General features: G+C 40.4%; 4 protein-coding genes across 16 annotated transcripts; 3 read left to right on the forward strand and 1 right to left on the reverse strand.

The window, feature by feature from the left end:
- Window positions 1-7,495: 7,495 nt before the first annotated feature.
- Window positions 7,496-65,748, reverse strand: nmbr (neuromedin B receptor). Its single transcript, XM_071467911.1, has 5 exons — window positions 64,980-65,748; window positions 41,926-42,067; window positions 40,111-40,326; window positions 19,396-19,634; window positions 7,496-15,699 (listed from the first exon to the last, which is right to left on the reverse strand). Exons 1-5 carry the CDS (start codon window positions 65,408-65,410, stop codon window positions 15,537-15,539), a joined length of 1,191 nt encoding a protein of 396 aa, XP_071324012.1. The 5' UTR covers window positions 65,411-65,748; the 3' UTR covers window positions 7,496-15,536.
- Window positions 65,749-69,105: 3,357 nt separating this feature from the next.
- On the forward strand, window positions 69,106-77,184 carry gje1a (gap junction protein epsilon 1a). Of its 4 annotated transcripts, none has more exons than XM_071467970.1 (4): window positions 69,106-69,437; window positions 71,077-71,259; window positions 72,463-72,660; window positions 73,685-77,184. In XM_071467970.1, the coding sequence occupies exons 1-4, from the start codon at window positions 69,408-69,410 to the stop codon at window positions 73,880-73,882; spliced, it is 609 nt and encodes a 202-aa protein (XP_071324071.1). In that variant the 5' UTR covers window positions 69,106-69,407; the 3' UTR covers window positions 73,883-77,184. The 4 variants fall into 4 exon arrangements, with proteins under 4 accessions (XP_071324071.1, XP_071324073.1, XP_071324072.1 ...); XM_071467972.1 differs by having other exon boundaries at window positions 69,107-69,433; XM_071467971.1 differs by lacking the exon at window positions 69,106-69,437 and adding an exon at window positions 69,455-69,600.
- A 3,686-nt stretch (window positions 77,185-80,870) lies between these two features.
- Window positions 80,871-141,022, forward strand: vta1 (vesicle (multivesicular body) trafficking 1). 3 transcript variants are annotated; one of them, XM_071467537.1, is made up of 8 exons: window positions 80,871-81,063; window positions 94,762-94,856; window positions 101,131-101,258; window positions 109,016-109,091; window positions 113,101-113,215; window positions 122,584-122,835; window positions 126,334-126,411; window positions 139,095-141,022. In XM_071467537.1, the coding sequence occupies exons 1-8, from the start codon at window positions 80,973-80,975 to the stop codon at window positions 139,238-139,240; spliced, it is 981 nt and encodes a 326-aa protein (XP_071323638.1). In that variant the 5' UTR covers window positions 80,871-80,972; the 3' UTR covers window positions 139,241-141,022. The 3 variants fall into 3 exon arrangements, with proteins under 3 accessions (XP_071323638.1, XP_071323639.1, XP_071323640.1); XM_071467538.1 differs by having other exon boundaries at window positions 126,337-126,411; XM_071467539.1 differs by lacking the exon at window positions 126,334-126,411.
- A 4,043-nt stretch (window positions 141,023-145,065) lies between these two features.
- On the forward strand, window positions 145,066-250,446 carry adgrg6 (adhesion G protein-coupled receptor G6). 8 transcript variants are annotated; one of them, XM_071467420.1, is made up of 36 exons: window positions 145,066-145,320; window positions 158,208-158,305; window positions 177,922-178,269; window positions 179,913-180,052; window positions 181,190-181,469; window positions 183,317-183,490; window positions 186,321-186,368; window positions 193,928-193,993; window positions 198,422-198,493; window positions 199,615-199,722; window positions 200,523-200,627; window positions 201,236-201,328; window positions 204,346-204,423; window positions 205,185-205,262; window positions 213,595-213,683; window positions 214,403-214,455; window positions 214,599-214,625; window positions 214,814-214,956; window positions 215,609-215,720; window positions 217,656-217,744; window positions 217,983-218,047; window positions 218,168-218,304; window positions 219,143-219,308; window positions 219,607-219,753; window positions 219,854-219,970; window positions 221,185-221,230; window positions 222,149-222,255; window positions 222,592-222,719; window positions 223,943-224,211; window positions 225,748-225,850; window positions 226,500-226,650; window positions 226,752-226,884; window positions 227,952-228,053; window positions 229,753-229,908; window positions 232,124-232,166; window positions 232,441-234,277. In XM_071467420.1, coding segments are annotated over exons 1-35 (4,050 nt in total). In that variant the 5' UTR covers window positions 145,066-145,318; the 3' UTR covers window positions 232,144-232,166; window positions 232,441-234,277. The 8 variants fall into 8 exon arrangements, with proteins under 8 accessions (XP_071323521.1, XP_071323522.1, XP_071323523.1 ...); XM_071467421.1 differs by lacking the exon at window positions 232,124-232,166; XM_071467417.1 differs by lacking the exons at window positions 232,124-232,166; window positions 232,441-234,277 and adding an exon at window positions 243,509-250,446 and having other exon boundaries at window positions 145,069-145,320.
- The last annotated feature ends 19,054 nt before the right edge of the window (window positions 250,447-269,500 follow it).

Here is a 269,500-nt window from a genome sequence, read left to right on the forward strand (position 1 = left end):
AAGTCCCATAAAATCTAAAGGTAGATGTCCATGTGTTTTTTGATTATAAAGCTGATCTGGGTTCTATATTAATACTGTGAAAGTATCAGCAAAGAAATGACACAGCCTGTATTCAGAAACTGAGCCTTAAAACCAGCCATCAGGACTTTTGTAACTTTGTGATGTAACAACAAAGCAGTCCCTACTCTGAGCCATGCCCCAAGCCCTGCCCACCTGGACCAGCCATTCAACCTTGCAGATTTAACAAAACCAACAGTAAAACACCCGAAAAGTACAAATATGGGTTTTTGAAAGTGTCAAGACAAAATCACATCAGTAATGTCTAGGCTGTTTAAAAATAGTGTTTTCTGGAGAAGAATAATTTATTGGCTTCAGCAAGGCAACTTTCCCTTAGATGATAAATAGCATATAACTAGGTGATCAGTGGCCAAAGTCTTACACACAGCCTTATTAAAAATGAAATTATATCTTTATGGATTTTAACATGTGATTATTTCTACCAGGTACAGACATTGCAGAAGGAGGTGGAAAAAATTCCTGGAAAATTTTTGTTCTAAAGGGTTGAAAATTACTCTCGTGGTGCAGCAGGAGGGTCAGTGCATCCTGTGGAAATAACACCAGTTGGCTGAGTTTCTGGATCCCTTCAGCCGGTCCTCTGCCAGCCTCAAGATGTCCTGTTCAGCTCTGATAACAGTCAGCTGGGAGGAGGAAGAGGAAGAGGCAGATAACTCAGCTGATGATAATGAAGAGGTGGGCTTCACACAGGGGAGAGGGAGATGATTAGACACAGGTAGGTCCCTCATCTGCCCCAGTAGCCACACACAGAGCAGCTCATCACAGAACTGTCTCCAGATTATAATCATCCAAACACAACCATCAACAAACCAGGCCACAAATCTTAGTTCCTAAATGGAGAAATATGTCTGCAGTTGTATTCCCAGCACATTGAAAGCATCACACAGTTTTTATTTTGAGATTCATTCAGCATTGTGACATGCTGCTTGAAGTCTGCTGACATTGCCTCTGGTTGTGAATTGTGTCTTGCAAACACAACTATTAAGTAATTTCAAATGATTCAGGGACCATGTAAATTCTCTTTATCTAGCCTTTTCACCTCAACACTCCATTTACTTTTCAACTGCTCAGGTGTAGAGTGAAGATAGTCGCTCTCACTGGGGGATATTTGCTTTGGCTGCCTCAGCTGAGGTACCGCTAAGTTTCCCAGTGTGGATATATGATTGAATGCTTTTGGGAGTGACTGATAAAGCCTGACAGTGGTGTTAAGTGAAACAGAACCGCATCCCTGTCTATTCAAATGCTGCTTTTTTCCTCTTTTGACAGGTGGAGACAAAGATAAATCTCACCAAGTGCTGTCTTATATCACTTTTTTTTTTAAATTGCTTTTCAAAGATAAATCCAAAAGGTAAATAATAACTCTGATATATTTTAAGGTTGATATGTGATAAAATCAGCTGCAGTAATTCATCTGCCAACCAGTGTCATACTCAACAAAAGAACACAGGGTCCAAGGAACATTTCATCATTTGATGCTTGAGGTAAATTTGCACCACAGAATAGAAATTTAATTAACTTAAATTGCTTCAGCAACTCATAAAACTTCAGTCATACCTATTCTGAATCTGTTCTGATGCATGGATCAACTTCGAGCCCTTTACCATTTCTCCTCTTTCTCATCTTCCTTGATTGTCATCTACTCTTTCACTCTATGCAGGTGACACCATTTTACAGTGTTACTGATTAATTTCACTTAACCACTGGGAAAATACAACTCTGTTGGATTGAATTGTAAAATGCTCTTGCACTGTTGACTGCATTATGTGGAAGTTGGCAAAAAAAGGAAGAGAACCCACAGAAAGTAGGAATACCTCTGCAAGATCAGTTACGCCTGCCGCCAAAGGGGCGCCATTTCAGAAGACACTCGGAGTGGTTGTATCAGAGAAAAAAAAAAAAAACGACCTTGATGGTTGTTCAGGTTGGAGGACTGGTTTCCACTTTCATGTTATGTTTACGTTGTCTCACTGTTGCTTGCTGCTGTTTTGACAGTGTATGGGAAACCATGCCAATAATCTATTAGCAGTAAATAGAAACACTGAGAAACTAACCAAGACAAAATATTTAGACAAGGAGGCTCACAAAGCCAGAGAATACATAGAGAAATATACACAGTAAGTTGTATGGAGAGGAAGAACAGACAAAGATAGACACAGACAGACAGAAACAGGGCAATCATCCGGCTTGGGGCTGAGCACAGTGTAGCTGGACAGGTGATTTAAGCCCCATTCTGTTTCATAAAGGCTGCAGACAGATCAATAAGGTTTTCTCCCAGTAGGTAATGAACATCATCTTCGACCCAGTGATTCTTAAATGCCTCATCTGAACAATACTGAGGTGCGGCTGACTCACAGGCAGGTCTTATCGCTCTTAATCTAAAGCAGGAAATGGTCTCCAACCTACAGACATCACTTTGGTTCAATAGATGAAAGCCCAGCCAGTCAGATTGTGGATTGCTTCATCTGTCAGGACCCCCTTTTTTTCCCCACATTTTTTTTTCTGTTAATGTATTTCACTTATGTCTTTGTGTACGTCTCATAGCTGCCTGCCCAAGCATGAGCCATTGAGAAGTACCCACATGCAGTTAAATCAATGAAATCAGCAGGTGAAGTGCTTGGGTTTTAATGAAAATCTTACACATGATGCAGCACAGACCTGAGTCTGGTGTATGATACGCTATGAGCAGTGATATGATTCTTACATCACTTTATTTTTTTTTTTGGACACATGTCTCAGACCTCAGACCTCACCTCTGGTTTGGATTGTAATTTAACTTGGTCTTAAATCACTGCTGTTTGAAATTGTTTTAAACATTTTAACCAACCAGTCCTGCAACCTGAACAATCATATAGGTTGTTTTTTTCAACCCTCCGACCCATAGGAGTGTCTGCTGAAATTGTGCCTGTATGGCAGCAGACGTACCGTGGCTGTCATGGTTACAATAATAAACAGGCAGACTATAACAAGAGGGGCGTACCTACCTTTGTCGCCATGGTTACTATAATAAAGGTCATGGCTTGGTTAGGTTTCAGAAAGGATGGGGATTTGGGTTAAAATAAGTACTTCCTCAACATTAGCTGATCTTTGTTGTCATGGTTACAATAATAACACCGAAAAGGTCATGGATAATAGAAACAACATAAACTGCTACTTTCACATGGGAATCGAACACCGCTCTCCTGTGTCATGTTCATCCATCCACCCCAACCTCCTCCTGATGTGGACTTTGTCACTCTACAAACTACGTCACTGCACTTTTCCCTTTGCTCCTGTCATCATTACTATGACCACTAGATGTTGCCTAATAAAACAAAACGTAACTACGGGTCAAGAACCTGCTGACAGACGACCTCTGGGCTTGTTTTTTTCTTTGGAGGAAAACCCACTCGTCTCTGGCTTGTTTACTTTGCCAGCCAAACTTGGTTGATTTGTTGGTGTCATTTTCTTTAGTTTTAAGGAAGTCTTTCCAAAACAAGAATATCATTTTGTCTTTGAGGAGGAAAAGTCAGGTCGGGTTCGAGTCTCTAATTCAGCTGTACCATGGGCAGAGTTTTGGTTGGAGGCCTGTGCCAAACTCTGCTTCATACAACTGAGCAGCTGGTGAACAGAGTTCTGTTCGGTGAACTTTGCTCTTCTGTATTAAAAGATAAACCTGTTATGTGATTCAGCTTTTCCCAGGAAATACACAGTTCATTGATTTAAAAAAAAAAAAAACTACACCAACAAGTCTCAGATCTGTCTGTTACACACACACACACACACACACACACACACACATTGTCCTTTCTCATCAGTTTATCTTTACTTGTCTTTTGTCTTATTATTATTCATTTTCAATATTCTTTTGCATACTTGGCTCCTCTAATCCAATCAGCAACTACCAACCTTGATGAGAAGTGGACGTGGCCAGACAGTGTCTGGCCTCTCTGAACCCTAATCTGTCACATCAATCCGTGTGATGTGCCCAGGTCAGATTCATCATCATCTAGCCCTGACTGCTAACAGTAGGTCAGACTTCATAATGTTTGTTTTATCCTGTTATGGTGGGTGGAGTTTAATGTGTTAGCATACTCAGCTTCTCCTGGTTTAGATTCTTCCATTGTCAGTCGTTCAGGGGGCTTTTTACCAGTAGAGGGCTCCTCTCCAAAACAAACGGGCCAGCAGCAGAACAGTTTTTCTGAACCGGGCTTACTTGGTGCCAACACAATCTTTAGGACAGGGGTGTCATCTTTACTTAGTGCATCAGGAATGTGTCCATAATAGAGGGATGTAAATGTTGTATTGATATTAAACCCAGGGATTTTGAGATGATTGTCACTACATCCTTCCTGAGAACCTGGACAGAAGTCAAGCTCAGTGGACATGAGCATGATCGACCATAATTTCTCCGCTTCTCCTCCTGGAGCATAGCTGAGTGCCATTTTGTTTAGACTTCTGTTCAGGAGTTGGTTAAAACAAACAGTTAAACACAAAAAGTGATCTAAAAAGTGTGGTGTAAAAATGTGTCTTAAAACTGGATGAAATGTCTGTTTTGATGCAACCACAATGTGCATATCGGATATGACACCACTGACAGGCGACAAAATGAAACACACTGTTACCATGATTACACTAATGGATTTCTTGAGGTTTGAAAATTGATAGAAACCTTTGTTCTTTAGGCATTTCATGCAGAAAAAATATATATTATATCTTTACAAGATCACAAAGTACAATCACTATAAGTAACAAGTTGAAAGGACTTTATTTTAGTTTATTGATGTGGAATCGATGGAACCATTTTCATCCTTGTTGATCGTTGACTTTGGCTTTTCTCCATTTTCACAAATCACAAACTTTCACAGGTTTGCTGCTGACAACCACTTTATTTCTGATGCATGTACATGCAAATAAACCATTGGTCTTCTCAGCCCTTTAGAAGTACTGATCATTTACTTTAATATAAAGTAGTGTTGTTCCATCTCAGTGATAAATATATCAGACACAGTTTAAATAGGCTGTATTGACCACAGAGGGTTTGAAACTGCAAAGCCATTATCAAAGTGTGCCAGTTCTGCGCTCACTTCCTGCGCAGTCCCTCCTGTATTACACAGTGGATCAATAATGTTCATTGGCGGTGTGCAAATATTTATGCTGCAACATGTTTTTCCCTGTGGCTTATTAGTGCAGTGATCAATTAGCGATGCTTTCTGGGTGCTCATCAGTATGTTTGCACTATAAGGGTGGAGCTAAGGTTGTTTCGTGTCTTTCATTCAGTTGTTCTTAATGTCATTCACTGGTTTTAAAGCCGTGTTCAACTGAGATATTAAATGATAATTTATTGAAAACAAACAAGAGTCTTGGAGCTTGATTTTTTTAGAATCCACTTACTGAATCCAGATACAAATCACTGGTAAATCGACTCTTACAATGTAAAAGCTACTGACACCTATCTGATCAATGACTATAAATAATTTGATTGACAAGTCAATTCCTCCAAAGCAAAAAGGTTCACATTGGCTATTCGGTTGGTAAGCTTAAAGGTCCCATGTTGTATAAAGGTAGATGTCCATGTGTTTTTTGATTATAAAGCAGGTCTAGGTTCTATATTAATACTGTGAAAGTATCAAAGCCTCAGTCCACAGAGAAATGCACACAGCTTGTATTCAGAAACAGAGCCTTAAAACCAGCCGTCAGGACTTCTGGAAGTTTGTGATGTCACAACAAAGCAGTCAACGCCCTCAGCCATGTCACCAGCCCAGCCCACCTGGGCCCCCCATCCAGCCATGCAGGATTTGTTTTCTCTGAGTGTTTAGCTAGAAGAAAATCTGAAATCCTCTATATTTTTCTTCTAATCAGAAGAGAGGCTCAGAGTCTCTCTTCTGATTGGCTGACTGATGTGTTGTTACTGAAGCACCAGATAAAAGAGAAAAGTTAAACTACACTGAGATGATTTTTTATACCCACAAATATATCTTTTTATGGATATCAAAACTTCAGATAAAACAGTGAAATAAATGTAAAATTTAGGACCTTTAACACATTGTAACTTTCCCCACTATGGGACAAATAAAGGAATATCTTATCTTATATCTGATTGATTACAAGAAGCTGAGAGAGAACAAGAATGGTTGGACCAGATTGGAACTCAGTGTTAAAGCCTGTGCTGCAGGTAACAACTGAAGTAACAGGCTTGTGTAAATCCCAACAAACACAAACTTGCAACAACAAACATCATCAATGATTTGCATCTCAGATACAAATAGGTAGCAGTTTAACAGACATGGTGGCCGATGAACAGGTGGTAGTGCAGTTTAGGTCACTAATGTCTTGGGAACCTTGACCGTGGTCTAAAGGTCACTCACTGAGAGTGTTCTTACCTTTAACACCGTGTCCTGGTTCAGTACCCTCTCAGTTAGGTACAGGAACAAGCTGACTCAAGGTCCTGTTTCCCAGGAAAAATAATAATTTCTGCTCTATGCTGCGCCTCTGTATTTTATACATTTTATGTATCTTCCCTCTGCAGCACCGTCACATCTTATCCAACTGAGCTACCTCCAGTCCAACATGCATTAGGAGGCTGATTTTCCTTAACAAAATACTCTTGAATTGAATTTCTTTTTACTTATTGCCTTTTCCATTCTCATTCACAGGCTTGTCAATCTCAGATATTAGAGTAAATGAACTCATTCTCTTTTTTATCAGGATAATACATATGTATGCTCCAAATTATTTCTCTCTCACACACACCCTCTCATACACTCAGGTATAGAAAGACTCCTCTAATGTGACACCAGTCAGTCAAAAGAAAAAAAAAATCCATGTAATTTTCACACCTCTACCTGACTCACCCCGACTGATTCATGACACTTCACTGCTAACTGGTGGATTCTTGCTGTGCTCTCCTTTAGCTTTGGTTATTATAATCATTTTCTCCCAATTTTTTGAATTAAAAATGTTTGTGTCTCAAAGCCTGCATTGAATTTAATGCTGAAACAAATTGATGATCCCCAGAGAATATTTTTTTTAACTAAATGTTATTACGGAGGCCAAGCAAATATTATTTTTATTTTGCTTTGTTATGTCGAGATAACAGAATAATTATCCTGTTATCTCGAGAAAAACAAAGCTCTGTTATCTTGTGAAAGTTGGATAATTATTCTAAAATCTAAAAAAAAATGCAATGAAAAAATGTGTGTTCTTTATTTCTCATTTTCTGTTGTTATTTAATATTTGTGAACTTAATATATGTTCAAATTTTTTATTGATTTGGTGAACTTGTTAGTAAACACGTGCACATTAATCAGACAGAGCAACATGATCATCCTGCTGGTGTCATGTTTGCATCCACCTGATGAATCTAAGTCCCATATTCACTCCCCTTTTATCTCTGTGTCTCCACCCACTCCTGTATTGCCCACTTCACACATTGTAAACACAAAGCTGGAAACCTGTGATTGCACTTTATTGAGGTCACATCACAATACGCATCAATGTGGTGGCAACACATTCAGGAAAGTAACATTTGTTTGCCTGACAAAAGCATCAGAAACAGTTAGGCAAAAGCATAAACAGGGAAAACCTAAAGCAGACAGCATTATTAAACCAAACCCCACACATGATAACACCTTTACACACAATACAATTCAACACAATGCAGTTTGTTGTCTTTCATCTTCTCCTGTCTACTTCATTTATCATTTTGATCTTAATCAGTCTTTTTTAAACTGTGAAGCTTTTTCTTTGTTTTTAACGGTGCAAATAAACTTCAGCATCACGGATTTTTTAAAAAAAGTAATTTTTTTCTCATTCAGGTTTTCTCAGGGACGTTTTCTCCCCCACGTACAGCAATTTAATTTTAAGTTTTTTTCTCCTGGAACATAGTAGTAAAAGATTAAATTCGAACATGCACACAAGGCCACCTGTTCCCACTGCAGTATTTTTCTTCAACATGCATTTTCCCTGGGAGGAGAACAGAATTTCTGATCCTTTGATCCCTGCTAATTAAAGTCTTAAATGTGTTAATTACATGTTGGTCCCATTGGCCCCAGGCCCAGAACTGTGTCCTGGTTGACCTGTACCAAAAGACGAGGAATAGTGATGTGAAGCAAAGTAAAATTTACCTCAATCCACTGACGACTAATGCGTCCTTGTCTCCACATTCAGCTCAGATTGGATGAATAGTTAACAGGGACCGACACTCGTTTTCTTAATCTTGTTTGTCCAGAGAATATTGGCTCCTGTTTCACTCCACAAAGACCTTCACATTTATTCGACTGCTCTGCCTACGGGGGTGTGATGGGCCCCATTAAACTGCTAAGTGATGAGACCATTGTAAAATCCCAGATGAAACAATATACTCTGATTCATCCTATTTTATGGGTGGATAATATTACATGCATTTATACTTGCCCACTGTGCCAGCCAGTTTATAATGTGATCTTTAAAATAGCTAGCAGTTATTATGGTTGATTTCCTACATTTCCCACAGTGCATCTAATCAGAAAACATTCAGTTGTGGCTCATCTTCAACAAGTCCCATAAAAAGACCACAATCAAAGTTAGTCCATTAGTCCATCTCTTAGCTTGAAGTCCATTGAAGACGTGTTTGTCGAGGTCTATTTTCAGTGGTGGATTAATCCACATTTGGTGCCGTAGTGAGTATTTGTGGCAGCAGGACGGTGTGTCAAAATAAACTACAGTGTGTGTGTTCCGGGTGATGAATGCGTTCTCTCTGATTGTCGTGTTTTTGGAAACAATTGAGCTGTATGCCCAGTGGTGGTTCTAGACTCTGGGCTGCCTGGTTCACCTCCCCTGACGGTGCGTGGTTGATGGGCCCAGAGGAATAAAATCTGTCATGATTCCTGTCATACTCCACCCGCCCACCAGATGTCCTCAGACCTTCCTCCTGCTGCCTGATCCACCTGCTCACCTGTTTACCATTTCCAATTGCTGGAACGTCCCTGCCCACCTACACACCTGTTCCTCATTTATATACCAGCCCTGTTCTCCCAGTCATCTACCAGGTGGCTTGTTCATCTCTCAAGACTCTTGGTCTTGTTCAGTTCTCTGCTACCAAAACCCAGTGCTTGTTTGTAAGATCATTTTCGTGGAATTTATCAACAATAGAAAAAAGTAATAACTGGATAAAATTGGAGTTTCACCACATTTACACTTTTAACATGTAACATGAAAAGCAACGTTTATTTTTTCCAAAGGAGAAAACACTGTATCAAGTATCTTCCTCTCACTTAGAATATAAAAGTTGTACCTGCATTAAACTGTACTCTGTTTAATTTGGTGTAATTGGTGACTTGATTATTATAATCATCATTAGTGTTCAGCAGCTTTCAGAAGATCTCTCTGTGCCTGCAAGTGTTTCCTCCCACAATCCGAAGAAATTTAAGTTAGTTTAGTTGGTGATTCTAAATTGGTGAGGACGCCATGAGCCACTGATTGCATGATTTTTCTTAAATGTTGCTGGTAAGATGATGTCCCCATTCTTAATTCCACCTACTAAGCTTTTACTGGTTAATGAATTTTCCCAATGGGCAAAAATGGCGATTTCAATCATTGAACAAATTGGAGACATGGGCAGTGAGTGAGTGGTCCAGCTGGAACATCATTCTCTGAGTGTTTACCTGAAATCTGCTAAATTTTTATTTAATCACTAAGAAATCAGTCAGCCAATCAGAAGAGAGGCTCAAATCCTCTCTGGGAAATTGTAAAATATGGGACCTTTAAAATCAATCTTATAATCAGGTGGTGACCTCAGAGGCTCCATGTAAACAGTTACCGCCCAGCATGAACAGTTGTCTGCATTAAAAGACAGTATTAGAGAGTGTAGGGGAGAGCAAGGGGTGGGTGCTGTCAGGGGGTAGATGGACAGAAAAGCTACGAGACGTGAGTAGATAAAAAGGGGAGGGACAGAGCAGGAGGGGGTGCAGCTAAGGAGAGGCAAATAGACGAGAGGTAGTGAGCGAAGGAGGGGGTCAGAGCGGAGAGGCTGTGAAGAGGGACGCTAATGGAAAAAAAAATGAGACAAGGACCAAGAGTGCTGGAGAAAAGTAAAAGTGTGAAAGATAAACAAGGGGGCACATCGGGAGCCACTCTGCACTGTGAGGCTCTGAGGCTCAGACTCATAATGTGCAGCATGCTGTGTGCAGAAAGCTGAATCCAGATCGGAGAACTAGACTGTCACTGGATTTTTGAGTCACATTTTGTCCTGACATTTCTCTGTATTATAGGCTTTAGGCTACGTCCACACTACTACCTTTTAGTCTTAAAACGGCATTTGAAAAGGAAAATGATCCCCATCCAGACCACCGTTTTAGTTCCGTATCAGAAACAATCTCTGTCCAAACAATCACACCTGAAAACATACAGTAACATGACCGTTCACATACACTGGGCATGCACAAGTCGGTGTAAACAGGAAGCAGATTATCCACTCTGAAGCTGAGTAGTTGCAAAAAATATTACGAACAAAGAACAGCAAAGGCAGTTGTAGCATTAACCTGCAGAGTTTAACAGCAAAACAGCTGCTAGCAAAGACAATAAGGTCAGTAACGCTTTTCGCTATACATGTTGCTTTCATCACTGGTAGTCCAGGCTGATAAGATGGCATCATTTATGTCATCATTTCCAAAGGTCTCAGTTTGTGTTCATCCAGACAACAATGCAACCCTAGAATTTTCAAAATAAAATGGGGCCACCAGGGTTTCCAGAAGTCTCAGTTTAAGAGGCATGAGAACTCCAGAGCTGTCTGGATGGGAGGCAACAATGTAGGCAACAAAGAGATTAGTTTTCAAATGAAAACATGGCAGTGTGGATGTAGCCTTATGCTTGTCAGATCCTCCAGAAGCATCTGAAACACCTACTCGCTATGACTTTCTACTGCTTTCCACAGCTATAAATATGCAAATCATAAATACTTTACACAGTGATTGATCAGTTGTGAAAGTAGATCGGGTATGAACTCATCTGTCAAGCTGCTGCAGTTTTTTTTTCTTCGTTCTGTTTTGTTTTTATTATTCACACAATTATTTCTGTCACTTTTTGTGTGAACAAAAGTATGAATGTCTTCTAGCAGAGACGAGTGTGTCCTCGTATCCCCTTCTTTATGATTCACTGTGTCTCACGTCACCCTTTCACAGCAGGCCATTCACATTTGCCTCGAGACACAATCAGATCATACGTACCCCGGCCTTTATCCACCCACACATACGCTGACACTGATCTGTGATACACTGCAATCAGCTGAAACATCCATGCAGATGTAGAGATTTGTCTGACGGCGTCTCAGCATTCATTTATAAGGCCTCTTCAAACTATTGTTGGCAAAGTTACTGCCATGGGAATGAGATCATGTTTTCCATGCCAATTTTCTTTGCATTTTAACAAAATCAAGCATTCAAATTGTAGTTATTGAAATTTCTGAGGCTTACAGCAATTCAGCCATTAGTTTAAGATGTATCCTGTTATGAATTGAAGTGTTGGCTGAGTGGGATGTTTGGCAAATCACCTAATAGCTGTTGAGATGCTGGACCTGGTGGAAAGACTGACAGAGACATTGTCAGAGAGTGAAAAAGCAAAGCAAGAGAGGTGAAACAGAGGGAATGATTTCCGACTTAAGCACTGGCACAGTGTTTTCTCATTATTTCTGTCATGGCCATAGTTGGTTTGATTGGTGTGATCGGATGCAGGGAAGTAAACCTTTATCAGAGAATGAATTGTAAGTTTTAGCATAATAACTACTCAGCTAATACGGTGAGATGATCAAATTAAATGCTGGTTTTACTGCCCGTCCCATTTTCATAACATGCACACACAGCAGTCTCCACTCCATCCAAAATATCTCACAGTTATCAGCTCAAAGTGTGGTCATTTCTCTTTTGCTGTTCTGCACCTAGGAGCTGGTCTGTGAAAGTACAAAATAATGTTAAATTAATGTTTCTTGACCATCAGAAAAACCCTGGGAGGGGTGAGTAATGGAAAAACTGTCTCCATTCGTTTTTAAATACACCTGTCAAATTACCTTTGAGCTGCACTTATCCCCAGTCAAGATGAGCCTCGACTCATCAGACACAGGTGGAATTAACAACAGTGAGTGATGGCTGCACTCCCTTCAGGGGTTAGAACTGAAACAGGGTCATTTTAATGAAAATGAAAACATCCATATCCTTCGAGACATGTTGGCACATGGAGAAACAAATTACCAAGGTTCTGTTCAGGTTCATGCAACCATGTACCAAAACATGATCCAAGTGAAGCGAGGAATCCTCAAAAAATTGTTACAATCACTTGTTGTTTGAGAATTAGGGGCAAAAATATTAAATGTCTTATAACTGGCCACATTATAACTGGTACTACTGGGTTCAGAGCTGAACCAGAAACTGATATGTTCCCATTTGTTTCATAGTGTTTTAAAATTTGCAGACTAGATGATTTAAGACACAAATGTATTTACTTTTACTGCTTTTAAATGTACTTTGTGTGGTTTATGATGAGGTGCTTTCAGGGAGCGGATGGTGACCACTGATGGCAACACTGGTGCACAAGTGGCAGCAGGGCACAACCCGGCCACTGTAGCTAACAGCTCCATCCAATACAACATGATGATAATAACAGGTTTAACTGACCAGTATCACACAGCTCGTTGGCCTACTCAGCAGCTTCCAGCAGATTTAGGTAGAAGACCTGTTGGTGTCAGGTCTCTGTGGTGAATCCTGTCAAAGTGTCTGAGCCGCCGAACCTCTGGCCTCATATTCAATGAGCCCGTTATGATAATGTCCGTGAAATGAGATGAAAAAAAACAAAAGAGTGCTTGGTTATTCAACTTTTCCCCAACATATCAGACTTCTTGAGGAACCAAAGGATGTCCAGCCACCCACCTCTCTCTCCTGTGGGCATACTGACATATGACACCAACAGCTGCATTCAGACACTTATACACCCACCTACTTGCTGTTATTTCAGCTTATATCTGATTGTCTATTTGAAGAGCTAAGAACACAAGTGACAGCTAGCAGTTAGGCTGTCCTCAAACATGTCCTTTCTCAACCTTTAATGTTGCTTAAAAAAAAAAAAAAAGTAAGGGAAAATTGCTGCAGTCTGAGAGTAGATGTGTACATGTACTCGTGTAGGAACATCTATTCTTCATGAGAGTCAAGCATAATTTTCTAACACAGAAAAGTGAAGCATGCCTGGCACTGAAAAACACATCAACATTTTAAAGAAGAAGGAAAAAAACAACATCAAAATGTACATCACAGCTTTTCCTGTAAGTGGTTGTTGTCAATATACAGCACGTTGATCTGTGCACACATCATCACCTGTCAGGTCATGCAAAGCAGCAACATAAAGTGTACACACTATGCACGGCTCTGTTAGTCTGTGCATCCACCAGGAAGCTCTAGCTAGACTATCTAGGTTTTTAGCACTGTGCAATGGAGAACAAAAAAGTCAGATTATCCAGCACATGACATACAAGTGATTTTGCCTGACAGGATTATGGAATGTGTCAAGAAATTGTCCCCCCCAAAAAACATCATCTGTATGTGATCAGAGAGGTTGAGACAGACCTGTATAGGGTCAGTTAATGTAAAACGTAGGAAGGTCTCTGGATACTTCTTGTTGGGAGACTTCCTTGGAAATATTTAAAAGTTGTAGTAAATCATGGACCCATGAAATAGTGTTACCTTAATTTGCTGCTGGTTCTGTTTGCTGTTGACATAATGGTCCATCTGTTTCACATTAAAAGCCCTTCACAGGCTCAGGGAACATAATCCTTTCCCTCCTGTTCCCTGAAAGGGCTCTGCTATTAGAGCTCTATAGGAAGTGTGGAAATTCACTTACACCTTAATATTATGAACAAATGACAAAGGAATTAATGAGATTCTGTTACCCGGCATTTACTTGGGACCAGACTTTATTGGGCCACCCTGTGAAGGAAACACATCTTAACCACTTGTATGTGTGATCTCACTCTTCTGTCCACTCCCTAAGATGAGAATTGGAATACAGATGGCCTCGTAACTTCAGAGCTTTGACTTGGTTTTTGGAGGTGCCTGTCAAACTAATGTTTTTACCCTCTATCATGACAAAGACCTCAAGATACTTGAACTTTGACTCCCTCCCAAACCAGAGAGAGCCATTCACGTTTTCCAGCAGAGAACTTGGCCTCAGACTTAGAGGTGCTGACTCTTGGCTACAAACTGGGCCAGTGTGTACTGGTCTACATTGTCTGCAAAAACCAAAGATGCAATCCTGACTCAACCATGCCAACACTCTCTCTGTGCCTTGGCTACACCTTAAGATTATGCTCATGAAAATCAAAAACAAAATTGTTGAAAGGCACAACCTTGGCAGAGCCCAGCACCCAGCTCTTGCACCGCTTTTTCAAGGACTAGAAGGCTCGTAGCAGGAGTCCCAGCACACCATATTCCAGTCATGGATATAAGCATAAGCCTTTTACAAGTCTAATAAATACATTTGGACTGCATGGGCAAACTCAGGGTGCAGGCTTTCTACTTGCAATGGTTAACAACAAGTGCGCTAGATGTTCTGTTTAGCAAGGATACTGTGTTTAGTGTCATTAGCTTTCAAACAGAATGGTACCTGATGGATACAAAAAGTAACAGAGCCAAACATTTACCAAAGAGGTTTTCCTTTACCCAAGGAGATATTTTGGTTTACAAGGCTTTAGGTAGTGTTTCACTCCTGTTTTCAGTTGATCTCCAAATCTCCCTAATTGTAGCAGGAGTTCAGAGAGAGAGAGAGAGAGAGAGGGCCATCCTGTAACTGCAGAATCAAACGTTCAGTCCTCCAATGGTCCCACCCATTCATCGAAAGGCTTACTCAAGTCTCTGAAGATGTTGCTCTGTATCCCAAGCAAACTCCTCCCTCTCAGTGGATCAATACAGTGTCACCACATAGATGAAAATGGCTTTTCATATCAATCGATGATGAGCATTCCAGCAGCTTAGCGCAGAGAACAAGCTTTCACAGCTGACATGCTAGTGTGGTACCCATGCTACCAACAAGATTGTCTATCCTCACAGTCTTAGATTTGTGGTTTGTTAAACTTTCCCTTGTGAGTTTTACTCCTCACAACACATATTAAGTAAGATGTCTGCATTTATCAAACATATATCGATAAATCTGGAGAGTTGTATCTGTAGAAAAGCGAAGCATTTTTGGGTTTGATAGGGCTTTTGCTTCCCTTTGATTTCTGACCTTGTATTTCCAAGAGGCACTTTTTGTTTGGCTGCCAAGTTGAGGATGTAGATGATGAAGACCAATGTGTCAGGAGTAACTGGTACAATCATACACCTGGTGCAAGTTCTGTAGAGTTTCCTCTACCCATCCACACAGACTACACTGCACCAAAATACCTCTCCTGGTCTTGCAGCTGCAGGAGTCCATGCTCACCAACGTCCTGGGATGAGGTGAAGCTGTAAATCACTGACTCCAAGCCTCCTGCTTCACAGAGCCACTTCTTGTCTGTTGGAGCTGCCGTTGGCAGCTGGAGCAATGATGGCGGCAGTGGGTGTGGTCTTCTTGATTGAGGTGAGGCGAATGTGGGAGGTGCTATGCAGGTAGCTGGCTTGGCGCTCGGGGCGTTGACCTCGACCACATCGCAGCTGGCTGGAAGAAGATGGAAGACGGAAGAAAAAGAGTTAACTGAATTCATGAAGCATTGCAAGACCTTGAGAAGTTTGAACGTCCTCAACTATTCTTGAAACATGTATTACAGATTTGGAAGTTTGATTTTACTTGATCAAGTCACAACAGAATAACTAATGTTCTTCTCTAATTACCAATAATTTTAATGAATCTCATTGTAGTATTGTATCTATGTCAGTTTTTTGAAAAATTGTTGTGCTGCATGTGAGTTAAAACATGACAGGTTCAAACAAGTTTCCATTTATTTTTCACTTATTTTATTGGTTTTTGATTCTATAAACTGACAATTTTAGACTTTTTCATTTCTGTATGCAATCATAAATAGGCTTTTTGTTCCTTTATTGTTCCCATAATTTGGCTCCACAAATAATTCCTATCTCAGAAATATGGCTTTCAGAAATGAAACAGAATGCCTATAGTTTAGACTCAACCACAGTATTGATCAAGTTTCCTCTCTCTTTTTGTTATTGGCCTCACTGTTGGCGTCTCAACTTAAATTTTTTTAATACCAGCACAATACTTTAGAACTACAAGGAAACATCTGTGTTACATTGCCTACTTACTGAAAGTGAATGCAGAAATTCCAGTCAATCAGAATCAAGGCTTCTCAGTGAACATGGTGTGATGCAATATATTCGCAAAATGGAGTTAGCTAATGAAAAAAAAAACATTAAAAAAACAGTGCCAGAGGAGCTTACTGGAAAAAAAGACATGGCAGTGAACATATCAGCAGGGGGCAACTACGCTGACCTTCAATACTTCCTTACTTGATAACTTGTGATGCTAAAGCAGAGCAAACATATACTTCATTCTAATAATTGGACCGACTCAAAGACAGACTTCTTGTTAAAGACTAGTGTACATCAGACGACATTGTTGATAGGCTTTCTTACACTTCTGTGATAGCAAAATAAAAATCCTTTGGTTTTGGATTGATGGTCAGACAAATATGCAAGATATCACCTCAGGCTCTGGACATTTCACTGGATATTTTGACATTTACAGATTATACAATTAGTTGATTAAATTGGCCACAAACAAGTTGTTTTTCTTTAATGTATCATTATGAAGTAAATTATTGCACATGTAATGGCAACAATGACACCACCTTGCTTTTTACTATGCAATTCTCTCTGCCACCGGGCATAAACTCTCCTGCGAAAAATGAAGGCTTGATTTGTTGCCCAAATGAAGTACACCTGGACGACCAAAAAAGAAAGAGGAAAAAGGTTTGTTTTCTTGTTTTTGTCAGAACCTTTTCCCAGGTAGTGGAAATGGTGGACGGTAGAACAATCAGAGTAATTATGGAAACTCCACCCGACCAAAGAAAAAGACAGGGACTGAGACAAAACAAGAGTGAACCTTGGACAGACTTTCACTCAGTGGTCTTATTTCTACTTGATCAGCAAGTAACAAAATGACAATTCTAAGGTTCAGCAGACATTTGTATTTGGTTTGTGAGGGTATAAAGAATTATTTTGCAAAGTCATAATCCTACAAAGCAAAGGGAAATAAAGATTGTTAACTAGCTCCCTTGGTACAAAAAGTTTCAAGATTTCTGTACTTTATGGAAATCCTCACAGTTGGACCGGTAATATAGTTCGTTCAAACTTTCCTTTAAGTAATAAATAGTAAATCTAAAGACAGGTAAATTATCACACGTGGTTCCGCAGCCCTACTATAATTGCTTCCCAAAGGCACATTTTATTTTTCTGACATATTCTCTGCTGCTCAGGATTTGCCTGCAAATCTGACCCAAATGAAAGTGCAAAGCCCATCCCCGGGTTACTGTTTCCCACTCTGACAGTCACAGAGAGGATTGTGCCAGAGTTGGCCTGAAGAGAGCTGAGGAGGGTTTCCATCCTGCTGGGGTAGAGTAATGAGAAGTTGTGGGATGTTTAGTGAAAGTGGGAGCACTCAAATGGAGACTTAGAAAGTGACAAGACCATGATTGCTATGTTTTGCGGCGAGGTTATGGAGTCCATTCGTGGTGAGAAATTGTGAGTACTTGTCACAATGTTGTTTCCTGAAACTGAGTTCTCAGAGTCATACAAATGTTCAGCCTTTGAGAAAGTTTTGATTACTCTGTACAGAGAATAAGAAAGCATCAGCAATGCCCTGCCAGTACTGAGCCAGCAGCCTGTCAGAGCAGAAGCCAAGTCTCATCTATCTGCAGGCATTTTGATTTGTATCCTCCCATCGTCTACATGTCTTATTTATTTGCATTATATAAATCCAATCAATACAGACATAAAGAATTGTTCAAGCATTCACCCTCTGCATGTTTTCCATCTTTTTTATGCTGTGGGCAGTTAATCTGAGCAATAATACAATGTTCTCTTTTCTGTCTCTCCTTCCTCTCTGTCAGAGTGGATGCTGAAATGTGGTGGTACAACATTTTGTTGCTCAGCAGCTGTAAATATTAAAACATCATCATCATTTTGAAAATGTGGGATTATATACAGATCTAAATATATGGTCCACGGTAGCTTTGAATCTAACTTGGCAATCTCCTCCTAAAATGGGTGAAGTATTGTGCTGCATAAACATCCCTACTAAAAAGAAACCAAATATTTCTTAAATTTAATCAAATTGTCTTGTATTGAACAAAAAAAAAATCTGCCAATGGAGTAAGCCAGTTTGCTTAACTAAAATTCTTATAATTAGCAAAAAATGAAACGTTGTCGTTTCATAGGATTCTTAAATTGAGAAGCTGTACAAGTGCTCTTACGGTTAAAATAAGGAAATCTTGTTTTTCTGCTAGGATATGAAAAAAACATTGTTATATCTTAGCTCATTATTAGCTGTGATATCTTATTAGGACAAAGTTAGATGTATTTTTTTTAATCTAATTTTAAAATTAGATTAATTTTCTACTTTTCTTTTTTTAAAATTCATTTACAATTGAAAAAATTATTTTTCAGTGGTTGACAAAGTGTGTAACAGTGACACTATTTCTATATTTCCTCAATGCCTAGTAGTGCCATTTCTGTATCGCGTTATCTTGTTACTGGGCCGATTTATACACAAGAACCGACACATGGATAAGAAGCTGATTTAACAAAGATTTAATGTTCATGTGTTTGTTAAAGGGGAGAAAAGATTCCTTCCTGCTGCTCAGGGTCTTTCAGAGCTTATTCAGAAAGTACAGCTTTAACTGTGTAACCATTTGCTGTAAATGGACAGTGATGGGGAGAACATGTGTATTAATCCACCAGTGAAAGTAGTCCCCCAAAAAATGCATTATTTCCTCCTGTTTAAGTAACATTTGCTAAAAACTACAGTGCCCAGCTGCTTAAGTAAATCCCTGAGCTATGTTTGATCTGAGGACTTTCAAGAGGACTTACATCTTCAGAAGGAGTGACAACCACAGGCAGAGTAGGGAAGTCAGTGGTGAGAGACATCAACACATTATTGGTTTGGGTAGAATATATGAAGCCTTTTCCTAGTAGTTAAAATTTAGAAGTAGCAGTTAGTAGCTAAAGGTTAGACTGATATATGACCGGATCAAGAAACTCTTACTGGGCTGAGCAGTAAGTGGAAATGTGCTGCTAACATTTTATGTGTAATTTATTCCCCCCTGTACCTCACAGGAATATGGAACCTTGGGTTATGTCTGAAACCTGTCATGACCTCCCATACATGTTATCTACAGACCTGTTGAAGTGCCTGCGGAAGCTCTCGCTGAGCAGGTAGAGGGCAAAGGGGTTGACGCAGGAGGAGGAGAAGCTGAGGACTCGTGCCAGCAGGGTGATGACAAGGTGGGCCAGCGACAGATCCATCTGGTGGTAGTGGAAGGAGCGGTACATGTAGAGCACGTGGTTGGGGAACCAGCACAGGGCAAACAGACCTACAAACACCAGCACGATCTTGGCCAGGCGCTTCCTCGTCTCCATCTGGAGGGGTGGAGGTAAAAAGGAACAATGAGAGATCATCAGCCTGGTGGTGGCAAAAACTTAAAATGCTGTGGTACAAATGGTTTCAGATCACTTCACTGTAGCTTAAAAATCCAATCTGTGAAGAGAAAAGTTGGTAAAAAAAAAAGCAGTTATTACATACCCACAGTCACTTATTTTGGAGGAAAAATGTAATCATGCAAGACAGGATTGAATGTTTGACTCCCACTGGGCTCCACATAAAAGCTTCTTCCAAACGTCCACCAGTATGATGAAACTGATGGAAACAGAAGAGGGGCTGGGTGGAGGGAGAATGGATCTGGAACCATGTTTAAACACCAAATGCATTGAGTGTACAGTAACGTACACACAGTTTGACCTTGTTAGGCGGCCGCTCGGAGATGGTCAGAGACATGAGGAAAAGGTCAGTTTTGTCGGCCATGTGCACTTTACACAGGTCTGTGAACCCACGCATTCAGCTCAATACAAACACACATAAAAATGTCAACAGTGTTTTCCAAAGTGCCTCTCTGTGTACTGCAGACATCAAACACATCAGACCTTCTGACCTTTTGATGTACACACCCCTGATGGTTCCAGAGCTCAAAGGAGAGGAGAGAAAAGCAGCAGACAGACGAGGTCCTTCCACAGTGCTCTTCTCTTTCCACAGGCTTCTAAATCCATTATATTTTATGTGCATAAATTAAACCCGGAGGAGCTCATTAGACCTTCTCACCCCAAACATAAAGAGAAATAGAAAATCAGTTCTGCAGCACATACGTATATTGTTGACATGTAAGGCCACGTGGAGTGCTTGGTGGAGGGTATTTATTTCCCTCTGGTGCTGGAGGGCTTTTCTTCTCCTCCCCTCACCTGCATCTGTTTGATATGTTGGTGAAACACTGAGAACCAGACTGCACCGCAGGGAACTGGAAAGAGAGGCATAGTTTGTGAGGAGCAACCAACTGGTGCAGTGTAACTTTAGCGTCCAGGACAGGAGGGATCTGTGTTTGTGCTGCTGTGTCTGAAGAGTCATGTAAACTGCCTGTTACTCTTTTTGAAATGAAACAAGTCTTCAGCAACAGACCATATTTAAACCTACATCAACATAACAGCTATTTAAATGCCCTCCAGCCTTTTGCCACCTGCAGGACATGATTATCAAATTTTGATATATCAAAATCCTCATAGACTCCCATGTTAAAATGTCCGACTTTATAGAAGTTTGAGGTCTATAGGTAATTTCCTCCATCATTACAACTGTACAGGAGGTGAATTTTTATATAAGTCACCAGCTGCATAACATAGCAGGAGTGGAGAGAAAGTGACTTCACTTTGCATTTTACATTTTGCGTTACATTTCTGCTACATTTAGTGACAAAATTTTAGATTCTGAGACCAGTGCAGAAAAAACAAGTTCTGTATTCTCTAGGAATCATGGCCGGTGTAAAGTGGTATCTAACTTCTCATGCAACTTGTGACAAGGAAGTTGTGTTTATGCATCTGCAAACATTTCTAACTATTTTTCTTTTTTTGAAAAACATGCACGACCAGCAGTCCAAAGAAACACAGGCATACATCACGGGGCAGAACAAATAGAAGTACAGTATAAAAATCCTGATTATTGATCACTAATGTTGATGAAACACTAATCAATCTCACAGCACCATCATCAGGGTTGCTTATGAATGTGATGTTGGTGCTTGGAAACTTGGCTGATCTCTTGTTTGCTCTATGGAGTTTGACCCTGTGACATCCAGAACTGCTTTACAGAGACGATTCTCTGTATGAAATGTGGCCTTTTTACTTCTTATGGCTGCAGCATTTCTGAAGAGCCCAGGATGAATTTCTCACTCTGTGGGAAAATGAAGTTAATCTCGACCTGGTGCGACGCCATCAAAAAGTTAATTTGCACACAATCAGGGGATGATGAGATTTCTGGAGAAAATTTTAAACAGGGGGATTGCATTTGTAGAAGTTAATGTTTCACACTGAAGACTCCAATTAACACATTAACACATGTGGGCTCCAGCTGATCATTGTTGAGTTTTGACCATGCCTGGCAGCGTCTCACCTTGGCTCGCCTCTCAAAGACAAGAAACAGAAAATTAAAAAAAAAAAAAAAAAAAAAAGAAAGAAACAAAAAGAAAAGTTAACCAGCAGCAAACTGTGCTGATTACAGAGCAGGGATCATCTCTGCACTCCTGGCTGGCTGCTGCTGATTTGTGTTTGCTCTGATTTGCTGCCAGTGGTCGGGCAGAGTTTGGCGTTTTTCCTAAGATCCTCTTAGGCACCTGCATCTCTGGGCCACAACTCCTCTGGATGGGTGGATTATGTGAATGTGTGTGCATAAATGTGTGTGCGCCTGCATTTGCTACCTGCAGCTGCTTCCATAGCTATGAGTGTATTCAGATCTCTCTTATAGAGTTCCTCCTCAGCTCGTTGTTGATAAATCCCCGGGGCTCCCCAGCAGAGCCGTTAACTGCTGCCTTTGTCACTGAGCAGGATGCCTGCAAAGCCACCTGGGAGCTTCCATTAGAGGCACACATGAGACAGATGGACTCCTGAGGGGACTGCAGTCCAGCCAGCCATCAAGGTGTCACATTTTTTATTATGCTCCAAATGCTGAAAAATGCAGAAATCCACAGCAAACATTTCCTAATTTGTGCACTTTTTATTCTGTCGGGTTTGCAGATGTCTCCCATCATGCACTTGTGCAAAAGTTGCTATTAATCATTATTCTGAAAGTGTCATGCAGTTAAAAAGTGGAAAAACGTGTGGTGGTTGAAGAGATAACAGAAGCAGATATGTCCAAATCTTGCAGTAAAACAGAAATTAGAAATAAGACTAAAGTGAAAAAGACAACGTCATCCACTTGGCTACAGGGAGAAACAGAAACTGATGCATTCACTGATGAAAGTGTAAACATGCAAGTTAAAGGGAGGATGATGTGTGTGCAGAGATGGACAGAGTACTCGACCCCAGTACTTGAGTAAGAGTACAAATACTACCTGTCAAAATTTACTCCGTTACAAGTAAAAGTAGCTCAGTCTAAATGTTACTCAAGTAAGAGTAAAAAAGTACTTGCTTTTAAAGGTACTTAAGTATCCAAAAGTACATGCTTTTAAATTTACTTTAAGTAAAAGTAAGAGTAAGAGTAAGAGTAAACTTCTTATTTTTCACATCAATGAATTACTATAATTTTTTCTAAATGAATTTCAGGACCTTTTAACTCTTGTTTCTGAGAATTAACTCTTTGAAACCACCTGCACTGATGTGCTTGCTTTTAGAACCACAATGTTATATAAAGCCTGCAGAAACACCTATAAGAACAAATAAAATGAATGGGATCGTAAGAGGACAGCAGATGTTGCAGATGCAGTGTTTATTAACAATCATTAAAATTGTAACCAAATGAACCTGCACCGTCCAACTAACTCTCTATCATTTAGCTAAGTTGGGAACTGGAACCCCCTCAAAGACCAATGTTGTCCCCAGACCACTGGTTGAGAACCACTGCTTTACAAAAAATTACATCTCTGCTTTCAATAACTCAATGTTGAAGTCACTTGATTTTCCAGGAAGGACATGTACCAGTACAATATAGGAGCACAACAAACTCTGTCTCCCCATGTCTGTCTTGTCTGTCTCCGTGCCTGTCTCCCAATGTCTGTCTCCCCATGTCTGTCTTGTCTTGTCTCTTGTCTCTATTATCCGCTTTTACGTAGATCCCAGTGGAGAACGTGCACTGTGATAGGTTTCATTCTTTGACAAACACAGCTTGTGTCCAATAGTATTTTAGAATAAAAAAAAAAATTTCCAAAAAGAGCAGACCTGAAAGTAACGAGTACTTTTCAGCCTTCCTAGAAATTTACTCGAGTAAAAGTAAAAATATTTGTCTTGGAAATGTATTCAAGTAAGAGTAATAAGTACCAAAGTAATCTAATACTCAAGTAAAGTACAAATCCTCTGGATATGTACTTAAGTACAGTACTCAAGTAAATTTACTCCGTTACTGTCCACCACTGTGTGTGTGTGTGAGAAAATGTGGATGTTTTCACTACCAGTGTGGATGAGCAGCATGTCCTGCAGCTCCAGTGACCACAGGTTGCTTGTCCTGTGCCCTCAGATATGACCCGTAGGAGCATATGTAAGAAAAGTGGACTGTTGCTTTCACACAGGAAACAAACAGCTGTCTGGTGTGTGAAAGACCTGTGTTTTGACGGACCAACTGTCCTCCCCAACCCCCAAAAGTGGTTCCTCAGGTCGCCAAAGGGACCATGGCCTACAGATTTTTAAAGTGACACTACTTTATTCTGTATTTCTACCGGTTTTACTATAGAGAGGTATAGAGAGGACAACACCTCTGGGGATAATTCGGCTGCTGGTAAAAACTATCTGCTTTATAAATTAGCAGTTATATCGTTAGATTAGCAGTGTAAGCTCCCAACCCTTCCCTGATGTCCTGTGTCTGCCTCACAGCGTCAGCAAAACACTGACTTTAAATGTGAAACAGCTTTCAGTGCTTTTAACAGTTTTAATTACCAGGTCTGTTTATCTTGGGGAGGAGGAGACCTCAGTGGAGAATTGAGCTCCAGGAATAAACCAACCCGGGAGAAGCTTATGGTGGTGGTGATGACGCCATTTCATGACGTCACCCAACACCGGCTTTTGTTATCGTTTTGATTGAGAGACCCCCTGGAGTTACAGACTCGCCTTTTAACGTCTCAACAAACACATGAAAATCAGCATCTACTTCAGTTTCCATATGCTGCTCAGAAATAATGAGCGGATGGCAGGAGGCTTTGTTTATCCCAGGAATTATTTACGATGGGTGTCACTAATAAAGTCTAAGAGGAGGTCATTTAGTGTAATTATGGATGTGACAGTGATATAAACGATACAATGGATGTAGCAATCAGTGCATGGCTGACTATTTATCACGCTTGTGTTATTGATAAAGCAACACCAAGAGTCTCTGTGAGGCCGTACACTTCTCAGTCACAGAAATAAACCTGATAACACAGCTGATGTGTTTGATCACAATCTGTTTTCACTTCAGTGTGTCTGCGTCTACATGCAGCCTGCATGCTCTACACTAACGTATTCAGTGTGATCAAAAAATGTTCAGTTCTTTGAGATCAGTGGGGGATCGGATCCCCTATACCAGACTGTATTTACAGTTCAGTTCTTTATAGTGTGATCTGAGGTGGTGGAACTGGTTATGAGAGGATCAGAAACACAGGCTGAACTGCAAGTTCTCCAAACTAAATGGAAAAAGATGTTAGTTGTTTGTTAGTTCCTCCTAAAATAACCTGTATGAACTTTGACTGATTCTCAGCAGAGTGACATTGTTTGATGGTGTCTTCCAAAATGCAAATGTTGTTGACTGTTTCAAAATGATTAATAGGATCCTGATCTGACATCACTATGGTTACAGGTTGGTTAGGCAGAAGCACAACAACCACTTGGTTGTGATTAGAAAAAAATGTAATTATCATAGTTAATGGTGTTGTTTTACACATCCATCAATATGTAGGTTGTAACAGAAAGTGATGTGTTGTAATAAGAATTTTATTATGACAAAAAAACGTTAATAATAATAAAATGAAAACTATCTTGCTCTAATGAAAATGATTTTTTTTTTGGTTTCTTTTGTTTGTTTTTTTTTTTTGTTTCTTGTTGTTGTTTCTCTTTTTACTTTTTTTCACTAAAGTCCGATAGCAAGTCCGATAATGAAATGACAAAATACTGAGGCGGTGGTTTCTGATTTGATGCCAAATGTATCATTTGTTGGCAAATTGCTGAAGTGATGTTGTTGTTTTTCTTGGACCGATTCCAAGACGCCATGTTGATTTAAAGAAACTGTTATTGTCACCTCACTCCTGCCACTTGCTCATTAAGAGTTTAGAGTGTAGAAGTGTTGATTAGACCATTTATCCACACACAGATCAAAGAACTTCAGTGGATGCTGAAGAACCACAGCTCCGTCACATTCAATGAGTCTCTGTGCAGTGACCCATCTGCTCATCTTCATCTTCAGTCATCACTTTCCCGGCTTGTACACCATTCACTTTCTTTACGCTGCAGTCATGTGACACAGTCACCTCCAGACTTGATCGGGTTCACAGCAGTTTCTTTCTTGCCTCCTGTATGAAGCCTTGAAAACTGAAGTTCTGTCCAAAGATCTTCAGCTCTCTTCACACTCAGCAGTAAATTCCAGTTTGTGGTGATGCGTCAGAGTTGAGGTTATCCAGCAAACTGATCACTGCAACAGCAAGCTTAAAAGGAAAAGCAATTTATTTGTTTGTTTTGTAATTTCTACTGACAAAATGAGTTATGTAAATTCCTTTTCTCCCATGATTCAATTCAATGTATTATTCTCTCCATGACTACAGATGTTTCTTACTGTTGGAGAAAGTCACAAGTTGCATGTGTTTAAAGATTGAAAGGATTGAACCGGATGAACTCTTGACAGCATCTTCTCAAATCAAGACCATTATCTGTTCAGAGACACTTGAGCTCCATATCCAATTGTCCCTAAGTCTTTTCAACAGGAAGTTGGACAAAGTTCGCCAAGGATTTAACCCACACCCTCAAAACTTTGGACTAATATTCTAACACCCTGGGACATTTGGTCAAACAACTTAAATGTTAGGATGCTGAGTGACTTCAAACTTCAGTGCAGCGCCTGGGGATTGAACCCAAGGCCTCCAAACTTTTGTGGTTCACAACTGCTTTATTTCTTGCAGCATTTGACTCTGTCCTTTGATCATTAGACCTCAAAATTTAGTGAGTGTCACAATGTTCAAATCCTTGACCTCAAAAGTTCTCAATAGGCCTCTGGGCCATGTGGTCAGGATCATTAGAGTTGTGTTTCTCAAACCTTTTGTGTCCTTAGCAGGTCATTCAGTTAAGGTCAAATATCTCAGGAAGTAAGAGGACTACACTGGAATTTCAAGGTGTTGGGTTTGATCCTCAGGATCTGCAGTGAATTTTGAAGTCCAGCACCCAAAGTAAACATCCACGGCCTCTGGAAAATAAGTACCACTTATCTGAGCAAATAGCTCATTGTGTAAGAGGACTACTTGGAGAGTTTGAGGTGTGAATGTGATCCTTGAGTGTCAGCAAATTTTAAGGGACCCACAGTGTAGAGTGAAGAGCACTCAGAGATCCTGTGTGAAGGGGATGTGCTGGGCTTGTTGGTCACTCTAAAGCGTCAGCGGTGCAGCGTCTGCTTTCAGTCACACTTGGCCCTGCACTCTCTCCGCAGCGCTGAAAAACTATACAAAACATAAATCAATAAAAAATGCTTAAGGAGACTGGACTCCTTTGTTATGCAGTTTTTCCAGTAGCTGCCTCTCTGAGCTGCAAGACCGTTCACACCATGGAGGACAGTGAAGAAACATGTCAGAGTGAGTTGTTATTATTTCTGCTCCGGCCTGAAGAGACAGTCAAACACCTGCAGGTTCTCTCCTGAGTCAAATTAAGATAAACTCAAACTACAGTCTTAGACATCACAGCATGATGTATGGCAAGACCAACAGCAGGACCCCCAAAGAGTCCCTTATTGGCTCACCAGTCCACTGTTGGATAGGTACTCACACACACACACATACACACACACACACAGTCGGTCTCCTACAGTTTATTTCTGTAAAGTCGATGTGTTGCTCGAGGGTTTTTCTTGCTTTTCAGTTTGTCAGGGTTTCATGAATAAACATGAACCCTTGTCACTGTTTTTATATCCGAGCAGAAAAATAAAAATTCTGAGTTAAAATGCTGCTGCTGCTTTTGCAATGAGCCTTTCTCTCTCTAATATTGCTTTTGTTGTATGTTACTATTGTTGCTGTTGCTGCTGTTTTTGTCCTAGTGTTGTTGTTCAGTGCACATGCAACACAATAGAATAGATGTGCAGAATAATATGTGTAGTCCACTGTCTACATTTATATGCAGTTGCCAAGGTTAGAAAATAACTTAATGGGTACATGTGATACTAAACAACAGAGAAGGTAACAAGGGCTGATCAAAGACGGGGGAAAGACATTAATTTTCTTGGAAAACTACAGAAGGATTTGTTTGTTTCTGCCCATTAACTAGAGGAGAAAGATGCAAAACAGAGACTAAAAGGTTCAGGATTCAGGAGCTGGAGAATCAAGCCCAGAAGACAAACAATTAGCAAACAAGGACACCGTCATGGTCTGTTTTTTAGTTAATCGCGTCAAAAAAGTTGTTTTTCAGCATCTGAGTCTGAGACCTTGGATGTCAGATTTTGAACAACAAGGTGAGTTTTAGCTAAGACAAGCCAAATATCATCTTGACATTGGCATAGGCAGAAGCAATTGCTCTGATGGTGATCGATCACTGAGATCATCGTCCATCAGCACAAACCTAAGACAGCTCTATCAATCCTCTTAATTAAGTCTCCCTAAAATAGAGAATAAGTGTTGAACCATCATTGTACCTATTGTCTCCAGAATGAAAAATGGAGACATTGGAGACTTTAAAACATTTGAATCATACATATCCAAGTACATATCCACGCAAATCCAAAATTCAGATTCAGATTTAGCAAACATTGGAAAATAACAGTCAAATGTTGAATACATAATTATAATTTCAATGCAAAAAAAAAAAAATTCACAGGCTTTTCAATTTCAAAACCTGGTGAGACAGATTTGTTTCCATAAATAAACATCTGCATGAAGTTGTTATTAGTCATAAACTGGACTGAAGCTGTTGATTTTCTCACCTCACCACTCTTCTCATGTCACCCCCCTTCTGGGTGACTATTATTTCCTCTTGCTGCTCTCTTCCTCTGCAGACGCTGACCTCAGTCAGCTGCTGCGCCTCCCTGCCTCTCCTCCTCCTCTGTCTCAGTCCCACTCTGTGAGTCTGAACTGTGTTGAAGTTTGGAGGTAAACTCTGTGATTATTCACAGGCTCTCTTACCGCTGCTCTGCTAACTCATTAACATTTATATTAAACAGAGTCGGTACCAAGCTGTTTCTCTCCTGTTTCCTTTTGCTACAGAGATCTACATTTAACGTGCCACTTTTCTTTCTGTGCTCATTACTGGCAGATTTTCTCATTCATTTTTATGAAAGAGGAAGAGAATATTTCCCATGAAATCAATAAAATGTGATAAATCCAGTTGTTTATGTTGTGTTTTGGGTGAAATCTGTCCTCTTTTGAAAACATCTTGTTACTTAAGGAAGGTTTGGCTTCAGTAATTCAGCAGGAAACCTTCTGAAACTGCATGAAAACGTTATTAAAAAAAGAATATGAAGAGCTCGTTTATGTGACTTTCAGAGTCAAACTGCCAGTTCGACCTGAGGATGATTATTTTAACATCACTCACTCATGTAAACGCAGTGTCACACTTTTGCTCTGGAAAATTTTGGGATCGTTTGTCTTCTCCTTTTCTGGGTCACTTAGCAGCTATTCACGCACCACCCACCTGGATTAGGGGGAGGCAAAAACCAAAAAACCCTCCTCTGATTCAGGGCTGGATAACTAAACAGGTAATGCAGGCAACTACCCCTGGAGCCCAGGCAACCAGGGGCCCCAGAGGTCCCACACTGAACATCTGATTCATCAGACTCCAAAAAGTCAGATGTATGTGGAGCAATGATGATGATGCTGGAGCCTTCTTCACATTAAATCATGTCTCCATCATGTTTCTCACTTGGTTTTCCATCTTCTTCTGCAGTGGTTTAATGGCAGCGACTGGAGAATCAGCTCCACCAGCTGTTCACCTCCATCAGCCAACGTTCAATACAGGATGGAAACAAAACTGATTTGCATTTCATGTCGCTGATTTTCTGGTAATTTGTTTAAAAACTGTGCATGATTGTCAGATGCTACCTCCACATCAGGACCAATTCGGGTGCACACTTCCAGCTGTCAGTCAACAGCTCAGAATCTACCCAGATGTGGCCGTAAATGGGCCAGACTCGGGCCATGGAACCAGGCTATGTACTGGACCACAAGTTCCAGTTTACCATCTGGGCTACATTAGGATAGAAACTTCTTTTAACCTTGATGACGATCTTGCATTTACTGGTTTTAGCAGCTCGTTATATACAGTATTAATGTTTATTGACAGCTGACATATATCAGTATTTAATGACGCCTTTGTCTGTTACTGACTAAATCTCCTGTGTACTACTCATTTAAGCAGGAGTACTGTTTGTTCTGTGTTCATCATGGAGAAGTGACCAAGTTAACAGTCAACAGTCTGGATGTATTTGTATTTGTAAAAATAAAACAAACCTAGAATTACCGCCTCAAGGTTGTATAACCCCAACTATAATTGGAAATGTGGCTGTTGTAAGTAACAGGGCGACTTGTCACAAGCAAAAACAATAATCCCAGAGCACAGTGGAGGCTGCAGCTCTGCCTCCAGGACGCGTTGCCTCACAGCGTCAGTGCAGCTTTGTCACATGATTTACATGAAAGTGTCAAAGTCGAGGGAGAACACGACACGACAAGACTGCTCCTCGTGCAGCTTTAAGGAAAAGAATAAAGTCGTTAATTTTACTGCCTGTTAATGTCACCACCTACAGCAGAGTGATATAATGCATCTGCAGAGGAGAGCGGTTGGTGTTTTTCAGGAGATGCAGCGGGTTATCAAGGCCGTGTTGATAGATTTACCTGCAGGAACATGCAGACAGGATGTCAGATAATGTCAGAAAACTGTCAGTGTGGATGTTTTTGTATTAAAGCACTCCAGAGGGACAGGATGTAATATCAAACTCCAGCTCTCTGAGGACACAAATTCAATCTCTGCTGTTTGCTCTTTTTTATTCTTTCGATTTTTGACTTTAATTTAAACAAATAAGTAAAGAGTTGGTGCGAGAGTGTTCTCTGTTACAGCCCCGGGTCACGATTTTCACTCATATCAGCGTCTCATAATTCAACTTTATTGTCATTTGTGGACGAAAAATGAAACACAGCCACCCTGGAAACGCAGGTTGATGTGTGAACAGAGGAGAATGAACCTCTGCTGCTGATGTTTATGACTGTGTCTCATACCAGTTATGTATCTTGATCTGCTCCGCTGTGTATTTGTTTAATACTATTTTCTCAGTGATGTTTTTGTCTTTCATTGTTTTTTCCAGATAAACATGGAAAAGTGAAGTGTATTGTTATCACTTCCTGTCGAGTCTCTTCAATGGGCTTCTTTGCCTGGGGTCCAGGATGCTACTGCTGACATGAAGGCCGTGTTTGGTTCTATAATTGCCATGTATTATTGAAAAAATAAATAATGTACCTTAATTGTGTTAACTGATAGTTAATTCCTCCTTGCAGTGGGAGACTGTTGACACTTTCTTTGGACCATTTCAGTCCTTAAAATGTCCATTAACTAAAATGTTTCAAGTGCATTATGATTGCATTATGTCAATGATGGGTCCCCACAAAGATACGTGTACAATGGTGTGTTTGTGTGTGTGTGTGTGTGCACGCAGGTACTGGAGGTCACGGTCGACTTGTCTCTGCACATAGAGAGTGTGCTAAAACAGAGGGCAGCACGATGATGGTGGGGATGGTGATGATGATGTAAGCTGGCAGGTGAAGCAGGGAAGTGACGAGGCCTGTTGAGCTCATGTGTGACATCCCAGAGGAGGGAGCCTGTCTGTGTCGGGGTGTCTGCAGCCAGTGAGGACTCAACATCGATTTCCAGAGTCATGAGTCGGGGAGCGACACACTGCAGACTCTGAATTCCTGGAGAATAAATTCTCTGTCCCAGCAAAAGTGTTTCATAGAAGTGAGGAGTCATCTCTGCGAACTTTTAGTCTCTGCTGGTGAGAGAAACCTGCCCACTAACTTTCAGTATGAACAATATGAATGGGGTCTGGTGCTTTACCCGAAAGTAAATCTCATTCTCATTAAATTTGTGTTTTGCCAAATCGACCCAGAATTCAGTTTGGCCAAAGCTGATTTTGATTAACTGTACACATTTTATTAACTCACACTACACGTTTTGACTGCTTTGTTGTGACATCACAGAATTACAGAAGTCCTGACGGCTGGTTTTAAGGCTCAGTTTCTGAATACAGGCTGTGTGCATTTCTCTGTGGACTGAGGCTTTGATACTTTCACAGTATTAATATAGAACATAGATCTGCTTTATAATCACAAACACATGGACATCTACCTTTTTCTCACTTAAATCAACCTTTAAATTTTGTAAATCCTGCACGCTGCGTCACCTGGAGCCAAACCACACTGAAACCGACAAAAGGTTGTAGGCAGGTTCTGTCACCGGCCGCTCGTACGACCATCTCACCGTGCCCAGCAGCTGTCAATCAGCTGTCTCTTAAAATGATTCAAGCCACAATACTGCTGCACTGGCTCCTCACTAAGGACAGAGTCTAGACTGAAAGTGTAAACTCTCAGGGCCTAAAGCTAATCTAACTCTGGTCATAACTTTATTAAACACCTTCAGTGAAGGGATGTGCAGTGACAAACATCAGGAGAATTCTAATTATTTCAGTTAAATGAAAACAGTGTTGGAGTTGAACCCTAAAGCTAAAGGGATTCAGTTGTAATTATTTGGATTCTGTGAAGTGTTTGAAAGTCCTGCATACAAAAAAACGGACTCATCTATAAAATGAATTGCTCTTCCCGCCTTCTCTCTCCCTCTTTTTCAGTCTTCATTGTCTGTTTCTGTCATTCGTCAGACCTGCAGGTTAGTTCCTGTCTTTGTTTTAGACGTTGCGTACCTGGAAGTTCAGTCTGCACTATCAGCCAAGTCAGTGCAAATAATGGCCTCTGATCTGATTGGTCCTGCAGCCAAATCTCACAGAACATGATAATAGTTTTTATTTGATTTCTGCCAAATGCCTGAGCATGGAATTATTTTGTTATTCTGGAGCTGTCAGTCAGTCGTCACCTCTAATAGAGAGTCAAGTCTGCTGCTGGAGCAGCGAGTCAATGACACATCGACAAAAACATGTTCTTTTGTGCTTTGATTTCTCTGAAGTGAGGCATATCTTCTCCTGAACAAAAACGTGTTTGCAATAAGGTCAAACTGTTTCCGATAGGAGTCTGCTTGTGCTTGTTCACTTTCTCTTGTTTTATGAAGAGCAGTCTTGACAGTGCAAGATTGTATTTTATTTATTTATCATTTATTCATTTAAATGTATGTATTAATTTATTTAGTTATTAGTTTCCTTTACGATGGACTTCCTCCACTGGCAGCCACATACTGTATCCGATCATTGTGCTTGAATAGATTTGTTATGTGAAAACTGTTTTCTGCCAGCAAAAATGAATAAATTGAATAATGGAAATAAAAATAATAAAATAAAAAAAACTTAAGACTATTTTTGAAACTTTTCTGTGAATAGCAGTATTCAGAAAAATGAAGATTTTAACAACTACAACTTAAGTGCTGATGAAGATCAAGTCATATGATCAAGAGCTCCAAAAGAGCAACCAAATGGACCTTGTGATAAACTATCTCTTATCTCATGTTTGACTTAATATTTTCATTTCTATAATTTCTTGATTTTTCATCTTTTTTTTTCTGGCAACAATAAGCTTATGTACTTCTCTGGATGAGTGATTGTCTTGAAACTCTTGGCTCCCCTGCTGCTCCTTGAAAACACCGGAGAGCTGAAATGTTTTATTCAGTTGTCCTGAGGATGTGCTGCAGGCCTTTAGCTTCTCCACCTGCCTTTAATATTGATAGCCACAGACCTGAGGAGATGGTTGCAGCCGCATTCATCCTCCCAACATCTGCTGAGCATCATAAATCCGCCTCTATCACTTTCTCTCTTTCACCATCACTGTAATATGTCTCGTCCAATTTTCTCATTACAGTTAAGTAGATTCTTCTGTCTGGAGGCGCGGGGTGATGCTCTATGAGTTTTCTTTAATGCTTCGATGTTTCATCATCCACCCCCAAAACATGTCAGGTGTCGATTACTCAGCGAAGTAATTTCATTGCCTGCCTGCAATGTAAGTTGAGAGTATTTTCTGTGTGTTTCCTATATGTTTATGTGAAGAAAGTTTTCTCTTGGTGTTAAAATTTAGGAGCCAGTTATTGTTGGTCCGGAGTGAGTTGTCACCAGGTGTCAGTGTCATTATGTGGATCATGTGCAGCAATTGTCGACCTAAAGAATTATTCAACATTTAGTAGGTGAGCTGGTGATATTCAGGTCTACTGAGCTAAGAGAAACACAGTATTTTGGCAGCTCTGTGTTATTTACTGAGTGTGTTTTGTTGTGTATCAACCATGTTTAGTTAGCAGCAGCTCACAGATGCTTTAACTGTTTAACTGTTTAACTGTGTCTGTGACAGTGATGGTTTCCTGAGTGAAGATAATGAAATATAAGAGGCGGTGGAGCAAGTCTAAAAAGAGCTGCTGTGTTTATATTTTTTAATGGTTTATTTTGATTATTTTCATAATCAACGAATCAGATCATTTTCTTGAATGATCAATTAACTGTTTTGTCCATAAAATGTCAGAAAATAGACAAAAATCCATCCCAGTTTCTCCCGGGTCCAAGATTACAGCTTCAAATGTCCTGTGTTCTCCAGCCAACAGTCTACACCCGCCAAGATATTTAGTTTACAAATATATCAAAATATTTAAATATTTGTAAAAGTCACTTGTAAGTTTTCTCTGCTGCTGAACGTGGTTTCTTGTAGCAGGTGGTGGTGATTTTAGCTTGAGCTTAGGTGTGGTTGTGTTTACAACAAGAGGTTATAATACGGCCCCTGAGCAGTGCTATGTCTTCAGGGCAGACTGGAGGCTGCTGTGACTCGGTATCGGAAAGTGACAAGACGAGGCAGGGCTAGCTGGTTAGCATGCTAACTTCAGTAGAAGAAAAGAGGGATAGAAATAAGAGTTAACATTGGTGTTGCTTTCCACCTCTGGAGACAGCTGTTGGTGAGTCAAGGAATGAAGTTTGATGCTGAACTCACAACATTTCCTCTAGACTGGTGAGTAAACAGCTGTTAATGCGAATGTTAGCAATGGAGCGATAGCTTTTCCTTTAAATGATGAACCAATTATCAAAATAGTTGGCAACTAGTCAAGAAGCAAAAACTTTTATTAACCAAAACAGGATATAAATAATGTTAAATGTAGAAGAAAACAGCAGCAGCGGAATGAAAAAAAAACAAAACCAAAAAACAACAAAACAGGAGAAACACTCAGTGAACAGATAAATACTGAATTTGATGTTGATGTGTAAAGTTGCAGCAGTGCACAGACTGATGACTGGAGGGTGACCTGTGCTACACATTTAAATGAACTGATGAGCTTTTGTTTGTCCTCCAAAGTTAACAACAGAGTACAATGTTTGTCAATGTCAAAAACAACTTAAATTAGTGTTTTCTGATCGATGGTGTGGTCTGAGGTATAGATTCCCAGCTCTGGTGTGTGTGTGTGTGGGGATGCACCTGCTCAGTGTGCGCCCTCTGATGTATTTCTTATCTTGGGGAACAGAATGAATTAGTTCTGCCCTCAGATAAGACAGAAGGCGTGTTTGGTATTGATGTGGGCGTCTGCAGTTAATGTAGCAATTGGCTTCCAACCTCTATAGATGTGAAGATACAGGTGGCGTGTGAAGAGGTTCCTCCCCTTTAAGAAAGCAGTGATAGCATCGCTGCCCCCCCCAAGGAGGAGGTGCAGAGGATTTAACTGTAATGAGATGAATTAGATGACACACATGATGTGATGTGAAGGATCAAGACACAGAGGGAGGACGGCGCGGAGAATCATTTTGTTTTTCTGTTTTAGGGGTTTCTAATCAAAATCTTGCCACACCATAAGTGATGTGCACTTCATGGACAAAAGTATGTGGACAACATAATTTTGTAGTTTCTAAACATTTTCATGATAATTTGTTGAAAACTGTCTCTACTTAGTAATTTGTAGCTAATTATAGAGAAGATTCAGAAAATAGATGCTACAGTTGTGTGGAGTTTAAAAGCACTTGTTGATGTCTTGTGGGATTTCCTTAAAAAAACTGGTTCATTTAAACATTTAAAAAGTAAAAATGACTCATCAATCACTTATTATTGGGAACTCATATATTTTTGATATATGTGGACAAATAGCACATCTTTGCATACAAAAATGTAATATATGACATAAATGTCCCTTTATCAAGAATGACGTTGCCATATATGTCACCTAAGGGGATTTATTATGATTAGATATACATCATATAGGAAGATATAAGTTATTAGTATGTATGAAATACCCATAGTAAAAGCTGTAAATATGATAATATTTGATATATGATGAGATAATATTAAAACAACATACATATATCAAAATTCTGTAAGCTTATGTATGTTTTTCATATAAATTTTAAATATGTCTATTTTCCAATTAGGGAAAGTGGTCTCAGACTTTTGGACCCTACTGTAAATAAGATAAACATGTATTAACAGGCTTTGGGATGGATATACAATATAAGCATACATGCATAACATACACATTAGCATGGGCTATACGTTTATGTCAATATATGAAAATGTTCCAATTTCTAATAGGTTTCATAGATAATTTCCACATATGTTGTTTTATTTGATATGTTCATATAATTCATAAGTGGAAATTCAGTATATGTATGTACATATACCACATTTGTGTATGCAGACCTGTTCTGCCTCGACTCAAAGACTCTGGGTTAAAGCAACTCAGAAGTTACTTGCACATCTCCACTCTTGTGTATCTTACCTATAATTACAGCCAAATTACACGGTTCTATCCCGGAATTTAAAGACCCGTGAAATGAAGCACGACCAAAACCATTTCTTGACAGAGCTGACTTTGTCCACAGGGGTTCAGTCATATTAAGTCATAAACTGTTGCCAAAAAAGTGGAAAAACACTGTTGTCTAAAACATCACAGTGTGTTGTATTATTAAGATTTCCCTGCACTGGAACTAAAAGAGCTAGTCCAAGCAGAAAAAAAGACCAGAAGTAAAGTCTACAGTGTAGCTTGTAAGGTGGTTTCTTTATTTATTCTCTGGTGGAAATAGATCTGATCAATAAACAAATCAACTTCTGAGTGAAAAAGTCACACAGTTGAAAACTCTGTATGGTAATTTTACACATCTCATTAAAAAGATCACCACAGGCTTACAGGAAAATAGCACTAATGTCTAAGACATCTGATCTCTACAGTCAACTGCTTGTAAAAATCAGAGCTCAGGGAACAGATAAATATGAAAGTGTTATCTGTTGCTTCAGTATAATATAAACAAGGCTGTGCTTCACACACCTCCTGACCATTACAGTGTGGTTTTCACATCTCAGAGCCTGTCTCTACTGATCCTCCTCCTCCTCTCTCAGCTCTCAGTGTCAGGAGTTTGATTCACTGTTTGTTAGTCAGCGACTCTCCATTAACCCTGAGTTTGTTGAGGTCAACTTCCCTGCAGAGTGTCCCGCTCAGACCTGCAGAGCTGCACCGGGCTGCAGCCGGGCTCCGCTTTTTATGTTGCTGAAATGACTTCCCCTTCAGTATTTATGTGTTTTGCTGGTGGCACCTTCAGTTAATGAGCGCCACGAAATGAAAAGGGAAAGCAAGAACCACATTAATACCACTGCTGGTTGTGTTACGAGTCTTTATATGTACCCTGAGGAGCTCTGCTGAAACAGCCAGGACTGTTATCAAATCTCCAGTCATTTGAAACAAGTCAAGTCTGAAGTCCTTCAGGGTAAATACAAACAAAGATTCATGCCCTTTAGACAAGTTGAGTCCAAGTCAAGTCTCAAGTCCCACATGGCAGTTCCAAGTCTGGTTTCGTATCTTTTAGTCTCAAGTTATTAAAAACAAGTCCAACTCAAGTCTGAAGTCTGGCCGATAGTCCAAATCAAACTCTCACGTCTGAGCAGTCTCAAGTCATTTTAAATTATTTCAGTTCATTTGAAACAAGTCCAAGTCAAAGTCAAGTCTCAAGTCATCTGAAATAAGTCTGAGGCACGACTGAAGTCATTTAAAACAAGTTCAACTGAACCCAGTCAAAGTTAGGTATGGAGAGACACTGCTCTGATGAAAAGAAAAACTAGAGATTTTAATTGTGTTCAAGTCAAATCTTGAGTCTTTTGAAGGAAATCCAATTCAATTCTCGAGTCATTTGAAACAAGTTTAAAATAAGTCTCATGTAATTTCTAAAATGTCCACATCTCAAATCACTTGAAACAAGTCAAATCTCAAGACCTTTAGGTAAAGTCTCCAAGGCTCCAAGGCTCGAGCCTTTCCCACTCTGCTCCTACGTCTAACAAGTCCATGACTTCTACCACCACTGATGTCAGTAAATCTACACTTCCTGTACAGATGCATCAGAATAAAAGTCCTCCAGCAGCTCCAGCAACGCAAGAGCTTTTAAATCTAAATTCACAGGAAGTGTCACGTTTCATTGATGGGAGCTTAACTAATTAAAAGCCAATTAGAAACACCTGGAAACAATTAGTGAGTAAAGACAGTGCTGGTGTTAAAAGGAGAAGCAGAGAGCAGCAGCCTGGTGAGTTTCCTCTTGTACTGACAGAGTCAGTGCTGCAATCATGAACTTTACACTGGATTAACCACCAACAGTCATTGTTATTATGATAATCTGCTGAAGTATATCAGTGATTCCCAGCTGTGCTCCTCCATCATTGATCATGTTCACTTGATGTGACCCGCTGCTGTTGGGTCTTTAATAATTCAGCTCCCCCCTCCCTGTGACCTCTCCTCCATCTGTGAAGATCAGGCTGGTGTAAAGTGATTACTCATTCCGGCTGACACAGTCCTCCACTAAACCTCCCTCATGGCTGAAATATTTACCGCGGCCCCTGAAGCCACTGGAGTGGGAGGTGTGGGTGCAAAAAGCATCGCGTCCAGGTCGATCCCCATTAAACTGAACTCCAGGCTGACTATGTCCCAAGAGTTCGAAATCACAGAGGACACTTATTTTGTTGTCCTTTGACTTTGTTTCCAGCCATTTCATTCACTTCCTAACAGTCCTAACATTTACTTGTCATGTTATAAAAAACAAAAGTCAAGTTTCAGGAGCCCTCTGTCTCGTAGAGCATCATGACATGCAGCAGGTCAGGGTGACTGCAGTTTATAGCCACCCTCTGCTGGTGTGCAAGCCAAACTAAAACAAACACCCCATTACACTGTATTTAAATTTGTGATTTTAAATTTAAATTATTATTTTTTTCTAATGTAAATCCATTTTTATGATCTTGACTTAGTGCCAACTTTATCATGTAGTTTACACATAGGTCTCATTATTTATGGAATTTTAATTTTTATTCATATAAAACCCTTTTGATACCATTTATGGTCAGTACCTCAGTGACCTTCCTGTAGTTCTCATTTGTTCCGGATTCAAACGGCACGAAACGATGCACTAAACATTACAGGGAGGGCAAATGATCAGTAGTAGTAGTAGTAGTAGTAGTAGTAGTAGTAGTAGTAGTAGTAGTAGTAGTAGTAGTAGTAGTAGTAGTAGTAGTAGTCTGTTGTGACAAAGTGAGTGACATTTTCAGTGAGTGTAAACTGTGAAGACATCATTGCACTCATGATCAATTTTGTGAAAACACGACGTCTGCCCCTGACTGAAGGAGGTTTCCTCCTCTTAGACTCCTCCTGAAGTTTCTTTCTTTCTTTGTAAAGGCTTGAAACTCTTTTATTTGGGGTTATATATAAAAAAAATGTGTATTGATTCAATGTGACAGACACACCAGAGACAGAGCAGCTGCTCAAGGCCAGTTTTCTGTGATTGATACATGTGTCATTTACAACTGAACCCAGTGCCCTGTAACATCATCAAATCAACAGGGACTGAAATCAGAACAAATATATAACTATTAAAAAAAAGATTTAAATCAGACTGTAAAACTGCTACTGTATTCATTTCTCATTCCTTTTTCTTTTTGCACAGAAGCTCTGAAAGGCAAGTTTTGTTTTTTGTTTTTTGCCAGGATAATTTTTATAAATTTTTCCTTTTGTCATCTGTATAAACAACCCCTAAGAGGAAGGAAGATAGACTTAGCCACAGTATTTTTTTCCACCTGGGAAAACAACCCCCAATAGGCCAGTGGAAAAAAATGTTATAATAATATAGGCCTAATACATTGTTGTTGTTGTTGTTGTTGTTGTTGTTGTTGTTGTTGTTGTTTCATTTTATTTTTTTCTTCTCAAAAAGAAATCACTTCCATACTTTTGAAATATTCTTGGCACGGAAACCTACCAAATATGATCGACTGCACTAAACGGAGTCATTTTGCATCAGGAAACAACAACTGTTGCAGCAACAGCTGTTGCATAAGGACATAAAACCAAGTCAGTTTATACCAAACTTCTCCTTTAAAAAAACTGTATTCCTCAGTGAAAACAGTTAAGAATTGAAAGCATTCAGGTTTATAGAGCCTCACACCGACAGTATGTGTCCACCATGTGCCAAGAGAAATGAGCTGCTCACAAAGACAGAACATGCATTCATTCATCCGTCAGTCACCTGTCTCTTGGTGTGCTCGCTGACTTCCCCCGGCATGTCGTGGGCGCTCTTGATGAGTGTGCGGGCGATGTGGTAGTAATACACAGAGATGATCGCCAGAGGGATCAGGAAGTAAACCAGGAAGATCATCACCGAGTGGATCTTTGGATGCATCTGATTGGACAGCGGGTACGGTATGCAGTTCACAAAGGTGACGTTAGTGTTGTCCCTGTGACCCTGAGAGGGGGTGGGAGGGAGGATGAGAGGAGGAGGGATGATGGAGGAGAAAATTAGGAGAAAGGGAGAGATGAAAGGGAAAAGGGGGGGGGTAAAGAGAAAGGAGGAGGGAAGGATTGAGGGGAGAAGGAGGAAAGAGGGAGGAGAGATGAAAAGAGGAGAAAAAAGTCAAAGGAAAATAAAAGATGAAGAGAAGAAAGGAAATGCAAGGAAGGACAAAGTGAGAGGAGAAGTAGAGAAAGGAAAGCAGGAGAGGAAAAAAGACACAAAGTGGAAAAGAGAGAGTGAGAGGATAGAGAAGAGAGGAGAGGGGAGGAGATACATCACAGAACCAGAGGAAATGAGAATTAGGAAATGAAAAGAGGGGAGGAGAGAAAAAGGTGATGAAGGAGGTGAGACAGTAGAGGACGGGCAGGAGGAGAGGAGGATTGCAGAGTCAAATCATCATCCATAAATCTGACTATAAAGACTGTATCGCTGTCAGGAGGGATGTTCGTCTGGAGGGAAACCCCACTGAGACGCTGCTGCAGCTCGGCCAGCCATGAGTCTTCATCAGTCAAGGATGAAGAGCACACATTTACTCTGGAGGTGCAGAGGCTCCCAAATCCTGCCTCTGCTTTATGGATGACTGTGTGATGATGATGATGATGAGCATATTAACAGCTCTGGTTTTATTTATCCTGCACTCAGCACATAGATTTCAGCTTTCATTCAAAGCCCTCTGTGCCAGCTGTGACCTTCTTTATTTTCAGTGATTTATTTATTTGTCAGTTTGACTGTTGCATTGTGAGAATGATGGAGACTCAAAAGCCTTAATGCTCGAATTGTCAAACGGGGAGCAGGCCCTGCCAGCCTGGTGCCCTGGGCGCTCAGTTCATCCAATAAAAACAGTCCACACCAATGCAGGAAGTTCTTTCTGTAGTGCAGCAGAGAACATGGGTGAGCAGAGTCTTTCATGAAGGAGACTGGAGGTCAAGGTGTTTCTGACATAGTGTTTCTGACACTATGGAAAGGTCAGCAACAGCTGATGCCTCTGTCACACTGTGCAATCTCCACTCACTGAGCACTTTATTAGGAACACCACACTAACACTGGGTAGTGCCTCCCTTGTCTCTCCAACAGCCTGAGTTCTTCATGTCATGGATTCCACCAGATGTTGGAAACAGGTGTTTCACATATAAAGTACTTGGTGAGTGTGGATTTGGAGTCAGTGCACAATGAATCAGACCAGATCAGATGTAAAAGGGAATATGTCGTCAGCTCACTTCATCCATCTGCTCAGCTCAGGTTTTGAAGATGACACTTTGATCCTTTTTAAAACCTGCAAAGGTGTGAAGCCAGTCGGGGGGAAATAGGGCCAAGCTGGCAGAGAGAGTTTGTGGTAACAGTAGCATTATGCATCATGTCACAGTGTGTTCTGATTGGTTGGTTTCATAGTGTCTTTTAGGACCACAGTTTTTAAGTGGCGAGAATTACGGCACGTTTGTTTTACAGTTGTGATCTGGAGCAGACCAAAGCTGCGCGCTGTAGAGGGACCTGCTGTTTGTCTGGTGGGTAGTGGTGCAGCAGGTTTTGTTGTATTCTCTGTGTCGATCTTACCTGCATGGAGACAACTTGAGAGAAAATGGCCTCAGGGACAGCGAGCAGGACGGACAGCAGCCAGATAGACACAGCTTTCAGACACGTCCAGAACACAGCGCTGGACGTCTGGATGTCCATCGGGTTCACTATCGCTTTGTACCTGTTGAACACAGAGAGAGAAACATCAATTAAACATCTAATAACGACAAGCTAATTAACATAATAAAACACTCTCAATGTTATTTGGCAACAACCACCAAACAGAACTGAAATATGGGTAATGATAAAAAAAATTTAAAAAAAACAGTTACCCATTTCATCTCAGTGAAACAGAATATTTTAGACACGTTTTAAACAATATGAACAGTTCACTTTTTAAAAATACAGGACCAAGGCCGCAGAGTTTGATTTTGTGATGATGTAACATTGTGGTAAGCGCAACTCAGTGACTCAATGAGCTGCAGAGCAAGGCTACAGTGTTTTTTAGGATTCAGCATGTGAGTTATTATAGTTATTATATATCATTTTCCTGTTTCATTTCGTCATCCTTTCTAAACTATTCTATTAATCTTTTGCAAGAAATCAAACGGAAATTATCCAGCCAAACAAACAGCAACAACCACATGCACTAATGTAGCTGAGATGCCCATACACAAGTGTAATATGACATATCAAGAGTGATGTTGCCATATATGTCAAATATGTTATTATCACAAATATCAATATGATTAATTTCTATATGGTATAACATGGTGTTACCAAAATATATATATTTTATATATGCAAGTTAATCAAAAAATATATAAATATAAAAATTCTATATGCTTATATTTTTTTTCTTATTAATTTTTAATGAATTTTAAACATGTTTACCTTCCAATTTGAACCCTACTGTTTATAATATCAGGGATGGATATATATTTATGTAACGCATGTTCAAAATATAAGCATACATACATATAATACATATTTGTAGGACATACGTGTTTTTATTTTAAATGTAAATAAATGTCATATATTTTCAATGTAATATATGTACATATATTATATTTGCATATGAGGGACTATGATAGGCTGAGACACCTTTCAATCAAGCAAACATGCCCCAAAATCACACTTACTCCACATCTGAATAGCATTTTAGGAAACAATTTCTTAAAATGGCCAAGAAGAAGAGAAACCAGACTGAGACTATAACCTCTATTTTGGGAAAATATATATTTCAGTCTGTATTTAAATGGAGTTCAGCACATTTTAGTGACAGACCCAAACAATCACACCTATATTACGCAGTGATTGAGCAGGTCTGCAGAGGTGTGAGGTGTGACGCTCTCTTGATCAGACTTCGGCTTTAATCAGTTTAGGTTTCAGGGACTATTTGCTGTTATCACTGTTGTATGACAGAGTGTGGACTCAACACACGCTGGTCTTTACAAGGACCTACATCTTCATTTTGTCAAATTTTAATTGCAGAATCACTGAGTGGGACAATGACATGCTATTATCACATAGTCATGATACATTTCCAGTGAAAGCCAGTCAAGTGGAAGTGTATTGAAGCCTGAGTCAGACAGAATTTTCTGACCATATTTGCAGTTTTCTTCCTCAGTCTCAAACTCTTCATCTCACATCGTCCCTCATCAGCTTCAGACTCTGTATCTTCCCCTAGGCCTTTTTATTCTTTGTGAAATTTTCCACTGCCACACACCAGCTCCAGCTCTCACCTACACCCAGTGTATTAACACCAGCCGCTTTCTCTCTCTCTGTAGAGGCCCGTTCCTGCCTGTTGTCAGCTGCCCACATTTAGACCTGCTGCCTGTTTGAATTGTCTTTTAACTGCTGTAAAGCAAAGTCGCATCACATCTGCACATCTTTGTGAAACATCTGGTCCTATTTGCTCGGTGTCGTCGCGGCGACTCGCAGGACTAAGGTGAAGTACTGCAGCAGGCAAGCTAAGTGCTAACATGCTAGCCAGCCAGAAACAAATCCATCACCATGACTCACAATGTTCACACAGTTTATTTGACACTCGTTTTCTGGCCTTGACTCCTGTCTGACTGTCTGAAAACCAAACCTGTGCTGTGGAGCAGATATTGTACACAAGAGATAATGCAACAGGTGAAACAACTTGCAGCTGCTCCTACAGGGCAGGTCAGTTCCCAGTGCTAATGTGTGTAACCTGCGACCTTTCACCTCCTAAAGCTACAATGAGAAACTCAATTAGCTTATTTAGTTTCGTTCATGGGACGCTGAGGGACTGCAAATGAATGTCCTTTACAAAAACTCCTCTCTTTGTTAATATTCTGCAGCACGCACACACACACACTACCTCAGATATTTTGGCACCATTTCAACTGGGATCTACGAATAAACACATTAAATTAGGCTTTGAAAAGGCTGCCACTGTGGCCACTATATTAATAAAAGAGTAAAAACCATAATGAAACAAACCCATAATCACACTTGAGGTTTTCTGGCCTGAAACCAAACACAAATCATCTAATAACTATGTCATTTTTCCTTTTGACAGCATTAGCAGTTCCAGGCTCTTTGTTAGTTAATGAGAAACTCCATCAGCCATCGGACGGTTCTGGCTGCACATTGGAGGACAAAGAGAGGAAACAATGGGACCGTGTCATTCTAATCATAATTATTCTCTATGTGTAATCATTGAGCTGCATTTTAAATTCCTCATTAGGCAGAGCAGATCAGTGATTCAGCTGGACAGGGCCACAGCACAGGACTAACGGCCATCTGGTAATCTGACGGAGCTGGATGAGGAACTGTGCTTTTAAAATGAAGATCCCGTAAATTACATTGTTGAATTTAGCCTTAAAAAATATAAATGAGGAAAAGAAATGGAAGAAGTGTTTACATTACAGTCCTTAAGATTTACACCATTTCATAAGTTATTTTATGGTCTGCATTTTTTCTAAAATAGCCAGTTTCATTCTGTATGTATCTCTCTGTATAGTATTTTTTATATAGTGGTCTATCTTTCCCACATGAGATTCACATTGAGATTCAGAGGGTACTTCCTGGAATCAGGTATTGCAGTGTTACTTCAGGGCTGTGTTCACTCATCACTCCACAGCTGTATCACAGCTGTGTTTCGTTTAGTCAGTAATTTCTGAAAACAGCTGCTCACTAAGGAAATAGTGCATTTATTGGGGACTATTTTCAGCGGTGGATTAATCCACATTTGGTGCTTTAGTGTGTATTTGTGGCAGCAGGATACTGTGTGTGTGTGTGTGGGACTGAGTCAAGTTAAACTACAGCGTGTGTGTTCATGCTGATGAAGGAACACGTCACCCAGCGTAACAGCGGGACTCACTTATGTGTTTGTAATAGTTTCTGGAGACAGTGGAGCTCTGTGACTCATCCTTGTTAGTAGGATAGATTCATTTCTGGTTCAGATAGTTTCATGTAATTTGTTGATATTTCAATGTAATGTACTTTTCGTCAAGGTCAGTGCTAATCAGTGGCAAACCGTGAATATGAAAACAATTTTTTCCGGCTGGGCTTTGGGTATGCTTGTTTTTGAGTGACAACACTGAGCACTCCTATTTGAAAAGCCTATGACAATTTCCCCCATGTGATAGCTCTGGCCGAGGACAGTGATTTATGGTCCAACCCAGTATAAATCAAAATGTCAGTGGATAATTCATCTTCCACTTTCTAAACAAACACAGGCAGCTGTGGGGGCGTCAGGTTCTGTCATGATTACTAAGCCCTAACTGATGAGTGATCCAGCTAACTTTTTCTCTGCCTGAATACAACAAAAAAAATCTAATTGGATAACTCTATTTTCATAGTTTTAGGACAGTAAGCCTTTTATTTCAGAAGCCAGTTTGATAGAAAATGGGCCTTAAATTAGAATTAGCGGTGAAAAAGATTAAATATAACACTGAAAATGCTGACAAGTTTGGCCTTATCTATTGGGCTTTATCAGTGATTCACTTTTAACTTTTGCAAGAGAGAAATGGACAGAGAGGAAGCAGTGAAGAGCTGCACACATCCTCATAAAGATAAGCTTTGACGATGGCCGAGCTTTTGTGTGAGAACTTGTTTCCAGCTGAACTCTGTCGCCTGTTTTAGCTAAACACACTGATACTGCAGAAACCACCAGGAGCCACACAGATCGCGAATCAACCAGTGCTGAAATCCTAAGGACAGATCTTGTTTTTCACAGCAGACATTTAAGCACAGGTTTGACCACTGTGCACAGTGATAGGTCCCTGAAACTGAGGCTGCTGAATGCAACTGAAGCACTGCATTATTTAAGCCTGTACTTTTCCTACTGTGACTGAGATAACTTGTCAAATGTTTATGTGGTCTAAAAAGTTGCAAATGGTGAAAACAGTTTACCTCCTATCTGCAGTAACAGGCGGACAGGAACAAACATTTCCTGCTGCTGCACACCAGCATTTGTGTATAAATATGAAATGGAGCCTCCTTCATCCCAGTGATGCTTGTATTAGACTGTCAGGATGTTAAACTGTGTTTACATGACTCTGACTGATTCCAGACCTGCATGGCTTCATTTCTGGACCTTGTATTTCCACCAGGATATGGTGAACGTGTGTTCTGTCAGAATACTGATCAGGACTAAAACATCTTCCCCCGTTTTAAAAAACTTTCTCTTCCTGCTCAACACAAACAAGGTCAGGGTGAGGTCGGATCAGCTCTTCATTCAGTCTGCACAATCACTCATTCATGGACCAGGGAGTCGCCTCACCTCAGACACTGTCATACACTTTTCGCCAATAGATCTTGCATCATTGTGCTGTATCTCACTTTATGTTTTATTGATGTAAATGATTCATTGATTATTTATGTTATGTAGGAGCTATAAGTTTAAAGTTGTGTCCACAGGCTGTAAATTTTTGGCCCATAAAGTCCAGGCTGACTCAATGGTGCAGGATTTTTTTTTTTTTAAGGTGGTATAATATGGAGTTTGGAGCAAATGTTAGAAGTTAGAGTGTAATGGGGCTTTCAGACAGAACGCAACAACGGCGCCAGTGCGCTCTGAAACCCTTTATTTCCAGTGGCTTGCGCCGTACCACAATGAGGCATCCAACTAGGCACGGAAAGTAGACCTGAAACCGTTCGCTGTGGAAACAGAGCTCCTTCACAAGCCTTAATTCCCCAAACTTCTCTCTGTACCCGAGGCCACTCGCAGTCTCTTCCTTGCTGCTCCCCTTCTTATTATTATTAGTGGGGCTATTCCTAACTCTTGCTTCTTAGCATGGGAAAGATACATCTTTGTTGGTGGCAACAATACACTCTCAACACAGAAGGAGCTTCCTGCTTCATAGTGAAAGAAGTTTGGAAAACTTTGCCTATGTCTGCTCTGTCCTCTGTGACTCCCCCCAACAGTGCAGGGAGCGCAGTGCAAGTACGTCCTATCAGAGCAACAAGGAAAATGTTGGCAATAAGAATTGATCCGAGCAGGAGCAACTCAACAACGCTGGCAATCTTTAGTATTAAAAAGTAGAAAAATTAATTTGTATCAAATTGACAAGCTTGTGTTGCCTTGGTAGAATTTCACTACATGGTATTTGGATGAATGTGGACACCTCATTACAGCCATATGTGATAGTGTAACGCCCATGAGCATCAAAGTGCTGCTCTAACAGCCTCCACTCTTCTGGTTTGAGTCTTTCTGGCAGATGTTGAACGAGCTGCAGGGATTTGATCCCATTCAGACTTCAGAGCATCTGTGACGTCCAACACTCATCTTGGTTGATAAGATCTGGTTCACACTTGGTGTTCCAGTTCATCCCAAAGCTGTTGGATGAGGCTGAGATCAGAGCTCTCATGCAGAGCAGTAATGTTTTTCCACACCAAACTAGGAGAGCCATTTGTGTATGGAGGGATTGTCTCGTTGAAACAGGAAGGAGACAAACACAAAGTTAGAGGAACATTGTTGTCTATGATATTACTGTGCACTGTAGCATTAAGATGTCTCTTCACTGGAAGTGAGGGGCTCAAACCAGGAAAACACAGACAAAGCAACTTTTGTTTCAGTTGTTGCCCTTTAAGGATAACAGTCTTATGCTCACAGCACTAGCAAACAGTAGGCAGTGAGCTACAGGATAACCTTCTGGACAGTCCCTGAGGATGTATTTTTTATTAAAAAGCTGTTGACTGAAAAGCTGCATTATGTACCTCAGTTCCAGGGTCACTATCATCTATCTGAATCTGTCCAAATGTTCAGGATAAAGGGTGCACGTCCTTGCAAATACAATAAATTGCTGCTTCAGTTCTATTTGCGACCCTCTCAAAACTGCAACAGGACTGAGTGTAAAACAACAGGCTTTGCTCTGCAAACCCATCCAGATAGCTAAGTGATGTGCTGTGTGTGTGTGTGTGTGTGTGTGTGTGTGTGTGTGTGTGTGTGTGTGTGTGTGTGTGTGTGTGTGTGTGTGTCCACGATTGTGCGACATGTAGGAACAGCTTAAAACAAGCTTAGAATTAATATAGACAGGGTTATCGACGCTTGCAGATGAAACGTGGCAGTGTGGACGTAGCCTTAGTCTGTCACGCTGACGTAGCATCTGAACATATGGGTTGTTGTGTGTGAGTCAGTGAGCCAATGACAAAACACTTTCAAACTGACCTGATCTGGAGTTGGTGTGTGTATGTGTTTGTATCATCCACTCATTATAAAGTACAATTCAAGGGCCAATGACAAATTCTGAACCTTGAGCAGTGATGTTCAAGGAAGACTGAGGAGCGTCTCACTCTGTCCTCTATTCATCACAACTGGTGGATTCATACCTGCTGAATGTTTTCTATCTTTTATTTATCCCAGGAAAGGGGACACGTACTGCTTCACATTCATTCATTCAGTCACACACACTCACTCACATCAGGAAGAAGTTAAGTTTTCTGCTTCTGGCCCACAGAGCAGGTCCTCAGGTGGAGGGTAGTGGAAGTGGAAAAATCCCAAGAGGCTGCTGGTGTCTGGGGCTCAGGTTGATCCACATTCAAATACACACTGGTTACATTACAACCAAGTCTATAGGAGGGAAGTGAATGAGCAGCTTCTCCCCAAGGTGGTACAGCCCTGCCTTGAACTCACCTGCAGCCAGGCAGCAGGTATTCTGCCGTATCTCGACCATACTGTACAAGACAGAGCAAAAAGTGGAGGTGAGAGAACATGTGTTAAAAAAATAATGGAGTTGGGTGTGTGTGTGTGTGTGTGTGTGTGTGTGTGTGTGTGTGTGTGTGTGTGTGTGTGAAGAAGGTCCATCAAGGCATTACAGAGATATTGCGTTCACAAGGCCAAAACTGTGTTTTTGTGAGGTCCCTGCGACCTTAAAATTTGACCTTTGACCATCAAAATCTAATCAGTTCATCCTTGAGTCCAAGTGAAGGTTTGTCTGTCAAGGTGTAACTGAGAGGCTCTGAGCCTTTTGGCTTGAGAGAGGAGATGTAAAACTACACTGAGATGATTTTTGGTTCTTCAAACCACAAATATATCTTCTCATGGGTATCAACACTTCAAATATGTAAAATATGGGACCTTTAATCTGCCTTCTAGGGACTATATCCCAACACCACGAGCCTCTCGACCCGACTCAAAATGGTTCTGTGATGTCTTTATGAGTATAGCTGAATTGCCATTTAATTTCACAAAAATATGGGTTCTCCTCTGATGCCAGCAGTTACTGTTGCCATTTCCTGGTCTCAGAAGTGCTGATGAGGTTATCTGAGCCAAACTCAGTTTCATCTGCTGAGGCTGAAATTGGTGCTGAGGCTGGAAATCATTTGGTGTGTATATGTAGACAAATTCAATTACAGCAGGTACAGGGAAGCCAGAAAGTCCTGTCGAGCTTTCTTGGCACATTTGAGTCCTAATTCTGTCATCAGAGACAGATGTTAGTACAAGTACAGAGCAAAATGATAGTTAAAAAATAGGTATTAAGCAAAGACAGAGGTCTCAGGATAGTTACTTTGCCACAATGGGATCGAGTTTGTTGAGATGAGGTTTCACACATTACTTCTTCCTTTGCTGCACAGAGACAACCATCATTATTTGCATGATTCTAAGAGGTCACTTCTGAAGAGAATGTAAACACTGAACGTCTGTCAGTGGCAGTGTTTGAGGTGTCCTTTGGCAAGACACTGAACCATAACTGCTCCCAGTGGTAGGGGTAAGACCCTGCGTGCTCCACTACCATCGGTAGCACAATGTGAAATACTGAAAAACTGTAAAGGAGTTTCAAGAGTTTGGACAAAAGATTTCTTTTCTTTTTCCGTTGTTGACAGTCTTATTTCACCAAATGCTAAATTGTGGGTCTTCATCAACCCTTAGGGTTCCACAATAAAACTTAAATCATTAGAGCAGAGGTCACTGATAGGTGGTCCAGATCCAAACCCAGACACTGTCATATCCAGACCAAAGTTCATAGACTATAAATCATTGAGAATTAAGATTATTTTTTGTCATTTCTGTTTTATTTCTATAGCAACAGTAGAGATAGATAGAAAGTCAGGAGGAGAGAGAGAGAGAGAGGGAATGACGTGCAGCACAGAGGCCCAACTGGACTTGATGCTGGATGCGGATGATCAGGTGATGGATCAGGTGAGCTACAGGGGCGCCCAGTATAATTTAAGGCTTTTCAAGTCTTTACAGGACTGGTCACGTGACGCTACTCAGCAAATCACTGCAACTCGAGTCACTGAGTGAGAAACACACATAGGGGAGAAGTTTGTCCAACTCTCTATTTTAACTAAATGTGCATGCATTAGAGGGTTTCAAGGAGAATGTAAAACATTGCCAAGTTCATAAAAGGGTCCTTCATGGCATGTTGTGTGGTCCCCTTATGATCTCTGCAGATCCAAAGTCATCTTGAGCTAAAACAGCTCATCTGGGGCTGACTCACTCTAAAAGACCAGGCTGATGGATGACATGTTTCAAAAGAGTAAAAGAGCAGCACTTGCCCCTTCCTCATTAACAGCACTGGGGTGGCTTTGACTGATGGACCGACCCCCCAACTTCACCTGCTGAGCTTCCTCAGACATGACATGCATAACTACCCTCTGAAAGCACTTTTTTGTCCTACAGCAGCTACAATGGCATAATTCACAGACAGCATGAGGCTATGTAACGTCCCTCACAACATAGAATTCACTGCAGCTCCTCTGAAGCTTTGCAACAGAAATCACTTGGCTCTATGTTCCCCTGAAAACCTTTGTAGGAAACTGTAATCCGGCAATGTGCTGCAGCTCTTATGGCTTGACATGTAGTGGTGCACGTGGCGAGCACATGGCCACAACAACCAGGACCAGCTCCTGTTACCAAGGCTACCAATCTGGTGCAAACCAGAAAAAAGTTGTCTTTTATTTATTTAAAATTTTTTAAAGAAAGGCTTTGTCACCGAGCCATGATTGCGACTCAGTATGCCAGCAACTCTCTCAGCTTGTGGAGAATGTAATTTTCTTGACTCTGCGGCCACACTGATATAACCCCGAGGCGGGTGAGTCATGAATCAACCTGTGGACGCAGAGACTGAAAGATGGCACCGTGCCCCAGTGGAGCTGATTTACCATGAATACTCCGGGCTTTTCTGGGCTCAGTTTGGGTTTTTGTTTTGATGTAACACAAACGGAGAAATTGAGGAAACTGGTGAGACAAGGAAACCTCCACGGACTGAGTAGGAACATGTTCCCTGTAATTGATAACAAGAGACAAAAGATCAAGATGACAAACTCTGCAGCAAATGAAACCAAAGTTCGTCATGAGGGTGAATCCTGCAGAAGTGGTTCTGTCATGATGGATAAGCCTTACAGTAATTGTCCCAAGCTTTGCTTTCTCTCTGCTTTTTACATTTCATTGATCGCTCATTAGTGCCAATCCCTTCCTGTCCAGTCACTTTCTTTTCTCTCTTGTACATGATCCATTCCTCTACCTCACTCCCCTCTTCCAGTCTAATAGCCTCTTACTCATTCCTCTTCCCCTTTCCTCAATATCTTTGTTTTTCTTCTTCTGTTTCTCTTCTACTCATATTCTTCTCTCCACTCCTCTGACCACCCTTTACTTTTCAGAATAAGACATCCTCTGCTATTAAAATCCTTCGTCAGGTAATTTCTAACTTCACTATCACTTCAAAAAACTGCAGATGTTTTTGGTTTTTTTACTCCTCAGACCTCCCGCTGTTGACACTTCAGTGGCAGAGAGCTGAAAGAAAAATTGATTCCTCCCAAATAAAGCTGGGAGAGAAATTCTTTCTTCCTTTCCACCTCAGCTTTGATTCCTTTTCCTGCCAATTCTCTGTCAGAAAAACCCATCCCCCAGGGCTGCAGGGATATTTTGTTCTGTCTGTTGTCAGGATGATATGACCTCTGATCCCAGATTTCTGACCCGGCTGCTTGAAATGGTGATTTATGAGTCTGATATCTCAAAAAACTAAAACGGATTCAGCAAACAGACGCTGCCCTCTGATTTGATTTTGGAGGCGATCCCCAATCATAGTTGCCTGTCTTTTGAAGATGATGTGATATCTGTTTCGGGTGCTGGTTGTAAGTTCTGTAACAAAGAACTCTGACAGTAAGTCCTTTGTTACAAGACAAACGAAAATATGAGTCCAAGATTAAGAGGAAGACAAACGAAAGCTGCATCTTTGTAAGTTGGAGGATGGATATGTTAGTGGACTTTTACACTCCTGTGAGTGTCTTCTAGACAGTGAGACTGTGGAAAGGTGTTAAAAATCTACATCTAAAAACAGAGCAATGCTTAAAGGAATCGTTTTACATGTTGGGAAATAATATATATTCATTTTTAAAACCTCTGTCACATCCGTACGCTAAATATGAAGCTAGAGTCAGCAGCCTACCCTAGCATAGAAATGAAAGCATTCCAAAACAGCTAATTCACAAATCCACCAACCAGCACCTCCAAAGCTCACTAACAGGCCTTCTCCACAGCAAATATTCTGACTTGTCATAGTAAAAGCAAAAAACTCACTTTATAGGATCTATTTGTGGGTTTTGCTAATGCTAGATAGCCATTACATGCACTTACCATACAAAACTTTTATCCTTCACTCACCAAAAGCTGTCTCCAGAGGTGGACGACAATGTCAATATTAACCCTTGTCTCTGTCTCTGTCTTGTCTTTTCTTCTACTGAAGCTAGCATGCTAACCAGCTAGCCCCAGCCATCACTTTCCAATAGCGACTCACTGTAGCCTCCAATCTGGCCTGAAGAAGTAGCTGCTCAGAGGAATTAATATAACCCGTTCTCTTCTCGCAACAATGGCTAAAGCTCTTGTCAAGCAACAATCAGCACCACTTGCTCCCGGCAAGAAACTATGCTCTGCTGCAGAGAAAACCTACAAACACCCCCAACCCTGGCAGTCTGTCTGTAGGTCAGTTCACCATTTTGGTCCAGATAGAAATATCTGGACTACTGGATGGGTTGCAATGGCATTTTTTTATAATCACAGATCCCAGAGGATGAATCCTACTGACCTTGGTGATCCCTCAACTAACTTTGATTTATCTATCATTTTTCCTTTGGGGAAAAGGCACGGTTGCTCAAAGGTTGCAAGACTGGGGCCAGGCCTTGAGGTTGCCAAGACTGCTTTAGAAATGGACAACATGTGTGGCTGTGTGCCATATCCTGTCCCTGTTTGACCATCTCGTTACAGTTGGCAGCTCATGTGTTTGTGGACATACTCAGCTGAAAACAGTAGTTGTGTGCATCGTCTTGATAGGAGGTGATTGGGCTCCAGTAGCCACTCCAATCATTATGCTAATTATGCATTAGGCTGGTTACGCTTATCAAGGACCTTCAGGCAAGTTAAGAGCCGTTATGGGCTCGTTAGTGGCTTTTAGTCTCATTAGGGGCTCATTAGAGGCCATCCGGGTCAGACAAACAGCCGGATTGCTGCCCAAAGCTGTGTGATCGGGAAATGAGTTTCCCGTTAACAAGCTGATCACTGTGCTTCAGAGGGACGATGATACTGCCTGTTGGTAAACAAAGCGGCTCAAGGAGCAGGAGGAGGAGGCCCAGCAGTGCTTCTGAGCTCTGCAGCTGCCACTCACGTCACACAGCAGAGCTAAGAAATGAAAGCTACTCATTCATTTGGCCTTCTGTCCTCCCAAGAGAGGTGACAGTGTCAGTTAATTCAGCAAATGCCTAATAATGACATGTGCTGGAAACAGTGTGACATTATTATAGTGACAGAAGGTCGCAGTGGATAAATGAGTCAAGAAAACATTGAACTTTAATCTGTGACATCACTGTTTCCTGCAGACAGTGTTGGTTTCTGTGTGTTTCTTCCTTTGATGTGATTTATATTTGGATCTACAGAGCGTCAACTCCAAGAGACAGTGAGTTAAAGTGAGAAACCCTATTTCCACCATGGTCCCATCATGTCGCCCGCTGCTGTATAAATGTAGAACTGCTTGTGTTTCCTTTCGTCGTCTTTGAGTTTGCATGTAAAGGTCAAGCCCTGGGTTTAAAGTGGAATCCAGTTGCACTGATGTTCTGAAGATTTCAGCTGCTCCCATGCATGACACATAATGTACTGACCTTTACCTTTGCTGCGGGAAACACACACACAAACATACACACTGTACACTGAGTTTGTCCCCTGGGGTCCGTGCTGTCTGACCTTGAATCAGAACAGATGTGTCTCTGTCTGGGAGTTGGTTTGTTCTCTTGACTTGTGTCTTATGAAAACAGATTTCACTCTTGCACCCTGTCCTATCAATACACTGAGACAGTGCGATATCTTTTGTGTTGAACTTTTTTTTTTTTGTTTGCCATCTCAATCTGATTATAACCTTGTTTTTTCCATGGTTCTTGAAACTATTAAGTCAAATATAAAAAACACATGGACCGCTTTCTCTGGTACACAGCGACATGTTCATTCCAAAAAACAATGTGATCTATAATTTCGCCATGTGAAAAGAAAATCAAATGTTTTAATTTGAGGTGATGCAACTTTTGGAAACAGCCACACGGAACACAAAATACACAAAATATTTGTAGGTTTGTGCCATTTCATCCATCCCGTACTGCGCTTGTCTTGGACTATGGTTAGTAAGCCTGCATCGATGCAGACTAGGTGTTGGAGGGCTTTATAACCCACCCCCACTTAAGGGTCAGGCACCAATATCTAATGAGTTCATCCTCATTCATGAGTTGCTGCTTGGACAACTTATTGCCGTGAGCATTCAGTAATAGTTTAGGCAACTCAGATGAGTGTATCAACATTTCAGGAAAGATTTTAGAGAGGAAATTAAACAAAACCTGAAAATGTTTTCTCTCCAATACACACCTCTCAGCTCCCGTTCATTCATATACACCTGTCCCTAATGGGTAAATCTTTCCTGGTTCATTTTATTGAAGTAAATACAACTGTAGCTGCAGACATTTGTGGCTGAAGTGAAAATGTTCTAAAAGCTCTCTGCAGGTTGTGATTGTGTAATCATCCCGCAACACAACACAAAAGAAAGAAATAGGGCATGGTTCTATTTTTGAGCTTATTTGTGTTGGTTGAAACTTGAAACTAAACTGGTACATGATGTATTTCATATGCGTATGTCAGCATAGAAACTAGAGGTACCACTGTGACGTAACCCTCAGGAGCCAATCACTAATCACCACCTGCCCCCCCATCATTAGGCACAGGCAATGTAGATGACACCACACCTGGTGCTGAGAGGAGTCTGTAGGGAGACACTGTTTGTTGTCATGTCATTAATTAAAAGTCCTAGCTGCTGCATTTTCATGTACACAGGGACATGATTACCAGGGTTACTAACAAGAAACACTATGCCAAATATGGTGGAAACCACCACCAAGGAAAATCGTAATCCAGATTTTTTTTTAATGAAGAGCTAATCGCTTGATTACTGGTTTTGCAGTATGGAGCGTCACAGTGTGAACTGTAGTCTGCATAATGTAGAAAACAAAACCATGACAGCAGCTCTACAAGGTTGCATTTATGCACAGTGGTGCTTTGAGCATGCTAACATACTGGCAGTGACAATGCTAACACACTGATGCTCAGTAGGTATAATGTTCACCATCTTATCTTGGTGTTTCAGTAAGATAGTTGGCACTAAGCTGAGGCTGGTGGATGTTTAATAGGACAAATCAAAATGTTGATCTGATGATGTCGCTGGATGACAAGTCAGGGGTTCACCAAAGTTATTATAGTTCGTCCTGAGAGGAACATGAAAGTCTGAACCACATTTCATGGCGATAGTCCTCAAGATAGTCCTCAAAACAAAAAATGTCAACATCATGGTGCCGCTGGATGAAAAGTCACAGGATCACCAAATGTTGCAGGATTCATCCTCTGGGGACCATGAATGTCTTTGAAAAATCTCATATCAATCCATCCAATAGTTTTTGAAATATTTCAATTTGGGCTAAAGTTGCGGATCAAACCAACCAGCAGAGAGTCCAACACTGCCGCCCCTTGAGCTGGTAGCATGACTAATAGAAACAGGAAGAAAAGATTTAATATAAAATAAAGTGAGGACATCCATAAGCAACAGTCTGATACTGACAACATTTGTAAATCATTAAAGATATGACAGAGTCTGTCTGCGATGTGGAGGAGAATCAAACAGGCAAGTATATATTCTCATGGTCATTATTATATCCCAAATATAATTAAAAGCAGAATAAGCTACTATTTAAGATATTAGTGTGCATTTGACGGTTGATAGCACTCTAATGATATATCATCAAACTGTGACGCAGGTGCTCACTCTGTTGCTTCCAGCAGCCACCTGTAGGCTTCCAGCTGCTCATCATATAAATAGTGGCCCATTGCTCCTCATCTGCTACACACTGGCTTCTTCTCCCTGCTCATTCTCAGCCTCTCTCTCTGTGTCTCACTCCATTCTTAACAGTCACTTCATCTTTTATCTGCAGGCAGCTGAAGGGGAAAAATGCATCAGAGTTTCCGTTGAGTTTCTCAGAAACATTCATTTGAAGCCCGTGGAGCAGTCAGAGCTGTGAGTCTACATCGCATACGTATGGGCGAACAACTACATCAGACTGCTGATCGCTGTGACCCAGTGACAGATTGGATGTTTCTGAGTGAATCCTTTCACTCAGCAGAAGTCGGACACATTATGAATTTCTATGAATTTTTTATCTACCTTTAACCAGCCATCAGACACGGATGATTGATTTGTGACCCGGTGAAGATGTTATAAAACTAGGCTCATGTTGTAATCATATCTCCATCAGGCATGACACATCCATTAAGCCTGAATGCGTCATGACTTAATCCAGTATGACTGAAATCCTATCTGTTACTCTACTTCATTTACAACTTAAATGGATTCTTCCGTTTTGGGTCTGTTCTTCCTGCTTTGGTCCAGGCTCCTTAATTCCAGTGATGGTAAACCTGAATGATGCAGCATCCAGTGAAATTTGAGACAACAGTTTCCCTCCAGTATTTGTGGCAACGATATGTTGAAGACCCTTTCAGCAAAAGAGACCAACAAGACGAGAACTGAAACTATTAGGGAAGTAAACAATGAGTCGATCAACAGAAAATATATCTGCAATAATTCTGATAACCTACTAGTTGTGTTTCAAGCAAAAATGCCTTAAAGTTTTTTCTCCAGACATGTTTTAAACTCTGTAAAAAATACTGTGCTGTGATTAGTATTTTGTTTAATGTGGTTTTCCCACATTAAAAATGAAAAAAAAAGGAAAACTGGGTCTGAAGCTCATCTGCACTTACTTCCTCATTGAGAAATATGGATCAGAAATTGTGCCCCGCCCACCACCTCTGCTTGTGCTTGGTTGACAGGTGAAAGGGCAGCAGGTATCAAGATGGTTAGAGGAGGAAACATCAGAGAGACTCAGACCCAGACTCAGATGAGGAGTCTGTTGTGCAACAACATCTGTGACTAGCAGACATGTCAAAACGGTTAGCATAGTTAGCATCCTTAATTTGTTTAGATTGTTTGTTAGCTCATAACTGGCAGTGGCTGACAAAGTGTTAGTGGCTGTGCTGATACTAACTCTGGCTCTCTGTACTGACAAGGATTCAGGTGTATTTAGCCACGCCACCTGTCCCCGCAAGTTGATTGGTTCCTTAAGTTCTATGATGTATGAATCCCTTGCTGTCTGAATCTGTTTTTATGAGACTGTCATTGGTTCACTGCAGTTCAAGGCAGAAATACTCAGTCATGGCGTTGCCTGGTTATTTCACTCATGATGTTTCTTATATTATATGAATAACATCATATTTTTTTATCAGAGGGGGGGGTCTTTAAATTTGCTGGTTCCAGCCTCTGAAATGTGAAGATTTCCAGACTGAGTTTGTCTGAGAGTGAATATCTTGACATTATATCAGGTTTTGGAAACTTGTGATGAGCATTGACGTCTCACAGAGCAAATGTCTATAAAACAGTCAACATAATCATTAGTTGCAGCCCTAAACAAGACAGATAAGGCGAGAAATTCCCATGATATCATATTAAAACATCCATTTCCACCAATACTGAATCATATGCTTGTTGAACTTTTCACCTCTGGAAAAATCAACATTGCTTTTGTTTTATTAAACTAATTTAACCATATTATCAGTTATCTTCATGCACACCGCTGCACTTTATTGAATGTTACAGTAGTTCATCTGGTCTGCAAATGTCACGAGCAAATCGAATCCCACTTCAGAAGCCCATTAGTCCATGTGGCACCCTGAGGGAGATCTGGCTGTCAGCTCCGGTTTACGTCCCAAAACACAACAAGGTTCTGGTATTTTCTTGTTTCCTCTCTTCTGTTTGTGTGCAGCTTCTTTCCAGACTGAGCTGACCTTGGATTTAAAGCAGAGAGGAAGTCCTAACCCCACATCACTGCCTCATTTTAAGAAGGCGTGTTGAAGTGAGACAGAGGCTGTCTTGGGCTAAATATTTCATAGAGAATTAGGCTGCTAATTGATAATCAAGGGAGTGTTTCATGCGTCATCAGAGAGTTTCACTGGTTAGGAGGGATTCGATTTCTCTCCACCGTTCAGAGACAGGGCGATCACTGGTCATGAGTGATGGCGTGACGAGCAGACAGGAAACGACATCTTTCATGGTGACAGCAAACATCACATGCAGAGAGGGACTGTACACATCCAGCTCCCCCCTCAGAGGCAAATTATACACCTCTGTGCATCTTAAGTGTTTGTGGAGTGTCAGCCAGTGAGTTGTAGCCGCCTGCAGAGCCTGAGTCAGCCTCGCAGGCCGCACCCCCCCACACCGCTGAGAGCATAATTAAAAAAGTTGTTCAGCTCTGAAGCGTAGTGGCACCGGCAGCTTGGCTCCACCTGACAGAGGATGGGCAAGAGAGGATTTGGAGTCAGGTGTCTCCCCTCACTGTAGTGTGGGTACTGTCAGTTCAAAATCAGATCTGGTACTCTTAATTATTTATTGACCAAAGTAGCTTCACCTCCAAACTGAAATGTTTGTAGAAACTTTATAGCACCTCAGCTGGGGATCTGTGTTTACTCAAACTGTTTGCATTTGTCTTCTAATTCATCACGTTGCAGCCCGACAGATAGTGGATACCTGAGGCAGATACTGATATTGATGTGTAACAGTACAAAGATTCAGTAACAGTACATCATTTTTGTCATATTTGTTGCAAGGATCTCTAAAACCCAGTGATTAAAGGATTATTGCAGATTTGTACAGGTGCAGTCATCGATCATGTTGTATTATGAAAGATGGAGGTTAGATCATTGTAGGTCAGTGATAGACTGATGCATTACAGTTTCAACACATGACAAACATGTAACGTACATACTGATGCTAAGTATGAAGCCGTTTTACCTCCTGAGGGACTTTGGGAACATTATCATCCGTGCAGTCTACACTATGTCCCACCCAGCGGGAATGTAACGAGAGCTGCTGTCAGCATGACAGACTGTGCTGCAGCGTCCACCTGGGGAACCTATTTCCATTCTGGGTGACCTTACCCACTGTGAACTCAACCCACCCCTTCCTGGTTTTGATCAATATGATACATGTAAAACATGAGACAACAAGGTTTAAAGGTCCCATATTATATGAAGATAGATGTCCATGTGTTTTTTGATTATAAAGCAGATCTAGGTTCTATATTAATACTGTGAAAGTATCAAAGCCTCAGTCCACAGAGAAATGCACACAGCCTGTATTCAGAAATTGAGCCTTAAAATCAGCCGTCAGGACTTCTGGAACTTTGTGATGTCACAACAGAGCAGTCACCGCTCTCAGCCATGCCTCAAGCCCTGCCCTCCTGGACACACCATCCAACGTTTCGGAATTTGGTTTCTCTGTGTTTACCTGAAATCTGCTATATTTTTATTCAGTCACTCAGAAAGAAGTCAGCCAATCAGAGGTTCAGATCCCCTCTTCTGATTGGCTCACCAACCTGTTGTTACTAGAGCTCCAGAGAGAAGCCTGAGAGAGGAGATGTAAAACTACACTGAGATGGTTTTTGGTTCTTAAAACCACAAATATATCTTCTTATGGATATCAACACTTCAGATAAAACACTGGAGAAGTGTAAAATATGGGACCTTTAAGACTAATGTTATAGTAATGGAAAAAAACATTTACAAAGCTTAACCCAAACCAAATCAAACCAATCGTGACGTGGTGCAGCTTAAAACAGTACAAAAGGAACTCAGTTGTTCAGGGAGGCCAGGAGGCAACAAACAGACGTGAAACTGTGAGATTCAGTGAGCGCCACAACTAACTGCATCACCACGGATGATCTTCAGAAAGCCAGTGAACTGAATGAATTTCACCTCAGGTTTCAGAGTCAGGATTTTGCAGGAACACTGCTAGAGACCATTTCAAGTGACTCTGACACCAGGTCAGTTACTGACTGAGTCACTCTTCATTATAGACCGATAGCTTGAACTCCAGTTGTCATGAAATGTTTGGAAAAATGCATGTTTACCTTATTCAAAGCACATATAAATCCATTGTTAGATCCTTGCTGATAGACAGAAGAAGGGCAATAATCGGGCTGTTAACAGCGTCACCTTTCTGATTCTTAAGTATCTGGAGGACACTAAAGCTAATGTGCCCTCGCTTTCTGTTGATTATTTCAGCATTTGACACTCTTCATCCTGACCGACAGATACAGAAAGTGCAACTAAAAAATACTGCAACTAATACAACTGCTACTGCCAGAACTACAGGCAGTTATACTGTTGTTTGCACTTGTATACTGCTACTGTTATTGCACCTACCTCTTCTGTTACTGTTACTACAAATACAACATCCAGCATCACCTCAGCTGCTCCGCCTCCTTCTTTCATTCATCCCCTAAGCTCCACTTCAAGCTGAAGAGCCGCCTCCTTCCTGCTTCTCTCTGTCATTTCAAGAAAGCATGAAAATGTACCGCTGCTGCCTCTTAGCAAGCAGCAGACGCTCACCCAGCTGTGTGGTGTTAGCTGCGTGTGGAGCTCCCGATGCTCCCGATGCTGCTGTTTAACATGTGACCACCACTGTCACTGCAGCCATCAGCATCAACACTACTCCTACAATCAGACTGATGACGGACAGGGGGGGGGGGGGTTGTGTTGTGTCGCTGACAGGTTGTCTGGACATTTAACCCTGATGAGCATGACGATTGTGTTAAAATCAAACACACCCCTAAACTTTCTGAACCAGCTTCTGTTTGGAAAAAGTCAGATATTTTCAACACATCACTGGATAGAAAGTCCACCAACAGTGATCCCATGTAAAGACCGAGACATCATGAATGATGAACAGGCTTGAATGATACTCAAAATGTTATATTTTCATACAGTCCAGCCTAAATATTGCTATGTATGATATACTGGCACACTGTATATCATTTTTAGTAATAATAACTGTTTGGCTCTTCTCTTTTCTCTTCATGATCATACACTCTCTCTCTCTCTCTCTCTCTCTCTCTCTCTCTCTCTCTCTCTCTCTCTCTCTCTCTCTCTCTCTCTCTCTCTGTCATTTTATCAGATTCAGTTTTTCAGTTGAATTTTCTGTCGTCATTGTCGTTATAAATTTTGCCTCATCATATTCTTTCCATCTCTCTCTTATCCTTTCTGCTTTTCTCTATTCCCTCCTCTGTTGAAGTACACACGCTCTCTCTGCATAACAGCACACACACACGCACAGACACACACACAAATCCTGAATGATAGACAGGGCTCAGAGCAGGACACAGTTTCCTTAAACATGTCAGAGACTAGAAATATTTATTTCTCAGGGACACGAGTGAACAGCTGTCAGGGCAACCGGAATCATATTTCTATACAGAGTCTAGACCGGTGGTTTCCAATCGTTACCAACTCATGAAAATCTCAAACATACTGGCAGCTCACGTCCAACCCCTTAACAATAGGGAGGACAAATGAAGCCTTCTCAACACTTTTTATTTTAATGATCACGATCGAGCACTCGAGACTGAAATGAAAGCACAGGAAGCTCAAATGTCTTTATTGTTTGACAGGGAGACATCACTTCTCGATTAACCTGCTGTCCTTGACTCTTTCCTTTTAACTCTTCCTGTTGCTAACCAGCTATCCATTTCAATACTCCAGTATTTGCCATAGGTGTGATCTTTTAATGCGCAATCAGACTGAGATAGCAAACAAGTATACGATGTGATCCTGCCAGTGCCAAAATAAAGGTTCATCATCATTGTCTTATCACAGTGACAAGCCTTAATATGAGAAAAAGAAACAATGAAAGGATTTTAATGGTTTTAAAACACTTAAAAACATTATTTAGATTTTTTATTTTTTTTTATTATTTTTTTTTTTGTAATAATGGCACCAAAACTTTACTGTTTTCCAAATGATTTGTCAGTCCTCTTGCAATACCTTCATGATCCACCAGTGGACCCCGACCCACAGGTTGGGAACCACTGGTCTCTACTATGCCAGCTAATGTGGGAAACATGAAAAAAAAATGACATCATCTTTTAATAATGGCCTGATTTTCTAAAATATTTCCCACATTTTTTTGAATGCCTTTATTTTCAAACCTGTCCTCACTTTCAACAACTTGTCTTGCTCACGTTTCAAAAAATGTCCTCACTCTGCAACAAAAACAATCACGTGCTTTTTTTGATACATGACATTCTCCTCTGTTGTATTCTAATGTTTTGTCTTTACACTAATCCTGCAAAGCTTTTTTGTCTCCTGTCACTGTTCTCTTCAGTATTTCCCATCTGTCCTCTCTTATCATCAGTGTCCCCCCCTGCCTTCATTCAGACAGGAATGGACATTATCTAATACTAATCAATGCTGCGCCACAAATCATCTTAAGCAGCTGTAATTATGCTGCATAGTACATACAAGGCTCTGGAGACTCTTTGTCTGCAGCTCAGAGTAAATCACAAATTCATCAGACTGTCATTTTCAAACCGACTCCTCTCTGGATTGTTGTATCCAGATGAAGCCTCTTCAGCTGAACTAACCTCAAACTGTCCGCAACTTTAGACGACGTCCCTCTAAGATTTTCTGACACTGAGAAAATATGCATTCGCTTTTATTTTAGACTGGAGCTTCTCACCTGCTCCAGCGCAGTTACAGTGAATCAAGACAGTTTATGTACTCGATCACAGTCAGAGCAGAGCATCCTGCTGTGACCACTGCACAAGCCCTTTAAAAGAGATGAGGCGAGGAACAAAGGAAAGAAGGAAGGAAAGAAGGACACACCGAAGGTCTTACAGTAAAACCTCTTAAAGGAATATTTAAAATGCCTTCAAGCTGCTCTTAAATCCAGGAAATCCATCCAGGAAAATTGTATGAATTTTATGAAGACAGTGATGTAAGAATTACTCTCATCTAAAGTAGCAATATGACAATATGAAGATACTCCATAACAAGTGAAGGCCCCACATTCAAATGATTTGTCTGAAATAAATCGTTTTTATCATCCAAAAGTAAAGAAGAGGAAGAACAGCAGCCAAACACACAGCAACGTGCAGCAGCAAACAAGACCTTCTCATTACTGTTCACAGATGATTCATCAACAGTGCACTAATTAACAGGATAATTCATATTTGAAAAGCCCTCAGCTGCATCTTTGAATCTAAATGCTCTTAATAGAAAATGACATCCATCAGTTTCATGTTGTGGCAGGTGGAGGTGGAGCTTATTGGAATTATTAAAGGCAGTTTATCACAAAGCATCATATCTTATAAGATCATTTCATTATAAGGTTTCTATGCAAAATCTTCATCTTAAACTCGCAAATAAATATAGTGGCTAAGTGAAATAAAGTTTTTAGCGCTGAAACGGAGAGCAGTAATACAGTTGAAAATGGAAACACTTAAGTAAAGTACAAGTGCCTTCAAACTGTACTGAAGCACTTTGCTTACTGCAAAGTTACCTTGCACCACAGAGAGGCTGCTCTCACTCAGCTGCACATCCACAGTTGGACCTTTCAGTTGTGCATTAATAACACAGATCAACAGAGATCAGCGGTGGAGGAGGTGTTCACTTTTTACTGTAAAAATACTCCAATTCAGAGTCATGAATTTATAATCTTAGTTTTTATCAGAAAAAATGTACTGAATGGATAAAAAGTGAAAAAAAAAAACAAACAGAAAAACCTTTGAGTTATATTATAGTATATGACATAATTATTGCTGATGCATCATCATTTTTATAAACTGGATTTGATACTTAGTAAAAAAAAAAAAAATACATGTATATAGGTTTAGGTTCCCCTTTTGTAAAGACACATGAACAAGCAAAAATACTTCCCTCCACTGCCAGAGATGAAAAAAGTCATCATTAAAGCTATGGGCTGAAAAAAGTCACTTTGTCGCTGTATGAGATCATTAGGCCTGTATGAATGTAATCAGTACTAATAATCAAGGAATATTCAGAGTAATGAGCCAGTAAAAGATAAGATGTAAAAGCATTAGCTCCATCAGTCCGGGCATCGGGATGCGTTGCGCTTTAACTGGGAAACACTGGCTATTGGAATAACATCAGTATTATAGGAAACGTCTTTACTGGTCGTTTGAGAATTAAATAGAATGAAATGAAGTTCGACTCTGCCAGCCTCTCACACCCACACCCACTCGCCCTGCTGTACCTGTCTGCACTGAGCGCCGTGAGTGTGAACACGGACACGCCGACCGAGGTGAGCTGGATGACCGGGATGAGTTTGCACGCCGCCTCGCCGAACACCCACTCCTCGGAGAAGTAGCGGAAGGCGTCCACCGGCACGCAGGTGACCAGCAGCAGCAGGTCTCCCGCCGCCAGGCTGGAGATGAAGATGTTGGGCACGCTCCGCATGGCGCTGTTGGTGATGAAGATCTTCACCAGGGTGATGTTGCCCAGCAGACCCACGGTGATGATCAGGATGTACACCAAGGTCATGACGCAGCGCACGGCGAAGCGGACCGTGTCCCCGCTGTCCGAGGACACCCACCAGCCGGGCTCCTCTGTGGAGTTGGGGCTCAGAGCCTCTTCAGAGTCTCCGGACAGAGCCGGGGACAAGTCAGAGAGGAACTCGTCGTCCATCGCCGGCGCGGGGATCCACAGCGGGACCGGAGGCTTCCGCGCGTAAAGACGCGATGGCAGCGGGGGGGTCTCACTCCCAGGCGACCCGCCAAGGCAGAAACTAACTTTTCCTCACAACTGCAGGCTACCGGCCTGAGGAGAGTTCACCTGCCTGACTGACTGAAGGGCGAGAGGCGACTGATGCCAGTTAAGAGAAGGAGGCACTTCTTTGACACTCTCTCTCTCTCTCTCTCTCTCTCTCTCTCTCTGTGTGTGTGTGTGTGCGTGTGTGAAGGGAAGGGAAGGGAAAGAAGGCATAAGGTGAGGATAGATAGATAGATAGAGGCTGGTGGGGAATAAATGAGAGCTGTCCAGAGTGTTTCAAATTTTCACAATAAATTAATAGTGTGTGTGGGTGTCAGTGAGAGGCGGGGGGGTGGGGTGGGGGGGTGGGGGGGGTCTGAGGGTTCGTGTTCATGTCAGACATCAGGCTAACACAGATATGAACCTGCTCCTGTAGCAACATCACTGCGTCACGGTCAAAGTGTAACATCTGTAATCTGATTACTGTTAACGTCCATCAGGGGTCCCGACCCCCCACAGGTCACTGGAGCGGCTGCACATGAGTATTTTGGGATTATTTGTGTTTTTCATGTCATGTATTGTTCAGTTTGTTTGCATTTAAAAGAGATTAAATATTCACTGAACTGTTAAAGCAGCTGTGCTAACTAATGTTTTTTTAATGAGCAATGGGTCAGATCATTATGCGACGATTCGTTAAATACAGACCTGCGACGGTCAGAGCGGAGAAGTAACTGCTGACTGACATCACTGTTAGTTCCAGGTCAGCCATCGGTCCTAATGATGCCATTCCTTCATTTCATTTCAGACTCTGCAAAAGCCTGAGATGCATTTATAAAAAAAAAAAAGCTGCAGGATCTCTCTCTCTCTCACACACACACACACACACACACACACACACACAGACACACACACACAGGAGTCCACAAGAAGCTTGGATATCCACAGCAGAGTGGGATAAAATACATCAGAGCCTTATCTTCTACTAACACCTGCATGCAAAAACCCAGTAAGTTCACCTTGTGTGGACTAATTCACCGTATCATTAAATGTCCAGGTTTCCTACACACATCCTCTGATCTGGTTTGTTTCCATCACTAGCAGGGATGTAAAGGACAGAAATAAAAGGAGGTAAAACGAACAAATGCAAAAAAAAAAAGAAAATAAATTGTTCTGTGGTCAGAATTGGTTCTGGATTATTGAACCTTGAACCTTTCTCCAGTTTAAAACTCAGAACTTCTACTGGTTTGATTCTGCACATTTGAAAACAACAGGCAGATTAGTTCAATGAGGCAATGCACACATTGAAAGCCACAGAGAAACAATGACAAGTTCAGGAAAAAAAGTCACACAAAAACAGCTCTAACAGCTCTGTCTCAGAAAACTAACACCTCACCTGAACGGTAAAAACATGCAGGTGAAAGTGTGGGAGTCTTCATTAACCAACCACTTTCTCCTCACTTACATCTTTCTACAGTTTCGCCCCGGCGCTGCCAGGCTTGGCCATCTGGAGCTCATGATTCTGCTGCTTCAGTGAACACAAATGGACTTTAAAGCTGACTTTCACAGGCTGAGGATGTCTCTGTCTGCGCCGCCGCCGCCGAAGTCGCAGATGGCAACGTAAAAGGCCTGGCATCACCAGAGCCGGAATATGATCCTGAAGTCATTTCTGATCTCTTAAATTTGAGGTGCACATGAATCAAAGTGGGAGTTATTAGAAATCAGGCCTGTTTTTCCTGCTGTTTTTTTTTTTTTACTGAGGTTTAGCCTCTGTCTTTAATCACCTGACTGTCAAACAGGAAGCGGTGGGATGCATCTGTAAGACTGAAAGGACAAGAGATAACTGCAGGTGGTGGAGGTGTGAGAGGACATGCTCTCTGATGAATAGAAGAGTGGCCCGGGGTCACATTCACTGCGTCATTTCTCTAATGATCCCTAATGTTTCAATCAAAAAAGGCAGAAACACGAGGGAACATTTTCCTAAAACAAATTAGTTATTTATTAGGAATACATTTATGTTGCAAATAAAAGGAGCAAGTTAGTTAACTTGTATCTCAGTGTTAAATTGCAGCCCTTGGAGAGTCCAGTTCATCTTTCAGCTTTGTTCATTACAGCAGATATTACCGGACAGTTGGAAATACATGATAAGATATATATATCTAGCACTTTTGGTTGTAAGAAAATGTAACAACCTCCACTGGAGAGCTTCATTGGTAGGCTTTCAAATGATTTGAGGTTATTAAAAGATGAGATGTTTGAGAAGGATGGAGCTATTGTTGAAGATGTACAATGAAGTGCTATGCTAACATGCTAACATGCTTACATGAAGTCTGACCGTCCAGTTCAAACCTGTGAGTTCAGCTGCGAGTGGGGCCGGACAGAGACCACCCCCTCTGAAGGGTCTCTTGCGATTGTTTGGTTCGCACCCAAGTGCAATTACTGTTTTCACACTTGCCCAAAAGAATGAGCCAAGGGGGAAAACAAACCAGGGTTCAATTTAACCGGAATAAAAAGGTGAGAAAACACCCTTAAAAAAAGAATTTTTAAAAAAGTAACTTTAAATAATAATGATTACTGTGATTGTGTTTGTTCCCATTTTGCATTTTCTGTTCATTTTGTCGAACCCTGTACATTATTATGTGTGCTTTAGTTTGGATGGTTGAACGTGGATGTAATTCCCTAACAAACTCAATGATGGGTAGACACTGAGTGTAGGTGCATATGATGATGATATGTAATAGGACAAACAATACTCCAAACATTAGCTCCATAAAAGGAAAGTGTCTATCTTATCTTCTCTTATCTTATAGCTGATACTGCTTTATGTATTTTTATTAATCAGTCGGCTAAATGAACCACAGAGCCTGGGCCCTCTGGTCTTTTGGTCCTTGCTGTTTTTCTGTGATGTTTTGTTTGTTTTGTGAAGTTTAGGCCTAACAGCTGACCTCAGATCAGCCCTGTCAGTCATGTTGTGCCTGTGACGTCATCACATCAGTCAGGAGCCTATGGGCCCCCGGACACAGAAACTGTCAGAGCCGAAAGTGAACTGAGTCTGAGCCAAGGCGCTTTTCACGCTCCGCTCGGTTCTCTGGCTCCGTTACGAGCCAGCGCTTTGCTGTCAAAGTTGTATCAAGCTTGACATAGTTAGGACGCTTGACACCGGATGCTCCCCGATTGGACCTTCAAAATAAAAGTATGAAATTCGCCACCCCTCCTCACCAAGATAATACTTAACACTCGGTTGTTTTCTGTATGGAAACAATCCTTGTCCAAGGACATTTTAATAGTTTAAATGGTTTAATAGTTTAAATCTTCATCATCTTCAAGTTGACACACGGTCAGAGATGTGGTCATCAAAACTGTGGTCTGTAATGACACTGTTCATGTTTTATTTGTTGTATACACATGATCAAAATCTGCAACCAGCGTTTTGAGGATTTTTATTACTTATTATTACTTTGGTCTTAAATTATGAATTCACACACTTCCTGATGTGTTTATTGCTTCAGTTTTTTCAGGTTGTTTTCTATTTGCTGCTCAATATAATGTTATATTTCATTAGAAATAGCTTCTGTGATTTTGCAAACCTTAGATCCTTGTAACACATATGGCCCACTGTAGCCATTCTACTTATAGCCTACATCATACTTTAATATTGAACAGTGATGTTAAAAGCTTGGTCATTTTTCTTTCCCAGTGGATCATTATTTAACAGCTACAATGACCCTTGTATTCCTGGTGTTCAGTTTTTGTATAGGCCCAGTCTATTAGCCTCTCCATTTTAAGGCCGTTCTTTCTCAGGCGCCTGTGTTTATTTTGAATGATGTGACCGGAAGTGCGGCGAGTTAATTCCTTCTGACTTGACACTGCTCTCTGTCCCGCAAGGTCCCGCAACTGGCATGAGTTTAGGATCCCTGAGTGGAAAAAAGAGGGGGGAATGAACAACACGCCGCCAGGATTACGGTTGGTGTGTGGACTTCCATTTTTATTTGACTTTGTCCAGTTTTGGCTTTTGGGATTTGAACTTTGATCGTGGGTTTCTTTCTGTGTTGGTGGCTGGTCGCTCGTGGACTGTATTGGGGACAACAGCAGCTCCGTGAATGCTCTTCCAGAAGTATTTGCAGTGCAGGGTGTGTTGTCATCACTCTTGTTTTTGACTTTTTATTTTTCTGGTCGACATTTAGTCATGTGTCAAAGAAATGTAAAAGAAAAACAAAAAAAAGAAAGAAAGAAAAACAGACTCCATTCAAACCAAACAGTAAGCTTTGTGTGGAAAAGTGTTAAAATGTCCATAACAGATTTATTTCTCATATTTAAAGTGGAGCTATACATCGCAATAGTTCAGTTCTAACTCAGAATCAACTCAACAGACATTTGTTATAAATAAAGCTTAAAATCTGAAAGGTAACTTTAAAAAATGGAAGAAAAATCCATTAAGTTCAGTTGAGCTCCCATGGTCCTTTACCTAACTAGGTGCATTGTATTTTTGTTGCATGTTTGCCATCTCTCCCTCTGCATTGTGTGCAACAGGAGGTTGTTTTTTCGCTGACATAGTTCTACAGGGATTATAATGCAGGGACCACATGCCCTCCCAGGCCATTGTTTGCCCCTCAGTCTCTGTTGTCCTTTTTCTATTGAGTGAGTCAATTGATGGAGGGATAAAAGGCAAAAAAAATATGCATTGACACGGGCTTTCAGGACAGAGAGAGAGAGAGGGAGAGGGTTCAGTTGGAGATTTTGGAGCCCGACTGTTGGTGGCCTTTAACTGGTGCCAGCGGCAAACCGGGCCATGAGGGCCCAGAGCAGCCCTGGAATTAAACTGGGGAGATCGACAAGCAAACCATGTCTTTAAACTACATCAAAAACTTCTATGAAGGATGCGTAAGTAGATAACAATGGCCGACTGTGGGGATTTTGTTGTTGCTTCCATCCAGGCCTATCTCACTGACACTTTCTAGCCTTTCAGGATGTGACAGTTACAGAGGAGCAATGCAGAACAATTATCCCTCCTGAGGCCTAAGATGAAAAGACATTGATCTGTTTTCATTCTTAGCTTTTTTAATCCATCTACCTTTACCTCTGTCTTCATGTAGCTGAGTGGCATATTTGTAAGGCAAGAAGGTTCTTTGCTTTGTGAGAGTGTCACTTAGGCCTTTTTCTGGTAAACATGACTCAGTGTTAGTGTCAGGACAGAGCAGGTAGAGAGAGGAGATGGGAAATGTTTCCTCTGAATGGGTTTTGTTTTAGCCTTCAGAGTTCAGGGCCTCAGTGAGCCACTGTTGCAGCTGCATTTATCTGGCTGACAGAAGCTATTTTCTCTTTGTCTCTGACTGTGTGTGTGGATGTGTGTGTGCATGCCCCTGTGTGTCCTATGCACATTTGTGTGCCGCATGTCTGTGCAATGGAAATGTGAATGCTTGTTTGCATGCATTATGTGTGTGTCTGTGTGTGTCTTTTTGTGCACATAATGAGAGTCTGCCGTTTTGCTTGTGCGTGTACGTTTTAATGTGCACATTTGTGTTACATTGTGTAATTGTGCCTGTGTGTTCATGCTTGCTTACATGTGTCTATCTGCATTTGTGTGTGTGTGTGGGTGTGTGTTCCAGCTCAGGCCTCCTACGGTGATAGGCCAGTTCCACACCTTGTTCTTCGGCTCGGTGCGGATGTTCTTCCTGGGCGTTCTTGGCTTTGCCGTCTACGGGAATGAAGCGCTGCACTTCAGCTGCGACCCTGATCGCCGAGAGCTCAACCTGTACTGCTACAACCAGTTCAGACCCATAACACCTCAGGTAGGACTAAACTAAACTAAACTAAACTAAACTAAACTAAACTAAACTAAACTAAACTAAACTAAACTAAACTAAACTGCAAGGTGAATCCACAATAGCGTAGTAATCACACAGAACTAAGCTAAGCTAAGATGAACTATCTTTTCGAGGTAGTATCGGTCAATATTAACTAATTGCAGACATATCTGTGACTAATGCAGAACTGACAAAGGTGTTCATGTTAGAACAATGACTTAATACAGAATTCAAACAATTTTACATCTGTAAAATGTCCCCCATAAAATTCTTAAAAACTATCATATACATCCTTCACACAAATATTCATCATTTATGACACCAAAAAGAATCAGAAATTGTATTGACATTGTATTAATATTGTTTTAGTCTCAACGATCTAGTATCTGCCTGGCTTTATGATCAGCTCTGACCCTACCATCGACTACTGCAGGTGGAACTAAACTAATCTGGCTTTATTGTGACAAGATTACAGCAGCTAAACATAATTTCATACCTACTTTAGACTGATAATATCAACTAACCACAATTATGGTTAAGTAAAATAAGTTAATCTAAACCATTGTTTAAAAATGTGATCCATAAAACTGTAGTTTACCCAGGAGCTAGCTAAAATTTAACTAAGCTAAACTAAAAGGTAGAACTAAATTACACAGGAGTGAAGCCTACCAGTATAACCATTACATTCCTTTTTCTTTCTCTTTTTTGTCTCTAACTAAGGTAAGATATAAGCTGAACTATACAAAAATAAGACAAGCAAGCTATCTTTAGCCACTGTTATGTGCAGTGACTTAGATGCTAACACAAACTAAATGGCTGTGATTTGGGAGCAATTAAACATTGCAGCAATCATTGAACTCAGCTGGGTTCCTTCCAGCCCCAAAGACATAAATACCATATGTTATATACCTGCTCCATCTGGATGGCCAATTTAAACCGATGTGTCAAGTGATGAAAAATAAATGCACAAACATTCTTTTCCCTTTTAATTCTTGTGCCATCTCTCCCAGTTCAATGCCTTTTCCTTCCTTTCATTCTTCTAACATTTTACTTCACTCGCTCACTCCTCTTAATGATTTCTTCTTTCTTGCTTTGTCCCATCATCTATTTCATGATTCCTCCATTCTGTACCCTATTGTCTCCTTCCATAGGCTTTGCTCACTTCTCCCTTATGTCTGTACTCTCCAGGTTTTCTGGGCATTACAGCTGGTAACAGTACTAGTTCCTGGGGCAGTGTTCCACCTCTACGCAGCCTGTAAGAACATTGACCAGGAGGAAATCCTTGAACGACCCATCTACACCGTCTTCTATATAATTTCTGTTCTCCTACGCATCATTCTGGAAGTCATCGCCTTCTGGCTACAAAGCCACCTCTTTGGCTTTCAGGTCTGTCATTGTAATTATTTTTTAACTTTATGAGTACTAGTCCCGGTCATAGTCACGTATCCAGCCATCCATTTTCAAGTTTCTTATCATGATGGGGTCATTGGGGCAAAAGGACATGCAGAGTGGGCTGTCCCTTACATCCTTTTCACCAACAAATTCCCTAACGTTGTCCTTGGCGGTACACAGGCTCCCCCATGCCAGTCAGGGGATGTCATCCTCCAGGATGTCCCAGGCTGCCAAGGGTTCCCTTTCCAACTGGTCATGCCTAAAACAACTCTAAAAAATAAATCACATCAACTTGCATCTCTCATTTTTCAAAATATGAACTTCATTAAGGAACCCACCCTTTCAAGAAATCCCAATCCATGCAGTTGTTGAGATAGCCCAGTTAGAAGGATTGAGATTTACCTTGACCAATGTGCAGCCTTTTCACAAAGATGTCTGCAGATCCATTTGTAAAAGTCTGAGATACCATGCTAAGAGTCAAGAGACAGAATTGAGTAGGACATAGACCCAATCCAACATTCCAGAAATGGTACAATAAACATCCAGTCCAGCAGTAAAAGACCATTCAGCTCCTATCTGCAATAATCAAGAAGTGTAAAAGGGGGTAAATGAAGATTGAGGAGTGCTACTGGGCCTGAATGTGTCCCTGATCACAAAAGCTTAGCATTTTCAGATAACTCCTAGAACTTGACAGTTAGATGAGGTTTCAGCATTATTGTACTGATGAAAAAGTCAAACTGTATAACACTAATACCAGAATGTATCAAGAATCCTGAGTAACTTTGTCATTTCAGTTTTTAATTCAACCTTAATTCATTCTTCCCAGTAAATGCTAGGTACACCTTGTTGGGTGTATCAGATAGGTACGGCCAGCTAGTACTTTGTAGGACCCACCTAGGGTATCACAATGGGTCATCTTTATAAATCAGGGATAAATATAATGATTTTACAATCACTGCCTGGATCTTCAGACAGTCATGAAAGTATTACCGCCCCGTGTTTCTCTTTTTTCCCCCAGGTCCACCCACTGTACATGTGTGATGCCAGTGCTTTGGAAAAGGCCTTTAACGTGACTAAGTGCATGGTGCCCGAACACTTTGAAAAAACCATCTTCCTCAGTGCCATGTACACTTTCACTGTGATCACCATAATTCTCTGTATTGCTGAGATATTTGAGATACTCTGCCGGCGGCTTGGTTATCTCAACAACCAATGACACATACATACAAGCAAAAACATGCACACAAAAATGACTAAGGGTGAAAATATATGACACTATTTCTGCCAGTTTTTATCAAGCTCTTTGTTAGCTACTGTTGGACTTTTACAAAACAGGAAGCTAACTTAAGAGCGAAACCTCACCTGTGGTCCATCGTGAGTGAGTTGCACGAAGAAATTTGAGAATGTGCGATAATGTCGGAGCTGGCAAGTCTGAAATATTTTCTAGGTGTTTTTTGCCCTTAACTATAGAGTGATCACCTCTAGTTGTATTTCAGATATCAGTGGGTCTGTACTGGCTGTGTCCAAGGGTCTTGTATGGACGTGATGGCCAGAGAATATGCACCTCTGACTCTGAACCGTTGGGGATGGGATAGAAGGATTTCTGGTTTTCTTTATTTCCACAAGATGACTGAAAGAGGGGCGTCAGCCTCATGGTGCTACTAAAAACTGTGATCATGGTCAAATTAGAGCACAAGGAAAGCCCAATTATCTCGAACCTGGTGGCCCATAACAGCTTGAGGGTCCCTAAAACCCTGTTCTTGGAGTTGTACTCAGTTGTACCTGTATGTGATACTCTTGTGGAAGTAACACCCTGGAAGCATTAGCTGCACACATTTTTTTCTATTTGCATAAGGACATCCTGTGCACTAAATTCATCAGAGTTCATCAAACCAATTTGATGCATCTCCTCTTGACTTTGTGTGCTTATGGAGCACCAACATTGGACCTACACAGCTCTATTTCAGGAGATGTCCAGAGTTGCAGAAAGCTCTGATGAAAATGCATCAAGTCTTCATGTAATGTGATAACACCCAACAATGCAATTAATATAACTAGTCACATAATTCTGTATAAAAGTGAAGACAAACACTATAATTAGCTTGTCTTCCAGGTGCTGATCAAACATGACAGGCAGACTATAGAGCTGGCCATGGATGATCACTTGTGTCAATCTGTGACTTGGTAACCTTACCCATGGGCGAGTGAATTGCAGGTGCCATTGCTCCTGACACTTCCATGTGTGACAGTTATCGCTTCCAATATGTGTCTGTTATTGCTTCCAGCCCATTCTGACCTTTACTTCCATTGGCATGAGTGCCACAACTTTGTTGTGGTCCATTGATGGAGTTGTCTGCCTTTTCAGATATCTGTCTCAGCTTGGTGGGTCTTGTAACAGCCTTCAACTTGACCCATAGAATCGAGAAAGGCTGTCTTGAACAGGCCTCCCATCTCATGTACCAGAAAGAATTAAACCAATGGCTCAGTTTACTTCTATGAAATGTAAAGATATCTTTGGACAACAATGTTTCTTGACAAAAATGCCATCACTGAAAATGGTTGAAATGTAGTGGTTTACTCTTAGAGGGTAAAAATCTCCACCAAGGATACTGAATTATTATAAAAATGGGTTTGGTGTAATCATACAAAGAAAAGCAAGGAAAAAAAGACTTCCTTGCTTTGATTTTGAAACTTGGAAAAAAATATTTAAATTTGGGTTACAAATGTGTTGGAATGGAAATATGAAAATATATACGTTTTTTGAGTATCTGAAAAAATATCAATTGCGAACAAGGAGAAAGACTTCGACAAATTGGTTGATATCCAGTGATGACTTGTTGGGAGAGGTTCTGGGCGATGTCACTGTTTCACAAAATGGGTATTGAACCACCTAATGTGTCCCAACATCCAAGGTGAGACAGATGAGGTCTCAGCTGGTGTCATAAATATCACTGTGTAGTGTAGTTCTCAACAGACATGGACAAAATCAGCATAGAAATTTGAAGACGTTTTTAGAGTTTCAAGGCCCTATTGGTGTCATATATATCTGTATCTATATAGATATAGATATATACACATACACATGTATACATATATATTATTTATATAGATATATAAATATTTATATTTGTATATAAAATATATGAGTAATATAACTATTATTTTTATAGCTGAAAAGCAAAACTAAGTGCTCATTCAGTCCGCGTCCATGTCTGATTCTCAACCATCTCTCCTCTACTGTGAAACTCATCAAGGGTGTCCTCTACCCCCCCCCCCCCCCCCCCCCCCCACCTCTTTATATCACCTTTTCCTAGCTTGTGGTATTACACAAAATACTTGCTGTAATTTTGTTCTGGTGTCACTGTCAATGTATTTTGAAAATGATTACCTCTCATGTTTTGTAATGTTTTGGTTTTTTTTTTAATCAGACATCCATCCAACTTTTGTTATGAAGTTTTCAGCAATCTGTTTATCATCTCAGGTACAAAATTGCATTACCAGACAAAAGTGGATCAAACCCTCATTTCAGATCCTTTTAAACCCTTTAAGTAAGCTTTCCTGGCCCTGGGGGACCACTCCAAATGTTCCCAACCTACAGGACCAAAGGGCTGGTTTGCCTGACAGGGTTTAAGAGTATCTGAAACAGGTATGTGACTCCTGTGGTTTGGGTTCGTCTGCATTCTGGTTTATTGTGAGTGGAGGATGGTTTTAAATTTTGCCTCTAAAAATTCTGTCATCAAGACTTAGGCCTTGTTATTAATTAAAATAAAATGTAGAATTCCACATCTGTGCTGTTCAGCTGAAGTAAGAGAATATGGCATGTTAGAGAATTTGATCAAATCTGGGGCCATTTGGTGGAAAACATGGCCCAGATTCAGAATCATCACGTATCCAGCTCATAAGATTCATCATGGGAACAATGTTGAAAACACAAACTCACTGGATGTTTGGAAGTGTCAGTATAATCCCTGAAAACCTCCATGGCTTAAAAACATCTAAAAAGCACTAACCTTGTTTTCAGCTGGAGGTGTCTTGTCAACAGTTTTACAAACATCTCTTTTATAATGCTGGTCTATGGGATAAATACTTGTTGGGGAGTAAGGGATTTTGATATTGCAATATCATGAGTGACCACTAGGGGAAGTTGGCGGTAAGACTGAATGACAGCAGCGTATCTAGCTCCATTAATACATCCATCCTTTCTGGTGTGACCAGGCCATTAATATTTCTAATCTTGACTAAATAGGTCTTGGGTTAACCATTTAAAATACACAATTACACCCTCAGAAAGCAATATTTTTGCTCAGGTTTGCAAGGGTTTTGTTTTTTAATGAAAGTTATTCCATGGGCTGACACCAACGGGCTAATCTTGGTTAAGAGCTTGTTCGAATCTGTACTTGAAACTGTGGCTAACTGTCTTAGAATGATTGAATATATATAGTGACTTGGAAAGTAGATGCCATATTTTGACAAGTTTGAGTCATTGATAAGATTCTGGTGAATAAAGATTGGAATGTTTTTTGGCCTAATGCAGAATTTAAGATTAAATTCTTGTTCTGTTGATGAACGCAACTGTAAACTGTACTGAGTTGTAAATATAAACTATGAGCTGGGAGATATATTGGGATTTTTGGGGCACCACTGAGAACTACTACATATCTTTAATATGTGTTGATGCTTCTTTTGACCACAAATATCAAGATCATTTGTGGAAATTCATCAGCTATGATGCATCATGAAGACGGCTACACCGCATTGAAAATGAACCTTTCATTTTTATATCTTTGATTTTTACTAATATTGTTATATGTTAGTTGTGAAAACGGAGCGAAGACATCATATTTCATATTTCATCAGATGTTGTCTGTCTTTGAGTTAAACACATTTTTTCTTTCACAAATGTCCACAACCTAGCTATGTCAAAGAAAAAGAGGCACACTTTATGACCAACACATACCACATAGTGCTGCTGTTTACTGTAGGTGACCAGTAATTCTCCTACTTGTTTTGTCTTGAGATGATTGATTAAAATTGTCCTACAATTGCCTTTGTTTGATTTTTTTGATGGATTTATTGACTTAATTTCAGTATGTGGAAATATTTACTCTAAAAAGAGTTCAAGAAAGAACTGACGAACCATTTTGGTAAAACATTATAGGAAATGAATTTACCAGTTATTCTTTGTGTTGACTACTTTTAGATCTGCTAGCAAGAAGTCTCAGAGTAACTGAAAGAAACGCAAAAAGTGTTGCCACCGTCCCCAGGCTCCGCTACTTTTTCTGGTGCTGTCAGATTATTTATTTCATAAAGGTGATGAACCGTGATTGGAGGGGCCCACTGGCACTTTTTGCCCAGGGCCCCGACAGACTCTAGAACTGCCACTGAACATCACAAGCTGAACAGTGTGTACAGAGCGTAAACCCTATTGATTTAGGTAACAATATTACCTTTCTTCTGTTTCTTCTAACAATTAGGTTTATAGCAAAACTATCGGTAATTTAATTGATCAGTTAATCAACATCAATTTTGATAATTTATTTTTTAAAAAAAGCAAACATTCACTGTATCCAGCTCACCACTGTGATGATTTGCTATTTAGTTCTCTGTTTTAAATCATTGTAATTGACTGTCATCGGGTTCTGGACTGTTGGGGCAAAACAAGATATCTGAGGATGTCACACTGCATTCTGGGAAACTGTGATAGTCATTTTTACCCATTTTATAGACAATAAATCTGTCAATCAAAAGATTGATGAAAAAGCCAGTCAGATTAGACGGTTAAATAAATGGATTAGAAGAATAGATAAATGGATAGAGAGATAGATTGCTTCTTCAGAAAAGTAGCAGAAAGTCACTGGATACATATACTCCATGTCCACGGCTGCTCAGCAGTAAACAAAGCCCAACCCCATTTTAACTGACAGGTCTCATAAATCAAATTACATTAATTTATATAGTGCTTTATACAAAACAAACTTGATAGAAGGCAGAGAAAGGACACAAAGTTAATGTAGGTGAAAGGAAGGAGGTTCACTTCCAGACATAGTCTCTATGGATCAATCCAAATGTCCACCCTTCATTCATACATACTGTGACATTTTCACCATCATCATGTCACGTCTGCGAGGACGCTTGACCACGAGGGGATAAAATGAGCTGCGGGACAAGACTTATCATTTCATATCGTTTCCATTGATATAAACGTTCTTGTATTAATGAAAGCTCTTGCTTGTGAATGAAATATCAAACCTTGCTACATCAAGTAAACTTACATCAAAAATTAAAAAAGTGAATTCTCCAATTGTATACATGGTACATTTGACCTATATCTGTGCATTGTGTTGAATAAAAATGGGTAATTCTTTTATTGATTAACATTTCTAATATTCCTTTATTTTCCTTTGTCACATCCATATTGTAAGTCTGCAACCCAGCTGGATCTAAGGGAGGTCCACAGAAAATCCACACAAGGCCTTCTGTGGCCTTGATGAATTGTGAATTTGGATAACCTTTAGCACTCACAGGAGCTTGCTTGCCCAGAAATCTGGGTTCAAGGGCCTGTGTACCACGGGGGATTTACAAAAAAAATAAAACAGATGTCTTCTGACTTTCCAGCTGTCATACTCTGTACGAGTTTCACTGAGATGATTGAATATGTTGATACTTATCTAGGTTGCCTTCAAGTATTAATGTGTGCCCACAGCAATGCTCTTAATGAGCACCCACCCCCTTTCAAAACCAAACTTCTGGATTCAGCCTTCCTTTTTGTCTGTATGTATATTGCAAATCTTGTAGGGTGCGGCCAACACTTGCTCAGCTCTACTGATTCCATCAACAAAAGAAGGGCAAACTCTGGTGTAGTTGGAGCCAATGAGTGCAAACATGAATCGCCAAGGAAGTGGGTGGGCTTGCACTGGAGTTTTTCGTCTCTCCATCAGGCCATGGATTCTCACAAACTCTCAACCCAAACCCTTAACCACAACTGCTTTCCAAACCTTATGTGAGTTTTGTTTCCAATGCATGGTTCACTGGGAACTGGGCAGCATGAGCCTAATCGAACCACATAAAAACATACAATAAAGTTTTCCACTGACACCAAGAACCCAGGTCTTAGCTAACTCAAAATATCACAGGCTTTCTGAAAATCTAAGAGAACATTGAACTGTTATAGTCCTGCCTTTGTTGAAGCTCTCAGGTCAGAGGTTCACTCAACCACAAGATGATCAAAGTTCTCAGTTTTACCATGAGCCATAAACTCTCTCAGCTGAAACAGACAAACTCTGCACTCCAAGCCCACCCACTTTTTTTGGAAATCCAGTTTTGTTCAATTTGTGGTGCTTGTTTTGATTTTCTTTGTGCAGTACAACTTCGTTTTGTTTATTGTGAATATGTTTTGGCTCATGTCCCTGACTGCAAACTCAGTTTTGAGGCTAATGGCTTTAGCTTGGCTCCAAACCAAATATCCAGGGTGGACCTTTTTAATGGGTCTGGTCATATCTGATCAAAACTTCACTTAAAGAACCGATTCAAAGTTTGTTTTTTTTATAAAAATTACTTACTGGCATTCACATGATGTGTTTATGGGTTACTTTTTTTGTCTGTGTTAGCAATACATATATTAATTTATGCAAAACAGGCACTCTCAATTCTTCCATCATCAGTATTATAACATAATTCATTTGATAATGAATATGTCTTTGAATGTCCTATATTTTATGTATGTTATTTTATTTATCTTTTGGTTAATTATGAACTAATAAAAATATACATTAATTTCAGATATTTCCAGTTTACCCATGAAACAGTATTTTCTACTTTAACTTTACTTATGTACAGTTTAACATTAGCGAAATTTCAAAACCATCATCATGTTTTAAAAATAATCACCTAAATAACTGATAATGAAAATAGTCGCTAGTTGCAAACCTACAATGAATCTCATAGACTGTATTTATGATTTAGGAACCAAAAAAAAATTCTAGCTTTTAGAAAGTTTTGCTTGTGACTAAAGAATAAGATATTATGAGTAATATGAAATATTTTTTATAGTATCTATTATAATATTTTTTTATAGTACCATACAATATCACACACTGTCCAAACAGCTAAGGTATTATCAGTTTGATCAAAAATAAAAATGTCATTGATCCGGGAGCGGAGCTGGTGACGTCATCTGTCCCGCGTAGGCGGCCGCTCCCATTGGATATTAACGCGGAAGTGAGGGAAGCACTTCAGCTAACAACAACAAGGAGTCTGTTCTGACTTCCATTGATGTATGTTCGTCTCCAGGAGGGGTTTTATTAGACATGGCTTTACCGGCTCAGCTCAAACCCATCCAGCACCACCTCCGGACCGCACAGGAGCATGAGAAACGGGACCCGGTCGTGGCTTACTACTGTAAGTTTGTGGCTGGCTAGTGTTAGCCGTAGCTATTGTTAGCATCCCATCTTTGTTTACCTGAGCCGATAGCTGACAGTGTGTTAGCTTAGCCTCTAACTTTTATTTAAAGTGTAAATGTAAAGTGTTCACAGTCAACGACTGTTTCAGGTCAATGACAAGCCACAGAGCTGCGGGTTTAAATCAGTCTGTGTTGTCAACGTTAGCTGGGACAGGTCGAACTCCATTAGCCTGCTAACGCTGACTTCATGTTGTGACAGCTGTGGGAGTTTCCCCTCTGTGTTACAATCACTGAGGCAGACATGGCGAATCTGTGGGGACTCAATCGTCACCGGCTTTGTGACGCTGCACCTGCCCTGCTGCTTTTATCCCGCTAACTTGAGCAGAAGTGAGCTGCTACTTCCGACATTGTGTAGAAGTTGGCCAGTCGATCACACTTGGCTGTGTGTCGTAGAGGTCCAGAGCCAGTAGACAGATAGTGACGGTCCGGAATGTACCAGATGACTGATGTAAATTCCTCGTCCAGCTTGTTCCTCGTCGGCTTTGTGTGTTAGCTAACAGATAGTCATGAGGCTCCACTGACAGGCATGACTGGCTCAGCTCTAAAGAATGAGCTCCACCCCGCTGCACCGCAAGATCAGTTCATGCTGTGTCAGTGGATCAACAGTGCTACACAGTGACTAATGACTCAGTAGAACACACAGGTATTTTCACAGGGTTTATAGTTATTTAAAGCTTGTATTGTGTTGCTGGTAGAAGTGATTTTATTTTCTGTTACTTCACCTGTCCTATGTGAGCAGTCAGGTTCAGCCAGGTTGGATATCATTATGAATATTGTGACACTGTTGTCAACACCAGACATGACTTTCTTGCTAAAACAAAACGGTTTCAGTCCTCAAATACTAAAGAACAGGTTTTGTGAGATGGAGGTCCAAATCATGAATTAAAGAGAATCTCACAGTGCTGGGAATAAATGTTCAGCTTGTGCTAAAGAACAGGTCTAGATGCTACATGATATCATATGATATGTCATATGAATTGATCCTACTAAGAAACACTGCCCTTGTAGCAAAAGCCTGATATATCTCCCAGAGCTCCATTAATGACGTGTTATTTTATTACCTTGAATGCCACTTATTTTAACTCAATCACGAATACAAAGTCCTGCTGCTAGACAAACACAATAGAGCATCAAAAATGTATTAATCTGTCACTTAAAATAGTCCCCAACAATTGCGCTATTGAGGAACATTTACGAAAACTACAGTTACCAGCTGTGCCAGCACATTCAGGAAGTCATTTAGGAAATTGCAGAGCCTTTTAAAAAATTAATCTATGTAGATGTGTGACATGGAGGAACAAATTGGCTTTAGCTGAGAGACACAGACAGAGAAAGGAAATCAGAAAATATTGGGAGATGTACCTGGAGGTTGGTTTTAGTCTTTTCTCTGGTTGCTTTTGGGAAATATAGTATACCACTCAAGTCATACTTTAAATGTTGTCTTCACACATGAAATTATAAAATAAAAGACCTCTGTAAATGAAATAAATGTAAGATTAGATTACTGTCTTTCCATACGGTTTCTTATTCTAACATAGCTGAGACACTTTACCTGAAATAAAGACCAACTCCGTTGGCATAAAAAAATAATACAATTAAAATCAATGTAACATTCACATTCAAAGGGAAGAAGCAAACGTACCTTTACACACAACAAATGCCATATACTCACGTTTGTGACAGCTGTTGAGGCTGTCGCCTCCAAATTGACTTGATCGTGAAACAAGACAGCTGGCTTATCTTTTCTGCTAATTAATTTCCTGAGGAGAAACGCTGCACCACGTTTAAATAAAACTTTTTTATCGTTTTATATTGAAACTGGTTCGTTCAGCTTTATTGGGACTATAAATTGCAGGATCAAGCAGTGATATGTAGTTTTAGCCCCTCCATGCTACACACACTAAAACCACAGCAGTAAGACAAGAAAAAAAAAATGAATGTGTGTGTATATTCTTTTTTACATTTATTTTTTTATGCTTCTGCCTATAATGCTGCCTATATAATATAATATAACAATTCTTGAGTGGAACTTGAACAGATTTTTATGAGCATGATATATGCAGGTATATGTATCATCAGCATAGCAGCTGTGGTGTAGCAAGTAGCCTGAAGCACATCCAAGTTTTCCATGAAGTAGGGCAAACTATGTGAGTTGACTTTTGATTGATCATATAGAGTACACTGACCTCAGTACAGCAGGGGTCTCCATCTGAACTAGTTGAGCTGTGACATTGGGGAGCTTCTGTGGGCTTCTGTGATGCACATGAAGACGTAGGAAAAGCAAGAAAAAAGAAAGCTGTCAGTTAAGGGAAAGTTTTTTTCTGTCTGGAAAAGTAAGAATTCTTTACTTCATCACAGTGTTTGGCATTTAGAGACCAAGTATGTGGAGTCCATAATGTTGCTGCATCTTATCAAATGAGTTTTAGTTTTATCAGGCAAGACAAGAAATCAGATGGTGTGTCCCAGAATGAACAATTTTCACTCTTTCACCGACAAGTTGTCTTTTTGTTGGATGGGATGGGAGTGCATTATTAGTCACGCATATCTATCTACACATCGTAATTCCTAATTCCTCATAGATAACCTTTTAAAATACACAGTCCCACCTGGGGACATTTTGGTTGTGCTAATTTAGGGTGTGTCAATCCTCACACAACCTTGACAGATTCTACATTGTTTTAAAGCTGTAAGTTCTGACTGTACAAAGCATTTCTGGATTTTAGGATCCTCATGTTACTGCAACAACTGTTGTCCTGGAGAAAAAGTCCAAAAACTTGAGTAGTTTTGTTTGCGATTGTGTGCAAAACTAGTGGTGTCTTGTCACAGCATACTGATTCAGGAAGTGTTTGTTATACCTTCAGTTGTCCTGGAAGTCTTGGTGTGGTGGTGTGTATCAACCGCAGCTGTCTGGTCACCTCTGACTGGACACAAGATAACATGTGACCAGAACAAAGCTGTAGATGGAGGAGGAGACGTGTGTTACCACATGCAAAAATGTAGTGAGGAGGAGAGTGAAAAAGAACTGATTAGATAAAATTTAGAACAGGGGGCTAATGATTTTATATTGTGATCAATCTTGAAGATGTCCACAGAGATCATGGTATTTTACCATTATCCCTCCTGTATTCTGTCTACCCTAATAATGTGGAATAAATGTTTATAATAATTATAATAACAATAATAATAAGATTAAGATTGAACAATATGCAAATAAATCATATTGCAATTACTTTGGCAGATATTGTGATATGAGTCAAGATTTCAGTTGGTCATTTTTGCATTTCATTTTCACTGAATAAAAAAATGTAATTATTGCTGGGTTTTGTACCAAACAAGCATGTTCCCTTACATTGGTCAGCCAGGATACCTCGTGTCCTCATTCACCTCACCACTAGGCTGCACTGCCTTTGTTGCTGTTCACCATTGCCGTCACCGTTATTGTTGCAGAAAGTTCAGGGACGTTATTCTCAGCTGTTCTCAGCAGCTCCCTGCAGTGAGAGTGACTGCCACCCACCAGTTCGCTCATTAAACCAATTAAACCTCATGTACCATGTAGGTAAGTAGGTTTATGGCTTGTTTAAAGTCATAATTGCTGAAATCAGAAAAAAGGACATGGAGGGGAGGAATAAATAGCCTGTAAATGGTAAACAAAGACACAAAGGAGGCAACTTTGTTCAGTCTGTTGCCAGCAGAGCGAAGGGTCTGAAATTAGGCCAGTGTACATGTGACCTTCTGTTCCTTTTTAAATGGCTTTGTGTGGATGAAACAGTGTTTTTTCATGTGCTTGTACACAACACTCATCAGCTTCCGAATAACATGGCTTTAGGTTCTTGTTAATGTTCTTGACTGTTTCAGGTTGAACGATATTTGTTCTGTTATCTACCAGGCCACACTGTTGCACCATGTTGATCACTTTTCACTGCAATTTGTTCATCTTGACTTAAAGCTTTTGCTGAAAACATTTACCCAGAGGGATGTAATGGAGGTCGAATTTTGCTGCCATTTATCCAAAGACCTTTTTTTGAGTTGCTGATGCCGCTGGAAAGCTTCGCTCAGCCTGTCTGTGGAAAATGCAACCAATCTAAGACACTCTATGGCTCATTACTGCTCCCTGATTGGCTACAAATGACTGAGGGTGAGGGTGACACAGAGAAGGAGAAGGAGAGGGCCCGCTGGGAAATGGATTGGACCAGGAGGTGTGTGTGTGGGTGTGTGGGTGTGTGTGTGGGTGGGTGGGTGGGTGTGGGTGTGGGTGTGGGTGTGTGTGTGTGTGTGTGTGTGTGTGTGTGTGTGTGTGTGTGTGTGTGTGTGTGTGTGTGTGTGTGTGTGTGGTGAAAGAAGTTCACTGAAATATCATTTTCTGTGTTAAATGAATCCAAGCTGTGCCAGTTAACAAAATGCTTCAAAAGATTGATTTTCCTATTTATCTGAGGTGAATCAGGTGATTGAGTCTGCTTCTCGGATGGTTTATGTTTGTGTGTCAGGAATACGCTTTCAAGTTTTCTCAAGGTGGTCGGTTGTGAATTAACATTTTGACTGTGTGTTAACAACTTGCTTTAACATATTTTAGTTGGGCCATCATGACAGGTGTATGTGCATCCATAACCTCCTTGGAAACAAATTTTCACCTGAACAAGCTGCGCTGTTTTTACTGTGGAGTTTATTTAGTTATCAGTACATTGTCAGTTTTATTGCTGAGCCTCTGCACTCTTAAGACACAGAGCACTGACAGCAACATATAAAACCAATAAATAAAATGATGTAGCCCATAATGAAGACCTGCTGCTCTTGCTTTAAGGCAGTGGACTTGGCAGGCTGGGATTTCCATATTTACTTTATAAGCTGTGTTTTTAAATGGAGCAACAGTCAGCGGCTCCCCTCAAATCATTTCCTCAAGGTTAAAAGCAAACACACGGTGACGGATGGTTTAGTAACTTTGGGGTTTCTGGTTTATTCTCAGGTGGTTGCTGTAAATAAGAATGAGTTCTACTTGGCAGGCATATAAGCGTGTGACCTCCGTTCATTGACACTGTGGTTGGTTGGTTGCAAAATTCATCAGACCCTTTTAACCATTTAATGTCATTATTTGGACAGGACGCGACCTCCAAATGGATGGTAGGAAATCTTCCAGTCTTCCATTGGCCAATTTGTGGTCATTGGTCATTGTGGTCGTGTTGTGTCTAAACTGCGAACAGTGTGTGTGTGTTAGTATTTTTGTCTGTGGCGCTCCTGGTCCAGTCAGTGTGCAGCAGGAACCTGCTGGGTGTGGGATGGATGTGCGATGTTTCAGCACACAGTGTGTCACAGTGAACCAGCCAGACCACTGGAGGTCAGCAGCACCATGTGTCTGGGCCTCTGAGCCTAGCTGTGTGTGTGTGTGTGTGTGTGTGTGTGTGTGTGTGTGTGTGTGTGTGTGTGTGTGTGTGTGTGTGTGTGTGCGTGTGCGTGTGTGTGCGTTTGCGCGTGCGCGCGAGCGCGCGAGGGAGAACGAGAGGCAGAGAGAAAGAGAGAACGAGAGGCCATATGTAGATATGAGGGCAGGAAGCTCAACTTGCTCAACACTAACTGAGTGTGGTTGTATGTGTTGAAGAGAAAGTTAGGAGTCTGTCACATTCATACATCATTTAACAGGGAGAAGTTTTGACACTTGTCTGTTGTTTTGGAGAAGGAGCACAATGGTAGAAGGAAACAGTATTGACAAGAATCCTGCAGCAGAACAGAACAGAAGAGGAAATAGACTATAAAACTTATATTTAAGAAAGAGTCACAGCATGAAAACCTGCAGTTGTTGCAGCACTGGTCTGTCTCCACTGTGCTTCCTCCTCTTCCTCAGACATGTTGGTTCCAACTGTCGCTTTTCCCAAAACAATTTCAAGTCAATCACTGATTGGCTCGACAGATGGTTACAAATCTGACCACCTCGAGGAGTTTGGATTGAACAGATTGTAAATTAGAAGATTAGAGAGACGCTGATGTACATCACGTCATCTCTGACGGAGTGTTGTGTTAAATCAGGTATTTTTGAGGGGGATTTTGAGGCTTCATTCCAGACAATGACAAGATGATATGGTTGTTGTCTTAACTCCTAAGCTATGTGAGAGCCCAAGATGTCTGGGGGGTGACAGGGTGTGGGTGGGGGTATTGGGGGGACTTTTGTTTGGATACGTTGCATTACCAGTCAATAAGTAACAATGAAAATCAAACAAAACTTTTTGGTCACTAGTTAAATATACCTTTCTCTTCTCTCTTCTGTCTTTTTCTGTTCTTTCTCTCTCTCCCTCTTGCCTCGGCTTCCTGTATCCAGCGTTTCAAATTAAGAGCCCTCTTCATGACATTGCAGCAGTAGTAATAATTTACAGCAAAGTGTATATAGCAGAAACAGTGGTTAGTCTTTTTGTAAATGAGGAGAATTGGAGTTTTCTAGTTCCATATTTGACATTTTGCCTGTGTTGATTTCTATAAGAAGATATATTTATGGTTTGACCATAACCATCTAGGTGTAGTTTTACATCTCCTCTCTCAGGCTTCTCTCTGGAGATCTAGTAACAAGAGAGGCTCTGAGCCTCTCTTCTGATTGCCTGACTGTTTTCTGAGCAATCAAATCAAAATATTGCAGCTTTCATGGAAACACTCAGAGACCAAAACCTCCAAGGTTGGATGATGTGTCCAGGTGGGCGGGGCCAGGGCTACGGCTGAGAGCAGCGACTGCTTTGTTGTGACATCACAAAGTTGCAGAAGTCCTGGTGGCTCGGTTTAAGGCTCAGTTTCTGAATACAGGCTGTGTGCATTTCTCTGTGGACTAAGGCTCTGATACTTTCACAGTATTAATATAGAACCTAGACCTGCTTTATAATCAAAAAACACATCGAAATCTCACTTTATACAAAATGGGAGCTTTATGTTAAGCATTCACAACGTGTTTATCACAAAACCTCTGCCAATCTCTCAGCATTAGAAACCATCCCTTCAATCTCCCGGGCTGAATCAGACGGAGCTGTCGCGCTGCCATACTTTTTGTCTGACAGTTGATGCGTGTTATCCATCACTTGGCCTCAGCCCTACATCAGCAGGTCTATCTAAATTAGCCCACTAATGCCAGATAGTATTTTACCTCACCTCCACCCCACAACAGGCCGATCAATAATGGGTTGAGTCAAATCCATGATTTGTTTAGCTGTAATGAAGCAGCGTGATTCACCAGCAGTTCCCTGGCTGACATCATTTGGCAGCGTTACAAATGCCGTTTTACACAGATTGGATCATTGACATTATAAATGAGCTGCTGAGCTTGAACACAGGTACCCTACCTCTGACTTTGGGCGGTAGAGACAGAATCTTCTTTACTTTATTTAAACTGTATGTTGAATGTATTTGTTTACACACTTGCATGCTGCACCTTAACTTTTAGAGCTGGCCTGTTTCCTCTTTCAGTGGGCCGCAGGTGTGAATACTTGTCTTCTACAAAACAGTGTGTAATCATGAAAGGAATCACAGTTTGGGGAGAAGCTCATATTCAGGTGTTTCTCCTTCTCTTTTGGAGCACTGATCAGTGAATCTAAAGGAAAACAGGAAAACTAACCCCCCCTCCTCTTCCCTCTGAACTTGGAGCAGCCATCAGGACTCTCTCAGATAAAGTTGGAATGAGAACTGACAGATGATTTGCTCAGATTAATTCAAATGCAGCCCACACAGCCTCACAGGCTGTCTACACAGTCTACACAACTGATGCTTCCGTTCATTTGCAGTGTCTTTGCTGCCTCATTGAGTGACTTTAAATTAGTTGTTGTTGTAATGTTAATGGAGTCTTATCACACACATCTTCCTGACTTAAGATTAGTTGTATCTGAAGACAATGCATTTCTGTAACTTTCTGAAACAGGTGACCAGGTGCAACAGCATGAATGGAGGGACAGTCTTGAAATCTGCACCATTGTCCTTGTTTTATTGCATCTTTCCGTGTATGGGTAATGAATGAATGAATGAATAGCATTACTTTGTGCCTGACTTTTACATATGGTGTCCAACCCAAAATGTTTTAAACATAGATTTCACTATCACAAGTACTTGTACATCTGTAGTGTTTTGTAGTTTTATAATGGTGAGTTCTGTGGTCGTCACCAGTGTTTACCCCCAGTGTTTTATATTGATCATACTTCGACTCTCCATACTTTATGTGGATGGCTAACACTGACATGTTGTGCTGTAATAAGTCCTCTCATCACCTCTTTTCACTCCGAGCATATTTCCCTCCCTCACACACACTCAAAGTGACACACTGAGACACACACACACACACACACACACACACACCAGTGCAGCTATCCTCCATAATAACGCCCTTGCCATTTATGTGACAGAGTGTCTGCATTGGCCAGGATTCAGATTGGCACGGATTCTTCATGACCGACGTCAAAATTGCGTCGAGGCTGTGGCATCCTGCCAGCGCTCTTTATACTGGTGTTAATTCTTCCCTGCTAAACACTTCCTCACAGCGCCACAGCTGTCACACTGAGATAAGAGTCTAAACAAATCTAGTTGTTCATCAGGAAAACTCCCTTCTTAAAGTTAAATCTTTTCTGAGTTTTGGGTTTAACTCCTTGTTCTGGAAACATGAAACTGTCTTAAAACTGTTGCAGCATTGCAGCACAAAAACAACACTAATACATCATTACTACCTTAACTCTGAGAAATTAATATTATGGTAAACAATTAATGATTGGTAAGAAGATTGGCTGTCTCTGATTTCTACACTCGTGATGATGGTTGTTAAAGCCTCTACATGTACATTACATGACATCCCTCCCTTGCAGGGTAATTGGATTGATCAGGTTTAACATACTCACACACATATGTGGTGCACAACCCAGTGAAAACACTGTCATTACAAATCAACCAGTGATGACTGATGGTTGGACACTGAACTGGCAACCCCGTCCTGAAAAATAAAAGCAAAAGTCCCTTTGGGTGCAGTTGTGCTTTTTGCGTCTTCATATCAAGAGCCACAAAGATCAGGCAGATCTTAGGCTGGAGTCTTCGGCTTACCCCCAACCCCGCAATAGTTTCATATGTTTCCCGCCATTATGTGATATATTTTATATCGAAAGAAGATGTATACCTAATTATGTAGTATTAAAAAAAACCTGAAACATAAAATACAACATTAAAAAAGCAACCCACAACCAATACCGTGATATTATTGTATGTAGTGATATTCAATGATATCAAATATAGTGATATTTTCTGTCATATCCTGATAGTTTTCATATCGAGGAAGATATTTATACTTGAAACATAAAATATAATAACAAAATCATGTATTATTTTTAAAAAAAGAAAGAAACATAAAATATAAGAATATGATTATATTTTACCCCTCACCCCGCATTTTTCATAATATCGAAAAAAAAAAATTATTATTATTATATTTTACTAAAAAAAACAACAAAACTACAGAAACATAAAATTCAACAATATAATTATATTATAAAAACAATATAGACGAAATCGCAGGTTGATATTTGCGCTGGACTGTATCGTGATATTACATTTTGGATATTGCTCAAGCCTGCTGGATGGAGACATGTTTTTGTGTGACTGATGTGTGAATGGATGTTGGGTCTACGTGCAGAAGTGCAAATGTGGCTCGTAATCATCCGAAAGACAACATCTTGTTAAAAGTGTTCTTACATGTATGTTTTTTCTGTGCTGTTCTTTCCTCATGGTCCAACACAGGAGGGTAAATTTATGGGATGTCATGTTACTTTTGAGAGGAAATGCAGCATGTGAAACCGCCAGTGTTCGAAGTTCATGCACTTATATCCTTCCTCACCAACATCAGAGTACAAAGCCACTTTACTTTTTTTCTTTGTGCACATTGGCTCCGGCAGCAGCAGCAGCTGCAGTCCTTCATCTGAAGCTTATCGTTTTAGTGTGATGAAAGATGTCAAATGGAATAGGAAGTAGCGAAACCACTGGCAGTAAAAAGCATTTTCTTACTCTAATTATATGCATGACAGGCAGAAAAGAGGCGCAGGAGAGTGGAAAGCACCAGCAAAGACCCTGTAATCTCTGAAAATAACAGCCTGAAAGCTTATTATGGCCATTTCACCAGTTACAAACACTTGTTTGCTGCTTTCTTCATAGTAAGGGACGTAAATAACAGAGGAGCAGTAAAAACACAACCTGCTTACCACAAGAATTACTCACTGAAAACAATTGCAGTGTCTAACCTCAAATTATGTTGGGTAATCTGCCCTCATTCATCAGGAGAGACGCTCAGAAGTGGCATGTGATTTTAAAATGACTTATTCCTCTAGTTTATAGGTGTATCATAGGCGCGGCAGTGGCAGTGTTTAGTGAGAGGTGTTTTTTTTATTAGAGTGGTGTTTGATAAAGCAAAACCACCCATTCAGACAAGCGTACCTGAGTAAATAATGTTAGGAAGCCTGATCCAGGTTGGACTGAAAACCTTTCCCTCCAGACTGGTATATTTCTCAGGCTTGTTGTGTGCTCAGACAGGATTTCAAAACTTTCAGAGGAGGTGGTAAACGTACAGACAAAAAAAGACAGAGACTAGAGGGAATCACAGAACTGGAGGTTCTGCCAGGTTCTTAATTTCAATCAAACGTAAGCACAAACACACATTTGAAGCCTCAGTACCGTCAATGGCCACCAGAGGGTCTGAAGCACTGGGGGGCAGATACAGTTCTTCAGTATCTGTGGCCTTACATCCTCTCTGCCGTCAAAGCCTCCTGTGTTGCAGTTCATTGTCTGTGAACAGCCAAAGTGAATGTTGCACTGTATGGGTGTAATGGCACAAAGAATGTCTTTGTCACTTCGCTGACTGGCTGGCTTGCTTGCTGCCTGCCTCAGTAGCCGAGGACCTGCTGTACGTCTCCCTGTGCTGACTGGTTAACTGCCTCGGTGGCTTCCACATGAGTACATGCCTGCATGTGTGACACACTGCTGCTTTTTGGAAACACTGAGTGGTGCAGGCCATGGTGGCTTGGCGGCGACTCCCCACCGTTCTGCCCTGTGAAATGGGACATTGTTAAGCTGATGCTGTGCAGGACAGTGACACTGTGCTGTGACTCAAACCCTAAACATGAGGTGGAAACAGGGGGCTTACCATGCTCAGTGTGGAGTACAGCAAAACACAGATGTAGTCGCCAGGAAACAGGAGTCCACCACAGACAAACCTGGGGAGGATTCTACTTAATAAATAACTTTTCTTATTATAATAATCATAATAATAGTAATATTTTCCTTTCTCATTTCAAGTTCAACAAGGACAGTATAAATCCATAACAACAGAGTTTTTGAAAAATTTGCTTTTTTTTTTTTTTTTTTTTTTTTTTTACAATAGACAGCACTTGATTTTAGAAACATGAAATAAAAAGAGTTGCTTGAGTTTCCCTTTTTCTTCTTATCAGTCTTTCATTTTTATAATAAACATCTCAACACATCACTGAGCAGCTTTAACACCTCCTTTTCTCCATCTTTCCCTCCTCTATCCCACTTTCCTCACTAACCTCTCTGAGTGTTACCTCTCGTGGAGCTCTCGTCTCCTGTGTGTAGCTCACGTACTGATTCAAGTCGCAATGATTGGCTGAGTTGCATCACATGACCAGTGCTCTAAAACCTAAAGGAGCTGCGCAGGTTAAAATGGAAATGCTCCATAAAATTTTAATTATTCTCAATAATTTATAGGTGTGGGTCTGGCTGGATGGTGTCTGGGTCTTGCTCTGGACTGCAGAAGGTACTGACCTCTGCTCTGAACAATCACCTCACTGCTTAAATATCTGGTATCCTCTGTTCTTTTTCCTTAAAGGTTAATGTTACATTTTTGTGTCAATACCAATGTTATTGGAGCTCTTTTCTGTTCTGGCAAGTACATTTGGGAGATTATAGGGGGGATATCCAAAATATGATGGCTCGATACAGGTCAGCCCAAATATTGTAATTACAGTATACAATATTATACTGTATATACGCATATGTGATACATAATTGTATGATAAAAAAACATAACACATAAAATGCAAGTTTTATCATTCAGGTGGTTTTTTAAAAAATTTTATTTATTGGTTGTGCATTTTTTTTCAATATTTTGAAAAATATTTTATACAGTGGAAAATATCACGATATACGATATAATCAATATAATCATTCAAGTTTAGGATTTTCTAGTGTATATTATTTCTAATATTTAATTATTTGTTATGTTGCAGCAGGCAAACTGCAAAATAAATGTCAACATCATAAAAAGTCTTGCATATAGGGGGAAATATTGCGATATTGTCAAAGCAGAAAGGCTTTAACCTGTGTCTGCTGTTGCCGAGCAGCGTGCTTTGGCTCGTCGTACACAGCGCTGTTGCTTCTGCCGTAACAAGTAATCTGTGGAGGTAATGTAATCTGTCTCTGTGTCAACTGATAATCTCCCAGCATCCTCTCTGACAGAAGAGGAAACTTCTCAGGCAGTTTCTCTTGTTCAGTTTGATGGAGTGCTGACTTGGCTTAGCTGCACAACGAGCTTTCTGCCTGCTCAGTGTACAACACACACACACACACACACACACACACACACACACACACACACACACACACACACACACACACACGACAAACATATCTTTCTTAGAAAAATGTACTGCCAGACAAACTCCAAAGTGTGTGTGTGTGTGTGTGTGTGTCTGACGGAGAGTTAAGACAGCAAACGCGTATTGACTGTACCTGCCTGACAGGCTGATTTAAAACTAGTGAAACTTTTTTATTCCACCACAAGGAACCATCAACAATTTATAGTGGATGAAGCTGAGTATGTGTGTGTATATTGATAGAATAATCTTGTTGTTGACATTCATCTATCTATTCTCATTGGTTTCACCGTGCAGGTCTTTGGTAAAACTCAAACTTGTCAAGAGAGCTTTCAGAAAAGGTGTGATAGATAAAAAGTCTTGGACAGGATTTCATCTGCATAACAAGCATGAACATGTGAGTGGGTTTAACCTGCAGTAATCAGTCATTTGTAAACTGTTTATCTCCTAAATTGCAGCTCAACTCATTCCAGACCAGTCAGTCTGTAAATAATACAGTCAGTCAGTCAGTGGATAAGACAAACAGTCAATCAGTGAATAGGACAAACATTCAGTGAATAAGACAGTCAGTCACTGGATAAGACAAACAGTCAGTGAATAAGAAAAACAGTCAGTCAGGTGTCTCCACAGGCTTTCTGCTGCTCCGCTCGTGTGTCTGGAGGTTTTAAGGTGTTAAATCAAGCGAAGAGAAGAATCTGTCCACAGAACTAATTGACAGGCAAGGGATTATGGAAGTTGAAGTTCTGACAGAGGATCCTCTCGAAAGGACGAGGCCTGTCCCTGGCTCAGGTGGAGATCTTTTTGGACCTTCCTCCTGTCGTGGTGTGTGTTTGGTGTTTTGATGTGCTGCAGCTCGTCGAGGAGCCGCTCTGCAGCTTTGGTTGTGAAAGATTCATCGGGACTTTTGTGTGCTGAGTCTTCCACATGACTCGGCCAGACATTTGAACAAGGTTGTGGAGGGCTGGACTTCACTGAGCAGTAAAAAGACGTCTAATCCCCATCCCCTTTCATCTGTCCTCGTCCCCTCTCCCCCATCCGCAGGTCGGCTCTATGCTATGCAGACAGGCATGAAACTGGACAGTAAAACACCAGAGTGCCGAAAGTTCCTGGTCAAACTCATGGACCAGCTGGAGATGGTAAGTTACTCCTACTTGACTGAGCTACTTCAGTCCTGCTTCTTCCTGTGTGGGATCCCATAGTGGCAGGATGGGGGTGGGTGTGGGGGGGAAACTGCTCTGTCTCAGTCTATGTATTTTTTGTGGTACTGACACAACATCGTAATAAGTCATTTTAAACCAGATGGGACTGGTTCATCAGGGTGCTGCAAAAATCCTGTAAATCCAATATTTCCAAGTATCTGTCTAGCTCATTGATATCCAACATTGCCTGAAGTGACCTGATGCAACCAGAGATCTCTTAAGGCAGCGATGAAACCATCTCTCACAGAAGATACACCAGCCAGCAGCACGCCAAGCGAAATCAGCTGCTGACTCGATATCACTCGCCTGCAGAGGCACTGAGAAAATCACTCTCCCCTTATGTAAATTGTTGCATGCTGAAGTTTCTGTTTCGTTCACACGATATTTCAAAGAAGGTCGGACCAGAAAATCACCTCATAGTGTCCTGTTGAGATGTTGGTAGATTTAAGAATACACTGTCTAACACTGTGAAAGAAGTAAAAAAAAAAAAAAAAAAAAAAAAAAAAATCATGAGGAGACATGTGGAAAGGATCTGACTGAAGGATTGGTAAGAATCTTATTTTATATTCATTCACACACAAAAGCTTCCTGAAGAATGATGGTGTTCAGCTGACAGCCTTATTCCTGCTGTTATCAGCATCCATCAGTGTCCAGAGGTGCGGCTGTTTGATATGGAAAACGCTGCTGGAGCACAGTCGTTACATGCAGGCGGAGCTGCTGGCTGCCTGTAATGTCACCTTTACCAGAGCACCACATGGATGAATGGCTCTTTTCTTACAAAACACACTACAGAGCTCTAATGCCGGGCTCCTCTGTGACACAAGCACACACACTAAAAGGCTTGACATTTGCCTGTTGTTCATCAGTGGCTGGGCTGGTCGCAGTGGGTCTTCCCCGAGGTTTGAGGTTTCCTCCCTCAGAGATGTTAACTACACCACAGTTACTAGCACCTGCCAGCGGGATGAGTGTTTTTAAAAGTGTGCAGAGCGCCCCCTAGAGGTTGGCTGTATAATAGAGCAGGAAGAGGACTTCAAATAAGAACCTTATTTCATGCAACACAGCCTTCAAATGATGGCTTGTTACCAGGCAAACACTTTTAGATAAAATGAACATAAACATTCTGCTGCACGGTATTTTACCTCCCTGCTCTTCTGTTTTTCACTTTTACCACCAGCCTGTATCTCCCTCTTTTCAGCTCTGGTCACTGAACTAAATCAAATCTGTGCGATTCAGACTGAGTAGCAGCTGTGTAAGTTGTTATTCTCCACAGGAAGAACAGAAAAAAACGGACATTTAGCTGTCTGGAAGGTGACACAGTATGTCAATTTTTATTATATAGTAAAGTGTATTTTACAGAGATTTGATTAAACTATTGTTTCTAAATTGAAGAACCAGCTGCCAGTGTCACATGATGTGGAAAGGAGCCAGTAGAGGTGGTTCAGGCTTTTGATTAGGATGCCTCCTAGGCACCTTCCTTTGGAGGATCTCTGAACACATCCAACTGGGAGGAGACCCCAAGGTAGCCCCAGAATTGGCTGGGGGGATAACGTATCCCATGTGGCCTGGGAACACCTGAGGATCCCGGTAGGAACATGGAAGCGTTGCTGTAGAGAGGAACATCTGGAATACCCTGCTTACCCCGCCGCCACTGCGCATCAACCCCAGATAAGCAGAGGACGATGGATAGATGTATGGATGGATGGATGGATGAATGGATGGAAACATGATGACCATATCCAGTGCAAAAGACACTGAATGCAATGACATGAGCTTCCATTTCTTTCCATTGCCTCTCCAACCTCACAGGTACATATTCATATTGTCTGGTTAAAGCTGGGTGGAGGCTGGTACTCACTCTGAGTAGGCTGCTCTCTGGATTGTCAGCAGGGGCTGCACTAATTAGATTTCATAGGGTTGTAATGACGAGAAGGGGGCAAGGAGGGAGGAAGTGAGATGAGACGAGAGGAGGTGGACGGACTCAGAGCCACCGCTGGGGGTCAAACAAATGAGCGTTTTTATCAAGACTAACAGACTGACATATGAAAGGATGTCGTTTGTTTGTACTTGCTGAGTGACTTCTGAGCACCAGCATCTAGAGATACTGTTCCAGAAAATGCTTCTCCTCCATGTGGTCAGGTGTTTAACAAATAGGTCACATAGTGAGGAGAGGAGTTAAGAAGAGTGGAGAGAGGAGGTGAATGAGATCAGGCCGTGGTCTTTATGGAGGGGAGGAGTCATGGGGTGAGGGGGGGGGTCAGGGTGAAGAGGTGGGAAGTTCCACAGTGTTGCTGGACTCACTTTAGTGATTGCTTAGAGCCAATTAAAGGACACAGTGGACAGGGATGAAAACATGCAAACGCACACAATCACACACACACACAGCTACCCCCTTGAGCCAGGTTTTATAGAGGCTCCAGGGATCTTCATTACTGTCAGACCCTCACTCTCCCAGCACGACTGGCATCCGCTGCTTTGATGTGTGTGTGTGTGTGTGTGTGTGTGTGTGTGTGTGTGTATACACACTAATGTTGCTATTAGCTTCATGTTGTTCTGTCGGTGCACTCTGAAGTACATGTGTTTGACTGTTTATTATATTTAGAGGTTACACTTCCATTGTCAGTAGTTATTAGGTTATTAAAGGACTCTGCTCATGTATTGAGGCATCTGCATCTTAAAGTCTGAGATAGTTTGAACTGAACTGGTGCAGTTTCTGGTGCAGTTTGAATTGTACTGCATTATACTTAGAGGTGTTTCTAATATTTAGTCTAACCTTGTTGGTAAAATATTCAAATCATCGGCCCGAGCTGGTGACTCAGTCTGTCCTGGTGACTGAGTGCTTCCATCTGTCCACTTTCCTCCACCTTTCTGGATCTGGCTCAGCTCAACAAGCTCAACAAGCTCAAAAAGCCCAACAAGGACCAGAGAAGTGCTTCGTGTGACATGTTATCGACCACATCTGAAATTAGGTGTTTTACAGCTGTTGTAGCTGAAGGACCATGCTTGAAAAGCCTGCTGTCATAGAGAGGGGTGAGATATGATTAAATATGGGTAATGGTGCACATTTTCAGACCTATCCAGCCAATCACAGTTGTGTGTAAATTTTCAGTCCACGTTGTTCAGGGTCTCCTGAACATGAAGGAGCAGTGGTTCACTCCGAGCTCTTCCTGCCGCTCTGAGTTTCTCACCCTCTCTTTAAGGGTGAGCCCAAACACTGTTTAAGGGAAACTTATCTTGACCTCTTGTTTCTGTGGTCTTTCTGCAAGTACTTGAAGCTCATGACCAAAGCTCAGGGATGGGGCGTAGATCAGGGCTTTGCGTACACCCATGAACCTGGAAGCTTTGTTCTTAGATGCAGCAGTTTACTCCTGGCAAATTTGTCAAAGAGATCAAGAGTAATTCCAGAAATGGAGCTGGAATTTGAGACACAAACTGCATCATCCAGATTAGGGGTACGGGGCCCCCCTTCGTGGAGTCAGGCCTGGAAGGGAAACGCCTGATGGCTCACGGCCATGTGGCCTGGTTGTGTTTACCCTGAAAGATTGGGTGTGGGTCCACAATGTGGAAGGCTGGCCATTGTGGGGATAATGGCATGCTGTAATAATACAATCATGATAATAAACTTTATTTATGTAGCTCTTTCTTAGAAGAGTTACAAGTGCTTTACAAAAGAAATGAAACCAGACAAGGCAAATAAAATGAGAACACGAGCACATGTGGACAGCAGGCTACAAGAACTGGTTTGACTCAGGTTCAGGTGCAGCCGTAGTCATGGGAATCCATACACCTTTGGTCATACATTGAATTTGTCATGTGGACTTTTTTGGTTGTTGCATTTGCCATCTTTTATTTTCAGAACTTTTATTTTTCAAACAGACATAAAATTGATAGTTTAAATAAAAAGGCTCAATATATTAAATCCAGATTTTTCTTTAAACAAGCTATTAAATTTCATAATCCAGTTGTCCACACAGAAAATGTTGACACTACGAAGACTATTTATTCAGGACATTTGTATATGTGTGACTGTAAAACATTTGATCCTATGAAAAGCCTTTTCTCTTTTCTTCTGAAACATGGGGATACCCCGAGATTTTTTTTTATGTTCCACTTCTTTATGACCTGTTGCCGGTAGTTGTGACTCATTTCTACAGGACTCAAACCACAGCAGCTTCTGTCTCCCTCTCCTTCTCTCTCTGCCTTTCCCCGATGACCTGGCTCGTACCTACAATACATGTTGGACTCATTAATTCTATTTTCCACCATCATCTCCGACTCAACTCTCCGAGGCTTTGCTCTCATTGGGATGGTGGAAAATCACTTGTTTGAAAATCAGTTTCATATGGTGCAGGGTGGGAAATCAGCAGCAGCCACCAGTCAGATGCTTCTATATTTAGCTGCAGCCGCCAATGAAGCCATAGTCCAAAAATACACAGAAATGTCAAAGATGGTTGTGAATTAAGGGATAATGAGTGATGCTGGTCATCACTGCAGTCACATGTTTGCGTGTCTTTTAACTGCCTTTCAAGGAGTTGGATTTGGCGTGATGCAGATGATTGATGAAATTTCAACCCAGCAGACAGTAATGATGTATAGCGCTTACTGTGATTCCTGCTGCTCATTATTCAATAACACCTGCTACGTGCTGTTTGACTGCTGTGTGCTCTGCCTTAATTTTGCTTATTCAGGAAAACATACATTCATTACAGACGTAAATGACTGTGTGCTGTGCAGGGAGATGTGAGCCACAGGGTATTTTCCATTTTTATTTTCACTTCGACGCCTCTTCAGTGTCAGTTCACTTCATTTATACTAGGGGTGGGTGATCTGATGATGTAGTATCTTGGACAATCTCGGCATATGATCTACTTTTCAGATGAATCCTAATACTGATGAATATTGATGAGCCCAACTTTAAAGAGCCCCCCCCTCCAATTAAGGTTTTAACCCTGTTAACATCCATATGATGTTTTTTTATGTAATATAAGATATTACATGGGAGAAATAAGCAGTCAACACCATGACTCATAAAAACAGATTCAGACAGCCAGGGTTTCATAAGTAATATAACCTATGGAACCAATCCTGTCAACTTGCAAGGACGAGCAAAATAAACCCGAAACCTTGTCAGTACAGGGAGCGAGAGTAACACTGTGTCAGCCACTGCCAGTTACAAGATAACAAAAACCATAAATAAAGAACTAAGCTACTGTTCTGATATGTCTGCTAGTCACTGATTTTGGTCACAACAGACTCCTCATCTTAGTCGGGGTCTGACTGAGGGTCAAACATGTGGCTGAGTCTCTCTGATGTTTCCTCCTCTCAGGTCTTGATACCTGCTGATCTTTCATTGTCAACCTAGTACAAGCAGCGGTGGTGGGCTGGGCACAAGGCCTGATTCAGATTTCTCATGAGGAAGTAAATGTAGATCTGCCTCCAGCCCCAATTTTCTTTTTTTCACTTATATGTGTGAAAAGCATGTTTAAAAAAACAATAATCATAGCAGGGGATTTTTACATAGTTTAAAATATGTCTGGAGAGCAACTTTAACTGTTAAACCCCCACATGCAGACTATTGGCGAACGAACTCTACAATTTACAGATGGCCCAGGCAATTGGCAGACACTAGCTACAGCACACATCATCAGGGGCCCCACTCAGGGGGTTTTGGGGAGGCAGCAGGGCACAGTATAGAGTCTTTATGGGGGGTTTAAGCAGATTTATACTGGTCATTGCAAAATAACAACAGGGTTCCCTTTTTACCCCCTGGGGGCCCCAAGCATTTGCCTGGTTTGCCTCCACATTGTGCGCCTCTTTTTCAACAAGCATGTGTTAAGATGAACTTCTAATTAAAGTTATGTTTTTACTTTTTATAACACCCTAAACCAAAAGTTTTCACTGTTCTTTGAAGCAACACACCCATGTGTCAGATTTCTAAACAGATATTAGTGATGCTGCTAAGAAGCACGGTGCATAAAGACCTGTGTGAATAGACACAATATTCCAGAGTGAGCAGTGAGTGTGAGTCAGGACCCTGATCAAGGCTTAAACATTGTGTTTCAAGTAATTGGCACATTTTACCTTTCACATTAAAAGTCAGAGCTAATTACAGCCTCATTAAGAGAAATCCTTTGTAGACGTCTTTACTGGTGGATGCATGTCTGATGAATGCGTCATGACTAATTGTGTGTGTGTGTGTGTTTTTGTTTTCCAGATGAAGAAGGAGCTGAGTGACAACGACTCCATCACTCAGGAGGTCGTCGGTAACGCTCACATCGAAAACTATGCCTTAAAAATGTTCCTCTATGCCGACAACGAGGACCGATCGGGACGGTTCCACAAGTAAGAGACTCGGCTTCATTTTCACATGTTGTTGATTGAAAATGAATCTCGTGGTTGTATCAGTGGATCAGCATCAAGTGGTTGTGTCGAAGGCTTTAGCCAGGAAAAGAGAAAGCTTCAATGTGTCTGTCTGAAGACTGTCCACCTCTGGACCACTTCTTCCCTCCTTCCCTTGTTTCCTTTCTTGCTCTCCTCTCATTTCTTTTCCTCTCCTTGTCTCCTCTTCTGATCTTGCCTGCTTCTGTCATTTCCTCTCATCTAGTCTCCTCATTACTTCCTCTCACCTATAATCTCCTCTCCCCCACTCATCTATGCTGCCCCCTTTTCTTCTTTCCTCTTCTTATCTGTTCTCCCCCTTTTTCCATCCTCTCATCATCTCCTGTACTCTCTCCTTTCCTTCTTTCCTTCTTTCCCTCTGTCCTCTACTCCTCTCGATTCCTATTTCTTCCTCTTCTCTCCTTTCCTTTCTTTCTTCCTCCCCCATCTCACTCCTTTCTCCTGTCATTCCATTCATTTTTCTTCAATTTTCTCCTCTCCTCTCCTTCCTTACTCCACTCCTCTCTTCTCCTCTCCTTCCTTACTCCTCTTCTCTCCTCTCCTCTCCTTCCTTACTCCTCTCCTCCCTTTCCCTCCTCTGCTCTGCCCCCTTCTCTCTCCTCTTCTCCTCTCCTTCCTTACTCCTTCTCTCCTTCCTTACTCCTCTCCTCTCCCCTTCTCATCTCCTCCTTCTCTGTGCCATTAGTTAATTAAACATGCTCCTAATTAGAAAGCTCTTAAACTTTGCATGTCTCCTCCCTGCCAACTAATCCTGTCACACAAGTGATTACACAGCCAATGACAGTCACATCAGGCTATATTTTATTATGATCGCTTTCAGCCATCCACACACACACTCACACACACACACACACACACACACACACAGCGTGTCATTAGAAGACTTTGAAATCCTTCTAACCTATTTGTCTCTTAGCAACAGGCGGTGAGTCATGCGCAGCCTCTCACTTTATGTGAATGTGACCACACATGTTCATGTCTGTGTGTGAGGCACCATTTTAACATGCGCGTCAGTATGTCCACATATTTGTGTGTGTCCCTGTCCCCTGTTCCAAAATCTACTGTATCTGCTGCTGTTCAGATGCTTAAAGTGATGAGGATGAGGATGCTACATCACACCTCTAAAGAGAGTTGGGACATGGGAGACAGCTAGGCTTGGGCGATATTCAGAATTTAAGATCTCGATACAGGCCAGCCCAGATATCATGATATAGAGACAGATGTTTTCTCATTTCCTGCCAACTGTCAGTGTTGGTTTCTTTTAACTATGATTGTGATCCTAGGGAGGTTACTGTGTGTTAAACCTACCCAAACCTACCTCAACCATAGATGTGGCAGATCAGAAAACGGTCATGTGACTGGTCATGGTCGACAGGTTTGGAAGACACTGATAAAAAAGCTGTTGTCCTGCTGGTGCGTGAATCAGATCACAAAAGGCTGATATGGGTCATGTTGGGAGGCATTGAAAAGCCTTTGGCTCTATTACATGCATGTGAATCTCTGTGTGTGTGTGTGTGTGTGTGTGTGTGTGTGTGTGTGTGGCGACGGTGATGACTCAGCTGCTCCTCCCCTCTCCTCAAACCACAATCATTTCATCTCTGCACCACACTTTTCCATCCACACTGGAGCTTTGGCTTCACACCGAGATTGAAAGAGGCTGTAATAAATACTGCAACAGAGATTATTTGATCCTGTTATGTAAGATGATACCAGCACCAGTAACCTACTATAACAACACTGATGGAAAGCTTGTGTAAATTCTCACCAGTGGTTTTTAGTTTCAGTTAACTTCTTCAAGCCCACCGCTCCTTCTGTGCTGAAGTAGTGGAAATGCACATGGTGTGATATTCTCATTCAAATGTCAACCAAAACTTTTGTAACATTAAATCCACTCAAAAAGGCATATGCAAGTTAGCAACTGAATTAGTCGTTCTTGGCAAGACAGAGCAGTACCTCAAAAATCAGCCACGTGGGGAAGATCGTAGTCTGATTTAATACGGGAAAAAGTTCACAGCCTGTTTATTTACATTTCACCAAAACCACCATCTTTCCCTAAACTTAACCAAAGAGCTTTTGTTGTCTAAACCAAAGACGGGACTCTGGACCTGAACCTGAACCTGGTCCTGGACTTTGTGTCCCTGCTTCCTCAAAAATGTAACTACACTTCAGGGCTACGGCAGCTACAACAAGCAACAAGGCTACAGCTAGAGATGCAACAAGAACTATGGATTTAAGTTATTATTTTCATTATAAGTTAGTCTCCCTATTATTTTCTCCAGTAATTGATTAATCACTTGGTCTATAAAACATATAAAAAGTGCCTTTTACAGTTAAGTTAATTTCATGCCAAGGGGACGTCTTCAAATGTCTTGTTTTGTCCAACCTACAGTCCAGAACCCACACATATTCAGTTCTCCATCATGTAGGAAAAGCAGCATTTGAGAAGCTGGAATTGACTGGGAATCTTGACTGGAAATCTTCACAGACTGGAATTAAGAAATGTTTGGTGTTTTAGATCAATTTTGAAAAATGACTACATAGTTGCATATTATATAATCAATAACCATGACGGCTCTGAAATCTGTAAAAAGGATGGAAAGTGTGAATTTAATTTATTCTTATCTTAGTTTTTATGTTGTTTGGATTTTTCTTTTTCACAGTTTTTATTCTGGAAAATACTTTTACGTTGTATTAATCTGCAGTTTTATTTCATATTTAGTTCCTGTGTTTTGGGTATCAGTGTTGGTTGATTAGTGGGTCAGTTTCCATGTTGTTATGGACGAATCAGTTGAATCACCATGGTCTGGAAATGCCTTCCATGGAAATTAAAAATGTGTATTTCTTTGGAAAGGTGGTGCTTATGTAGGTCAGAAAACCACCTAAGACAGTGTGCTTGGTAACCTTTTGATCCAGTGTTTGTGAGTGTGTGTGTGTCTATGTGTGTGTGTGTGCGCGCTTACAGGGTAATATTTGGCAAATATTTGTGATAAGGGTGTTTTGACAGGAATGTGTTTTCTCCTGTGGACTGGGTGTAGTTTAAATCCTGTAAAGGCCACATTTTTGTAACCATTTCAAGTGCTAATGATTTTTTTCATCTGCACCTCCCTTTCCACAGAACTTAGTAGTATTGTAGAAAGAGGGCCAAGGAGATAAGAGGGGGAAGAGGAAGTGTGAGGAGAGATATAGTTGCCAAATAGTCCCACTCTTTACTGTAAGAGAGCTGAACCATTAATGCGACTGTAAAAACAGCCCTAACAACAGACCAGAAAACAACAAGGAGTTTCAAAATTGTTTTAGGTTTAATTTGATGACTGAGGTGTTTATAACCATAATAAATCTATCACTGATTTGCTAAACGATTATTTGAATCACTCATATTTTTAATAAATCAGAATCAGAATCAGAATCAGTTTTATTGCCAAGTATGTTTTCACATACAAGGAATTTTTTCTGGTGATTGGTGCAATTGATCAGAAACAGTGGGGCTCTCTAGCCTTGTTGATAAGGCTAATAGCAGATGGGAAGAAGCTATTTTTGTGGCGAGAGGTTTTGGTCCTGAAGGACCGCAGCCTCCTGCCAGAGGGGAGTGTCACAAAGAGTTTGTGTCCAGGGTGGGAGGAGTCAGCTACAATCTTCCCTGCACGCCTCAGAGTCCTTGAGGTGTACAGGTCCTGGAGGGACGGAAGATTGCAGCCAATCACCTTCTCAGCAGAGTGGATGATCATAAACCACATGTATGTAACTGAATAAGCAGAATTTAAGGTCCCATATTTTACACATTTCCAGAGTTGATATCCATTAGAAGACTGTTAAGTAACACACAGCCAGACCCAATACTGTGGCTTAGTAAAACTGGTAAATGTGTAATGGATATGGTAAGTCAGTGTTGAAGTGAGCAGGACAGACTAAAATGCTCTGATATTTCAGAAAAAAAAACTTCAGCCACTGGTCTCTAATACTACTGTCCTTGGAAAGGCTGTGCAATGATATATATGGGCTTCCTGACAAAGATTGTGCAGTATTTCTGTCTTGTAGCTCACTGGCTTAGCAACAGAATGACTGCTCACTGTTGTGTTGTTAATAAAGTTAAAACAACAGCAACAACAACAGAAAAAGGGTTGGTCCAGGTGGAGCATTGGGGACTTTTAACAGCGAAGGTCAAAGGGACGGCTACAGCATGATGTGTACAATGTAGATTCTATCTCAACACAACCTACCGTTGCAGCCCAACTGTCTGCTACTGAGAACGTCACATACGTCCCTAATGACTGAGGGCGGTAACTGTATAGTTGTGACATCACAAAGTTCCAGAAGTCCTGACGGCTCGTTTTAAGGCTCAGTTTCTGAATACAGAAACCTCAGTCCACATTTCTCTGTGGACTGAGGCTTTGATACTTTCACAGTATATAATATTAATACAGAACCTAGACCTGCTTTATAATCAAAAACCACATGGACATCTACCTTTATACTATATGGGGCCTGGATTAGTCTCACTGGATGATTCATGATTCCTAAATCTTCCTCCCCAGTTCATTCCTCTTATCATCTGGAATATGATACAAGCTTTTCCTGACAGGAAACATCTGGGAATGAAATAAATCCTCTTAGTAGAAATAATTTTTCTTTGTATTTCATAAGGAAACATTACATCCTCCAAAAGGAAGCCTTGTTCCTCTACCTCAGGTGTAGAAGGTGTAAAGATGCAGGATGTCATGTGTTGTTCAGCCTGCAAAGCCCCAGATTTTTTATTTTTTATTTTTTTGGCTCTTGACAGCAGGAAAATATGAGAATTAATGAGCCATTAAGAAAAGGGGTTTGTCACAATTGATGAGAAATGGAAAAGAAAACAGAAAATCAAAAAAACTATTTTCAATAAGAAAAACAGGATCAGTTTAATGGAAATTTTAAAGACAACTGGAGTAATGTTTTAAGATTCTTGTAGTTCAGGACAGTTTCCTCTTCATGAACTCTGCAAGTGACACACTAAAGTTTCTTTTGGGATAAACAAGGTACCGCAACAGGAAAGTTGGTTTCCCTCCCTGTCACTAAGTGTGAGCAGCTGGTGGCAGGTTGTGGGGGATGAATGGATGCAGGCGACGGGTCCTCTGGACTTGTTTGCGGTGTAAATAAGTGTTCAGAGGGTCTCTGTTTGCAGCAGGTATGTTAAGCAGGATTGGGTAAGATCTGTATTCCTCTGAAGGGGGACCACAAACAGCCTGTGGTTTTATGAGAAGCAGTGGTCTGCACTAACAGGACCCAGGCCTCAGCAGTGTGTTATGTCACCCCTGGACACACATACAGAAACACACAAACATGGCAAATATACAGTCAAAAAAACAGGTATGGGCACACACATGTACATGAAGGTGTGTGTATGTGTATATATCGAGAGAGTTATAAATACTTATACCTGTGTAAAACACACATTGGCACATGTCCTCATTCATCTCACATACACACACACATGTTGAGGCCCAGAGGTGAATGTTTATGGGAAAACTCTGGTGGAATAAGAAACTTCCTCCAACATGTTGAAGCCACTGCTCAGTAGCACACACACTGCACCACAAGGAACCCATTCATCTTCCTTACCTTAAGTGTGTGTGTGCGCGTGTGTGTTTCTGTGCGTGTCATGATGGGAAATCACCGCTAACCGAGTGCCGGTAAATCTGGGCTGTGGCTACCACTTTAAACCCAGAAAACCCACAGCCTTACGCCTGTAACTCCAATATTTAAACTAATTTAATGAATCACTTCACATTTATTCATGCGGCTATGATGTGTTGTTGGATAAAAGTAGGTTATAAAACAATATAATTGGTATTTGATTTAATCATGAGATTGAACGTGATATGAGAATTGGTTATGTTAATATTTTCCATTCTTTTCCAGTATCTGCTCTGCATCCCTGTCTTCCCGGTCTTTATGGTTGTGTTGCAGTGATCAATAAAATTAACAGAAAACCATCTTCTTTGGTTATTAAATCCACTTTACATACAGTATCACCTAATGCAGAGGTTGCCAGATGTTCTTACTCAACCATGTAGATGTTTCATTGCCATTTGTTAGGTTACTAACCCTAACCTGAAGTTGTGATAGAACATATAATATAATTTGTATAATCTCCGCTCCTACAGGAGAATATGTTGACAACCATGTTCATTTGAACACACTGTGTCTAATGAGATCATTTTGCTTGCACATCATGCTGCAGCCTGAAGTCGCGGGGTGTAGTCAACAGTGCTCATGTCATCTGTCACATCTGGGCTGTACCAGCACTTTGATCTCATGCAAACAAGAGCATTAAATCCAACAACCGAAAACTCCTCGTAGCGTTGGAAACTCGACAGCTCAGTCAGCTGTTTGACGGCACTGGCAGATCCGTGAAGATCACGAGACAGTAAAGCAACTGCCCAGTCACACTGTCACTAGCTTACTTGCTAGTTTACCATGCATCACGATAAATTTAGATGCTTTCACTTAACATACAGCTTCACTGCAATAATAACTGACAGGTTGCATCACTTTAAGGCAAGCACTTTTATTTTCTCATTTAAAGGTCTCATATAGTATAAAGGTAGATTTCCATGTGTTTCTTGATTATAAAGCAGGTCTAGGTTCTATATTAATACTGTGAAAGTATCAAAGCCTCAGTCCACAGAGAAATGCACACAGCCTGTATTCAGGCTTTTAGGCTTTTTTTTATTTATTTTTTTATTTATTTTTTTGATTTTGATTTTGATTTTATTTTTGATTACTCAGCAAACGGCAAACATCAGCCAATCAGAAGAACGACTCAGAGCCTCTCTTCTGATTGGTTCATCAAACTGTTGCTATTGTTGTCCAGAGAGAAGCCTGAGAGATGGTTTGTGACTCTTAAACATCTTCTTATTGATATCAACACTTCAAATAAAACACAGGAAAAGTGTTAAATATGGTACCTTTAAATTCAACTTTTTACAAATGAACTCTGGTTAGTTATTTTATAAATAGTTTCTAAATTGAATTTCTAGAAAATATAATACATTTCACTGATTAAAAAATGATGTAAGCACTTTTGACCATATGTTTTTAATCACTATTGTCAAGGTCATGAGTCTTTGTAAAAAAAAATCTTTCCACAGCTGCTTGAAAGAAGTGTTTTTGCTTGCAGGTTATTATCTGTTCAATTTGTTTATAATTACGACGTATGAATATTCATAACCACCAGCCACTGTCGCTAGTGAGCCAAATGGTGTGTGTGCCCGGAATGGGATAAAACTACTTTCTGCCAACACACACACACACACACACACACACACACACACACACACATATTCAGTGTGTGTGGTTGAGGTCAGGTTCTATCAGCTGTAGAAACAGGACATCTCTGCTGTCTACCAGTGGAGGACAGACTGTGACTTGTAAGAAATTGGAAATAAAATTCGTTTTTTGGTTTTATTGTCCATTATACATGCAGAGCTGAGCTTTGTGCTTCATAGGAAAGGACTTTCGTTTTGTATTGTAGCTTAGATTTTGGGTTGTTCAGTATTTTTTACCTTTTGGTAAACTTTAAAGTCTAAGGAAAATGCAAGTACTTTGGATGTTAGCAACAAAAAAAAAAAAAACTTAACTAAACATCACTTTGTTTTCCTTCTCTCTCCTCTGTCTTGCCTCTTCTATCCTCTTCTATCCGTCCTCCTATTTTCTTCCCTCAGGAACATGATCAAGTCTTTCTACACAGCCAGTCTACTGTTGGATGTGTTGTCTGTGTTTGGAGAGCTGTCAGACGAGGTAAGATAAAGATCCTGTCATGAATCACAACTTATCTCTGTAAACTGACTGAAAACTCAAATTAAAATGATCAAAAAAGTCCCTGCAGAGACCAAACCTAATACATCTATCCTATTCAAAAGAACTGATTATGATTATGCATCTGTACTTTTGAACAAAGGATGTGAAGAGAACTGATACTTCAGTGTTGAGCCGATGTCAAAATTCTGACAGTCCTTGTTTTCCTCAGTACTGAAGGTACCGTAGCTGTCGTAGATACTGGAGATGTGATTCTTCCAGGACTGACGAGGGCAATATAACAAGCTTACAAGTGTTCTAGTCTGATATTGAACTGGAAGAGAAGAAGGGACAGTTAACAATAACAACATGTGGAATGGCAGCAGGCAAGCATGAATATAAAAAAAAAAAAAAAAAACATGAATAGGATTTTAAGGGAGTAAAGTAAAATACAAGATGAAAGCCTAAAGGCCATTTGCAGAGCACAGACCTCTGCCAAGGCCAGTGTTAAAGGACGTAAACCAGACTTCATAGAAGAAAAATTCAAATTCTTTGTAAATGATCTAAATCTCGCCCAAAATCTACTGGGTTCTTCCCAGGCCTGTGAACTATCCCTCCACCTTTAGCGCAAATCGGCTCAGTACTTTTTGTGTAATCCTGCTGACAAACAGACACGGGTGAAAACGCAACTCCTTGGCAGGGGTAATAAACTAAAATAGAATGAGACAGATTAAACATTCATACATTCACTCCATCATTGGCCATAACGCTTATTTATCCTTTGATAATCTGAGTATCCATCTCCGTATGAGAGTGTGGCACACAGCAGGTCTTTCTCGACATTGTGTCCAAGTCTCCCAGAAGCCATGAAAACATCAACAAGACACTTGTGTCCATACAGTTACATGTTGCATTGATTGAGGCTTGATGGAGACACATACACACACACACACACGCTGTGTCTGCCATCAGACAATGAGTCCTCAGAGTGGCCGGTGGTGAGTGCTCTGGAGACTGACAGTCAGGAGTGATTGAGTTTCAGGCAGTAAAAAGAGGTTTTCAGCAGCTTACCACCTGAGCTGAGTGGAGTCAGTGAGCAGGTGAGTTATGTAACACTGTCATCCATCAGGACCCCTTATTCTCTCAGGAACCCTACTCCTTCCCTCTGGACTGCACTGTGGAGCGCAGAGAGGAGTAGAAACCAGGTTCAAACCCCCATGTTGGCCTGAATTCGATGGACTGTAGCGTCTCTGAGCAAGAAACTGAATCCCTAACCTCTAGCTAACCTCTGACTTTACTGTGGAGAGGAGGAAGATGACGGGATTTCCTTATAGGGGTTAATATCCTATTAATCGTCATATTATCATTACTCTCCTCATAGGTCAGATATGATTTTGCAAATGCATTATATTTTATTTCTGTAAACTGTAACCTTTCACAGTCTGGCAACTCTCAACTGTTGAGCAACAATCGTTAGCAAGCAGCAACAAAAAGCAGGAGAAACACGCTCCTGACAATGAATTTTAAGCATGTATGCAAAGAAGACAGATCTTGGTAGCCCTGTCTCTTCAGAGAGGTTGTTTAAAACATCTGAAGTCTTGATGACAAAGGCAGGTCGACTTCTATTCTCCATTCAGACATATGGACTAAAACACTGGAGATGCAAGAGGATGCCATTCATCTGCATGTCTAAACACATTGTAGCTTCACAGTCTGGACCTTCAAACTCTCGGACCTCAATCTAAGGCTGCTGTCTGGCATGTAGAGAATCATCATTTCAGAAATATAACTCACCAAGGTGTTTAGCAGGATCTTAAAATCCACCTTAAAGTCTTCACGTAATTGGTGTTAACATGGGGGTAACAAGACATTACAGTAGGTGACACAGTCAAGTTAATATCCAATAGCCCAGCATCAAAAATCACAAATTTCCCTCATAGGGCTTTACAAACTGTACAGCATACCACACCCTCTGTCCCTTGAATCAGACAAGGAAAAACACCCCAAAAAGCACAAGCAAGAAATACTAGAGACCTCAGGCTATAGTATAGTATAGACCATCAAGGACAGGGATGAGCTTGAGCCAACAGGCTACTCGGTGGGATGCCTACTTTTAGGTTAAATTTTTTTGTATTGTATTATATTACTTGGAGTATCTATACTGTCAGGATTCTTCTAACCTTAACACTTTCTGTTCTATTTAATTGGTGTCCAGCAGATTTGTTTTTCCATTTTCTTCTAAATCGAAAATAGTGTAAATTCTGGACTTAAAAAATCTACCATCCACTGTTCAGGTCCTATGTGATTTTTCATTGAACAGCTTCACACTGAGTCACATTTTCCCCTGAAATTTTAAAATGGTGGTTTTAAAATCGCTGGCTTCTAATGCTGTGGTATAATATCATGGGAGTGCTGTGTCACTGATTAGAAATGACTTCCTTTAGCCACTCTTTCTGTATGACTGAGGCTGAAAAAACATAACCCTACCTCAGATCAGACCTCAGTGCTCCAGTATGTCATTGTTTCTGAGCTCCTGCTGAAAACCTTGCACTTATCTGGTAGAAGCAGGAATTTCTCCATTCTTTCTTATCAGCTTCGAGTCATTGGAAATCTGCTTCCCTCGCCTCTCTTTGCCTCCTCAGCTCTTGTCTCCTTTCAAACATCCTGCCTCCTCAACCCACTCTTGTGTATCCTTAACCACCCTCAACCCAATTAACCCGCTCCTATCTGAACTCACTGCACACTTCTATCCATTAATCCTTGCCCATACTGGCCTCTTCACACATCACTTCTTACTTATTCTGCTATTTACACCCAAACACCTTACCTTTTCAACCCCCATAACAATTACCCAGCCTTTAATGTCCCAGCATCCTTGCCCTGAAGACTGATATGTCTTTTAATCGTCCAACAGCTTAAATTATCCTTTAATCTCTGCCCAAAATGGTTTTGCTTAATGTTTTCAAAAGTGGCACTGGCCTTTTCAATAACTGCCCCAAATAATTACACCACTTTCAATGGTCCAAACACTAATACTGACCTTTTTCAACCACTAAGAATCACCCCAATCCTCAACAGAGAATCACCCAATCCTCAACAACTAATTATTCCGTTCTACCCATAATGCTTTATCCTCTGTTAAAGTACTAAATAAATAATGCCTACCTTTTTCAAACTTTGCTTCTAAAACTTACCCCACTATTTATGCTTCCAACACCCTAATACTATTTTCAATATGGCCCACAAGGATTTCTTCACTGTTAATGACCCCAACAAATACCTCCTGAACCCAACCACCCACCCCATGCGTGATACTCCAAAACTGACACCCACTCTTTTCAACCCTCTCCTAAAGTAACAATATCTCTCGTCATGTCTCCAATGAATGATACCCATCAAATTTTCAAATCCTGGCCCTAACATTTACCTCATCTTCAACAAATAAGACCTTGCCTTTAAACCCTGGCCCAGAATGACTTCCTCACCTTTAGGGCACTGTAGAGATGATGCAATTCAATGCAATGCAAATCCCTAATGTTACTGTACGTAAACCTTCATGATTTCCTTCTTCACCTCTATCTAAAATCTATCCAACCCTGCTTTTATTGATTACTCTGCACTTATTGTCCACATCAAGTAATAACTGGCTGACTCCAATGAACTAATGCCTTTTTACTTATTCTTATCTTGTCCATTCTTCGAAATAATTCCTACTCCATATCAACCAGAAACCCTCAGACTCCCAAGACCCCCAGCACAGCACCAGGACCACCAACTGCCCCTTACCCTCTGTATTTACCCCCTGTGTTTACCCTTAACCATGACCACCGTAATTTCTACTTCCTGCTCATACACACCTGCTTAACCATCACAACCTGTTACCAAATTACCTACAGACCTACATGTAATCCCATCACCTACATTTTAATTCCTGTACTCTCTGCAAACTTCCTCTCAACACAACTAATATCCCTCTTTTATGTCTCTCCACCCATTATTCAACCTCCATCAGAACATCCAGCACAGAAAGTACGCCCGCTGGAAGGCCACCTACATCCACAACTGTCTGAAGAACGGGGAGACTCCTCAGGCCGGGCCCATTGCCATGGACGAGGATGGGGAAGCAGGTGGGACACACTGATATGGCACTGAAAGACGTACATACATGAACACACACATCACTGTGCTACCAGTTACAAAACACTCCTCCACTTTCTCTCCTGAGCTTGCTCTTTAAAGAACACTTCCTTTGTTGACATTGTTTTGTCTTATGTGTTGGTGTAAGAGCATGTGTGAGTATGTGCGTGTGAAGCTTGGCTCTGTATTGTGTGCCTTATCAGTTCTTGGACTGTTGCAGGAAAGCCCTGTGGTAGAAACTGGAGACTTTGGGAGATTAAAAGTGTGCAGAGGGTGGATTAATCATGTAATGTAATGTGTTTTTACATTCGAAGTAAGTTTGTGCTTGTGTGTCAGAGGCAATGTAAGTCATTTGAGTCTGAATAAGAAGTCATGCTTTGTATGTGTATCCAAATGCGCTAAGGCTGTGCTGCCTCCATGTGTGTTCATGAGCATGAGATTGTCCTGATATTTATTCTATTATTCTCTGTTCCCCTCATATCCTGCTCAGATCAACTCTGAGTCTCTGACCTTTGTCAGACTGAAAAACTCTGGCCTCTGCTGCCAGGCTTACACCATAAAACATAACCTTTAGGAGAAAGAAAGCATGGGAAAACACTACTAGATCCTGAGGAGATTGACTGAATTATTCCGACAACAACATGGCCATTTAAGCCTTCAAAGTTCATTCCGTTGTGAGAAGCATGCAGTGGGAAAAAGCACAACGGGAAACTAACCTTTTTGTTTGGATACCACAGGGGTAGGTTCTTCCTTAAATTCACCATTTCTCGAGCCAACAGGAGATTTGCAATAGATTAGGACCTCCAAATGGCAGTTTTCAAGTGGCTCTATGATTGGTCTAATTTAGAGATCATCCTTAAATCTTACCGGCATTTGTCTTATGGCAGGTGGTAATTCAGTTTGATGTCTCCTTTAGGTTAAATCGTAGGTCCACTGAAATCTCAGCTGTGTTTTTCATTTCTTTGTCTCTGAAACCACCAACACCTCTCAACTGACCTTTTCCATCTTTTTTTTGGTTATTCTGTGTGTGTCTGTGTGTCTGTGTGTGTCTGTGTCTGTGTCTGTGTCTGTGTGTGTAAATGCACCATTAAAAAACAAAACCAGAGAATGGTCTCAATTTTACATCCTGACATTTTTCGCATATTCTTACCTCATGAATTGAATAAAAATTCCTATTTATTTCATATGTATTGTAGGTTTTAAATACATTTCCATGGTACCTTTTGCAAGCTATATCTTACTTTATTGAATAGGGTTGGTTATCAAATGCTAATACTTTTGCGTACGGCCGGAAATGTCTCTGTAGTTTTAGAGTTCGTCTTGGTCTAAGTAAGTGTTCACAAATTCTGATAATAAACTGTACAGTTTTATTGAAGGTGAAAAAGATCAGGAAAACTCCCTCGATTACAACTATGATGGATTTCCCAGGACAAGATGTTACCGCTCATTGTTTACATGTGCAAAAGAGACTTCAGCTCAGTACTGAAGACTTTGAAAGACAGCGCAGCAGTCTGTTCGGCGAATTATATATTTATTCAGATAATTCCACAGACTCTAGAGATTTCAGATCCAAGTAGAGTTTCTACTGGGCTGCATGGGACTGGACAGCATCTGGACTCATTTTCAGATTGCACTTTGAGAGCGAGAAGTTGCGTCAAAGGTCTCTCGGGAAGACACAAGACCAAACTGGAATTGATTTTGACATGAACACCTATGGGCTTACACACGTTACACTTCCCTGTGGGGAAACTCTAAACGTATTTTTCATGTCAGTGAACTGATGTTGATGAATTCCTCGCTAAAATGAAGGCCATCTGCTCATCCACGCCCACTCACTCCACATACATGTGGGTGTGTTTGACCCAAACATCGCCCTGCTCCACCATGACATCACCTTGAGAAACGCTCAGCTGCACATGCATGTACTGTAAACACACACACACATCATAGCTACATGTAGGTACGGCCTCTTTCCCCCTTCCCTCTCGCGTCGCTCACACACTTTAACACCCCGTATTCGCTGACATACACTCCTCTCTCCCTCTGTCCCAGCGTGCACTGGGGTCTCTGTGTCAGTGATGACATCATGATAGCATATCCCCACTGATGGATAGCACTGCCAGCACACAGCTGATATCATCCACCCAGCACATATGTGTGACCTCCTCGATGTTTCTTTTTTTTTTTCTAATTTTTTTGGCTGCATCAGAATTTTATCAGCATTTCAACACTCATATCTTGGAGCGCGTGTGTGTGTGTGTGTGTTTGTCTTTCTGTCTTTTCTTGCAGACACATCAGCAGCCCAGATGTTTGTTTTGTTTTTTTGTCTGCATGTGACAGAGAGAGCAGAAAGCATTCCTTTCTGTCATGATCATTTTTGACTGATTGTTGTTGTTGTTGTTGTTGTTGTTGTTGTTGTTGTTGTTGTTGTCCATGATTCCGGTTTGTGGTCAGTCTATCCTTGTGGTGCACAGACAGTATAGGTAGAGACGGGTTCTAATGACCGGTTCCATTTTGAATCCAGCCCCACTTTTTTAAAATACCAAAACCAGCAAATTCTTTATTGAATCTTGCATTCATGTTCTGTGTTTAGTTTCTTTTGCCTTCCTATGACACTACAGGTGTTGGCAAAGAAAAACCTTTATTTAAGGTTTATATCAGTTGCTCCTCTATTCACTAATGGACAAGGAAAGAATATTCATGGACTCCTTAGTTTGGGTTAGGATTTTATTTACCATGCAGACCTGATGGTTCCAGTGAACCAAACCACACTGCCTGGACTCCAACATGCTGGGACGATAAGGTAAAAAAATAGATTCTTATTTAAGAATTAGGTCATCCTCCCACTCTGTGCTTCTACTTTTTTCACTATGCCAAAGGACTCTGACAGTCTACGGGTTCTCCACAGGTCAAAAGTACATCTTTACATTTTTTCATCAGCACCATGCTGCTCTGTTGGACCTGCCTCCGTTGGCTGGTTGCTGTTGTGTGCTGCTGCGCTGGACACTTCAGTGATATGAACCAGTTTAAGTAGGTTAATTAACCTCTGGAGAGTCATGCAACTGTGTTTGACACACACACACTCACTCACTCACTCACTCCCACACAGACACACATACTGTCTCATACTACCACACACACTTACCAACACACAAATGTACCAGCAGTAGTTACAGAAAGACCATTGTCTCCCAGCAGCTCTGGTCTGACTTTCCATTGACTGGGAGGGGGACGTGTTTAGCAAGAGGAAAGGAATGGATGGAGGGAGGGGCGGAGGTTTGGGGGGCCGGAGAGAGAAAACAACTTCCAGTGCTTAGTTTTAAAAACATAAAGGATGTGTTCTGTGACCCAGCTGTCAGAGGAAAATGTATTGAAAGGGTTCTGAAAATCCTCCAATGTTCCAGTCAGATCCAGTGGAGAGTTTGAATGCAGGCAATCTTTTGGCGAATTTAGTCACAAATCTTGATTATTACTAATAACTGATGTAATGATGGACTGCCTGACTGACCTAAACAACTATATGAACCAGCATGGAAGTTGCTTCTGAACATCTGATCAAACCTGTTTTTAGCACCAAAGGTGCAAGAGCACAATGTGGAGAGCAAGTTACAGAGTGCTACGTAAAGCATGATCCACCCTGCTATCGACTGTAATCAGAATCAGTGTCAGGGATCAAATGAAATGGCTGGGCTGGTATCCTCATCTTCTCTCATATTCTGCCATTTTAGTGAAGAGTCATGTTACTTAGTTAGTGAATTTCAAAATCCTCCACATTAACTGCTCCGCCTTTCTTCTTTCTTCTATAAATTGTTTTTCTGTATGCTCCTGTTAATAGTTGAACTAAAATGCAGAAAACATCTGCCGTCAGGAAATACAAAAGCTAAGGTTGCTAGTAAAATGTTATTCTGCTGTTGCCAAACAACTGTATAATAAACCTCCACCTTCGGTTATTTGTATTCAAAGGGAATTTGCATCACACCAAAAAAAATGTAAAACTTACCAAACTCTTCCCAGTGTCCGCACTAACTGCCTTTGTTTGAGGGCATGGTGGGTGGATGTGTTACTTAGTGATGTAGCTACGTTACAGAAGAAAAGCCTGGAATAGAAGCAAGGCATCTCAGGCACTTCAGGAATAACTTCCTTTGCCGTGGACTTTGTGACATATCAGAACCTTTACATCCATAAAATGGATATTTAAAACTAAAGGAAAGGGAAAAACCCCAAAAGGATAATATAGGCACTACAAGAGCAGAAATGACCCTCAGAGTGGCAGCTGGAGAGCTCCTGACATGAGAGGACTGACTGACTGAAAGAACAGAGCTATGCAGAACCTCAGAAACCATTGTTAAAAGTGCCCTATGGCAAGACATTCAGCCACTAATTGTCCCAGAGGAGCTGCTCAGTGTCCAGCAGCAGAGCAGTTGTACTGTGATTCATTCTCCCTACTGCTGTAAACAAGGATGTCTTCTTCAGGGGGCCAGGAGGCAGACGGTTTTAGTCCAAACTGGCCACAGTGTCTGTTTATCTCCAGAATTCAGCAGCCACTTTGGATATTACACCAACCAAACAGGATTTTTAGAAAAGAATAAAAACCTCCAAATTATGGTTTTTACCTCCACAGTGGTTGGTGCACCAACATACTTGCCAGCCAGAATCTGCAATCTTGACTAGACCCCACTGTAATGAGGTGGTAGTATCTCTCAGATGGCAGGCAGTCATTATTTTGTTTATGTGTGTATGTACTTGTACATTACAGAAATTACACCCTGTGTAATTTCATGTTGTTAAAAGTGACCAAAGAAGGCAACAGGGACGACTGTGCTCCTGGAACATTTCAGAAGTTCTGTTTTTCTTTATTGTGTTGTGCTGTGTTGATGCTCAGTTGTAGCAAGGTGAGAGACTTTGAGGGGAAATCAGAATTATACCCTTTTTCCACCAAAATTAGTAGGTATAAGCAGGTTTTTTTTAACGTGGGTAAACCCACTAATAAAAGGTGATTGACCCATTTTCCACTGCCAGTCAAGTTTGCCTTTCAGTTCGGGCTAAGGACACACATAACTGCAGGGAGTGATGTCATCACCTGCACTGAGACACACAGACGCAGGGGGGCAAGAGTGAGCTGCTAGCCACCATGCAAACTGGTAAAATGGATCTGTTAGTGTTAGTGGTTAGTTAGTGTGTTAGTTAATGGTCCTGTAGAAGTGTCGGCGCCTTTGTGTGAAACATTTCAATCTGTGATTTTGTGTTTTTAAAACTTATTTTGGGGCTGCAGCTTACTCTTTCATCCTGAAGCGCGCTGTAGCTGCAGTGTTTCTTGTTTAACAGCACAGTGCTGGACAGGTGATAGGTCTGTCTGTAGTGTCTGTGTGCACAGAAGTGTGCACCGCAGAGTCATTTGACCCGCGTGTGAATGCTGATTATACACTTTTCCATTGCCAATAAATGCCCGATGTTAGCGGGTCTTAGCAGATTTTTTGACCAGTGGAAAAGTGGTCAAAAAGTTGATGTGCCATCAGGCATGCAAATTCACACACTAAGAATCAGATCAAGTCATCTATAAAGCAAAACAATCTGGTGTTAATTATCTCTTAATGTGCGTGCCTGTACATGCACATTGTACATGCCTGAATCAATGTCTTTTTTTAAATGCATTTATTCTCCTTTGTGTGTACATATATCTACAAGTGCATGTGTGCACTTGTGTATCTGTCCAACAATTTCCAAATCTATTTCCATATATGTATATATGTGTGTGTATGTATATGTATATGTATATGTATATATGTATATATGTGTGTGTGTATATATATATATATATATATATATATATATATATATATATTCCATAAAGTCTAATGTAAAACCTAATGTAAAACCATCAGTCCACAAAACTGAAAGTCCAGCGTCTAGTTTGTTCATGTCTTCTTATCTTACTGAGAGTACATCAATGCAGTCATAGAAATGAAAGTGAAGCTGAAAAGGCGTGCTAACGCTCGCTTCACTCTGTCCGAATAAACAAAGTTTAACAACTTAATGAAAGGTAAAATATTCCAGTGAACGTTTTTTAAGTGTCAGATCTCCTCCTAATGCATGTCTGCCTTCCTGCCTGTAATGCAGTAATGACAGAGGCTGGGGTTTAACATGGTGTCAAATACAGCCTGTGTCTGCAAATCCACTCGAACGTTTTTAATCTGTCAAAATATCTCTGGCTGTCAAGAAATGTTTTCTTTGTGTTAGGTGTGGTTGCTGAGAGAGGCAAAGTCTCCAGCGTCAGGCTCATGTTCAGAGGATGAAAACACCACAGGCTGTAACTTTTTTTCTTTCTATGATACTTTTTTTAAGCCTCTTCCTGGAAGCATCTCTGTCCTTTATTGTGAACCAGTGTTGTATTTTGTAGGATTATTACTTTGTTTTGAAGCATTACTTTTTTTCTCTTAACTTAAACAAAACCACTCATAAGAATATAGGGGTTTAGAGGTGTAAAGAGGTGGCAGGAGAGCTCAAATCACTGCAACTTCAGAAAACATGGAAAGGGACAAAGCACGAGCAAAAAAAAACAAAAAACAATAAAACATCAACAAGAGGAAACATTGGGAAACATTTAGAAAACCAAAAACCTTGAAATATATTCCACCGAAGAAAAATTAGAATCTCATTGATTGATTTTTTATCATTGCAAATGTGGCATGAAGGAACACGCATTGATTACAGAAAGTACAAGAAAAAAAAAAGAAAACCTGCAACTCACACAAAATACAAAAAAAAAAATTCTTGTGCGACCCTTGTCTTTTTCTCGCATGTTTTTTCAAATAGCTGGACGTTTTTTTTCACTTGCTTCTGTTTCTGGTTTTTTCTCTTTACAGAACATAAAAGCTATTCATGGCTCCATTTCTGAAAGCAGCCCCACTTTACTATTTGTGCCTTAAACCTTTGCACAGAACTGTACACGTTTGGAAATGTGTTTTTTTTTTTTCTGTTTACTTGGGCAAAACTGATATCACAAAGTTCTTTCTGTACAGCACACAATGAAAACAGATAAGATAATCAAATGTAATTTATATGCAGGTACTCTGGGTCAATCTGCTATAAACTTTTTAAATTTGCACATTGTTTTCAAACCTTTTACACTTGTGGAATGACTTGACTTCACATAGTTCACATTTTTATCTTATGCCTCTATATATCAGATTTTGGCCAGTGGCATGTGGCCAAGCCTGAAAATATCAAAACTGGAATATCTGATATCAGTGAGATAATTCAAATTCTTTAAGAGCTTTAGGACATTGTAGAAATATTTATGCAAAAAAAAACATGCAAAGCCTTACTGACTTTCAACACCTTCTTCATATTGAATCGTGGTAAAGGGACATGAAGTTTGGGGAAACATCATCAACAAGTAATAAGCATGTTCTTATGCCCAGAATGCAGGAATGTTGCTAACAAAAGCAGAAGCACAATGATAAAAGCATATAAAGTTTTACGAGGCAGATCCAGTCATCTGCAGCCCTGCAGGCATTTAAAATGATGAGAAAGCCTCTGCTTCATGTCCCACTCCTCATCCAAAACCAATCTCCGATTTAATATCTATGAATGTGATTTACACATTTTCTGGCAGTGCAGTTTAATCTTACTCTCATGAATTCAGATCACTTCAACCAAAACTCATTTTTTGAACGCCTCGTCACCTGATGTACTTTGCATGAAGAAACTACATTTTTGATGTGTGATTGAAACCAAGTGAGGCCAAGAGGTTTAAGCGCCTCCATTCACCACCAATCTGTTGCACGCCTCTGCAGCAGCAAAACTTCATCTCTGGAGCTTAGTGTTTCATTTGTGCTCAGGGGCTGAGACCTCAGTATAAGCTGAGGCAGAGGGTAAGCAGCTACATGAACATGTCAGGAATTAGCAATAAATGGTTTTAGGGCAATGCCATAATTGTGTGGCTTATCTGAGAGATGCGAGTTGCACTGACTGTAATGTCAATTTTATTTTTGTTATGATACAACATTTACCCTTCTAGTTCAATGTTACTACAGGACATAATATTGGACATAATATTACTAGATATTTAACTTCCTCCGTTCTTCTTTATTTCATATTGGCCATTAAGGGTCACCCTTATTACTTTATAACGTATCCATGTCATCAGTGCCCGTTTCAGTTGACATAGAAACTGTGTTAATGGTTGCAGTTAATGGTTTTTCAATAAGTTGACTTGAGGCCACCTGAACAGCTACATTCATCTCACTCACACTTGTCTCCAGTTTTGTGCAGGTTGATGTTTTTCCCACTAGGGCTGGGCAGTCAACCGAAAATGTATCAAAACCAACATTTAGAACCTCTCAGTGACTTAATCTTGCTCTTGTCGGTTAATTTATTTAACACATGCTCCAATGTGTGCGTCCATGAAGTGACCCCTTGAAGAAAACACTACCTTGTTCCTCTGCTGCTTTCAAAAGTCAGTTTGTGCTCACTCAAAGCAAAGTGATATGGATAACACAAGCACAAACACCGAGCCTCAACCTGAGCAGCTTCTACCTGAAAAGAATGCCTTGTCTGTCATATGGGCACATTTTGTTTTTTACAGAAGTCAAATGCAAACAATAAAAAATGCAAAAAACAATTTCAGTGACCAAAGGTAGCACCACCGATTTGTTTAATTACTTGGAGCACAATCCTATTCTGAATATGAGAGAGATCGATAAGCGCCAAAGTAGTCGTTCATTAATCGTAATCGAGGTAAAAGGTTGAAGTCATATTGCCCAGCCCTAATTCCCACTAATAATCCAGCCTTGTGTCTTTTCATACCACATCTCTAATTTGTTCATTGATTCAATGAGGGTCTCGTGTGTTCATCAGTGGCTGTTGCTGTTGGTTGTAACCACAAAACAACTAACTGCAACCACTCGCAACGCTTTTGCAGGATGGATATGTCACTATTTACTCATTGGTTAGAGCAAAATAAAACAAACCACAAAAAGTGAAGGAGGTTTGATTCCATGTACTAGGCTTTGATTGGCTCATTTGTTTCTCTAGCTGGGAAATCAGCCATCAATGAACACAGAACCAGATCTTTTTGATTTGCTGAAAAACTTTGAGATATGAGAAGAGACTCAGATGTGCAACCAGGCCACAGCAATGTGACCTTTCAGATGCTGCCAGCAGTTTTCATCAGAACTACTTTCTTCCCCAGCGATACTCCTGAGTATTCGGCCTTTTGAAATCAGATACTGTACATACCCAGAAGAAAATGCTCTTTACCTAGTCAGCAAGTCACATTCACAGAAAAGAAAGTGAGAGGCGCAACAATCTCAACTTTCTTGTCTTTCTTTTCTCCCTCTCATGGTCTCTTTGATAGATGAGTTCGGAGCTGAAGGTTTCTCAGGCCCGGGCCCCTCCCACGGGGGATCCTTCAGGGGAGGTCCTCCCTCCCAGTCCTATGAGGACCACGACAAGAGTTTGGATCCGGGTCCCACCCCAGGGATTGGATTTACTCCGAGTCCAGGATCGGGGCCATCAGGTCCCCCCACCACCAACTACAACAACATCCACATCCCGCCAGGTGCCCACGCACCGGCCAACACTCCAGCCGAGCTGCCCCCACCCACAGGTATGACCCACAGATACACTGTTTGTAGCTTTTAGCCACGCTAGCAGCAGGACTACTGGGATATGTGTTCCAAAGTGAAATATCCTGAGAACTACTGGATGGATTGTCATAAGATTTGGTTTAGACATTAATCCTCTGACTTTTGTCTAGTGCTAATGTCATGTCTTAATTTAAGTATTTTTGTTTATGACCAAATACCTGCAAAACCAGTGACATTTAATCAGCCTCCACTAATATTTGGTAGTGCTTAGCAAATATTAGCATGCTAACACGCTAAACTAAGATGGTGAAAATGGTAAACATTATACCTGCTAAATATCAACTGGTAGCTTGTCATTGTGAATGTGCTGAAGTTAGCCACTAGCATGGCTGTAGACTTTTCCTTTTGTCAGGTCTTACATCCTACACTTCAAGTTGGATGAAGTTAATATTTGAATAATTAAGTGATGCACTATAACTGTGTAGCTATAAATTCAAATCGTATTGAACATTTTTTCTCTAATTCTTGTAGAAAAAGCAAAAACTCTTGAGCCTGATTTAGGTAACATCCCAAAGAGTAAAAGGAACTGTTTTATTCATTTGTCACAATTTGCTTTTAAATCTCAACTTTTCAAGAAATGAAGAACTCCTCTTTGTGGTTTCCAAGTAAATAAAGTTCATTTCAAATTTGACACAGTTCAACTTCTGACTGGAGCTTCTGTTCCAGAAGTAAAAATAGTTGTGTCTGTATATTTAGATTAGACAGTGATTAAACACTTTTAGACAGCAAAGATTACAACAACAAAAAAAAACAGAAAAAAACCTGAACCATTATTGAGACAGTGCTAGTGGATATTATGCGTATGGGCGATACTTTGTTCCCACGATGATGCCAGTAACTGCACCGGTAAATCTTTGAGAGTTGTACACTTCAGCAACAGGTTTCATTTTGTCAGAAAGACTGATGAAAGAAATGCTGAATGAGTTACAGAAGCCAGTTGAACAGAGGCCGACCAATTGGTTGACAAAGCCCGCTCCTCTTATTCAAATGAAATAAACCTGCTGAGTGAAGACTCAGAGACAAATTGGCCAAATCAGATGGACAAACAGCTCCTAGTCCAGCTGTGAGTCACTGACTGGATTTTACCTGAAACTGATTTTATCTGGAAAAAATGATTGTTTCAGATAAGTATTAGACAAACTTTTGCTGTGACACACACAGTGATAAAAAAGTCCCGATAATAATGATAAAATCATTACTGGAATGGTGTGTCCATCCTTCCATATCTTTCAGATTCTTTATTGTTCAACAATGTCTTTATTTACTTACCAGCCCTTCTTATCATTTCCCTTATCTCTGTTTCTCACTAATTTCCCCTCATAACAATGAGTACGTGACAACTTTACAATCCTCTGGCACTGTATTCAACAACACACCTCCTTTAGAGACTACTTCACACACTCTTCAATAAGTGCTCTGAGTGTGAATGTGTGTGTGTGTCTATTGATTTTGGGGCTTTTGTGCTTGTGTAAATGTTTGCAGACGTCCTCTGGAAGATGTAAAGAGTGAGGATGTTAGGATCTGATCTGTGGCCAGATTTTACTCCTGCAATGGAGTTTGTGTAAAGTTCAGCAGTAATTGTGATTATTGGGAGGTGGACATAAAGGTATTGAGTAATGCAACGTGTGCGTCTCTGCCTGTGCACACAAGAAGACTTAATTGCACCCCTGCGGCAAATCAGTGTGTCAAGACGAAGAGTTATGTAACACAGTTTTCTGCCTCCTCATGAATTCATGTGCATGGGTGAAAGAAAATCTTGTTTTGGTTTCCCATGTCGACAAAATGTGGTGGTCAGCGTGACTGGGCTGCACGCACGCACGCACAGAAAGTGAAATCAAGTAATTTAGGGTGATTATGGATTACACCAGATTCTGCAGAAAGCACTGGCAGCAGCAAAACACTTTCCCACACACACACACACACACACACACACACACACGCACACACACACATATTATTGTCTGGTTGGCGGTCAGTCACATGTCACCGCTGTGAAGAAGAAGAAGTAAATAAAATGAATGAATGAGGTTGACCTTGGTGCTCGTCCAGTCGCAGAAATCGTTGCCGACAGACGAGGTGTGTATTCACTCCCTGTGAGTGTTGCCGATAGTGACGGACTGCTATCGATCACACGAGAGCGGCGGGATATGTGTTGGCTTCGATGTGTGGGAAAGAGAAACTGGGTGTGTGTGTGTGTATGTGTGTGTAGGAAAGTGTTTGATTCCAACATAAACTTTTTTTAGTTCCTGCGTGGGCTGTCTCTCCCTTCGAAAACCTAATTATTTTTTAACTTTCTTTTTTTTTTTTTTTAAATCTTGAAATTCATAGATTTCTTTCTATGAATAATAAATAACGTGAAAATCTTGGTGAAGCGCAAGCACTTAGGATGTACTTCTATTTTTTATTTTTACTGACTTTGAGTCCATTTTTCTTCTCACTTTCCATGAGTGGAAACATTCTGAAGGTTTCTTGCTGCAAGAGCAGCTCATTTATAGTCAACTACAAAAAAAAGAGTCTTTTTAGAGGAAGAAAACTTGACAAAGAAATCAGTGTAACCCTTTAACAAGCTGAAAATGACATACCCAGAATACACAGCCACCATTCTTGAACTATTTTGGTTACAGTCATGATCCTGGTCTGAAAATCCACAGCAAGTGTGTGTTTTAACACAGCTTGAAAATAGGCCCGCTGCTCATGTATGATTCTATCATTTATCAGGTTCTGTTTGGCATCATCTTGAATTTGCTTAACATCCTCCCAGAGCCTTACTCCTTATATCATTATACTTGATCTAAAAAAATGTTCATCCTAATTGTCTGAGCTGTACATTTACCATGCTGGTCTCTATTAGACACAATGTCTACTTCATGGATTCATATTTTGGAGTTTTTTCAGTCTAAGTGCAGACGGTTTCATATGTTGTACAGATTGCAAAGCCCTCTGTGGTAAACTTATGATGTGTGAAATTAGGCTGTATTAAAAAAAAATAAAAAGATCATCTTAACGTAATCAATGTGTTAATAGATACTGCTTTAATGACTGGTGGCAAATCTGCCAGATTAAAAGCCAAAGCACACCTTTGTGGTTGAAGTTTAGCTAGTTTCAGGCACAAAAAAAGACTTGGTCAGGGTTGGAGAGGGATCCTGGTTTGGGTTAAAATAACCATTTGGTTAAAGGTTAGGAAATGATCATGGTCATTGTTGAAAGATGTCTTATTGACCCATGAGTCATTATTCCTATGGTCGCTAGAAATTAATTTTATTGAAGAGTAAAATCAACTTTTCTCACACAGCAGCAGCTGTAAAGTTATGTTTTTACTGTTTGTTTCACTAGTACTATCGTTTATCCAAATGTGTGATTTACAAGTGACCATTAATAGGCATATGAAGCCTCATTATAGAGTTGTAAGCATTTATTATTCAGTATCTATCATAATTTGAAGTGTTTCTGTTGACCAGCAGAAGGAGTTAAACCAGTGCCTATGCCCCGAACAGTGCCCACTGTTGACCCCACACTGCTCAGCGCCCAGCAGCAGGGTAAGAACACACACACACTTACATGCAAGAGTCTTTTTCCTCTCTCTCTTCTCACTTTTTTAAATTCCCTAAAACCCGATCAGAAGTCTGCAGCTGCTGGTGAGAAGAGAGGAGCATCCTCCACCAGCTCTCTGATCTCTGCAGCGGTATCCAGTCTGCTGTACATCTGATTTTAAAATACTGCTGCTGTGTCTTCAGTTTAGGGCCAAAATACATTTCACACTAAATACTAAAGAGTTAGACCTGCATGCTCATGTGAGACCTGTCTGTTCCTACTGTAAAAACAAAAAACCTGAAGCAGTGCATAGTTGGAACAAATTCCTGAGACTGATCCCAAACTCTGACAGCCCTTAAATCCAGTTTAAAAACCTTTATTTTCCATCTTGGCCTTCATTAAACTTTCACTTCTTTTCTTTGTCTTTTTTTTAATGTTGCATTTCTTCTTTTAACACCAGGCTTTTACATGTTATACTATGTATGTATCTATGACTGAATACAAGGATTTCTTTTGTTTATCAGTCTTCATATGATGCCATGAGTCTGTGTTTTTGCATGTGTGCAAAAATAAATTTGCAGTAGGGCTGGGCGATATGGTTAAAAAATTAAATCTCGATTTTTATTTTTCCGTGTTCCTGACGATTCACGATTTTAAATCGATTTTGTTCTTCCTACAAGAACTTGAGAGAAAACTTTGCTCCCATTCCACCAGATGCTTTTGTCTCAGGTGTTGGAACAGGTTTGTTGTGCTGCCACTTTTTGTTTTAACAGCACTTTTACAAACTCTGCACAGCACAGTGGTCTGTTCCGGGCCAGATCTTGCAAAACCAAACCAATTCCATATGACTGAAGTAAAATGACCTTCTTTCCGTATTATTTTGTCGTCTTTTGCAGCTGCCATGGCTCACGCTTGTTGTTCGTTTACCCAGAGGAGCTCAGACATAAAGGTGTGTGTGGGAAATTGCCCCAACCACCGCGCTGTGGTGACTCCAGAGAATTACTTGCGCTGGCTCATAAGTGACAGAGGAAGCCTTAATGTCGATTTTGCGATTCAAGCTTTTTTCAAAAAGTTTATAAACAAAAACTCAAATTAATCGAATTAATTCGATTTATCACCCAGCCCTAATTTACAGTATGTTTTTGTTTATATTGAGGCTGCATTCGAACATTTCTCCATCATCAACTGGATCATGTGATGGTGGCCATTTTCACACGTTGATGTCATCATAACAAAAACAGACTCAGAAACTGAAACTTAATTTGAGCTGAAGGTGTTTGTAGAAAATCCCCTGTATGTTCTTCAAAGTAACATATTGGAAAACAGTTTTGTTCTGGCACCTCCACTGAAGCTTAGGTTTTGTCTTTAAAATTTTCTACTGATAACAAGTCTTCCAGAAAAATCATAAACCTTCTAGTTAGAGTTGACAGTAAAACTGGCTCAGAGTTTATGGACAGCAAAGACAGGAGGGTAAGGAAGGAGCAGCCACAAATGACACATGTCACTCCTCTGAATCTTAAACATCAGGATGATAATTATAATAATAATCGATGACAGAGGAAAGTTTGACATCATCGTGTTTGCTTTGAATCTCAAGAACGTCCCGGTTCACAGTACAGAGCCACACAAGTGACATCACTGGGTTCATATAGTTATAAAATCAAAGCAGTTGCTGTGTTTTTGAAAGGCCAAGGTTGTTGTACCCAACCAGGACTTATCCAAAGGTGCAAACTAACCAGGGAACCAACTTGCCAACCACTTGCAGTTTTAGCCAAGACTCCCTCTTGTTACTCGAACAAGTGGTTTGTGATGTTCAGAAACTCAGGCTGGTCTATAACTGTCCCCTGCCTCCAGTCTTAATGCTAAGCTAAGCTAACCGTGTACTGACTCCAGCTCAGGTACAGACATGGGGTTGGCATCAATTTTTTCCATTGGACTGTCTTTGATATCAGGTTTGGTAACAAGCCAAACAGTCTTCAAGGAGATTAAGGCAACAGAGCCTGAGAAAAGGATGGAAAAGATGGAAGGATGATAACGTGGTTTCCATTACAATGCTCTACAGCGCAACAAGACTTTTGATAAAAAATAGCGCTCTCTCATCTCCTCCTCTGAACACTGCAGGATGTAGAGTGACTGGTTAGTAACCGCTAAAGAAGTGACAGTGTAGGAGGCGGCAGTGACGCTGACGGTCGCCGTGCGATTCGGTCCCTGCGCCAGTCGTCTGTCTGCCATGTAAGCGATCATTACGACCAGACCACCGCCGCTTTGCCGCTGTCTAGACTATCATTAGCTGCTGGTGGTTAGCCGCTAAAAGAGTGAGAATGAGAAAGAGGGAGAGTAAGTGGTAGGAGTGGTGGAGAGCTTATGGCCTGAACATGCAGCTCCATCCTTTCCCCATAATTCACTCTTTGCTCAGTGTTTACCCCTCCAACCACCACCTTAATGTATTTACACTTACATGCACATGAGTCAACATGTTTCCAGGAGAAGTCAAGTTACTCATTCAGCCTCATTTCACTTTTGTTCAGATGTAATTGTTTTGGATACAAGGACACACCAGTATGAATGATGATTCACTGGCCGTGGTTTCTCAGAAATCCAAAAGGGGGAACCAATGGGTTTGTGACTGGGAGGTTGCTGGCTTGATCCCCAGATGGATAGAATAGGTCCTGATAGTGAAAAAATGAAGTGATCTGCACTTGCTACTCCCCTATTATCACTGCTGAGGTGCCTTTGAGCAAGGCTTTTACGCCCCAAAACTGCTGGAGTGGAGCTGGAAACAGGCCATCACATCACTCTGGCTATACTGATGCAGCTTTAAGCTGCCACTTGCATCAAACTGTTGCAAGAAACTTGACCAAAAACATGTAGAATCATATTTTTCATCTTGACACATTGTATCTTGACAGGGTGAAATCTGGCGTCTCCAGACATTCAGGATCTTAATGTGGTCAATACAGGGAACAAGCCACTCCTCTGTAATTTAGGGAGATGCATTGTGGCACGTGCACTGCTTTTTTTTGTTGGTATATTTTTATGCTGTATCAAAGAAGCATATTGCTGTCCTACACCTACTGTGATACTTATTCCTCTTGTTTCTTAAGTCCAACTACTACTACTGTAGTGTTTGTATCATCAAGTACATTTGACTGTTAAAGAATGGTCCACAACCACATACTCTACAAAATTTTATGCAGTTAAAACACAACTGCTTGTTAAGTAAAGATAAAAATACCTTGTGTGATGACACACTCATGGATCCAGATGTTTATGGCCAATGGGAAACAGCATAAATGCATAAAATGTAAAAAATGTGTAAAGGTGATTTTTTTTTTTAGGTTTGGGTTTCTCATGTAAATGGTGTTTAGAACAACAATAACTGCCTTAAAAAGAAGTCTGGTGTCAAGAGTGGTTCAGGTCCATTAATTCAAGAGTTTGGGGCCTGTTATTTATTTATATAATACATATATAAAAATTTACCACTATATGTAACTATATAGGGGCAAGTTATAATGTTTAAGTAAAGACTGAGCATGTTGCATTGTCAGCACCTCCTGGATGAATGATGGTACAGTCACACTGCAGTTTTTCAGCTGGATACTGCACATACAGGAGGATTTCAGATACATATGGCACATTTATTTTTCCACAAAGTTAGTCTGCACACTCAGCAGGACTCTTAACTGGATAAATAGGTGAAATGAATAATTGACCCTCTTTTCAAGGTTTGATTCCAACTTGCTGCTAAGTCAATGAAAGAGGGAAAGCAGTGTTTTCCTTTCAGGCGCGTCCGATAAACTGTGTGATGCAGGCAATTACACTTTTGTGCGATAGCTGATACAATTAAAATGAAAAAAGGCCTATTGAAGGAAAATATTAAGCCTCCATCCATGCAGATAAATGGAAGAAAAAGGGGCTCGCACCACTCCATTAACACATGTCAACCAGCCTGAAAGGAAGAGGCAAAAGAACCAGCAGGCACGTGTTTTCTGTGCAGCAGCAGCTCTGAGTGTCTCCTCTGCATTTTCTATTCAAGAGAGAATGAAACTTTAAATTCATTCAGTCAGCAGAGTTTTCAGCCAGCCTCCGTCTTTTCTTTTCTTTATGTCCACAAGAAATGTAAAACAGAGCAACAGCAATGAAATTACTTTGACCATCAATCTTTATCCCTTTACCTAAATAACTTGAATGAAATATTTTTGATCATTAAACCGAGATGAATTTGGACACAGAGCACCTATGAAATTGTGAGTGAGACGCCATATTTTAATTTTTCTGTTATATACTCTGCCATGTATTTTACCTGGATTATTTTCACATGTCGTTCTTTTTGAGAATCACCACTCAGGTCGTTTTTCATTATTACCACCTTTTTAAATGCTGTCCCTCTCCAAACTTCCCTCCTGTCTTCTCCTTTCAGGCCGTCTCCCGTCTCTTTGCTGACTTTCTCACTTCATTTTTCCGCTGGTTTCCCTCCTCCTCCTCCTCAGATTCTTCCCATCCTTGGGAGTATGCAGTCAGCATATTCACCGGCCTTTTCCAGCTTTTTGGAGGAGAAGAGAAATCAGCCAAGGGATTAGGGGCTTATGGTGCAACATCACTCAATCATTTTTTTCCTGTTCTTCTCCAGGACATTTTTAAGAGCAGAGGACCATGTTTTATGGTCGTTACGAAGCCAAGAGAGGCATTATCTATTGCTCTGTTCTTTCTGCCTGCACTGATTCTCAAAGAAGGGTCCAGGGACCCTTGGAGGTCCTTTATGGAGTCTCACCATATTAACATTTACATAAAATAATAATTTGGTGTTGTTATTATTTCATGTGCGAGATATAAGTTGGTGAGAAAAGCATTGGCTTCGTGGATCTTTAGATTTATGCCCACTGTTTCGTGGCAGGAAAGTGAAGTTTTTAACCACTTCCTGCTGTGGTTAGTGCAGCCCAAAATATACCAGTGACTTCACCACTTAGCCAGTGAACAAACAGAATCACAAAGGACAGCCAAGTGATAGTTTGGTGGTAGCTGCCCATCGACCAGGGTTAAAATTACACCAGCAGCCTCTCTACTTAAGCAGGTCACAGACTCGCAGCTCACGGCACTTTTCTTCACTTTCAACTTTGAATTCAAACTGAAGGTTCAGGAACAGGAATTACCAAAGATTTTCATGTCAACAAATTGTATTTATATATATTTATAAATGTCCAATTTGGATGATTTGCTTGGTTATGGTTTCAGTGTGTCACTGATCACAGGATGTTTTCGCTTAATTATCACAAACCTTTGAAACAGTTTTGCATGAATAATTTATGATGGAAGCCATTGGAGAGGTGCTGGAATAATTTGCTGCATTCAAAGTCACTAAGGTTACTGGTTTTGGTCCAGTCCAACACTCTACTGAAGACTTACTAAGGCTACATCCACACCAGAACTAATAGTTTTAAACTGCATCACTTCTGCTACATTTACACCTGGCGTCCACACTACACTGGAGTTTTCGAGCACCTTAAACTGAGACTTCCTGAAACGCTGCTTGCACTCCAGTTTGAAAACTCCACGGCTGCGTTGTAGTCGGGACGGGCAGGAACCGAGAAACAGTGGAGAAATGGAAACGATGATGCAGACACCAGCCTTAGTTTCTGATTGGATCTTACTGGTCAGGACTACCAGTAATGAATGCAACATGGATAACGAATTACAAGCGTTACTGATTTTAATATAGCTGCCTTTGCTTTTCCATGCATGCCTAGTGTATATGAATGCTCATGTGAGATGCGTTTCCGGGCGTGTTGGTATGGCAGAATTCATTTCTGATACCAAGCGAAAATGCTCGTCTGGAAGGAGATTATTTCTGTTTCAAAATGAAAATGCAGTAGAGTGGATGAAGCCTATTGCCAGAAATACTGGTCTGCTGATTACACAACAACAGTCAAGTGTTGTGTGACTTGTTTGAACAGACAGTTTGTGTTTAGGTGGAGGATTTACTTTATAAACTGTCAGAACACTGTAAAACTAACTTGAACTACAAGCGTTCCAGGTTTGACTCATGACACCATTAAGAAACAAAGGGTCGGTTCACCCCTAAACATTAATTCCTCATTTCCAACTGTTGCAATTGAACCATGCAGATGGTTTTGGTTTGACTTTGGCTAGGTTATGAGATATCAGTGGTGCTAAACATCCACAGAACAGCTTTCATTGGACGTTTTCATATGTAGAGAGCAGTTCCAATGAAAACTGTTCAGAGCAAGGTCTGCGGATTATCCGAAGTAACTGAGACACTGTTTCTGGAAACACCCCGTTAGATGAAGTCCTTCATGCAGGGTTTTAGACTGTTGATGGGACAAAACTAGTTGTATACAGAGGCACTGAATGTAATCATTAGACTCCGATGCACAGCATGGATGGTGTTGGGGTAGAAATCATTGTCCAGACTTCACTCAGATTCAGTGCCTCTAAAACATTAACGATCCACTGAAAAACCACCAAGCCCAGTTGTTTTTTGTTTTTTTTTATTATTCTTCAAAAGGCAGTAATGTGTTTTGATTTCATTGCCGTCAGTCATTTCATGGCTTGGAAGCGTGCAGCAGTGATCCGCAGCTGTATAAATGAGTGTGTTTGACATGGACAGCGTGTCCTGACCCGGACTGAGTCTCACGTTCTGTTTGCAGAGCAGAGTGTGGCGGGATGGGAGGGCGGCGGAGGCATGGTTCGAGTTAAAGAGTCCTCTGGGGGAGGGAAGGATGAATTGAGAGAGGGAAAGAGACTGAACAAGTAGAGGGGGGTGTAAGTAAGTAAGGGAGTAGAGGAGGAAAGAAAGAAGGACACTTCAGACATAGGGGAGGAAAGAAATAAAGGAGCGAAGGAAAAGATAAATGAGCATCACTACATGAAGATACAGAATAAAAGGAGGCCATATGTTAAACCATAGAGACGTAGATAAATATTGTTATTCAGATGACAATGAGAATGAATTCATTTTCATTATCTTAAATATAAAACATCCTGAAGGAACCAGTTTTAAAAAAAAAATCCACCACATACATTTAGTCTCCTTTTCAATTCAGAAACACTTTTATTCATTCTGGCAGAGGAACCTCAGGCAGCACTTTGTTATTATATAACCATGTCAAGATATAGATATTTTTTTTTTTTTTTACTTTGAGCATGAGCATATGGATAGCCATACCAATAAAGCACATAGTGAATAAAATCTAATTTAGACAAGAAAAAGAAATCCTGGGTTAACTGTAAAGGGAGAAGGGAGAAGAAATATATGTGGTAGAAAGAAAAAAAACAAAAAGGAGAGACGCTTTCGAAAAACAGAAAGAGACAGGGTGAGAAAGATTGGATAGATATGAGAAAAAGATGACAGATGGTATTGAAGGAAGATAGAATAACAAAGGAATTAAGACAAGGAGTTAAGGATAGGAAAGGTGATAGGAAATGATGTAAGATAAATAACTTGCCCACTTATAGAGGGCTAAGAGCATCTAAAGAGGAACCTACAGAGGGAACCAAAAATGACAAAATGACAGAGTTTTATTAATTTTGTTCATTTATATATCTATGTCTCCTGTTAAAATTAGAAAAAAGAAACTACACCTAAACTGACACCTGGATGACTGAAGTCATTTTTAATCATAATAATCAATAGACAGTTATTATTTATATGAATTCAGTTTGCATTTCATTTCATTTCATTGGCACAATCGAGTTGATCTATACAGGTACATATGCAAAGTTACTTTAAAGCAGTGATGTCCAACCGTGGCTGCAGCCCATGAGTGAAGGGAAACATATTGTAAGTGGGTCAACAAATAATTTGCAGGTGAAAAAGTGTAATAAAAAAAATTTAATATAAATAATGTTTTTAAATGTTTTAAAACCAAATGATCTTTAAAAACATTACAAATGTTTAAAAAACTCCTGTCATTGTTTTTTTTTTTTTTAATCCCCTGTTTGAAGGCAACTTTATTGTTGTTGGCGGCCGGACTGGGCGCTAAAAAAATTACATCCATGGCAAAAACTGAAGTATCAAAATTGGCAGCTGGTGAGCAACAAGAAGAGTTAAAAGGAAAGAGAGACAAGAGACAGAATCCACAAGTTACCCCTCCTCCCTGTCAACAAAAAAAGAAAAAAAAAAGAGCCTCCTACATGTTTCTGCTTTCAGTTCCGTCTTGAATGTTTATGAATGTCGTTCCCTTAAAATAAAAAGGCATTATTAGGCTACTGTATTGTTATGGGGTCAGACGTGGGCTGTCAACATTTTTGAGATTTTAAGAAGGCCATGAGGTAGAAAAGGTTGGGAACCAGTGCTTTAAAGTGTGTTCTGCATCACCTTCAACACCACAGACTGTTGACATGAAGGAGGTTTTAAAGGCGTATGCATGCACAGAAACACATAACCTGTAGGGCTGATCATTACTGGGAAACAGAGCCCAGCTCCATACAGAAGAGGTTTTCCCTGTTTGCTGCACAGAATTCCCAGACATATTTGGGATGAACTGGAACACCCAAAGAAGAGGCAGACCTTATCAGCCATCATCAGTGTCAAGTCCACATGATCACCATGTAGTGGACTGACATGAGAGATGGGAGGAGGTGTAGAACAACCAAGGTGGACTCTCAGTCCTTACACTTCTTAGAGAGGAAACAGAAAGAAATAATAAAGGAAAGGACAGAAGAGGAAGTCTTCAGACAGTCGATCAAAACACTCAAATTCTACAGGATGGATTTTTGAGGGGCTTTATGAGGGGGGGGGGGGGGGTTCTGAGCCTTACAGCGCTGAGTCTTGCATTCCTCCAGTATACACTGGAGTCCTGTATGTGAAGGAGGGTGGATACAAAGTCCGTGTATGTATTCTATAGTGTAAGATGTTGTGCTTCCTGCAGGCTCAGCTGCAGTCCTCCAGAGACTCTGATGGGTGGAGGGCAGCCAGTGTAATGAGCAGCAGAAACACAAAGTAAAAAACTTTTTAGGTTAAGGGTCATGTATTTACATCTGGGACGTGACAAAGGAAGACATCAAATGAATAATTAATCACAAAAACAATAAAATGATGCAACACGGTGCACAATGATGTAAAACACTGGAAATCAAAACAAAACAGATGATAGATCATATTGAATTAGTTTCAGTGTTTGGCTTTTCTTATTGTTTTAATTTTAATGTTGTAGTTTGTGTTTTTTGGCAGTGGAAGTCAAGTTTTATCTGATACGTATCCAGAGAGGTTTGAATTATGTAAAGCAGGAAACACATTGTAAGTGTTGTTTGCATTGACTCACACACATATAGAGAATCAGCATTACTCTCAGATCATGAACACATTGAGCACACCCCTGTAACCCATCTCCTCTTCATCTGTACACTTAAAAACACATAAAAAATGTTGAGGCCATATTTCAAGCAGTCCTCTCGCTTCCATATGTTCAAACTCGCAATTTTACAATTGTTTCTTTTCTTCCTAGTTGTTGATTTTTCTCTCTGGATCTGCTCCGGTCCGTTCAGGAAGCAGAAATGTTCGGTCCTGTTTTTCACCGAAATAAAACAGGTTTAAAATGATCAGTCATGATGGAAGTGTTTTTTTTTGTTTTTTTTATATTCCTCTGTTACCAGACATTAATCAATCAAAAGGACAGTCCTAAAGCAAAAGAGCAAATAAATTAGTAAAGCCAGGACTGAACAGTCTTGTCCTACAAAATGAGAAACCATTAAGTAATTTAACAAATACATTTTCTCAGAAACGTCTTTTGGCTGCACCATTGTACAGACAACATAAATGTACATTTTGTAGGAAATTGAACATCTGCATCTGCAAGACGATGATTCGATCGGTTTGTCTTGTGCTCAATGTCCTGAGCTGTAGGACAAGACAGGATGTGTTTACTTTATCCACATTTAACCCACACCACATCTTTCCAAAGTGTTATAGACTTCACCTAACAGCACACAGGAGTCACAACTGAACCTCGTTCTCCTGTATCAGTTTCTCCAAATTTATATGAGCAGTCCTCCATCCAAAACAGGCACTGGGCACGTTTTCAGGCTGCAGTGTGAGCAAAAGCATCTTAACTCCTGAGCCGTGTGACCCGGGTCACCACAGTCCATTATTTAATGTTGTAGGAAAAACAGAGAGGGAGGGGTTGAGCTCGGTCTGTGGGTCCTCACAAAATCACTGATGTTTTTATAACCTGATTTAGAAAAACATGTTCATGTCATAGAGGAGATGTAGAGCTGAAGTTAGTGTAAGACTGTAGGTTTACAGAGAGAGAGAGACAGGGAGGGAGGGCGAGAGACATGTGGTAGACCTGATGAGCTCACAGGGAGTGGTTTGTCTCAGGGGGACGCTGAGGACAGCTCTAAAATCTCTTTATTAAATACCACAGTAATAAGAGTTAATCAAAGGTAAGCTACACACACACACACACACACACACACACACACACTCTCTCACACTGTATGTAACCACACAGTGTGTCCTCGTTGACTGTCCCATCATCGGGCAGATTACAGGCGAGTCTTTCTTTAAACAGCTCACATCACAGTGACCTCTGAGCTCTGCAGCAGGTTGTTCTCCATCATAAATTACCCACAATCCCCTCAGTGCTGACAGATGATTATGGGCTGGTGGTGTTTCCATGACGCAGGTCACAAGTGTTTTAATGGAGAGTTTTTCCTAGACATACATTATAGTCGTGCAAGGACAGAACCCACATTTTTAAAATCCAGGCTGAATCCCTTCCCATCCTGTGCCGAGTTGTGATGGGTTTGTTTGGACTTTATCGATGCTGCAACTCGCACTGACGCTGCGGATCAGTTTGCTACTCATGATATCATCTCCTTTTGTCAAGTGCTGTGTAAAAAGTTGCATCATCTATAGCGGAAATGACTCTTTCTTGAGCTGGTGATCGAGTCGTGTCGAGCGCAACACGTGTCGGCCACGTCACAGAGTTGTGGAGAAGCAGTGGTCAGGGCGCAGCATCAGGATGTGACAGTCAGAACAGAACTGCTGCTGTGTGGGCGACGCAGAAAACTGTCGCTGCAGCTTTTTGAAGCTTGTAGATATTTATTTGAGTCTATTCATAAATACAGTATATGCCTTAGAAACCAGAATCATCATTATTCCCATTTCATCACCAAGAGCAGAGACACTCGTACTGAGCCTGATTAATACTCTTGACCCCCCAACACTGAAGAGCCCTCGAGCCAGGCACTTGACACCAGCCGCTGCTCTGGGCGTCCTCGATGAGCAGCAGAGGACTCGTTTTTGCTCCGCAGTGTGTTTGAGTGACTGAGTGCTGATCTGGAGATCAGTGAGAAACGAAACCACGGTGCTCAGGTCAAAATCTGAAGCTGATGCTCTTTATTCTCAGCGGCTTTCAGAGCTTTTAATCTGCTGCTGACATTTTTTAAAGAGTTTCATCCCACGACAGACTCTTCACTGTTGCTGTGTGTTTGCAGTGTTACACCTGAAATCACTTTGAAACAAATCTAACCTTAAACTGCTGGTGGAGGAGACACTTTGAGGACCTTCATGTTGTTCTTGCACAAATCGCCAACCAAAGATGATACAAAAAATCCTGTATTTAAGAAGGAAGCTGAGGCCATTTGTGCAGCCACAGGAAGTGGTGATTTAATTCCATTTCTCAGCTTTTGTAAGCACAGTGAAGTCATTATTGATTGACTGAGACTGGAGAGACATTCTCTGTATTGATGATTGATGACCAATAGATACATCAATAGATGGAATTTAGTGACTCACTAAAGCATCTAGACTACTGTGTGTGTGTGTGTGTGTGTGTGTGTGTGTGTGTGTGTGTGTGTGTGTGTGTGTGTGTGAAGGAGATGATAGAGACTCTGTGTGTGTGTGTGTTTTCTATTTAAGTTTAAAAGGAAATGCATGTATCAGTTTATCACTGTATTTCTGTGCCTTTCTTCTGTTTATTTTGAGTTTACACTTTGAATTTTTTTCTTTTGTTTCTTTTTTTTCTTCTTTTTTATCTTGTGGACATGTTGCTGATCCCAAACACCTTTTTCTCTGTGTGCACTGGAAAATGTGTTTTCAAAGAGCCTGAAAAGAAGAAGATAAAATTTTGTTATTTTCTGCTTCAGTCTCTGGCTCCAGCTTTTAAAAAGTGAGGGTTTTCTGTTGTGACAGATACAAACTGAGCATCTTTGACTGACGTTTGAAGATGTTACCTTGAGCTCTTCACCATCTTCTGACATTTTATAGACTGAACATGTGATGAACCAAACAAATCCAGGGTGAAAACAGCTGAGTTGCACTCATGGGATAATTACTGCATCGTTTCGTGTTTTTCCTGGAGAGCAAACGTTCCCATGTTTTAATCCAAATGAGGCAATTAAGCATTTTAGCTGTGTCACTTTTGTGTGAAGAGACTGAGACTCTGCCTCAGTGGTCGAACGTTCTCTGCTACTTCCCTGGTATTTGGTTGATTTATTTCTGCTGTGAAATTAGCATCAATCCACTTCTTTGTGTGACTTTGATTTCTCCCAGTTTCCTCTGATGGGCCTGGAGTTGATGTACATTAACTGATGTCTGACTCTGATCTCACTTTCCCCCTCTTCTCCCTCTCTTCCTCCACTTTCTCTCCACTCTGCCCTCCTCCCCTCCTCTTATCGTCCAATCTCTGCTCCCTTCACCCCACCCTCCGTCCGCCCTTCCCTCCAGGCGGCGTCCAGCTCGGCCCGGAGGACTTCACCAAGGCCCAGAAGTACTGCAAGTACGCCGGCAGCGCCCTGCAGTACGAGGACATCGGCACAGCCATCCAGAACCTCCAGAAAGCCCTGAAACTCCTGACCACCGGCAAAGAATGAAGCCTTTGTCCTCCTCCGATCTGATCCCTCCATCCCTCCTTCCTTCCATCCCCCTTTTTTTCTCCCCAGCAGCGCCGCTCTATCTGTCACTGATCTGGCCCACAGCGAGCTGAAGACGCAGCTCACACACACACACACACACACACACACACACACACACACACACACACACACACACACACACACACACACACACACACACACACACACACACACTCTGAGGCTGTGCTGTGAAGAGAGCTGTTCAGCTCGCTGTCAGAGGAGGACATGATGGAAATCAGTCTGCAACAATGGCTGCCTGTGTCTGACACTGTGTCGCACTGACTGACTGACTGACCAACTGACTGACTGACTGACTGCTGGACATGTTGACTGTCTGACTCATTTAATTTGGAGAGCCCAAAAAAACTGATCAAGGCTTCATTATTGATCACTATTGTGTATGTGTAAAGGAAAAAGACTTTAACTCAAGGTCTTCTTACTACATTTTTCCTGAACTTTAAGACATCTCACAGTCTTCATCCACAGTGGAGAGACAATAAAACACAACACATTTACTTTACAAATAGCATCAAATAAGTGACACAGAATAAAAACAAAATCAAATCTTTAAGTGGGAAGTTGTAAAATCAAAGCTCAGAAAAAGCCAGGAAGGGGACCTTGAGTTCAACCTGCAGCGAGTTTCCTCCTCAAGGCCATCTCCTCTTTTTTAACTGATTAATGTTTAATCAGAAGAAATCAATCGATTGGTATCAGTTTATGAAAGGAAATCAATGAGAGCTATTGATCTTCACCTGATCAGTGGACAGGTGTCCAGCAGCACGTGTATGTTGTGTTCAGTGTACGGTGGCCTATACGAGCAAAAAACAGCTGAACGTCCTAATGTAGGAAAAACAGCTTCAGGTTATAAGAGGTTTTTTCTTATGAAATTAAGAAATTGATTTGGATAAAATGACGAGATGAAAATATTTAAAGAAAAAACCACATTAAAATTTCAGAATGGATCCTAAAAATCCAGCCTCCAGGTGTCAGATTAATAAAAAAACTCTTAGCCATAAAGTGAATATGTATATTTTTCCCACATTGTTGAATTATTCCTGTAAAAGCACTGTGTCACATGATATGAAACTGACCGGAGAGGATGAAGATGGACTGATCAGACAGATGAAACACTACAGGTTTGACTGGTTGACTGAGGAGCTCGACCGTCCATGAATGAATGAACACTGTGACTCTTTAAACTACAACTAACAGGCTGGTCACCAGGTTGTCCACAAGACATTCAGATGCTTCAGTTTCTTTCCAGCTGTAAAAAAAAAAAATAAAAAATTCAGCTCAGAAAATTCTCAACCATCTAAACTTCCATATTGATTTCAGTTGATTATTATTAATTAAACCACATTTGTGGGTTTATAAGTTGTTTCTCTGTCTTTGTCCCAAAATTCAGTCATTAACGAACAAAGTGTGGAGGAAATAAAAAAACTTCTTACAACAATCTCGTAGATAAATGAAACTGCTGTGGGGGGGGTTTCAGTGGTAACAGGAGGCGCTAATTCACACACTTCCTGTCTGTTTGGACAAACGGAGGAATATTTAGTTTTGAATGTGTTGACATATCACTTTCTCTGTACATGTTGATTCTTCCTGAGGTGGCAGCGCTGGACTTTCTAGTTATTTAACATTCAGGTTTCTCAGAACTTATTTAGTGGGACTGTAAAGGTTTACACGAAGCTGCAGAATCAGAGCGATTCATGGTTAATTTGAATAAAACATTTGAAACGATGGTGTGTTGGTGACTCACTGTGTCTTTGTGTTTGCAGTTATTCACCTGTGATCAGTCTGAATCAAGGCTCTTTTCAACAAAGAGGTTTGGTGTGTTTGTTTCTGAACTGAACCGATGTTCAGGTTTAGTGTGGGGCTCCGTCAGAGGGAGCGAGTGAGGCTGTGGTTGGGGTCAGGGTGGAGGTGGGCAGGGAGCAGGGACATGTGCTTTGAGTTTGCTTCAGGTGGCAGCTCTGATGGAGGAAGAGGAAGTTACAAACCTGAAGTTCAAAGTGTCTCAACTCATCTTAAAACGCATCAACACGACTTGAGACAAAGTTACGTCTTCACCTCTTCACGCTGTAAAAACTTCAGATGAGCGTGTCGGTGGTTTAAGCTCACGCAGGGACGGTTCTGCCTCCAGAGTCTGAACCAGCTCCAAACATTCTCAGACCAAATATTTTTATCTTCTGTGCTCCCTGATGGGAAAAGCCTCAGTGGTCTCTGGTGACTTTTATGCGTCATATGATGAGCCGTTACAGTCGTGTCTCCAGTTTGAGTTGAGGTCGGGACGAATCAGACTGATGCTTCAAACTGCTTCATTCTGTTTTGTTCATGTTGCTCAAACAAAAAGATTAAAAGGTGAAAAAGAGTCGAGTGAAAACAGCTAGAAGGAGAAACGTCAGAAATCAACAGATTCACTTGACCTGTCTCTTTGTCTGTCCTTCTGTCTGTCTCTCTCTCTCTCTCTGTCTGTCCCTCTGTCTGTCCCTCCTTCTGTCTGTCTCTCTCTCTCTCTCTCTGTCTGTCTCTTTGTCTGTCCCTCCTTCTGTCTGTCTCTCTCTCTCTCTCTGTTTGTCTGTCCCTCTGTCTCTCTGTCTGTCTATCCTCCACACCCCAACATCATTCTTCATCATCTGCTTTTCTCATCAGTCTTTTCCTGTCTCCTGGTCCTTTTTGTCCGTGTCTGCTTCTGTTTATAGAAAAAAAAAACGGAGCAGATTTGAGTTCATGTGTCACAGCCAAGTTTTTGACCTTAAATACCTGTTGAACCTGTCGCTGCTGTGACTCCAGTCTCTGCACACTGTGTTCACTCCTGTGTCATAAAACTGATTTTATTCTGGAGTCTATCTGCCAGGGACACAAAGTTCTTTTTAGTAACATTACATCATCTTGTTCGTTATTCATCTCTGCCTTGTTTTTTTTACAGTGAGGCTGGCTCTTCGGCCCGAGGCAGAAAATGACACCTTGTGTTGTGTTCACATATAAAAGCTGCAGGAGACTGAAGCTCAGTGTTGCAGGAAATGATGCAGCAGCAAATTTTACACACAACGAAAAACAATGACTTCAAGATGAAATTGTAACATTTTAAAGCATGAATTTAATATTTGCATGTATTCGATACCCCCACCCCCTCCATCCCCAGCCATTCACCTGTATGAGAACATCATCCAGAGCTAATATTTGGTTGCTTCTCATGTGTCATTATTTCACTACTTCTCTTGTGTATTGTTGGACTTTATACTTCAATGAATTGTCACAACCCTCACCCTCAGCTGTCCGCCCCCCCACACCCCCTCTCCTAGTGGTTTAAGGTTGTTGGAGGTTTTCCCTCCACCCCTCTGAGAACTGTGGCGTTACACATCACCTCACACACTGTTGATGCTGACTGATCCTGAAGCTGGTCAGGTGTAAAGGAAGATCCTGGTTCCAGTCACTGCTCATCCTTCCACCTCCTCCTACACAAAGTCCACAGAGAAATGCTCACAGCCTGTATTCAGAAATTGAGCCTTAAAACGAGCTGTCAGGACTTCTGTAACTTTGTGATGTCACAACCAACAGTCACTGCTCTCAGCCACGCCCACAAGCCCCACCCACCTGGACCCACCATACAACCTTGCAGAATTTGGCTTCTCTGAGTGTCTACCTGAAATATTCTATATTTGTATTTGATCATTAAGAAAACAGTCAGCCAATCAGACGAGAGGCTCAGATCCTCTCTTCTGATTGGCTGACTGACCTGTTGTTACTAGAGCTCTGGAGAGAAGCCTGAGAGAGGAGATGTAAAACTACATTTGGGTCTTAAAACCATTAATATTTGTTCTTATGGATATCAACACTTCAGATAAAACACTAGAAAAGTGTAAAGTATGGGACCTTTCATTTAGGAAAAAGTCAGCATAAAACTGAACATTTCCCTCCAGGCTGAGAACAATGGCTGTAAAAACACACTTACATTCTCAGCACTGACTCAGCTGTAACACACTAACCTGTTTCTTTGGCTCTGCTCACTGGGTTCGTTTGGAGGGAAAACCTGGAAATCAGACGCACACAGAGCCATGAAATCCTCCTTCAGCTCATCAGTCTCTGTCAGTGCTACTCAGGTCTGTTTTCATTGTATTTGTCTGACTGGTGTTTTGTGAGTCATCGTCATGCTTCACGTTCGGTGCTTCACCAAACTTTCCTTCTCATCTCAGAGCAGATCTCTGAAGCCTCCTGCCTCCGCTCTTTATCAGACAGGAAGTTGGGCCTCACTGACGTTTCCAACCAAATGAGATGCTCTTTGTTTCCCGCTCACCTCAGTCTCTCCATTGTTACATCCACGTTTATCACAACACACGTCAGGGCTGAGACCCGCTTTGGTTTGTGTGACTGACGACCGTGGAGCCACCATGTCACATGATCTCACTCCCCACCTCCACAATAAACAACGTCTGCACCTGATCATATAGACCAACATATACTTAATATAATTACATTAATGGAAGCAGCTTCCTGTTACATGTCTGTGGGAACTGATAATGATTGTTGTAGTGTTGAACTGAGAGTATGAGGAGTGATTAATACCACAGGAAAGAAGGAGCAGCACTGGAGAACTGTCAGTATTTTGAATTACGCAGCAGGATGCACCTGTTCCCCGGCTGCTGAGGTTCTCCTTAGAAAAGGTGTGTGTGTGTGTGTGTGTGTGAGTTACTGCAGCTCTCACCAAATATTACTCAGGGATTTTTTTATTCATAATGCAGCCATTTCACTAATTTCCTAAGATTTATTCCCCTATCCACTATGCTCATATCAACCGTCTCTTATGGATTTATTCACTTCTAATTAGAGGCCACTAATATCCTGAGTGTGTAAACTGTCAATATGAATAAAGCTTTTCTTTGAAAACTCAGGTTTATTTGTCAAACTCTCAGATGATCACTGGAACTATTTTACTTTGTTTGGCTCATTTTATTCTGTTTTATTTTTTATTCATTATGGTTTTTGTTATTTCCCATATGGGAATGTAATATATAGACATATATTGAATTTAAATATATAATATATATCTACATATAAAATAAAAACACATATGTATTAGAAATTTCCTATATTGACATAGGCCGATGCAAATATACAAATATGTATGTTTTATCTATGTATGCCTATATTGTACATATGTGATATAAATATATATCCATCCCTGATATTGTAAATAGTAAGGTCCAAATTGGAAGATAGACATGTTTAAAATTAATGAAACATTAATTAGAAAAATATATAGAAGCATATAGAATTTTTATATAGATATAGATTTTAATGAACTTCCATATATAAATTATACATCTTGGTCACAACATGTTACACCATATAAAAATTCATCAAGCTATTTTAATATATCCACATATACAAATTTTACTATGGATATTTTATAAATGTTATACATTTAACTTGGTTGGTCTCATTTTATTTTATATAGGCTATTGGCTATTTATCTATTTTATTTGTAAGAGAACAGTATTAAACATAAACAGTTTTAAGGAGTTTTCTTAAAGCTCAGTTCCATCTCCAGTGGTTTCAGATTTTTTAACAGGTGAATTTATTAGTCATTAATTTGTCCCACTAATTTTATTTTGAAAGTTTCCCCCATATCCGTCTGGCTACACTTATTTTGCTAACGTAGCCGGAAGTGTAGCCTATTAACGCGGCTTGGCATCGCTGCGCCTCCAAACCAAACCGACGCGTAAAAGCTGGCTTTCTGTCAGTGGAAGCATCTTCACACACCGCCCCCGCCCAGGCCGCCGCCGCCGGGGAGGCCGGCCCCCTCCCCTCCTCCGCTCAGGAGAGCCGCCCCCTCTCCCTCTGCCTCTTTTTTCCCCTCTTCTTCTGCCTCTCACTCCTTCGCCAAACTTTGGAGACTTTTGCGCGTCAGCGAGGCGCGGATTTTTTTGGACAGTGTCTCAGACGAAGTAGTTCGAGAACAAACAAACTTCCCTCAGACTTTGTGGAGCAGGAGAATGATCCTGCGGGGGGACCAGCCGCCGCTCCAGTGAGAACATGTGAGTCCTCAGAACCCGAGCTGTGAACATGTCGCTGTTTGGTGCGGATGTCTCCATTAGAGCCAGCCTGACGTCTTGTTGGATTGTCAGCGTTGTGTTGTTTTTCTGTGCTTGTTGTCTGATTGAACTGTGGCAGAAACATCAGGTGTTTGCAGTTGTGTTTCTTCAGTTTGTCTCTAAAATCTTGCGTCTGCTCCTGAAACATGCGCACATCTTCATGAGCTCAGCATTTATCCTGCGAGTTTGATGCAAACTGACGCGCTCCAGGGACTTTTCTGTGCTTTGACCCACTTAATGAATCCGTTTACTCTCTGAACCGGTCGCTCAGCTTCTGCACTTTGATAGAAAATGATTATGTTACTGTAAAATCATCTTCAACAACTTCTGTTCCGTAAGACAGATCCTGTGCGTCTGGCCGCGCGTTTCGCTCTCGGTGCCAGGACGAGTTAACTCCGCAGAAACTGTTGCGACTTTTGAGCTGAAGCTTGAGTTTGATTGACGTGTCGTTCGTGAGAAAACTCACAGATTCAGGTCAATTCTTCTTCTGTCGTTGCCTCTAACATGAGAGCTGAACTCTCTGCTGGAAAAATGAAGAACGAAGAAGAAGAAGAAAAAAAAAGATGTTTTCCATGATGCTGTTGGCTGCCTATAGCTGCATATGTTTACAATCTGTCTCCGCCATACTGAGCAGCTCCATGGAGAGGAGGAGAGAGGACGGGAGCTGCAGCAGGAGCAGGGTTGTAAAAGTCTCTGGAGGGTAGAGATATTAGTGAAGTGTTAAATAATCCTTGTGTGAATGTGTTAGAGTTAGAAGGATGATAGGAAAGTCCCTGCAGTCAGCGTCACAATGCAAAACTCCAAAGACAAAATCGAGGATTTTCATTCTTCTTAGTCAAGTTAACTCGTCTGTTCCATTTTGCTGTGAATATTATTTCCCTGAATTAAAGTTAAAATACTGTACATGTTTTAAATTCTTTATTTTATTTGTCAGTTTACTGAACAGGAACACAGGGACACAAAACAGACATGATGAAACAAAGTGTGTTTGTGTTGATGTAACAGAGCAAGAGTGTGTGTGTTAGTGTGGTGCATGTGTATATGAATCCATCCAAAACTCCTGTAGTCTTCACATCTTTGTTCCTGTTTAAACCGTTTGGTTTTTCAGTTCAGATGTTACAACGTTTGAATGTGTTTGGTCTAAAGCTGCAGGACCAGCTTATTAAGACCAACCAGCAGGTGTGAGCCACGATTTGCCCTCAGATCCACTGATTCCCAGATAAGGCAGCTCTGCTTGGAGGAATATGAGGGCGTGATAGCAGTTAGTGCTACAGAGCTGAAACAGTGAGTTTGATTTAAGGATGTAAATCTTAAAAATGGGAAGAAAAAATTATAAAATGAGGAAACAAACATAACAAACAGCGAAAACAACACAGAATACACAGTGGAGTTCAGTATCTGACGGCTCCAGATTCTCCGTGTGAGGTTTGTCTCTGTTTTCAGACAAAACAAACATTTTTCTCTATAATACGTCACTTTAAAGTTCAGACAGTTTATTGCTTAATCAAGATATAATTGACAGATTAATTACTAATGGAAAGTAATTGTTTGTTGCAGCCGTAAATGATACAGAGTTGAAGACAGAGGAGGAAGCACATGTTTTACACTGAAAGTGATGAGAGGTCCATGAAGTGTGTAACGGGACCTTTAAAGTGGAAAAATAACACATACAAGTCAGTGTTGGAATTTTAACGAGGCAAAACAAAATATCCGTGAAGGAGTGACGCAGTTGTTTTCTATATCCCACACAGAAGTGTAATGCATGACATAAATGTCTGTATATGAAGAGTTGTTATGATATGTTATTATCACATATATACATCCTCTGGATATATGAAGACATAAGTACCCAGAGTAAAATTTGTATATGTACATATATTAAAATATCTATATGATGAATGTGTGTATGGTAAAACATGTTGCAACCATATATGTTGACAATATATTTAATTTATATACACTATGTTTAATAAAACAACATATATATGAAATTTTATATGTTAATATATATTCATTTCTCATTAATTTGAAACATGTCTGTCTTCACATTCTGGGAAAGTGGTCCCAGACTTTTGGACCCAACTGTTTATAAGATCAACATATATTTATGTAACATGTCTACAATATAAACATACATACATAAATAGACATTTTCATATGGGCAAGACATAGATGTCAATGTATAAAATTATTCCAGTTTCTAATAGGGTATATCATATATCATTTTTACCTCCATGTTTTTATTTTATATGTACATATATTTCATACATGGAAATTTAATATATGTACATATATTACATTCGTGTATGGGAGAAGAAGTCCTGTTTGCTGCATTCAGCGGCGCCTTAAATTAACCTACATATGTTATAGCATAGGATGTAATGTTGACAGCACATCACGCAGGGATGTTGTCATGACAACTTAGAAAATCCTCCTGGAAAACTCTGGAGATGTTAAAATGATGAGGATGATTTAAGAGTTAAAAATCACAGAGCAGTTAGCATTCATGTACTCTCAGGGTCCAGTTTATTAGTTCACTTCTCTGCAGTGACTGTAGTGTCAGAGACGTGTTGATTCAACTGTGCGATCCTTTTAAAGGCTGCAGTTTGTGGTGCTGTTAAAGCTACACTGTGTTATACTGAAAGGTGTTGCTAATATTTTGTCTTCTCGCCTTTATATTAACACGTTGCTAAGGACAGAGGTTAAAGTTCCCCCTTGAGACTGTTTTCAAGATTCACCATAACTCCCCTCTCCCTAATGTGACCCCCTCTAGTGAACCTGAGACTCGTTCCAGTAAATGTGGGTCAACAGGTTGTTGTTGTATGGACCTGAATCTAAAGTTCGTCAAAAAATCATGAGCGTTTTACCAGCTGTTTTCACTCAACTGTTCAAATGAGTAAGAATTGATCCAAAAATTATCTAAGAGTAAGAGATGGTATAATCTGTACAGAAAGACTTCAGAAAACAGTGCCTGTCTGACTGTTACTGTGTAGAATAATGTGTTTTAGAAATGTTGGAATTAGATTTAAAGGTCTCGGCTACAGCGATGTGATTCTCGGGGCTCCACTTTATCGAGGTCTGACTTTATCAAAGAAAGTGTTGTTTGAGGTGGACTCTGTCAGTGCCAGCTCTTACACAACCTGTGGAGGCGATATGCCCAGAAAACATGTTGTGTGTCCCAGAAGGCGAAGGTTTGAACAAACTGTCTTTAAAAAGAGGCTTGAGGTGACGTCAAATAACATCCTGTTGACAGGATGCCTGTGTGTGTGAGAGTGTGTGTGTGTGTGTTTGCAGTGGTGGTTACCTGTTCCCTGAGACCTGAGGATGGTTGACAGGTGTACGTTTGGCAGATTACTAACAAAGACATGAGGCAGAAGAGGATGAAAAAAAAGATGGAGGTGGGAGAGTCAGGTGGTGCTGAGAGGAATGTGGTTTAATTAAGTTAAAGGGGAAAGATTTGATCTCCCCACCTGCAGGTTTAGTTTGACCCTGATGACATAACTCTGAGGAGAAGAGGCAGGCATTCCCCTTATTTTCCCTGTTCGTCAGCGCAGCACTCAGGGCTGAGATGCTCTGTGTAGAAATCCACCCTTGTTTTTGGCCGAAGCACGACGCACATCCTAACTGACCCGAACGTGGGGATTTGACCTGTTGCTGTCCTAAAAACGTATGTTTAGATGATAATAAACGCTTCTGCTAAAATGTGATTTGTGGGAAACATAAGTGCTGCTTGTTCACTGTGTTTTTTGTAATGACAGCAGAAGGTTTATGAGAGGAAGGCTGAACGGGTGGTGGTTGTTCAAAAACAGGACCTTTAGATCAGAGGCGAGAGTTTGCGTACTTCTTTCAAAGTGTAGTCGCGTCTTCCAGAGCTGTCAACCACATCTCCCGGTCTTCATCACAACTGTGGTTAAGGTCAGGGAAAGGTGATGGTTTTGGTTACATAGACAGGTTATGAGAACCTTTTCTGTATCAAATCAGACCAGGATCTGGTCCCTAACCTGAACCAGTGGCTGTGAGAGTCTGAACAGAACTATGAAACAGGTTAATGGAGTCACTGCAAGAGCAGATATTCTGTTTGCACTTCAAAATAAAGACAGTCAGATGCAGTTCAATGGTCAGGGAAAAGGTAGGAAGTCAACTTTAGCCTCAGACTTTGGGCTGGACAGGGTTGGATGATCAGGATCAGAACCAGTGAAGATGCGTTCAGGCTCCTCTACTTTGATATGTATAGTTTCTGAAATGAAAAAGGTTTTTGTCGAAGCAATGCTGGGATGTTGTCAACATGATTTAAAGCTTCATGAATTACTATTTTATAAGCAAACTTTACATTGACTCATCTGGCAGATGCTTTAATCCACAGCGACTTACAAGTGAGAGACATCAGTAAAGGGGAGACCTTGGTGTGAGTACTACATCTATTTAATAAGTGCATGCTAGTTAAGGGTGTTAAGGTGTAAGGAGAGGAGGTGCTCTCTGAAGAGATGAGTCTTGAGCAGTGAAGATGGAGAGGGACGCCCCTGCTCTGATAGACTTCAGTAGCTTGTTCCACCATCAGGGAACCACAGACAGAAAAATTTACAAGATGTCCAGGGGATGTCCTCAGGTGTCCTAAACCCAAGGATTTTCCATTATGTGGACATTTACTAAAGACCTGGTCAGACCAGCATAGCAAACCTGATATTTCACAGTGACATCAGCTCATTTCAGTGGCGCTGCCAGGGTCAGTGGATGTGTGGGCGGGGGTGAATTAGATCTGAATTAATATTTTAAGTTCAACTCTGGTGACCAGTAGAGAATCGAAACAGAAAAAGTGACTGTAGCTTATTCGCTACGTTGCTCCAACCTTATTTTATTGAGCCTGAGTTTCTCTCAACAATAAAAACACATCGGTTGATTTATTTTCCGGTTCGCGACAGAGCTGCGTAGCTTACTGTGGTGCTCCTCCGCCCTCTAGTGGCCAGTCATCTGAGAGTGCAGCTTTAACGTCCTCTCTCCTCCAAACCAGGCGTCTGTATTTATTGCATCGGTGCAGATAAGATAAGGAGCAGTTTTATGTAAATACACTCAGATTTACAACCACATGTATGACAGGAACTTGGCTGCATGTTTTTGATATCAGGAGAGAAATGCTGGGAGAGATTTAAGAGCCACATTACTCCTCCCCCAGATTAGATCATAGATCAGAACAGAAAACTGCACTTGAAAGTGAGGCTGTTTAGAAGAATAATTAGACATACCGCCACACCAACGCAGGGTAATGAATATGGATGAAAACTTTAAAACATGAAAAAGCCAGATCTAGATCCCTGAAATCAGATTAAGAGCTCCACCGAGACAAATCATTCAACACTGTCTTCTGAGGCGTCTCTCTGAGGATCAAACAAATGGTGGGAATAACCTGTTAGAATGAATAACAGCTACGTTACTGAGGAATTAAGGCATTGAAATGACAGAGAGTAAAGAGGGATTATAGATTTATCTGTTTGATCCTGAGACCAATACAAATGTGTGATAGTTGGTGGTCCCCCATCCAATCTCTTTGATTCTGCAAAACCCTGAATTACATTCATTTTCAACATTTTGAGCCAACATGTTTTAGCCCTTTGTACAACATCTGCAAAGAGCCAGCGTTTGGTTGAGGTTAGGGAGAGGTCATGATTATGTCAAGTAAAGTATGAGTGAGGCACAGAAAAGGTTGTGCAACTAAAACACATTGAAGCTATTCGACAATCCAAACAGTAATAAGTTTGAAGGCCACTGCTCTTCAGTGTAGCTGTAAAGCCTTGCGGCTTTTGTGCCTAAATACAGAGCAGTTTTGGTAATGTTGTACTTTCACATCAATATTTTGTGAAGGTGAAAATAAACATGATTTATTTCAGTTAACATGAAAACATTTAAAGGTCCCATATTTTACACATTTTCAGTGTTATATTTGATCCATTAGAAGAGATATTTTTAAGAACCAAAAACCATCTCAGTGTAGTTTTACATCTCCTCTCTCAGGCTTCTCTCTGGACAACAGGTTAGTGAGCCAATCAGAAGAGGTGAGTCCAGGTGGGCAGGGTTTAGGGCGTGGCTGAGGGCAGTGACTGCTTTGTTGTGACATCACAAAGTTCCAGAAGTCCTGACGGCTGGTTTTAAGGCTCAGTTTCTGAATACAGGCTGTGGACTGAGGCTTTGGGACCCTTAATCTGGCCTGCTTGTTTGTTAATTTCCCCCAATATTATTAACATTTTATGAAAAATTCACATTCTCCTGGAGGGAGGGAAGCATGAAAGGTTTTCTTCTTTTAAAGAGAGGCATGGCAGTAGATGTTTGAGAACCACTCCAGTAAGCCTCTACGTCAGAGTTTTTTTTTCTTCATGTGAAGTTGGAGTTCTCAGTTGTTGTGGTGTGAAAGCCTGAACGTAATTGTGTGATCCAGGACTTCGAGGCCACAAAATGTCTGACTCGAGGCGGAGGGTTTGCAGGCTGCCATCCAGCCCTCCAGACACATGAATCGCTCTCTTTATGCAGTCGTGTCCGCGGCCTCGTTCGCTGACCTCGCTCCACTTGTCATTCACTCCCATTTCCATACTGGAGATGGAGGCGGGAGGAGGGGGAAACAAGGAAGCAAGACGCATGACTTGACAAAGAGGCAAGTTTTCTTTAATGTCAGGAGCTGCATGAATTTGCAGCGCCGGACGACACGAAGCTGGACGACGAAATTAAATCGAGGTCTGTTCTCTTGGTTTTAAATATTTATGATGCACATACTGTTCCCAAGTATCAGATGGGTTGAAAAGTAAAAAAAACAAAAAAAACCTTTAAATTAAAAGTTCAGTAAATCTCAAACTCCACTCCTCAGTCTTCGTCTCTTTTTACTTTCTGTGTCTCCACCTTGATCTTTTTTAATTTCAGTGTAGTGTTTAATAATGTATCAGTTTGATCAGACAAAGACAGAGTAAATGTTCAGCTGCTGTGCAGACACACTGCTGATGGCATGCTCTCTGTCTGAGGATTTAGGGGTTTCAGATGAAGCAGACACTGTGGAGGAAAGTCACTCTCTTTGACTCCAGCCACCTCTGACACCATCATGAAGTCTGCAGGAGTAAAAGCAGCTGGTGGATGGACTGATTAAAGCATCACGTTTCTTACTTAGAATAATAATAATGATCATTTTTGTTTATATAGCACTTTTAAAAACAGCATCTACAAAGTTCTCCACAATTAGAAATAAAAATGCATAAAACTCAACTATAAAAAATGTATATAGTAAACCAAAGACAGATAAAAACCAACAAGAATAAACAATAATCTTATAAGAAACACCAGTCTACACAAGTGGGTCTTCAAACGTTTTTTTTAAAAACTACATTGAGATGGTTTCTGGCACTTGAAACGACTTATGGATATCAACACTTCATATAAAAATTTTCACAGCAAAATTGTAAAATATGGGACCGTTGAACTGAATTCTCAAATGTATGGGAAGCCATTGTAGTTGGGCCAGAATGAGGGTGATATGCTGTCTAGTGTTTGTCAGAAGCCTGCTGCATGCTGAACCAGTTGCAGTCAGTAAATTGCAGAATCACTTAAACTAGAGAGCAGAAAATATACAATATAATATAAATAAATGACACTGGTTTTGCAGGTCGGAAACGAAAGTATTAGATGAATTAAAGTTTTTGACCTGATGATGGTACTAGATGAAAGGTCAGAGGAAAGTTATTAGAATTCCTGAATTTTTGAAGCATTAATGGAAATCAGTCCAATAGCTGTTGAGATATTTCAGTCTGGACCAAAGAGGTGGACACACACACAAACGCCGCTTCTAACATGGCTACAAATGTTAATGTGGAGAAGCTGTGGTGTTTTGTAAATGGTTCAAAAATACTGGCTCAACCAAAAGCTCACATTGCCATATTTTAATTTATAGTAATAAAAGTCAAGTAAGCAAGATTATCATTATCAATAGCTTAAGCTGTATGCAGCTTTTACACCTGAAATCTACCTTCTTGTTGAACAAATGGATTAATATGCTGATAATTTCAGCAGCGCAGGGGTTAATAAGCACTAGATAAACTTAAATCTGTCAGTGAAAAATGCAGACAACCACGAGCTGAACGGAAGTCACTATGTATTTAAAATACCTTCGTTAATTGCTCTCCCGTCCTTTAAGCCTCATTTGTGTGTAATTTACAGTGTGGTTCTGCTTGATGCTATAACTCTGATTTTAAAGGAGGAGCTGAGTTTATGTTCTAACTCTCTGATTGCTGCCAGTCTGTTTTTATGGCTCGGACATTACACAGCTGTCAGGTCTCCATGTTTTACTGTCTGTTGACAGCTGTGACAGCTAAATATGCTAAAGTCAACGAAGCAAAAGTCGCAACGGGCCAACTAAAATACCAAATACAATGTTTAGATTTGGTTCACTGTGGATCTGAAACGTTGGTGGTTTGGGTGGAAGCAGGGGAGATTGTACACGGATGATGTCATTTTCCCTGCTTGTTTTCACATTGTCTGGATAATGTGACCTCTGACCCTTGGTCTTCTAACTGCTGGTGTTTTTTAATGTTGCTAAATCATGGGGTTGAAGCCATGTCTAGTGTTGCAAATGTCAAAATGGATTTGCTACTGGAATAAAGTAGTGCCTTTTTTCCCATGCTAGCATCGCTAATGCTTCCCAACTATTGGATCTACTACCAAACTGACACACTACATTGTCAAGTAAAGATTATTACAGCAGACAAAAACACACAGCACGACACTACGGCCGTAACACCTAGAAAGTAAATACGTTTATTAATTTTACAAATATAACTTAGAAAACAAAAGATCCTTAATGTCGGCAGTGAGGAAGTAAGATGTGGCCCACGAGGTTCAGCAGCAGGTGTGCTTGGCTTCTTATGTTAGATGATGTCATCTATGAGGAGCCAATCCCCTCCAGCCAAAGAACCAATTACAACCTCGGTCAGTCACCTGTTGGGAGACACATCAGGCCCCCGTCAGCCGCACAGTAACACCAGGTCAAGATCCAACATTAGACCAAGTATGATCACAGTTCCTGTTGATGTGTTTGGTGCAGAGAAGTGGACACACTTCAGCTCCGAGCTGGTGCCCCATTCATTCCAGTGAAAGTGTGACTGCTTATGACCCAGTGCACTATTTTCACGGTCAGTCATTGAATGAGTGTCTGAAGCCTGAGTGTAAATCTGTGCTCTGCAGAGAGCCTCGAAAATCCACACGGCATGAGGGCAGCAGCAGTTTTCATGGCTGTGATTACACCTCGCATCTGTTGAGAAGAAAATGTCAACAAACTGTTGGTCGAATGCTCCGCTGCTGATTTTTCATCTAGTGCGACGACGAGGTCAGCACTAGAGCTGATACGTGAACACTCCCAAGTCAGAATAAAGGGTGTTGTCCCCTGCTCTTCCCATTCTGCTGATACTTGCTGCATTCTGTGTTTTTTGGGACCATGAGGTTTAGACCTTTTCAGATTCCACCAGCTCATGAATGGCATGAAAATAATTGACCAGTTTGGCTCTTTGAGACAAATTTCAATGGTGCAAATGGATCAAATTCTGAGTCACCTTTTTGGATAGGACAGTAGAGAGTGAGAGGAAAGGGGCAGAGAGAGGAGGAATGACATGCAGGAAAGAGTCAGGCCGGTCAGGAGTCGAACCAGTGACTCGCCTGCTAAGAGCATCTGCGCTCACGTGGTACGAGCCCTAACCCTTCTTTTGTAATGATTGTGTATGGAGACGAACATCTTTTTGGTTCAGTAGGGGTCATTTCATGTGTAGTATCAGCTGTGAGCCCTGTGCTAAAATGTCCTCACGCTCTTGAAGGCATCATTTGTTGTGGTCGTCATTGTTGTGATGCTTGACTGATGTAGCATCCCTGCTAACCCCTGACAGCAGCTGGGACTTGCACTCAGCATATCGTCCTGACAGAGTTAGTTCCTGGTGAACGGTGGGAGAAAATGGACATGTAACATCACGTTACATGACGTTCCTGCAGGTAGAGGAGCGCTGTCAGGGTTTATGATTTCCTCTGTAGAGATTCCAACAGGAATCTCTTTCATCACAGCCTTTCATCATAGCTGCACCATACTAGGCCAGTGGTTCCCAACATTTTTCTTGAGGGACCCATATTTTTACCATTGTAAACTTTGGTGTATGATTACAACATATTTCTTCAGAACTTGTACTTATTAACTAATTAGGAGAGAGCACTCAAGAGATGCAACCATTGCCTGCCTCTGGTTGCTTCCCGCCCTGAAGAAACTCTCCTTTATGTTTTGGGGCCTGCTAGTGACAACAAGCTCTCTTTGTCTGATGAAAAACTCTTTGGGTTTACCCACTGTCTCGGGATGTTTAGTTGTCTGGTGTCGCTTCAGCTTGCAGGGCTTCAAACTTTCATTTGCCAGTTTCTCACGGCAAAATATACATTCAGCTCTAATTTTATCCATTGCTTCTATGAAGCCAAACTCAATATAACTTTCTTGGTAGCCCCTCTTTTTCTTTTTGACATTTTCCGCAGTCTCCTCTACCTGACGCTTCGCCATTTCTCCCTTAGCTCCGTTTACGTTGCTAGGCAACAGCTGCAGCACGAGAGCCGTTCACGTCACACACACTCTGTTCCTCGTGATATATATAACTTGTTTGTTTATCTATTTAAATACACAAATAAATGTTTAATGTGGCCCTTGAATTTAGTTGCTTTTGTCACATATATGAATTAAATGCTTATTTATTTAACGTTATAATTACATAAAAAATATTAAACCCCTTAAAATCAAGAGGGCTTCGCGACCCCCCCTGGATCTTTGGCGCCCCCCTTGGGGGGTCGGGCCCCCCAGGTTGGGAACCACTGTACTAGGCCACATGACCCTCTGATCTCAGACCAGTTATTTGAAAATGTTTGTAACAGACCACCAAAGTGAGATAAAGCAGGATCTGTTATTCTTCACCGAACAAACGTGAGCTGAAGTGCCAAGAACAATTAAAACGTTCAGGGGGATTTTTCTGCTCACATTGATGAAAGGCTGGTACAGATACTGGTGTTTTTGGGACAGAGCCTGTTGAAAGCTGATATTTCAGTTAATATATAAGAGATATAATTAATGACTCTGATGTAAATCATTGTAACTGTACAGAACTCAACCACAGAAAGGCAGAAATTCACCCTCATATAAGAAAACAGTCCTAAGACAAACACACAGCCTCCCCCTGTTGTGAGGATCTGTATGTTTTTCTGAAGAAACAAGATACTTTATCACCTCAGCGTCTCCCCACAGGCTCGCCTTTCTTCCTTTAAACTTCTGAGCTTTTGGATCCTGTTAGCGGTGAACCATCATGATCTATAGATGGCAGATTTCCTCCACCTTTTGTTTTAATCTCTGGCGAGCAGATAAGAGCGTCTGCACCTCCGTCAAAACAGCAAGAGACGAACTCCGGTGTCAGAGGGCTGACAGCCAGTGTTGTGCTCAGGTGTTAGTCTTTTCATAATGTGTGTTTGTGTGTATGTGAGAGAGAGAGGGAGAGAGAGAGAGAGATCGATGAGCAGGATCCAAGCGGAGCTGATGAGTAAATAAAATATGAAGCAGAGGTGAGGAGCCTGCTGTGGACTGACCTCTTCTGCCCTGCAGTCAAACACCGGAAAACAGATTTGCCAAGGTTTAAAACTGAAAACCAGAGAATCTTTGACATTGTTGCTGGTAAATGCAATACACCAGTGGTGAAATATGATACAAAGTTCATGATGAATATGGAATATGTGAATTGTTTTGGCCGCGATAATTGTGCAGTTGAAATCTGATATCATGACAGACCTGATTGTTCTAGTAAAGATTTTGATTGTGATCATGTTTAGCTCTAACTGGTTGGAAATCTGAACCTGGTCTCCCTCTCTCTGACATTCATCTGTGCAACCCTGACTGCTAGAAATGACGTTTCTACACAACTAAACTACAACAGCAAATACGTTCTGTGGGAAATCAAATCACTGTAGACACATACAAGTGGATGTGGATGTGATTATGCAAGGTCAGATGTTTTGGTGGGAAACAGCAAAAGAAGATTATGTTTGCAGCAAAGCATGTTTGCTGCTGCAGTTTAGTTGTGTATGAATATAATTTGTAGGAGTTAGTGTTGACTCTGTGACAGTGTAGATGGTACCAAGTGTGATCCCTGGTGCCTGTGTGTTTCTGGCTTTAGGCCCAGATCTTATAGTAATGTGCACTTAAACGTATGAACATCTTAAATAAGATAAGCTCACTGATGTAAACGTAGGCATTGTTTTATATATTGTTCTGATATGAAGGTCAGATTTTTTAAAATTTGGTATGAAGTCACACAAAAACTGAAAAATACAATAAATACACAAACATTTCCTGACTAATGACGACTTGTCTCAGGTCTGAACCTCAGACAACACTGATGTTGTGTGTCCATTTCCCTTGTAACAGGCGTGTTTTGATTGGCTCTCCTGGGGGGTTATCCTGTGTGCTGTAGCTGCAAACACACATGGACACATGTGATCCCTGGTCACCTGTTTAATTAGCAGTCACACACACACACACACACACACACACACACACACACACACACTCTGATATTAAGAGTTGGAGGTGGTGACTCACCTGTCAGCCTGTGTTGTGTCCTGTGATGTGTCCTAGTGTCAGGTTGGAGCATCAACACACTACGTCACAGATCTATTCTGAATACAAGTGTGTTGATACCTGGTGTGAAAACCACAGGAAGTGACACTGGACAACTCAGTGAGATCATATTGTTCTGTGTTGTACTGACCCACACCTCTCCTTCCCCTCTGTGTTTCCTCAGGGAGTCCAGTACAGGTGGTGGTTCAGGAGGAGGACGAAGGTGGAGGCTCCGTCACATCATCCCAGTCGTTTTGCTGTGGATGACCCTGCACAGACATGGTAGGACCCCGCCTCTCCCACTTTGTTGTTTTTCATTTGGTCTGAACAGGAAGTTTATTTTGTCTTCAGTTAGGAGGAACGAGGACTGAGTTGCTCTCACAGCTGTAACGAAGAGTCAATACAGAACCAATACAGAGTCAATGCACAGTAAATGTAGAGTCAGGCCAGAGGTGGAGACTTGAATAGAAATAAAGTGAAAATCTGAACATTAAATAAATTGAATGTAGCAAAGATTCATTGTATGTCAGATTTTAAAGCTGCTACAACAACTACTTATTCATTCAAACCTGAAAAAGATGAGACTCTAGAGGAGTTTAGTTTGTGATGAAACTGACTGCAGGTCAGTTTGATTCATTCAGCTGCCCTGACTCGCTGTTCGACACTTTATTTGCCTGTCTGCAAATTTTCTGTTTATTATTTTGTCCATCTTTATGATTTAAAAACAATCCATTGTCAGTGTGTGTGTTGTAGGTAGATTACTTTTGAACCTCTATCCTCGTGAGGACAAATTCCAGTGTTAGATCTTCAGAGAGAGGATAGTTTTGGGAAAGTGAGTTTATTTTATGAATGTGAAAGATTTGTTTTAGTGAGGACCATTTTGGAAAAAGGGAACATTTTAACAGAATCTGAGATTTTGAAAAGATAGAATGAAGACATTTTTTCCTGCTGTGGTTCTGAGGACCAGTGCAAGTTCTCAGGATCTTTTTGGAAACAGTGAACATTTTTGTTTAATGGAAGCATTTTTGAAAAGTAAGAACATTTGTTGAAGATTCAATTTGTGAAGCTGAGACTTATTTCGGATGTGTTTTGTGAAATGAAAACATATTTTAAGTAAGGCCATTTTTAGGAGGTGAGAAATTTTTGGGCACGTAAGGAAATTTTGGGGAAATGAAGACATTTAGTGAGGACATTTTGCAAAGTTGAGGACACACTGTGGAACTGTGGGGACTTATGGGGCATTTGTGTAAAATGAGGACATTTAAAAAAGATAAGAACAGCTTTGCAACATTTTGTAAGTAAAGGATATTTTTAAAAAAGCAGAGATATCGTTGAAAAATTTGGACATTTTGGGAAGTTTTAGAAATGAGGACATTCACTGTACGATACTGAGCCCCTATATAAGGTCCTCACAAGTATAGTATACCAACATGTGTGTGTCTCAGATACCAGTATACAGTCACAAACAAAAACCACAGAAATTCATCACAACTTGTGTTAATATTTCATAGAAAATGAAACAGCTGTGAGAGCAACAAGCTAAAAATTCCCTCTGACATTATAATGTAATAAAATCATCTGTAGGCTCAACTGGATGCTGAATGTAGCTGTGAATGGATTATGAATAATTAAATATAATGATTTCAGTGTCCACAGTAAAGATGTATTATCTGGAGATACTTAGACATTTAATCCTCTCGTTGAAATGAGTGTTTGTCTTTATTTAAAGTGATGATGAAGCTTTCCAGGCACAGTATATGAGGAGATTACATTAGAATTATTATAATTACATTATTCTATATTTGAAATACAGAAAGTTGAAGCCTTTATAGGGCAGTTGTGCCTCTAATGACACAATATTAAATTAAATGTAATTTCCCAGTATTTGAGTGATAATGAAATTTTAGAACAACTTTGCACTTTATAGCAATGAAATCACTTTAATTTAATTTAATCTTTGCTGTTTTGTATTGTTGTTGACCTTCATACGTTTCCTTCATTCATATTTTGTTTTTTTAAATCACAATTTCCATGTTATGTGTTTCTGCTGTTGGGTAAAAATTCTGCATTTCTTACTTAATGAGGAAGTTAAGATATTTTTGTGTTGTGGTTTCCTCATGAAAAATCCATTGGCGACATGAAAAAGGTCCTCGAATCCCCTTTAAAAAGCCCTTTGTGTACTTTTCAAGACATTTGAAAGAAAAACTGGTTCCTCAGAGATGCAGCAGTTTTCATCTGACAGCAGTGATTTATATGATTTCCATCTTTCATTTGCGTCTTTTCTTCTTCCCATGTTTCCACCGTCCATTCACTTGTTTCCTCTTCGCTTCATCCCACGTTGTTTTTGCTCACATTTTCCATCTCTGTGCCCGAGCATGCCTCGTTCTCTTCGTGCTTCCATGAACGAAACCACTTGTCATGTTGCAGAAAAAGTCACAACTCTCAACACTTCATGAAATCTGCAGTCAAAAATAATTTCCATCTGGTTTTTGCTTTAATCTCTAAGTGCTTTTATTTTGGATCCATGCTGAAACATTTGCAGCTCATCACTATTCATTCATTCATTTCTAAATATCAGACATTCATCTGCGGGTTTGCTCCCATTCTTAAATCAAGATCATCAGTGAGGTGATCAGGTCTGGCGGCTGTCAGTCGGTGTTGCCTTAGGGTTCTGTGTATCATGTTGAATAAAGAAAAGGACACGCAAACTGTTGGAGCAGGGTGTCCACACACCTTTGGCCACATACAATATCGTGTTTCCCCTTAATAGCAGTGCTATGGCTAGAGAGGGAGGTAGAGAAAGTGATGAGGGAAAGAGAAAGAGACAGAGAGAAATCTTGGCTGTTGGTGTTTTCCACATTTACGCCAAAAAAATTAAAACTCAAACAGAAAGTGAGGGAGAGAGAGGGACAGAGGGAGAGGGGGAGGGGGACCGTGTGTGTGTGTGTGTGTGTGTGTGTGTCTTTAATGTATTTTCCATACCCTACCAACAGCCTCAGGCCAAACCGAGCGGTTCACACACACTCGTAAAGTTCCCAGCAGTACTAAACCACAACACACACACACACACACACACACACACACACACTGAGGTTGGTGATGCTCTGCTTCTGGTGACAAGAACATGACCCATATCTGTGTGCGTTTGTGTGTGTGTGTGTGTGTATGTGTGTGTTGTTGACCAGTAGATAAACTGAAGGTTTGAACAATACAAGACGAGGAAACTGTAATCGTTTCAATGTGGTGAAGGATATGAGAGAGAGAGAGAGAGAGAGAGAGAGACAGACAGACAGACAGACAGAGAGACGTAGGGTTTGATTGTGGTTTTAGCTCTTTTCCACTCTGACATCTGATGGGATTTTGTTCGTCCATGTTGACACGTTGATGCGTAATCAGACCACAAATATACACACAAAGTACACACTGTACTGAAACTACAAAAAATCCAAACTTTATGCATAAATCTCAGAATAGACGTTCAGTCATCGACATGTTGACATGTCCAGTTGAGAGGGGATCTAAGAGTCCTTATATAGTTTTAATTTTCAGTATTTTGCAGTTGAATCTTCTCATTGAGTGTGCGATAAAGATTTAAGCACCTTCACACTTTATATACACAGGTACCATATGTTTACATGTTCTTTTAGTACTTTCAGTAAAATGTAACATACATACATAACCCTATCTCTGATGTGTTCATAGTGATGCAGCAGTACAAACAATACTAATACTAATGTTGCCGGTAAAAAACAAAACTAGATTTCTTTGCTACCAACACATGATTCATTATCTAAGCTGCAAATGGATTTATGTCTTCATTTTTTTAAGAGCCTGACCAACATACTGGGAGGGCTGATATCACAAGTATATATATATATATGTATATATATATATGGGTTGTTTTTTGAATAATCAAATTTAATGATTATGGCTCAGTACATTTCTCCCGTCAGGCTCCGCCTCCAGCACTGAAGAGCTCCTTTTCTTTTCACGTTGCCCCATTTTCACATGTTTATGTGTGTGGTTGTTTTTCTCAGTGTGCTGCAATTATTTGAACAATATTTCAGAGGCTTTCTGGGTGAACAATAATGAAATTCTTGTGGTGAATTGCTGATTAGTTGTAATTTGTTTTCTTGTTTTGAGCATGACTGTGTCTGAAAGCAAATATTATCATAACTCATAAATAGCTGATATCAACCTTTAACAAGATTAATCCTAATTATAGCTGATTGCATTTAGAGCATGGGGAATTGATTAAATTTTCCATGTGTGGTTTTAAAGCATTGGTGTAATGCAGCCAATGCGGAGTGAGGAAAAAAACTTGTGCCCAAGTGTGTGACTACACAACATCCTGCTGTGATGGATGAAAATTGTGTTTAAGCATCAAATTTTAGTGAAACACGCAGAGAATATTGATGATACACAGACACACAAATGTGAAAGAATTCATGAGAATGAATTTTGTTTGTCAAAAAAAATGACTTGAGAAAGTGGTGAACTATGTGTGGCAAACCAGACACACAGACACTGACGCAGGAGAGGAAAAATGGATTAACCAAGCTTAAGATGATCATTTCATGGTCATTTATCTTGATGTTTGGCAACTTTGGTCTCTCAGTACTTTTCTTCTTCCATGTTAGTGAAGCAAATTCAATTAAGCGCAAGAGCTGAAAGGCTGAAGGTGATTCAGAGAGAGCTGGAAAGAGGTGGATTAGTGGGGGTGTAGAGGAAAATATGGCTGGATTCTTCAGGTTGTCATGCACACAGAGAGGTATGAGTTTGAATGGAATAGATACTGAAGCTGAATCAGAGCGACACAGAGATGTGAGACTGTTGTCAACATCTGATGATTAAAATCTGCTGTGCCTCATTTTGATGATGAAGTGACATTTGATTCATAGTGTGGTCAACAAAAGCTATCCTATCCTATTCCTTAAAATTGTTCCTCCTGAGAGGGGGGGGGGGGCAGCTGTAGAAACATGGAGCCAGAGGGTCGGGGACGTTCAGTTCATACATATTTCATAACATTATGTGGGCGTGTTCTGGCCGAGAGGACGAGCCACATTTCACCAGGCAGACTGCTGTCTCCCTCATCTCTCATTTACTTGCCATTTATTTGCTTTTTTTTGCCTCATCTGTCCATCAGTGTGAATGTCCATCTGTATTAACATTAATCTGTATTAATGTTAATCTGTATAAAAATTAATCTGTATTAACATTCATTTGCATTAACGTTAATCTGTATTACCATTATTCTGTATAAAAATTCATCTGTATTAACATTAATCTGTATTAACATTAATCTACATGAACATTAATCTGCATTGACATTAATATGTATTAACATTAATCTGTATTAACATCCATCTGTATTAACATTAATCTGTATTAACATCCATCTGTATGAACATCTGTATGTTCGTCCCATTCCAGTGAACTTGATATCTCAGGAACGTTTTGATGGAATTTCTTCAAATTTGGCAAAAACGTTCACTTGAACTGATTAGATTTTATTAGTCAAAGGTCAAAGGTCACTGTGACCTAACAAAACACGCTTTTGGACATAACTCAAGAATTCATACAGTGATCATAACAAAATGCACTCAATACCTGTTACTACGTTCCTTCAGTATCTTTACTACGTATACTACGTGAGTCTGGACAGACATGGATGTAAACTGCAACTTGACTGGTTGGCAGAGGAGGTAATTCTGGTTTCCTTTAGTTTTCTTGTTCTCTTTCTTCTACTCTTCCTTAATCTTTTGTTCTCCCTCCCCTGTCGTGGGGATCTATCTCTTCTTGGTCATCACCTCCTAACATCCCATCTGTTCTCAGGTTTTCTCTTCCAAACTTTTTGAATCTGCTTTTTGTTGTTCTTAAAGAACCATATAGGCATCTCTGCAAAATTTTGCCCCTTAAAGGAGAACTATGGATCAACACTTCGGGAAATAACAGGACATATTTATTTTTTTAAATTAACAAGATTAATACATCATATCTCGTCTATTTAAACTGTACAAAAGTGTGAAGAGCTGCAATTCTGTCTCTTAAAAATTTTTAAATGACTAAACTGCAACAGAAAATATCTTTTATGGGCAGACCTAATCGTCTGCTGGGTTATATTCAGAGGCAACTACAAATGAGCTTCTGGGAGCTCTAGAGTGTCTCCACATTTCTTATTATATATATGTTAAATTTAGTTTCTTGTTTTTTTCTCCCTTTATTCATTTCTAGCCTTTTGTGTCACTATGACGTCTTCTCTGACGCCTACTCAGCTCTTCACTTCGCCTTAATCACTGCTCTCCTCCCCTCCTTCAGTCATCTCTGCCTTTCACCTCCTCACCTCCTCCCTCCCCTTGGATGCCACTCTCAATTATCTCCTAGTGAAAGACAAGAGGGAGGAGTACAAACACCTGGGAGAGTGAGTCAGCGTTCACCTGGAGAGAGAATTCAGTTCCTCCCTCTGGGTCACTCAGTAACAAGTCCTATATGTCACTGTGTTTTGACCTGTAATTACGTTCTGTATCATGTTTGTTCAGATTCAAGTTAAGTTTTTCCACTTCCTGTCTTTGTGCATGAGAGCACTGTCATGTTGAGACAGGAATCAGGCAAACACAAAGCTTCAAGAGCACTGTTGTCTAAAATATTATTGTATGCTAAGAACCAGAAACCAGGAAAAGACCAAGACCAAAAGGGCACCTTTGATAGTACATAGAGTACAAACAATGTCACTCTGTAAGTGACTTGTGAAGGATGACCAACTGCAATAGACTTTTCTTTGTTTTCTCTAACACTGAGGTCAGACTACACAATATTTTATTCTTTTGAGGTGGCCTCTGTATCAGTTCATCATGGAGTCGTATTTTTTGCAGAGAGACATGACAAACATAAGATAAGGTAAGACTTTATTGTCTTGCGTTCACATGCTCCAACAATCATTCATCATCGAGTCCTCATACAACATAAAAAAAAATCTACAGCATAAAACACAGCTGCATAGACGAGTATGTATAATGTGAAAGGACGTCAGGCAGTGAGAGGTGTTTGTGTGGTTGCGTAGTCCATGTGTGAGTGTAAGTGTGTGTGTTAGAGGGATATGATCAAAGTCTGTTTGTTGGGGCGGACTCAATCCAAGTGTTTAGGGGTGGGGGTGGAGGGGGTTGGGGGTGTATCTGTAAGGGGAGATTAATCACCTCCTTGTGCTTCACTGTTGGTTGAGCAATGTTAGAGAGTGAGGAACAAAAGAGTTCTTGTACTTGTTCACCTACATTTGATCCAAAGTGGTTGTTGCTTGCCGTCTTTCATGATGTTACAGAGCTGGTCGAGGTGCAACAGAGCGACTTCGCTGTCCCACCTTCTTGTACCAACTGTTTTTCTGTATCTTAAAGTTAGGCTGGAACAGTTTCTGTTTGGGCAGTGAAGTCAATCTCTGACTTTTCCCTAACAAAGAGGGTAAAAACAGGGACTGGACATGTTAGTATTTTTTGCTGGGATGTTGTTCCAGATGCTGCATTGGTTGTCTTCTATGAGATAAAACAACTGCGCCTGATTGATGCCCATTTTCAATGAACACTTTCTGAGACTTCCAGACCTTTGCGACAGTGGAATAAGACAAGGAAAGTTGCTGGATATTGAAAGTATGGTGTAAAACCCTGTGACTAAGCATTTATGAGAGTTGCATATTGAGCCATTGAGCAGTGTCTCTGTAGAGAATATCCCTAAAGAGTTCCTTCAAGAAACTTTGGGTTTGTTGAGACGATCTGCAAAGAGCCATTGAGGTTTTGTCTTGTTTGTAATTTGTAATTTCAACAGCTCCTTGAAGGAGTTTTAATTTTCACAAAGCATGGAGCTGATGTCTTTGCGTTGCAGAGACACATTCACTACAAAGACACGCTTACATTTCATCAACCACAGGGGGCTGTTGTTACCACCATTTGGCAGAAACAAGTGACCACAGTATGTGGATATATCCAGCTGGTGGAAAGGAGGGAAGGAAAGCAAAGGAAGGGATTGAGACAGAAAGCAGCAGAGAGATAACAACAAAGGGCTGAGGGAGAAAGAGGAATGAATGAGGGAGGAGAGAGGAATGCAAGTAAAAGAATGTGAGAGAAACGCTAGAAAGGACGGAGAGGTGAAAACAGAGAAGGGCAGGTTGATGGAAGCCAACTAATCTACAGGATTAGTGTCTGAAAAAGGCTGAGAGAGGCAGACAGGGTCATTTTTAGCATCTTTGAATCGCTGAAGAATATCAGTTGAAGTGTCACAAAGCTCCTTGACTTACAGTTAAATGCCAGCAGCAGACTGAGAACCACTTTGTATCAGATATGATGTGAAAAAGGACAAAGCTTAAGTATTTAAAAAATTCTCCCTACGATTTTCTCCTCCGCTCTTGTTTCCTGAGAGTATTCTCTCAAACTTCCTAATTTCAGGGTCATATGAACGTTTTGTTACATGTTCTTTAAGAATGTTTTGACCTCTGCACTCTTTTCCTGTCAGTATCTTATATGGACTAATTGTAAATGTCACCTGATAAAAGGGCTCTTAAATTCCTTAAAAGCTAGGGGAAAAATTTAATGACTATTTGAGAAGTTTCTTAGCAGTAAAATGGGAAATCAAGAACTTAAAAGCAACTTAATTTCTGCCCACTTCACAGATATAAAATATGATAGATCTCAAAATAATTGTCTGTTCAGGAACAGAAACATTGATTGGTTCTTTGTGTTGGATGATACTTAGAGTTAAGAGGTTCAGACTGGCAGTCAGAGAGCGATTGGGATGGTTTCACTGGAAGTATATTGTACTCTTATTATTTTGGACTTAATTTGTCTTTGGATCATTCAGTATGATATCATTCAGTTTTTAGTTGTCAGAACAACTTAATAGATCCTTTTAAGAGTTTAACGGGCTTTTTGTGGCAGATGATGGCAGAGTGATCATACTTGGTGCCTCACAGTAGGGCTTGGTGATCTGGCTGAAAGATCATACAACAATCATTTTGCATAGAATCCCAATCCACAATCTGAATCGTGAGTATCCACACAGATTTATTTGAACTCATGTTATCACATGATTAGTTGTGCATATGGTTGCCGGGACACAAAGCCTGTCACTACAACTGAAGGTAAAGGCCTAACTAGAAAATCTTTGCTCTGATTTTATTCTGAAAGTCATAAGTGGAAGTTGTGATTGGTATCTTTGCTGTAGCTTTGAGCTCGCTGCTACTCTTCACCTACAGTTCTCTCTCCTGTTTACAAATTGTGTACAAACCACTTCCTCAGTTCATATGGAGTATTCGTTTGGACAGCGCTGTTATTTATTTACGAGATGCTCTATGGAATGAGGTGCGATGATGAAGATGAGCATTTTTGCATCTGTTCACTTTACCAGCTCAGGGCTGGAGGTGGGCTGGTTCTGCAACCTCGGCGTGTTTTGGGTGAGAGGGTGGGTACATGCTCACATCATGTTGGAAACACTTTTGAGTGTTCATGCCATTGGACAACTCAATACAGTTGTATGATTGCAATGTTCTTGTGAGGGTTAAAATCCTGTGCATTGATAATCGAACACTGTATCTGTTAGATTTGGATGTGATGAGCTTGAGTGATGGACTTTGGCTGATGTGAGGTGTTTATGTTTGTCTGCTTTTCCAGGCATTGTCATATTACTAAGCAACAAGACGGATACATTAGCGCTCTCACAAATACAAGCTTCCGAATTTTCAAATTGCAAACTGGTAATTATGGCAATGTCCATAAGACACAAAGAATAACACACCAATGGACAGCCTATATAGTCCTATACAGGCCTCTCATCTGAACTGACCAGCTTGTCTTTGGGCTGTGAAACAATATGGTGGCCTCCAAAAACACACCCACGGCCCAGTATACTTAGATTTATACTGGATGATCCTTCACCTCAGGAATTATGCTAATTCGAATGTCATCACTGGACAGAAATCATTTTGATGGTCAAGAGGTCAAGGTTGTAGTTGGGTCTGTAGCATGTCTAACTTCACTGCAGGAGACCAGAGTTTGCATAACATCACAGACCTGCAGTCAACAATTTTTTAAATAAACATTTATTTTTAACCGTAACCACAATCTTTCTCAAAACTCATCATCATAAAAGTATTCCAAGTTGTGACCATTGTTATGTGATGTCCATTAAAGACAGTTGGGCAACTTCTTCTTCTTTGCTTTTTCCAACATGAAAACAATTTTTTGACGTTGCAGCTGCTGTCTACAAACTGGAAGTTCCTCAATGTTCTGTTGACTTTTCACCTCAGAAGGATCGAGTGAAGACAGCGAAAACACCTATTTGAAAAGCCGATGACGATTTCTCCCATGCAATAGCTCTGGCCCTGAGCCTTCAGCAAGGCCTAGGCAAATGACTTTATGGCCCCACCCACTTTAAATCAAAATGTGATTGGTTAATTCACCTGCCACTTTCTACACAAACACACACAGCTGTGGGGCCTTAAGGTTTTCTGTCCTGGTTAAGAAGTCCTAACCAAAGAGTGATCCAGCTAACCTTTTCTCTGCCTAGAGACAACAAAAACAGAAAAGTCGGATTGGATAACTCTATTTTCATTGTAACCCTTTCGCTTTTGAAGCCAACTTGACAGAAAATTAGAATTAGAAAAAATAATTACTAAATGAAAGAGATTAAATGTAACTAGACTCTTGCTGTGAAGCCACATTTCTAATTAGTTTAAAAACAAACTGTGTCAGCACATCACCTCTTCTGAGTTTGGTTGCTGTAAATCTGCCTTGAATGATTAAAATATACACTTCTCTATACCCTTGCTGCTTCTTTTAATAAAAAAGCCACACTGCCAGAACTCTAGTATAGCCAAGCTCCTGTCTCCCACGTTGGCTGGAAAACAAAAACTCTTTATTTCCCGTTGCTGTCAGAGGAGTAAATGAACAGAAGTCTGGGCTGTGGTCCGGCGCTACCTTCTGAAAGAGAAAAGTACCCACATGTTGGGGCTCTTGTCAGGGATGGTTTCAATACTCTGTGTGGGAACTAATGCAGGAAACAAACGTATTTGTTTCATCAGCGTTTTCAGCCTCGGCAGCAGCAGCTGGCTCATCCCAGAATTTCATCACTCACTTGAGTGTTGAATGGGGCTGTTGAGCGTGGGTGACAAAATGCACAACCAGAAAGTAGCCGTATTTGGTGTGTGTAACTGAAGAAGTACAGCTAAGTAGATGCGCAATGTTCCAGAAACACCAGGCCATTACTTCATTGTAAACCTGAGTCAGCCAAACAGTGTTGGACTTCTTTGTTAGACTATTTCACCCTGTTTGATTTGGTCCATATTTAAAATAGATCAAAGTACTGTGCAGCTTATCCAGTCTGCAGTGAAACCCCATAAGTGTTTCAGACACTTGTCAGTTAATCCATTAATAAGTCCACTTGTCTCATCATTCCTGAGGCCTTGGGCCAACCCATCTTTGTGGCAGCACCATTGGCTGGAGACTGTCCTCCTATAAAAAATGAGCCCATAGGTCATCTGTGCAGCAGGTTATTATGACCCATCTAGTGGTCGTAGTAATGATGACAGGAGCAAAGGGAAAAGTGCGGTGACGTAGTTTATAGAGCGACACAGTCCACGTCAGGAGGAGGTTGGGGTGGATGGATGGGTCAACGAAACTCAGGAATATCACACAGGAGAGCGGTGTTCGGTTCTCATGTGACAGTAGCAGTTTATGTTGTTTCTATTATCCATGACCGTTCATTGTTATTATTGTAACCATGACAACAAAGATCGTCTAATGTTGAGGAAGTAAATCACCATCTTTTCCTAAACCTAACCAAGCCATGACCGTTATTATAGTAACCATGGCTACAAGGTAGATACGCTGCTGTTCATACAGTCCGTATTTATTATTGTAACCATGACAACCGAGGTCTGGTATGCTTGTCGCCTTGTCGCCATAGGGGCGCTATTTTAGGAGACACACCTACGGGTCATATCAGTGGGTTAAAAAAAAAAAAAAAAGACCTGATTGGTTGTTCAGGTTGGAGGACTGGTTGGCTGATCAGTCTAACAATAAAGTTGTTCTACCAGTAAGTTTTGAACCCTCCAAATCCCAGAGTTCTGGGTAAATCTGTCCAAGGAGAAGTGAATGAGATGAGCTATGCTAACCTTAGTGACTTGTCTATTAATGAAGAGACAGGAAGTCTTGCTGGCAAGTTTGTCATCAATTAATTTCCTCATGTAACCAGAATGACAGCAGTCCATTCATTTCTTCTTCTTCTTCTTCTTCTATTTAAATGAGTGGAGTAGAAAACAACCAAAAACTTTGATTTGTGCGTTTTTCTTTGTTTCATATCATTGTGGATAGATTAATTTTGCATTTCAGACTTGTAAATTAAGCAATTTTAAGACGTCATTGCCAGTGCTGGTAATAACTTTTGACAATTTTATAAACTTAACAAATCAGCCAGTTAAATCTGATTTATTGTTGATGGATATAATCATTAGGTACAGCCCGCTGGTGAGAAACCTTCACAGTGGCCAGTAGTGTAAGCTTGTGGTTAAACAGCTCCCAAGTAGAAGCACAGTGATGTTGGTTCTTACAAAAACAGGCCAGTCAGCTGTCTGTGAATAAATGTAAATTTGTTCCTTTTTTTTTTTTTTTACACAGTCAACTTTGTATAGACAAAGAAAAAAAGGCCTGAATGTTAAACAATTAATGCCAAACCTCACATCTCACATCTGTCACTGCTGCTGTGAATTCAAATAACTAAGTGCCTCAAAGTAAATTAATATTTCAAATATTAATTTGGTTATATAAATGTTCCTCAGTGACGATGATAAAAGTGTGTGTTGAGGTGGAATGAAGGCTGTAATTCAGTAAAGTCTATAATGATAAATGATGAGGTGACATGGTCTTCTTTCTGGAGCCACACACTTTCTGTACACACACCTTGAAACTAAAAGTAAAGCCAGTAATTAGCAACACACACACACACACACACTTGCTCAGCACTAGTCATTAGCCTCAGCCTCTGAGCTTGTTGACGTGTTTCACACGTTAAATAAATGCTGATAATGGAAGGGACATGTTGTTTGTATGAAACTGGTTGTGTCACAGGATTTTCTTTTTAGGAAATGTTGGAGAGTGAATTAGCTCAAGCGAATGAATATGTGGTGCACACACACACACACACACACACACACACCCACACACACACACACACACACACACACACACATTCACATGTGTACAGAAGCTTATAAAACAGCAGGCCATCCCAGTAACCTGTGCCCAACTTGATCTCACCTCTCACTTTATACTCATGCACATACTAAGAAAACACACACACACACACACACACACACACACACACACACACAGAAGTCTAAAACCTGAAACAGTGTTGGTGAGTCATCTGTGCTCAGTAGGTCTTTGGTCATAGTTTTATTGGAGCACAAATTACTCACTGATGGTGTTGTTTTGTTCAGATACTGTTGATTTCCATACACAGGAGTTATACACAGTGTAAGTTCTGCAGACTCAATATAAACATATTTAACTATGATGCTGCAGAGTTCATGTCTCTGTTCTTGGTGTGTCTTGTTACTGAATTCGACTGCAAAGACTCAGTCCACAAAACTGATGCCTTTTACATTACAAGTAGAATATTTTTTCACAAAGTAGATGTTTTTCATTAAATCACCAGCCTCAAACTAATGGTCGAGGCTGTAACAGGAGCCTCAAAGCTGCTGTTGAAGAGGACAAAGACAAAGCAACACATTTAGTGCAGATTATAAACCTGGTTCTTCTTTCTGGAAGAAATCAAACTGGAAAAGTGGCTCATTATGGAGCTTCTGTCATCTGTAACTCAGAGAACACACACACACACACACACACACACACACACACATCTGCACCTGTACTTCTACCTCTGTGAGGACCAGTTTATAGAGTGAGGACATGTTGTCTGGTCCTCACACCTTCACAAGGCTGTTTGAGGGTTCAGGTTAAAGTCAGGTTCAGGTTTCAGATAAGTGGCGATAGGGAAAGCATGATGTCAGTGAGTGTCCTCAAAGACAGAGGTACAAGTCTATGCACACACACACACACACAAACAGATGTTCACATTCTCAACAGGACTTAATTGCCCACAGTGTCTGTTCTGCATTATCACAGTTAACAGGACCGCTGGGACTCATCTCTACACACACACACACACACACACACACACACACACACACTGTGTGTGGGGAAATGGATCACAGAGGATGATGCGCACACACATACACTGATTATTCAGTAAATGTCCCACATGCGTGCACGTGTGAAACGTGTGAATCCTGATCGGGCTTCGTCTGAACTCTCCTCTCTCCTCTCCTCTACTCTTGTCCTCTCTCCTCTCTCCTCTCTCCTCTCCTCTACTTGTCTCTACTCCTCTCCTTGTTTCTTCTCCTCTTCTTGTTTCCTCTCCTCTCCTCTCCTCTCCTCCCCCCTCCACCTGTTTGTTTTTAGCGGCGTAATAAAACAAATGTACTTTATGCGTCTCTATTAGAGCTGTGTTCATCTCAGTCATTTGTGAGGTGTTATTTCTTCAGTGGCACCTTTATGCCTCTCTCTGGCTGTAAGTCACCTTCACTGCAGCCGCTAATCGGAGCCGACATAAAACTTTACGGCCTCCTCTTCACGCTGATGAAGATGATGCTCTGCAGCTGAACTGGTAACTAATGAAGAGAGGCACGGGTGAGAGACATAACTGCAGAGAGAGAGAGGGGACAAAAACAGGTCTCAGTAATTTTCAGTCGCAGGAGAACGAGTTAACAGGAGGTATGAAGATGTTAGCTGTCTGTGTGTGTGTGTGTGTGTGTGTGTGTGTGTGTGTGTGTGTGTGTGTATGTGCGCATAATGTAAGGATTAAGGCTGGCACTGACACACACACTTACATGTAGGTGGCTGTTGGTCTTGGCAGCTCGTCACATAGTCAATAGAAGAAGTCATTGAGATGTTAATATTTTATGGCCCTGACACTATTGTGCTAAGTGTTTCCTGTCTGTGCACTGGTATAAATTTCAGTGTGTGTGTGTGTGTGTGTGTGTGTGTGTGTGTGTGTTAATTTGATTGTAGCAAAACTCAAAGCCAAGTCAAACTGAATGAAATTGAATTTATGAACAGAATGTGTGATGAAAGCTCAAATTATCAGCAGACTGCTGACAAAATAAAAATGAAATGGTTTATTAACTTTTATTTACACACACATGGTCGACTCAGAGCCACGACTGTGTCAGAGGTGTGTTGACTTACACTAGCAGAGCTCATCCCATTCACGCAACTGTCCATGCAACTGGTCTTAAAAGTGATAGTTGTGGATATTTGACGTATCAATAATGATATTATCGCTGGAAGTGCAGGAAGAAAGTGTCATATTCAGGCTCCATGTGTATTTTTCTTTTATTCAGACAGATGACGTTTCTGCCCTCAAGATAAGTACAACTGGTCTTGATGAGTACTGGGTGAGCAGACCAGTATGAGACCAGCACAGTATTTTACTGGTTCAGACGCTCAAGATCAACTGTAATAACTTTGCTGATCGTCTGACTTTTCATCCAGCGCCATCATCAGGTCGTAATTTTAACAGTCCCATCAGCCTCAGCTCCACTTTGTATGTGGTGCTAATTAGCTTGCTAACACACTAAGATAAATAGATGGTGAACATGATAAACATTACACCTGATGAACGTCAGCGTGTTAACATTGTTAGCACGTAAGGAGGAGTAAGAAATGATTAGAGGAGGAGAATTATTTCACTTAAAAAAAAAGATAATATGGGTAAACGATGCCCAGCAAAAACCATTGAGAAAATCATGAGTAAAAATACATTTTACATTTTTTACATTTGTCTTGTTGTTTGTGTTTAAAGTAAAAAGTAAAAAAAAGGAGTCCATGGTGGTAACAGAAACTTTAGCTTTAGCTTGTGGACCAGCAGCAGTAACCGCTTAAGGTGCTAAAGTAGCTGTAGTAACAGCTATGAATCACAGCCTCAGTAAAAGTACATGACCTCTGTCAGCTGTGACGCTGTGACCTCATTCTGCTGTGGCAGGTCGGACACTCCCACCATGAGGTCAGCAAGTTGCTGTGACTCTGATGTGAAGCCAGTCTCTCCTGTTATTTCCCACATGAGGTTATCAGTATCAGTCATATTTGCATTGGTGGACTTCCTCTCTGCTGTTATTTCTTCTGATTGGTCAATGCACACACCCCTCCCCGACCTGTCACAGGTGTTTATCTACCAGGTGTTTTTTATCAGCCGCTCGGAGCTGCAAGAGAAATGTCATCACGGTTGTAAAAGCAGAGCAGAGAGAGACAGGAGGACAACCCTGAGAGATTTTACTGAGCAACTGATTTAGAGTTGTGTGTGTGTGTGTGTGTGCGTGTGTGTGTGTGTTCCACTTGCTGCATATTGTGTTATATTGTCTGGCCTTGGGCAACAAGGATGTTCCTCATATTTTGGGAGACTATATACAGTGTGTGTGTGTGTGTGTGTGTGTGTGTGTGTGTGTGTGTGTGTGCGTGTGTGCCTGCTCTTTCAACATGGAGCCTGGCAGTAGAGGAGTGAAGTTTATCTTCAGGCTAGAATCATATTATAAACTTCATGATGGAGTTTGAGCTTGTTTAAAGGTTCATATTTTACACTTGTCCAGTGTTTTATTTGAAATGTTGAGAAGAAGATATATTTGGTTTTAAGAACCAAAAACCTCCATGTTTCCCTCTGAGGATCAGACTGTCACTTCCGGTCAGAGGTCAAAGGTCACGGCTTCCAGAGTCGGACTGGAGATGAGAGAATAAAGAGAAACGTGAGATTGTGCTGCCAGAAACTTGAGAGGCAGCTTTTACACACACACACACACACACACACACACACAAACCAATTTCCACTCCCTCTGAGAGTGTACAGTACAGTGTGTGCGTGTATGTGTGTGTGTGTGTGTGTGTGTGTGTGTGTGTGTGTGTGTGTGTGTGTGTGTGTGTGTGTGTGAATGAGGGAGACTCAGCTAAACCTTCTGCTGCCATTAACGTTGCTCAGCATGAAATTTCAGGAACATTTGGATGCAACATCAAAAAGCATCAGACTCCTTTTTCCTACTCAAGAGGCACACAATTCACATACCGAGCTCTCTCTCTCTCTCTCTTTCCCACCACTATTTAAAACACACACACACACACACACACACACACACACAATGAGACACAAGAGAGTTCCACTTCTCTCTTGGGGAGTGTTGACTTCTCTTGGTCCACCCCTCCATCTCTCCTGATCCACTGATTTCATTCAGCTTTTAGAGTAGGTATCTTTGTTTCTCTCTGTGTGTGTCTTTGTTTCTCTCTGTGTGTGTGTGTGTGTGTGTGTGTTAAGTTCTAAGCTCAGGAAGCCTCCTGTTTGCGTAGCTGTGCTGTGTGTTTGTCTATGCTAATCAGAGCAATATCAGTATCGTTCAAACTCATGAGCTTGGCTATTAAAGTATCTGCAAATTAAGTGCTAGATCATCAGTTAGATCATATAACAGCTTCTGAAACCTCCCCTTTATCCAGCAACAGTAATCTGACAGTTGCACCCAGCTCAGAGAGTGACTGGTCAGGTGTGCGCAGGTGTGAAAGTTGGCAGGGTTTGAACTTTTCTCTCAAACTCTGTTTTTCATTCAACTAGTTCCATCATGTTTTATATCAGCTGAGATTGCATGATTAATTGCACTGAGTCTACAAAACCCTGCAAGTTTGGATGGTTGGTCTGGCTGGGTGGGGCATGGGGCATGGCTGAGAGCGGTGACTACTTTGTTGTGACATCACAAAGTTCCAGAAGTCCTGACGGCTGGTTTTAAGGCTCAGTCTCTGAATACAGGCTGTGTGCATTTCTCTGTGGACTGAGGCTTTGATACTTTCACAGTATTAATTTAGAACCTAGACCTGCTTTATAATCAAAAAAGACATGGACATCTATCTTTAGACTGGATGGACCTTTAAATGTCACACACTGCACTAAATGGATATGGATTAATGGCAGAGAAAAGTTTACCTTGTGATGATGGAGACTGTCAATAAAATCTCCTGTCTGCTTCACAAAATGAAATTTTAAGATGTGCCTTTTAGCAATTATTCCCTGGTATTTCTATTATTCCCCGTCTGTATTGATTTTTTTTTTCATATTATTTTAATTTGAGTTTCAGACAGTGTTATAAAATGTTCTCAAACTTGGGGAGAAATAAAGTGATAAACATGACTGCAGAGTTTCAGAGTGTGATTACTTGACTTGTTGGTGAAACATGGGGCAATGTGCATGAGTCACAGCTACTTCATGAACTCATTGAGCAGCTACCTAAGGCACTGAGCCTTAGGTCGCTGCAGTGAAGCTCCAGGGTCTGAATGTTGGAACGTGGATGATGATGTTTCTGACAAATGTGACACCCGTCAGCTTTTCTTGGAATAAGTAAGGGTTAAAACACACACACACACACACACGCACACACATACTGGTGTTTCTAACGTTTCCAGTGCGTTGGCTGTGGTTTTGGCTGTGGTGAAGGCTGAGCCTGAGATCAACGGAGGCCATTGTTACCCCGAGCGAGAGAGACGAACCATTCTTTCCACTTTCCATTTCAGCTCTTGTCTGTTATTATTTTTTGTGAGGGCAGAGTCGTCTTTCCAGCTGTTGAAAGTGATGAAGGCTAACATGTTTTATATTTCAAGCCATAAATGAATCCCACTCGATCAGTGGCATTGGGTTAGTGTCTCTGACAAACCAACCTATTATGTGTTTATGATGCTTTGTAGAGAGAGATTTACCATATTTTTTACAGTTCTTGGAGTTGATAAGGCTGTGCATTTGTCACAGTGAAAGAGACAAAACCATAAACAGCAGTAGCATCAGTGCATGAAAATACAAGTGAAAACTGCAAAAATCAAACTGAAGTACAGAGTGTTCTGATGGCCAGTACATTGTGTACTTCGTCTCTACCTTCTGAGGTTTTCACATATATTTAATATGCATTTAAATGCTGCATTTGTAGAGGATTGGTTGAGATAGATGAATTCAACAAAACTGCATCTGCTACTCGTTTTTTCCAATCAGATTTTCTTTTTCTCCCAGCTCTAAGAGGATCTGACTGCTTGCTTCTTTCTTAAAGAATGTGACTTTTTCCAAATCTAACTTGCAAGATTATTCTGCATGTGTGTGGTTTCCAGCAAAAAGGTTGGTTCTTGTACCTTTGTAAACCTTAAGGAATGTGGCAATAGGTCTGGCAGTTGTGGAATTCTGCGCAATGCTGGCTTGGCTGAAGTGAGCATTTTTAGGCCACTTCTGTCCAATCAATCGGCACTCGATTGATTGATTCCTCTCTGGGCTGCTGAACCTTTAGCTAACTGCACGTCTTACCTTGTCCCGTCTCGTCTTGTTTTATCCTGATTCCTGGAGTGCAACCTTTTAAATATGATTCCTACACTATTCTTCTTGTCCACTTGCTGCCTTAAAAAAAGTCTTGGTTTTGTCTCATGAATCCTTAAAGTCCTTGTAACCCTCTTGAAAACTTGGTCTTCATCCTCTTCGTTGTCTTACCTCCTTGACTCCTCAATCTGGAGTAATTGACAAGAATGCCCTTCACTGCCAACTCAACTGTTTGTCCTTGAAACCTAACTAGTAGTCTCCTGATTCTTAATGGTAGTAGGTGGTTTCCTCCTTTATCTATTGCCCCTTGTCTTGTCTCCTACGCTCTTTTATGGGCCTGTCCTCTTGTCCTCTTTTGTTCTGTTCCCCTGTGTCCTTGTCTGTTAGCGTCCTCTGAGTGATATTACCCTACCTTAACAGCTTGAGTGGAGTTTGTACCTTTCTGAAAGTTCACAAATTTATCATCCTACCATCACCTCCAGTTCTGGGCTGCAGCTCTACAAACTGTAACCTGGTGCTGACGGAGGTCCAGGGTGCAATCACGTCGCCCTGCTACCCCCAGAAATACCCAAATTCACAGGCCTGCAGGTGGATCATGCAGGCCCCCGCCGGCTTCATCATCCAGCTTTCCTTCCTGGACTTTGACCTGGAGGAGGCGCCGGGCTGCATCTACGACAGGGTTGTGGTGAACACGGGAAACACAGAGGTTAAGTTCTGCGGTCTGACAGCCAACGGATTGTCCCTGAACTCGACGGGGAATGTGATGGAGCTGTCCTTTACATCTGACTTCAGCGTGCAGAAGAAGGGGTTCAAAGTTAGCTTCCGACACGGTAGGTCCAGGCTGAGTCCTGCTCTCCAAGTCTGGGATCTGTTTAGACACAAATTAACAATATTATCAGCTATAACTTGCTCACACCAGGAATCTAATTCATTTTTATTACCTGCTGAGGTTAATGTTGAACTTGTAGGGCCGCATGAATAATAAAGCAGCCAGGTCCAGCCTGATTTCTCAGATCTTAGCTTTTCAGAAAACAAAGAAAAACAATCTTTTTTCTGAGTGAACACCATTTCAGTGTACTTATGGGGTCTCAAAATGTTTCATAAGATCAAAGGGATTTGGTCGACACATAAAGGAGAATATAAATCATTTAAAGGTCCACTGATCAATCTTTTTCAAAACAACAACACATCAAACCCCCATCTCTCAGATTCACTTAAATTAGTTTTTAGGGTTATAAATTAACCATTTGGATTTTGAGTATGTAGCTGATTTAACAAAATGTGGCTACCCCAAAAAAAATCTATGCCATTCTTCTTCTGTGAACACCTGGACAGTATCATTGGTCATCCCCGGTGAGAACAGTCTTCGTCTCCATAACATTTTGACACTCCTTTTGTCCCAGAACAGACGTAAAGGTGCATTGAACTGTTAGTAAGGATATCAGCATGAACTGCGTCCTCCCAAGATCAAACTGATGTATACTGGACTGATAAAGGTCAGTCAGTCAGTCAGAGGTGTGCGTTTTTCAGCTTGATTATTTTAGCCAAAGAGAATCACTTACTGCAGCTTTAATTTGAAACCACGGAGATTGGTGCGTCAGTATCAACCAGTCTGAGTATCGACCTACCAAAGGCAGTTGGTCGCTGTAACAAGTTTGATGTTTTGGTGAATCTGTGTGTACGTGCCCTCAGGCGCGTTCGCTGTGTATATGTATGTGTGAATGAGTGTGAGCTGTGTTTTTCCATTGCACACTGGCTGTTAGTTTTTTGTGCTTGTCCAGCATCAGCCAGAGTGGTTCTGCCAGGAGAAGTTTTGTGACAAGTTTCAAAGAGACAAAACCTCTGATTCATCCATTCTTGTGGATGGTTGGTGTGTTAAGAAGTGTGTATGTGTATGTATTTTTGAGAGATGAAAGTCAGTTGAAAGAGTTGAGAGGCAGTGAATGCTATTCAGAAATGTTAAAATGTTTATTCAGATTATGAAGCAAACTTAATGTAACTGAGGCTGTTGTATTGACATGAAAAATCTCTACAGTCACAATCAACTCTATCAGTTTAAAATCAAGTTTAGAATTAGTTGAAATGACTATAAATGAAAAGATTTGTATTAATTTTCTCTCTTGTGATTTTGTATTTTCCTTCCTCCTTTTGCCCTTTTGACCTTTCATTTCGCACTCAATCTGACTTAATTTCCTTGCTTTCTTTTTCTTTCTTTATTATCGTTTTTCTTTTTTCTTTTCCCTCTTTTCCTGCATTCCTTTTTATTTGGTCTGCCTTGCAATTCCTTTCTTACTTCCTGTTTTTACCTTATTATCATTCCTTTGTTACTTCTTTTCTATATTTTGTCTTTCTTTATTCTTTCCCTGTTTTGCTGTTCTTGCTTTTTCTTCTTGTCTTCCTCCCAAACTTTTTCCCCTATTTTTTGCTCACACTCTGTCTTTCTTCCCTCTCTTCTTCCATCCCTCCTTTCTAGTTGCCGTGGCTCTGAGAAACCAGAAGGTCAAAATAACTGCTGGCAATGGCAAGGTCACGGAGGTCGCCAACTCTGTTTCCATACCGGTGCTCACTCAGCTGACCCTGTGCTTTGAGTTGGAACGCACCAGCAACAAACAGGTATGTTACATATCCACGAAACACACAAAGAGCAGATGGAAGATGTGTGAGTGCTGAACACATGAAACCCTCTTTTCTGTACTGTTAAATACAAACCTCTGGTTGTACGCGTCTTTGATCTATAACTTCACAAATGGAAACACAAGTCACGATACTACCAAAAATCTATATGCAACATTTGAAGCTGCCATCACCTTCAAAATGATCATAATTTCAATCGAAGAGCTAAACCATAAATAAATTCAAATCTGAGGTGTTTAAATGTTTTCTGATGCTGTAAAATCTTTGTTGATATCAGTTAATACTTGTAAAAGATAAAAACAACAATCCCCAAAATGAATAGCAGATCAGAAATTTCCCTCTTAAATACCCCAAAATATAAAAGGTGTGAAACAAACTTCAAGGAACTACCAGCTGTTGTTTTAAAGCAATAATGGGTTTAACAGATTTAGGTGATACAGTTGCAAACAACACTTTGCTAAATGATATTTCTGTTTTTGAATATTTGTACATTTTATGAAACTGATGCTTTGCCTTAAACTCAGTAACTCTTGTGCAGCAGGATAATCTAAGCTCAAATGTCCTCCTGCTAGCTTTTCCTGAGCTTTCAAATGCATCTCATGGTATGCATCAGAAAATGGAAGAGGCTCAAGTGTCATCAAGAAATTATATTCATAAAGTACTCATTTGTTTTCTTAATTATATTGTGTTAAGAAATGTAATCACTGCCTGGATTATTATGTTCCATGGCAACGTGTTTGCGTGAACGACGTGCTACATTTATTTGCAGCGTGATTATGGACACACAAACGATCGAGACCAGAGCTCACATCCTCAGTCCTGCTTGTGGTTCGGTTTAGGCAACAAAACAACTTTGGTTAAGTTTAGTGAAAGGTTGTGGTTTAAGTTAAATGTCAACAAAGTCAAGATTTTTCTGTTTCAAACTTAAGGTCATTGTTGACCCTCAAGATTTAAGCTTTAATTGCTACGTGCAAGAATTTCCCTTTATGCAAGAGTGCATACTTTAGCTTTACAAATAAAGTAACTTCTTATTTTACTGATACATTAAGTATCAACATTTTGTGACACGGTAAATGACTTTCATACTCTAACAGAATTCTCTTGGCTCCTGAACAGAAAGAGTGGATCTTCACCTACTACAACTCTAACAACAAAGTGAGCCTGAGTTTGGGCTCATCTCAGGCTGGCATGATGATCATCATTGATGAAGTGAGCTGTCCGATCAACAACATTATCTCCTCCTCTAACTTCGCTTCTACCATGAAACGTTTGTGTGTGCTATGGAACTCATCAAACGGCCAGTTGGGGATTTATTTCAATGGAAACTACAGCTCCAAGACCTGCTCCACCACCATCGGGCACTCTGTCAAAAATGGTGGACAGTTCCGGTTAGGAGGTAAGTCTGGGTTTGAAGTTTTACTATGTAAGTTTTACCTAACTGTATGATTTCAGTACAGTGAAGTCCAACAACACAGCCAATTCAAACAGTAACGTTTAATTTACATATGAGTTAGTAGGCTTTGTAGTCATTCTCAGACAGTTTGAGAAACACTAACTTTAAAACATTATATTTTAATAAATCTACTCATGGACCAACAGGGGTTCATTGTGGACCACTCTTTGAGAAAGGCTGAATTTATTAAGAAAGAACTGAAAAAAAACCCACAAATTATCATCCAGTAAAAAGTTTTATGTGTTTGAGTAATTTATTATACACCTACAAATATAATATATATGTACTTAATTTGATATTTTATGTACTTTTATGTACAGTATACAATTTCTTTTTAATTAAAAATACGCACAATTGACCAATTTTATTACTTATGATGAACAGAACAGGCAAATATATTATCAGACAATGAAAAATTAATGATAAACAAAAAATAATTGCCAGAATAACTTGTTTGTATTTTCCTATGTTAAAATAAGCAATTATTGTCACATCTGTTGTGTTATGGGTCAGCATTGACCTCATATACTTTACTATGAAAAAAGTAATCCTGTATATATTTGCATACTCTATGCAAAGCTGTTCCTTCATCACACGCTGCCCAGATTTTGATGCCATATTTTCCAAGCTTACTCAGAATGTATTGTCTAAATGGACAGTGACCCCTCACCTCTGGGACCAACCATCCATCTACAGTGACCTCATTTCCTGGATTGTAGGCAAGTGGCAAGTGATACACTTATTTGTCGTTCTCTACCTTGCCTTTCATAAGGGATTGAAGACCACATTTTTTTACTCATCTTTCTTTGATCTTCTGAATCATTAAAGCTTCCTCATCAAAGCTGGATCACTGTCAACATTGTCCTTTATTTCAGACACTTCCTCCTCTTTTTCACACTCATCCTGTTCTCCCGCCTCCACCTCTTCATGATCAAATATATAATAAGGGGATTTTTGAGTTGTGAATCTTTATGTTGACAGCTGCAGATCCTTAATGAGATGTGGTTAAAGCCTCAGACAGGTCGTCCTTATAGTGACCTCTGTGGCCTCTTGCCCACAGAGAAAACAACTCAGGTAGTGTCCTGAATGTGTGTGTGTGTGCTCGTTATGCCAGGTGTGGGGTGATATGTGAGAAATAAAGCATGAGAAAGCCCCACCCTATATATTGCTGTAAAGCTGGGGGACAGGAGATGTGTGTGTGTGTGTGTGTGTGTGTGTGTGTGTGTACACAATTCTGTTGTGTGTGAGTAAAGGAGAGAGTGGTGGTGTGTGTGCCATCACTTGCTGCATGCCACTCTACAATCCAATCCAATTCAGTTCAGTTCAATTCAATTCAATTCAATTCAATTCAATTCAATTCAATTCAATATGCTTTCTTAGCATGAATTTTATTAAAAATATTAAACAATAATTTGATGTTGTTATTATAGAATTTCATAACTATCATTTTTGTTTTGTGGTCCTGTTTGTTATTCATGATGATTTGGAAACATTTGCTATGTGTTTATCTGCATAAACAGCTAATAAATACTACTGGGTTAAATTTGACCTCTTAACACCACAGATGTAACTTTTTTTCTAATACGCATTTAAAGAAAAGAAAAATGATCAAAATGTGTTTTATCATATTTAGTAGGTCATAGCTGAGGATATCATGAAGTCTTGTTTCACACGTATAAACTTAAAAAAAATGACCCTAACACAACAGAAAGTTAAGTGAACCAGAAATAATAAAAGGGTTGATGCATAAATTTTCTGTGTTATTCCTGTGTGACTGTCTTTGTGTCCAGGGCAGCAAAACTTGGAGGGAAACATCTATAACTTCCGCCTGTGGGATTACGCCATGATAGAGCAGGAGCTCAAAGATCTGACCTGCAGCAAGGTGGGGAACGTCATCGACTGGGACAACAGCTACTGGACCATCCCCTCCAGTCTGGCCCAGACCGACGACACACTCAGCTGCAGTGAGTACAGAAAATAATCCTTGCTTCTTCCCTTAAATACTCACTAGAGAAGCAAATGTGGATTAATCCACCGCTGAAAATAGTCCCCAACAAATGCAATATTTCCACCTGTTTGAGTCATGCTTGATAAAAACTACAGTGATCAGCTGTTTCAGGAAATTACTGAGACTTTTTAAAACACAAGAGTGCATACTTGTGAGGTGTTTGTAAAGAGTTACATCTTCAGTAGGAGCCAGTGGGGTCGGAGCTGAGAGCCACAGTCAGAAAGTGTTGAGAGATGAACTAACATAACATAACATAACACATTTTTTCATGGCATTTGTAGACAGTAAGGAAAAAATATGCGCACAAACTAAAGTAACAATGGACTCATCTATATCAAACTAATGTATACAAAATTGTACTAGGGTAACTATTCTCTACAGCTGTGGAGAGGCAGGTTCACCAAGTCATGTTTATGATTTGAATGCTGTACAGTGTGCACCAACTTACCATAGCAATGAGAAACATTTGTCACTTGTCAAAGTAAAAACTTCACAGTGCTTAGTTATGTGTCTGATATTAACAGTGCAATAAGAGAATTTTATAGTCTTACACCAAACATCAGAAACAAGCCACATGAAACATTATTGTAATGTGCAGCAGTAAATAAAGTTAGTGAAAAAGTCCACAGTAAATACAAGCAGTAAATAAAAATAATAGATAATAAAACACAAAAAAACAAAACTGTTTTCTCAAACTTGTGGTGTTTGAGATATCATCATCACGTGCACACACACACATGTGCACTAACACACACAGTACTGTACTGTGTAGAAACTTCAAAAACAAAGTGTTTTAGTCTGTTTGCTATCAGGGTGGAAAATTACAGCCAGACTTCAGCCAAATTCTGGTAAATTTTGACCGTGGCTGGTGAGTTAATTGACTCCAGCACCGAGGTTGGCTGCTGCACCATCATCACTCTGATTACTGCTCTGCTCTAAAGACCCAGTTGGCTGCTAAAATACACTGAGAGTTCATGGTGAAATTCCTGCATGGAAGCACACACACACACACACACACACACACACACACAAACGTGCTGTATTTAAATTGCTTATTAATTGTAAGATTTTTCAGTGTTTATCAGTGCATTAGCATCAAAAATGCATGATGCTCACACTGAGCGCGCGCACACACACACACACACACACACACAAACACACATGCGTACTTGCACAAATGACCACAAACACTCTAGACACACTTAAAACCTGAAACCAAGTTTACATAATCGACCATTTTCTCAATGTATTTAAGTATTATCCATGAAAGAGAGTGTAAGAGTACACTCTGCATGTGTGTGTGTGCACAGAGTAGTGCTTCTTATTTAAAAGCGCTGTAAATGAGTGTGTAGCCACAGGAGGTTAGCCACAGCGGTTTCAGTGAAAATTGTCCCTCTGTGTGTGTGTGTGTGTGTGTGTGTGCGCGCACATGCTTGTATGCCTCAGAGACCTGCAGTGGTTTTCAAGAAATGCATGATTCTGCACTTAGTTTCCTGATGCTCTTGTACGCACATACACACACACACACTACACACACACACACACACACTACACACACACTACACACACACACACACACACACACACACACAGTAAAAGCCCACAGCTGGGCAGTTCACGTTAGCTTTCCTTACTCTACATGAAATCTTATCTGCTGTGATCCACGCTGAGAGGGACACACTATAAACCATATGAATGAGGTCTTTGATGTCGCTCTTGTTTTTTACGGCAGTGAAATACAGTGTGGTCTGATTTAATCTACTTGTGCAGCACAGGACTACATCACGACATCAATAAAAAATAAGCAAAAGAAAAACTGAAAAAAAAGTGACAAGACATTTGAACAAAACATGAAACAAATAAAAAAAACAAACACAAACTGATTCACATGATGATGCACAGACACATACAAAATACAACACATCAAAAGTCAATAAGTTATCCAAAACGAATGATCATAAAACTATTAAATAGTAAAATACATAGCTTTATATTTGCTTTTTCAAATCCAGCACCTGTGAAAGTCCTTTTGGATGTGTGTGCTCTACACTCTGTTCGTCCTCTGCAGAGCTTGTAGAACTTTGTAATGGACGGTTTCAGTAAAAAATGTAACTTTCACCTTTGTTTTCACTTTCAAGGCCGTGGTTTTATTAATTAAAATTTCTCATGTTATAATAGTTGCAGTTCCCCTATCTCTTCAGTTAGACTGATGGGTGATAGTGTCATGTAAAATAATAATTTTGTCATCATAACCAGCACAAATAACGGTCCACAAACAACATCCCTAATGATGCAGCATGGCCCCCAGAGTTTTCTGATGGTGAATAACTCTGATGTCCCTAATGTACCACAGTTAAACTGAATTGCCCACACATGCTGACGTACTGTACATGTAGCTTGTATTTGCACACATAGTGTCACTCATTGGACGTGGACAACAAACTCATTTTTGTATTTTCTCAGTCTGTATTTTGATGTTTCCAATAACCTTTTGTTTTTGAGGGATCTGTTTAATTCCTGGACGTCCTTGTCTATCTTACTGCCATGTCTGCTTGAATGCTGCTGATTATTAATGAATGGTGTAACTGACAGTTTGATCGTCTTGTTGTAATATAATGTGCTTTATGTAATTTTTTTTCTCATTTAGTGGCCATTTTTAACCAATTGCTTCATTGACTAATTGACCTCATATTAATGTGATAAACTGTGTTTGATGCTGATGTGTTCCTGAAGTGGCCACCCCCGTTGTTTTGACTGAGTCCACTAATCTGTCCTTCTCTTTACAGTCTGCTACCCTCATTGCATTCACTTAACTACCGCTGCGCCAACTAGTGGTGAGTGCTGCTAACGCGCTGCTCATGTACGTTGTATGTCTGTGTGTGTATGTCCTGGAGGGAGGTACGATTTGGCTTGCGCTAACTGAGCTATGATGCATGCAGGAGAATGTGCAATAATCTCTTTTTATAAAGTGCTAAATACAACATCTTGTAAAATAAATTAATAAAATATGAAATGTTAAAACATGTCAAAACCAAGGTGCCTGAGTTTGTACGCTGACAGTAAACAGGGCTTTCCAGCGGCCTCACCAGCAATCGACAAGGTGCTTCTAAGCGTATTCTCTGGTGTACACCGAGCATTCATGATAACGAAATGGTGATGAGGAGGGGTTGAGTTTGAGAAAAAAAAAAACACAGTAGACTTTTACTAGACAGGATGGATCTGATGAAAGACACAGTTGAGTTGTATTACTTTGCTGCTTCTCGTGAGTCCGACAACTTTAAGAAAGTGAATTCTCAAAAACTCCTTTAACAGTTGTAGTGTTTTTAAATGGGTCTACAACATTTTTTACAGTATGATTTGCATTTATATATCTCGTTTGTTTGATTTGGGAGGTTGGATTTCATTGCCTCTTTGAAAATATTAAGTGGTTAAAGTACCACAGTGTGAAACGTTAAGACAGACAAGTAAACACTAAAATCAAGTATGAGTGAGCTCTGTCAGCAGGTCTGGAGTTCAGAGATTTCCACAGGCAGCAGCAGGTTCATGGCTGTTGTGTTCAGGGTCGGTGGCAGGATAGACTGCTTCATCGAAGAGGCGCCTTAAGCTGAACAGCACAGACACACAGCCTGAAGACATGCAAACACACACACCTCTGGTACAAGCTCCACAGGCTGATTGTGGGTTTCTGTGGCCTTCACCTGTTCTCTGTTAACTGGACGCTGGAGTCGGTGAAGTGAGATGTCTAGTGCATCTTTGAATTACAATTTGAATTACTTTGATTGACAGCTGATAAATGGTTTGGTATTTATCAAGCAGAAACTCTGCTATATTGATTCAGTAATTGAATTAGTCATAAATAGAGATGAGACTTAATTGATCCCTGCAGGGAAACAGTGTAATTCCAGCAGCAGGAAACAGAAGCAGAGGATTAGTCTGGAAAACAAAAGGTGATGTGTTGACTCCACAGATGTCTGCTCCTCAGAGATTATAAATGATCCAGGTCACAGGTTCTTTTTTTTTGCAGAGAGTGTAGGAGCAGAAGATTCAAATACAGGTCACAGATTATACTAACAGACAGTACACTGAGTCAAGTGTGGACGAATAGACATAGAGAAGATGTGCAGAGTTTTGCAGTGAAACAGGGCAGAACTGAGAGGATACAAACACTTTGGAGATTTGCTCTTTTACTCTTTGAACACTCTTTACATGGGAGTTTACAGAGCTCCAGGAAGCATTAGACCAGGAAGCATTAGACCTGGTAGACCTGTTTGAAACCAGCTGTGTTTTGACAGATGATTTTACAGAGTTCACAAAAGTCGACATTTTCCATTCGCCAGTAATGGAAGTTATATGGTTGTTTCTGCTTCCATTGACTGACTGTTGTTTTTCTCTCTAATGGCTTTGAGGTTTACTTTCTTTACTGCATTTAATAAGTTACATGATCATATATCCTGTTTGGCCAAGGGCTAAACTGGGAAGTAAATGAGGAAAACTGCACAAGACAAAAACAATTGAAATACTTTGCAGCTATAGAAAAAAATATCATGGCTACACTGAGTGCAGTCTCAGTACAGACACAGGTCTGCTTCATTAAATGTGCCCAGTATCCAGTGTAGATGTTTTTCATTTCTTCTACTGCACAGAAGAAAGACAGAAGTGAGATGAGGAAGTCCGCGAAAACGTTTGGGCGTACAAAGAACAGGAGTTTCATGTGGTGTGATTTATGACTGATAAGTCTACTAAAACACTTTGGTTAAGGTTAAGGAGAGATTGTGGTTTTGATTAAATATTCGGAAAGCCTTCGAGAAGCCTTTGTTGACTTAATTGTTAGACATGCTTTAGTTTCTACAGGCAAATGTAGTAGCAAATCAAACCTGTTAGGCAAAACAAAAAGTTCTTAGGACCGTCATTTACTCCCCCAGCTGTTTCCAAGTTCCAGTTAAGTCCACTGAGCAGACCTCACTTCTCAAACCAATCAGAACTCCTATGCTGGAACAAGACTGAGATTCTGTGTGTCAGTAGAAACCAAAGTAGCACAACTTCTAAGATTGTATTATAACACTGGAACTTGCCACAGTTGAGTTAAAAAAAATTCCCACCTTACTGCAATTAATCACATTTTGTGAAAGTACTTTAACTGACTGGTTTGGGGTCCCCAAAGCCCCAGGTTTATAACTTCCATTCCATTCTGAAGAATAGAAAATGTCAAAGTCTGTGAGCTCTGTAAAATCAGTCCAATATTTGACCAATATATAATATTCGGCAGATATGTGGTGTCTCTATTTAAAAAAATAACAAAACACAGCGTTGGGTTAAAGTTTAGGCACAAAAATGACTCAGCTAAAGAAACGGTCACGGTCATGGCTGAAATAAAACTAACAAACAAACAAACACTGTGGAGTGTCTTGTTTGAAGGTCTTGTTTGGCTCTGAAGGTCTACAGTAAGAACACGTGTGCAGGGATTCTGGTTTCTCCTCCTGTGTGGGAGTCAAAATTCTTGTTGTGCTGTTGGGCATTATAACAAAATCTGAGAGTGTGTCTTTAAACTTTGAGAGTATGCCACAGTATTCAGTCTCACACATGTGTATAAATCAATCTTAATCCCAGTGTAATGAATGCATTAAAAATTCAATCCATGTTCCCTCTTTATTAATGGATTTCCAAGCCCTCCACCCAACACTCCAGCTTTCAAGCACGTCACATTGCCTCCAAGTACATTTCACACTCATTTTCCTTTCCACGCAGAGAGGTGTGCTTCGTTTTGTTTACCTTGAAAATGCTGTCTGCCTTTTACGAGGCTACCAAAGCGCTCTGGGCCATTTGAAGCCATTTTATGTTCCTCTTTGGTCTGGTAATGAGGCTGCTGCTGATGGAGGCAGAGAAAGAGCTGTCGCCAGGCGCCTGCCGCGCTCTGTGTGTGTCTGTGTAACGGGGTTGTCGGTGCTTATGTATGTGTGCATGTGTGTCTATGCTTCCTTAGGCGAATTGTGTGTTTCACTTTTGAAGGAACCGGCATACTTGTGTGTGCTTTGCTAAGTGTGTATTAAGTTGTCTTTCATCTCTTATTGACACCAGAAGGTAAAGACGGACACCTAAACACACACACACTTTGTGATGGCGCCCGTCAGTCTCTGCCCCTAATCCTCCCTTAAAGGACAATTCTGCTTTATTACAAGTTGGGTCTTATTTTGATAGTTTTGTCGTCCTGTCCTCACCGAGTTAAAAGGAACACGGTGACGCTTCCAAAAAGCAGAAACATGATGATCAGAAACAAACCTCCAGCTTAGACAAACTTATTTATTGTAAGAGTAAATGAAGTGGAGTGAAATGATGACCCAAACTCTCTGTTGTAAACATCCATCACAAATCAAAGGCCCAGTTCCTGCTTCAACTTTGACCTGTCATACTTACTGTAGTTGTGCTTATTGTTGGTAGCCCTCTGTTCTTTGTCATGTCATCCCTTCTACTTCTAGTTTGCTTAAACTAGTGTTAAACTGTCCGATTACATCACAGTCTGCTTAACGTAAATTTTGTCATTAGACAGTGTGCGCAAAGCTCTGTACAGCCTTGGCTGTTTGGCTGCTACTAAAGGGGAGTGTGAAAAAGGAGCCCATAGGTCGTCTGTGTAGCAGGTTATTATAACCCATAGTTAGGGTTTGTTGTTAGGCAACATCTAGGGGCCGTAGTGATTATGACAGGAGCAAAGGGAAAGAGTAATGATGTAGTTAATAGAGTGACAAAGTCCAGGTCAGGAGGAGGTTGTGGTGGATGGATGGGTCAACGAAACACAGGAACATGACACAGCAGAGCGGTGTTCGATTCCCATGTGAAAGTAGTAGTTTATGTTATTTCTATTATCCATGACCGTTCAACAAAGTTAACCATGTTGTTATTATTGTAACCATGACAACAAAGATTGTCTAATGTTGAGGAAGTACTTATTTTAACCCAAATCACCATCTTTTCCTAAATCTAACAAAGTAGTTTTAGTGCCTAAACTTCAGCAAGCCATGATTGTTTACTACTGTAACCATGGCGACAAAGGTATGCTGCTCTCAGTATAGTCAGCATGTTTACTGTTGCAACCATGTACACCTGCCTCTAGAGGTGCTATCTCAGCTCGTATCGGAGGGTTGAAGGAAATGACCTCTACGGTTTTTGAGGTTGGAACCGACTGTGCATGTACTCTTCCAAGGGACTTTAATCAGACTAGAAAGAAGTAGTCTATAATACTACTATTACTACTAATAATAATAATAACAATAACAACAACTGTGTGTCCATGTACACGTCCACAGGCTCACAAGCTCAGTTTTAGCTGTAAAATGTATGACTTAAAACCTAAAACTAGATGCTGTCGTTGTAAAATGAAGACCGTGTAAATGTGTGGTCTTGCATCTCATTTATCCAGGAAGTAAGTAGTAGTTAAAAAATAGTAAAATAGAAATTTGACATTTGCAGAGCAGCCACCGTGTGTTTCTTATCTTACAACATACAAACTTATGTTTACATTCAACAGGGACCCACTCTTAGAAATATTGTTCCTTAACCCTGCTAGTGGTCAAGAACTCCACAGGGTACCTTTAAGTCATCCAGGACCTCGCCAAACCACAAAGAGACAATCTAAATCCTGGTCTGCCTTTGCCAGCTGAGAACAAGATATTTTCCCAGTAAAATCCAACCAGACACTGAGTGTTGGGAACAGCAAATGGAAAAGCTTTAATGAACTGAACATTGGTTGAAATGCCACAGTGTTATTTCACATGTCAGCCATTAGTTTATATGAAAATACTGCAGAATATTACTTTAACTGTGAGTCACATCCACAAGCCCTAAATATGGGTCAACTGTAACAGCTTCTCTCCCTGTGAATAATAAACATGTTGTTCCAGTAATGACAGTGAATTATAGCGCGCTGCCTGGTATTGAGTCATCACATTAATTATAGCTCATCAGCTACTGTCACCACAGCGACACCCTGATAAAGACATACAGGGGAAAACATGCTAGCTGGGGAAAGAGAAGTGAAATGTATTTAAATTATTTTACAGTCATTTGCATTTTGAACACTTGAGCTGACACAGAATGACTCCTCTCACTGATTGCAGTTATTCTCAGTCTCTCTGAAATTCAAATAGGCTTAATGTGTGTGAATGATTAGCTGTTTTTTTTTTTTTTTGTTGTTGTTTTGTTTTTTTTCTTTTGCAAAAATAAAATTGAAAGCATGGAAACAGTAAAGTGACAGTAATGACATGGAAATTTAGGCTGCTACCTGGTGCTGGATGATTAGATTAATTATAGCTGAATATTAGTGATAGATCTGCCTCCGTCACGGCCGACGCTTTCTGCTGTTAAAGGGCTCAGTGGCCACCAAGAGCCGCACCAAGCTGCATTCAGGACTTTCAGTCCAGTTCTTCCACACTACACTGGGAAAACCATTTCTTGATGGAGCTGGCTTTGTGCACACGGGTGTATTGTTGAAACAGGAAACACAAACTGCTGAGAGGAACTCTGTTGTCTAAAATGTCATTGTATGCTTTAGCATTAATATTCAACTTAACTGGAACTCAAAAAACAGACCCACACCAAAAGTACAATAATTTATGCAGATATGGATGTCCATATACTTTTGGCCACATACTGTATTTTGCAATCTGCACGTCAGCTGATTCAATACATTTTCTTAAATTTAACCTCTTTTCCCTTATTTCCTGTCACCTGTCTACTGTCCTTTGAATAAAAGTTAAAGTCTGTTAAAAAATGAACTGAAGCATCTGTCCACATACATTTGGCATGTTGTGTTCTGTAGCAGAGAACCAGAGTGGAGAAAAAGGTGAATAAGAAAAGAGAAATGTGCAAAGACAGAAAAAGAAACTGAAGTGAAGAAAAGAAAGAGTCAAATAAAAGAGTAAAGATGACATTAAAGGGAGGATTAATAAGTGGAAAAAAGGGGAAGACTAGAAGAAGGGTTATGCAGCAGAGGGAGGTAAAGAAGTGGGAAGTGGGTGGGAGGAAGAAATATTTGAAGGAGAGAAGGGATAGAAGAAAAAGGCAAAAAGGTAAAAAAAAAAAAAAGGACAAGAGGCGAAGGAAAAGGGAGAGAAAGAGGGTGGAAATGGCAGGGGTGGGGGTGGGGGGGATGTGACTGGGCACAATCCTCAGCCCTCTTCACCTCCTTTGAACCACATGCCATCCACGATAACCGAATTCCTGCTTTTTCACTCGGCTGATCGCTGCGATGACTTGCTGACATTCTCTCAAACACATTCCCTCTGTGTGTGTGTGTGTGTGTAGGGCTCACCCCCTCCCTCTGAAAGCCTGTGAATATACAGTACATGTGGGCCGGAGCTGGGCTCAGGATTACATTTCAAATGTCCAAAGTACTTGAGGAGTGTTTGAGTCTTGGCTGCCGTTCACGCACAGTTGGTCAGACAGACTGTCCCTGAAATAAAACATCAGTTTGTTTGATTCCTGTGAGCCGCCGACCTGCGTCCCACCACAACCCACAACATCTGATTGATTGGAAATCTGCAGGATATCAAGAACTTATGAGGGAAACTTTCTATGAGGCAAATTGCCAAGGATTCAAATAGATTATCATGTTTCTAGACTGGCAGTCAATTACTGGTTTGCCCTGCCTCTCATCCAGTGCATGCTGGGATACATTCCAAATTACTGGAAACCTAAACAGGATTGATGCATGACCACATAAGTGTTTATCACTTTGACTAGAAAAAGTAGAGCCAGAATTTCGTTGTGTGAGATTACCAGCCTGTAAGGTTAGAAACTGTACCCAGCGTTAACTGAATATAAACTTGTGAGCTCATATAGATCAACATGAAAAACTTTGGCACCTCATACAATTATATCAACAAATGTGTGGATGTGTATTTTGCAAATTAAATTTTAATACATCTTTACAATTATTAATCAGGATTTTTAGTCTTGATGATTCAGGGATAAAAGCTGTCTTTGTACTCTTTCAGTTCTTGTTCTAAAATAAAAAAAACACAATAATCTTGACTGGTTCCAAACTACATTTCTGACCTTTTGTAATCTAGTCCAAGAATCAGCGTAGAAATGATCAGTAAGTGCAGAATGTCAGCTTCAGAGAATCAAACATTTCAGTCAGGATCAAATAGAAGTATCCTGCCATTTATAAATACATTAAAATCCACCAACTAACCTCAAATATCTGTTTAATTTTGTAAAGACAGTTCACTGCTGCATCACCCTCCAAACCTGTGCCTGAATACATTAAAAATAAATGTCTGTGCATTAAATTTATTCTGTGAATACGCCGCGTCTCTTGCTGTCTCAAAATTAAAACCATGTTCCCTGGTCATTTCAAGTAAGTAACATCAGTTTTTAATCTTCCCTCCCCTCCACAAAGGTGTCTCCCCATCCAGCAACAGGCCACCCACTGCCAGCTGTGACTCCCTTGAACAGGGCTGCCCAGGTAGGAAAAATAAACAAACCACTGTGGACACCGAATTTGGAACTGGTGGTAAAAAGAACATTCACTACCTCATAATTTCGGTGACATTTTCTTCTTCTTTCTCTTTGTGACAATTTAAGACGTATAATCATGTTTCAGTTTCTTCCAATTAATTGTCTCCTCTAACCAATAATCAGTAATCACAAGTAAAGAGACTTGTATACAGTTAAATACGTTAAAACCACTTTTACATCAAAAAGGTTATTTCAATGACCTTACCTCGAGTATGATGCAACTTAGATGTCTGTGGTCACTGTTGTTGGTTTAGTTGGCGCTTATTACAAACTCCTATGGTATAATTTATCTTCTTGCATCATCAGAGCTACATGGACCAGTATGGGGACAGTAGGTCATGCTGCAGTTTCAACTAGTCCTCCTACCTGAACAGCCGTTTTTTTCAACCCTCTAATATGACCCATAGGAGTGTCTCCTAAAATAGCAGCCCTATGGTGGCAGGCGTCCTGGACCTCAGTTGTCATAAAATGCGGACTGTACTGAGACTCATAATGGTTCCAGACAACTAAAGGACAGTCTCTGCTGTTTACTGAAGCGCATGTCTTTATTTATTAAAAGCTTTCTCACCAGCCTAATCAAATCAATCTAAGCAGGCAACTGCACCAGTTTCTTTGAAACAAGTCAAATGTGTTTGGTGTGAAAAGCACCCTAAAGAACATTTTACTTTTAAAACTGATCTAGCCTGGTTTTAATCAAGCTGTCTGAATGTTTTTTGATTGGAAATTATGTTACTTTTTTAACAGATTGTTGAAAAACTTGTTCAGACCCTCAGACTTTCTGCCAAACTTACAGACTTTGCAAAATTATCCTTTCTTACACTTATTCTTCATTCGTCTGCCATCAGTACTGCAGACTGTCACATATTTATTGAACGCATCAGTTTTTTCCCCAATTCTGTTGTCTGTCAAACATAACTACCAATCCTTGCACCCTCTGGCAGGTTGGGGATTGAGCTCAGTGCACCACCTGTTAATCAAGGATTATTTCAAATATACTGTACTATAGGTCTTCTTCCATTATGTAGTGTTTAGGAATTCCATGACTAAGCCAAACAGAATCTTTGAGGTAGTTTTGGTGTAAAGCATTACTCAAAGCACCTTTACCTCCAGTAGTGCATTGTTGTTGTGACGTGACACCACAGGGAAATAACCCCTGGCAATGTTTATACCTTGAATTATCCACTGGAGTACACATGTTGTGATACCCCTGACCTACTGCCAGGAACGATAGGTAAGTTTTTCCTTGATGACCACATACAACAGAAGCCCTGAACCTATTCAAGCCTCTGAAATATTGTCAAACTACTCTGAAGGAGTAAAAGGGTTGATGGTCCTGGTCTGAATAGAAAAAGAAATGAGGATGTTGGAGGAGGCAAAAAGCAAACTGTAAGAAGCTAAGAGACAGGACTGAGAAGAGGAATGATGTACTGCTTCTTTCTGTTTTATATAATTCTAAGTTACAAGTTATCATTGATTGGTTGAACAAAAGAAGCAATCGGAAGACGTCATCTTGGGCTCTGGGAACTTGCAACACTTATTTTTTCATTCTTTTTTGGACATTTTATAAACTGTAGATTGATTGACTTGATGGGAATAACAGGTTAGTCAATAGACAGGTTTCCATCCAAATGTGGTGAAAGTTTTGACATAATTTCCAGGAAATTGGCAAAAGAAAATGCAAAAGTTTCCATCCACTACTGTTGTTTAAATATTAAGTTGATTTGTTGATGAATATGAAAAGTTGGAGCTCTGGTCAAAGCTCAAATGAAAACCATGTGGAAAACCTGATGGAAATCTGACATTTCTGTTGGTTTCATGTATTGATGTGGAACCACACTTAAAAATGAGAAAGAACAAAAGTTTTGTGTTGAAGTTTTTTCTCTTGGGGTCTAAGAATAGAAAATGACATGTTTTTTCAGATTGTACACTTTTGGGCTCTACGAATAAAATTCACTTGGCTTGAGAGGAGGACAAAGGAGAAGAGAAGGAAAAATGGAAAAGAGTGAGTGAAGTCAAACAAGGACAGGAATCTCAATCAAGTTGGTCCAAATGAAGAAATTCATGAAAAGGACACAGACGCTCCACTCTACCTAATGAGCTACCCCTCTCCATCAGTTTAAGTGCCTGCAAATGAGATAAAAACGTGAAAAACATTGTAAACATTTACCCTCTGCTCCTCACTGTCACCAAACAATGTGGAAAAGAATCTCCTCAGGAATGCTCTGTTAATGACATTTTCCTTAAATGACCCATCTACGTTCCTGAGAAAAGATACGTGAAGGAACTCGAGTTTTGAAAAAAGAAAAGAACACTCTAGGGTGCTGTTCAGCTGCAGCAACGAGACCCTTACCACCAAGCCAAAACCATTAAAACCAGAGTACTGTCTATGCACAGATCATGGCCTAAAGAAAATATCTGACTGCAGCCAGTCACCTTTGTTCCAGGAAGTCACATGATCTGGAGTTTAGCAGGACTCTGTGAGAACAGTAGCTGGGGCCAGCTGGTGACGTGACCCAACCCCACTCCCTAAATGTCAGTTCTCACACTATCCTGTGCTATGGATGCCGCAAAGGGACAGTTTTCTAGAGGTCAGTTTTTGTGGGGTTGTGCTCATGAGAGGAATGGAGTCTACCCATTTAAGCTACAGCTTGTGTTGTCAAATATTTATGACTACAGCAGACCAGGCAGGTCATCAGGCCATGGATGAGCACAAACACGGGTTCAACATTAAATCCTTGAACTAGGTGGGTTTGTAGAGTGCAAGGTTGGGCATATAACAGCACCCCTGGAGCAGATAGGAAGTCAGTGTCCTGGTCCTTTGATTGAATACCACTCTGTGTAGCTATTGATCACCAGGACACCTCAAACCCCAGTGAGAAGAGGTTTGCTTCAGCCTTCACCAAGGTGGAACCATCTAGGAAAGGAGAGAATGGGCTCAAGTGGACAAAGTCAAACAGAACTACCAATCACATGAGATGTGAGAGGTTTGAGGTATTTCTCTATTGTTGTGACAAATTGGTATGACTTGACTTCTACATAGCTATGAAGCACATAAATGACAGTTTTCCTCTACTTCTGCTTATGAGTTCTACTGGAACAGGTCGCTGTGGTTAATTAACATAAAAGTATAATTATTTATGGCCTGCCCTCTGTTGACATGCCCTGTATAGACCAAAGAACATTATCAAGCCTGATTCAGATCTGTAAATTCAAGTTTGATTATGTTTTTTTAGTTGTAGAAACTCACTGATGGGCAGTTCAGACTGTCTTGGTCAAATTATGCAATTTAATCATCAAAAGTAATTCAGTAAAACATCTTTGTTCACGGACACCTAATTAATAAGTGTAACTGCAACATTCACCTCAAGTCTACACCATTCTTGCTCTCAATAACAAGTCTTGGCCACCAGCAGCGCATGCATGTGGGTCAGGAAAAAAAGGTCTCAGACTCTTTGTTTCTCTTTATTTCTGCATAATTACAAGTGATCTTAATGTGGCAGGTCAAAATGTATCAGGTGATCATCATCACATCCCATTACCCTAACTCTGCTGGTTATCTTTTTGACCTTTTTAGCTTGCCATTACTTGCCACAAGTATGTTTGGATTGGCGTAAGGACAGTAAAAATCTGGCCCCTAGTTTTGACATTCCTCAAACCCTGTAATGCCCAGAAGCAATGCCTTAAATGTATGGACATGACCTCTTGACATTGCAATTGCTGATACAGAAAATCTTGCAATTCTTGCAATTCAGACTGAAGTGAATTTTAGGGGCAGAGAACTTTCACACAAAATGTGAAGATTGTCAGTCATCCAGGTCATAAGATTTCCAGAAATGCTAAGTCACAGCCAAGTGGACTTGCTGTTAAATTATTGAAGATCTCTCTCACCCAAAAACCTTGGAATGAGTCTCACATGAAGTTTCACATTTGGCTGAACAACCCATGTGTGACCTCAAAGACTCCAAAGGTGTGAACGTCCCTACAGAGGTTCTGCTGATGCCTTCTTATTTTTCGACAACTCAAAATGATTATATGATTATAAAGTTGGTCAAACAAGGGTTAAACATAGTTTGCACAGACAATATAATACTATGTCTATTAAGTCTGGGTTTAATCACCTTTAATAACCATATTTGCTTCCATGTGCCATGCCAAGTCAAATATATATCTGAGCTGGTGACATGAATGCAGCATTAGATGCCTACAGCAAGTCCAGTTGCCAACCTGCAGCAACACATTTCCACTGTATACCCCAACCTTGTACTGTTCAAGGTTCAGCACTGAAAATGGTCTTTTGTGATGCAGCTTCACAAGCATTCATCATCCTATGAATCTTTTTCTCTCTCTCATCCCGACCCCTTGTCACTACCACCAGCCGCTTCCTCTCCCACCACCTCATCCACTGATTCCACTAACACCATCCATGCTACTAATGCCAACACCCACGGTAAGCAACCCTCATCTTGGCCCTCCACCTTCTCTTGCAGCCTCCTCTTAAGAGCCTTCCTTCTTTTTTCATCTTTAGCTTCTTACATATCCTTTCTCTCTAATATCACCACCTTCTCCTCTTTGCCATTCCTTGTTTTTTTACTGTACATCACCTTTTTGGTCTCTTATTTCACTTATATCACACTCTTCCTCCCTGTACCCTTTTTTAGTGGTCATTTATGTTGTTCAGCCACTGTGCTGCTCATTCTTGATGCTTTTACCATTTATCTCTTGATTTTTGTCAATAGGAACCACGGCCAAAGATCTCATTTTAGTACCCCTCTCTTTCTCTTTTGTCTCATCTCCTATAAATGTAACATAAGTTTGGGGGCTCATCTAAGATCCAAAAGGAAGGCTTATTTTCAAGGATGCCATTTACAGTTCATCACCAAAAAACAATACCCCTGATGGTTTTTTGAAAAGGCTTCCCTCATGAAAATCAGAACCCTCTGATGCTGTACCATGTTTAACCTTTCAATAACCTATAAAAAGTAGCTTGGAGCTATTTCACTTTAAAGTAAAACCTTCGATTATTCATTTAATTCCTCTATTATTCATTATCTACCTGGGGAATGGCTGAGCTAATTCTGTTCTGATGAATTGATCCAGATGAATGTTTTCACCTCAGAAGGACTGAGACTACATAAATATTATCTACCACTGCATTAAAGAAAATGGGTTCATCATATCTTTTCAGTAGTTAATTAACCTTAATGTTCCTTGGAAAAGTGACATAAATGAGGTTGTTGTAGTGAAAATCAGCTCTTGTTCTTTGATTGGGGTAAAAGGGACTTTTTTTTCTCTAACAATAAACAGCGGTAATTTTGGTGGAACTTTAACTGAAGTGGGAAATCCCCTTTACCTGGTACATGGTATGATTTTTTTTTTTTTTTACACAAGCATGTGGGAGGTAGAGCATAGAAGAAGTTGTCAAAGTTTATCAGTGCTGGAAAACATCAAGATTTGCACACAAATGGAGCATTGGTTGTATCTGATCAGCACCAGGCAGCATTAACACCATGTTGTTTTCCATCTGTGGGTCCGCTCGTTCTGCTGTACCCTTTGATTTGTCATCTCCAGTCCTACCTACCACAACTCCATCTCCATCCACCATTCCTACCACTAGCATGCCTCTAACCCCAACCATCAGCACCACCACTACCAGCACAACCAGCTCCTCCTCTTCTGGTAAGGCTTCATCTGCTTCACTGCTTTGTTATTTGACATGAGCATCACTAAACTTTTCGTGCAAAAAAACACAAAAAAGTAAACACCAAATGTTTCCCCTCCCCCTAAACTGATGTGAATTTCAGGGTAGAATGGTGCTGCCAATTTAGTGACTATCACTGCATTTAGTAACTTTTCAGACTCCTTTGGCAACTATTCTTTAAAAAGCACCTAGCGACAAATTTAGCAATTTTTTTTGGACAAACCTTTCCATAGAAGAGAGTCTTTCTAGGCAAACATGTGCAGCTGTGGGGGCTCCAGGCTTTCTGTCCCGGTTATGAAGTCCTAACCAACAAGTGAGCCAGCTAACCTTTACTCTGCCTAGAGACAACAAAGAAAAGAAAAATCTGATTGGATAACTCTATATGCATTGTTTTTGAACAGTAACCTTTTCATATCTGAAGCAAATTTGATAGAAAATGAGGCTAAAATTAGAATTAGAACAGAAAAAATAGAAAATGAAAGAGATAAATTATAACTAGAAGGTCCTGATGGTTCTTCACTGGTAATCAGTGATGTCTACCACTATCATCACCATCACCACCAGCCCGGCTACCACTGCATCTCCTGCCACTAACACTGCATGTGGGAGGTCTTATCCATGAGCATATTAAAAGTCTTGAGAGTTTGGAAAATATCATGGCTTGCACACAAATGGAGCATTGGTTGTATCTGATCAGCACTGGGCAGCATTAACATCATTTTGTTTTCCATCTGTGGTTACACTCATTCTGCTGTATCCTTTGATTTGACATCTCCAGTCCTCCCTACCACTCCATCTCCATCCACCACCCCTACCATTAGCATGCCTCTAACCCCAACAATCAGCACCACCACCAGCAGCACAACCAGCTTCTCTTCCTCTGGTAAGGCTTCATCTGAGTCGCTGCTTTGTTGTTTGTCACAAGCATCATTAGACTTTTCATGCAAAAAAAACCCACAAAAAAGTAAATACCAAATGTTTCCCCTCCACCTAAACTATAGTGAGTTTAGGATGGAACAGTGCTGCCAACTTACCAACTTTGTTGCTATATATAGTGACCTTTTTACAAAAGGCACCCATGACAGCAATGTTGAATTTTTTAAATATTATTCTGGCACATTTATCTCAGTTTGACATCACTTAATAATGTTAACAGATTTATCACGAGGAGATGCAAAGTTATTTCTGACAACGTGTCCCTGGTTTCAGACAGATGCAGACAAAAGTAGCTTCTGATTGACCCTATGAACTGAGTGTGTCAAAAACAGAAAACTTTAAATCAAACTGACACATTGGCTCCAATATGCTTTTGGGAAACCCAGTTTGTGCACCAAGTGTCAAAAGGTTTTTCTTTGATCAACAGTTTTCTCTGAATCAAGAAAGACTTTTGAGATTGGTCCTGCAACCAAACAAGGCCAAGAGCTTGTCTCACTAATGCAGTGTGTTTGTGTGTTTTGTGTTGCTGACGTGCTGACTTATTGTGCTAATCAGTTATGCCTACCACTACCATCACCATCACCACCAGCCCTGCTACCGCTGCATCTCCTGCCACTAATGCTTCTTCAGTCAGCAGTACAACATATGGTAAGGTAGCTAACAATATTTAAATATTATTACTAACTAACCTTGAGATTCTGATTTTATCCTATTCTGTTACCAGTAACTTTACCATTCTGTCACCAGTAACTTTAATCATTTTGTTCATCAAAGTGGTCACACAAATACTGAAATACTGCCACTTTTCAAGCTAGTTTCCAGTTAGCTTTTCACAGTTAGTCTGAGGCTAGCGGAAGAGAAGCTACTGCTTTGTTTTCTGATTAGTTGTTTCTTTCATGTGTCTTCCTAAAAACATGATACAATGTTTTTTTGTTTAATATGTGTTTATCACCACAATGGACAGTAATTGAAAATTTTCATTTAACAATTTAACAATTTATTTAGCAAAGACAAAACATGTTTCAACAGCTAAAGTTTCTATGAGGTTTTGATTGGATGCAAGTTACTAAGATAATGTTTGCGTCACATGGGGTTACTATTATTAAGAGTCTGTGACGTGTCAAGTTGTAGTTATAACTAAGAATCTTTAAATGCTTCAGTATCCAATTTGGATAATAGGAATGCCTCACTTTAGCCAAAGCTGTTCCAGGTAATTACCCCAGATGTAATGGACATAATGTCATATAGTCAATACACAGTATAATTTATCCCTCACACATCCTTTTACCTGTGAATTTTTCCCATTATTACCTTCAATGCTACATGATGCAAATGTAAAGCCTTTGAGCATAATGTTTGTTTTATCTCAATTTATATAATGATGCATTCAAATCTGGCATACATATAGACAGAAAACCCAAATATCATGTTTTAGACATGTTGCAAAGGCTAAATGAAAGAAGCCATATAATTTGAGGGAGAATTTCATGAAATAATAGCTAACCTGAAGATGGCAGAACGTAAGCTCTCAACTAGTAATTATCATAATTACCAGCCCCGTGATCATTGTCTACATAATTATAAACATCATGTTATTATCATTAATATGAGTGAATTTAAACTATGTGGCTGATGCAAATTGGTTTATATATGATCTCGTGTTTTGTCCTGTGTTTATAACTGCAAGCCTGTATACATATTTATACGTGTCAGTATTTAATCTAAAATACATTTAGTGGTAGAGAAAGGCTTGTGAAATGACATTTAAAACACACACTACAACTCCCAGTGTAAGTCAGTACCACTGAACTTTCTGCCATAAATTAATTAAAGATGATAGAGGATGGGTACGACAGGCACTTCATGTGAATTCAAGGTGTGTTTGTGTCTATCATAAAAGATGAGGGAAGTTTATTATTGTAAAGTGAATGCACATTCTTGTGTGTGTACAGCTGTTTTAAAGAACATCACCTTGTAGTGAATAGAAGTCACCACAGAAAGGAAGTGCTTGACGTCTTCACTCACAGTCTCTCCTCTAGACAATGGGTTACAGGTCAATGACAGTGTGACTATTAATACATCTTATCTTCTCGCTTTACTGACACTCTCTGCAGTGGTACTGTCTGCAGTGTGACGTGCTACATTATAATGAGCATGCATTTTCAAGGTCATTGGCATCATAAGCAATAATAGATATATTTTTTCAGTAACTGAGGGAGAAGGGAGTGGAAGGATGTATTTTTCATTTCTGACCAAAATACAAAGCTGTGTGATTAAAGATGATGTGCACAGCATCAAAAAAAAATCAAGAAATCAATTTTTTAAAAATGAAGAAAAGTGAATTTTGATACATTGTAATTGCCATAAGAAAAGAAGAAAAGCCTCAGTCTATATTTTGTCTTTTTTGGACTGTTTTTGCAAAGATTTGCACAAAAAATATGATATAAGAAATAATATCAGACTGGTTTGTTACACTTCTCCAGTTGTAAATGTTCAAACTAAGGTGTGAGCAGCTCTTCAACATATGGGCTCTTATTGTCTCTAAGACTTCCTCTTCCCCTTCAAAACCAGTGTACAATAAGCAATATGAAACAAGGGGGTTACTGTCACACGGTTTATGGGAAATTAAGTGTTCATATTGCCACACATGGAATAAAAAAAGTAAATAAAAAGTTATACATAAGGCATCAGCTAACCCAAATTCAGTTCATTACCACTGAAAATGATATTTTAAATGACAAACAAATCAAAACCACAGAACAATGTATAAAGACAAATGTGTGATTTTTTTTCTCTATATTATTATATTTTATATTATACCAAACCTACATTTGTATTTTATATTATAACTAAAAGGACCTAAATGTTTTTTTGGTTGATGCCACCAATTTGCTGCATAGTTAACTGGTTGTTGTCCCCAAAATGTGATGAATACAAGTAAGGGAACCCAAGTTTATCTATATAGCAAATTTCAACAGCAAGGAAATTCAGAGTGCTTTACATAAACATAAAATGCATCAAGACAATACAGAAAGATCTGAGACTTGACGTGATACAATTCACTTTCGTGGTCATTAAATCCCTAACATGCTCTTAGGGTGATAGTAGGCTGATTTTTGAACTTTTTTAATGTGGCTGTTAAAACTCAGGTCTGAGTCTATAATTACAGCAATTTCTGGCTTGGTGTGTGATTTTTAACTTAACTAATTGAAGGTAAGGGCGATTTTTTATGGGATTATAGTTCCCCTGATATGGTTATGCAAATTGGTGTTTCATCTGCATAATTATGTTAACATATTTTGTTGTTTTCCATAAAATGAGCTAGTGGGAGCATGTAGATGTTGAACAGAAGAGGCCCCAGAAAGGAGCCTTCGGGAACTCCGCTTGTCATTTTTGTCCGCTCAAGTGTATAATTACATATAGACCCAAAGTAGTCCCTGTACTCTCAGTGGGGTTTAAAACAGTTTAGTACTGTCCCAGAAAGTCCCACCAAAGTAAAAACAAACACACATATGACTCAAAAACAAAAAATCGACAAAGAATTTACCATTTCATTTCAGGTGTTAGCTATGACAATCGCCTGCTCACAGACTGGTGTTTATTTACCTACAGCAAGTGTCTATTAAGCTGACATGATACTCTGTGATTGTTTACTTCCCCTGTAGCCCAACAGACAACCAGCAGCACAGCAACTGTTTCATCTGCTACCACTAACAACCCAGCTACTAACCCCACAACGCATGGTAAGAGCATCAGTACTGGAGTGAAGCCACTGCTGTGACAGACTAGCTTTACATACAGAATGCGTAACGCTTTTGTGATTGCATGCATTTTAGTCTGGGTGTCATACACACTGGTAGGCACAGAAAACAGAAAGGATCTGACATTGTACCAGTTACTGTTTAGAGGATGGAGGGGATTAAATCCTGCAGGTGTGAAATTAAATTAAATTCAGTATGTTTATTATATCAATACTATAGCTATAAATGCTTCGGCTGTGACCATTGATATTTTTTATTATTGATTAATACATAGACTTTTTTTTTCAAAAAATGTCAAAGAATGTCATATAAGGGAAACTTCGATCTGTGAAGCAAAACCGTATTTAGTCTCTTTTGATGTCAGCAAAACATAGTAGCATGAAGTACTTAGAACTTTTACTGTTTCTGACATGAATATTTCTGTCACCTGAGTGAAAAATAATCAGTTCTTCCATTGGTAAGAGGTAATAGGAGCTTTCTCATTTACTTTGAACCGATCTCTCTGTAGACATATATATATATTTATATTTGTGTGTGTGTGTGTGTGTGTGTGTGATTAATAACATATTATATATGTAGTGACTTAATTTCAATTAACAGATCTTACTAGTACTACTACTACTCACTACTGCACTCTAAGAATGCAATCATTCATTCTTACTCCTTTTCATCGTGTCTTATTTTGCGTCCTCCTCCTCCTCCTTCTTGGTTCTCCTGTTTGTTTCTCCTACAAATGGCTCTAGGAACAACTGCTCTGGTGCTGTTAGTAACTACTAACCAACCAACCACTAACATAGCTGTTACTACTGCTTCCTCTGGTGGTAAGACACTCTTGCATGACTAGTTAACCAACCAAGGTCTGTATGATACATTTTTTTGTGGTCATTCCTATGTTGTTATCTACCCCCCTAATATCTCATTAGAAAAAAAATCTATGTTATCATAGTTTTTAAAGTTTAATTTATCTTGGAAAGATATGTGTATGGCCAACAGTATTTCACAGTTAGCTTTCTAACCGAAGAGTTTCTCTGCTGCTAATGGAACTAGTGATCCTCTTATGATTATATTAACAGATATTAAATCATATTTTGTTAAATGTATCATAGTTTATTTGATCTCTCCATTGCCTTGATGTGTTATCTTTCCAGTTTAATTGAATTGTGTTTGGGTTGTTTGTGTCATGATTATTAGTACTTCCTGAAATAGCTGCTTCCCCTGATTCCCCTGTTGTGTTACTACCAATTTAATCCATACAGCAACCTAATCTAGTCATATAAATACCTTTCTGGTTTGGTTTCTACTCATACGGTGCATACATTTGCATGATCATTTATTGTTTTAGCATGTATTCCATTACTCGTCCTTTCTCATCGTTTTCTAGTCGTGCAGTTTATCTTTCCTCTGATAAGCAAAGAAAAATGACAAATATATCATAATCCAGATAAAATTTTCTTATATTAACACTAAGGAATTTTGAAATAATGGTGTCAGGTGCTTCTTAATCTCCATTGTGTGTACTGTTTTTTGATTGAAAAAGATTTTTATAACTTTTATTTATCATCTGTAACCTGCTTTTTCACTATAATGGCATCTGGTATGATGTCCTGGCAACAGCAAAGGAGGCTACTGTGAAATCTCCAGCCAAAGCTTCTGCTCCTGATGCTGCTGTAGTTACTCGTCAGCAGCCTGAACACCTCGCTTCCGAGTCCAAGTCATCTGCTGCTGGTCCAGCTGCTTGCCACAGAAGAGTGAGGCATGTTTTTGGATTAACAGCTGCTGGATCTGTTCTTTCTCAAACTCCTGGATCTCCTCCTCCTCCAGCCACATTAAGCAGACAAACCAGGCTTGCTTTTGTTTCCATCCCCCATGGAGGAGCCTCTCATCGTACTTCCCTTGCATCCAGCCAGTCAAGTTCCTCAGCCCAAGCCCCTAGGCTCTCACCTCCAGCTCTTGGTCACCCAGCTGCATCTGAATCATCTCACTCCAAACCTTCAGCTTCCTTTTCTAGGCCCTCAGGCCATCGTAGCTCTAAGACCTCCCTGGGGTTCATCTCCACCCCTTTGATCTGGCAGGGAAGAAAGAGACCAACTGGAGGAAGACGTCCAGCTGCCACCAGAGCATCACCCAAGCAGGCAGTTCACATCACAAAACCTTCTGTACCGCCAGCCGTCAAAGTTAAAACCACAACCAGACCTACGGACACTACACAAACAAACAGATTCAAGCACACAACTGGGTACACACGTGCACCTGGGATAAAAAATGCAACACAAAGTTTTGGATATGTGACATATGCAACTGGTCACTTACATGCATCAGCTCAACCTACATCAAGACCAGAATTTTCACACCAAACTATCTCCAACAATGAATTTCCTACAATCACTCTAGACTCAGAAGTCCCTACAGAATCTGGGGTTTCATCATCATCAACTCCACAGCAGGAGTCATCTCCATGGCAGCATACAAGTGATGCCTCGGACACAAAGGAATTGTCCTCAGAGTTGGGAGCAGCACCCCTGGCATCATCATCATCATTGTTGTTGTTGTCATCATCAACGGCACTGAGCAACAGAAAGAACAAGTCTGTAATGCCCCAGTTGGCACTGCTGAGCATAAGTGGTCATAAAAACCAAACGGTTCCTATGGGTAACTTGACAGATCCACTGGAACCGCTGGGTGATGAATATGTATCAGGAACTGAGTCAGTTGTATATGATTTGATGGATCTCACAGAGGAGGGTGGTGCCTTTAGTTTGCATGATTTTGATGCTGCCCTCTCCTTGGATGAACTGGCCACCAACCCTTTGCCCTTTATTGTCCCTAATGCCAGAAATGAACAGTCATTCAACAGATCAGACCATCAGGTTGGTTTGCTTCCTGTCACACACCCCTTAATTGCTTCTAAGGGAGGAAGTGATCATGAACATTTAATTGCCCAGATACATTCCCATGATGACTCAGACAACCTATCAAGTGCCATCACAGTGGGCAGTGAACTTTCTCAGATCCCTTCACAAGACAAATTGATGCTAGAACCGGGTATTTTCATGAACAGGTCTCAGATTCCTACAGCGACTTTTTCTCTGACTTTGGTTTCAAAAAACACTAGTTCAACCAGACAGAGGCCAGAGGAAAGTCTATACTCACAAGCTGCCCCTCAACAATTGGAAACACTGACTTTTCAACCAACACCATCTCTCCATATTCCCTCTCTTTCATCCCTTCTCTCCACACAATCAACACCTTCTTTAACCACAGCACACCTTAACTCCTCTGCTTTACTTGCAGGGGAGATTTTCCCCGAACAGATCCTTTCTTCTTCAGTGCCACAGATGGAGGACATAGCACAGATATCATATTTCTCACTTTCTTTAAACCCACAGGACAGTGTGTATGAAACAAACATTGCTAGAAATGATGTCGAACTTGCAGCAGCTAAAAGTAAGCTGAAAAACAATTTATATACAAGTACGGACATATTTAGACAGATACATTCATCAGTGCACTTCACTCTCCATAGACCTTCACTTTTCTCCCCTCTTCCTCCTGTCTTTCCAAAAACTTCTGTTACTAACTCTTTTGGATACCCTATTGATCTTCATCTCTACCCTCTACCCTTTTCATCTCCCCTCCTACATCTCACCCCTGCCTCTCCTTCTCTGCCTTTTCTGCCAGCATCTACTTCCTTCACCTCCTCCCATACCATCACTCTACCTGCTCCATCGTCTTTTTCCCCCATCACCATTGCTTTACAAATTACAACATCCTCTCTCCTTTGCTCCTCTCACTCCCTCACTCTTCTCTCATCCTCTCCTCCCATCTGGTTCACTACCATTCCTCCTCCACTCTTGGCTGCTTCTCAGCGGCCCCCACTCTTCCTACCCTCTTCTTCCCAGCAGGCTGAGGGAAGGCTTTTAGAAACCGGTGGTGTTATTGAATCTGCTCACGTTCCAGAGTCAGATGGAGTTACCAGGAACTCTCAGCCTTCTTTGTTGTCATTTCTGTCTCTGTCCTCGAACCTTCAAAGGGACTTTGTAGTGACAACGCTTGACACAGCATCCTCCTTGACACTTCCACTCCTTTCTAAAGCCCCAACTGAATCTCAAATGCCAGTTGTTGATGGTGCATTGCTCCCTGAATACCACTTACTTTCTGATGAAAGTTCCTTTAGCAGTATATCAGAATCTTTCAGAGGCTGTTTGCCCTCCTCAGAGAGTAATCAGCTCCTTAATGCCCAATCAGGCCCATTAGCCCATTTTGTTAATCCAACTCCCTCTGAATTATCTGTGGGGAATTTGGAATCCAGTTCTGTGACACCCACACCAGATTTACCCCCTCAAATGCAGACAGCTCTGTCACAGTTGGAGTTGCTTCAGGCTCAGTTCGATTCGTCAGTGGTTTTATTGCCTTCCTCTCATGCAGCCAGTCTGTCATTTAGGCATTCTGATCAGAGAGATTTGAGCGACGTATATACTCTGCCAGTCGAGTCACATCCACAGGGTCAATCTAACATTGGCTTTACATCCCTGCCAACAGCTGGCATTTGGGCCTCTGAGCACACCCCGGCTCTGCTCCAGGCAAATCTTGGTAGAAGGCAAGGTTTGCACTCTGCTTCTTTGTCTGCTGCTTCTTCTTCATCTTCAAATCCCCTTTTAGCTTGCAGTCCCCTTTTACATCGCCATGACAACCTGTTCCTCACTGTATCTCCAGAGACTCATCCTGTTGCCACAGTGATGCAAGTTGCTAAGGTGACAGAACAGATGGTCGGAGAGGATACTCCAGTGAGTACTTCCTCATTCTCCCCTAATCTTGTAGTTGAGAATTCTCTTCTCATGGCTCAAGCATCTTCATCTAGGTCACAAGACAGCCTTACTTCAAGCCTGACCTTTAACAGACATCCACTGAGACTACAGAATACAATCTCTCATTTACACACCAATAACCAGGTGAACACAAACACCACCGCTGGTTCACAAACTAACTCTAGGGGCTCACAGGCACTCACTGGCTATGATGATGCATTTAATCACCCCATTCCCCCTTTGTCAAATCCATCTGTCATGGCATTGACCCAGATGCTGGCACTCCACAGCACCCTGAGTACACAGTCTGGCACTGCGACCCCCCAGCACACTTCAGGGCTGGATTATACATACTACTCAGGCTTGGCACAAACTAACACTGAACACCCTGGCGATCTAATCCACACACATAGCTCAGCACACACACAGATGCTCACACACTTGGGCACTCAGGCACAATCTAACAAGTTTTTAGATGCAAGTGAGAAACTACACATAAGTCAGAGTTCAGGGCAGGATACACAAAATACAGAAGCACATGCTGATGTTGGGGGGCTGCAGCAGCAATCATCCCACGTTGTTTCCTTCGCCCTTACTCCCTATCTACTTTTACCCTCTACTGTGCCTTCTCTCTCTCTTGCAGCAACCCTCACGCCTCCTTTACCCTCTCTTCACCTTTCTCCTGTCTTTTCTGCAATTCCTCACTCCACATCGGTCTCCTCCCCTCCCCTGTCATCTTCTCTCTCTCCTCTCCTCCCTAGCTGGGTGCCATTGCCAGCAGTGTCTGCCAGCATGGCAGAGGCTGAAATTGGCTCCTTGTTGCCCACTCTGGTGACTGCTGGCTTCCACCAACACATGACAACCCAATCCCCCCTGGATAACCATTTGCAGCCCCTCCAAAGATCCACCACATATCCTGTCAGCCAGTCAACAGAGTCAGTCCAACAGGTCACCACAGTCAGCCAATCACTTCCTATTGACCAAGCCTCCAGAGCCCCAGAGCTTGTTAACAACCCACAGACAGTGAGTTCTTCCACATTTGTTGATGGTGTGGTATTCTCACTTGAGGCCTCAAATACTCAAACTACAACTGGGATACAGTCACATCTCTCTGCAGTATTTGACTCTGCAAATATTGTTCCAAAATTCCATACTGTGGATCGACATGCCTCTGCTTCAGCAGTTAGCACTAACAACGTTACTCTGGGTGTGATGTTAAATGCTGTAACAGGCCTTCAACCTAATGAAAGTCTGAATGCAGAAGTTTCCCTAAACATGAAATTGTTTCCTGTTGAAATGCAAACTACATCTCCCCACCCCACCTCTGAAGCCAGTTATCTGTCTAGCTATGCACTATTACGACAACCCACTGGTGCTCAAATTATTCAACCTCACACTTCTGACTTATACGTCCCATCTTCCACCCCAGCAACCAGATCCCCCACTGGCTCCTCTATCAATGCCCCAGATCAAGGCTTCATTTCTAGGTTTGCAGAGTTCCCACCTCCTCTGAATGACAATCTCACTGCAAGCACAGCAGGCTTTAAATACATCTCCAAGTCAAATGCATCCACTGTTATAACACTCAAAGACTCTGCCTCAGTGCCAACTGAAATGACAAACACCACAAAGGATAAAAATGCTGCAACCTTGATAGAAAATGGAAATATGGAAGCATCTCAGGGGAATGTGACAGGTGACAATCCAACAACAAATCTCAGTGTGACTGCAGGTACACCAGCAAAGGCAAATTTGACCCTTTCAAAGCCTGGTTTGAACTCAAGTCCATGTGTGTCGAATCACAGTGGGAATTATAGTTCAGGAGTATTTGTGAACGGGGCCATGAACACAAATCACAGTGGCGGTGATGCCAAAGATGTCCACCCTTCTGCTACACAACCTGCAATCATCAGTGCTAACCATTTTGTAACCACAAAAAACTTCTCTCCGAAAGCACCACTGAAAGCAGTCAGTGCATCAGCTAGCAGTGGTGGCAGCAGTGGCCTTTTAGTTCGTCCTATCCATGGATCCCCAACTGCGGATTTAACTGCCAAGCCCACGTTGCCATGCCAATGTAAACAGCGCTTTCATTTTACATGTCTGTGTGGACTGTCACCGGGGAACAGTATGTTATGGAGTAACAAAAACTGTAGATGTAGAGAATAATAAAATTAAATTAAAAAACAGTAATGACAGAAGCATGCACTGTAATTTTTTTCAAAATAGTAGCTTGTATTAAGTCTTAAAGGCTTTACTTATTTAAAACAGGTATTTATTTAACAGAGTGACATATGCTTCTAGAATGCAAAATACACTATATTGCCAAAAGTATATTTCTTGCTATGGGCACTGTAGTTCCCACAAAGGGAAATATCAATGCTACAACATACAATTACATTTTTGACAATAGTGCATTTTCGATTATTATGTAACAGTTTGTCCATTGTTCAGCATTGACAGTGTCCCTGTGAACAAAGCCAGCTCCATAAAGAAAGCCCTTTCCCAGTTAGGTGTGGAAGAATATTACTGATCTGAAGGCCTTATCACCCAGCATTAGTGTTGGACCTTACTAATGCTCTTGTGCCTGAATAGTAGTAGTAGTAGTGGAGTAAATCCCTGCAGCCAGTAGCCACAAATCCTGTGGAAAGGCCTTCCCTTAAGAGTTGAAGCCGTTGTAGCAGCACATGGCTTTAATATTCAAGTGCCCACAGACTTCTGGCCATATAGTGTGTGTTATACTTTGACTCAAAACAAAACTCTTGAAGCTTGTTTAGAAGCTATGGATAATGGTAACGAAAAAAAACAGGAAGATTTTAAGACTGAATACATGATTAAATTACTTCTTAAGGTGGTTGGGTTTTGCAGTGTAGTAGCTGAATAGCTGTTTTTAATCAGTTGTTAGACTTTTCTTTTTTGGCCCGTATCGTAGTGGTACATGTACATAGCTGTCGATCAGGTGAATGGGTTGGATCCTTCAGGTATCGGAGGCTGGTGATTGGTTTGTGGTGATTCTAGTCTGTGTGTCAGGTATTAAAATCGAATCTAGGTGTCCTGTCAGACTGTAGCATCTACCCTGGTACTTGTAGTTCAAACACAGAGATTGTGGTGCGCTATTCTTGGTTTGCCTCATTTTCACTTTTCTTTATTTTATACCTCCTAGTTTACTTCTCTTTTTCTTGTATCTGTAAATCACTATCAAAGACTTCACACTACCTCTGCCTCATATTTCCCCTCATTTCTTTTATCCACAAATCTATATCCACTCTTGACTTCTTTCTTTCCCTGTTTCTATCTGAGTTTTTTAATCCGTCCATCTTCTTGGTTGGGACATCCTGCTCTGCTGCTTTTTACTCCCCTACAATAAACAACAGACAGCTCATCTCTGATATACAGATATACCGTTCCCTAAACCTCAGAAAAACATATTCCTGAAGGTCTGCAGCTTGCAGGGTCTCCCACCAGAACTGATGGAGTAGAATTCCTCCAAACTGTGTGGTAGCATTTACTAACAATTTCAGATACTGGACAGACACCTAGTGGCCAAAGTGAAGCATAGCAGGAGAGCAGAGAAGACCCTAAAAAAGACCCTAAAAATGCATTGCCTTACAAAAGAGCTTCTGTGTGGGACATTTAAATGAGACAAGTAATGACTCTTGTCTCATTGTGTGTCTTCTGTGGGAGAACTCACACTTTAGACATTTAAATGAAGAATTTAAGGGTAACTATCTTATTAAAACTCAACACAACTAATTAGACTCAAACTAAAATAAATGTTTTAGGACCTTGTTTCTATTTTCTGTATAAAAAGTTGCAGATAATCTTAAATTGTTTGCTTGTTAAATAATGGAGGTTAGAATCAGTTATGTTTTCTAAATTTTTTTGCTAAACATGTAATTTTTTTGGAATTTTCTAATATGTATGAGAGGTAAATGTGTAAGGTGTCAGACTGCAGGCACACAGAAGTGTTGAAAGTGTAAAATCCTCTAAAAGACACAGTGGATAGACGGCTGCAGGCAGCAGAAACGTATTCTCCTGCAGCTTTTTATGATTCCCCGACACATTCGAAATGATCCCATTCACCAAGAAAAGAAGTCATAATGACTGCATGCCCTGCCCTCCTCTCTGCTGTTGTTATCTGCCAGGCAGCACATTCCTCCTCATCATTTGACACTGTAAGATTGGATTTTTTGACATAACTTGATTAGCTTCAACCACTCGATTCATCTCCTGCTATGTGGCACAGGCACAAAAAAATGCTCCATTATATGTGTGAAATAGTCTGTGGCAGATTGAGACTGAAGTATTATTTTTTACTTCTCTCTTCCTTTCCTCTCACCTTCATTTGCAGAGAAGTTCTTCTACCGTATGTCTTTTGTGCTGAACGCCACAGGCACAGCACCGGCCCAGAGTGATCTAGAGCGAGCTGTGGACCTCTGGGTAAGAGGAGTCCAGCTTTATGTAGCCAGAAATTTACAATAGCTGTATAAGTTGTGTAAGTTCAACCTGCAGTGGGTAGGAGACAAGGTGTTCAATTTTAGAGAAGGTAAAAAGTACCTGCTGCTGTTTTAACTCACTAGGGGCCCCTTAAGGTTGAAATGAAGATTGGGCCCCTACCGACCCCTTGTTAGGACTAGTAAGGTATAATTTATATATTAAGGAGTATGCACAAAGTCGATTTCAACCGAGGCAAACAAGACAGGTGATCATCAGAATTTGTTTTTCAGTGCAAATTTACTAACTAATTGAAAAATATTCAGCCACAATAAATCTCTGGTCTTTGGGGCCCCTGAGGGTCTGGAGCCCCGGTCAGTCACCAGCTTTGTGCAGTTGCTAATCAAGCTGTGTTCAAGCTGAAAACAGCAGCAAATTTTTCAGTCCTTTAAAAGATTTATCAGCGATTTACAAACTCATTGACTATGGATTTTGAGAAGGAACAGGTGTCATTAAACCAGCTGATTCATCAGAAAAAGGAAGTAATTAGTTGACAAATTGTTGGTCATAGCAACAGGAGAATTTAATTGGGTGAAGATACATGGATCATCACATGGAGCTGATCAGACCGGGTGTCCAGTTCACATCTGCAGCTCTGGAAAAGACACAAGCAAACATTTGTTTCATTGGTTAAGTGATTGATTAGATTTGTTTTCTTCTTACAGCTGAATCAGACATTACAGAACTGGACCCCCGCAGTCTACATGCACAGCATCAGGTAATTCAGAAAAACATTGATCAGCTGGAGACGAAAAAGTGCATGAAGGAGGTTTTTGTACCGGCGTGTAAGCCTGGGTTGAAATCTCTTTTGCAAATAATTTTCACAGCTGTTCTCACCTCTTGAACTTTTCCTTTCTTCAGTCTCCGGATTGAAGATCACCAGACAAGGTAACCTGCAGGGTTTATGTCATTTTGTGTGAGTTATGTTGAGGTTGTTGCGACTCCCAGACGTGAAGTCTTTTTGGTTGGTTTCTGTCTCAAAGTGCTGCATGATTCAGATTGTTGTCTGTTGTAATTCTTTCATATCTTTAAGGCTGCACGTTCAGCTGCTTATTTCAAGTTTGCTCTATATCCAGTTATCCAGGTCTGGCCCTGCTGGTTTATAATTATAACGCCAATGAGAGTCTGGGTGAAGCTGCGCTGTCTGCCAGGCTGCACAACAAAGTGGGACTGATGGGTACTGGACTGCAAATCACCATCAAGGATGTCAAATTAGTTGGTATGGAACTATACAATCAATTCAGAGGAAGAGGAATTTTGCTGGTGGCAAAATTCATATTATGTCTATGGCTTCATGTGCAAATGACTTTCATGTTTTAAACCAGTGGTTCTCAATGTGGGGTTCAGGGACCAACTATTTGATGGATTGTCAAGAAAATGAGTTCAGACATTCATGTTCCCCTCAGGATAAACTGTTCTAAGAGTGGTTATCCCTTAACTTTTCATCTAGCTCTGCCATCAGATGAAAGTTTTAATTTGTGTAATACTTTGGTTTATGACAGAATACCTGACATGACAGGTTTTATTATTCTGCTTTTTGTTTACTGCTAAACAGCAGCATGTTAGCATTGTAATTAGTATTGTTTTGTGTGGCTATAGACTCTTAGTCTTATTAATTTACCCATGTGAAAGACTGTGTGAAACAGTGTTTCTCTTGTGCGCTTACATTACCACAGTTTTATCTGCATCTCACTTATTTAATTCATTCCCTTTATTTATCATTTAAGAGTTTTATTGATTTTGTCTCATTTCTCCTTAGTCTTTATTTTTTATTAGCTCTAGATTTCTTTCGTTCAGTCATCTTGTGTCTTTTGGGAGTGTAACATTTCATCATAAAACACTGAAATAACTCTTGTTTCCTCTCCTAACAGAAAACTGTCCAAAGGAAGATCTTCCCCACTACACCTGGCCCGAGACCAGACCCACCATCACCCAGTTCCTGCCCTGCTTCCCCACCAAGGAGGACAGCGTGTCAAGGACCTGGTAACACACTCACACATGATGTAAAACATGTTGACATACAGTATATACATTGGTATAGCACTAAATTAAGGTTCTTGTATTACAGCATAACACGTTTTTGGTACTAAAAATAACAATTTTCACTCATATAAACCAGGTTTTGAACATGCTAGCAGGATAGCTCCATGTAGGGCAATGTTGGTCAACAACTGTTGAATGGATTGTCATCAAATTATGTGCATTCATTCATGCTCCCCAGAGGATGAACCCTAGTGACTTTGGGGATCCTCTGACCTTTCTTTTAGTGTGACAAACAGGTGGATCAGATGGATTCAAAGTTTTGTACAGGCGTTCATGATTCCCAGAGGATGAATCCTAATGGGTGATGATCGAGTTGTCAAGTTTCTGAAAGTAAATATTAAAGTCTTTGTAATGTTATTTTTAGAGTTTTGTGAATGGAGATCGCTTCAAGGAAGAAAGAAACAACAATAAATATTTTGAAGTGCCCTTTATTAATTCACTGTTTCTCCCCATTTCTTTCCGTGTACGGTAGTTTAAAGACAGTTGTCATGTTTAAAACTCTGTGGATAAAAATAAGAACCCTTTAAAAAGGACCAAACTTCCAGTTAGATTTTGGTAAGAGTTTTCTTTGATACATTGTGCTTTGGAGAGAAGACAAAACCTCCCAGAGCATCAGTCTACAAATTCATTTTAAGAAACTCAACAGTAAGAAAACTCTCCTCTGCTCTTTGTTAGACTTAGAAAAATCTGTTTTAATCAGGATAATTTACAGAACAGGACACCCTTGAAATCTAATTTGTGGAGCTTCCAGGAGCAGTGTGACAGAACGAGCTAACTGCATTAATCACTGTTAGTCAAACAGTGGCTCAGTTTGCCCTCACCATGTACCAACAGGTGGCCAATCTCACTGCTGAGAGAAAACACTGCAGTGTTTTGAGAGAAGAAGAAGTCCCAGTGGCGCCTCCTTTGTGCAGAACCATTCACAGAGTTATAAAGTGGAAGACACTGCATGAATACAAACTCAATTCTCAAAGTCTGCTGTTGATGAATTGAGCAAATTCATCTTTTAAATTCATCTTTTTATCTTAGTAAGTTAGTTAGAGTTAGTTCATATCCTGGGTTGATCATTAAATACATCCCTGTTGTCATGAGAATCTGGAGGTGTTGTTTTTAAGCTCTAAATTATAACCAGTATCACATTAATTGTTTATTTATTGATTTGATTCGTGTATTCAAATTGACTATCTATGGCAAATTAATTTTATTTATATCAATACAATAATCTTTTTTTTTTCCAGTTTTTTGGGTAAGCTCTGTCAGTAACATCAGGCGTAGGTAGATGTGAACATTAGAAGACATTAGAAGCCATGACACATGGTTATTGCAGTGGTTAAAAAACTGTCTGTAAAGCAGGATGTTTTTGCACTGCAGTTTTTTGAGACAGTTATGGACGAGGTGACTGTGCTCTCTGTAATGGCTGATTTGAACTGGAGGAGGAGGAGGAGGCTTCGTTTTACTTTGAATTCTTTTGAGCTGTCTTGGGAAAAACAGTCTCTGCTGAGCTTCTTTTGCTAATGTGGTCTGTGAGCATGTTGCTGATGTGGCTGCCATGGAATTTGAACAAGTCGGTGATGGTTATGGCTTCTCCTGAGATGTGTATAGTTTGTTTTGTTTGTTTTTTTTGGGGCTGTGCCTGAAATCTATAATAAGTTCTTGTCACTCCTGCTTTGTCTGCAGGTTGTGCAGGTTAGATACTGTAAATATCTATCGCAGTAAATCTGTGAACAGTACAGCTGCTCTTTTGGCCAGGTTGTTTCTTTTGACTCAATGGGACTTGCTGGTAAATAAAATAAAAAAATACATTGTCACATGCAACACCACCATTACACACAGAAATAATCTTAAAACATGTCTCTCTCTCTCTCTCTTCCATAGTCAGATCAGTCCACAGAACTACTCGTCCTACTGGTCACCTCCAAACAACAGTAGCTGCGAAAGCATCAGTGCCATGAACGTGTCAGCAGGTAAGTTCAGCCACCAGCCAATCAGGCACTGAGACAGAGACAGGTGGGAACAGATTGATGGCATAAACAAAACTAATGATATAAAGGTTAAAAGGGTCAAAGGTCATGTAGAAGATAAGATAATACATAAATTTATATTGAACAAACAGACTCTTAGTAAGTACAGTAGTACAGTACAATAGTACCTACTGTCTATCTGATGGTATAGACAGATCTGTTTTGTGTGTTTGTTGTGCAGAAACTGCAGCTGAGGTGGCGGGGAAGCTCGTCGTTATCACCGAAGCCAAGCTCGACATTGACATGGTGGGAGTCCGAACTTCCCTGTTTTCACTACACAGACTGTGGAGAAGGTCTGTTTTGTGCTGGGATCCTGTAACAGAGAATAAACAGCCTGCTCCTCCTCTTCCTCTGGTCCCTCTGCAGGTGTCCCAAGTGGTGACGAAGGTGCAGGAGCTGGTGAAAGTGGCCGTAATCAACAGCTCAATTGCCCAAAATGTCGTCACCATCATCTCCAACGTCATGAACAGCTCAGTGACGCCGCTGGCTACCTCGTCAGAAAAGTACACTCAAGATCTGGCGTCCTGTTTACTGCTTTGCTGCACTTTAATCTACTTTGGTGTACATTTTCTTTTGCTCCTCCACTGCACTGTATTTTACTTTCCTCTGCTTCATCTACCAGTACTGTATCTCCTTTATGGGTAAATGGGCTGCACTTATCCGCCTCAAAGCGCTTTACATTGCACATTCACACACCGATGATACATGGGGAGCAATTTAGGGTTTTATCTTATCCAACTTTGGCATCTAGACCGGGAATCGAACCAGCACCCTTCCAATTAGTGGACAACCTGCTTGACCTCCTGAGCCAAAGCTGCTCAGATACTACATCTTCACTATGTTCTACTCCATTCTTCACTGTCCTGCACTGCACTGTAATCTCCTCCGTGTTTTTCTTTTCATTGTACTGGGTCTTACTCTACTGCACTCTACTGTACTCTACTGTACTGTGTTCCACCTGACTACTATACCATCTTCTTATATCTTTCTCTACAGTACAGTCATTGTAGAGTACAGTGTATTTCAGTGCAGTATGTGTGTATGCTTTTTACCACAGCTGTTACACAGCTGTTGCGCTGTTATGCAAGAGGACTTTGTCATTGTCATTAAATTGTGCTGTAATGCATGATGTAGATTTACGATCCAGCATGTTGGGATATTCAGGAAATGCTAGATTACATCATTTTATGTTTTTTGTCAGTATATTTGAACTGATTTCAGCTCCTTTTGTATTTCCTTATTCTTCATTTGTAATATATTTTTCCCCCTCTCAGATACTTGAGCACATACATCTGCTGATTCAGTGCATCTAATGTAGACTTTCATTTCTCCCTCCCTCAGAGCTCTGAGGACAGTGGATAAGCTGGTTCAGAAAATCGAGTTCGACGGTCCATCCATCAATATCACCTCCCAAAACTTGGTTTTGGGGATACTGGCCAACCACGGCGACATGTTCAACGGGACGTCCTTCAGCGCCTTCATTCCTCCAAACAGCACCAACCCACAGGTAACGCCCAGTGTCATCAAAGCTTCTTGTTCTGAAGGGTTTTACTGACTCATCATGAAGGTTTATTTTGAAGACACCAGTTAACTGTCACACAACTATAGTCTGAACAAACTAGTTTCTAAAAAGTTCAGATGTGATTTAGTTTGAGTGTTGATTGTCTCCTCTCCGCTCCTTTCCTTTCCTTTCCTATGCCCTCTCCTCACCTATCTCCTTTCATTCATCTCCTCTCCTTACTCCTCTACTATGTCCTCTCTTCTCTCTCTTCTACTATGTCCTCTCCTCTCCTCTCCTCTCTCAGATTGACTTTGAATCAAAGACAGATAACCCTTTAGCTCAGGTCACCCTCCCAGCCTCTCTGCTGTCCAACCTCTCTCTGAGTGGGTCTGACAGATCGTCTCTGGCCAGGATCAACTTTATGTTCTTCAGCAGCACCAACCTCTTCAAGGTCAGTCCAGTGTGCCTCTGATCACCTGTATAAACATTGAAAAAATTCCCCCAAGAAGTTACTCACTGTTTTTTTGGGGGGTGGGGGATGTTACTTCCAGAAAGAGCAGAGCGGTCGCTCTTTGAACAGCTACGTTGTGGCCAGCAGTGTGGGGAACATCTCCATCAGAGGCCTGACAGATCCCGTGAAGATTGAGATTGCTCACCTCTCTGAAAGGGTATAGTGGAGAATATTTACGTGCACGCAGGCTGCACCTGTGCTGTCTAAACCCAGCTGCTGTCGTTTAAACGGCACCAGAGGATTGAGGTTTGAGGGTCTGCTTTGCTCTGATCTTCGTTTGTCAGATATGGTGTCATAGAAGCAGAGTGAGTGAGAGTCAAATGTTAATACATCCAAAATGTGTCTAACCTGAAAGCAAGAGAAAGAGCAACATGCTGTATGTAGTGTTGTGTTGTTTGATGATCCATATTTTTTCTCTCCATTTTTGCATTTTTCTTTTTGTTTTATCTATTTTCATTTTGCATTTTTCTATGTTTTCTTTCTTTTTTTCTTTTTCTTTTCTTTCTTTTATTTTGTCCAATGTCTCATTCATTCATTTTCCATACCGCTTATCTGAAACGGGGTCGCAGGGGGCTGGAGCCAATCCCGGCTGACACTGAGCAAGGGCCAGAACCTTCTGTGAGGCGACAGTGCTAACCACCGCACCACTGCGCTGCCCCCAACTTTCTCTTATTTCTTTATTTACTTCTTTGTGAATAAGTGTTCATGTATTTTTTCATCTTCTTCATTTATTTATATCAGGGACCATGTACAAAATACATTTATTGCCAAAAAGAGAAAAGATGCTTGTACCACATTTAGCTACGAGCTAATTTCCATCTGCAGTCCCTGGGCAAGTGAAGAGAACAGTGAAAGAGCTACTTGTAAGTTTTGCTATTGCTCCATAGCAAACATTAGCATAAAGTGCTGCTTATTTACCAGTGTAGAAGAAACATTGTGAGTTCAGCATCAAACTAATCCATTTACTCACCGACAGCTGTCCCCACAGGTGGAAACCAATGCCGATGTTAACTCTAGCTAGCCCCGGCCCATCTCGTCACTTTCTGATAGCAACTCACTGTATCCTCCAGTCTACCCTGAAGACGTAGCGCTGCTCAGAGGGTGTATTATAACCTCTTGTCTTGTAAATGCAACGATGGCCAAAGCTCATGTCAAGTGGCAATCACCACCGCCTGCTCCCACCAAGAAACCATGTTCGGGGATTTTAAATTGTCCTGTTTTCTTTTCTGAGATATTTTAATTTACACATGGTGGGTGTGATATGAGTGTTGGGGTAAATTCAACATGCCCTGTCTGTTACGAGAACTCTTACTGAAACAAAACTGCTTTGGTGAACCTGATGCTATTTCATTTCTCTTCTTTTCCTGGCAGCCCTCCTTGAATCCAGTTTGTATGTTCTGGGATTTCAACATGACCAGTAAGTCTGTCGTCACATCACCTTAAACATTTCAGGTTCAGCACAGGTTCTCAGGTCTGCAGGGAGCCATTCACCTTTTTACACGAAACTATATAGCTCAAGTGTTCAAAGAAGAAACAGCCCATCTGTTAAAGCTTCTTCAAAGTTGCTCTTTATCAACTCTACCTCATCTACTGGGATTCTCCTGGTCATAGTCTCATAAACTCACTGCTTGTTGTAAATTATGTTCCTGGTGTATTTGTCAGTGGTCGGGCCATGTGTACATGCAGATAAATCTCTCTGCTCACCACTGCCCAAAAAGTTCCCAGGGTATACTTTTACAGTTAAGAAACAATGCAGTCATAGAAAGTGAGGATGAATTCCCACGTCCAAAGTGTAATTTTTTATCCTGTAGGAAATAAGATCTTTCTCGATCAAGACAAAACAAATGAGGTTGTGGTGCCAAGTAATAAAAGTAGATTCTGACTTATTTGTGTCCTTACCCATTAAAAAAAGAAATCTCCAATAACTTTTTCTTCAGCAGCACCTAGGCACCATTTTCATGAAAGCTCTAAATGTTAGTATCACATACTGTAAGTCAGTAATTCTCAAAGCAGGGTCCAAAGAACCAAAGGAGTCCTTTAGGGCGCCCCTGGGGGTCCCCAAGCAAAAAGAGGAATCATTTATTTTCACCATAATTCCAGTCATCAGTAAAACAATGACAAGATGTGTGACTATTTCGGTCATGGGTTTTTAAACACTTTCTGTAATAAAACATCTAAAAGCAAAAATCTTATTAAATGTGGGATCCTGGGACAAAATCTGGGACAAATGAGGGTCTGTGGTCTAATTTGTGTCAGTTTAGGTACCTTGATGTGTAAAAGTTTGAGAACCACTGCTGTAGGTGACTGTGATGTAATACCTCTATGTTGTCACTAGATGGTACTGGAGGCTGGAACGGAGAAGGCTGCAGAGTGTCCAATGAATCCACCAGCAACAAAACCGTCTGTCTGTGTGACCACCTGACACACTTTGGCATCCTCATGGTGAGACCCTGCTGTGTTACACTTCCTGTTTGTGTGTGTGTCTTACAGGCCAATCTTCCAGTTTTTCAGCCACTTCTACCAGTTGTGTTCTAAAGCTTTTAAAGTAGAAATGCAGATGTAAATCTATATGTGCTGCAGAGCATTTATGGAGAATATTACAGTAGATGTGATGTGGTCTGGTGTACGTATAGATTAGTTAACAGACTGTCTGAAATATTAGTTACAGTATTTATTTATTTATCGGTTGTTTGGTTCTTTTCCTTTTCCTGGTTTGCTGCTCAGAATAACTTTGACATTGTCATGTTCTGCTTTGTATCTCTCTGTCTCTGCCTCTAGGACATATCTGGAGCTGCATCTTCCTTTGATCCAAAGAACAACAAGATTCTGACGTTTATCACCTACATCGGCTGCGGCATCTCTGCCATCTTCTCTGCTGCCACGCTGGTCACCTACATTGCCTTCGAGTGAGTCCAGTCTCCAGCTGCAGGACTGTGTTGTTCAGTCTGGGCACATTAGTTTGCAGCTATGTCACATTGGATGGGGCTATATTCAGTATTTTTTTATAATAACAAAATCAAAGGACACTGTGAAAACAGTGTGATTTACAGTGAGTTTCAGCTCATTGTCTGGACCACAGCTCTACTCTGGTCCTCTAATAGCATCAATTTTGGTGGCAGCAAGCAGCTGTTTTCAGAGAAACAGCTGTAAAAAGCCCCTGTCCACTACCTGCTCATCAGAAAACAGCAGACAGACAGTGAGAGAGCTTCTGATGAACATGGTGGAGCATTTTGCAGCTATAGAGTCAGATATTTCCCTCAGGAGCTGGTGGAGACCAAACATAGAAATTTGTAAATTTGTCAGGTCGACACAAACACCACTCACATGAATCATCTAATTGATCTGTAAGGGCTGGACGTGGAGACAAGCAGCTGTTTATTAATCAGACAATATATCAGGGCTGTGTTTTGCTGCTAGGGAAAAAAATCAGTTATTGGAGATTTAAAATGATATTTAAGTGATAAATATGATAACGTCAGGCTCATATCTGTCAATATTTAAGTCAGCATCCAGCTCCCCATGAGTGCTGGTCAAATGACTTTTTTTTTCTTTTTTGTGTAGCAAACCAAGGAAATGAATATTTTATCTGGTAAACAGAAAAATGGGGGAAAAAAATCATTAACTGGTAAACTGATCAAAGAACGTGTGATTTTGTTGTGTGTATTGTTTATTGTCCGATTACGTTTGACTCAAGGTACAAAACTGATCGTATTTTGTTAGATTTGACTCTGATTGGCTTCAAACAGTCACAGTGGTGTATCTTGACCACTTTATATCTTTATCTTTGATGGGATTTATTACAGGATCGACACAGTAGGTGTTAAGATTGAAACCTCTGATCCAGAAAATAATTTTATGTAATCTTTTGCTGAATGGGATAAACATGAAATTCATATATAGATGGATGTATGTATGTATTTCACTTCCCTCATAAAGCCCCTCAGGAAGCCTTAAACTTTGACTTTCACTGGTAAAGTTCAACCCTCAGATCCCTGGGAACAGCCTGGGTGGTTTGGGTGGGTGGCTGCGAACATGTAGACCTGACAATGAGCACAAACCACAGTAAATTAAAGTCGTCAGCAAAATCAGATTTCAACCTCATCTTTATTGTTTATTTTCATAATCACAGAAAACTTCGTCGTGACTACCCGTCTAAGATCCTGATGAACCTCAGTGCATCCTTACTCTTCCTGAACATGGTCTTCCTATTGGATGGCTGGCTGGCCATGCTGAAAGCTGATTGGTTATGCTTGTCCATGGCTGTCCTCCTTCACTACTTCCTGCTGACCTCCTTCACCTGGATGGGGTTGGAGTCCATCCACATGTACATCGCTCTGGTCAAGGTCTTCAACACCTACATACGCCGATACATCCTCAAGTTCTGCATCGTCGGATGGGGTAAGGTGCTGATTGTTTGGCTTGAAGTGCAATGTAATGCCAACACTGCATCTGTTATTATAAAACAATTTCATCTTGTGTATTTAATCTAGGAGGTGGAATTTATTGGTCAGAGCATGGCGCAGTTTGGTCAGGTGCCTTATGCCAAAGAACTTACCTCACAATCAGTGTTTCAGGTTGAAGTCTTTAAATTAAAGGTCCAGTATTTTACATTTTTCCAGTCTTTTCTATGAAGTGTTGATATCCATAAGAAGATATAGTTGTGGTTTTAAGAACCAAAAACCATCTTAGTGTAGTTGTACCTCTCCTTTGGCCTTTCTCTGGAGCTTGAGCAGCAACAGGTGGGTGAGCCAATCAGAAGAGAGGCTCAGCCCCCACCTGTTGAGGTAAGTTCTTTAGCTGACTATTATCAAATAAAAATATAGCAGATTTCAGGAAAACACTCCAAATCCTGCAAGGTTAGGTGGGTCCAAGTGGGCTGGGCTTGGGGCATGGCTGAGGGCGGTGACTGCTTTGTTGTGACATCACAAAGTTCCAGAAGTCCTGACGGCTGGTTTTAAGGCTCAATTTCTGAATACAGGCTGTGTGCATTTCTCTGTGGACTGAGGCTTTGATACTTTCACAGTATTAATATAGAACCTAGACCTGCTTTATAATTAAAAAAAGACATGGACATCTACCTTTAGACTATTGGACCTTTAACATGTGTATTGATTGATTTAATAGAAAATCTGATCAGATTGTTACATAGTACCACTAGAGACGGGGGAAGAGATTAGAAAACAAAACTATTTAAATGAAATGTAAAATAAATGTTATCAATAAAAAAGATTAAATAAAATACATAGATAAAAGAAAATAAAAGAGAAACAAACAGATAATCTTTCCATACTGCAAGTTCTTGTCACTTATCAGCCAATGTCTATGATGAACTAATATGGGCTAATACATGTGCCAATCTACATCTTGTATTAGCCACACATTAACCTTGGACAGCTTGGTTTTCACTAAATCATCTGCAGAAAAAAAATTATGTAATCGTTTAAATTCACATTAAAAACAGCAGACACATATAAAGTTATAAGAAACAGAAAACATTCACATACAAAATGCAATTTTTGTGTCTTCTTTGATATGACCACTGGCTGTGTCAAGAAACTGAACATCTTCCAATTAGGTAATGTTGCCCTCTGGTGCCCTCTTGTGTCAGTGGAAGAAACCTGTTAAACTACCCACTCCTTGGAAAAATGTACTCTCAGATTAGGTTGACTGATTTATTTTTTGTGACCGGCAGAAGTGGGCTTGTTAGGAGCCATTAGAGTTTTGTTTTATCTCTTTCTGCCTGTGATGTGGAGTTTTATTCGTAAGTCAGACTTGGCCCAGGATTCTGAGCCACTGCCAACTTGGTAATAGATTCCCCAATTGCTCTGATTTGGATAAACGTCATAGCCACCAGTAAATGGCTTGCAGCAACAAATAATCAAGGAAGACATGGCAACTCTAATACTGACCTGTCGATTATGTGATTTGTTCCAGGTCTCCCTGCGGTGTTGGTGGGGATTGTTCTTGCGGTGGATAAAAACTCTTATGGGCTGATCACGTATGGCAAGCAAGGGTCAGAAGAGCAGTCCGAAGATTTGTGAGTCTCCACAGTATTACAGTAATGAGTCAAACTCAATAAAGTCGAGTCAAAAGTTTTTTGTTTTTTTTTTATGGATCACATATTTGGCTTAACCCAGAATAATAAAGGTAATAATAAGCCACAGGACCCAACACAGATGCTGTCAATACAGGTTCTATTCATTGTGTGCAGTCAACATTATCACAGGATGATATTTCATCTATGATAATGTGAAGAGCTGATATTTCTGGTTTCAACTAATATAAACATATTATGTAAATATATCAGTAACCCATTCTATTCAAATGCATTATGAAACTAGAACTAGCAAATCATCTATTAATAATCATAATCATAATCATCATTTTGACACATGATTTATTGTTTAGGAGCTAAAAGTGCATAAACTGAATATCCTTGGGTTTTGGATTGTTGGTTGTCAAGCACAATGTGAATTGTTTCTCTGTTATTTCAAAGACCAATTAATTAATACATTAATCAAGGAAATACTTAGCAGATTAATCAGTGATATAGCAACATAAATGGCAAATTATGAAGTGTCTTTCAAGCGTTGAGGAAGTCCTTTTTATTGGCACTTTTTCTTCCACAGCTCTATGTTGCACATTTTTACTGTGTCTATGTGTGTGTGTATCATCTTTTCCCTCAGCTGTTGGGTCAAGAATTTAGCCGTCTTCTACACCACTTGCGTTGGTTACTTCTGTCTGGTGTTTCTGCTGAATGTGGCCATGTTCATCGTGGTGATGATGCAGATCTGCGGCCGCAATGGCAAACGCAGCAACCGCACACTGCGAGAGGAGGTCAGCAGCCGAGCTCAGCAGATTGCGTCTGGATCAGATGAAAGAAGTTATGTAGTTAAAAAGTTCTGAAAGAATTAAATATATGTTCTGTTGTGATCCAGGTTTTGCGAAACCTGCGGAGCGCCGTCAGCCTCACCTTCCTGCTGGGTATGACGTGGGGCTTCGCCCTGTTCGCCTGGGGACCTGTCGCCCTGGCCTTCATATACCTCTTTACCATCTTCAACTCACTGCAAGGTACAGTAACATTCCAGTGACTTATTAACTATAGTTAATAAGACACAGGATCTCAAAAAAGTTTGTTCTTAAGTGACGTATTTCTGTGATTTAAGAGACTGCAAAAGTTCCTGCGGCCTGAACAAGTGGTCCAACTCTGTCTGATTCATGTACAGATTCCTCTCTTTACAGGGGGAAAGCACTTATTTGTGGTTCGACAACTACTTTTTATTTTTTATTTTTCTGGCGTGAGTATTTTGCCTTGACAGCTTTCACAGTTCAGTATATCTTTGAGAAATTCTTTCACTCCAACAGCCTTAGGCTGCTTGCACTAGGTTGTCAGATGAAAGAGCAGAGAGTATCAAAATAGGTAGAGGAGGAAACATCAGAGAGACTCATGTTTGAGCCTCAGTCAGACTAAGACTCAGATAAAGAATCTGTTGTGACCAACATCAGTGACTAACAGACGTATCAGAATGGTTTGTGTAGTTAGCATATTTTATTTGTTTATGTTGTTTGCCAGTCACTGCTTGTAACTGGCAGTGGCTGACACAGTGTAAGTGGTTGTGCTTAAGGTAACTCTGGCTCTCTGCATTGACAAGTTGACAGGATTGCTTCCTTAGGTTTGTGACATATGAATTCCTGGCTGTCTGAATCTGTTTTTAGACTGTCATTGGTTCACTGCAGTTCAAGGTGGAAATACTCAACCATGGTGCTGATTATTTAGCTCATGATATGTCTTGTATTATATAAAAAATATCATACTGATGTTAACAAGTTTTATTGAGAACAAGTTAGAGTGAGTATTCACTCACAACAGGAAGTTTCACAGAAAAGTAAAGAGGTTTAGGTAAAGAGAATGACGGTGTTCTTGCATAAAGCCCAATGTCTGTTTTTGTCTTTGTTAAAGTTATGTTGGCCCATAAGCAGTCAGTTATGTTTGGTTTGTGGTCATGTGTTGTATCCACTGATACTCTGGGCAGCGAAAAGTTGGGTAGACTATTATCTTCATTACATTTTTTACATTTACAAGCATGATATTTTGACCATCCAAATCTCTCACTCAGCCCTCTTTTGACTTTCTCCAGGTCTCTTCATATTCATCTTCCACTGCGCCTTGAAAGAAAATGTCCAGAAGCAATGGAGGAGGTACCTCTGCTGCGGCCGATTCAAGCTGTCAGACAACTCAGGTACCCTTCTGTCTGTCTGTCTGTCTGTCTGTCTCTCTGTTTGTTTGTCTTAGGCTGAGCTTGAAGGTTCACAACAGAACAATAAAGCTAATTCACGTTTCTCTACAGGAGTCCTGTCAAATCTTTCTGCTGGACTCCTGCCAGATTCCCACAGCAGCAGAAAAAAAGAGAAGGACATTTTATTAAAATATCAAACCTAAGTCGCCGGCTTTGCAGCTAATAAAAAAAAGATAAAACAGAGTCGTCTCAGGAAGACGAGGAGGTCCTCCAGGTACACTTAGTCTGTGGATGTCCTGTACTGCTGCCATTTCATTTCATTCGAGAAGGTTGATGAGTCTGTGCAGTTTCTTAATGTATTTGACGGTTTTCATACCAAAGATTCCAAGGTAATTGTTGTGTAAAACACTGCGAAATGTCATTTAGATGCAGAATTCCTCCTTTAAACCAGGATCTTAAAAGGAAGAATACACAAAGTTCATGTTCGTGCATTCATGTGCATTCTATGCAGGGGGACTTTTACTGAGGCTGATATATGACGCATATATCATGTAATATTTTTATTTTATGAATGGTGTTAGTCAGTCAATCTCTTCAGCTGTTCCAGCTGTTTGATAGATTTATAGACATGCATGGTCCCCAGAGGATGAATCCTGCTGACTGTACTGATCCTCTGACTTTTCTTCTATCCCCACCATGAGCTTATGAATCACCATAAAAAAATTGGTCCAGACATTCATGTTCCCCTGAGGATGAACAGAGATAACCTTTTAACCAAATACCTGCAGAAATGATGACAAGTCCCATCAGACCCAGCTACTCTTTGTCTTTCCTGCTAATTAGGAAATGTTAGCATGCTAATGTGCTAAAACAAACTGAAAAACATTACATCTGCTGAACATCTGCTGCTAAGTTTCAAAGCTGCTCTTTGTCTTTCCTGCTGATTAGCAAATGTTAGCATGGTAACATGCTCAGGCAAGTTAAACATCAACACGTTAGCACTGTCACTGGGAGTGTGTCAGCATGCTGATGTTAGCATTTAGCTTGAAGCATCAAAGTCACTATATCTAAGTACAGCTTCACAGAGCTGCTAGCATGGCTGCAGACTCTTAAATACTAATTTAAAGTTGTATATTAAGTGCTGTAGTGGATGCTACATCTGAAAGAAACTCTCAATGGGAGATTGCACTGAGTAATAGCAAATAGTAGAGCAGCAACAACACAGGAAACATCTGGACTTACTTAACCTGCAAAATAATGTGACATGTTCCAACAGTGCATTTCTAAAGAACACAATCAGCTGATTCTCAATGTTAGCATTTACTTATTAACTGGACTGTTTACATTTAAGACTCCAAAATATCCTTCACCTGCAGTATGCACATAAAACCGCCCTGATTTCTCAGGACCATCAGGTTGCAGACACCAGCGGCAAGATACATGCATGCACATCTGTTCTCTATTACTACTGTCCTTCGTGTAATTATCCATGACAACATCCCATGGTGAAGAAGCAAAGAGGATGGAGAAGGGAAGGGTGGGGAGGGGAAGGGAAGGGAGACTCCTGGACAAGATAGAGGAGTCAAAGACATAGGGACAAGGTGGAAAGAATAACACTGGTTGGGGTCAGTACTGAGATCAGGTGAGGCAGGTGCTCGATCAGGAAGTTCTGATTGATTATTTGTTTTTTATTTTCTTGCAGACTGGAGTAAGACAGCCACCAACAACACAAAGAAGGTGAGCTCAGACAACCTGGGCAAGTCTCTGTCCTCCAGCTCCTTTGGCTCCAGCACTGCCAACTGGACCTCCAAAGCTAAAGCTACACTCAACCCCTTCACCAAACGACACAGTAACGCAGGTGAGATACACACACACACACACACACAAAACAAGGAGATGGATTAAAAGAAAAAAATCATCTCACAAGAAGACATATTTTTTTTAAAAAGACAAATATGAATGACATAGAGAGAGGGAAGGGGAAAACAAAGACATAAAAACATTCACTGTGGGAAATATGATGAGTCTGAAAAGAAAAACATGGAACTTGATTTGCAGCTGAGGGTTTCCTCACAGCAGCAGGTTTGACCTTGTTCAGGCAGTTTGTCTCAGGTTCATTTCTCTTCGAGAAAACACCACAGCAGATGGGCTTTTTGTTTTATTATCACTCTAATAGCACATATTCATCAAATACACCAATTTCCGCTTGCTCACAAGTACATAAATCACCCTGTTCTACTCTTTAAATGCAGATTAAGAAAAAAACATTTAAAAAATACCTCTGGTGTGTAATAATCATGATTACATGCAGACTCAAACTATTCTGTCCTGAAGCGAACACCATTACTGGCTTTATGTTAAAAGTTTGTAGATAAAATAAAAAATTTTAAAAAATAAATAAAAAAGAATTCTATTTCGTTTTTGTTCAGTAATGATAATATTGTGCTCGCAAGAGACCTGTGAACACGATGACATCACTGAAAAGAGGCTCTGACAAGGCATAAATAGGGTTTGCCAATAAAGTTAATCCAGGTAATCTGAACCACTGTACTTGGAGATCAAACTGAAAATGAACTGTTGCCATCAATCACTGCAAAAAATTTATGAATAAATGTTGTAATAACTCAGACTGGTCCTTGACATTAAATATACTCTCCTATGGTAAAGCTACACCCTGCAATAAATTTACTTTATTACTTAAATAAAACATACTTGGAAAACTTTGTTGAATGGGTGTAGTGCATTATATGCTATAGATCCACATGTAGTCTGCCACTGACCACTGTGCAGCTCCATGTGAGAAATTGAGTGAAATGCAAACTTTAGCTGCACTGTTGGAGGAGGGTATCATGTTTTTTTTCCACAGTGCTACAAATAAGACATCTGGTTTCTTATTGCCTTCAAAAATGACTTGTGTAAGCATTTTCTGACTTGATGCCCCTGTCAGCAGGAACTAGGACTGCAACTAATGATCCGTTACTCTTCCTATTTCCTCAATCGATCAATTAGTTGTTTGGTCTGTAAATGTCCAAGAGCCATAGATGGAATCATTGAATGTCAATGTCTTTTCTGGCCACCAGCCTGAAATATAAAGACAGAAGTTTACCTAATTTAAAAACAGGGAAAACAGAAAATGTTCACACTTGAGAACCTGGAACATTTCAAAAGTAAAAAGAAAAAATAAAAGCCAAAAGTTATTATCAAAATAGTTGCTGATAAATTTTCTGTCGATCACCTAACTGGCTACTTGGTTAAATTGTTGCAGCTGTAGCTGTAGAGCAAAAATACACAAAAGTGATTCAGATAAAGATTCTCACAATAACCTCTTAGCTCTTTGTCCTCTGTATCGTCTCAAACCATTACAAAGAGTTCATTTTATGTTAAAGTTTGCTTAGTACGAAGGCCCTGTGAGCTCAACGTAATCAGTATTTGCAGCGCATTTGTGCATTCGGTTGTGTTGTGAGTATTTGCATCACATGTGTTGTCAAATAGATGATGTTTTCTGAATTTGCTTGTGTTTTGTCTATTTGCATGTTTTCTTAAGTTGAAGTGCGTTGAGCTCTCAGGGCCACTGTAGCATAGGTTTGGTTGAATAATTGGTTAGAAAAAGATCATAGTGTGGGTTAAAATAACTTCTTGACCTTCTTCAGTCTACTACCGAGGTTATGATACAGGTCATGGTGGGAAAAGACAGCTCTCTGAGTTTAAGTCAGTCAACCCAGTCGCACCTCCCCCCTAAGAGGTTATGCAGAACTATAACAACGTCATGCTACTTCTCCTTAAAGCAGTCGAACAAATGACTGATGCCGTTATGTTTCCTGGGAGGACAGGATGGCCTTTCCAGCTGGTGTGTGCACCTGCAACTCAACCAGTTTCTTTTCTCCTCTCATGGTTTTCACCCTATCTGCACTGACCTAAAGGATGAGTCTGCATGTAAACATGATTCCTGTTCAAGTCTCTTAACGTTTTATTTGATGTGATTATTTCAGGTTGTTACTGTTTCTATGGAAGCCAGATTAATATCCTCTCACGTGATGTTTATTGATGTATCTACCTCTGTGTTTGGTGTGTAGAAAGCTCTTCCCAGCAATAGCAGGAGTGGAGGAATCAACAGAGGTAAAGCTAAAGCTGATTAGCTGATTGACTCCCTGCTTCCAGCATCATGTGAGCCACTCTGTGTTTCCCAAAATGCTTGTGGTCAAAGTGGATCTGGAAGTGAAAATTCTAACATTTTATGCTTAATTTTGATTGGACAAGAAAAAAAGAAAAAAAACACAAAATCTTAAATCTTTAAGACTTTGCTAGCAGACATTTTGGGAAAGCAGCCACTGTGTGTTGTGATTGGCTGGTCACTGTGATGTCACACACATTCACACCATCTTGTTCCCAGCCTGAGACACACCGAGTGGGAGGAGGTCCATTTCACTCCCAGTTTCACAACTGCAGCTACCCACCCAGAGTGCCCCAGGGTGCAGAAACAAGCACGCCCCACCAGGCTGCATCCAAGCTAACATCTGCCTTATTTAACTGTGATTTGTCTGGATTTTTAATAAGAGCCGAGTAACAACAGGCTAACGCTGTGGTTCTCATTAATGTCAGTGACTGATGTAATAATTTGGGATTGCTCATTACAATGAACACCAAATGTGGAGGACGCCGTTGGCATGACGTCAGACATTGTGTTCACAGTCCAAATATTACACAATGTAATAAACTCCCAATGAGACTAAATGAACTTCTCTCTGGTTGTAGTTGGATATAACATCTGTTCTCCAAACTACAGAACAACATCCAGCACTTTTTAAAACTATAGTCCAGTAAAGGTAGGTAGGTACATTTGTTTTTATGTGTCCTAAAAGCTTTACTGAAGGTAACAGCATTGATCTATGCAGGAAAATACCGATCCTTCAGCACGTAGAGCAAATTGATTTTAGGGTGTTATTTTCTTCCTTTATTCATAGAATATTTAACACACATGGGAATTTGACCTCTGCATTTAACCCATCTATGAAGAGCGAGCACACACTCATGCACAGTAGGAGCAGTGATCAGCTGCAGCTGTGGGGCCCGGAGAACAGTTGAGGGGGTTCGCTGCCATGCTCAAAGGTACATCCGCTGCGGATAATGCGGATGGGAAATATGCGTTTATTCCCTCAAACACCTATGTTTTTTCTTGCTGGTCCAGGCAATCGAACCATTGACCGTTTGTTCCTAAGCCATGTCTCGGTTTTAGTGTCTAATAGTATTTTTCTATTCCCTCAGAGGCTCAGAAGCTTTTGAATCTGTTACAGAGTCAGCAACCGATCAGCACCAGTCAAAATAACACACAAATTTTTCAAGTTTTTATTGAGGTGTCAGCAGCTCAAGTCCCGTAAAAAAAACGTAAAAGGTACAAAGGTAAGCGGTAAACAGTAAAAACAAAAAAAATAAGTTTAGGTCACAAAAAACTGAATAATCGTGTAAACTTCATAGAAAACAGGTCTTTTTCAGGATTGAAGAAATTGGTGAACTTCCAGTTTTCCAATGGAAGTAAATGAAGCCTTGAAAGAACAAGTGCTGTTGCAATTTTTTTTCCCTGCTGATCCTGGCAATCATCGACCTTTTGATCCCAAGCCACTTCTCAGTTTTACAGTCTAATAGTTTTTTTTCTTATTTTTTATTTCATCAGAGGCTCAGAAGCTTTTGAATCTGTTACAGAGTCAGCAACCGAGATACAGTACCAGTCAAAAGAACACCCCCATTTTATCCAGTTTGTCAGCAGCTCAAGTCCAAACCTTAAAAGGTACAAAGGTAAGCAGTAAACTGCCCAAGGTAACAAAAAGAGAAGTTTAGGTCACAAAAGCTGAATAATCATGTAAACTTTTCGGGATTGAAGAAATTGGTGAACTTCCAGTTTTCCTGCAGCAATGGAAGTAAATGAAGCCTTGAAAGTTCATACAATAAATTCCTACAGGTTGAAAAATTACAAACCCTGTCTGTACAAACTGTGTTACTACACCTTCTGATGTATCATTAGGGCAATACTGTAGTGCAGGAAGTAAGACTGTATGTTGTTACCAGAATGGTGAGAAACTGATGTGAGAGCAGCGCAGCCTCCAGAGTCAAAGCCCATGGAGCTGGTTTGGGATGATGTGGACAGAGGGTGAATTGTAGAAAGATCATTGTGAGTGAGTTCAGCTGCTGGATGAGTCAAAATTTAGATTAAATTGTGTTCAACAAGAAGATTCCTTGTTTTTAAAATCTCCATTTGTTTGTTTGTTTTATTCTTTGATGTTCGAAACACTGAGACATTGAACTATGTCAATTTAAACAACAGCTGGAGCTTTTGACTGGTGGTGCGTCTAAATTTGAAAAGCCAAGAATTTATATTCTTTTTTTCCATGCCAGGGAGAACCATTTCAAACAGACAGATCTGCTCTGTAAATTATGACCTGTTCTTTTTTGAGAAAAGATCTGAGGTCAAAAGGAAGACATTTATAGTTTATGCCTTTGCCTCCATTAGCTTATGATAATCTGAATCTTACTTATTCTGAGAGACACATGTCTCTCCATGTATAAATAAAACAGTCATGTCTACATTTACAAAGGCTTAATGCATCTTTTGGCCTCTGACACTGGAAGTTATGTGATGCTCCTGATTTAACAGCACTACAGGTGAGGGTCAGATTGAGCTGCTCTGCTGTCGCCATCTTGGCAGCGCCTGATGCATGGCAGTTTGTGGCAGGCATATTCTCACCCACCTGTCATTCAAATTGGCCACGCCCTCAATCATGCAGAGTTTTAAGCCTTTATAAAATGTAAACAAGTGAATTATGTAAAATAGAGACCAAAACCATTTTTTGCACCAGGCTGTGAACATGTTTATTTCTGCTGTAAGTTGGACATTTTAACATGGGAGTCTGTGGGGATTGACTTGCCAGCCATTTGAGGAATTGCAGTTTTTGGCACTTATGCCTTTGGCACTTATGCCTTCTGCAAACAAGGAAGGACATTCATACAAAATTAGTTGCGAATTTACAAATTGATACAGCCAACATTTGAACCTTATTGTGCCGAAAGGTTTGTAGGCCAGATAGATAGTTTCAGCTGTAGCTCATTCAAAGCTTCCCTGCAAAGGTCATTTAGATGCTAAATGGTCTTTAATCTCCCTCCAAGGCTTGTATGCACCCCTCTCCTGGCTCAGCTGTCAATCAAACACATGCACCAGTCACTCACTGAGAAGATTAGCATCAAAGAGAATCTCAGATATTCCCCTAATAACTTTTTTTCCTTCTTTCACTTATAAAATTAACAACTCCTTAAAAGTCACATTGACATGATTTGGACAGATGAAAGGAATGACTAATTGTAATTTTATCTGGACTTCAACTCTGTAAATTATCTCTGTTTAGTTTTTAGGGGAAATTCCATCTTGATCTAATTATCTGTGAGGGTTTCCGTATGAGAGGGACAGAACCAAAGTAACAGTTAATCCACCAGTGTTTTGTTTTTTTTTTTGATCCTTGTGCCAAATGGACCATTTCAATTTTATTTTTTGTGGTTATATGATTTTTGTTTTTTGCCAATGCTGAACAATTATCCTGACTGCACAGCTGCAAAGGATTTTGTTCATCTTCTGTCTTTTGTGAGTGTGTGCTGGGCTTCTCACTGGCTGACTTGGCAGCCCTCAGTGTTGGACTTCCCCATGTCTCACAAACACACACTCACACAATATTTACAGTATGACGGTAAATTAGTAATAATTTCAAGAATTATCTGCTGCTTGGGCCAATTTGCAAACCAGAATTATCAAAATATCTGTTTTATTTTTTTCAGATTCTTACTAACAAGTAGACAGATGTGTTACATGTTTACAGATGTAAATGTGTTCACCAAGTGAGAGGAGAGTCTTCATTGTCTCTTTGGGAGCTCAGTGGTTTTCCCCCAAAGCTGTGATGAGATGCCTTTTTCCACTGTCTTTACAAGCGTGAGCGTTCCTGCCTGATATTTAACTGATGAGAGAGAATTTTTAAATGCACCGGTCAGGGCTCCCTCCTTATGGCCATCCTAAATTCTGTCTCTTTACTTCCCACTGCAGAGTCATCCAGTGCACAAACAAATGTTGAACTAGGAATCCTCTTTTTTTTTGTTTTTTGTTGTAGCTTCCCTGTGACAGAAACACCATCACCTGCTCAGCTGGAATTTACAGAAAATTGCCTAATAAAGTACAAATAGTATAAACCAGTGGTTCCAGTGGTGGGCCGTGAAAGGTACTGCAAGTGGGCCAACAAATGATTTGCAAAACAATGCAATTTTGGTGAAAATATGTAATTATAAAAAGATATATATATATATATATATATATATATATATATATGTTTTTAAATGAACTGATCTTCCTTTGAATGTTTATTTGTTCTCATAGAAGCCAGTGACTGGAGTGGGTTCATGTTGTCAAAAGGACAAAAGGAAAACAAAACGGATATAGATTATTTTTTTCTTCAACATATTGTAAATATACTTTCTCTGCCAATATTTTCCTACTAAATTTATAATCTGTGGTTACGTTTAGGCAACTAAAACTGCTTGGTTAAGGGAAAGATTGTGGTTATGGTTAGATAATAAAGATGCCAATACAGACTGCTTACATGAGATGGGCAGTGTTGAAGAGATTAATGTAGAATAGTTGCTCATTAACATAATTAATTGCTCTTCAACCACAAAACAGGTGGAAGAAAGTGAAGCAAAAAGGACAAAAACTGCTTGAAATATGATGTCATCACATCTGTCCCACCAGGCAACCAGTTCAGTTTTGGTGCACAGAAATTAACTTATTCTGCCTGCCTGAAATAATAAAGTTGTCAAACTTTGTCGAATGTGGTTTATGAAATCTTATGATTTACCGCTCTCATGAAACAGTAGTCATGAGCTGCATGTCTGAAATTAACGTCACTGCTTCTTGAGGGAAAATGTGTTTTCTAGCGTGTCAGTGAGACAGTCAACAAATTCCTCTCATCACAGAGGCTTTGGGGGAATCAGTTCATCAGCTGACACTGAGTGTCACTGTAAATCTTGATGTGCGGTTGCTGTTGCTCAATTGTGTGCTTCATACTCAGGACCACACACATACTTGAGGACTTGTATTGCACCATATCATTGTAGTCATCTGTATGTACAAATGTTTTTGCGTGTGTGTCCCAGACCCACAGAAATGAATGCACTTGTCACTTTTCCACATTTCATTGCATGTGTCACTGCACAGTCCAAGAGGGACATTTTTCTACCTCTCTCAGGCTTCTCTCTGGAGCTCTAGTAAGAACATGTCATTAAGGACAATTGGCCGACTGAGTGGTCGAATAAAAATATAACAGATAGATGTAAAGAAAGATACAATAGATTTCAGGTAAACACTCAGAGAAACCAAGTACTGTAAGGCTGGATGGTAAGTCCAGGTGGGCTGGTCTTGGGGCATTGCAAAGGGCGGCAAACTTTTTTGTTGTGACATCACAAAGTTCTGAAGGCTTGTTTCAATGCTCAGTTTCTGAATACAGGCTGTGTGCATTTCTCTGTGGACTGAGGCTTTGATACTTTTTATTTTGTCAGCACTGCTCCCCTCACGGGTCGCCACACCGTAAATTCTATTCTTGCACAAGTTTTTATGTCAGATGCCCTTCCTGATGCAACTCTCTAAGGGAACCCAAGCAGACACGGGGAAAACATGCAAACTCCACACAGAAAGGCCCCAGAACATTCTTGCTGTGAGCGCTAACCAAGCAATTTGATATTTTCACAGTATTAATGTAGAACCTAGACCTGCTTTATAGTAATAAAAAAAAGACATGGACATCTTTCCACAAATACGGCACCTTTAAAGGACATAATTATTAATATCTCATTTCACATTTGTAGTGGAAGAGTCTAAAACCTAGAATTCATTCATTCCTCTGATAAGGATTAGTCTGTGTTGCAAATGCCTGATACAAACCCCTAAAAGAAACTATGTAAGAATATATAGGTTGCCCAGAATCACACAAACTCTGAGCTTTTTTCTCCTCCTTTGGTCTTTTCAGCAAAAATGTCTCTGCATAAAAACAGTGCAAGCCGCTGGCTGGCTACACAAAAATACAAAATAAATACACCACACCAAAACCTTATTTTGTGTAGATACTTATCCCCTCCAATGACCTGATTCAAGATACTCATGCGGCAGTCGCCCTATTGAAGTAAACATTTTAAGAAGTTAACACTGACCTGTGACCTCTGTGAAAGGAAACTCTCCTACAGGAATTAGTAAAGAAAAGTCCAGTTGTCTGCTCGAGGGAAGATTTCAGCTGTTTTGGCATGGCTGTTTGTATCCTCACCTCACGTCAACCTGTATGTGAAATCTACTGTCAAGTTGGACGAAGGATCAGAGCTCTGACTTTTCATCCTCTGCATGCTGGAAACACCATTGCTCAGTGAAGCTTAGTCTTTAAACTATTTGGTTTGAAGGCTTCAGCATTTTGCTCAGTAAGCTTGGAATTCTTTGCTGTGTCTCCTTTTGCCGGGCAAACAGACCGACAGCTTATCAAGACTTAGCCAAAGCACCAAAAAATAGACGCTGGCTGATCCTCCCTGTCATTCCTTGCATTGTTACTCAGTTTTCATGCAGCCACGAACATAGCTCAGCCAAATACCGAACATGTAGTTCTGCTGAATGATACATACATCCCGCATGAACTGAGGCAGCTGAGAGGTGCTTGTGAAGCAAATTTTACTGTTTCCAGACAGATTTGACCTATAGGAAACCTCTACTGTATCCAGCTTCTACAGTGTGAGTCTCTGACAACATTCAATCAGCTGGTAGTGGTTATGAGCAAGGACGCGGTCCAGACTGTAAAGCTCATATTGGGAAATCACCTGATTTGTCTCCAAGCATAACACAAGGACCTTTTCAAGAACTGTATTTGTCATTTTGTTGGCAGAGTGCTTGCTAGTTTCTGCACAACACTTGTTAGAATGTCTTCATTGTCCAGGCCACTGAGGACTTGCAGATCTTTAGTAGCTGGTCAGTCACAGTCTATATTCCATGTTTTGGACAATAATCAATCTCTTGTCTTCCCAGTAAACAGTATTTTTAAACCTTTTTCCCTCTTCAAGGCAAAACCTTTGATTTCTGATGCACCATGTTTTGATGCACTCCCCCAAATCTGGGTGTACTGAGCAGGAAAAGAAACAGGGCAAAAATATATGTGCTTTTTCTTGGCTAGCTGTTGTGTACAATGTAAAGCATATAAATTCAACGTATTTTACGACTGCTGCAAGACAAGTTCAAGACATAGTGTATTGACTTAATGTCAACATTTGGCTGACACTGTAAAAACACACAAAAAATTATGACCTTACAAGAGAAAAATGATTTTTTTAGTATCCAGATTTTCTTACTTTGTACGGTTTGTCATTATTAATGGACTCCACTAGAGAATAGAGTCAGTTGTCTGAAGAGGGACAGTAGGGAATAATTTCCAGTGTTAATTCAATTCAATTCAATTTTATTTGTATAGCGCCAAATCATAATATACATTATCTCAAGGCACTTTACAGGGTAAGGTCAAGACCTTACTTTGTTACAGAGAAAAACCCAACAGTTCCCACAACGAGCAAGCGCTTGGCGACGTTGTTAAAGTGCTGGAACAAACTGATTCAGATCAGTGGTTAAGTTTATGCAATTACATGGATTAACATGGATTGTAAACAAGTAACCTGATGACACTTGAGGTTGCTATTTTGTTAATTCTGAGATTACGTAAGAAAAAACTACAGCGATGCCACCATAGCATGTCGTGACAATGGCGAATATGTTTCACTCACTTTGCCAATGCAAAAAATCAATAATGAGAAATACCAACAACCAACAACTTTTTTGAACATTTGATGATTTGCTCCGTTACTTCACACCACAAGGTTCAGCTTGCCATCACCCTCCAGCTCATGTCGCTGCCATTGTCCAATGGCCCTATGAAAGAAGCCAAACTGTCAGTCTTGGTTAGAAACCATTGTTATTTGCTAAAATAATGTCATTGTGACTCCAGGACCTGCTAGCTTTAAATCAGCAAACAATGTCAACTGGAAAAAAATTATATTTTTGTAGATGGCTTCTTTGGCTTCATCTGCATTAGGAATAACAGAGGAGGAAGAAAGTATTTCAATTGCTTCGACTTAAGGGCTGAATGAAAGAAAGAAAACCTCAACATACCTTTACTTCAGCACATAATCTCATGGAAATGGTACCATTTATGCCTTTGAGTGTGCAACATTATTCCTAGAGTTAATAGCTGGAATTCCACAAATATATATATATTGACACTTTTGGAAACTCTGGTGTGTAATTTAAAGAGTTTTTAAAGTAACCACATCATAGTTTCCAATGGAAAAAGATAAATATAATCACAGATCAGCATCTATAATCTTATGTGCTGTATGCAAGATTCTGTTTCTCCCCTCTCCTTTCTCTGTCTGTGGTCGGTCAACAGCATCTCAGAGTGCCTGTACCAGCATTAGTCTCTCATTGTATAGTTTCCAGATGTTTGAGGTAAGAGGATTCATCCATCATGACCTGAGTTGATAATCAGAGGTCTTTACTGTGACCCTGGTTCAACCATACCCCCTCCCCTCAGTTTCCATCTCTGTCCTAAAGTTCACTGTAGAGCGTATTTGAGGCAAACATGGGGGAAAATGCTGGATGCAGGAAGAAAAACAAACATCCCTGTGGGATATAATAGGGCATTTCAAAAGTCAAAATTGGTGAACAGGACCAGATTCAACATTACTGTGTGGAGCCAGGGGTATAATCAGTGCTGATATAGCACGCAGTGAATGTCAGGATGTGTGAATTAGGGAAGCCTTGACTGCGGCCGATGCCAGCAGCCAACTATTTCTTGACCCCTGTAGCTTCATGCTGTGCAGGGACACCAGTTGGAAGAGATGTTGGGAATCATGTCTGTATGTTGAGTAAGATAACATAACAACTTCATCCCTGTTTTGTTTAATTAGGCAGCGGATAGAGAAGTAATTTAGTCATGCCTTTGTCATGCCAAGGAAGACTTTGGCTGTATGATTCAGATGAAAATTAAAGCCTGCTTTTACAGCATAACACTTCACGTTTTGATCACACCAGAGGGCCAGAACACAGACAGTATGTGCTTGATTTGGCCCAAATTGTGTACATTGCTCAGTTGCTTGGCCCAGTTTCCACCAGAAGCGTTCCAATGTATAAAACTCTAGAGACTGCTTGTGCTGGTCCAAATAGCATCGAAAGCTTGATTGAAACAATGTGACTATGAATTTAGGATGACGTTCACAAAAAGTGAAGTTGCTGCAAACCTGATACCCTCAATTCACAGCTGCAACACCTGTAAAGAGCCTGAACTAGATGTCCTTGCATTAATAATACATATATACATTACAGTACATGTTAGAAGTACATGCGCATTGGGTTGCAAATGTCAGAGCAACACTTGCACATATCTGACTAACCAGTGCAGTGCGTTGTGTGCAGACTACACTGTATTGTTCAAAGACACAAGATCTCCTGTCAGTGTTTGAAGGGGATGACCTAGCAGTGGCTTCAGCGTATTTGTCAGTAACTGTAGCTCAGGTAGTAAAGCTGGTTGGTCATTGATTCCAGAGTCACAGGTGAAACAAAATATTGACACAATTGATGCAAAGCTCAATAGGCAGTACAGGACATAAACATGAACAATGCGAAACTTAGGCTACCTACTCATTGGTCCCTGTGGGGGGTTGATGAAATATTGTAAACACTTAAAAATTTTAATGAACTAAAAGGAAGACTGACTCTGTACAGAACATAGTTGGAACAACATGTTGGAACACAACTTTTGCGGTTTATCTTTATACAAGTTACCATGATTTGGTTTTGCCACTCTTTCACCACTTTAAATGGGATGCAGACTACTCTTCAGACAAAGTGAGCCAATTATAGTTTTCACAGCAGCTGAAGAATCTATTTCAAAACAGAGCTGTTCAACTTCATTATGTTTTCTTTTGCCAGACACTGCATGTTAATTGTGTACCACCCGTCTTTCCATATGCTTTCCATCCTGTTCTCTGAAGTTGAACCAAAATATATCTAAACCCATGACAACAGTGGAGAGCTTTCAAGGCCCAAATAACACTGCAAGATAATGATATGCAAACACACCACTCTTTGTAGGTGTATTTCTACATCAGGTATGCGCACATTTTGAAAAGTGATCTTAGGATCAAGTGGAAAAGAAAATCCAAATATGCTTTTATAAACAACACTGCTGTTGTGAAGCCTCAACAGACTTACTGTGGCTTCACTCAGCCTAGTTGTATTAACCATTAGCTTGTATAGCCCCCTGAAATCACAAGGCTGTGTGAAGGAAGAACGCCAAACCAACCAACTTCATTTGGAACAGAAAAAAGAAAAAAACGCAAGAAAACACCAGACAACAACCAGACTGCCTGGCACTGTGACAAGATATAAATAAGGAAATAGAGAATGAAAGGCCTGGTACAGATGGTCAGCATAACTGCTTTGTACCCATTAAGCCCATTTTTCTAATGGAGCATGCATGGCAGCCTCCAGTGGAAAAATAACACGAGGGAGCACCTTCAGTTCTCAAGAATGAATTTCAGGTTCTATTTTCTTGATCTCATCAAAACCTTGAGACTTAAGGTCTTCATCCACAGATACAGCTGGCTCCCTCATGAGCCCCGAGTGTGGAAAATTGGTCACATAATAACAATGAGAGAGAGTGGGAGATGATACATTTTGTCTCAATTACTAAAATGGTCTTTGACGTCAGATCATTGATCTTTGATCCTTCACTGGGCATCCACTGACTCCTGTTCAAATATCTTTGACCTCTTCCCTGTGAACATTTCATTCAAATTATATGGATCCTTTCTTATATTTTCACAAATCACACATTTTCGAAGGTGGTTACTTTTGACTGAAGTCCATAATGAACATTATTCTTTAGATTGTTTAGGTTTAAACTGGTGGTGCCAGACATTACTGCACTCCTCATATACACATGCAGTGAATGTAGAATAATACATTTTGTTTCTCACTCACATTTTGCCCTCACATCCCTGTTCTTGCTTTTTTTCCTTGGTTTTTTGTTTTGTTTTGTTTTTGTTGTGGAATAATAATGAATTATTTTCCTATTAGTTAATACTATGTGAAAGAGATATTTCAACATACTACCTTTGTTAAAGCTGTAATACTGTCTCTGAAATGACAGTTTTAAACTTGTAATAATACTAATACTTGAGTGGTAAATGATGAGTGTTTACATGTTTTATTTAATTGTACCTTTATTCCACCAAGGTCAGCCTAAATGCAATCAGATTGTTGTTACCTTCTTGTAACAACTCAGTGATTATTGCATGATCATGTTGTAATCCTTGTGTGTCTGTTCTTATGTTTCTTTGCTCCCTGGATGCAGATAAATGTTACTCCAACCAGACCAGCCCAAAGTGTGTCTCCTCATCCTCATCCTCCTCAGAGGTGGAGCCCAACTCCTCTTCCTCCTCATCCTCAATCCTACCTGTCAGCCAGATGATTGATAAGGTGAAAGATTACTGCTCGACGCGCTCTGACAACTTCTACAAGAACATCATCATGTCCGACAGTTTCGCCCACAGCACCAGATTCTAGAAATGTCCTTGGTGTTACGATGTGGACCTTCTGGAACCTTCTTTTCCCTGTGTTTTGGAACAGCTCAGATCGTTGTAGAAAATCCTGTGACACAATCCTATCGACAGCTGCAGTGACAGAGAAGGCTTCTATAAAAGGTTCCAATATCAAGGGCAACAATGCAATCTGCCGTAGCATTGTTGCCCTTCCCACAATATTATGTAAGGTTTCACTTTTGCTCTGAAACTGTCGCCTAATGATCTAGAAACTTTTGTGTTCTGGAACAACTTCTAATGGTCTAGAACTCTCCAGCAGTCTCAGTCTTAGTTCTAGAATTCCCTGGACCATTACCCTAGTCCATCCAACATTTTAGAATGGAACACAGAACTGCTCCCAACATTTTAGAACTCTCTGAGAGTCTCAGCCCTTGAGAATCTTCTCTGTTCTGGAAACTCTCTAAGTAGTCTAGGACTCTTTGCCAGCCTCAGCCAGAAAGGGGGATTTCACCATAACTGCCGCCCTTCCAACATTCTAGAACCGTCCAGTCTGAAAGACCCTGACCAACATTCTAGAACCATTCTGGCCCTGTCACAGCCATGGAACATGTTTTAGAACGCTTATTTCCCTCGCCCTGTCTCTCTCCTGTCATCTATCATGTCTGCATGCTTCCTGCCATCCTCCCTTGCCCCTGTTTCGTTTTAAATTTTGATTTGTAATTGTGTCTCTTCATGTACATTGTTGGAAAACATGGCTGTTGTAGTAACCCCTATTTTGATCCATTTTTTATTTGGACTGATTAGAAAAAATTAATAATTGGTTATCTAGATCTATATCTATAGCTATACCGATTCATGAGAATCCATGGGGTGCTGGTTTGGTTAGGTCATATGGTGCTTATTGGGTAGCAATGTTTCCTCAGCACCAAAACAGCGTGTAGAGTACATACTACAAATGCATGAAGTAGCTATATGAATCAACCCAGAGCCAGCATCTTAATGCACTATATTAGCTTTGCATGAAAGTACTGTTAGTTGAGAGAAAAAATTTCAAAAGGCAACCGGAGCACTCAGAACCCAGAAACCAAGTTAAGATAATCACAGACAGAGTCACACATTATGCTTTGAAATTCCGGGGTCTCCTGGATGATAAAGGGTGTTTAAGGACTACAGGGTGGTCAGAGAACCTTGCTGCGATTCTACTGTATCATATCAAATTACAGAATCGGCTAACCTGGCTGCCAGACTGTGTTTCTAAGAGGAAATGAAAAGGAGCAGAGGGTAGGAAAGGATAAACACAAGGTGGGAAGGCAGAGGAGAGAAAAAAAAAACCTTCTGGTAGAAAAAAAGTAGGCTGTTAAGTTTTTGGTGTTTTTTTAATACTGTGATGTTTGTTAAAACTGGTCGTTTGTGCATGTGTGTGGAGCCATATCCTATGTAAATATTTATGATTTATCTATTCTACATGCCTTATTCTTTAGTGTTTTATTGTGTCCGGGTGGTTGCTTTTGTTTATGCCCTTATGGGATCCTGCAAAGGTCACCGCGACCATACATACAAACCCATACATTCTCCAGCTCCCCGCACTGTGTAGGTACACTGCCATCATTTTGACCTCTGTGAGAAATAAGTTATGGCCACAGAAAGGGCAGAAATTACAGGATGGCTGAAACAGAACAGAATTTAATCAGTTAGTCTGTCAAGGTGCTTTTTGCTCTAACTTCCAAACAAAATTGGAAATTATTTGAATTATCTCTGCACACAGTTGGTATCTCTAACAATGTAACAAACAACATATTGACACACATTTTAAATTTGTTTTGGAAATATTTAAAAAATGTCTTAAGCTTTCAAATGTTTCTTTTCTTAGACCAATGCGCTGGACCAACCAGTGTTGTCGGATTTTAAGCGTTGTTTAATTATTATAATAGTTTTTTTTTCTTAAAAGATTGAAAGTTGGACAAGCATGCTGTGGTGCACTGGTGAGTTGATGCCTGGTGGTTTGAGGTCAAATGATAAAAACCCAGATGAAGCTCAGCTCCTTGGGCATGTCAGCCAAAGTTTAGCAATCATAGAAGGCATCATTTGTGGCAACAGCTTTACTGTGCAAGGGAGAAAACCTGTCCAAATATCACTCTTAAAAAGAGATGATGGCTTTGTTTTTATGATAGCAAAACAGAAATCTCAACAAGGAGAAAACAGTGACTGTGAAGATGCCACAATGATATTATCACCACCATAAAGGGTCAGTTCATGCAAAAAAAAAAAAAAAAAAATTAAAAAAACACGTTTTCCCATAGGCTGTGTAGTTATATACATAGTTTTGGTTTTATCCAGCTGAGGCCTGCCGCCACCCAGATACAATGGAGGTGAATAGAATTTCACTTGCGGTGCTTAAATGATCAGAAAAAGATATTTGAAAAATTCCAAATCAACATTTGATTCTGGACATTCTACAGACCCCTCAATAAACATTTCACAAGCCAAGCTTTTTGGCTTGAAAATAGTTCCCATTGGAGTCAGTCACAATGAGGTCTGTGGATTATCCAGAGTAATCAGGGGGTTGTTTCAGGAAGGACAGATTGCTGTTGAGTTTGTCAAGTGTCTTTATGCTTCCACATCGATGACAGCCACAGCAGGAGGCATGATGTGTTCGGGTTGTCCATCCATCAGTAACGCCTTAAGGGAATTTCTTCAACTTTAGCACAAACATTCACTTGGACTCAAGTATGAACCGATTAGATTTTGCTGGTCAAAATTCAAAGTCACAGTGACCTCATGTTCTTGTGAACGCCACATATCAGAAACGCCTAGAGGGAATGAAATTCATCTGGTGCAAACATTCATTTGGAATCATGGATGAACTGATTGTGGTTGTCAAAGGTCAAGGTCACTGTAACCTATGAATTCATACACTAATTATGACACATTTTAGCGCAAATGTCAGGGTAACTTCACTGTGTCATCAAAATTTTCTGTAAGAATACTTCTGGCCATTAATCACTGCTGTAACTCAAGATGGGGAGATTGTCACCATCATAACTTGCAACTTGGCTGGTTGGCAGACACATACAGCTGCAAAATGGTAATTTTAGTTTATGTATAATTTTAGCGCGACAACAGAAAATCCGTTCAGGCACTGGTGTGGTGGCAAGTACTTAAAGCAGAAAAAACGATTTCCATGAACTGACCCTTTATTGAAACTGTATGAACAGTGGGATCCAAAGTTATGAGCCCACTAGAAAGAGCCTTTTTTAAATTCATTATTTATCAAAAATCATTACATTTTCTCTGTAAATGTTACAAAAGATGTGGTATATATGGTATACTTTAAAACAACCGTGCTACGGCAGTTTTATATTTGGTTTACAGTTTTACAGTCAACACATCCTGCTCCTGTCAACAAACCTTAAAACATAATTAAAGGCAATATCTTGCTGGTAAATTAATCCCATTCCATACATTTGAAGCTGAAGAGAAAGGCGTGTCACCTCATAAAAGAATGATTTCTCTATGGAGTTCTGCATGTAGCCATCTCCACATATATGGTCTCCAAATGCAAAACTTGAATTGATGTTTAAACAGTAATTTCCTCCAGTCATTATCTGTGACTGTTTGGCTCACGCAAAACATTTAGTCAACAGTGAAGGAGCTTGGAAACAATCACTGTCTATACCTATTAAGGTTGCAGTTTGGCAGTTATCGCTTACTAACCAAAGCAGGACAGTGTGTTCAGTTGCACTTGGATGCAATAATAAGTTTGGTTGTTATATCACTGGAATTGGCTCAGTGCACTGCTGTGGTCATTTTAGGGCAGTGTTTAAACTTTCATTTGAATAAATAAATGTTATGGTTAGTAAAAATCGACTGACCAGTTTTACACAGCCTCGTTAAAAACTTCTACTTTAGCTTGATATGTTGAATATTTTTTCAGCAATAATGAGAGCAGCTGTGGGTAACACTTTGTTTTATGGGAACATTACTTGCTAATAATGTCCTTGAACTTTCTTAGAGAAAACTTTTTAATTTGGTACAGATTATGGTAAAACTGTTGTCTTTTATTTAGTTGGCTGAGTTTTTAAGCAAGTGGTTGATTTACAGAGAAACAATCTTGAAAGTTCAGTTACACCCAACAGCAGTTCATGATTAATGTATTTATTTTTCTAAACTTAATTCTTCATCACCTGTTATACACTGACTAAAGGACTAACTAAAATTATTCCCATTTTTACCCATAATACAATTAAGTTCTTGCACACCTGAAAGTCTTGCCCACAGCTCTGTAGGATCAAAAACAAAACTTTATTTATTTATTTATTAGACTTTTTTTTGTTTTGCACCTATAATTTGCACCAAATTCCATAGATCAGTGATTCCCACCCTGTGGGCGATGGCTGCAAAGGTATTGTAAGTGGGCTGGCAAATCATTTGCAAAACAGTACAATTTTGGTGAAAAGATATAATTACAAAAAACTAAAAACATAGATAATATTTTTAAATGTTTTTAAAATAAATAACCTTTTAAAATATTAAACATTTCTGAAAAAATCCTGTCTTTTTTTTTTTTTTTTCTTTTCGCCAGCTGGATCACTTCGCTGCCAGACCACATCATATACTTGTTTGCTATCAGTCTGAATGTGCGCTAAAAGATTACATGGCAAAAAGTGGAGTATCAAAATGGATAGCTCATTAGTAAAATGAAGAATTCAGAGCTTTCCTTTGAATTCTTCATGTCTTCATTCTTCATGAGACGGATGGTGAATAAACAAGTGATCTCTCCCCTGTTAAACAAAAAGAAAATTGGGCGTCTTTTGCTTTCAGTTCAGTCCTAAATGTTCGATCATTATCATTAAAATAAAAAGTGCTCTCAGAAGGTATTATTTGGCCTCTGTATTGTTACGAGGTCGGATGTAGGTCGCCAAAATTTTTTAGATTTTTAAGTGGGCCATGAGTTGGAAAAGGGTTATATCTGCTATTAGTTTTTAGTGACTGACTGTGTATTCGGCTGCACTAATGTTTGTATATAAAACATGTGATGTGGCACCAGTCTTTAAAAAAAACAAGATACTGGGATAAAATTCAGTTTGTCAGGAGCATTTCAGTTTTATTTCAGAAAGTGTACATTTCAGAGTTGTTTTTGATAACTGATAAATTCAAATAGATCTTGCTTGTGGAAACTCACATCTGCACAATTATTGATGGAAAGTTTGTGGCTCAACACTTGATTGGGTTTATCATGCTGTGGCCATACAAAATGCTGATTAATAACTTGTGTCAATCTGGGTTATTATAATATGGTGGTGATTTGTCCCCACCATAAAAAAACTTTTAATGAATCCTTTTGAAACTCTCGTGGACAGTTGAAAAACACGGCATCCCTGCAATTCAGTATGGTTTTTGTGTGTCCAGCTGAAAAGATTTCTGTTTAAAGGAAAGATTTGTTTTGTGAAACACTTGTAATAATAATCTTTTCCTATTGTTCATTTTGTATTTTTTCATCCACTGTTTTCAAAACCAGTCGAACATGTTTTTCTCATTCTGAATTCTGTGTGTGTTTTTTGCCTGCGATCTTCCAGCAAGCTTTAGAGCAAAGCTGACATGTTTACTGTGTGGCATACTTTTATTTATTTTCTGGATGTACAGTTTCTCTGCACCTGTAGCTGATCCCAACCCCTGTTTCATTTACTTTCTTCTCCTTTTAAGCTGACAGTCATCTGTAGTGAGAGGTGAAAGTTGGCAGAAGAACACAGAGACCTGTCTGACATTTCTTAAGCATTCGGGCGTGAGGTTTAGACTCTGGATCTTTGGACCTCGACTAGTCAACTGTTGGCTCACCAGACTTCCACTGTCCACACGGAGCCAACAGTGTTCAACACCAAAGCATGATTGTGTAGTGAGGCACGCATTGTACTGACTGTCAGGCACCCTGGCCCATATTTCTCTCTTCTTTTGCCCAGAGTGGTGAAAGAATGTATTATTCAGCCCTCAGAAACAAACCCAAAGAGATAGTAAAAGAAAAGATGAAGCCTCTTTGGCAGCCCCAGTGGCATAGCTCAGTTCTTCTTTGAGTCACAGGCATGGGTTCAGCCTGAGGGTGGAAAAGATAGTTCCTCTTTTTTTCCCCTGGGCTGAAAACATAGCCAAAGACTGCTATAAATACAGTACTGAATGAAGGACAAGAGGATATTAAGTCCCCAAAATCTAAAGATTGATAGAAACTAACATTACAGTCACTGCTCACTCAGATCTATAAATAGATATCACCCTAAATTAAACCGATTTGTCTGTTTCTGGTTACACACACAGTTACACAACATGTCCTAAAATCACAAATCATCAAGAGTGTATTTATGAAGTGGTTCATTTCATCCCCACTAAAGTGTCTAGACAGCATGGTTTCCAAACACTGATTAAATTGAATGAATTGTCCTCTAACCCAACAAATATCAGTCTGTCTATCTTTTATTTTCCTCTTAGATGTTATATGTACAGTTTCAATTAATTTAAATATTTCTCTAGTAACTCTGAACTATGTCTAGTTGATGAATATTGTACCAAATGCAGATGTCGCCGATGAGGATTGTAATTGATCTTGGCTTTCATTGTTGTTTGGTATTTGTATTACTGTTATTGTTATTACTGTCATGTAAACACTTTTCTGCACCCAGCGATGTTGTCATTGTCGTATGGTTTGTCAGTGATGTTACTATCTGGAAGCTCACTTCTCAACATTAAAGGGAAATTGAAAGTTGTGAAATGTGCACAGAAGTTGATTCAAGCTTCAGTTTCACAGAGAACAGTGGGGGTGGTGATCGCTGGCTCGTTGTCTGACAATAATATGCTTAGATTAAGTGTTTCAGAGTCCTGTACTGTTGGCCACACTTTTTTCCAGGCAGGTTGGTGAACCAGAAATTAAGACACTACAGCCAATCAGAAGAAAGGATCTCAGCCTATTTTCTGAGTGATCAAATAAAAATACAGCAGATTTCAGGTAAACACTCAGAAACCAAATCCTGCAAGACTGGATGGTGGGCCCCAGGTGGGCAGGGCTTGGGGCATGGCTGAGAGCAGTGACTGCTTTGTTGTGACATCACAAAGTTACAGAGGTCCTGGCGGATCGTTTTAAGGCTCAGTTTCTGAATACAGGCTGTGTGCATTTCTCTGTGGACTGAGGCTTTGATACTTTCACATTAATATAGAACATAGAACTGCTTTATGATCAAAAACACATGGACATCTACCTTTAGACTATATGAGAGGAGCTATTTGTAAGGTTTGCTAATTCTAGCCATGAACAGCTGTTCATGCAGGCTAGAGGAAACATTGCAAGTTCAGCAGCACTGTTTTTAAGACATAATGTGAATGGCGAACTAACCCCTGGTGCATGACACTTCAAACGTGTCACACAGCATCGTCTCGCTCTGCACCTGATGTCCCTCACAGACAGAAGAAAAAGTCCAGGTGCCGCACAGTAGCAGGGATGTTTTCAGTAGATGAATGAATGTGACAGAACTGCTCATTTTCTGCAGAGCTGATCCACACTGACCCCGGGAGCTAGAACTGCGGTACTACTGTATTCTGATGCAACAACCCACATCATTTCCTATGATGTGTTGCCCTGAATGCTTCACTAGTTTTCCAACTCTCAAATAGTGAAATTCTCATCAAGCATTGCAAGTGTCCGACCAGAGCATAAAAATATAATTAGATTATATGCGTTGTTTGAAGTTGATGCATGAAATGTACATAGATGTTAGCAACATACCCACTGAGAGGGTGTGCAGACTGTGTTTATATATTTATAGTGACAGCTCAGACTCGGGCTGCGCTCAAAACCTTCAAGAAAATCCAACTTTTTGTTGTTTTCCTTTTCCTGAAACTTGTTTCTCTCTGAAGTGGAGTCATATCACTACAGGAATAACCTGTTGCCCAGTTGTGCTGGCCAGGCAGCATAAATCTGTGCCCAGCGGTGGCGGGGACTGTTCCCCAACAGGAGGTGAATATAGTAATGTGTGTTGTGTTACTCAACGCGTCCCCAGGCTTGACTCCTCCTCCATCCAGCTCCTTCATTGGGAACAGGTTATATAAGGCACCTGTTGGCCTACATTCACCTTCTTTGGTTCCTGTCACTGTTGGAGCTGGAGGTGTTTGGTGATACAGGACCACTGAATGTGCATGGGTCATACCGCTCTCCTCAGCTACAGCCTTTACATGAGCTCTGATCTGAACCCTGCTGCTGTGCTGACCTGTGTGTTGACGCTACACACCAGAGGTGGTCACAATATCAGAATGTATTTTTATGCAGCACTGAGAGCCCGGCTAATTCTTGTTGATCCTTTTGTAGGTTTATCTGTTGTGTTTTGTCACTATATGTTTTGCTTAGTTTAGCCTTATGCTTTATTTTGTTTGCACTGTTGCTTGTGTTTATTTAATTTTTTTTATGTATCCATTTAAATTTTGCATTAATAATTTTTGTTTCAGTTCAGCTAAGAGCCATATTCCTGGAAGGTACCAACACTAAATGCACCAGGACACAAATGCTGTGTGCACCACTTTTGCAGAGGTTTGGATATTGCACCTGGAGTGAGTAAGCAGTGGGAATCCCCAGCACATTAAAGCTATAAATTTAATAAAACTATTTTGCCCTCCTATTGGTTTTAGTCATTTTCATTTGACCAATTTTCATTCATTTAATCACTTTGGATTATCACAAGAAATTTAGTTGATTGCAAAAACACATTTGTCTAGTAAATACAAGTCTGTGTACCTTTACATTGATTTCAGAATGATTAAAATTTTTTTTTAATTGTCTGGGGTGGGAATTCATATTAATACAAACATATATAAACACGCTTTAGGAGTGTTTATGTTGCTGCAAAGCCTTAAAGATGTACATTCATATCACAGGTAATCTTTTTCACCACCTTCACTTAAATCCCAGTGTTGTGATTGGCTATTTATACTTTAGCATGTGGTATAGTAGTTAATCCACAAAACACAGAGTGCGATCTGCGAGGACTCTGTCATTACATCTGCCAAGGGTCAGACAAGAGAAACCAGAACAGCTCCCAGATCATTTATTATGCAGTGAATGGAGATGAGTGGTTTCATAGGCACATACATTCAGACTGCACACACACACACACACACACACAGGGTACATTTGGACACATGCGTTTCCTCTGGTTTCATTGGTTCCACACTCTTGACTCTTGAAATTGATTTTAATGCCACAGTATCTGGATAAAATCTGTGGTTTGGAAGCAGAGGAGTTGATTTGAGCAGTTGTGTTTGAGGTCAGAGAGGCTGCTGCTGGGGATTTTCAGGGGATCCAGCGCTGAAACAAAGCCCTTTAAGGAAAAGAGGTGAGACTCTACTACAACACTTCAGTGTGGGGTCCCACAGAGTCAGATTTTGTTACACTTTGGGGACCTTTCAACCCAGTCATATTAATACTCACATTCCTTGAGGCACCGGCCGAGAGCGGTGGACTAACTACAGATTTTCAGCTGAAACAAACTGCTAACATCATTTTTTATGTCATCGTCTCACATTAAGCATTTTTTGCTCTGTTGACAATAGAATTAATAAAACTGTTAGTCAATTAGTTCTTTTTTACCATGTCTTAATTTGGAAATTTGATATAACTAAGCAGTGGAAAAAACAAGCTTACCGTTTGCCAAACCACCCCTCTATCATGATTATTTTTCATTTCGTTCAAGTTGACAGACCTGACAGCCCAGTTGTTACGGCCGTTATGTCAGATTACTGAGGTTTGGCACCAACAAAACTCTGAAAATCCCTCATCTATCTTCCCATGAAACCAATAAAAACAAATAAGGGCAATTAACATGACTGACTGACAAGACGATTTGTTCTGTCAACTCAGCCAGGACCCTGCATCTTTATACTTTCTGGATCTGTGTGCTTTCAAGGTTAGATTGACAAAGGAAACGTAAAACAAACCTGCGCGCTAAAATTTCTACCTTCACGAGTCCCTCTACACAGGCTACAGGTATATTACTATCCCTACACCAGTTAAGATCACTGACGATGATGACACAGAGCAGTTACAGACGAGTGCTGGCTGATTCAGCTGTGTTACTGTCAACAGAAACTTTTTTTTGATCATGTGATCCCTGAGAGGAGATTGTGGCCCAATTCCAATCTGGCCCCTACACCTATACCCCTGTTACTCGGTTTGGAGTCACACTTGAAACTGTGGAGGGTCTCTCGATTAAGTGTGAGGGTATAAATACACAGAAAACCTTTGGGACATCCTCACATTTCCTTACAGCAAAAAGGAAATTTAGATATTGTAATTGAATAGCCTAATAAAAGCGTTGACAAAGATGTAGGCGAACAGGCAATGACAGTGTTCATTACATTCATGTTGTAAAAAGCTTGTAGAAAGAAAATTATTAATTGAATAAAGAAAAACCTCACTCCCGTGCTTCTTTGGTTGCAATTCTTTTTTTGGTGAGCGTTTCATTTGATTATATCCTTGAGTTTTTTTCCACGGTTCTTGGATGAAACTGTTTTCTTGGGTACACAATGGCATGTTTTTTCCAAAATACAATGTCACCTCTAATTTTGTCATGTGTGCAGGAAAATAGTCTGTCAAATGTCAGTTTGAGGTGAGGCAATTTATGACTTCTCCGTTGGAAATAACTGCACAGAACTCACAATTAAGGTACGTGGCATTCAATCCATCCTGGACTCAAAGCCGTGCTGTGCTTTTCTGGGAGTGTGGTTTATAAGCCCACATCGATGCAGACTCGGTGTTGGAAGGATTTATGACCCATTCCACCTTGACGGTAATTGGTTTGGAATGACACTTAATGTGACGGACCCTCTATACTAACAAGGAAACAGAGTGAGAGTGGGTAGGGGGGCCAGGATCCAGATTGGAATCTGCCCGTGTTTTCTGAATTCCTCTTCCCTCACTTCTTTTCCTTGCACCTCTTCTTTAGGTCTTACATGAGAGGGGCTAAGATTCAAATGAGGGAAATTAAAAGATGTTGAAGACAAACGAAGCACCCCCGAGTCACCTGATCCCCACACCTGTTCCCTAATCAACCCCTTAGTGTAGACTTCAATAGAGCTCAGTAGGGATTTTCAATGCCCTGTCACAGGGCACTGAAAATCCGGACTGTCCGGCCTAAAGCCGGACGCCTGGTCACTCTAGTAGCAATACATCTGAGCACAGTGTGAAATGCCTGAATCTGGGCTGCCAGAAGAACTCAAATCAGACTGTGGGCCCTCCTGTTACTTGGATTATGTTTTACTGAACAGGTTTTGGCTGTTTATGGGACATAGATCTTCACCACAATCAGTGCTTTCCAACAGCAATGTCTCTGGCATGAAAAAGTTGGGGAACCACTGCTGAAGAGTTGAATCACACTTCTCTGGTTTCTACTGTCAGAAACTTTTTGAGTGTTTCCTAAAGGGGGAAAAACACACACACACACACACACACACACACACACTGTGTACCTCAGCCTCAGTCATCCTGGGACACAGCTATAATTATGGCTCAGTTGCTTTGGATCATTTCAGTATTTTGGAACCGAAGCCCCCACTCATTACTTCCTCCCTCTCTCCATCTCTGCTGACCTGTCGCCCTCTGTATCTCTCGAGTCTCCCCCTCTCCCACTGTTCCTCCTCTTCTTTCAACATTTTTTTTTCCCACATTTTCCTTTTCCTGCTCAGAAAATGATCAGTACTCAAGATAAATTGTTTTGCTGCATGAATCTTGTTTTCTAACAAAGCCCATGTGAATTATGTGACCGACAATAGTGAATATTACTTTCACTCTCTGTCAGGGAAATTCTTTTTTTCCTTGGAGAAGAGAAACCTGCAGAGCTGTGGCCTGTTTGGGTGTAACTCTCTATATTTGTCGAGACTTCCTGTCACTTAAGTATTGTTGTGGGATTAGAATTTATTTCTTTAGGAACCGAGAATGTTTTAGTTTATCTTTCATTGAAAAGTCATGTGTTATTGTCAGTGGAGCTGTGTCACAGGAATTGGAGACATCTGAATCTTAACTACTGAAGATTAGACTCACTTCATCCCTGCATGATTTAATTAAACAATTTTCAGACAGTTCTTAATCGCTAAAAAATAAAAAAAAGTAAAAATCCCAGTTTCTCACAGTGGTGAAACAGCGCCCCCCCCCCCCGGCCTGCAGCGGCTGGTAAACGGGGGCCTGTGTGGTCAGAGGTGGTAATGCAGCCGGGCCGGCACTGATGGAGCGGCCAGGTGGAGCTGCCATGTGTCGATTAGATATAATATGTGTCACAGTCATTGAATCTGACTGGACAGAGGTGAAGTGAAGTGAAGTGAAGTCTCCTCTAACCAAAACGAAACAAGCCAAACAGCCAGTGAGTTTTAACAGTCGTGCTAATGCTAACCGGCTAGCTGTGGATGGAGTGAGGACAGGAGGAGACAGCAACAAGTGCAGTGGGACTCAATGAGACAGTGGACAGTTCACCTCCAGGAAGACGCTGGAAAGGTGTCTCTCTGTGTGTCTGCTGGTCTCTTCTTATGCTGGTTAAAAGGCTGTTTGTGTGTATTTAACCACTTGTTGTATCACATTGTAGCCACGTTGTTGCCTGGATACTGACACTGTTGTGTTGCTGTTGCTGTCCACTGCAGGGCTGAATGAGATGAGACTTTTCTGCAGTGTCGTCTCTGTGAGTGATTAGTGAAGGACTGAGGACTGTGCACAGGCTCTGCCACATCTTCTGCAGTCATGACTGAATTAGTCTGTACACATTCAGGCTCAGTGTGGAGCATATCAGTCAGCGTGTATGCTTCACACGCACTAATTCTTTCTGATGTCAGCATAAACCTTTATATATGTGAATGCTTTTATTGGTCAACCCTTTTTATATCTTTAATATGCATGGTATCTATGAAGTTGGTAATGTTTTGCATGCTAAGAAGACAACCTAAAGGAAGGAGGATGTGAGGGTGTGTCTCTGATCAGGGCTGGAGCCAGGATTTTAGAAATACTGAGTTCATGAGTCTAAACCCACAAAGTTAAAGGAAAAAGATAAAGGAGTAAAAAAAAAAAAAGCTGGTGTTGCATTTCTGTTCTGGGCTCGACTGCAGCTGCTCTGGAGTTTGTTGTCTTTTCTGCTTCTGTATTCTGGCAGTAGTTCAATAAGAGGCAGCAGCTATTTGATTTATGTAGTTTAAATATGCTACATTAAGCCTCTGGATACCTGCAGGGATGTTGTAGTTAATAGCTGTGTGCAAAGTGTGGTATTTTTTGGTTGCTTTCAGTTGGTTCTCACCTGGAACAGTGTATATATATATATATATATATATATATATATATATATATATATATATATATATATATATATATATATATATAATGCAAATGCACTTATATCTGCATATATGCTAGGTAGCCTCAAAACGGTCTAAGTTAATAGTTCTCTTGTATATCTAAGTTTCTGTAAATAGAAACTATTATAAAAGAGTACTTCAAGAACCAGTGTCAAAAAAATTGTGAACGGCGCCCAGCTCTGTTGATAGTTCTGTCGTCACTCAGCACTGACCTGAGTGTGGACTTGGTTTGAGGTTATGGTTTCATGTTTTCCTTCACTGCAGTCAGAGTGGGTTGTGTGTGAGCTTCATACTTGTGATGTGTTTTGTGGTTGTGTTTTAAAACCAAAATGCTCCGATCTTAATTCAAGCTATACTGAAGAAGATTTAATAAAAGTGGTGATTGGTGGTGAGTGCTGTGGTGGGGTTCACGCTGCCTGCTCTAAATTCCTGTTTGTAGGACTTTATTGCCCAGTTTAAAACATTGTTCTTTCACTTTCTCTTATTTATTTTAAAATAAAAAGTTATAATTTTCCACACTTGTGGCAGATGAGAGGAAGACAGATAAAGACAGTTTAGTACTGCGGAGCATGCTGAACTCCATCCAGCAGGTGAGCCATGTTTAGGCTTGTGTGTGTTTCAGACTAGATCACATACTGTACAAAATTAGCTCCAGGACTCCTCTGAATCCAGAACAACAGCAACATAAATCACGCTCTCATCTGCTGCTTTCCCCTCGAACCACCCCGTCGTCTTTCCTTTCCTATCAACACATAACTTTCACTCTCATCTCCTTTTCTGCTCATGATTGGTTTGCTATGAAGAAAAGATCTGCTACATAGCTGCTGATGGAAAACAGGCAGGGCCGGCCACCAAGAACAATAGATTAAATTGTCTGTTTTCAATTCAGAGTTTGAAACAGCAAACCGAGCTGCCTTCTCACTTCCCATTAACAGGGATGAAAGGGGAGGGGGTGGACCAAACATCAGACCTCCTAAACCTGCATATACCGTTGATGTAAAGTGCAGTTGGAGGAAGGGGAGATGGAGGGGGGCTGGTGGCATTATATATAGAGAGTGACTTCATTCCAGCTTGAATGAAACTGAATGTGTGAGTGTCTTATTTTTCTCCTCTGCAACTCAGGAGAGGAAGAAAACAAGTGGAAGGGAGAGAGATGAAAGGTTAGGAAATGGATACAGAAACTTGAGATGAATTAATAATAAAATAGATTAATAAGTAATTTAAAATTCAGCCATTTGTCAGGTCAGACACCGAATATGGGTTTAAAGTAGTGCTGCAGTTATTTTCATCATTGATTTACCACAGATTATGCAGAGATGTCATGAGAACATGCAGAGCTCTCACACACTTCAGATCAGCATACGTAGCTTTTGGGAGCAAACTGAGGGTGAGGACGAAGAGTCACAACAGTCTGGTGTATTGTGACGTGACGTAGTTTGTGGCAGGGCTGCGGTTCCAGGCGACCGGCTGCCTCTGGCTGTCCTGCTGTGAATTTAGCATTCGCCTCGGTGAGCAAGTAAGAAGATCCTGACTGATCACTGATCTGCAACCTTAGGGCTGTGCCAATGCAGTCAACTGAACAGCTAGCTAGCTTTACCTCATCCCTGACCAGTGTCCCTGTCTCTGCCTCTGAAAAACACTCCAGGGATGGTATTGGGCAGGTGATGCCCTGTTTCCTCCAGACATGCCACCAAACAATTCAATCATGGTTTCATTAGACCTTATCTTATTTCTGACAGACTGGGAGTCCTTTAGGTGCTTTTCTACAAACTTTGACTGAGGAGAGGCTCCCTCTGGCTTCTCTACCATATATCCCTGATCAGTCGAGTGTGGCAGTGATGGTTGTCCGCCTTTAAGTTTCTCCCATCTCCACACAGGATCTCTGGAGCTCAGCCAGTGTGACCATCAGGTTCCTGGTCACCTCTCTTACCAAAGTCCTTCTCCCCGATTGCTTAGTTTGTCCAGGCAGCTGGTTAGAGTCCTGCTTGATCCAAACCCCAACAAACCCAATGTGAATTAAATCAACCACAGTAATTAAACCACAGGAATCAACCACAGTTACAATAATACTTAAAATTTAAACAGTAATACTAACCGTTTTTACCTTTACCATTTTACCTTGATTTAGTGTGAAACCATTAAATGTTTTCATCTTTAAATGTACATATGAATAAAGTGCAGCTCAAAGTCCGTTACTGTAAGAACAAGAGCAAGCAGACAGACAACAGACAATTAAATTATATGTAAAGTTAAAAGTTAAAAAATAAAAATAAGAAAGGTGGGGGAAGAAGCTGTGGAGATGGTCGGTGGTTCTGGGGGCTCTGAGTTTGTTTCCTCTGAGAGAGTTTTTTTGAAGAGCAGGCTGGCAGGGTCAGTGAGAGGGGTCAGACATGAACCACTGTGCTTTTGACCCGGGAGGGGAGTTGAGATAATTTTGCTTTATAGTCTTGGTTATTTGTTTTTCTCAAACATAAATGTGTTAGAGTGAAAATCTAGATAAGCAAGTTAAAGCTTTACTGGGGTTGTGGTTGCCATATGAGTTCACTTAAGAAACAATCAAATGCTTTTTATGAGCTCATCAGGTTACCAGGTTGAAACTTGATACTTTTATGGAAGTGACTCTTGTTGGTATCCTGATCAGCTGTTTGTAGCTGTGGCAGGTATTCAGGGCTCCGCTGTTTATTTTCTACATATGAAGACATTACATTTACTGAACAAGGCCTGAAGCCACTTTCTTTTCCTTTATCATAAAAGAAACAAATTGGCAGCAAATTACAGATACGTATTTCCTCCTCCTCACTGCTGACACTTGTAATTTTAATAAGTCCCTGATGTGCACCTGGTGTGCTTCATATTCACAGCTTTTCCCAATTACCAACCCTGAAACTCCATGAAACTGGACCACCAAGAGAAATGATTTTTTTTTATATCTGTATGCAACTTTATGGTCTGCTTCTCTGTTCAAGTCACTTTGTTGTGTTTGGATTCCCAGTACCATTAAGATTTCTGGACTTTCTCTGATCCCTCACTGATATGATTGTTTATCCTTTGCCGCTGAGTATACAACTATTTCTCTCTCTTAATGGGTCTTAAGTGCTGCATCAAACGAAACCAAATGCATGGACACAAACTCAATAAAAAAAATGGATCTTGGTCATTTCTTGGCTGCAGCACTAATATGAGCTCAGAAATCATTCACTGGATGCCTGTCTGTTTTTGTTGGAGCTGCCTCCTTTGCTACAATTGGCAGATCCTAATCCTAAACAGTCTTAACTTCACTGTCAAAAAAAAATAAAATAAAATAAAATCATAAAACAAGCAGTCAAATAAATGGCAACCACAGCTGCCAAAAAAATAAAGAACCCTGTCAGATTAAAGTAAAATATCTGATTCAAATAAAGTGCAAAAACTGTAAATTTACATAGATTTTTATAAAAGGTTTTGCAGAGAAAAACATTTTTTTTCTTCAATTATGTGTGAAAACGAGCTCAAGATTGTAAAATAATTGGTTTATTTTTTTCAGATCAAAATCAACTCTAACTTGCAGCGCTTGTGTTTAGATGCAATGTTTAAATATCTAAAGTATGTTAAAAACCTGCATTAGTACAATCTCTATGATATTTGATAATGAAATCTTTGTAGAATTACAGTACAAACCTGAAAACTGAAACTATTTTCTTGTTAAACTAGTTTCTTAAAATTCTCAAAATTCCCATTCAAACAACCTTAAAAAAACGTATGTCTACTTACATTTGCCCAGACAATCTGGCACACTGTGTACCGTCAGCTTAGAGAGTGCTGATTATTCAATGTTCACCATTTAAACGTGCACCTGATGCACGTCTTAGCATTCCCGAATCCCCAGAAGAAGGAAGACGTGGATTCACAACAGTGGATACTTTTCACAGATGTCTCATAAACTGAGCTACATTTAACTGGTTATGACATGTCTGAGGGTCATGAGGGCCTTTCCCTAAATGTTCTCCTGAGAATTGAGTAGAGGAATGCTGATGCTGATGATGATGATGACGATGACATGTCTTTAGAAAAGAGTCTGTTGCCCTATCAGTGTGCTAACTCAGAAGAAAGAAGACAAAAGTAAAAGTAACTCAGTTTTCCTGTCACCAATCTTACAAATGTGCTGTGATAAGATCATTGAAGTGCTTAAGGAATCGTACTTCATGTGACATTAATCCCAATGTAAGGCTTAGGAACAGTGGTTAATGTTGAATAATATCTTGGCTGCATCTTGACTGAAGTTGATACTGACTAATTACTAGCTACTGTTTCTTTGTTGGCTGCTTGGTCCTCCCTGGAAGCCTTGTTCCAATGCTTCATCTTAAAAAATGTCAGCACTCACACAACAGATTTCGGCCAAATATTACACAAGCACAAGCACAAGCACAATCATATATTTCTGTCAATAAAAGAAGAAATTGTGAAATAAACCAAAGAAAATAGATTTTTAGATTTTTTTCATAAGGATATTTCTTTACAATTGATCAGATTGCATTGATGGACATGACCATGGTTGATCCAGATCATATATTACCCACATGACAACCATCCTGATGGTTTAATCATCCATTGGTGCCACATTAACCAAGTGTTTTATGAAGTCAGTTTTACCTCTGCTACAGTGGTTTGAAACAGTCAGCCTTTACCCAGAATGCATATTATAGTGGCCATCGGATTGCAGAGCTACTTCCTGCATAATTTTGTGGGAATGACCAGCTGACCTAAATTTATACGCACCCCCATCGTGTTCTACCAGCCAGGTAGGTCTTCATGGAGTGTTTGAAACACTACATGCATTTTTGTATTTGAGAGGAGAAATTGTCAGGATGGGGAGTTGTGTTGTTAAACTGTAGAACAGCACAGATGAGTAAGATATTGTCTGAAGGGTTTGAGACACAATGGTGCCTCTGTGTTCACGTGTTTCCTCCCATGAAAAAATGTCACTGTTAAGTCTTGGGAAAACAAATAAAATGAACATCTGCTGATGAACAGCCAATAATATGGCCACCAGTGTGCATGGTATCCATTCACTGTGTATATGTCAGGATGACATGAATACTCTGAGGATCTTGTGGAAGGAGATTTTTCATTCCCAAAGTGTCTGGATCATGAGGGAAAAACATACATCCAACCAGACAAAAACCAATATTAACTTTTGGCTTGCTGACAGAGATATGAGCATGCTCACTACCAAATAAAAAAGGCATTTTCATTGGTTAGTCATTACTCACAAATCCCTGGGCTGTCATCTGAAAGATGGGCGGAGAATGAGGAGGTGGGTGATGCATGATGAGGGGAGTGATGAGTGCAATAACAGGCTGGCTGGTGGCAACAGTCCAGACGAAGCGATCGCTCAGCAAGAGACAGTTTCCTTGTCCTGTCTGTCTAACGAGTAGACGATAGTTTTCTCAGTCACTTTGCTCATTCCAGGGCGGCATTGGTGGTTAGTGCTCATAGGGAGAAAGTTCTGAGTTCAAACCCCGGGCCTGGGGCCTTTCTGTGTGGAGTTTGCATGTTCTCCCTGTGACTGCGTGGGTTCCCTCCATGTACTCAGGCTTCCTCCTGGCTTCATTAGGTTAACTGGTGACTCTAACTGCCTGTAGGTGTTATTGTGAGCGTGACTGGCGACCTGTCCAGGGTGTACCCCGCCCTCACCCGATGTCAGCCAGGACTGGCTCCAACCCAACCGCAACTAGGTTCAGATCAGCAGTTAATAATGTATGGTAAAGTTTTATTGATGCCAGTAGGCACACACACACACACACACACACATAAAAGAACCACACACACATTCCCATGTAGGTGGATTGTGCTGTTTTTGTCACTGGCTGTTCTGTTGGGCCTATAACACCCTGGTAACCACATTGTTCAGCTGAACAGCTCCAAATAAACATGTTGGAAACAACAATCACCAAATACTTGACACTTTGGCAAGTACTCGATAAACACCCTCTCACCTACTTATGAAAACCCCAGTAAAGGACTTGCAGCTGCCTGTCTGGACTCTTGTAATGCACTGTTGTCCTGACTTTGCCTTTACTCATCTTCCTTTTGTCAGATTCATTGGTATGTATGTGCTTTTACTCACCGTGACATGACCATGTAGCTTGAGGCACCAGAGGCCTTAAAGTTTCAACCTGGAGAGGAGTGCAGCTTGGTGCTCTTACAAAAAACAAAGGAAGAATGTGTCACAATATACTATAAATCAAGGTTTGTGGTGCTACAGAGACGCCCGCACCACAAATCATATTCTCCAAGGAACCTGTTTGGTACAAGACCGAACAAAAATCACCAACTGAAATCATGACTCACATGGCAATCACAATATCTGCCAAAATAATTGCTTGTTGTTTGTTTTGAATGTAAAAGTACACATAAATATAAAACTGATAAGATTTACCTCTTATAAAATTAAAAAGTAAAATTGTTTGTGTGGACATACACTTCTATATAATGAGTTACATATTTAATTACAGATAACATGCACCAAGTGCATCGCATGAAAGACATAAAATGATGTTAAAAACATTAAAGATTAAATAATGAAAACATTTGCATAAATTTGTATGTAATGTAAGAAAGCTGCTCTGGTCAGTGAGCCAATCAGAAGAGAGGCTCCTCTGAGCTTGCTCTTTTCTGAGTGATCAAATAAAACTATAGCAGATTTCTGGTAAACTTTTTCACAAGCCACTTCATCCAAATAACAAAGGTCTGTGTTCAAAACTACTAAACTCATCAGCTTAAAATCTGGATATGATATGAATGAAAGTTTATCAGGAGAATGTGAATCGATTCGCTAGCGAACAAGACGTCTGACTCTGTTGCAGTTGTTGGAAGTACAGAAACACAAATGTAGACTGACGTTACAGAGTGGAGCTTCGTCCCTCACAAAAGATCTTTGGCACAGTACAGATACTGGGCTGCAGAGAGCGCTTTAACCAGACAACAGACAGGTTTGATTTTGGTATGCCATCGAGTTATACATGCGGTTAACATCAGTTACAGCTGATATGATCTGTAAATGACAACATGAGAAGCGGCAGCTGAATGCATCTCTTGTGATACTGATGGAGGACTGACTGCTGCGCTGCCTTCATTGCTAGTGTGCTCAAGGTTGGAGGAAGACTCGAGCTCTGAAACAAGCTCTGGTGATGATGGCGCCTTGATGTTAGAGGCGAAGTCCGGGGCTGGGGTTGTGGGTTGAGGGTTTAGGTGGGTGTGTGGTGTTCAGAGGGCAGGGGATGCGTAGGTGGTGTGGCTTCAGACCAGAAGCGTCTGCTCCCAGGCTCAGACTGTATGATGTGGTGTGTTCTTCAGCAGGATCCCACTGGCTCACCAATGAAACGCAGCAACAACAAAGCTAGAAAACAGGCAGGAGCACTTCCTGGATAGAAGCAACCTCACTTAAACACTGAGAGGTAATTATACAAGTCCAGATGGAGCAGTCAGCCTGGCCAGACGACCACAGATCTGTTTTGAACACAGTGGAATGTGTTTGTGTGCATGCCTGTGTAAATCTGTGCTTCCAATTATTCAAATGAAGAGAGGAGATCTTCATTCTGTTCAGTAGCTGAGAAAATTTTTTTCCAGTGATGGCTGTTACTCTGAGCCTCTGAGGAGAACTCACTGTAGTCTATCATGCAGAGCCAGTGAGGAAGATTTGGCAGTATTAATACAGAGTAATACATCTCTCTGACTGGGACCATTTGGGGAGAGAAAAGAGATATCTCACTTTGAAAATGAGCAGAAAACAGTGAAAGGCAGAGGAACAGATGGAAAGATTGTACAAATCATCTGATCTATTTATGAGCATTTTACAAATCAGCCACGAGAAGAGGAAAATGTGAAAAAATATGTGATAGATTAAAATAGCTATAAGCAACAGTCACACTATTTGTCATGAAAGTGTTATTTTTCGGATGTGTTCAGAATGACTCCCAAAGAACTCATAGTCCTGTGATCTGCAGTTTAAAAATACCTCTTTCATAACTTTATGAAAAGTTCATGGAGGCTTGGAGGTGTCGCAGAGAAAAAGAAAACACATTTCTGCACACAAATTAACAGGAACTATAGCTGACATTTTGGCATGATATTTAAAGGCTGTGACAGATATCAAGACATTGTTTACAGGATTACAAGCAAAATCTGAAACATTTCCATTTATCTTCATCCAAAATCATAACAAAAAAGCATTAAATCCACCTGCCTCAGCAACTATTTAAATCTGTTTTCTCATTTAATTATTTTACAGTTTACCAATCAGCGAGCACAGGTTGGTAAACCAATGGAGCGCTCACTTTATTAATCTGTCCACTCAGATTATCAATATGTTTGCACAAATCTCAACATTATTTTATTCTTTCCTACCACACTGGCCCTTGGGAGACTGTGAATGGTATCCATCAGGCCTGTAATATTTCATCTCAGCCTCATCATCATTCTTTTGCATGACAAAGCAACACACCGCAGACGCCCAGATGGAATGCAGCAACCATCGGTGCTCTTACTCACACCTGAATTTATCAGTGTTCACTGTGGGAAAAGCTCAGTGCAGCAGATTTCCACTGAAACCATCACAGAGGTCAGAGTCCCAGCCCCTCCACCCGGACGTCTCTCAACTCTAACGCTTCAGGTCCTGTTGGTCTGTTGTTTTTTTTTCCTGCTGAATCCAGAAAGAGATCACCGACATTAGTAGTAGTAAGAAGGTCAAAGGTTGCAGCCACAAGATGAACTGTGTGTTTAAATGAGCAGATGTGAATTGATTGTGGGTTAATTGTCATTTCTCACAGTCTCTTTTCTTATGGTTTGTTTTAACTGAAGATCAAACCAACCCCCCCCCCCCCCCCCCCCCCCCCCCTCTCCACCCACCACTCCCCTCCCACCTCTCTCCGGAATGTTGACCCAGCATTTGCCTGGTGGACAGTAAATATGAGGTGGATTTACGGATAGAAATAGATAGTTTTCATACTCAGACAGGCCAGGACATTATGTGCATGGGAGCTCATCTGTCTTCATCTCATTTTTGTCTGGTCCACTTGAGCCAATCAGCGTGCAGGTGCTGCACCTGTCTGTCTGTGAGTTTCCTCAGGCTAAGATGACATTTTTCTTCCAGAGCTGCCAGCAGGTTGGGCTGTGTGGGTTGATCCTTTTGATTTCCCACCATTCATCCATATGTCATTTTATCACAAACAAAAGAGATTTGATGTACCTAATGAAAAGATTTCAAATTAACAAAACAAAATTCCAATAATTCCATCCCTGTTTATATAATATAATCATAATCTATAATATAATTTCATGTGGTACAGTGGGAGGGCCTATTCTTAAATCAGTCTGTAACAGCTTAAGTAACAGTTAAGATAACTGGTCTTGATGAGAGTCTGACTCAAAAAACAGAGAAAGGTGTGTGAGTATGAAAATAATAAATTAAAGTGTAATTTACTGAGGAACAGCACTAAGTGTGTATTTCTGCTGTGTCAGTGGAAATGTTGTGTCCAGCAGTGGAGAACAACCTCAGGGAAAACCATTGTTATCCAACATGTTGGACGAGCACAGGACTTTTGAAATGGAACAGACTGTGGATCCAGTTATTTTCTTTGCCCCTCAGAGTAGGTTGATGTTTTGTAAAGAGCTTCAGTGTGTGTTGGTCAGCCGGTCTGGTTTGTTAGTGCTGGAGTTCAGTGATAATGCTAGTCTGTAGGTGATGGGGTACCTTTGAATTAGGTTGTTTGCCAACCTAATTCTTTCAAGCCAAACACTTACAAACTTACCTGTTTCATAAACACAACGTTATTAAGCGTTGCAATTCTTTAGTGAGGTGATGTTTTTTCATAAACCCCTGTTAGAGAGTTTCTCCACGGTGTATTAACCAACAAGTTAAAAGTTTATCATTTCATCACACTTTGTTAAAAATTCAATAAAATCTCACCTTACCTTGTCCAATCACTGTTTCAGAAGGGCTTCCCAACGAAAACTACAGAAAATATGCATGAAGAAAAAATATATCCAGTCTGTTTTTTGAGTAACTAACTGCGAATGACATTGTAGAAACTTGACGCTGTTTATTCTACATTGGATTAGGGCTGCAACTACTGATTATATTCTCCATTAATCAGTAATTTGTTTTGTAAATAAAACACCAAAAAAGAAACTTCTTCAGAGGTCTTGTTTTGTCTGAACAACAGTCCAAAAAGCAAAAAGTTTACTTTGACTTTACTGTCAAATCCTGAAATAAGGGAAGTTTGAAGTAGCAACTGTTCCGGATCTCTGCTTAGAAAATAACTAAAATAATTGTTTGATTATGTGAATAGTTTCAGATTCATTTCCTGTCAGTCAGCTAATTGACTAAAGTTTGCAGCTCTCCAATGGACGTCTGCACTGAATTTATCATACGTGCCTGTTTGTAATTTAGATTCAACACATCAAAATGTGTCAAAATGTGTACACTTTTATCTTTTATCATTAGATGCAGTCCTTTTCATTTTTTTTTTTTTTTTTTTTTTTGCAGTGTTTTAATGAACACGTTTTTTAATGTTTTGTTTCACAACTTTCGATTATTATACATTAATTGCAAAACAGATATGAGTAAGGCTGGATTACAAATGGAGAAATAGCTTCAGGGCCAGGGGGTCAATTTAGGGCCATGATAGCTCGAGTGTATTGGTTGGATTCTGGATGCATAATGAAGCTGCCGTGAGTATTCTGCTGTATGCTTTGCACTGTATTATTATAATAACAAGTTACAAAGTGCTTTACAATAAGAATATAGAGTAAAAGCAAAGCACCAGAACTTAAGATATAAACAAGATAAAATGATTGAAATAATTACAACAGATTAGACACTGTAAATCAAGATTTAGGAACCATTAGGAGGAGCTCAAGCTGAGATCAGTCAGCAGATTGTGGATTTAGGCAGAAGCCTGACCATTCAAGATTTTAAAAAAGCAATAAAATCTTAAATCAATTCTAAAACTCACAGGAGGCTAGTGAAGGGCAGCAGGGATTGGTGTGATGTGGTTGTTTCTCTGTATTTTGCATTAACTGCTGTCTTTGGATGTTTCACCTGCTGATACCAGAATAAAAGGTGTTGTCATAGTCAAGGCTGGAAGTCTTCAGAGGAAAGAAATCACCTGATCTGGTTTAGCCGTCTCGGTTGTGAGGAGGATCGTTAATTTGCTGCTGGTGCCGGGGCCGGGGCCACAGGGCGTGATAATTATTACTTTTGATGTGGTGTTGTTTAGCTGCGGGAAGTTTTTGGACATATTGAGAACTTAATGCATGATGGGGCACAGAGGAAGAAAGGTGGGGTGTCAATAGGGGCGTAACAGCAAATTATTGCCCCAGGGGTCCCATCAGAGGTCAGTCAGGCCGTGCTCAAGTCACCTCCCACAGTTTAAGTTACTAGGTGTAATGTTTTCAGTGTGTTTATAGCTGACTGTTCTCTTACAGCCAAAACACATTGTTATTGTCCAGAAGTGGTTAATCATTTCCCGCCCTCGTCTCATGAAAGGTCGCAGAAGAAGACCCCGCAGTAAAAGAGAGGTATGGACCTGTTTAATTGTAGGTTTTAACAGAACTGTTGAGCCCATGTAATGGGAGATAATGATGACGGGGTGATTACTGATTGAAAGAAAAAGACCCCAACCCTCAACCCTCTGCCCCCTCCAGGGAACAAAAAGACAGCTGATCAATCAGATATTCCTCTGCAGGCCACAGCATCATACCTTCACACCAGGGGCAGATAGGACTGTTGAATTAAAAACAGGTAACAGGACTGGATGGAGAAAATGACTCCATGTATAACTCCTATGGCAACACTGTAAAATCTCATTATTTAATGGAATCAGCTGATCCCTTTTCTTTAAGTCTTGATGTATTCAAGTTTGACAGGTTTTGACCTTTGGGGGACAAATAGCTGATAAATGTCTGAGCAAAATTTCATCCAAACCATTCAGTATTTGCAGTGACATCACAGAAAAGGTCAGAGGGCCACTAAAGTCAACAGATTGCCCCCGCCATGAATATCCGTACCAACAATTCATCTAATAATTGCTGAGATCGTTCAGTCTGGACCAAAGTGGCTGACCCACTGTCCAATAGACCCACGTTCACCTCCCTCGATCCCTAGAACCATACTACCAACGTGGCTAAGAGTTAAACCCTCTCTCTAAATCTAACCCACAGATGACAAACTCTAGTCATTATGGTCTTCCTATTTCTAAGCTGGGCACAACTGATTCAATAATAATAATAATGAACCTGAACCTAACAATTCATTTCAGGTTACAAACGAAATGTAAGAAAATATAGCAGGTTACATTTTCCCACAGCGCAAGCAGATACTTTCATATTGCTGGTTTTGTTCAGCCAACGCCCCAAAACACAAAGATATTCAGTTTATCATCATATATGACTAACAAAAGCAACAC

Source organism: Trachinotus anak, unplaced genomic scaffold (assembly GCF_046630095.1).
Source record: "Trachinotus anak isolate AG129_WGS33_773 ecotype Australia unplaced genomic scaffold, CSIRO_AGI_Tana_v1 ptg000031l, whole genome shotgun sequence".
NCBI classification, from domain to species: domain Eukaryota; kingdom Metazoa; phylum Chordata; class Actinopteri; order Carangiformes; family Carangidae; genus Trachinotus; species Trachinotus anak.

Coding starts and splice junctions, on each gene's coding strand:
- nmbr (XM_071467911.1), bottom strand. CDS start 65,410: ATGGACGACGAGTTCCTCTCTGACTTGTCCCCGGCTCTGTCCGGAGAC. Junction 42,068..64,979: donor ACGGCGCTCAGTGCAGACAG/GTACAGCAGGGC, acceptor TGTGTTCAACAG/GTACAAAGCGATAGTGAACC. Junction 19,635..40,110: donor GCGAGCACACCAAGAGACAG/GTGACTGACGGA, acceptor CCACCCCTCCAG/ATGGAGACGAGGAAGCGCCT.
- gje1a (XM_071467969.1), top strand. CDS start 70,313: ATGTCTTTAAACTACATCAAAAACTTCTATGAAGGATGC. Junction 71,260..72,462: donor TCAGACCCATAACACCTCAG/GTAGGACTAAAC, acceptor TGTACTCTCCAG/GTTTTCTGGGCATTACAGCT. Junction 72,661..73,684: donor GCCACCTCTTTGGCTTTCAG/GTCTGTCATTGT, acceptor TTTTTCCCCCAG/GTCCACCCACTGTACATGTG.
- vta1 (XM_071467537.1), top strand. CDS start 80,973: ATGGCTTTACCGGCTCAGCTCAAACCCATCCAGCACCACCTCCGGACC. Junction 81,064..94,761: donor CCCGGTCGTGGCTTACTACT/GTAAGTTTGTGG, acceptor CCCCATCCGCAG/GTCGGCTCTATGCTATGCAG. Junction 113,216..122,583: donor GGACGAGGATGGGGAAGCAG/GTGGGACACACT, acceptor TCTCTTTGATAG/ATGAGTTCGGAGCTGAAGGT.
- adgrg6 (XM_071467417.1), top strand. Junction 213,684..214,402: donor AGCGAGCTGTGGACCTCTGG/GTAAGAGGAGTC, acceptor TTCTTCTTACAG/CTGAATCAGACATTACAGAA. Junction 226,885..227,951: donor CATCTTCAACTCACTGCAAG/GTACAGTAACAT, acceptor GACTTTCTCCAG/GTCTCTTCATATTCATCTTC.